The sequence below is a fragment of the Dunckerocampus dactyliophorus genome, chromosome 14 (assembly GCF_027744805.1).
Source record: "Dunckerocampus dactyliophorus isolate RoL2022-P2 chromosome 14, RoL_Ddac_1.1, whole genome shotgun sequence".
Classification (NCBI taxonomy): domain Eukaryota; kingdom Metazoa; phylum Chordata; class Actinopteri; order Syngnathiformes; family Syngnathidae; genus Dunckerocampus; species Dunckerocampus dactyliophorus.
Window position 1 is genome coordinate 8,240,720 of NC_072832.1, and position 244,874 is coordinate 8,485,593.

The 244,874-nt window shown below is 41.3% G+C and overlaps 7 protein-coding genes and 1 non-coding gene across 18 annotated transcripts; 6 read left to right on the forward strand and 2 right to left on the reverse strand.

The window, feature by feature from the left end:
* Positions 1 to 1,276: 1,276 nt before the first annotated feature.
* Positions 1,277 to 104,822, forward strand: zgc:171482 (zinc finger protein). 6 transcript variants are annotated; one of them, XM_054798139.1, is made up of 8 exons: positions 13,931 to 14,449; positions 36,484 to 36,553; positions 46,245 to 46,361; positions 51,297 to 51,389; positions 63,036 to 63,216; positions 74,750 to 75,007; positions 84,508 to 84,604; positions 102,369 to 104,819. In XM_054798139.1, the coding sequence occupies exons 3-8, from the start codon at positions 46,251 to 46,253 to the stop codon at positions 102,388 to 102,390; spliced, it is 762 nt and encodes a 253-aa protein (XP_054654114.1). In that variant the 5' UTR covers positions 13,931 to 14,449; positions 36,484 to 36,553; positions 46,245 to 46,250; the 3' UTR covers positions 102,391 to 104,819. The 6 variants fall into 6 exon arrangements, with proteins under 6 accessions (XP_054654115.1, XP_054654118.1, XP_054654116.1 ...); XM_054798140.1 differs by lacking the exons at positions 13,931 to 14,449; positions 36,484 to 36,553 and adding an exon at positions 1,277 to 1,576; XM_054798143.1 differs by lacking the exon at positions 51,297 to 51,389 and having other exon boundaries at positions 13,920 to 14,449; positions 102,369 to 104,822.
* A 61,289-nt stretch (positions 104,823 to 166,111) lies between these two features.
* On the reverse strand, positions 166,112 to 169,125 carry avpi1 (arginine vasopressin induced 1). The gene is made up of 3 exons (XM_054798779.1): positions 168,946 to 169,125; positions 167,534 to 167,895; positions 166,112 to 166,617 (listed from the first exon to the last, which is right to left on the reverse strand). Exons 2-3 carry the CDS (start codon positions 167,881 to 167,883, stop codon positions 166,365 to 166,367), a joined length of 603 nt encoding a protein of 200 aa, XP_054654754.1. The 5' UTR covers positions 167,884 to 167,895; positions 168,946 to 169,125; the 3' UTR covers positions 166,112 to 166,364.
* A 2,637-nt stretch (positions 169,126 to 171,762) lies between these two features.
* On the forward strand, positions 171,763 to 176,993 carry marveld1 (MARVEL domain containing 1). Its single transcript, XM_054799728.1, has one exon. It carries the CDS (start codon positions 172,233 to 172,235, stop codon positions 172,728 to 172,730), a length of 498 nt encoding a protein of 165 aa, XP_054655703.1. The 5' UTR covers positions 171,763 to 172,232; the 3' UTR covers positions 172,731 to 176,993.
* Positions 176,994 to 181,011: 4,018 nt separating this feature from the next.
* LOC129193860 (phosphoglycerate mutase 1) lies at positions 181,012 to 184,039 on the forward strand. Its single transcript, XM_054798598.1, has 4 exons — positions 181,012 to 181,371; positions 181,756 to 182,030; positions 182,964 to 183,144; positions 183,303 to 184,039. Exons 1-4 carry the CDS (start codon positions 181,233 to 181,235, stop codon positions 183,470 to 183,472), a joined length of 765 nt encoding a protein of 254 aa, XP_054654573.1. The 5' UTR covers positions 181,012 to 181,232; the 3' UTR covers positions 183,473 to 184,039.
* Positions 184,040 to 185,876: 1,837 nt separating this feature from the next.
* On the forward strand, positions 185,877 to 199,979 carry slf2 (SMC5-SMC6 complex localization factor 2). The gene is made up of 20 exons (XM_054799401.1): positions 185,877 to 186,066; positions 186,564 to 186,604; positions 187,273 to 187,676; positions 187,758 to 187,800; positions 190,303 to 192,131; positions 192,212 to 192,285; positions 192,374 to 192,472; positions 192,719 to 192,886; positions 193,201 to 193,306; positions 194,004 to 194,091; positions 194,182 to 194,323; positions 194,396 to 194,483; positions 194,588 to 194,764; positions 195,006 to 195,100; positions 195,165 to 195,255; positions 195,342 to 195,458; positions 195,545 to 195,622; positions 197,042 to 197,128; positions 199,158 to 199,226; positions 199,322 to 199,979. Exons 1-20 carry the CDS (start codon positions 186,032 to 186,034, stop codon positions 199,481 to 199,483), a joined length of 3,993 nt encoding a protein of 1,330 aa, XP_054655376.1. The 5' UTR covers positions 185,877 to 186,031; the 3' UTR covers positions 199,484 to 199,979.
* Positions 199,980 to 200,786: 807 nt separating this feature from the next.
* On the reverse strand, positions 200,787 to 200,858 carry trnaa-ugc (transfer RNA alanine (anticodon UGC)). The gene has a single exon. It is a non-coding gene; the product is annotated as a tRNA-Ala (tRNA).
* Positions 200,859 to 201,183: 325 nt separating this feature from the next.
* Positions 201,184 to 221,901, forward strand: washc2c (WASH complex subunit 2C). 5 transcript variants are annotated; one of them, XM_054799355.1, is made up of 31 exons: positions 201,188 to 201,396; positions 203,125 to 203,268; positions 203,409 to 203,573; positions 203,668 to 203,736; positions 204,781 to 204,951; positions 205,047 to 205,140; positions 205,210 to 205,271; positions 205,353 to 205,409; positions 205,540 to 205,635; positions 207,616 to 207,700; positions 207,846 to 207,905; positions 208,010 to 208,134; positions 208,238 to 208,331; positions 209,368 to 209,421; positions 209,504 to 209,689; positions 209,769 to 209,917; positions 210,793 to 210,906; positions 211,047 to 211,136; positions 211,211 to 211,315; positions 211,401 to 211,502; positions 211,635 to 211,804; positions 214,184 to 214,292; positions 214,375 to 214,749; positions 214,834 to 214,962; positions 216,826 to 216,927; positions 217,054 to 217,134; positions 217,352 to 217,411; positions 217,706 to 217,933; positions 219,316 to 219,945; positions 220,414 to 220,588; positions 221,270 to 221,901. In XM_054799355.1, the coding sequence occupies exons 2-31, from the start codon at positions 203,125 to 203,127 to the stop codon at positions 221,413 to 221,415; spliced, it is 4,227 nt and encodes a 1,408-aa protein (XP_054655330.1). In that variant the 5' UTR covers positions 201,188 to 201,396; the 3' UTR covers positions 221,416 to 221,901. The 5 variants fall into 5 exon arrangements, with proteins under 5 accessions (XP_054655333.1, XP_054655331.1, XP_054655330.1 ...); XM_054799354.1 differs by having other exon boundaries at positions 201,189 to 201,396; positions 208,007 to 208,134; XM_054799356.1 differs by lacking the exon at positions 209,368 to 209,421 and having other exon boundaries at positions 201,187 to 201,396; positions 208,007 to 208,134.
* Positions 221,902 to 223,373: 1,472 nt separating this feature from the next.
* On the forward strand, positions 223,374 to 243,012 carry zfand4 (zinc finger, AN1-type domain 4). 2 transcript variants are annotated; one of them, XM_054799412.1, is made up of 10 exons: positions 223,374 to 223,691; positions 228,427 to 228,758; positions 233,027 to 233,102; positions 233,494 to 233,561; positions 233,677 to 233,863; positions 233,972 to 234,110; positions 237,236 to 238,381; positions 239,036 to 239,090; positions 239,800 to 239,917; positions 242,092 to 243,012. In XM_054799412.1, the coding sequence occupies exons 2-10, from the start codon at positions 228,575 to 228,577 to the stop codon at positions 242,225 to 242,227; spliced, it is 2,109 nt and encodes a 702-aa protein (XP_054655387.1). In that variant the 5' UTR covers positions 223,374 to 223,691; positions 228,427 to 228,574; the 3' UTR covers positions 242,228 to 243,012. The 2 variants fall into 2 exon arrangements, with proteins under 2 accessions (XP_054655387.1, XP_054655386.1); XM_054799411.1 differs by having other exon boundaries at positions 239,800 to 242,243.
* Positions 243,013 to 244,874: the final 1,862 nt, after the last annotated feature.

Genomic DNA, 244,874 nt, shown 5'->3' on the forward strand with positions numbered 1-244,874 from the left:
AAATGGTTGAACAATACTATAATATGGGACCTTTAAATAAAACTTGGTGTGTCTCAAATATTTGCACACAACTGAATGCATGACAAAGCAATATCGTGTGAACAAATAAGAGGTCTATCAGCAATCTGGAACAAATGTGTCCGACCTCGGATTTACTCCAAAAAAAATGTATTCTTCTACAACACATAAGCCTAAGCAGACTCCCAGAACGTCCATGCAAGTATCTCCATTTCAGGGAGACATCTGTAATGAGCACTGAGTCATTTGCAAGTAATGGATGCAATTATGGGCAACCAGGGGGAAAAAAAAGATGGTGTAAATCAACTCCAAGTGATTTCCGAAAGGGAGACTCCAGTCGCCATATCTTTAATTAATGTTGGTTTAAATGGAAGCACTCAACTGACTGTGCATCATCATAAAGAGTTGCTGATGTTTCAAATTCACCCACAGTCTCATTTTTATGAGGCTCCCCCCAGGCAGCCTCTTTATTAGTCTGAATAGTTAAGGAGTGTCTAGTGACATCAAGTGGCTACGAATGTACCCTGCAGCAGAAGAGACTCCCGTTAAAGTGACTTTTCTTTTTCCTCCCAAGGCTCGTAGTCATTTCTTTCATCAATGAAGGATGGATCACTAAAGTATGTTTCTAATTGCAACTGTGGGGTATAGACACACATGTCTCAACATGTCTGTATAGACACACATAGACTCTTATTTAATGTATGAGAATTAGTTGTTTATGAATTTAAGTGCAGAAGAAAATACTGTAGAAGTAAATATTACAAGTAAAATATAACTGAATTAAATTAAATACGAGTAAATAATAAATTTTAATAAAGACAATTATTTAAATAATATGTCCAACATTAAACATTTTTGCTGGATACTGCTCCTGTCAGGCAGAATAAATATTATTAAAATTGACAAAAATAAAAATTGAAGAGAAAATGTTAAAAAATAACACATTATTTAAATAATACATGAATTAAATATTTAGGTAATACAATACATATACTGTGTTTAATAAGGGTGTTCCGATGCCACCGATCAGTATCGGCCGATTTTCTGTGAAAAGCACGTTATCGCCATATGCCGATACTTGCTTTTAATTACCCATCCCCTTCGCCGATCAGCTCCGCCCCCTTTGCTGCAGCCATCCTATAGCGACCATCTCCCGCCCACTTTCCCTTCACACAAACTGAAAACAAGCATTTTTGCCGTGTGGGACTTCCTGTCGTTGTGAGAGTGATTTAAGTTTTGCACCCTGCAAAACACGCCTTAAAAAGTTTTAGTTTGTTGTGGCATTTGGGGGGCGGGCGATTAGCAGGGTGTGGTGAGTTTTCGTGGCTCACAATGTGATCGTCAGTCGGGCGGCGGCTAATTAGCCAAAATTAGCGGGGACACGCGCCCGTGATAGCCCAAACAGTGGTTGGATTTGTCGGACTGGATGGCGGGACGTCGACGGCTGTGGAGGAAATCGGGTTTGCCGACTGCCTGGGGTCTTCCTGGATACGCTTGCATCCAAAGTCTCCTTATAGAAGGCACCTGATGCTGTAAGTTCCACGAGTGATTTTGAAAAGTAAGTCAAATATGTTTTTGTCTAAATGTTATGGTTCCCCTGTCATATCTGTAAGCCTACTTTTCATGCAGGTTTTCAGTTAATAATGAACATTAAGTGAACACTAGAAAGAAATGCATTCTGAAATACTAAATGTGAGTTATGGATACCAGAATTTTGTTAATAGTCGGGTAAAACAAACATATTTGCTTTGTTTGGGTTGAAATGAGCTATGAAAAGAAACGTTTTTTTTAAATGTTTTTTATTTAAAAATGTACACTTGATCTGTGTGATTGTATCGGGTTCGGACGATTTCACTCGTGGATGACCGGTATCGGCAGCATAAGTATCCCTAGTATTTAAATAATGTTTGTTATCCGAGTTGGGTCATGGGGCCAGCAGCCTAAGCAGGGAAGCCAGACTTCCCTCTCCCCAGCTACTTCGTCCAGTTGTTCCCGGTGAATCCCAAGGCATTTCCCAGGCCAGTTGAGAGATATAGTCTCTCCAACGTGTCCTGGGTCTTCCCCGAGGCCTCCTATATCGGTCATACGTGCTCTGAACACCTCCCCAGGAAGGTGTCGGGAAGGCATTCTGACCAGATGCCCAAGCCACCTCATCTGACTCCTCTCAATGCGGAGGAGCAGTGGTTTTACTCCGAGTTTCTCCCGGATGACAGTGCTTGTCACCTAATCTCTAAGGGAGAGCCCAGCCAGCCCATGGAGAAAACGTATTTCGGCCACTTGCTCTAACGATCTTGTCCTTTCGGTCACTACCCAAAGCTCATGACCATAGGTGAGGGTAGGAACGTAGATCGACCGGTAAATTGAGAGCTTTGCCTTTCAGCTCGGCTCCCTCTTCACCACAATGGACCGACGCAGAATTCGCGTCACTGCAGACGCTGCACCAGTCTGCCTGTCGATCTCCTGTTCCATCCTGCCCTCACTCATGAACAAGACCCCGAGGTACTTAAGCTCCTCCACTTGGGGCAAGATCATGATATTGATTAAGAAATATTTAACATTTATTAAGATAAAATAATAATTTTAAAAAATGTTTCAGGCACTTACACATGCTGGCCACAACATTGAGTAGACTTGTACAATCTTGTGAGATGTAAAATAACATCACAAATATAAGTGAAGCAATTTAGCAATATGCTTATAAATTTTGTTTGGAAGTATCTGTATTTAATTACTTTTTAAGTTTTATTCAACTTAATTTGTTTTTAATTACATTTGTTTTTAAGTTAATTTATTAAATTTATTTATTTATTTTATATAAATTTATTTTACTGTATCGCATTAAATGTTCACTGAAAACGAATATTCACTATAATTGTAATATGCTATTTCGACCTCTAGGTGGCAGTAGCTGCTAAATGTATACAGTATGTGTGTTGAATCGAGAACAGCGCATCAGGAAAAATTAAATTACATGGCGAGAAATGAGAACCTCCTAGTTTAAGGGGAAAAAAAATGTCAGAAAGAAACAAAATAAAACTGTGTTTGCTGTGCCGTGCTGCACATTCACTTTATGAATGATCACTTTCATTCCGCTTGGCGTGAAATAAAAAGAGAAGAATTCAATCCAGCACTCTGCCAGCAGACAGCCTGTCATGCATATTCACATTCAGGCAGGTGGTGTTGTCAAAAAAAATGCGGCTTTGCACACATCAGCTGACAGGTATGGTGTTTGGACAGTGTGACTGATTTAAGCATGTCTGCCACATCACCGGGAATCATGTGTACACTGCAGCACTCTTCTGAGGTCAGCAGACGTCAGTTTCACGACACAACCTGACCAATGAAACTGTGAGCATGGTGAAGAAGCCTCGAACTGTTCACTCAAAAAGACACATGACAGACACAGTAAACAACTAACAGGCTGGAGACCATAACTCAAAGAAGATGGCACCCCACCAAGGCAGTCTGAAAAACTCTTTTTTTGGAAAACCAGGCCTTGAAAGAGGAGGGGATGTCTTGTATCCAGGGTCATCTTATATTCAGGTCAATAACTACTGAAAGTTAAGAAGCTTAACATGCTACCAAAATGTGGTAAAGAAAGAGTAATAAATCTATTTACTGTATGTAGATTGGCCTTTCTAATCTTCAACATGTTCTACCACATTTTCTCAAAATCTTGCATTTTTATTTTAGGAAATTTGAGGTGCCATCACAAGTAGCCTTTTCTTTTTCCCACCTCAGGAAAAAAAAAAAAGAAAATGAACAGGTGGTCCCACACGGTGGCTGTAATTACCATTATTATGACAAATAGCACCATGTGTTACAGTAGACATCTTTACCACACACACACACATACACACACACACACACACACACACACACACACACACACACACACACACACACAGTGTCTGCAGAACAGACATGGCATCTGTAAAGCTGAAATTGATGGTGGAGTTTAAAGAGAAAGTGCTGCTGCGGTCTCTTCAGTTGAGGAAATAATATAAACATGGTAATACTTCTACAGCAGTGCCAATAAAAAGTGAGTTTCATTATCTTTGTAAATACAGTTTCTGATACATTGGATTAGATCATGGGTGTCCAAAGTTGTAGCTGTAGCACTTTACCACTAGCACTCTCTTCTGGGTTATTGAGGTGAGAAACACTATTGCATTCCAGAAATAACTAATGGAAAAACAGGAAGATGGTGGTGTTTGGAAAAAATAACAACAACCAACAGCTAAAATGAAGGGGGAAAAATAGCAAAGACCAAAGACAAAAGTTCATGCTGATACGCTTTTATACCTAGAGTATATCACAAAGTTGAGATGCATTTTTTTTCTTCTTCTTCGTAGGCCTGTCACGAATGTCCACGTATGCGTGTGTTCCATCTGCTCGTCTCTCTCTGCCACACTGGCTGGATGACAAGAGGGTTCATTCTGCATCTGTCTGTGCGCATTGTTCTATAGTGGAATGAATGGAGATATTGGGAACTCATCTCATTCAGCCTCTTTGTGAGGCGGTCTACTAGTGATTGGATACAGGCGGTTTGGCAGTTAGCTTCGTGAGGCTGACATGGATGAAGGAGCAGAAGCGATGGTTTCTGAGGCCACCGTGATAGGTGAATTGCCACGTAGGATTCAGTATTAATAAATGGAACATTTTTGTAGTTGGAGCATAGAAAACTTGTTTATGACTTTCAAATGACAGTTTTTGACATTTTTACAGCCCTAAAGACATTAAGTAACACCCCTATAGTGACCTTTACACTCCTATTATTCTTTGTTTACACCACATTGCTCAGGCTACGGGATCACTGCTGGGACATAAGAGATGGCCGCTGCTAGCATAGCAAGCTGCCTCTCCAATTGACTTATTCTAAACTTAAGAAGGTGGGGAAGAAGGCCAAAGTAGGAATCCAAAAACTTACCACTTCCACATGGAATGGGAAGATATTTTTTTTCACTCTTATTATGTCCGTCATGTCGCATGATGCTCAGTGACACAATACTCCATATAACTTCAATATTGTGACTAACAACAGGCCATATACAATCACAAAACAGCGATCATTTATTCATTCCTTTTTGAAAAAACGAGTGTGACGGAGCGATGTTCAAACCACAATGTAGCGAGGGACGACCGTATGTGGCCCTCTGTGGATAACGTTTGGACACCCTGATAAAAATGGTTTTCCTCACGCAGTAAAATAAGAGCAGCATTTTGATGCTTGTTAAGGTGTAGGTAATAAAAAAATCAAAGGTTAATCTGCTCTACAGTTACCTCCTGAAGGAGTCATTTAGCTGGCTTGTCTGGTGTCCAAAGTGGTGACACATTCAAATTAATCTCGATTTATCACTCTGTGTGTGCTCTAAGCTATGTATACACGCTAAATGTAGCAGTGTGGAAGTGATTTAAGCAGTGAGAGTGCCTGATGGCTATGAAATGAAATCTGCATCCCTGGATCACCTGTTCCCCATAAACACTTTATTAAAGAGAGCTTGGGTCTATATTTGTCCAATGATCACCTCGCATGCCAGGAACAATTATTAATTAAGCTTGTTGAATCGTTTTGGCGCCACTATTCCTTGCTTTTTTTAACCACCCTATCACGATATAATGGGCGGCCCATCTCAGTTGGGCTCGCCACCAACAAACTGGCGCTGCCCGCAGAACTTGGATCCTTATCAAGCAGAACGGGCTGGGCCAGTACCCCTGCAGCCGCCAAAGCCCGCCTGATGCACGGCACTGAAGCCGACATCCCAAAATGCAATGTTCCTTCACACATAAAAACGCTCATACTCACATCTAAATATAAACAATCTCTTCACAAGGGATGACGGCGTGCAAAATCTAGACTGTGTTTAATCTCCACTGATTTGCCTTTATCCTTGAAGAGTGCATTTCCGTGCGGATTTACTTTTACGCCCCGTTTCATGTGTAATGGAGCCAAGGTCCCACCGGTGTTGTTTTTTTTTTTGATGGCAATCAGAATAGAAATATTTTTACACAGTATGTGAGCATGTATCATGAGGCTTCATGATGTGTTAATTATTCATTGTATCCTCAAAACACCTTGTCTTCCTACAAGTCTAAAACATTGCCATCATTGCCTCACATTGCAGTTTGTCACAGTGTGGTTTGCAACAATAATTGCTGATCTGGCTTGGGTTATTAAGTTGTGTAGTCAAGATAGTGTGACATTTTTTGTAGCATGACTGATTCATTCAACATAGAAGAAGACATAAGTCAGAAGACATCCTGCTGATTTTGTCCATTTACCTTCTTACAAAGACATGGATGGTGTAGAATTTTTCTGGTAGGTTTATTGCGACAGAGAGGGACAGAAATAGTATCATTAAATAAAGGGAACAAAAGCTATTTGGTCGCCAAGCAAAACATGACTTAGTACTTGTGGAGAACCCTTGTTGGCAAGCACAGAGTTCAGGCATTCCTTGCAGTTGGTCACCATTTTGCTCCACTACTCTTTACAGATACTCAAATCAAATCCTGGAAGTTCTGTGGCTGCTTCTTGGCAATTCAAAGTTTCAACTTCCTCCAAAGAAGGTCCGAAGACTAGTTAACTTCAGGATCTCAATGTGCTTCTGTTTAAGTCACTTCTTTGTCGTCTTGGCTGTATATTTTGGGTCCTGGAAGACACATGCGCAACCCATCCTCAGTGCTCTGGCTGAAGCCAGGAGGTTCTTGTTGAGGATTTCTATGGCGCATGGCCCTGTTCGTCAGCTCCATATTGCAGTGAAGTCTTTCTGTAACAGTAGAGAAACGGTCCCAAAGCAGAATGTTTCCACATGTTTCACAGTTGGTGTTGTTGGGGTCATTTAGCATTTCTTTACCTCCAGGCATGTCGAACCGCGTTGATGACAAAGAGCTCAGTTTTGGTCTCATCTGACTTTCAGGTGGTTATTGACCAACTTCAGACAAGCTTGTACATGTGCCCTTTCCATTACAGCAAACACTAAAGACTGTGGTCCCAACTCCCTTGAGATCATTAACCAGCTCCTCCCTTGTCATGCATAGCACTCCAGAACAAGGGCAATTGACTTGCATTTCTTCCATTTCTGAAATATTGCGCCAATAGTGGTGTCTTTCTCACCAACCTGCTTGTTGAAGATGAAGCAGTGAAGCCAATTCCAGTTTTGTGCAGGTCTGCAAATATGTCCCTGAATTCTTTTGCCAGCTCTTTGGTCTTGCCCATTGTGGTGGGGCATTTAGAATGGAAGTTTTTTTAACAGGTAACTTTTATCAACATAACAAGTTGAACTTAGAGGCACTTTCCTAAATGAACAGGACTAGCTTCTGTGCTTCATCGGTCTGTGGGGGTTCAAAATGTTGGTTGGTCAGTAGGGGATAAAATATTTATTTCCTTAACTCGAGTACAAATTAATTTAGAACCTTTTTAATGTGTTTATTTTTCGGCTACAGTAAACCTGAACAATTCTGGACTGTTCTTTTTACAGTGGCAAACACATAATCAGCAATATTTGCCTGACCCTATGCAGTCACGGCTAAAAACATTGGCATGCCAAAAATGCCATGGCTGTATAAATTAGGCTAATTTGGTTGTATGCCATACAGGGATGGCCAAAAACGTTCGCATCCTTGGGATGCCAGCATTTTTTGGCCATGGCTGTCTGACAGGTTTTCCGAACCTGCCGACTAAAAACCTGACAAGGGACCTGAACTTTAAAGTTGGAGTGCACTCAAAACGTGCTTATTTTTTGCAGTGATTGAACACTGAAAAAAAAAAACGCCCACCCTCGCCACATCATAACAAAACACAAGATAAAAAGATAACCGTACATACAATGTCAAGCTCATGAAAAATAGTGGCAAATAAAACCTTGCATTCACAAAACATCCATCATGATAACAACAATGATGATTGGATGCCACATGATATTTAGATACTGTATCAATACAAAACTAACGTAATGTTTTATTCACGTGGAGTAATTTGGCCCCATAACTTCAGTTTAGCTTCTTGCTGTTGAGCTGGTGTGTGTTCGAAGCAACACAGGCGCTTCCCATGATAATTATGACATGCATGATGGTGGAGGTTATTGGATTGTCCTGTTCTTGGTCAATATTATCTGTGTAGCGGAGATTGTGTGCGTATCAATAATGGCTTCCACTGCAAATCATTTTACAGGATGCAATTACAGTTAATATCAGAGCCACCCAGTTAAACCATCATGTCCTGTTTTGTGTCCTTTTTTCAAGATCCTAGTCATCAATAACAAGAAAGAATCAAGAAAATACCAAAGTTATCCAAGATTTATTTCGTCATCATTATACCTAATATGATATGATATATTATGAATATGGAATTCATGTATCATAAAATTAAACCAAACAATCCGATTTCATTAATGATGAACAGCTCAAATCCAAATTACTTCATCAAAACAAAACTAAACAAAGAGATACCATTTTTTGGCCTGCAGTATGTTGAGGTCTGTATGGCCTATGTTGAGACGTTTTTGTTAAAAAAAACAAATATGAACATGATCTAAATAAAAGTCTGACCAATGTTCTGCTCACAAAAACAATCTCTGCTGCAAGCGGACGTCCGACTATGAATCCAATGTATCCCCTGGTGGGATCCAATGAATATTTCAAGGTTTAATGAGACATCTAAAGTGGTTCGCTGTCATCTGGGAAGTGTTTCCATCCATGTGTTATTCTAACTCTCTAATAGTGGCTACAGCAGCTAAAACAACCAAGCCATCACTATTACAAACATACTAAAACAAACTGGAATCTATCTCCATGTTGTGGTCTTTATCAAATATACATGCCGCGCCGTGTTCACATCCTTGTACAACACTGAGTGGTTTAAACAAACAGTATAGAGACGTATTGCTGCTGCTGGTCGTTTCTCCACTTGAACAAGCTTCCTCCGCTGTGGTTCTCTCATGCATCTCACTAAAAGCAGAGTCGTTAGGGCTTGTAAATGCTGCAAAGCCCCCCAGAATGAACACTAATCTTGCACTTTAATGAGGAATAACACGGGGTGCAGACCATGCTCGTATGCCAATGCACCTGACAATCACACACAAAAAAGACAACAAAACCCTTTGTCACGCATGGAGCCATGTCATCTAAAATTGGCCAAAGGCAACAGTGCATGTTATGTTTGGAGGAATGACTTCACTGTCTCTGCAAGGAGGAAAATTGAAGAACCACGCACACACGCACACATGCATGCACACACACACACACACACACTTACTGCCCTCTTTCTCCAGACCGGCGCTGGCACTATACGTCCTCGGGCATGCCTGAGCTGGTGGTTTGATAAATTGGCCCTTTCATCTCGTCGGTGCGCATCGTGTCAGTGGGTTTTGTGGGTATTGCTTTCCTTGTGAGTTCGTGCTTGTGTGTGTCTGTGCGGTGAAGTGGCACTGCTGTCAAATGTGTGTAATAGGTGCCCATTCTACCACCAATGAACACCTAGCCATAAACTGGGCAAAATTGGGCACTTTCACGTGAACTTGGGGAAATGGAGCAATATATAAATGAAAACGGGGTACATGGCAATGTTACTCTTTTGGCATGCTCTACATGCTATCCATACTGTATGATGGTGTTGGGACTAGTCAGTGGTCCACATAGCAGTGAATATCAGTTTCGATAGATTGGGTATTGTTGGCTGTGTAAAGAGTCTTAGCACAGAGACATTCTGGGACTCTGATGGCTGAGAAATGTTGTCTCAATGTTGGGGTATTCTAATTGATAGGAAATACCGTCCTCAAATGCTGCAGGAGTTTGGATTTGCACAATTGGTCAAATAGAACCACTACCGTGTCAACATAGACATTGATAGACAGATATATAAATGTGAAAGGTTGCCTATTACGCCAAATTGACCTTTTAACAATGTTATAACACTAAAAAGAGCACCTCCCAAGAGCACCAAACGTGAAAAAAAATCGTCACCCCCCTCACAGGGGCACTCAAACTGTCACTTTTGAAGTTCCTTGTTTTCATGACATCATGAAGGAGAAAGCTCTTTCTTCATGAACATGATGGCTTTTATGACCTGTTCCTAACTAGATGAACCCACCCTGTGTATACGCCCAGCACTTCAGGGAGGACAGCTATGTAAAAAAAAAAAAAAAAAAAGCAGGCGTCGCTACACATATTAAAATAAAGCCTGGTTCTCTGCCATCTATCTGTCAACTACAGGACATCATTTTGTTTTTCTCCAGCGAACAGGCTCACCTAGCATGATGTTACTGTTAAAATGGAACTGTAATGTTAACACTGTGGTTCACATAACCCTGCTAGTAATGCTAACATTTGTGTCCTGTCCCACTCCTTAATGTTCCGTTGTTCTTTGTGATATATGGCATCTATCATGTTTGACAAGTGCAGAGTTACAGTGTATCAGTGACATGCGGTCAGAGGAGCCTCACCTGTCGTGATGAGAAAAAAAAAAAAACTAAACCATAATGATAACATATAATACATATTTACACCAATCATTTTTAACAATTGGAACATTTTTAACACAAGTAAAAATTGCTGAATTTGCACATTTCCTGACAGGGGAGACCTGGCCATTGGGAGTACCGGGAGTTTTGCCAGTGACCTGATCAATCATGGACCGATTGACGGCTTGTTTATTTATTTCTTTATTGCTACGCCTTGCCTTGGGAACTAAAATCCAGGGCTGGCCTGGCAACATACCCCTGCAACACAACACAACAGAGTGGCCGAGTTGCCCCTCCTGACATGCGCAGGTGTGCATCGGTGCCGTGTCAAGTCAGTCCAAGCCTCTGTCACCAATTGGAGAGTAAAATCTCAAATGTATCCACTCTGCTGACAGTCTGTGCTGGTATAATGGTACGTGCTGCTCCCTCTCAGGACAGAAGGTTCAGGTTTGCTCCTAACCCTGAACATTTTTTTTTTAATAAACAAGAAGAGGCTCATAGTGAGGGGTGAGGTGCTGTCAGTCTGAACCAAAAAGTCCTGGGCCGAATTTTTGGTCCAGTCCACTTATGTTTCCTGATCAAATACAGAGCAGAAACCTAAGCTGCACTGAGTTAGATCATGGCGCCTGCCAGTTTATGATACATCATGACTTTCTACAGCCTGTGCAATGTCTGTTACGTGAGTGTGATAACAATATTGTTGCTAACTGGGCAATATAATACACAGAAATATCATATTGGAAGTGCTGTCATACCTCCTTCATACGGAAGGGGATGAGGTCGTGCATGAGCATGAGCATGAGGTGCTTGTCACTGCCATCCTTCCATAGAGGAAAGCGTTTCAGAGTTTTTTTTGTTTTGTTTTTTTTTACAGTAACAGCACCAGCTGGAGAGCAGCAAGTCAAATGCATTAAATATAATTTATGCTATTCTAAGTAAACAAATTAATTTGACTTCCAAGGTGGAGGATTATGTATCCAAGCTGGCCAGAAGGTGATCAGACTTCCACAAACTACAACAAAATATCAGAACTTTTCCTGGAGAAGGATAGGGTGCACGTACGTCTTATAAAAACAAAAAGTAAGACCAGAAATATTTTTCAGTCAATAAAAAATAAATACATGGACATTTGAAAACAAAAATTTGAATAAAAGTAAATTATGAACAAAACAAACCCACGAAAAGCAGCAGGCCCAGACAACATCCCAGGCCGTGCACTTCGGGTTTGCTCATCAGAGCTAGCTGATGTGCTTGCTGACATATTTAACCTGTCGCTTGCACAAGCATCTGTACCGACCTGCTTTAAGTCCACCACCATAGTGCCCGTACCCAAGAAGAGCAACGTGACCTGCTTGAATGACTATCGCCCTATAGCACTCACTCCTATTGTAATGAAGTGCTTTGAAAGGATAGTCATGACCCACATCAAAAAGAGCATCCCGGCAACTGTGGACCCCCTACAGTTTGCATATTGCCAGAACCGGTCCACGGATGATGCAGTCAACACTGCCATCCACACAGTCCTTTCTCACCTACAGGGCCAGGACACATATGTCAGAATGCTATTTATAGACTGTAGCTCTGCTTTTAATACAGTCTGCCCCCACAAACTCACAAATAATCTCCTCACACTTGGCCTGTCACCCTCCCTCTGTAACTGGGTGTTTAACTTTCTAACAGGCAGGCCCCAGTCAGTCAGACTCCACAATCGCACATCCAGCTCAAGAATTGTGAGCACTGGGACCCCACAGGGGTGTGTGCTGAGTCCGCTCCTCTACACGCTCTTCACCTACGATTGCGTGGCCTCCCAGAACAACACCAGCATCATTAAATTTGCGGATGACACTACTGTCATCGGACTGATCACTGGTGGTGTTGAAACGTCATACAGAACAGAGGCGGCGTACCTCATAGCTTGGTGTCGTGATAACAATCTCCTTCTCAGTACAGATAAGACTAAAGAGATGATCATCGACCCAAGAACAAGGGAAAAGGAGCCACATAAACCCCTGTTTATTGATGAGACTGAGGTGGAGAGGGTGAAAACCTTCAAGTTCCTTGGCACACACATCAGCGAGGACCTCACCTGGTCTCACAACACCCAACAAATTCTGAAGAAGTCCCAAAGGAGACTGTACTTCCTGAGAAGACTGAGGAAATTTGGCATGTCCACCAAAATCCTGAGTTGCTTCTCCAGATGCACTATCGAAAGTGTCCTTACCGCCTCCATCACTGTTTGGTACGGTAACTGTACAACACGTGATAGGAAGGCACTCCAGCGGGTGATCAAAACCTCACAGAACATTGTTGGGGCAGCCCTCCCCTCACTGCAAGACATTTATAAAACTAGAGTCCTACGCAGAACACACAACCTCATCAAGGACAGCACACATCCACAACACTCATTATTCACACTCCTACCGTCAGGCAGATGCTACAGGAGTTTGAAGTCCAGGACCACACGACTGGCGAACAGCTTTTACCCACAGGCCATCAGGCTTCTCAACGAAGCACTCACACACGCCGCACGCAACACACGCACACACTCATAGCACTTTTATTTATTTACTTATTTATTTATTCATTTATTTGTATTATTTATCTGTATTAATGTCTCTTCTGTTGTTGTTGTTGCTTAATATATTGGTATTTATGTTTCTTATGATGGTATTTGTTTCTTATATTGGTATTTATGTTTCTTATGTTCTTGTTCTTTTTCTTGTGTTTTCTTTCTTTTCTTGGGAGAATGAACAGAATAAGAATTTCATTGCATAGTATAACTGCCTGTTTTACTATGCATATGACAATAAAACTCTTGAATCTTATTTTCTTCCTTTTCTTGTCATGCCCTTAATGAGCAGCCTATATTGATATAGTAAAAAAGGTGCCTGTGCCTCAGAATGCTACCCCATGGTACGTCAGTGCAGTGTATACAGTATGTAAAACATGGATTAAGTGCACAGTAGAGCCTCCTGGAGCCACTCAGCCTGTCAGAAACAGGTGTGGACAAGTACATCTCGTTAACATTAAAGCTACAAACACACCAAACAGTGTGTTCCAAGTAGGGCTTCCTAAAAGCACTTTAAACTGTCGAAATTGCAGCATCAAGGCTGTATTTTGACCAACGCACTTCCAATACATTATTGTGGGACCTCTGAGACCTAAAGTACTAAAGTATATGAGAATAATATGGAATCTATAACTCATACACGTGTAAAAATGACTTTTGACATATTTTCATGATATGGTAGCTCATGATAACTCAAATTGACAGGTGTTCAATAAGGGCATCGAACCTGTGGTCAGTGTGTCAAGTTGACATAGTGAAGCAGTGAGTGCATGTGCAGTGAGGTGTGCACTACTATGAGTCACTATGATCCAAAAGAAAAAAAAAACATCCACGCTGTGTGATCATTTTATATAATCCATCTAATAACAGTGTGGGTGCGCTAACCCACGAACTCGCCCGGTGCTCCCACTCACTGTGCAGCTCCTGCATCCAACGTGCACGCACACGCACACGAGTGGCGAGCTCTCTGTCTTTTCATTCATCCCACTGAAGACTGCGCACAGCATCATCATCATCATCATCATCATCACCATCACCATCATTTGCCTCCTCCTCTTCCTCTTCCCTCTTTAGTGCTGGGATATCTTCCCAGTCCCTTCTCTCCCCCGTCCACGGAGCGTGTCCTAGCAGCGGATTATGTCCACGGTGCTGCGCTTCTTGCCTCCGCGCCACACGGCAGAGAGGAGCCGCTAGAGGACACGCGTCGCTACCGTGCAACAAGAGGCGTGTGTAGTGTGTGTGTAACTGATACCGAGGAGGAGGAGGACTGAGAAGGAACAATAAAAGTATTTTGGAGCGGTTAATCCGGGACAGAGTTGACGGATTGTACGGTGCAGCTGCAAGATTGAAGACATTCGGCTGGCGAATGGTTGTCGGTTTTGAAGAGACGAGTCACCTCTGCAAGGTGAGACATGAACCCGCAACTTATCATCGAGGAATAATTAAGAGTTTGCGTGAGCATTTGCACGAATCACAGATGACTTTTGTGCCTCAAATGGCGCAATGTTTCTATGGAGTTCTTGCATGCTTCTGCAGCATAAAGTAACTTTAAGAGACAAGTATTGATGCGTATTTCTGACACAATTCGCATAAACAGGCATATGAAGACCAGCAGTGAGCTTAAATGTTGACTTTTTGTGCCTTAAATAAGTCAGTCTTTCAATGGAGTTCTGGCATGAGTATTGTTTTTGCATAAATGGCTGAAATGAATAAGTCAGTGTGTCATTCTTCTACAGATGTGCATAAAACAAGTCAGGTCTATGAATTCCTTGCAGTAAAATTGTGTTTCAATGTGTGCAACATAAAGTAATGCTTCCGTTGTGATGCTCATTTCTGAATGTTTGCAAAAATATGAGTCTTTCTGTCATTTTAAACCAACTTTGTGCCTTAAATAAGTCATTTACTATACGTAGCATTGTTGCAGTAGATGAATGAAGGACAGCGTTAAGAGGAAAACCTGGCTTGTTGGGTCTTTCTGTCAGTATAAACCACTGATGAATGTGTCCGTGGCTTAAATAAATCAATATTTCTATGAAGTTCTTGCCGGACCCTATTACATGCATGCCAAGAAGAATGAGTTTAAGTACTGTACGATATGTGAATATGTGGAGCAGGTGAAGTGAGCTGAAATTTAGACTTTCTGGTTTTTATTATTTTAAATCCCAGATGAATAAGAGCCAATCATTCAATGGAGCTCTTGCAAGCATATAGTGTGTGTATGTGTGTGTGTGTGTGTGTGTGTGTGCAACATTAAGTTTAAGGCACAAGGGATTGTGAGTGCGTGCACATTTGTGACTATATTGGCATGGATGCGAGCAATATGACAAAATATTGACTTTTGGGGTCTTTTGGTCATGTTAAACCACAGACGTTTGTACCTAATAAATGTTGATATTTGTCACAATTTGAAGTTAAACTTCATAAAAAATGTTGTGCGGCCCGAATAAAATGATCGGGATTCATGGCTTTCCCTCACAGCTGTCTTGTTGTGACAGATGTACATGTCTGTAGTACGTGCACATACACAAAAGCAGTCTCAGAGAAGCGATCGAATATGGAGTCATTGTGAGCTTTTGAGGCTATTCATTCATTGATAGCTAACGTTAGTAGCTAAACTTTGCCAAACCGCTATTAGTTGACAACAAACGTAAGTGATGCATGTGCGTATTTGTTACATGGGGAGTGGCTTGCAACGTCGGAGCGGAAAGAGGGCGTAATATAAAGTTAGCGCCCCCCATGCAGTACGTAACCAAGGCGGACAGCACCTTTAAGGCACTGTGGAGAATACGTGCGTTAATAAGTTGTTACGACCCAGGGGAACATGGACACAGGAGGCGGGAAAATCAAGTCACCAAAGTCTACTGCTAAATACAGTAAAAAAAAAAAAAAAAAAAAAAGCAAATGAAAGCCCGCTCCCATGCACAAAAACAAGTCCTGATGCCCCGGCCCAAACAAACAAAAGGACGGGGAGGTGAAGAGGCCAACCCTAAACATGGTTGTCATCCTGTCACCTCACCGCTACCCCTAAACAAGAAAAAAAAAGACACAACTAAATACACACTAATTCGTGTACATGTGTTATATGAGGTGTACTTTATGCACTCAAAACAGGAAGAGGGTGGGATATAATGCTTGTAGTACATTTGAAAGTTAGCGCCCTCTAGGCAGCTGCTTATCTGTGACATACAGCAGCTAAGTTAATATTTACATTGGCTGCTCTACAATAAGAAGCACGTTGGAAGAACTGATCTGTCTCACTAAACGGCTTTAATTGCAAGAATGTTTCACTTTGGGAGGAGTGTCCAGTCTGCTCCTCTTTGTGTGTCTGTGAGGGTGTGATACCAGTTTATGGCCTTTTCGCTGCTCTTGTCTGCCGGTCACAAGGGTTGCTATCACACACAAACACGCGCATACACACACAATCTGTAAATATCATTCACTGAGGATCGCTGTAATGAAGCAGCGCAGGGTCAAACAATTCATCTTATTTATATCCTCAGAAGCAGCAATCGCTTCTATTGTCAAAAAAGGACATTTTATTAACCCGCTGTGTTCCCTGAGCTATTTCTGTAGCCTTGAATTGTCTCAGCTGAGCCAAGGACTCACTGTCTGTTTGTAGAAACAGTTATTGATCTCGCACCGCCAGAATCATGGTATTGAGCGATTAAAGCTGAACTGTACTTTAGGTCATGGCATCAATGTTTCTATGAGATAATAAATGTGATTGTCAAGACACACTCACTTTAGCATTCTATCTAACTCACGCTGCTGCTTCGGGACAGGAATTTTACAACAGGACTGACCTCTCATGGTGACATCAGCTGATGTACGCAGGGTTTTCAACAAAACAAACCCACGAAAAGCAGCAGGCCCAGACAACATCCCAGGACGTGCACTTCGGGTTTGCTCATCAGAGCTAGCTGATGTGCTTGCTGACATATTTAACCCGTCGCTTGCACAAGCATCTGTACCGACCTGCTTTGAGTCCACCACCATAGTGCCCGTACCCAAGAAGAGCAACGTGACCTGCTTGAATGACTATCGCCCTATAGCACTCACTCCTATTGGAATGAAGTGCTTTGAAAGGATAGTCATGACCCACATCAAAAATAGCATCCCGGCAACTGTGGACCCCCTACAGTTTGCATACCGCCATAACCGGTCCACTGATGATGCAGTCAACACTGCCATCCACACAGCCCTTTCGCACCTACAGGGCCAGGACACATATGTCAGAATGCTATTTATAGACTATAGCTCTGCATTTAATACAGTCAGCCCCCACAAACTCACAAACAAGCTCCTCACACTTGGCCTGTCACCCCCCCTCTGTAACTGGGTGTTTAACTTTCTAACAGTCAGTCAGACTCCACAATCGCACATCCAGCTCAAGAATTGTGAGCACTGGGACCCCACAGGGGTGTGTGCTGAGTCCGCTCCTCTACACGCTCTTCACCTATGATTGCGTGGCCTCCCAGAACAACACCAGCATCATTAAATTTGCAGATGACACTACAGTCATTGGCCTGATCACTGGTGGTGTTGAAACGTCATACAGAAGAGAGGTGGCAGATATCATAGCTTGGTGTCGTGATAACAATCTCCTTCTCAATACAGATAAGACTAAAGAGATGATCATCGACCCAAGAACAAGGGAAAAGGAGCCACATAAACCCCTGTTTATTGATGAGACTGAGGTGGAGAGGGTGCTGGTTGGAGCCAAGTAGTGCACCCTGTTTTGCTTCAGTTACTTCAAACCATGAACTTTCCCAAAGAAACTCTTAACAATTGATTCATTGATTATTGTGCCCTTCGCTAATACTGCATTGTATCAACTTTATGATTACAAAAACAATATTTAAAGAACAGTATTTCATCAATATTTAAATTGGACTTTTGGACTAATGGTATTTTTTTTTCATTAAAACACATGTAAATGCTGTATTTGGGCATCAAAATAGTAAAATCTGCAAATATTTAATCTTTTTTGCTTTGACATGCATGCATTGTTTTGAGCCTTTAGGGTTCAGACAATGTGTGGTGAGCTGTAGTCAATTAAATTGCACTTTTTATTGTTTTTACCAGGGGTGTCACGAGATCTAACGAGATTAAAACATGACAATATTCGTCACTTACAGAAAAGATATCTCGCAGAAAGAGGGCACCCAGAAGTCTATCAGACTGTGAGCTATGTGCATCGCTACTGTGAATGATAATATGGAAGTGGCAATGCGCCAGGCAAGATTGGAACCACACATTAAAGTGCTTTACGCACAACATTAACCTTGCAATCCAGCCTGGACTCTGTCGTCCCAGTGTCACTCGCTCACAACGTTTGACTGTTTTTTTCCCAGGGGTTTAACAGCTGCGAATGTGTTAAATGTCCAATCATTTTTAGTTTTTGTTTCAATTTTTAGAAAGAAGTTCAACAGTTTAAAGCATCATGCATTCTAAACACTTCTTTTTTGCAGACCAGAGTTAAAACATCAAGCTTAGGTCATGCATGCTAAGTTATAAAACATTTCAAAATGAACCTGTATCATGACATTGCTTTCTTTGAAGAATATTTTTTGGTAAAATCAAGCATAAAAACAGGATATATTTCTAAGCTGCTCAGTAGCGTCTTAAGTCCTCTTTTTTTGTTTTGGCACCACGCTTCTTCAGGTCACTGGTGTGTGTGAGTGACAGGAAGAAAAGTATCTGGGAAACAACTCTAGACAATTAATATAGGACGACCTAACTTTTTTCCAGGGGAAAAAAGTAATTCATTCATTCATTCATTTATTTTCTATGCCGCTTAATCGTCATTAGGGTCGCGGGTGTATGCCTATCCTATCTTGGGCGGGAGGCGTGGTACATACGGGGTACAGGAAAAAATTATTCTGTCTATATATAAAAAATACAGTATTCCTGCGCTACTTTGTGTGTGTTGAAATGTGTGGCTTCACTCTATCACTGCTTTTCAAAAGTATATTAATGAATAAATCAGGCTGTTTCATGGTTGAATACGACCTATTATTAGTAAAAAAAATGTATATGTAAGAAAATTGTATGTATTTTTGCCAAAATTAAGCATTTTCAAGCATAAAAATGGCTAAATGAATTAAAATACAAGTATAAGGCATTCAGCAGACACACTCAAAGACACTGTACGATATGTAGTGTTCTACACTGGTCACTAGATGTCAGTAATGTTTCTGTAATGTTTGGTGAAACACACAAGCACCAGACTTGACTGCTGGAACAACAGGAATTTATTGCAGGTTTGAATTACAGTCGTCCCTTGTTTATCGCTGAAAATAGGTTTCAGGCCCGACCATCATAAGCGAATTTCGGAGAAGAAGGATTCAATATTAAAAAACAGAATATTTTTGTAGTTGGAGCATAAAAAACATTTTATGACTTTGTAAATATGATTTTATACCATTATTAGAGCCCTGTAGACATGAAATAACACCCCTATAGTCACCTTTACAGTCCAATTATTCTTTGTTTACAACACATTGCTCAACTGTAATGCGCAGGCTACGGGATCTCTGCAGGGACACAAGGGACGGCCGCTGCTCTCAACATAGCATGCTAGCTAACTAGTTATCCTCAAATGTATTTATTCTAAACTTAAGAAAGGGCTTCAAACGGAGTGGGGATGAAGGACAAAGTAAGAAGCCAAAAACTAGCCACTTCCACATGGAATAGGAGCAGAACTTTGTTTCACTTTGTCGGACACGCCATGGCTGACTCCATGCAGTGTGACGGTAATGCAATCTAATGTCACGTCTAATCAATGTAACGTTACATAAGATAATGCTATATATAACTTGTCTTTCAATATTTCTGACTAATAATAGTTCATTGTCAGCCACAAAACAGCGGCCATTTATTAAATAATTCATTTTAAAATAACCGCGATACAGCGAGGGAGCAATTTTCTGAACTGCGATGTAGCGAGGGACGACTGTATCTCACAACAGCCACAATAATCCCTGACAGGGTCCACTGATGCGGCTGTAACGCACGCCAAGCTAAAACTCAACTGTGAACCCCCGATGTCACTTAGCTCCACCTTGCCTTGAGCATGAGTCTTATTTATGTCTTAAATGGCTCATTTTCTGTTATTATGTTTACTACTGGGTAATATGAGTGTAAAAGTGACTATAGGGGTGTTATTTCATGTCTGCGGGGCTCTAATAATGTCAAAACTTATATTTAGGAAGTTGTAAACAAGTTTTCCATGCTCTAGCTACAAAAATGTTCTGTAAAACAAGCAATCCTACTTCACAGAAATTCACTTATCACGGTTGGGCCTGGGACCAATTAACGTGATAAACGAGGGATTACTGTACAGGTAAGTATTAGAGTTGGTCATATCTGTATAACTTCAAATGTAATCTTCAGGACTTTATCAGTGACTCTTGGTGGCCGCTATCCAGAGCAAACGCTCTGTGCAAGATGCTGATTGTCACAAAAAGCTGCAGCTTGACAAATATTGTGTGTCAAACCAACCGACTTGTATTCATGCCTTGCACTTTTGCAATGCATGTAAGAGAATGGAACTTGACAAGTCGCACGGGGCAAATTGGAGAAAATAAAAAATAAAAGCCGTTCACTAGTGCGTACGTAATGTAGAAGAGCTGTGAGCCACCTAGAAGTAGTCCATTTTGCTGTGCCGCTGTCTGTCTCTCACGAGGTGGTGAAGTGCAAGTGGGGGAGAATCTGATTAACCAACTGGCATAATTTACCCAGCCCTGAAGGGATTAGCGGGGAAGCCACGCTCTTGAAAAGTGCTGGCTTTCCTTCTGTGCACAGATATGAACCCCTCACACACACAAACATGGACTCGGGGTTTGGGATGGGCATGAGAATCCATTAGTTGATGTAAACTGTGTGGAATTGATTGTTGATTAATCGTGTCTTGAAGTAATTTAAGTAAAATGGAGGCGCTGGTGATTCAGCTCAGATGACGTCAACTCTGGGAAGTTTAGCAGCTACAGTATGACACAACTGCGGATTGCTGAAGTGAAAATTGGACATTGAGTCTTGGTTTCTTCCTGAGAGGAAGATTTTGTGTGCCTTTGTGTGCACAGGGTTCACTTGGTTTTCTTTCTTTGTATGAGCAACGCGACTCCATAGCCGCTCCATATTTAAAGTGCTTTGAGATCAAATCTGTTGTGAATTGATGCTGTAGAAATAAAATTGTGAATTTGACATTTATCTCTGTTTTTCTAACAACTAAAAATGCTGTAATGTGCTTGCCAGGGCAGTAGCTGGCAATGGCACCAATGTACAGTATGTGCAACAACCGCAATTGTGCTCCGCCACTTTCATTAAAAATGACATTAAATAAATAAATAAATACGTAATCACATACTTAAAAATCCCATTAAAGATATTAAAATGTCAATAAAACAATAGCAATAATAATAGGCCATAAAACATAAGAATTGATCATTACATAATAATTAGTAAATCATTTCAGTATACTATTTGTTTGATGTTAAATTATTTAATTAATTATTAAAATAAGTAAGGAGAAGTAATTAAATTGTTCAATATTTTAATCATCAACTCCTTTGGATTTATATTAGTGTAATTTTGGCACATAAAAACAATCAAAATGGACACATTAGCAGCTAAGGAAAAAAGCGCTGTAGTCCGCCATTGTTGTTCAGGTTTAACAATGAACTTGGATTTTCATTAGGGATGTCCGATATTGGTTTTTTTTGCCGATATGCGGATATTATGCAACTCTGGGTTTTCCGATAGCGATATCAGCCGATACCGATGCAGATGTGTAACATCACTTATCTCCTGTCGTGACATTAACATACAGTATATCTGTTGTGAAGCTAATGGATACAGCATAAATTAGCTTCTCAACGTGGCCGTTAACAACACTGACCCAATACTTGCGATTAGGCTGAGGCTGTGACATTTGTTTTAACAGTCAACAGAGTAGCCATTTACAATTGTTTTGATCATCAGAAAGTCCAGGGAAGAAAATCAAGTGTGATAATTTTCATGTAGGCCTAACACTCTTAGTGCAGCAACAGTGGCAAAGCCAGACATTTTTAATTGGGCTGGCCAAGGTGAGACCATTATTCACATAGAGGTGGCTGGAGAGTGACCACCTGGCCACCACGTAGCACCACCACTGTGCAGCGGCACGCTGTATTTGTTTCCACGCCACACTATAAATTGCAGGTACACAGTAATTCCGGGCCAAAATTAACATATTTTGCACCATCAGATTTTAATGACATTTCTTCTGCAGATAGACATTAAAGTGAATTGATATCCTACATAACTTTTATCTTGTCCTGAAGCTCTGAACCATGAGTTTGAAAGGCTTAAAGTTGGACTTTCAAAGCACTGGTATTAGTCGAGGTGGTCCAACTGTATAAATCCGATACAAAATTGAAGAGGAAACGTAATCTACCTAACAAAGATGTATACGAATGAAAATACCCCCGACATCCTATGAAAAAGAAGCATTTTCACGGACGTCCCCACGGTCTCTCCAAATCGAGTGCGCACCCACAGAGTCAGATTGTATCGTCGCTTACCTACGGGAATTGTAACATTAGATGGAAGGCGCGAGCTAGCTTGTTACTTACTAGCCACCCACGTTTGTTTACACGCTCGAGAAGCAGTTTGATGAGGTCATCTTTTACGTGCCGGCAAATACGGGAGCCCACTTGCCTGTATACACATTATGTTTATTATCGGCTTTCATTATAGGGAAAAATCCTGATACCGACATTGACTGATATTACATTTTTATGCCAATATCGGGCCGACATCCCTAGTTTTCATCATTTAAATGAAAATAATAGCTGAAAACTTCCAACTTGAGACCATTTAAAATTTTCTTCCTCTTCACAAGCTGAATAAATCGTTTCTCTTCTATTTGTAAATATCATCTCAAACAACTGAATTATAAATGCCAGAACAGTGGCGGCTGTTTGTATTCTTTTTTTCAAACTAAGGATTCATTGATTGATGTGTGTGTCGCTGTGTGTCTGACTGCTCCATAGCAACAGGCAGCGTATCGTCTTCAAATATCCTTTTTCTCACACATGCACCGTATGGCGTGACCTTTCTGCCGACTGTGTGCGTGCGAGTCTTTGCACGGGTGCATCTGGAGGATGAGCGCTTGTGTGTGCGTGTTAGCATGCGGGCCATTTGACCTTTCTCGGTCTACGTTCATTAATAGCCACATAATAAGCAATATGCAGCCTCCTGCTGTGCTTGTCTACACGATCAAATATTGTATCTGCTGAGAGTGCCAAGTCGATGTAGGTCTCTCTCCCACGAACAAACAAAGCAGATATCATCATCATTGTAATGATTCGTTTACTCAAATGTTAGCGTATCATAATTCATGTACTGTACCTCGCTGCGGGATAAACCTGAAGCATCTTTAAATTATATCTGGACAAGCCTGTCATGTTATGTTAATATCACTGATTGACTAATAACAGGTTGCATATTTCATATCCGGGCAGAGCAGACAGAGCTCTTTAGAAATCAATTTTCTTTTCCTCCATAACTGTGCTCGGAAACTGGCCCGCTGCCAGCTAGGGAGAATGGGACTAGGGGATATTGTGGGTGCATTAGGGAATGAGGCACCAAAACACCCTCATCAGATGTGTATTAAAAGAGTGACATGCTACCTTAAAATGTCAGACAACCCTGACATGCACTCGCCCTGAAGGGGTGACACATTGACATTTTTGTCAGCGCTCACAGCATCAGGGAGCAGGGCCAAGAAGAAGGCGGGAAGTGCTCCAAAATGTACATAAAGTCAACTTCCAAATGGGATTCGTTTCAAATTTAAGTGAGTTGCACAGTGGAGCCACTAAGCCTCTAAGGTTTGTTCCCATTTCAAGACAAATTATCCCATAGGAAATAATATAAGTACCACTTCCAGGGTCAGACTGTCACCATCACAAAACCTTTACCAACTGAACAGACAATTTAAAGGGGCAATTCCTTCTTGGCTCTAAATTACACTTTTTTTTTTACCCCAAAAATATAAAAACACCACCGGCGAGCATATGTTATCAATAGTGGTTTCAGAGAACAGATTGTACCGTAAATGTCTATATCCTCCACAATTACGAGTTCAACCGAATGAGATATGTTGTTCAGCCTGAAAAGTGGGAGTGGCGTTAATGACTGTCACTCACTCGGTACAGTACTGTGCACACACATACACATGCACGCAGTCTCAGAGAAAAAATGACAGTTTATACATTCAATGATAGCTTATGATAGTACCTAAACTTTGTCAAATTACTATCATTACCTGATAGCAAGGATAACTCATTTTATCCTCAGATGCCGTGTTTTACAATGTACCGTAAATTAGAAGCTGCACCCACTAAATTTAGAGGAAAAAAACATATTTGTTCTCATATAAGCCACACCACTACTTGTATATAAGCCGCACGTGGCATATTGTGGTGCGCACGAATCCGTGAGGACCAGTCAGCTCTTTATTTGACAGGAGCCAATCCTGAGCTATGAATAAACTCACAACGAGCTTGTCAACCCATTGGAAATTGCAGGAGGTCATTACTCAATATAACAGTCAATATAACAGTCGCGGTTTCATCTTACAAACAACGTTAAACTCATCACACAGCAACTTAACACCCAGACGTTATACCTCAGAAATATAGAAACATGTATTAATACGAGTTTCATATGAAAATAAACCAACGTTTTAAAGTGTTCTCATAATGCATTTCGGTTGAGAAAACCATTTCATTGGAGGAGAGCGTAGAAAGCATAGAAAATCACCCTGTAATGCTGCTTCTGTCCACCACAGGTAGCCTGAGGGCCCGGAGCCCAAAGCAAAAAGAGGGAAGCTGACGTCATTGCAGCGCCCCAATGAATGCGTTGCTCAGACACAATGCCCTATGGGAAAAATTTAAAATGTTGTTTTTTTATTTTAAATGTTCAAGTCATATTGGGATATGTTTGTATATTTGCATATACACCTTTTGAGTAAGTTTCTGTGTGATGAACTTAGTGTTGTTAGTAAAGTGTTCTGTGAAAGATGACACCATGAGCCAGACTGTTACGTTGTTATACTGGTACATAGTGTGGGAGAAAGTTAGCACAGACACAATGGACCGTCGAACAAAGTGGAACATATACAGCCATAGAAAAAATGATTAGACCACCCTTGTTTCTTCAGTTTATTAATCCATTTTAATGCCTGGTACAACTAAAGGAACATTTGTTTGGACAAATATAATAATGATAACAAATATAACTCATAAGAGTTTAATTGAAGAGCTGATACAGCATATATCAAATGCCATAGTTTTCTTGATGATAGCCAAAATCACTTAAGTTCTTACATGAATAGCTGGAGCAATGTACTGCCAAAAAATGTAACTCTTATGAGCTATTTTTGTTGTCATTGTTGTATTTGTCCAAACAAAGGTAAATTTAGGTGTATCAGGCATCAAAATGAACATGAAACTGAAGAAACAAGGGTGGTCTAATCATTTTTTCCATGATAGTACATGCAAACACTATGGGATTTGTAACTGTATATTATTTTTTAAATTAAAAAAAGGCCCATATTTGCAAAATGTACAGTATCCCAGCTGACTTCGGGCGAGAGGCGGGGTACACCCTGGACTGGTCGCCAGCCAATCGCAGGGCACATATAGACAAACAACCATTCACAATCACATTAATACCTATGGACAATTTAGAGTCACCAATTAACCTCACCTCATGTTTTTGGGAATGTGGGAGGAAGCCGGAGTGCCCGGAGAAAACCCACGCGCACACGGGAAGAACATGCAAACTCCACACAGAAAGGCCCGATCTCCAGGCTGTTCCTGTATTGGCCAACGTGCTAACCACTAGACCACCGTGCGGCCCAAAATGTATATGCATTTACATAAAATTCAATGTAGGTATTTACAAATAAAAAAATAATTTAAAGTGATTTTTCTGCCCTGCCCACGGACCGGTACCATGTACCCCTGGTGGTTGGGGGGTTGGGGACCCCTGCTGTAGAGGACATACTGTATGTACTTAAAGCACACATTTGTGTTACTGTGAAGGCATTTGACTGTAGCAGTCCAAACTTTGGCCACACTTTTCATCTTTTTGAATGAGAATGATAAATTTGTCGAAATGTATTAGGACTTATTTTCACACAAGCATTTAAAAATGTAAGGATCAATGATATAAATAAGTATATCTACAAACGTAAAAACACATAGTAGCAAATAAGAAGAGGTGTGGTTTACTGTTGCAAAATGTAATCTTATAGTAGGTCAAGAACCTAAGCACACTATTTATACATGCATAGGTGCTGCAAGGTCTTGCCCTATTTAATCCACTCCTATGTGAGTGGGATGCTCTGTTCGCAGTATGATGTTAAAACTCATACATATCAATAGTGGATTCCTCTCGCAGGTCAGAATTTGCATCAACATAGCGCACTGATATTTGTGTAACGTGGATGTGTGAAGAATCTGTGATTCAAATGACACAGCGGGCAAGATTTAGGAGCAGCAGTTTCCATCTTGTAGATGTCCAAAAAATGGCTTATGGGATTGTTTTTTCTTGAGCTTCATTGATTTCCTTTAAAGTGTCCTAAATTTCAGCTTTTCAGCTTTCAACAAAGTCTGCTGTTCCTTTTTTGTGAATGCCAAGGGTAGCATTGATTGCATCCGTGTGCTTCAAAAACACACTGGGGGGGGAAAGGATTGGTTTAACTTTAAAAAAACAACTAATTAATTGGAAGCAGGTATATTTTCCGAGTTTTTAACTTTAATCATGTGGAGTACATGAGAAGGTGGAAAGGAAACTGTAGTTCTCTTTGACCACCCGGTCATTTATTAACAAATACACAACACAGCAGCAACAGCACCAGTGTTGTAATAGCAGTAAGGAGCAAACTGTTCAGCTAGTATTAATACCCCTGATGACTTCATTGTAAACAACGGTATGGCAAGTGTAACACGCATGAGTTTCACACCAACAGCTAATTTGTGCAACCAACATTTTAAAGCGCAAGATGAAGCTAGCGCTGGTGCTGACCGCTCATAATACAGTGGAACCTCGGTTAGCGTCATTAATCCATTCCAGAAGGTCAGAGTCAAACCGAAACGTACTATATATATTTTTTCCACAGGAAATGCATGCAGAAAGCAATTAAAAATGCATGTAAATACATACAAATGATGAATGAAAAGGGTAATTGATTGTTGACAAAGACGGGAATGACGAGCAGCGACGGAGGAGAAGAGAGATCCACACAGACATCGTCTTTGTGTTGTGTTATTTCTTGAGTCCAATAGTATTTCTCACCTTCTTCATCAGAATGCTGGCACTTGCAACTTTCTTCCACTCTATTCGGGTTGTTTTGCAGCCATTATCAGAAGAAAAGTGGAGACTTGTGATATACTGTAACTGTGTTAGTAAGCAAAAAACTACAGTCAACCGCCAATGACATCATAGAAGGTCAACACAGGTGACTCCCGGTTTCCATTTTGTCAGCAAGCTAATAGGCTGTTAACAAGGGTGTTTTGTGATTTAAAAAAAACAAACATTACAAACGCAGTTGAACGCTCAGTGTATTAATAACACGACGACATGCGCGACATATTGTATGCTAACTGAAAAATGTACACGAACCGAGACAAAACTTTGGCGAGAACCAGGGCGTATGCTAACGAAGTTTCCACTGTACTTCACATTCCACTTCTGCCATGTTGTTTTAGAGTTAATAAAAATACATCAGGAAGTTACTCACAGCCACAGCTATTAATGTCAATGTTTATTGACTCTGCGTTAATTAGAGTGGTTATTTGCTTTTGTGGACCATGCAACCAATCATGCAACTATAGCAGAGACGACACTTAGATCGACTATGTATGGTAAGTAAAAAAACAATCATCAAAAAAAGTTAATATTGTTGGTCTTTTTAGTTGATTATTTGATTTGTGTATTTTATCAATATGACTGAAAGGTGAGCGTTTACGTGAAGACAATGTTGATCTTAAACGAGAATGTCTCAGGGGGACACTTTTGAGATATTATAATACCCTTATACAGTGCAGTGTTGCCATGTTTATCGCGAGGGATAGGTTCTCAAAATAGCCCACAATAAGTGAAATCCGCGAAGTAGCCAACTATATACAGTATATGTTTTAAGGCTGTAAAAACCCTCACCATACACTTAATACACTTTTGTCAGACAGGCATTAACATTTTATCACATTTCTCTCTTTTTAAACACTCTCAAAGTTAACATTTCAACTTACAAGATTGAACACAAGAAATGAAGTGACTCACGCATCTTTCACTCCTCTGATCGTGGCTTGTCCTGGCGTTGTTAGGCTGTAGCGTTTTTGTATCCTTGATAAAACATATTCCTCCTCTTCGTCCTCCATGAACCGAAGATTCATTTAAAGTATCCCCGGTGCCCTACAACCGGGTAGCTCCTGCCTTCATTCAGCATGTATGATCGCTAGCAGCTAGCGATCATCCAACAGGAAACAGGCAGTTCTGCACGAAGGAGATTGATTGACAGCCAATCAGAAAGCAGAACACAATGGGCAGGTTTTCCCTTAGCCAATCAGGACTGTCGTGGCTCTATATTTACTAAGACCAACTGGACACGTCTGGACACGTCTTGAGTATACACCGCCTTCTACTGGTATCACTAGTGAATACATTAACAGACACATGCAACAGAGCACAGATAGATCACACCACAAGGACGGAGAATACAATGCGTGTTCATACGCTGTTAAAAAAAAAAAGTGCAAAACTGCACTTGAAAAAATCCGCGAAAGAGGGAATCTGCGAAAGGTGAACCGGGATGCAGCGAGGGAACACTGTAGACCTCTATAACTTATATATAAACCGGTAAACGTAAAAATTAGACACTAATAAACACCCATGCATAAAACACATAGTGTAATAAGAAGAAATCTGGTGATTGACAGTTGATCCCACAAGGACGCAAGTAGGCGTGTCTCCTCCGGACCACAATGTTTCATTAGCTGTCAGCCACTTCACATTGATACTATTTATATACGCTTACATAGTGCTGCGTTTTAGTGGAGCACACTTGAAAGAAGTGGGAGGCTGTCAAATAAATTACACAGTACAAAGAGCTTGTTTTTCTCCAAATGAGAATGTAGAGAAATTGTTGTATTGCTTCTCGCTGATGCAATAATTTCCAATTAAAGAACTTAGTTTACTATTTCAATTCATTCTTAACCCAGTGTTTAGCCACCGTGTGCACCTGAAGCCTCACGGGAAAGCTTTTTCAATAACTTTGTAAAGGTTGCTCACAGTGAGTTTTTACTCAGTGTTTAGGGAATTACATGAATGAAACTATTGAATTTAGTTCATCTGCTGCCTATCAAAGTGACTGTATGGTGATATTACACTGAGACTGCTAGCTTGCATTTCTTTTCTATAGATTTTTTTTATTTGGGGGGGGGGCTTTGATTGCTTTTTTTTTTACCCTTGAAGTTTCAATACAGATGTGAAATTGAATGTGGGTGGAAAAAAGTAGTTGATAATTTCCTGCAAAGTTACACTCTCAAGAGAGCAATCATTCGCTAATAGAATATTGAGACCCCAACAGTTTTGTTGCTATCCAGCATTGTCCCCATATGTTACAGCCACATTACAGCCCCACCATTCCAACTTCAAGCTGGATGTTGTCTACCCCCCATTGATCAGTGTGTTACTAAACACACAGGGAGGCAAAGAATGGGCTCGCTTGAACAGGAAAGTCTCAACTTTCTTTCTAAGGATAATAGTCTTCATTCACCCTCTAATGAGTCCATATTGTAGCCCCAAGCAGTCGCTCTGCCGTTCATGCCTTTAACTATTAATGACCTTCGCACCTCCTGAAAAGAGAAGATTGTGAAGTTTCACGTCTAAATGGAGGTGACAAAATGATAGCGCAGCTTGGCTGAGCAAATTCCACAACCTGGGATGCTTTGTTGAACGTCTCACGTTTGGAAAGAGCATGTCTTTGTGACTCCATCAACTCAACTATCAATGTTGATACTAAGCCCAAAAGATGCTCTGGGGAAAATAAATGGAATTTAGTCCATGAACATAAACTAGTAAAGGAACCATATTTGCTGACTTAATGGGTATTCAAAAGGAAAACAAAACAAAAGAAACCGAAACAAAGCCAATTAGGGAAGAAAAACAATAAGAACTATATAATTAATAAAACATAATATACCAACATAATTATTTTTGAAAATGTATTATACAGTAGACGCCCCTACAACGTAAATAATCCGTTCCGAGAACGTTTACGTTATAGGGTTTTTATGTTATACGAAGCGTAAAATACATGTAAATAGCCTAATCCGTTCCAAGATCTTCCCCAACTCACCCCTTTGGCCCTTCAAAATATTCAAAGTCCACCAAATATGGTGGGAAAATATAAGAAAACGTTAGCATAAACATAGTAGAGTAACATTCCAATATAAAATAAGGTAATAAATAAGATTACTGTAAATGAATAAAACTGAAAAACAAAAACAATCAACTAGTTTAACGATGAGGAAGGGAGGTTGAAGGGAGAAGCCTGTCGCTCACACAAACTCACGTACGCGCCGTATAAATCAGCCAATGAGATGAGAGCGTAGGCGGTGCCCCGATAATCAGCCAATGAGATGAGAGCGTGAAGCGTCAGAAGGCGTCACCAAGTGTACTCTGTTAGTCATGGAAAATGTCTCCCTCTCTGTCGTGCGAGCTATTCAAATCGAATTTCTGAACTTGCACTGACTTGACGCTTTACGTTGTATGGACTTTCTTATGTAATACGATGCAAAAACTTTACATAAATTCTTTACGTTCAGTGGAATTTACGTAAAAGGAGGTTTACGTTATGCGAGGTACTACTGTACTTATTTCATATGATGTACAGTGGTGTAAAGAAGTGTTTGCCCCATTCCCAATTTGGTTTTTTTGTCACACTTTAGTCAGCTCATCAATCAAATTTAAATATTAGTCAGTGACAACACAGCTGAACACAGAATGTAGTTTTTAAATTAACCTTATTATTAAGGGAGAAAAACATCCAAACCTACATGGACCTGGAAAAGGTTCGAAAGCCATTTCTCAAGCTTTGGGACTCCAACAAACCACAGTGAGAGCCATTATCCACAACTGGCGAAAACATGGAACAGTGGTGAACTTTCCCAGGAGTGGGCGGCCAACCAAAATTACCCCAAGAGCACAGCAACGACTCACCCAAGAGGTCACAAAAGACCCCACATCAACATCCAAAGAACTGCAGGCCTCACTTGCCTCAGTTAAGGTCAGTGTTCATAAATCCACCATAAGAAAGACACTGGGCAAAAACGGCCTGCATGGCAGAGTTCCAAGATGAAAACCACTGCTGAACAAAAAGAACGTTAAGGCTCATCTCAATTTTGCCAGAAAAAATGTTGATGATCCCCAAGATGTGGTCTGACAACACAAAAGTTTAACGTTTTGGAAGGTGTGTGTCCCATTGCAGTTGTTGCTGCACATGGATTTTTTTCTCCCTTAAATGTTAAAAAGTTGTATTTAAAAACTGCATTTTGTGTTCAGTTGTGTTGTCATTGTTGTCTAATAATTTAAGTTTGTTTGATGATGTGAAACATTTAAGTGTGACAAAAAAGGGGGCAAACACCACTGTACACTGTATATATGATTATTATATACACATGTTATATACAATGTAATATTGAAAAAATATATAGTATATAATATGATGATTTATGAAATATGTCTAACCTTGTAATAAGTCATAATAATCATAATTGATAATACCATAGTTAAAAAATGCTAAGTCAATTCAGAAAGTGTTCAGTACGGTAGTAACAATGTGAAAAAACTACACATAATGATGATATATAATCATTTTAATGTGAATAATATAGATTTTTTTAATGTGTTAAGTCGGTTTTTCTAACAATACAAAGTCAATAAGTGTTATAAAAATACGTAATAAATAGTGGGAAAAAACTGCATAATAATACTCTGTTATGATGTATAAGCAGAATTTTTTTATGCAAATAAAACATTCTAATATGTCTAAAATGTCACACCACATTTTTTTTAGCGACATCTTATTGTAGTTTACGTCATTCAGACATCAAATCATAAAATAACAAGGAACTTGATTTATGTGTAGTAAAAAAAAAAATCAGCAACGTGTTTTATAAGAGCAGTTAAATATGATAAGTCTCCAGAAGCCTTGAAAGTGTTAGATTTTTATAAAATATTGTATTGTTACAGTGCAATATCTCCAGGTTAGGATAAATTCAGCAGTGATTCAATATGGTCGCTGTTTCAATTTAGCTGTACTTTGAATCAGTAGGTCAGAAGTGAATAAATGGAAGAAGCAATCCTGGATCACAGCTGGATTTTTGTGGAGCTACCATTTGTTGCAAGAAAATGATTCCCTGAAATCTTTTGGCCACAGCTCTCCAAGCAAACTCTTTTGTCGCTTAACTGATAAAGAAGATGAACTGACTCTTTAAATGCAAATAAGTACACATACAGTACATCCGTATATCAAATATCATGAATAATTTGAGAGGTAGAATGAAAGAGTGCTTCCTTCAGTTCAAGATGCACTGTAATCCATTGCACTAGTAAGGTGCACGATACACTAGCTTATCAGCTTTTCTTTCTCTAGATACTTTTAAGTCTAGGCGACACCGTCTCTCTCATGAATAATCCCTGCACTTGAGGCCATATTTACAGCACAGGAAGAGGCGAGAAGAGGGAGGAGATATGCAAAGGCAGACAGTTCAGATCGTGATGCCACAATGTGGGACAAAACAAACAATGCAAAGAGCGACAGCAAGAGTTGCCGTGGTCATTAAGAACATTATCTGCAACTTCCCAGGAAGTGTTAATTGGGCTGCCAAATGAACATTATGCTATACAACTGTAACAACAACACACAGTAACACATCCTGCATTCCAGATAATTGCAAGGTAGGAAATTTGTGACATTTGACTGGAATTTGGGGCAAATTAATGTACCACGACTTGAACAAAGCCAGTAATCTGATGTCGCAACAACGGTGCCCACAGAGACGCATGTAAACTATATTGGTTATACCAGATTTCTGCATGGAAACTAATTTGAGCATCTGTATATTGCTATAGCTCTATTATATGATGTACGGGAAAAAGTGTTTTCAAAAAATATCATGGCTGCCAAAAGATATTAGGTTTGGTGTCAGAACTGCTGGTAGTCAAAATAACTATCAACATTGTCGGCCATGTTTTTTTAATCTATGACTGGATCGTCAAACAAGTTTATAATAAGACTAAATTCTGAACTCAGACCTTGTACTGATAGACCACCCAGCGATTGTATGAACAGTGACTGCCAAGCCAGCCAATGACCAATCCCTGCTACTGGTAGACTGCCCATTGACCGCCTGAACAGTGACTGACAAGTCGACCAGTGATGGTACAGACAGAGTGTGCAGCACTGACTGACATCATGCATCATGCATCATGAACAGTCAATTGGTCAACGACCAATCAATGGCATTGGTAGACCACCAAATGACTGCGTCTTGAACAGTGACCAACAAATGGTACAGTGAGGGGACGTGCGCTGGCACTGGTGAGCTACTCAATGATTGCATGAACAGTGTCAGGTAGTCAGTCAGATCACACAGGAAAAGCAAGCTAGATCACTACGCAGGAATACATGTTGACTAAGTTATCAAAATTTAAATCAAACACTTTCTGTAGTCTTGTTGACGTCAACTTGCTAGTTTCAAGTTCATACTCGAGCTCCATTTTTGTCACTCAAATGTTGATTTGGGTTACAATTACTCTCATAATAACATACCAGTGAAGTCCCAAAATACTGCAGTTTTTTTTTATTGAACAAGAGCATGGAATACTGTTTCTGTGCCAGCTACTGTGGTTCCTACATTGTCTTTTTATTGTGCACACATCTGTTTGTACCCTGCTGTATTTGCATTGTGTTTGCAGCCTTCTGTGTTTAGCACAAAGAGAGTTGCCGCAGTGCAAATGCAATGAATTAGCTTTTGGATTCCTTTGAAGACTTTTTTTAGACTCGGCTTAGAAGCTTTGATTGCTTCTGTGCAAAAGGGAGAGGGTGTGTTCATCTCGGTGCACACATTTCGAAGGGTAGCGAGATACTGAGCTACTTGTGATGTCAGCCATCAAAGAGGCACAGTGGAGTGCCTTTGCAATGGATGAGGTTCCATATTATCAAGCTTGCAAGGCTCCCTCTTGTTGGTCCCACGAGTGAGTCATTAAACAGGTCATTGGCTCACAGGCTGGGGTCAATATTTCATTGTCTGGGCGCATAATTTGACAGGTCTATCAAAGCAGCTCTTTAGTACAATCTAAAGAGAAACTACAGTAACTGAAAGAAAGAGACCAGGGTGTTTCAGTCCAGTGCACGGCAATCCTCCTAAAAGTGATTCTTGGCTTGATATCATGAGTAAATGCAGACTCTCCGTTATTGAAGGTAACATCAGTGACTCCTATTGCGTTAAAAATTTAGATTTCTAGTTGTACAAGCGGTGGTCGTTTAGCAGACAGCTATCAAGTACTCGGAATGTTTAAAAATGAAATTAATGTTCCGAGCTCAGGTGGTGGAAAAGTGAGCGGTTATTAGAAAGATGTAAGAAAGATACGAAAGCTGCCTCAAAAAGCAGTGACAGCGTTTTAATGAATAATGGGCCACGGGCTGAGATTTCAGAGTTCATATTCATGTTAAACACTTGATGTGGTCTTAAAAAGAGAATCCGCTTAAGGTTGACTCTGTCTTCAGGCGCCTCCATTTGGCTTCCAATGCCGCCACTAATCCTTATCTAGCTAGTTGGTTTTTTTTCAGTGCTGTGTCTAATTTGAGTTTCGGGCGGCTTTTTAAAAAAAAGTTCATCATGTCCATATCTTGCACAGAGTCCATAACTCTGCATCGTCACCTTCAAATTGGAACAGGCCCAAAAAGTATTGACCGGAATATATGACGACTGTGAATGTAAGATGGCATCTTTTTAATCATTTTTTTTACCAAGACATTGATTTTCCTAAAACCGTCAGTGAAATATAATCAGTAATGTTTATTAGACACTCAACAAAAATATAAAAACGCAAGACTCCCATTTTTCATGAGGTGAATTAAAAGATCTAAATCCATTTCTATGTACACAAAAGACAGATTTTTCTCAAATATTGGTCACAATATTATAAGTATTATAAATATTGGCATATCCTGAGGCTGACAGCGTGATTATTGCACAGGTGTGCCTCAGGTTGGCCACAATAAAAGGCCACTCCAAAATGTGCAGTTTAACTGTATTGAGGAGGGTCTGGGTGATCCAAAAGCCAGTCGGCATCTGGTGTGACCACCATTGTCCTTAAATACCAGAGCATTCCAACCATGCGCAATGTCTAGTGATGCAACAACTTGGATGTTTTCAGCTTCCAGGAATTGCGTATGGTATAGGGATGCACAATATTTGTTTTTTTTCAAGCCCAAACCGATACCTGCTTCCTACCTATGATACCGATAAACTTTTAATATCTATTAATTGTATATTTTAAATGTAACAGTGGTTTGTGCACACCTGGAGGTAAGAACGACACAAACAAAGTTAGATTTGACAAACTGTTCCTGTAGATTTCTCCTTAGCAAAAATATCATGACATCACTTAGCAAAATATTAATATGGAAAAATAGCGGCGGCTCAAAAGTACAAACCGTGGTATCTTCAAGGGCCGGTCGATGTAGCAAAGACATATTGAAAGAGGAGTCACATGTAGTATTCTGGTCACCACCACCATCAGGCATCAGTAATGACACAAAACACTGATGAGACATGACATGACATTACATTACATGAATGGGATAGTTGAGATTTGTTTACATGAAGTTGTATGACATCCCCATCAGCATTGTAGTTCATTAACAGCGACTTACCCCCCCCACTTGGTCTCCTAAGTCCAGTTCTGGCCAGATTTCTGTGATGAAGAACGTAGTTCCGCTTAGTTGCTGGGGACATTTAAGTAAAGAGTTTGGCCTCAAAACAATATGCGTTGAAAAGATGAATACATATGCATCACAAAAATGGCTTTTCAAAAAAATCAAACCTCACCAAACGCTCTGCGTTATATTGGTCTCGCTCCGTATCCCCGCGCACACTGTCGCCTGTGCGTTGATGTGTATGTGACGACGACACTCGCATTCTCTTCTGCTGTGGAACACATACGTAAACAAGATGGCCATGTCTTTGTCACATACATGAGGTCTGATTTTTTTTTTTTTTTTTTTTTTTGAGAAGGCATTTTTGTGATGCAAATGTATTAATCTCTTGGAAGGCGTATTGTTTTGAAAAGCCAAACTTTTTACTTAATTGTCTCCAGCAACGAAGCAGAACTACGTTCTTCATCACAGGAATCTGACCAGAACTGGACTTAGGAGACCAAGTGGGGGGTAAGTCACTGTTATTGGACTACAGTACTGCTGGGGATGTCATACAACTTCATGTCAAAAAATTAGAACTATCCGTTTAACACTGCATGGAGTCAGCCATGGCATGTCTGACATGATAGAGTGAAAAAAAATACTCTCCTCCCATTGCATACGGAAGTGGTACGATTTTGGATTCTTACTTTGTCCTTCTTCCCCACTCCATTCAAAACCAATAAACAAATAAATGTGACAGTACATGATGAAAACCTGATTTGAGTCTTAGCTATTTCCAACAAAACTATGAAATATAATTTTGTGTATCGGAGCCTGACTGAGAAAATGGCTTTGCACTTCCATCATGATAGATTCCACAGTTTGTGCTGACCTCAAGAGTGTGAGTGAGGGGGGGAAAAATGCAAATGACACCATTAGCAGAATGCCTAACTGTGAATAAAGAATCAATGAGATGAGCTGAAGATTTACACTTGGTTTCACCTGACAAAATATAATATGTGCCAATGTTTGGGTTCCTGCTGGTTCCTAAAGTGATGGTAATGTCGAAATAAAATGAGATTCTCCGCGATGTCTTGACGTTGTCTGTTCCGCTGGGAATTAAATCATTTTAAATTATAAATATGTGACATATGACCATCTCATCTTATCATTTTTTCATCTCTCTCCCACTTTCATTAATTCCTCGGCTATCTGTCGCTCCATCGTTCCGCTTTGTTGGTCATGCCTTGCCACAAATCCCACCGACAGATCGACTCCATTAATTAGTCCACTGCTCACATCTCGCTTGTAATGTTCACAAGTAATATAGATATGTGGAAGATAAGACATACTGTATTCCAGCTGTCAGTCTGTCTTTTAATTGGGTTTAAATGGTGTATGCCTGGCGGATCTCAAGGTTGTTTTTTGGTTTTCTTCAGACCACAAATTTTCCTGGTCATGGATGGCAAAATCACACAGATCTAATTTTCCTGTACTGCCCTGGAGAATGGTTCCCTATCTTCTCAAAGGACAATGCTATAGAAATTAAACTTGGAGTGTACAGTGTTTAGAAGTGGGAGTGCAAAAAACAAATACAGGGCCACCATTGGTACCAGCCTGGAGTTTGTTTTGTTAAGCACTGGCCGTCATTTTAGTTGCGTTCTTGTCTCCTCGTCATCCTGAGTAGTAGTCTGTGAAGTTGTTCCAGCATCCCCAGTGATTAACTGAGTTTCAACCGCAGGCGGTGATCGTGAGCGCCCATCTTTGACTCCGATGTAACGTCAGAATGAAATTATTTTTTTATGTATTATTTTTCACACCCTTCTTGATTATGATTGTGTTTGTGAATGTTTTTTGTTTTGTTTTCAGTATATTGCTTCTTACATGCTCGAAATAAAGCAAGCTAAAAAAGTTCAAGTTAAGTTTAAGTAACGACAAGGAACTTTCCCAATGCTAACGGTGAGTTATTATGTTTTATTATTGCTTATCATGTCTACTATATTCGGTAATATATAGGCTTGTGACTATAGGCTTGTTATTTAATGTCTACAGGGCTCTAATAATGTTAAAAAGTATTTTTAGAAAGTCAGTCAGGTTTTTTTTATGCACTATGAAAAAATTCAATTTATTATTATTGAATCCTACTTCGCTGATTCACCTATTGCGGTTCGGACTGGAACTATTTACCGCGATGAATGAGGGATGACTGTATAGGCTACGACAAGCACCGACTGTCTCTCCTTAGAGACTTGCTACATGCTGATAGAATATTTTTTGAAACACTGATTAGATGATTTAATATTATGAGAATAAATGTGGATTTGGTCCGATTGTTTTCTTGTAGTAGTGTATTACTACGTGTATGTAGTCTGTTGTCATTGGTAACTGGTGGGACTAAAGAGATCAGGGAATGCTGTGTCCTCACCTTCACAGAAACCTGGCTGACGGAGGATATACCGGACTCGGCGATCCAGTTGGAATCATTTGCTGCTTTCCGGGGAGATCGGACTTTAGCGTCTGGTAAACACAGAGGTGGCGGCGTCTGTGTTTACGTAAACAAACGGTGGTGCACAGACGTACAGACGATAGAAAAGCACTGCTCGCAGGACATTGAGCTGCTGATGGTGAAATGCAGACCTTTTTATTTACCTCGTGAGTTTAGCGCTGTGTATTTAACTGCTGTTTACATCCCACCACGAGCTAACACTGCTAATGCACTAGGCCTCCTGCATGACATCATCGATAAACACGAGACCAAACACCCAGACGCTGTATTCATTATATCTGGCGATTTCAACCACTGTAACCTCAGGACTGTCCTCCCCAAATATTACCAGTATGTGAGCTTTCCCACAAGGGAAAATAACATCCTGGACCAAGTCTACAGCAACATGAAAGGTGCTTTGAAGGCTGTTCCAAGACCCCACTTTGGAAAGGCTGACCACATCTCTATATTCCTTTATCCAACGTACAGACAACTTCTCAAAAAAGCTCCCCCTGTAAGTACAGCAGTTAAAGTGTGGAATGAAGAAACTGATCAAGTACTTCAGGACTGCTTTGGCTGCACAAACTGGGATTTGTTTAAAACTGCAGCGGGGAGGGAAGATTGTACTGTTGATTTGGACGAATATGCTTCTGCTGTTACTGGCTACATTAGCACATGTATAGAGACTGTTACCACCACCAAGTATTACAGAAAATACCCTAACCAAAAACAGTGGATGAACTGTGATGTAAGGGCTAAGCTACGTGCTCGTTCGACTGCATTTGTCATGGGCACCGCTGATGACTACAAAAAGGCCAGATATGACCTGAGGAGGTCCATACGGGAGGCCAAAAGACAGTACAGACAGAAGCTGGAGGGCTACTATTCCACCTCAGACCCTCGGCGCATGTGGGCGGGGCTCCAGCACATCACAGACTATCGACAGCAGAGTAGCGTAGCCACGTCCAGCCAAACCACACTTCCAGATGAGCTGAACGAGTTCTATGCCCGCTTTGACACCCAAACTTCTGATGAGCAGAGAGGGTGGCTGAACCTGGGGAGCACACAGGACTCACCTCTCATGGTGACATCAGCTGATGTGCGCAGGGTTCTAAACAAAACAAACCCACGAAAAGCAGCAGGCCCAGACAACATCTCAGGACGTGCACTTCGGGTTTGCTCATCAGAGCTAGCTGATGTGCTTGCTGACATATTTAACCTGTCGCTTGCACAAGCATCTGTACCGACCTGCTTTAAGTCCACCACCATAGTGTCCGTACCCAAGAAGAGCAACGTGACCTGCTTGAATGACTATCGCCCTATAGCACTCACTCCTATTGTTATGAAGTGCTTTGAAAGAATAGTCATGACCCACATCAAAAAGAGCATCCCGGCGGCAACTGTGGACCCTCTACAGTTTGCATATCGCCAGAACCGGTCCACGGATGATGCAGTCAACACTGCCATCCACACAGCCCTTTCTCACCTACAGGGCCAGGACACATACGTCAGAATGCTATTTATAGACTATAGCTCTGCTTTTAATACAGTCAGCCCCCACAAACTCACAAATAAGCTCCTCACACTTGGCCTGTCTCCCTCCCTCTGTAACTGGGTGTTTAACTTTCTCACAGGCAGGCCCCAGTCAGTCAGAGTCCACAACCGCACATCCAGCTCAAGAATTGTGAGCACTGGGACCCCACAGGGGTGTGTGCTGAGTCCACTCCTCTACACGCTCTTCACCTACGATTGCGTGGCCTCCCAGAACAACACCAGCATCATTAAATTTGCGGATGACACTACAGTCATCGGACTGATCACTGGTGGTGTTGAAACATCATACAGAAGAGAGGTGGCGGACCTCATAGCTTGGTGTCGTGATAACAATCTCCTTCTCAATACAGATAAGACTAAAGAGATGATCATCGACCCAAGAACAAGGGAAAAGGAGCCACATAAACCCCTGTTTATTGATGAGACTGAGGTGGAGAGGGTGAAAACCTTCAAGTTCCTTGGCACACACATCAGCGAGGACCTCACCTGGTCTCACAACACCCAACAAATTCTGAAGAAGTCCCAAAGGAGACTGTACTTCCTGAGAAGACTGAGGAAATTTGGCATGTCCACCACAATCCTGAGTTGCTTCTACAGATGCACCATCGAAAATGTCCTTACCGCCTCCATCACTGTTTGGTACGGTAACTGTACAACACGTGATAGGAAGGCACTCCAGCGGGTGATCAAGACCTCACAGAACATTGTTGGGGCAGCCCTCCCCTCACTGCAAGACATTTATACATCTAGAGTCCTACGCAGAACACACAACCTCATCAAGGACAGCACACATCCACAACACTCATTATTCACACTCCTACCATCAGGCAGACGCTACAGGAGTTTGAAGTCCAGGACCACAAGGCTGGCAAACAGCTTTTACCCACAGGCCATCAGGCTTCTCAATGAAGCACTCAGACACGCCACACGCAACACACACTCATAGCACTTTATTTATTTATTTATTTATTTGTATTATTTACTTGCATTAATGTCTCTTCTGTTGTTGTTGCTTAATTTCTTGGTATTTATGTATATGTGTTTATGTTTCTTATGTTCTTATTCTTTCTTGTGTTTTTCTTTCTTTTCCTTGGGAGAATGAACAGAATAAGATTTTCATTGCATGGTATAACTGCTGTTTTACCATGCACATGACAATAAAACTCTCTTGAATCTTGAATCTTGAATAAAGATTGCACTGACTTTACGCATGTCTACTTGTAGATTTGCTCGTGCATGAGCAAACAGACCGTGCCCAGGGCTAGTCAAGCAAGCACGGACTTAAGTGTCGGGTGCGCTTGAGGGTGGTACAGATTGCCAACAGTGAGAGTGCCATCAATCAAATGTAGTGCTTAGCTTAGAGTTGGTTTTTTTCAATTGAGTGTTTTTCACAAAAAGGTGATAAAGCCCAGAAGTATCAGCATGTCTATTTAATTTCCGCGTTGAAGGTCTTGTGGGTTGAGCGTGATAATGGAAGAAGTGTCTACACAGCATGTCTGCAGTTAATTGAAAGGTCCAGGGTGCACTCAAGTCACGAGGAAAAGAGGTAATTAAAAGCCTCCACATGCATGTGTTTGTGTGTACACTGAGCTGATGCTGTCGTGCATGGCTGAGAAGTAATTATACAATTGACAAGTGATAAAGACTTCCTCTACCTGTCGCCAGCTAGTCATGTTTGTCGGATACCATCACTAACAGTGATTCTCCAGACCATGTTTGCAGTGCAATGGCCTCCACGGTTAGTGGAGGTGACCCCGAAGCATCCATGTGTGCATCTTGGGTCACGTATCATTTTGCCCCTGCAAACACCTTGGATCTAGATCTTCCTTGGGGCAAAGATCTAATCTACTTTAGCAGTTGCTGTTCCTGGACCATTCCCGAAAGACCCGTTACTCACCCAAACCCTTGTCAGAGTGCAGCACTGCAGGGCACACATAATGAAGAGAGTAGAAAATTGAACACAGGAGCTCAGAGTACATCATTAAACCTTTTTTTTTTTTTTTACCATGCTACTCGCTCTGAAAGCAAAGGAAACCTCTGCTATCAGGTTGTTAGGAATCTACGATGACAGCCCCCACTGGGCTTCTCAGGTCTCTGTGGGTTTGAAGTGCTTGGACAAAACTGACAAGGCTGGTTTCTCAGTGGCAAATCTTGCTTGAGATCTCTTTGGAATATTCGGTACAGTCATTTGTCTAATTTTGTCAATTTAGTAGGATGTACAAAATTTTAATTAGGAGAGGGGTCACAGTTTTTAGTTGATTAAAAGGTATATTCGTTGAATTTTGAAGGAGTTGAAGGGCCGTATCGGAAGGAAAAAAGTCACAAACCGCAGGAAACATTGTAAAAAATGACTTGTTGGGAATTTGGGGAAATTCTGAAGACTTGATTTAGTAAATGTAGTAGGATAATGCACACAAGTAATGTGTGCATTTGAAAAAAGCACTCAAACTTTTTGGTTGAAATGCTTGTTTGAAATGACAAAGGACTCTTTTTTTTTTTTTCTTTTTCCCCCTGTCCTGTCCAGCCTTTAGGCAGATAGAATTGTAGATCTAAATGCCCTCAAGTGCTCAACAGATTTACTCTGCCAGGGAGAAGTGTGATATACAATTCCCCTGTTATACAGAATTTATTTGACTTAGATGCTTGTTATTAAGCAAATTTGGAGCGACCGGACCGGAGCAGGAGGGGACAGAGAAGAAGAAAAAAGAAAACAGGGGGGGTGTGGGGATAAGAAGGGGACAAAAAAAAAAGATCGAGACAAAGGACTCTTAAAGTAAGATTCAAATAGAAAATCTATGATGTCATGAGAAGAAATGTCCCATTTTGAAATTCTTGGTATTTTTTTGTAAATTGCTAGACTTGATCAATTTAGTTTGTATAGGGCCGCACGGTGGCCGAGTGGTTAGCATGTTGGCCACACAGTCGGGTGATCGGGACGAATCTCCGCTTGGTCATCTCTGCGTGGAGTTTGCATGTTCTCCCAGTGCCTGCGTGGGTTTTCTCCGGGTACTCCGGTTTCCGCCCACATTCCACAAACATGCATGTTAGGTGAGCTAGCGCCTCTAGATTGTCCATAGGTATGAATGTGAGTGTGAATGGTTGTTTGTCTATATGTGCCCTGCCATTGGCTGGCGACCAGTCCAGGGTGCACCCCGCCTCTTGCCCGAAGTCAGCTGGGATAGGCTCCAGCATACCCCCGTGTCCCTAATGAGGACAGAAATAGGCATAGAAAATGGATGGATGGATATTGTACAACAGTGATGTGTTGTAAATAGTACAAAAGTCACATGAATACAGAAGAGTATCAGGGGCAAAAAAGTAACATTTTGATAAAATAGTTGTATACCATCAGAAATAAATTGTATTGTTCGTTTAGTAGAATATTGTACATTTTGAAGTCATAAGGTACGCTCACCTGATGCTTTTGTGCAAGTTTAGAGGGGTATTTCTCACAAAGTGCAGTATTTACACAAATATAAGATGACTGGGGTGTCCCGATACAACTTTTTCACTTCCGATCCGAAACCAATATTGTGTTATTGAATATCGGCAGATATCAATATTGATCCGATATCAACATGATTCATACAAACTTTTATTAGTTGTTTTGTAGTGTGGAATAATAGAAAAGCATGAATCATACATACTTTTATGACTTGTTTTGTAGTGTGTAATGCTAGAAAAAGGCATGATCAGGTGATATTACTCAGAGAACAATAGGCAGCGGCAGTCGGTATGAGGAAAAATTCAACCATCTACTTCTTTATGCATGAGGTGTGTAGTTTCATCCACATCGTCGTGACAGCTCGGCATAATATAGTGAGGTTCAATGTGCTCAATGAAACGTTTAAACCCAACATTACTCACCAACGACAGGGATTGCTCTTTTCTGTTAAAGCTAACCACATTTTGCCGTCCCGTGGGAGTTTACCATGTTCACGGTGAGGTTGGTCGTATGAAACCTCCCAGTTCCGTGCTACCATGGGAAACTTGTGCATGACAAGTATTGCACTCAGCTACAACGTCTTTTTACTGCCACGCGGCTGATGTCATTCCTGCTCCTCTCTACTTTGTTAGCACGTTAGCAAATACTGTTGTTGTGATCACACGTGGGCTCTATCGGGTCACTGCCGGACAGATGCAGTGGGGTGGTGTCTGGAATCGACTGCTCATATGGGAGATTTGAGATTCAGGCCAATATAATCCGATGTTTTTGGGGGTTTTTTTGCTGATATCAGCTCGATATCAATATCTGATTGCAACATCACTAAAGATGACCCTGAATGAAAGACGACCTCTGCTTTATTTGAGTGACAGGAAGAAAAGTTGTGACTTGCTTGGTGAGAAGTCATCACATGTTGGTTTGCATGTACAAGTGGCTTACGCTGTTCCGTGTAACAGCCTTTCGTGATTAAGTACGAGGTCCCATAAATAAATTAAAAACATAACTTTGGTCCGCACATGATACTCACTCGAGAACTAGTTGCAGCGGCACAGAACAATACAGTACTGTATGTGGTCATTTTTGGCCACACATGTCTCGATCGCTTGACTGTCGCGACCATCATTAACTCATTCAATACCAAAGACATATTTATACCATTTTATAAACCCGAAAGCCCAATCCCAAAGACGTATTTATACGTCTTTTACTTTTTTATTGAGCGAGAGGCAAAAAGAGGTGATGGCGCAACTGCACACTAATGGATGTCACTTTTAGAGCAGTTTTAAGCCATAAAAACGGCCACAAGGTGGCAGAAGTGCATTTGATAAGTGCTCATCATAGATCATTTGCATGTAAAAAAAAAAAAACTTGTAGGCAAATTTGAATGCATGCACACACACTCGTGCACGCGTGTGCACTCACATGCACACACACAGTTTAGTTCCAAATGTGAAAAGCGTAAATAGTTCATGGTGTTATATTTGTAAATAAATTATGTCGTTGTCAAACAAAGCTTTTTTGTGCTTGAAATGTATCTTTTCACAAAAAGCTGGTTTTCTCCCTGTGCGTGCATGCACACGCGTGCACATTAGTGCACATACACAGTTTATTGACAAATGTGAAAATGGTAAATAGTTCATGGTGTTTGTTTGTGTTCGTGCACACGCGTGCACACTAGTGTACATACACAGTTTATTGACAAATGTGAAAATGGTAAATAGTTCATGGTGTTTGTTTGTGTTCGTGCACACGCGTGCACACTAGTGTACATACACAGTTTATTGACAAATGTGAAAATGGTAAATAGTTCATGGTGTTATTGTGATGTAAAACAACACTATTTTGTGTTGTTTATGTTGTGGTATAGCTGTTTAGTATTTGAGCGGCCACAAAAGCGAAAAAATCGTGTCAAGGTGAAAGTTGTGCTTGAAATGTATCTTTTCACAAAAAGCTGGTTTTCTCCCTGTTTTAGTTGGGAACTGATATTTTCTAGAAACTTACCTATGTTCTACTGCTGATTACTAAAGAACGGAAAAAGGTGGACACAAACTATTTTTTTCTGATGAAAGACAGGAGTCTAATCTTTCTTTTGGTAGGTTCCATGTTTATATAGCCATAGAACATAGTATTCCGTGTGCCTTAAAAAATCAGTCTAAAATGGCCGGTACTGAAGGGGTTGTCTTTTGAAAAATGTCTGGGGTTGATTGAGGTAAAGATAAAGACGATATTGTAACGACTATCCGGATTGTGTAAGGATGATCATGCGCAACAATCTCTTTATTGCAAAAACAAAACAGGCTACTCTCGGCCGAACCACGCCAAAACAATCAGCAAACTCCACTGTCCTTTCTGCACGCAGCCATCCTTGTCCCACACCCACACAGTCAGAAAACACACAACTCTTTAACACTACAGTACACATAACTGCTGATCCTATGAATGTGACAGTAATAACTCATCAGTGCAGTGTCCTTACTGTTGAGATAGAAAAGGAAACAGGAAAACAGTGAAGCTGATTGAAAATATGACATATACATAGATATACATTTGGCCACGTATTGAAAAGAAGCTAAAGTAACTTGCTAAACAGGGTGCACCAACACAGCACAGAGCCTGAGATGATCGTTTCAGCCATAGATGTGTCATTCCGAAATAAAACTATTTCTCGTGCACGTCAAACACACACTGGCATTTTTATTTTTTAATCACTTCTTTCTCTGTGCGTTTGCGTATAGTCTCCAATGAAGATGAAGTCTGCGGGCATCGTGGATGGAGGCTTGTTCACAGAGAGTTATTGCAACATCTGCAATGCCCAGCTCATCTCTGAGTCCCAGCGCACGGCACACTATGAGGTGAGTCTGTTCATTGTTTTTGTCATTGCAGGCTGTGTTTTTATTCTTTTTTTTTTGTGGCACGCCTCATTTGCAAACTGAGCGAACACAAAGGAATGCAGGAACAAAATGAGAAAAAAACATTGCTTTGGCAGGCAAATTCCTGAGCTGTACATTCTGTATTGGGCTTATTTGTCCAGACAAACAGTGCTCATCCATTATCCATAGACGTAATGCAGCATGGTAGTGGTTGGCAATGGCACACAAACAAGCAGAGACACTATTTGTTTTAATGTGCTCTACCTCTCAGCAGACTCCCTAAGAGTAATTTAATGAATGGGCATTAAATAATCAGCCCTCTGCTATATTTAACTAGAATGTAGTGCACATACAGACACACATTCATGCGTTGGGGTCTTTCTTGATTACAAGGCACAATTGGGATTAACAAGGAAACTAATCAGAACAAGCACTTATCTGGAGGGAGCGAGCCACAGTGTGCGTTCACATGCATGAGTGTGTAGAGACTACACTAATTAGATGAGGCAAAACGCACAACCTTGAGATGTGCAGGCAAATTGGCAAACCGATTGCACTCATCTATGTCATCCCAAATGGAAAAGTTGACCACAGAGGTCAAGAGTTTGTGTTGGATTATTGAGGTGATGAGGTCAAAAAGATGCTCAATTGTTGTTTCACGACTTCGAGAAACATCTACTTATGGAGCATTGGGCATTTCTGCAGTCACGGTGGCCGTTGACCTGTGAGTTCTAAAGAGTTCATCCTTGAGTAGGGTCAACACTTGTGCCAGATGTAATGAAATCCCCCTCTAGGGATTGGTGAGTTATTGCGGTCAAACTGGACAGATGTGACCTTCAGCTTTGAACTGCAGAATTAAATACTGTACCTTCGTTTAAAAAAAAGGTGTGTTTGGGCTCGTTATCATGTTGGAAAACTGCCACACGGCCCAGTTTCTCAAGTGCGGGACTCAGCTCTGCTTCACAGTACATGTTGGAATTCATGCTTCCCTCAATGAACCGCATCTCCCCAGTGCTAGCAGCACTCATGCGGCCCCAGATCATGACGCGACCACCGCCATGCTTGACTGTAGGCAAGATGTAGTTGTTTTGCCACTCTCTCGTGTTGCCAGCTAGACAATAATGAAGTCATGTCCAGTGGATCGTAAATCTATACTGCTGTATACTGACTACTCTAAAATATATCCAAGTTTACTTCCTGTAGTGTTGTCCCTAGGTAGGAGACAGTTTTACTTTTTATTCACTTTATAGACTAGGAGCCTATTGCCGTCCCTCAGGGTGCAATCAACACTAATGAACCCCATAAGGCTAATTATGAGCTCTCTCTAAAACCATGTTACCACCATGTTGAACTCACCATAGGATGTTATAGAACAGTCAACCCTGATCTGCCTCGTGTAGTAGGCGGGATGGAGGTAGCTCCATAAATACACAGTAAACGTGCCAATGAATAAGAAGACCTATGGTAAACAAAGACCAACTACAATGGTAGTAGGATGGATGAATCCATAACCATAATGCATTTGTGCATCGTTTTGCATTCAACTTCCCAGTTCCCGGTTGATGACGTAAGATGACGGGGCCATTATTAATTCTGGATTGGGGGTTCCAGTTATTACTGAAATGGCAAAGATCTACATACTACTACACTCGTCCATAGCTACATCGTGGTTCGAGCATGGTGGTTCCTTGATTCTATCGCAGTTTTCCAAACATTAATTCATTAACAAATGATCGCTGTTTCATGGTTGACTACGGGTATTAGTCAGAAAATATGCATATTTAAGCAAATTGTACATATTGTTTGCCCAGATTAAGCCTTTTCAATCATAAAAATGGCTAAATAAACTAAAATACAAATGCATAATAGGCCATTATGACCACCAACTTGTGAATCTAGTATTCTACATTGGTCAACAGGTGTCAGTAATAGTTCGGTGAGACCACCACCGAAGCACCAGACTTGAACAACCGACTTTTAATGCACAAAGGTTCAATAATAATAATAACATAGTAATAATAATAATAATAATAGAAATAATAACATGGGTTACTGTAATGTTGCAGCCATAGCCCACAACCAGCTAAAACTCAACTCTGAACCCACAAAGTCATTTCCTGTCCGCCTACAAGGTAAACTGTCTTAAATGGCGTATTTACTCTGATTATATCTACTATATCGGGTAACATGAATGTAAAGATGACTATATGGGTGTTATTTCATGTCTGGATTGCTCAAATAATGGTTTATTTAGAAGATCATTAAAAGGTTTTCTATGCCATAACTATGAAAATATTCAATTTATAAGGAAGAAATGCTACTTTGCAGAAATTCAATTTTCAGGGCCGGATTTGGGACTCATTACTATGATAAACGAGGGATTACTGTGTACTGTATGTGTTAATCAATTTTTGGAGGTTTGGAGACTACTGTCTACTTCATGGAAAATGATGTATGCATCCCATAATGCAGGGGTGTTCAAACTTTTTCCACTGATGACCACATACAGGAAAAACTGAAGGTTGAAGGTGATGCATTGGGCCAAAGATGCTAAAACTAATCCAATGGTCAAAACAATATAGGTCAAAACATCATAGCTTTTGTAACATAGGCGACAAAGCAAATAATTATTAGTGCAATATCTAACAATATATGTTATTAATATACTATATATATCTTTTTATGGGCCACACTTTGGATGTGTTGTCTTAGTAACTCAAAACAGAGGAAAGAGGAAAAACACCTTTACTCAGATCCTCACTGACATTTGAGGGGGCTTTCCTTGGTGCATATGTTACTCCTCTACAAAGTTTCATAAAAATGGATTGTGTGTTTTTTGAGTAATCCTGCTAACCAACAAATCACCAATCACAAATCAATTATTAACAGCTCATCATCCCATTACCATTCCAACAATGGTAGATCTTTGTCAACCGGTCGATGAACTGTTCCATCCTTTAGGCGCCATACCAGTGTGGCTGTATCCCGATAGAAGTATGCCCAAAATTGGTATACTGCATTAGCATTTTGGTGCCATTAACATTAAACGCAAAAAATTGCACATCCTACCAAAGTGAGCTTCACTGGTTGGTGGAAACGTGGCTCAAGGTAGATGTACCAAAAGATACATGATGTTTTATCGGCTTACAGTGAACCTCAACCATCACAATATCATTGCAATTGCAACAAAAATCTGTCCTTTCCTTCAACTGCAGTCCAGAAGATATTTTTACATACTGTCCTCCCCATCTTGTCTGCCTTGATTTTGACCAACATTGAAAGAAGAGAGACAAGCACAGTCCATTAATGTTGGGCTCTGAGTGCTGAGGGTCAGTGCAGCGTAACCATGGTGACATCAACTACAGGATTGTTTGCACACCTAGTGTACAAACACATGCACAAGTCCTAGCAAAATGCATAAAACTATCACTATCCAGAGGGTGGGTCCAGAGAATCCAATCAATGCAATGGAGCAGCAGGAACAGTGTCTTGTGAAAGTCGGCCATTACCGTATGTTGCTTTATATCGTTCTCTGCCATGTTTTAACACGTATCTAAAACACTAAATCATTGCCTCTATCTTGCTGAAATAGTTTAAATTCAGTCTCTACTTACATGCCAAGACAGGTGCTTTATACATGTTTTATGTGGTGGAGGTCCAGTCAATCCAATATAATGCTGCAGACAGAAGCAACCTTATAGATAAAACACATGCGTCAGTTTATTTTCGCCCGCTTTCCCCCATGATTTTCATTGTCCTGCATTGAAGTGACACTTAGCAGCTTCAAGGACAGCTCGCTGACATTTCCTATCAGCCTCCAGTACGTTTTTGCTTAGAATATTCCAGAATGCAAATGAAAGATGAAGGGGGTAGGACACATTGATGTTTCATACCACATATTCATAGATAGAACATTAAAATATGACTGCCTATTTATTATCAATCACATGGTTGACATGAAACAATTTACATTTCCGGGCAAATTAGAGTCTTCAATTAACCTCACCAGTGTGATTAACCTCTAACATAGTACAAATTTACTCAACACAGAAAAGCCCAACACAGATTTGAACCTTCTTCATGTGAGGCACATTTAAACAAATGTGTTTGATAGTCAAAATATGGTCTAAATTAGTGTAGCGTATTTACCATTACCTATATAATGTCTCATTCCACTCACTTGACAATTAACTACAGTCATGTGACAAAGCCCATGGAGTCCACGGAGTGTACAGTATGTATTTGTTTGTGTAAGCTAACTCTTCTACTCCTGAACAGCTGCACACAAAAGGGTGAAAATGTGTCCAAAAATTGCACCTCTGCTATGTGACCGCTGCTGTTATTTTTCTGACAAATACACCACACGGTGGCACTGTTTACACAACCGCCAATGGTTGACGGCTTAACTCGTGGTTGGCTTGAAATTTCTCACACGGCTCAATGCGCTCCACAAAACGCCTACTGTAACTTAAAACAAGCAAATGCACGTAAAATCTGGTCAAGATTGGTTGAAAAACATGGCTGGCATCATGCACAACTGCTTTCGAGAGGCTCGGCTGGGACTTAGCAATGAGTTGACATTGACCATTTTCCTCATGATTACAAAAAATGTGACGGTATATGTATGACATGCGTGTCTTCCTAAGCATTTTTAACACAACTCATTGGGTGTCCTAATTTCTTCACGTGATTATATGCTAAAAGATCTACACACAAGTATAGATGCTGCAAAAATATCACTTTAGGGTCTGTCTTTTGACGCACAAGAGCTAAATATCGGCAGACAACCACAACAATATGTGCAGACACGCTCACACACTATGTAGGTTTACCAGCAAGCAAAGCCTGGCTTGGGGCAGGTTAGACACAAATGGACTGACATTCACATTCGTTTCTGTCTTTTTTTGTCTCTTCTAGAGTAAGAAACACGCCAACAAGGTGCGTCTGTTTTACATGCTTCACCCGGAAGATGGAGGACCACCTTCAAAAAGACTAAGGCCCGATAACCCGGTATGTTCTATGTGAATTCAATATGGGAATGGCTTAAAATCCATTTTGCGATACATATTCTTGCCTCTTGCGATAACGATATACAGTCGCCCCTCGTTTATCTCGGCGATAAGTGAATTTCCGCAAAGTAGGGCTCGATATTAATAAACAGCATATTTTTGTAGTTACAGCATAGAAAATCTGTTTATGACTTTCTAAATATGGTTTTTACAATTATTAGAGCCCCGGAGACAGGAAATAACCCCTATGGTCACCTTAGCACTCCTATTATTCTTTCTTTACACAACATTGCACAACTCTTATGAGCATGCTACGGGATTTCTGCAAGGACACAACAGACGGCCACCGCTTTACGCATAGCATGCTACTGAGCTGACTAGTTAGCCTCCAATTTATTTATTCCAATCTTAAGAAAGGGTTTCAAACAAAGTAAGAAGCGAAAAACATACCACTTCCACATGGAATGGGAGGACAACTTATTGTCACCATGTCATGCCGAACATGCCATGGCTGACTCCATGCAGTGTTGACGTAATGTAATGTCTCATCAATGGAACATTACTGACGCCTAGTGACCACAATACTACATACTGTATAACTTGTGTTTCTATGTTTTTTGACTAATAATAGGCCATAGTCAACCACGAACAGTGATCATTTATTAATTGATTGAGTGAGAGAGCAATGTTCGAACGTGGCGAGAGATGTATATCACGGTATATTCTTTGGCATTTAAAGTATAATATCATTATTTCAAAACAGGTTCCAGGTTACCAAGACTCATCCTTTGGTTGCTGACGTGTGTGGGAACGTAATACCTCATTTTCGGTTTTCGAATGTATGCATTTGTATTATTGTTGTATTATTCTATCTATAGAACAGGGGTCTAATAATTTTCAGCATAATTATATTATTAATTATTATTCTGCATAATTATTGTCTATAAAATGTGTTTTGTATTAACATTTTTGGGTGGAACGGATTCATTGAATTTACATTATTTTCTATGGGGAAATTTGCTTGGTTAGAGACTGTTTTGGTTTGAGTCGGACCTTCTGGAACCGATTAATGACGTTAACCAAGGCACCACTGTACTTTACTCACGCTAGCTACAGCAGGTTGCTGCATTAGACTTGAGCCTGTTGCAGATCGTTGCTCTTTAATTTTGAGAGATATGGCTAGGTTGTGTCGTGAAAATGCATCGTAGCGATATGGCAATAGAATTAAAATAGCTATCGTAGGCCCCAAATTAGATACTGTCAATACTTCAAAGGAGGCTACGTTTGCTACATGTTGAACTGACGAACTGGTCTATCTACACGGTTTACGTAAAACATGCTACTACTTTTTCAAAACCCACTTTGGAAAAATGAAGACAAATCATATAAAATCATGTTTTGGGTATCAGTGAAAAAACAACTGGTAGATTGCAATAAAACAGGATATCATATTTGTTAGAGTCTCATGAGTTGTTTGATGACTCTGCTTAATTGATCACCATTATCTTAAAATGAGCATCTAAGAAATGCTCTGATTGACTTGGCACCACCTGTTCAATGGCATGTATAACTCTCTAGACCCCAATTATAAGATGACCAGTCTTCTGTTTTTAAAAATACTGGTTTATATGTGGGTCAGTGTGGGATTTTTATGTGTCAGGTTGATATATGCAATTGGAGCAGGTGAAAATGGGTCATCGTGTCCTTGGTAGTGTCCTGCATTCAGGACACAGAGAGCCTGATTCTCTTCCGTCTAACTCACCAAGTACATCCATTCTCAGGCCTGGATGTGGCAACCGCGTGCTCATGGGAATTTATATGTTGTTTAATCAGTTGTGAGCGATTGTGTGGTTTTGCGGGCTGTAACTCTTCCCGGAGGGACAATGCGGTTGCGCTGGTGCTACTGGTGTGTTTTAGAGGCTGCCAAGTAGTCTGTATTGGACGACTGCAAGCGATGGCTGGAGAGAGCGATGCCTTATTAATGTGTGTGTGTGTGTGTGTGTGCGTGTGTGCACTGAAGACTGGTCATTGTGTGGCAGACAAGAGTGTGTTAATGACACAAAACTATACTGTATGCAAGCAGAAAGTCTTTAAATTCCACATGATACACACACACACACACACACACACACACACACAAGTGGACACAGCTCGTGGGAAAGAAATCAAACTGGCCCGTAAAGTCTGGCATCACCACAGAGCGGACCTGGGTGTTAGGCGCCAGTTAGCTCAGTTAGCAAACAAACATGCATTCATGCAGAAGAATAAAGTGGTACCTCAGTTTTCATACGCCACAGTTTTTGTAGGATTTCGACAAAAAACATTGCACGTTGAAATTTCTTTTGACATGTAAAGTACAGTACAAATAAACTATCGTTATTATTGCCATAAATACTGTATGTGTCAGTTTTCATACATTGTCTCAGTTATCGTACAGCCTTTGCTCCTGACAAACTGTTTGCCCACCTATGATTATATAGCCTCCCACGCATTGGTGACGCAGTCTTGTCATGTCAGTAATACACTGCGTGAGTCCAACTCGTTATGTGTCTTTACTACAAAACCTGTCTGTTAGCCTGACAGGTCCACCAGAGCCCCCGGACACTTTTGAAGGCGCGTTCGTACAAACCCTGCTTCGCGTAACGTCTCGCTCACCTTCTAATAGATTTGGCTATCGCGGTACTTTACACCGTCAATACAAGACGTAACGTTCCTGTCTTTCACCACACTAACGAGGTTTGTTTCCTCCTCGCTCTAAAAGTGTGGGGCTTTGCGTGTCGCCATGTTGACAAGTAGTTCCTGCCAAAGACACAATATTCCTTTCGAATAGAACATGCACAGAACACAAATTCCTTTTGATCGGGATATCCCAATAGGCGTTTACATGACCCAATTTTCGGGTTAGAAAAGGAGTAACCCAGGGGTAATCGAGTTTTTCAAAATGGTTATTTGTGTTTACATGGCTGTGCGCAAGCGGGTTATTGCTAGTATTGCGGTTATGATAGGGTTATTTGACTGCATGTAAACTCTCTCATGTACTTTTTAACGGTTACACCACAAGTCTCTTGACCATGCTTTTTTTTTTAAATTTAGTATGGCTGCAAAATCCAAGCCCACCACGGGGCCAAAGAAAGTTACAAGTGCCAGCACTTTGATAGGGAAGGTGAGAAGTACTTACTTGTATTCAAGTTGCAGCAAAACACAAAAGTGGTATCTGTGTGCCTCTTTGGGTGCCTCTGCCTCATTCCCCCTCTTGTTGCCATCTTCAAGAGTCTTTGATAAAGGTAATAGTGATGTTAAATGGTCATTTATCCATTTTATGTATCATTTATATACATTTTGCATTGTTTTCTGCATGTAAAACTAGAATTTGTCTCAATAAAATGTGTTTTGTGGGAAAATTCCTATTGGTTTGGTTATCGACACTTTGGAACGGATGAACAATGAAAACCGAGGTACTACTTTATAGAAATATCCAAATTATGTGATGAATGCAAGTGGTGAGGTTATAGAATAGCCGCCAGTTATAGAGTCCCCTCATCTATCATCTTCAAAGAAATTTGAAGTCAATTAAAACCATTGAGGCAAAGCCGAAGTGTACTTAGAAGCTTGATTTTTCTCTTTCCCAAGAAAAGGAAGCTGTCTAGACATATTTGTACACTAATAAAAAGCACCGATCAATACCCTGCTGTCAATACTGCGGAGTCACTCTCCACCTTCTTGCAAGGACTACAAGAACTTCACATTCTGATTTGATTTTGAAAACAATATATAATGACACTGTTCTATCCAATCGGGTGTAGTTCATACACAAAAAAGGATAAAGTCAGCTCACTTAAAAGGTCCCCTATTCTGTAACATTTACTTTTTAATGACCTTCTCACAGAGACTAGAGCAGGGGTCACCAACGTGGTGCCCGTGGACACCAGGTAGCCCCCCGCAATCACATGAGGTGCCCGCAAGCCTGCTTTTTATTCAGGTTTTCAGTTAATAATGAAAGAACAGTAGAAAGAAATGCATTCTGAAATGCAAAATGTGAGTTGTGGACACCAGCATTTTGTTCATGTTTTGGTAAAACAAGCATATCCGCTTTATTTGGGTTTAAAATAAGCTCTGAAAAGAAATGTTACAAAAATGAGTAGCTCTTGGCCGTTTTCATTTTGTAAAAGTAGCTCTCACAAGGAAAAACGTTGGTGACCCCTGGACTAGAGACTGTTTATGTGAGATAAACACAAACAACACATATCACACATATCATCTTCCACTTTGCGCTCAAAGAGTCCACACTGAAGTTCCAGGTGGTCATACCATCATTCAAGAAAAACATCCTTTCTCTTGGACATACCGCCTCTGACCCACCCCAGCTACACATGTAAAAAAAAACAAAAAAAAAAAAACACTGGAGTTCTGTCTTTTTTTTGGGCCAGCCACAGACATGGGAGCTGTGTGTTTCTTGGTCATTTTGTGAAAACAAAAGGAAAGTGTAGAAAGATATCAAATAGATTTACAAAAAAAAACAGTGTAAATTTAGGTGCTGCAAAATTTAGGTGTGCATTATTTTTTTTGCCATCTGTGAGAAATCTGTACAGTGTGTGGAAAAATGTCATGCATGTGCGCCACACTTCCCACTCTCATGAAATGATCATGTTAAAAACACACTCATACACATACAGTATATTTCACACCTGCGTCCCCATCTGCCTTCCTAAATGAGCAAGACATGACTCAGCCCCTTCTGGCTTTCACCTCATGTGCGCCACTAAATGCACACACAATGTGAGAGCATTCCGGTCAGCACTTTGTTCACAACATTTCCTCAAAGACGCCGCATTTCTTACCACACCATTACAACTGTCGCGTGGCGCGCAAACACTTGTCAAGACGTGATGTTATTTGCATTCACTTTTTTTGCACCTCAGGGGAACGTTTGGCACATCTCTCTGTAGTGTACTTTGTCTGAGGAGTTCCATTGTTAATGCAGACATGTAAGAAAACACAATTAGTCATCCAATCCTGGGCTGCCTTTAAGCCCTGTTCCCCCCTGTCTCTCAAGGTCACTGGTCTGTGTGTGAGTGACAGGAAAAAAAGCTCTGACTCGCATTGAGAGAAGTTGTTTGGCTACCCGTTTTGGTTTGCATGTTTTAAGTCTCGACGTGTCTTCTTCAATTTTTTAAGGTAAAAAAGGGTAAATTTGTTGTTGGAAATATGCTTTAGTTTAGTATAATCCTGCTTTGATTGTGTGTGGATGTAAACACGTATGTTTGAGTACTTTTGTGTGTCATTAAACAAGTTATTTGTTTGCAGCTTTTCAAATAGTGGCCTCTAATCAACACCATTCCGTAATTAATTGCCGGCTGTGTCAGCAAATTGAATAAATAAATGCCTCGCCTCAAATAGATGCCTCCTTTTTCCCCTCGAGAACAAAAATAGCAGGTGGTGCTACTTGGTTATTGGAATTACCAATTAAATGTATTGGTGCACCCCGTTAGTAGATCAGCACTATCAAGTCTGTGTACATGCAAACATTTAGTAGGTCAGGCCCAAAGTGTGACTGTGTGCAATGTGGAGTATACCTGAGCGAAAGGTATTCAACATTTCAACAGTAACTGGGAAATAAGTAGGAATTAGGTCAAAATGCAGAGAATTTTACAAATCTGTGTCATGTGAACAAAGATGCTGAGAAAACCCACTAAATTTGAGTTTTTCCTCCTATCGTTCTTGCCTGGATCGACCTCATGCAGTCTAATAGGAAGAGCACAAATGTATTTGGGCAGAGTGGAGAAAATGCCAATGTTTACTCAGTGTGAAATGCCATGCCTTGAGCTTTTTGTGGCTCTTTGTTTTTGCGAGTGGAGGTAAAGCGTGTTCTCCAAAGCAAAGAAAGTAGGTCGTAAAGGTGCTTGCAGATGAAAGCCAGTTGGGGAGGGGTTTACATATTTCGCTCCGATTTTTCACTCAGATTTCTGTATCTCGTCATTGCATGCGCATATGCAATCTTCCTGTGCAAAAGGTGAAGGAGATAGACAAATGTAATTTATTATTCTGCAGTGCTATATTTGTATCACCCCACATCCCCTGTTTAATTTACACTCTCGCACGCTTCACTCCAAATGAGAGCACCGGCTTCGAGTGTATATTTAGCGGCAATGTCTCCCACGGCGCCTGAACGCATCACAGTGAAAGCAGGAGCACAGAGAAAGCAAAACAGAAGGAGAGAAAGATAAACACGGCTAATTAGGAGTCTGTTGTTAGGAAGAGACAGAATATTCAGAGATGCAGACATCGCTGACAGGCGGGGGGCATACACACAGACGTAGGGGTGGAAAAAAAAAAAAACCCTGGTACAGTATCAATACACCAGCATTAAACATCAATATTGACTATTTAATCTCAGTATTCTCCATGTACTATCAACTTAACGGCCATTAAAAAACATGTTTTATGTTCGAATGCGAGGCGTTACTCGCTGCTGTTGAAGGAAGAGTTAAGCAGGTTGAAATCAACTCTGAATAAAAGGTTGATGACTCTTTGCCGAAAGATGAAGCTTCAAACAGTGAGTCATAGACGTTGTTTATTGTTTAAAGTGTTTGAGTGCAGTGGCCCGCCCACACACACAAACACACACACGGGCACAAGTTGTTTGAAACTTTCCACGCTCTGTCACAAAATCCCTGGCGAGTGGAGGGACGCGCGTCGCCGCCAACCACTTCTTTCAAGTACTCTTTGCCATTTAAGTCACGGTCATCAATGGCTCCTTTTTGTTGTTGTTTGCTTTCTAGTGTTTTGACAGGTACGAAAACATCTCAGCACAGTCGATTTTCCTCGAGACAATTTTGGAAGAACAAGAAGCACGTACCCATGAGAGAGGGGATGAAGTAGGTGAAGTGTGTGGGGGGGGGGGGGGGGGGGGGGACAACAGGGTGATAATAAGTGAGAAGAATGAGCGCAGGAGCAATGGTAGACAGGAATAAAAAGATATGCTAATGAACACACAGGCTGAATGTATATGCAAAATGAAGGGAGGGATGAAAGAAGACGTGAGACTTGTCCTCATGGGCCCTGTGGCTCCAATGACGACATCATGAATAAAGATGTGAATGGCACAAATGTAGACTTCAGATACATTGACACACTTATAACAAGATATATCTCACATGCAAAATCAGTGAGTCGTAGCAGCAGTGCTCCATTTTAATAGTGAGAGTAAAGTCAAAATATCTTTTAGATCCAAGGTCATGAAATTCCACTCCGGCACAAGAAACAACTAGATTTGATGTTTTTGGACTGATGTAAGGAACTGAACATGTTGTAAGGGGAATCTTCCATCCATCCATTTTCTATGCCACTTCTCCTCATTAGGGTTGCGGGGGCATGCTGGAGCCTATCCCAGCTGACTTCGGGCGACAGGCGGGGTACACCCTGGACTGGTCGCCAGCCAACCGCAGGGCACAACAAGACAAAACAAAGTCACCAATTAACCTAACATGCATGTTTTTGGAATGTGGGAGGAAACCGGACTACCCGGAGAAAACCCACGCACGCACGGGGAGAACATGCAAACTCCACACAGAAATCCCCAAGGGAGATTCGAACCCAGATATTCCCGATCTCCAGACTGTTACTGTGGGGCCAACATGCTAACCACTCGGCCACTGTGCGGCTAAGGGGAATCTTCTGCCTCAAATTGTTGAAAAATGTCCTGTCTTGATCAAATCTGGATAGAATTGGGTTTGAGATGGTGGATTATTGACGGAGTCATTCAAAACTCGCAAGTTTTTTACTGAACTGGGACTCGCTGGTATTGGTCTCTGTTAACTCAATGACTTACCCTGCTGCCGCTAGCTAAATTAAAAAGGAAACCAGGTAACATAGCATATTTTGTGCAACTGTTACTCTAACTGTCTTTGTAAAAAGAACCAGATATGTTCCAAGCCTCAAATCAACACTCATTTCCACTTCCTGTTCCTGTCTGAGCTGCTCGCTCACTACCGACAAGCCGAGCACTCAAAGAACCAGGGCACTCGCGAACCTAGGCTCACTTGACTCACTCGCCAACGCCGGCATGAGTGTGCCGACAAGTGAATCGTGAACCTGAGGTAGGCTCACCGGTTCAGTGAGTCGTGCTGGGCTCTTGGATTTAGTGAGTCGGGTAGGTGCGAGTTTCTCAGGTGATGTAGACGCGGCATTGAGCGCTGAATCATGCATCAACATCACTTCCATATTGGATGTGGCAAGATGCCTAATTCATGTTTTGCATGGGATTGTACCAACCGGTTTACAGTCCCAACAAGATCTGACAGGATTAGCTTTCACAGGTAAGGCTGAAAAATACTTTTGATTGTATTTGGCCATTATAACATAATTTTACCAACATAATTTGTTGACTTTGTGGCATAACGTTGTGGCATAGCACTGTGGAGTCCCGCAGTGAAACCAGCCTCCTTTGTGGAAAGGCACTTTATTAAGTTCGCTCTATTTTCTTGCATTCGTGTAAGGGGCAGATCGCTGCAATGGGCTAATCATCTCAATGAAGTGTTTCCTTAGTGTGTAGATACAGTATGTCTATGGGAGTCTCCATGGCTATGTTCACACTGCAGGTGAATTCAAATGTTTTTGCTCATACGTGACCTGTATTCGATTTTTTTTCATGTCATTTTTCATTACGATTTTCCAACCGCAGCATGAACGGTCAGGTGCCATATATCTGACCTGTATGTCATCGAAACGTGTAATGCTGTGCTTACCGAGACTTTGTTAAAGGTACTCACCGATGTAGGCAAAAGCTCTTCTTGCCGTCCGAAAATTCTTTTTAAAAAGTGTCAGTGAAGAGGCTCGCGGTTCCTGCCAAACACACCTCGGAAAAGACGTCACAGCAAACTGCCATAGCCATAATCCTTGCCCTCTCTCTTCTTAATCTGCTGCGCAGGATCATTTGGTTAAGAAAGTATTGACTCCCGTTGCGCAAGATCCTTGAAATTGCCACAAGAGTGCCCACTTTGCCGCAATCTTTACTTCCGTGACCACACGAAAATGCGCGTGGTGTCGTGCTTTTGCGCATGCACGACACTTCCCGGACGCTTTGTGTTCACATTGACAAGTCCCATTTTTTTGGTAATATAAACATTAAAAAATCTGAATTTAGCAATAAATCCAAAAATGCATGTCCTCACAAGCGGTCGCAGATGAACTCATTATATGTAACAACTTAATTTTTTTAACTTTAATAATACTGTACCCAGGAGTGCATTGGAAAGTGGAAATTATTTCCATGATGGTCTTTATCGCTGTTATAGACATTTGCCGATGTAGTCCTGTTCGTTTCTGTTATTATTGACGTCACAATTGTTATTGTTGCTGTTGTTCTTGTCTCTCTCTGTATTGTCCCCCTATTGTCCCCGCACTCCTGCCTCTGTTATCTTTTTTCTTCTTTTCTATCCCCTCCTGCTCCGGTCCGGCCGCTCTAAATGTGCATAGCGATAAACATAAAATAAAGTCACTTAAAATATATATAACAGAGGAAGAGTATCTTACACTTTTCCCTGGCAGAGCAAACCTGTTTAGCATCTAAGGGCATTTAGATCAACAATACTATCTGCACCCCCCAAAAAAAGAGAGAAAGTGGAAAAGAAAACGTAACTCTCCTTGACCACATGGTCATTTATTAACAAGCATACTGTACAACGCAACATCAACAGAACCAGCGTAATAGTGGTAAGGCTCAAACTGCTCAGTCAGCATTTAATAACGCTGATGAGTGTAACGTGAGTTTCACACCAGCGCAACCAGCATCTTAAAGCGCACACAGAGGTAGACAAAGCTGCTCAAAGCTGACCAATCGTGATGCTTCAAATGCACCTACTGCCATCTTGTGGCGTTACTCAAAAAAAAAAATACATCAGGAGGTTGCCTACAGCCACAGCAGTTAACGCCAATGATTAGCCCAGCGTTAATTTAAGACCCCAGCATTTATTTGCTTTTGTAGATGGAATTGTTAGACATTAATTCGGACTTTATAATATAAATAATAATTAACATAAACCTTAGCCAAAAAGAATGTCCTTTTTCCATTTTTTAAAATTTAGTATCTTTTTTAAAATGTCATCAATATGCAGATTGAAGATCGCCTATGTATCAATAAAATTCTTATATATATATATGTGTGTGTAACAACTGCAGACAGGATGCTGCACCATACAAAAAACCTCAGGCAACGACAAAACAATTTCCTTGGCAGAGGTAATTATGCATACACTCTCAGCATATGTATACGGCAACCTTAAACATTGCTCCATTAATCCCATTTAATCCAGCACAATGAAATCAGCGTGTGCCAACATAGAAGGCAACTGCACTCATTGAAATGGGGGAGTGGGATGATGATCACAGCGGCGGAGGCGGTGATGGGAGGGGAGGGAAAGGGGAGGGGGGGCAGTGAAAAGCTGCCAATACAGATAAATATTTCATCCTACAACACACACAGTCACTGAGCCCGGTGGCCACAGGGGGGAGGGGGAAGAGAAGGAGAGGCAAATATAGAAAGGCGAGAGAGTGAATGATGAAAATAAAGAGAATGAAGGGACAGCTGAGACGAAGAAAGGCCTTGAAGGTGAAGGTGCCCTCGACATTTTTATTTATTTATTTATTTATTTATTTATTTATTTTTACAACCACCGCTTGTGATGCTAAGCAGAGCTGACATGGCACGCACATACACACACACACATTAAGGTGTCACAAACTTCTCTCACCACCGAGTGAGGTTTGTCTCCTGTAGCTTGACACCTGGACAAGTAGAAGCGCTGGTGTGAAGAGGAATAAAGGAAAGACGACAGACACAGTGAGCTAGGATGAATAGACTCTTCAAAGGGAGCGAGGGAACAAGACCGGAAAGTTGAACACCGATGGCAGAACTGGCATTGAAAAGAGTGGAATGTAGCTATTTATAGCTCATGTAAAACATTTGATTACAACTGAACAGTCATCATCTTATATGCTCGCTCGGCACACCATCCCTGCATAATGTAATGCCAGTTGATTGACAATTAAGGTCCAGGCTCGGCCTGTAACAGCGTTCATACCACACGTGCAGGTATCAACCACTGCAAAGTATAACCACAATAATATAGTATTGGATCTCATAAGAACGTGCAGGTGTATCTAACTTTGTGATCCAGGGAGTGCAGGTTGTTTTCTGAAAATAAGCAAATTAAAAACTCTTTTTACTTCCAGTCCCTCTACCTAAGATGTGTGTTGTGTATGCCTCTCCGGGTTTATGGAATATTCTTGGATTTTCCTCATCCTGTTCCAGCCTATATGCCAGATGGGAAAGAACAAAGAAAGGGAACAGCTTGAGAGAAATAATGCTTGGCTTCTTTGTGCGCGTGTGTATGCGCATGTGTGAGTGTACTTTTTGTTAGCGAGGCAGTTGGTCTTTTTGTTTGTGTGCCGTCTGTTCTTGTGGGGGAGATATTCCTCATCTTCCTCGTCATCATCATTTGTAATGATCCAGCAATGATAAAAAGGCAAACAGCCACCAAGTCATCCCAGAGACGTATCATCTGTGTGTGTGTGTGTTTGTGTGTGTGTGTGTCATGTCCTGACCTTAAGTGAACTCCTCACCACTATTCCCCTCCCTTGTGTCTTCCAGGACTGTGCAGAGACAGAGGTGGACAAGAACAAGTGCTGTACCTTGTGTAACATGTTCTTCACCTCAGCCATTGTGGCCCAGTCCCACTACCAGGGCAAAACCCATGCCAAGAGAGTCCGCCTGGTGCTGGGCGAGCAACCAAGCATCCCCACAGCCTTGACCATGCAGCCTACAAACGCAGGTATCACACATTTTGCACCCATTTCCACAGAATGATGACACTTTGTGGATTCCTATTTTTAAAAAAAACTCAAGCATCAAGAATTACAGCACAGAAACACTTTCTAAGCAGCCCTGTTCTGAGCAGCCGGTTTTGGGGGAATTTTCGGTCAAATTCTAATGAGCCACTGCTAAAAAGGCAACGTTTCACAGCATACAGAGCTTCCCTGAGCTGCTAATCAAGGGCTGGAACAGGAATGACAGGAATGGCCAACAATCGTAAAAAAAAACAAAAAAACTCCACTTTGCTCTGATGTCCTCTGTGGCTGGATTTGGATGTTATGGTGTGTCACAGTGTGTGCATCCAACAACACTGCAGCTCGGCTTCGGCTGTGGCGTTCGGCTTTGACATGGTGGTGGTGGCGGCCACCTGAGGTTGCTCCCGAGAAAGAGACGGAGCTTCAGTGTCATCTGTGGAGAGACTGTGCGAGGGCGTTTTTATGCAAATTAGCCTGGCTGTTACATCACACACTAAGTTAAAGCACATTTGCAGTCCTCAAAGCGGCCCGACTGAGCCATTGTGCCGTGTTAAAAGGTTTGAATCCACCTGTGTACTACTACTTCAACACTTTTATCCCAAATGAAGGCTTTTACTATCATTTCAACATAAATACATCTCTATGTAAAATTATATTTGATCACTACCTCAAAAATGCCACAAAAAAGAAAAGTCAAATACTCTATTAAAAGTATGCTGTGACTATAAAACAACTACAGTATCCTTGGGTACAATGTCGTGTATTGCAGTATCATTACATAAGATGATCTTATTTTGATTTCAAAAACAGTTTACTCACAAGAAGGGCTGCATAATTCATGAGGATGCATGTATTATATATTATAAGAAATTTACAGGAATAAACTAGAAATTGTCATCAAATTAGTCGTAAATAAGTAGCTTAAAGTGTTAAAAACACAAGCAACGCTGTGAAGCATAATATTAGTAACAGGGTTCTAGATTCTTAAAGTACATCTTAAACGTATATGACGGCTTGCATGTACAGCATGTCTGCTTATGATGAGAAAGTTATGGTTGTATAAGATCATGTTTTTTAAAAGAAAATCCAGCAAATACCCATTAATCATTGTTATGGAAAGTGTCCAATTTGTCCAACAAAATATACATTTTTTTTTAAAATTTCCTCTGCTACTGTACTTCCCATGGGAGGTTTCTGGAATGTTTGCGCCCATTCATGCAACAACACTAACAACGTACTTGCAGTATACAAACTTATTTTTGCAAGGGCATGACTTCTTAGAGTTGTTGTGGCTGCACTTTGGGCTTCTGATGATGTATCTAATATTTAATTGTTCCGACAATGATCCAGTTGCAGCAGATCAATACTCCTATCGGATTCCACTTGCTTCATAGTGCTTGCTCCCCCTAAAGACCACAATGGCAAACCGAGTCATCTACTGAATACGCACATTCATTCATGTTGGCGAATACTGTACAGGAGACCTAAATGGTTACATATACACATACATATACATCTTACAAATACAAATCAGCGCAAGTAATTGAGACACCCATAAAAACGCTAGTTTTTGACACGCTAATCAAGCCTGGGTTATGCTGATGCCTCTAGGCGCCACCATGCACTACACAGGCTCGCTCCCCACTTCTGTCCCCACTCTATTTCCTCCATTGCCTCACATACTTATTAAAGCATTTTAAAATGTAAAAAAAATTACAGTATATAGGTACTCACTACCAATGTGTCATAATGGAAGATGATGATGATGATGAAATTAGTGCAGTATGACAGTGTTGAAGACATGTACGGCACAGCGCAAGGTGACGCTTTAAACTTTAAAAACTTGGTGTTACAGTGTTTCCGATTTCCTTCCTGCATTCATTCCATAATTGCAATGTACAGCAGTAAATGTTTTCCCTCCCTTTAAAGGAAAACTGCATTTTTTTATTTTATTTTGCCCATCATCCACAATCCTTACGTGAAATATGACCACGCATGTCTTTCTCGCTTCTGGGAGTTAACAATGCACATATTGGGACACACCTATTTCAACTATATATATATATTAAAAAAAAGAAACTCCAAAAAAATGCCAACAATGTTCTATTTTTATAACTGACCTGTACATAAATCAACCTTCAGCGACACTGTTATTGTAGCAGCTAACACGAAGAACCTTTTTTCTGTCATCGTGACGCAGCGCCTCGCGCCACTACCGAGAGGTAACGGGCCCACTCCAAAACTATGCAACAGGACACCAGTCTGTACTGACGAGGAAACAAGAACAAACATATGAACAACTACGACAACAGACAAGCAAATTACCTGTAAAGTATTAGCCCACATTACGTGTTTGGTCATACAGGGATGGATGGACTGTGTTGTGATGCCATGTGCTATGTGCTCCACGTGTAAGAATATCATGGTGACTTACTCGGTGGACAGGTGTCCATGGTCCGGCTGTTCTGAGGCGTCTTTTCCAGTTTATTTTGGGTAGTTTCTATCACTGCAGTGTTTGTTAGAGCTAACAATTCTTCGTTTGTTGTGATGCAATCTCTTGGAGCAACGTCCTCCGTGCCATACACACAAAGCCTTTCCATGGATGGCAACACTGTATGCCAGTCAGTGCAGCAGAATCACTCGATTTCTTTCGGCATGGCTAGGGAAGCTCCACATTTAGCCCACATCTGCTACGAAGTTTCACTCTCGCTTCTTGCGGGCTCAGCTTCTAAAACCTGTAGCTCATGCTTCATATATGAGGCTCAAAAGTACACAGAGTCTGCCATGATTAGTAGTTGCAAACAGACACGCACTTTCTATGCCGCTATTATTCACAGCGTTAGTTCCTATCGCCCTCTCCTATGGGCGATGTGAAATCAATGCACCCAGGAAAGAAGTTCCGGTAATGTTTAAAATGATGGAAGTATGTCAAAATACTGTAAGTGTTACATGTTACTGCATGGTCACAGCATGTATATAAAATCCCGTTGTTGGCGTAGTTTTAGAGGGCTTTATAGTTCAAAGAGGTATGGCCCATGACATGTATTGTTAGCTCCTTCATGCTAACTGTTTTTTCTCTGTTTAGAATGCACTGAAAAGGGAAAGACGTGTGCTCACGGTTCACATAAGGATTGTGGATGATCGGCAAAATTCCCCCCAAAAAAGTGCAGTTTTCCTTTAACATACGAAGAAGTTCAACTTTCTCCTGCAGCGTTATTACCTTTTTCTGGCGGCAGAAAGTACAAGGTACAAACCAACATGTACTGGAAGCTGTATTATCATGCGGTTATGTATTGTGCTGACATTATTATCAATTTTTTACTATAAATGATTACCATCTTAGGGTGAATTTGGATTCTCCCCCAAAAAACAGCCAGTTTTTGGAGAGAAAAGCACAAATGGCATTGTTTTCCGTGGAAAGCAAAGTTTGGAAATATTTAGTTAAGCTTCAAGTCAAAATGTATTGCCTGCTTCCGTGGAAAACATAGTGTCTGCAAACATGCCAGAGGCCCAAATGGGGGAACTTGGACGGTGATGTTTAAATGAAGACAAATTAATGTTTGTTTAAACCTGTGCTTTTTTTAATTAGTTTGTCTTTTTTTACCTCACAGTGCCGCTGAGTTGTCCCCAGGGAAGCTTTACATAATGTGACTCTAATTGGACTTATTGTCAGAATTCATACCGCTATGAATTTGCACAATTAAAGGAGCATCAAAACTTTTACTTTTTCTTAACTTTGGCCTACTTTGGAGGTGTATCACTTGTGTGCAGACATCAACTTTCCTCTGATGTAAAAAGCTGTCTGAAGAAAGGACACAAAGTGAGGGAGAAACATGGGGGAGACGAGGAGCACTTTAGCAAGGATTTATATCCAAAGTAGCTTTCATGATCCACCTGAGACGCACAGCCAACCTGACAGGCTAGAGACACACGCTAAGTGTAATGATTCAGTTTAGCTTGTTTGGAACCTTATACCCTGATATTGCTTGTTTTTATGTGATAGGTGCATCATCCACTTGGATAGTGTGACATCATAGCAGCAGTGGATTCAACAAAGAGGTGACTAGGACTAGAGGGCATTAGCTGTAAAGTACAGTATGGTTCGGGGGACATCACATGGTTACATTTGCACATCTGGAAATGGGCAAGTCACTGCGTTCTGTTGGTCGACTATGGGTAAAATAATCCATTAATTGTTAATTTTGGGTATTTTGTATCTTATTTAATGGGATCTGTTTCTGGATGTTCAGAGCTCCAATCCCAATGCTTGTGATGTACAAAGCCTAATTCCAATGAAGTCGGGACGTTGTGTTAAACGTAAATAGGAACAGAATACAACGATTTGTAAATCCTTTTCGACCTGTATTTAATTGAATACACCACAAAGGCAAGGTATTCAATGTTCAAACTGATTTGCAAATAATCATTAACTTTGAATTCAATGGCTGCAACACGTTTGAAAAAAGTTGGGACAGGGGCATGATTACCACTGTGTTATATCACCTTTCCTTTTAACACTCAAACGTTTGGGAACTGAGGACACTAATTGTTGAAGCTTTGTCGGTGGAATTCTGTCCTGTTCTCGCTTGATGTACAGCTTCAGTTGTTCAACAGTCCGGGGTGTCCATTGTCGTATTTTACGCTTCATAATGCGCCACACATTTTCAATGGGAGACAGGTCTGGACTGCAGACATGCCAGTCTTGTACCCGCACTCTTTTCCTACGAAGCCACGCTGTTCTAACACGTGCATATTGTGGTTTGGCATTGTCTTGCTGAAAAAGATGTTGCTTGGATGGCAGCGTGTGTTGCCCCAAGACTGTATGTACCTTTCAGGATTAATGGTGCCCTCACAGATGTGCAAGTTGCCCATGCCATGGGCACTAACAGATCCCCATACCATTACAGATGCTGGCTTTTGAACTTTGCATCTTTTCCTCCTGGGCCGGGAGGACACAACGTTTACAATTTCCAAAAACAATTTGAAATGTGGACTCGTCAGACCGCAGAACACTTTTCCACTTTGCATCAGTGCATCTAAGATGAGTTTGGGCCCAGAGAAGCCGGCGGAGTTTCTGGGTGTTGTTGATAAATGGCTCTCGCTTTGCATAGTAGAGTTTTAACTTGCACTTACATATGTGGCCATGAACTGTGAAGTGATCCTGAGCGTATTGATGTCGGTTTGTAATATTCAGTGTTGGTTTTCGGCCTTGCCGTTTACGTATGGTGATTTCTCCAGATTTGCTCAACCTTTTGATGATATTATGGACCGTAGATGAAATCCCCAAATTCCTTGCAATCGTACGTTGAGAAACATTGTTCTTAAACTGTTCCATTATTCGTTCACACACAGTTATTCGCCCCATTCTTGCCTGTGAATGACTGAGCATTTCAGGGAAGCTCCTTTTATCCCCAATCATGGCGCTCACCTGTTCCCAATTAGCCTGTTCACTCGTGGGACGTTCCAAATAGGTGTTTGATGAGCATTCCTCAACTTTCTCAGTCTCTTTTTTGCCACCTGTCCCAGCTTTTTTGGAACATGTTGCAGGCATCAAGTTCCAAATGACCTAATATTTGCAAAAAATAACAAAGTTGACCAGTTTAAACATTAAATATTGTGTCTTTGTAGTGTATTCAATTGAATATAGGTTGAAAAATAATTAGCAAATCATTGTATTCTGTTTTTATTTACAATTTACACATCGTCCCAACTTAATTGGAATTGGCTTGTATTAAGTTGAATAGAAGGGTATATTAAGTATGCTCTGCTTCTTCCCACTCCTTTTCCGACTCCAATGTAAACTTGTTTAGCATGTTCAAAATAAACTAAACCATTAGCATTACCATTGGGGCTGCTAGGGGTATTGTGTCAATTTTGAGGTCTGCATGGATGTAGCTCAACTTCTTCTAGTTGACGTTATGTCGCCCTTCTTTTAGCCAGCAGAAATCAACTAGAATCAACGGAGCCTCTGTTGGTTGCAGCCAAGTAGAGCAAGGAAGCGATCAATCTACATATTTCCACACAATCAAACATCATTCTTAACATGCAATTGATTTAGTAATCCAGTGCTTTTGGTCAAATGGACCATTGGTGCGACATTCATTCCCACTTATTGTGAAAAAGTTCATTGTCATTGTGATTGATTGGCGACCATTCCAGGATGTAATCCGCCTTTCACCCTAATTCAACTGGGATAGGCTCCAGCTCCTGTTTCCTGACCAGAAGCTGGAATAACAAATATAGTAAACTATACCAAACTGAACCAAAATGTACTTCATGGTGCAGACAGGAAATATTATTAGAAGCGTATAGGGATGTCCAGTAACATTGGCTGACTGATATTGGCATAAAATTAGATATTAGTTCATATCTGTATAGTTTTTTCTGCCAGCTCGCAAGTGATGATGTGCTCCACAGCCACCAGCTTGCTAGCTCGATGCGTTTGCGGCTTGGAATTACAGTATTTCCATGTTACACCTTTTGGATTGTAAATATGCAATTTGCAATGACTGGACCGGTTATGCAAGGGGGAAGTAAGACGTCTCCTTTAATACTTTTTATCGAATATGTTTTGTTCATGGTGCGTTCATGCGTGATGTGCTGAATGAGCCCAGTATTAGTCCAGTGTCATACTTTGCACCTTACTTTTTTCTTGTACAAATGTTTGTGCAACATAGAAATGTGCAGCTTTCCAAATTGTGTCATTGCCAGCATTATTTCTGTAATTTCCGGACTATAGAGCGCACCGGTATATAATCCGCATCCATTAAATTGAATCAAGTGAACCCATCATTCATTCACTCCTCAGTCACACACTGGCAGTGGCAATGTAATAGGTCACTTGAAGGTATGTAAGTAAATAGGCCCATTGCTTCTTCCTACTCCTTTTTGGACGTGTGGAACTGCGAATCATACTGTGTGATGTACTCCATTGTAAATGTATGCATGTTCAAAATGAATTAAACCATAACCATAAATCCAAATTAGGAATTAAGGCCTACAGTGTAAATGGCACCTAAGATTACAGACGAGAGCAGCGTTGGATTTGGACCTGTTTGCCATTTCTTTTCTCCCCCAACCTCCTTCTAGATTCTAGCTCTGATGCTCCCAGTGCCCCACTCCGTGAAAAACACTTACTTCTGCTCCAATGTGCAGAGATCACAGTCACGAGAAAAGACAGGGTGAGAAAACACGAGAAGGCGAAAGGGGGAGGAAAAAAATACACCCAAGAATCTGTACCTTTTGCTACAGAGCACATGCTGTGCCACATATCTATGACACACACACAAACACAAATTTCAGTATCTGGGACCGGAAAATGAAAAAAACAGTAAAAGGGCAGTGGGATTTTGTATTTAATTGAGATTTATAGTACACCAAAGAGAAGTGAAGGGAACATGATTAAGTGTGGCGAGCGGAATGAGCAGCCAAAAATACAATAATGATCAGCTTGCAGTGTTTCTATTAACAAAAATCTAAATAGAAGAAAGTACAAAGGCACTCAGAAGAGCACAGACCTCCATAAGATCCAAAGATTGTGTTTGTAACAGATCTCTTTATCGTCACCAAAATGTGTTAATAATGAATGATGAATTCTTGCTACAACTGGCTTCACAAAGTTACAGTATTTGAGGTTGCATAGGAGAAGGGGGCAGGTTGATGGTTCCATTGAGTAAATGGCAAATTCCTCTGCCCACATTTGCATTCAAATGGGCACCAAAATTGATTGGGTTCATGTTTTTAAAGGGGGAGTTACATCCCGACGTACGTGCTCCTACGTGCTGGTTACGTGCAAAAATGGGAGACAAGCACAAGAGATACGCACACATTTTCAAACCCGCAGTAGGAAGAAAATTGGAATGCAAATTATTTTCCGCGTGTACGCAGGAAAACCTTACACACAGCCAGGTCACAAGGGCAAGGCTCCTCCCGCAGCGGGTGACTCCTCCAACTGGTTCTCCCGACCTCCGTGGACCCACAGCGGCTGCTCATAGCATATCCGACATTAATGCACCTTACCCGGCCACAGCTGGTGGCTCTTCCCGCAGTACACTCTGGTTCTCCCGGTCACGATAGCCGTAGGTGCCATGGGAAGCTTGTACGCCCATCTTGCAATCGAAGTGAGTAGGCTTCACGAGCCTCGTACGATGCCCGCACACGTACAGTACGTCCCCAGTGAGTGAAACGTGCGACAGCCTTACATGAAGCGCAACTAGCTCGCACGAGTCGCACGCCGCACTCACGAGCGAAAAGCTACCAACGGAGGGCGAGCGACAAGCACATGGGTGTCACAAATCACTTTTTAAGTACGACACACTTTCAACCCCTCTGATACCCTACTTCCTCTACATGCTGGCCACGGCCAAAGAATTTCGCAAAAATTGCCCGGTGCATTTGGTAACACGTACGTCGGGTTGTAAGTCCCGCTTAACAAACACACAAAAGAAATGACTGCATAGCGTTTGTATTTTTATAATGCGTGTCACTTGTGAAAGTGCCCTAAACACACAATTTAACCATGAATGCATTCCTACGTAGCAAAAATATATTCAAAATGGAAAAGAAATCATTACATTTCTCATTGATTTAAATGGAGCACTGCCCAAACCTTTGGACGAAGTATTCCGCTCTCTCTTCATCAGTAATGTTACATTGATGAGCGATTACCTTAGATTACATTACCTTCACAGTGCATGGAGTCAGCCTTGGCATCTCTGACACGATGTTCTCCTCCCATTCCATTGGCTTTTTCTTCTGGCTTACTTCCCCACTCCATTTGACACACTTTCGTAAGTTTAGAACAAATAAATTGGAGACTAACTAGTTAGCTTGGTAGTTTGCTGCATGCTATGAGCGGCATCCGTCTCTTATGTCCCTTCAGTGGTCCTGTAGCTTGCGGTGCGCGATGTGGTGTGAACAAAGAGTAATAGGAGTGTGTAGGTGACGGTAGGGGTGTTATTTTATGTCTCTAGGGCTAAGGCTCTCGAGTTGTCATGGTAAAAAACAGTCATAAAGTCATAAATTGGTTTTCTTTGCTCTAACTACGAAAATATTCAGTTTATTAATATTGAATCCTACTTTGCAATTCGAAATTCACTTATCGCGGTCTGGAACCAATGAACGTGATAAACGTGTTTCTTGGAGACGTACACTGTCGGGTCAGGTGTGGACAAACGCAGCTCATTAGCATTAGCAAAGCACGACAAACACACAAAACAGTGACTTCCCAACAGGGCTTACTAAAAGCAATTTTAAACGGTCTGAATTCCAGCATCAAGGCTAGATTTTGGCCAACACACTTCAAATAAACAATTATGGGATTTTTGAAAAATAGTATCATATGGGACCATCAATAGGTGTACCCCAGCATGCATAGTAGTTGCTCAAGCATTTAATACACAGAGCAGTCACAGTTGGTCAACATTAACCACACATTCCTAATTTGTAATCAGTGACTGTGAAAACGTGTTATGACTCATGTGTGCTCTAAAGCATGTGTGACTGTTGTTTTGTTTGTGGTTTCAAATGCGTTATATTGTTGCGGTATATTCATCGGCGGCATAACTCGAGGGATACTGTCACGTTGGGGAAGGCGGATCGGCACATTTGGACACGCCATCTGGCATTATAGGCTTTCATCACACACTTTGGCTGTGGACCTAACACCTCCCCTCTCACTTTCTGTGTCCAAATATACATGTACTGAACCTTACACACTTAGCCAAGACTATTCTGGTTTTCATGGAATCACATGTACACACACAAACGCACACACACACACACACAGCCAAATCCTTGGTATGAGCCACAGTGGATCTGCCATTGCCTGGTGGCTATTAATGGACAATCACCATGGTAACCGGTGTCATGTCATGAGCAGCAGGTCACCTGGGGGTCTAGCTTCATTCCCTCACTGAGGAGAGGGATGAAAGGAGCAAAAGGATACAGGAGAAGAAGGTAAAATATTAAAAGATGAAACAAAAGGGTTCTGAAGTGCAAGTGCAAGAGTGGAAAGGCAGATTCTTGGTGGTTGGTCTCTGGAGGGCCAACAGCCTCCTGCTGACCCTCATCTGTGCTTCATACATGTGATCCACTGCTATCGATTGCTCTCTGCTCTCAGACACAACCCACAGCTTAAAATTAGTCTGTGAGGGTTTTGCAAGTCTAGGGAAGATCAACCGTGTGTGTCTGAATGGATGTATTTCGCCTTTTGTTTTTGTACAGTGGATCCACAGAGTGCAAATGGTTCAGAATTTGACCTTAAATGTCAAGAAAAAGAGAGAAACCCAGACGAGATAAACCATCACATCACCCCTGCCTTCAGGTCTATATCTTCGTAATGTAAACACTTATTATTATGCATGGGTATTAATAAACATAGGAAAAAATAAACTAATACTGATGACAAATACAACTGAAAATAGGAACTTATGACCAAAACCGGTACTTTCAAAGGTGCACTTTATTATTTTTAAATGTTACGATTGCCTAAATTATTGTTGAACATCATTTGGCCCTCACGTGACAATTACCTCAATTAAAGTGTTGCAAGGGATTCTCAAAAGCTCCTTTTCCTGCCTGTAAAATCTTTTTCCTGCCCAACAAGATATGGAGTGACAAAGTCAGCAATTTTCTGGATTCGGCAGCAAAATGATAACCATAACAAAGGCAAGAAAGCGCTTGTGTTAAAGGAAAACGGCGTACGGCGGGGACAGTGTGTGGAATTTAACACTGGACGCTCACTTCTGTGTTGCGTTGAAAGCAATTGCCGCTGTCCGACAAGTATTTTATATGTCACACGAAATTCGTCAAGATTGCGGGATGCTGTGGGGCTGAGTGAACGTGCACACAGCTGAGTTCTGTATAAAAGGAACTGAGGGAATAAATGCCGAATCAAGGGTGTGATACATCAGGTTTCTCTGTGAGGGTCCTCTTTTAAGGTTCTAAAACCACCTCCCAACTCTGAAAAGCCAACTTTGATGGGGCCGTGTGACAGGAGCCGATGACAGCAAAGGTTTGGATTGTAGAACAGATTCATTCGATTTGATTAATTCCTATGATGATTGTGTTTGAATTCTCACGTTCCACTGACTCCAGTTTATCTAATGTATTTAAGTTCAAAGGTTTGTTGCCAACATTCTACCGGGATTGTGTTTCTATATCGTGAAACGTGAAAACCCTTTTGTTATTAATGAGACACCACACAAAATGGGTCAAACGGTAAACTCAGTAGATGTTCCTTTTGGGTCGATACTTTAACTGACCTTTGCTGTGATTGCCAGCAACATTTGTCTTATTGATTTTTAATTATATTTGATACAAGTTCGAGGATTCAGAGGTCACATGGGTACATGTTTTTGACAGGAAACCTTGAGGTTTTCGAAACCTGGAACAGGAAACCTGTTTTGCAGGTTAAACTGTGTAGAGACACAGTAGCTGAACAAACTGTTATAAAACTGAAGGGAGCATAAGGACATGAGAATTCTTGACAACACGATCTTATCATTGCCCATACAGATTCCTCCCCTTCAACCCCACTGCCCACAGACCCAACGGCGTGCCCTCCTCCTCCCTCGGCCCTGCCCTGGCCCGTGGCGGTGGTCAGCGGGAACGGCGGGAGAGAAGCCGGTAAATACTGCTGCCTCTGCGGCGCCTGGTTCAACAACCCGCTGATGGCCCAGCAGCACTACGAGGGCAAGAAGCACCGCAGGAACGCCGCCCGAGCACGGCTGGTGGAGCAGCTTGCGGGAAGCCTGGATGCCACGGAGAGCACAGGTCAGCCCTTGTAATCTCTCACAAGCCTCCACAACATCCCCTCACCGCAAATGACACTCAGCAGGATTGTTACTACTTTTGAAAGGGAAACTCGATAAGGGTGATCGTGTTTAACATGTGTGCTGGGGGACCATCACTCTGATGTACATTTAGTTTTGACAGCCAAGTCACTCCTGTACGTTATAATTAGTGCCAAGAGTGTAACTTTACGATCTGCTGTTACCCTGACATACTACACTCCACTTCCATACTGCAAAAGATAGATGTTTTACTTTACACAATAACATGGGAATGTCAGTGTTGTTTAGAAATGCTCTCTGGAAAAGGGCTGGCCTTATGATAAAGCAGGATTGGCAAACATAGTGGGGAAGGTTTCATATACTGTAGATAATTTGGATTTGCAGTTTAGAAAATGTATTTATAGCAGCTTTGGCCTGACTCAAGGTCAGCAGCTCTCACCATTTCCTGCATCCACGCCAACTAAATATAATTGAGAAGTCACGGATTACTCTTGTAAGGCTGGTCATCCGTCATATGAAGGAAATGTTTGTCTCTCCCTAATTAACTCTTTATCTCAGCCGAGCTGGAATGTAGGCCAGTTTTAGTCACAAATGGCTAACCTTTCCACCTATTCTTGTACACAATTAAGTAAGAAAACCTGAGAATCAGATATAACTGGGCTGTTATCCAGCCAAAAAAAAACAAAATAAATTGTTAATCCTGTCGGATCATACTCAAAACAGATGCATTGCTACATGAAATGCTATATTAGACATAGGTTTGCAAAGGGGCAGAACATTTCCAATAATTTGGGGGCAATGGGAGGTTTTGCTGTGGATTCTTTTACAATATTCAAAGTCTGAACTATGTCATGGACAATTTAAAAGTGACGTTTTTACATGTATTTGTTTATGACTAGTACTAGGACTAATACTATAGGTTCTTTCATTGAAAAACAAAGGGACGTTGAATTGAATACCGTAAATTCCAGACTATAAGCCGCAAACATTTTTCACACGCTTTGAACACTGCACCTTAAACAATGAGTGGCCACTGTATGGCTAAAAGAACTACATTTCCCATGATGTAGTAATAATAATAATAATAATCAGGAAGTCGTGAATTTCTGAAGTGGACGCTAATATCACATTTTGAAGTCTTATGCAGCGATCATGTTTTGATCTGACAAACCTTAAGTAAGTTTGATCAAGTGTAGAATTACTACAGCTTTTCTAGTAGTTTTACTCCAGCTTTTCTACTATCTGACACCAAACCTGAATTCAATTTGATGCCTGTTTTTTGCCTGTTTTTATTACCAGTAATACGAAATACATGGGAAATGAATTGTTCAATAATATATTTTTTGTTGTTGTTGGTGTGGATCCCCCCAAATTAATAACAAGACTACCCACAGACCCATTTTTGCCCAAATAATCCAATACTCTTGTGCTGTATATAGTATTTGGTACAGGAAGAATTTTCTGGTTGCTACAAGTGATCAAATATATGACATCATTCAACAAAAGCAAGCGGCCTAACGTGCATGTGAGCGCCACACGACACCTCTCCCGCACACACTCCAGCCCTCTGTGCGTGGAAGCTGTGGCGCTAGCTGTGTGCTCCAGGTGCCATGACAAAAGCAATCATCTCAAGGAGCCAATCATATTAAAAGCATGAGTCGTGTTGCCGCCTACTCTGGCTCAGAGGCTTTAAGTTGTGTCATGTTGGATATCTTCCTCCATCCACTCACTGTGACCCACATCCCATGACCTCAACTGCCTTTTTAGGGAAAATTGGAGTCCCAATTCACAGCGCAGAGCATGTTTAGAAATTGTCAGCCTAGCCTAAAAACAGGCACAGCTTTTGTGTGATTTACGACAACGTGTATTCATTTACTTAAAGATGCTGCAATATCTATTTGTCGCCTTGCCGCAGGCAGGCCCGTCCAAGAAGTGAGCTCAGTGCTGACGTGATCCATTACACGTGCCATCAATCAAGGCTTTGCTCTCGCGTCTTATCATCACGCCACTATTGTCAGAAGTTGTTTGTTCTCTCGGGAGACTCGTTTCCAGTGGTGCAAGATTCTCACATCTGATTGGCTTCTTCTAGTGCCTCTTCAGGTGCAAAGTGGCAGGTGAGCAAAGTGAAAGATCAGCGGAAGGTTTGAAGAGCGAGGAGAGAGGCTTCTTTTTCACCTGCTCCAAGGAGGTGTAGTTTTTGTTTGGATTTTCGTTTGCGTACAGGGTGACCTTTGACATGCTTGCGTGTGCCGTGATTACATCATACAATGCTATATAATCGCACACTTGTCTTTGTAGTTATTTCTATGATGCAAAGTGGTGATTATCATTAATAACAAGCAAGAGGAGGGATTGTACTGACTGTATGACACTTTTAGGTTGCGTGTGTGCACGTGCTTGTGCTCATGCATGAGCTAGTTTACCTTGGGCTTTGAGTTTGTGGATCATTTTGAGTCTTTCTGGTGGTTCTTATTTTGCACAGTGGTAGTTATCATTAATAAATGGAATGTGGAGTCAAGGTGCATCAATTTTGTGACACGTTTAAGTTGCAGGCATGTATGTGCTCGTGCATGAGCAAGCTTACCTTGAGTCTTGACTTTTACTTGTAGATTATTTTTTATGAGTCTTTCTGGCGAGTGTCTGCATCAGCAATCATTCAAACATGTTGGGGCCGGGGACTAGTACTGAACTTAAGCCCAAACTAACTGGACTTTAGGAGTCAAGCGTGCCCAAACCTGGTAGAACTTGAATGTCAGTTATGAACAGCAATGCTCCCCCTAATTTTTCAAATATACGTGCATACACAAAAACAACCTGAGCATCCCTTGCACCTCTTTTAGCGCCATCAGACCTGCACACTGTAGAATCGCAGCTGCCCAAAACCTGAGAAACCTGAGAACTTCCATTCTGTCATATTTTGCATATGACTTGTAGCTTTCTTTATTCTCAGCCTCAGACAAAACAAGCCATGTTCTCATACAATTAACCATCTGAATCTTGTAGAAAACCCCTAGTTTATCATTTCATTTTCCATTTCTTTAATTTTCTTATTTGACTTTCACTTTCAGTTTTAAAGCATCCTGTCCTGGCACTATTTCATCCTGGAAATTGACTTGAAATCGATGCCATATTTCTGGTGTATGTTTACTTTTGTTTAAATAAAAAAAAAATACAATAAAAATAACTCTCAACCGACCTTCCGGTCCCTTCAGCAACACAAACTCGGTGTAACACCTCCTGTTTCCGGTACGTCCGGCCATCAAGATAAAAGCGCAGCAGTGAAACATGCGCAATTACGCCACACATTCAGTCCACATTTTGCACTCCAAAAACTGGCTTGCTACTTTGGTTTTGCAGCATGTTTTTTTTTTGTTTGTTTTTTTTTTTTTAATAGATGCAAAAAAAAACAGAAATCTCACCCAGTTTCACTTCTTGTTGTTCTGTTCGTACATACTCTGACAGCCAGTCCATCTTAAAAGAACCGCTTACTTTGGCTTGGTGAGCGGATGTTGGCGAACTGCCCGTTTGTTTCGCCATAGCAGCGTTAGCTATACACTAACCCGCAACCTACGTAACGCGCTGTTAATGAATTGATTGGCTGCTTTTCAGTAAATACGTGCCAAGGGGATCTCAGCATTGGCTAGACGGTGTTCGTCATTGTGTTATATGTTGTTGCTCCTTGTTGTCACCTGTCACTCACTGAGTTACATTACAAAATGGTACAGAATAAATTGTTATGGGTTTATTTCATTTAAAGTTCGGGATGGAATGCATTTTGTGCGCGGCATGGATTTGCAGTGCGCTGAGAATGCGAGAGCAGTGCACGATTGCTTAGAAGGAACGTTGATCAACAGTATAAAAAACTACTAAACAAACTTCCATTAAGGTTGTGAAAGATTAGAGCGTTTCGATTTTGAATTCAGATGCTGCTTCAAGAGTTTATCCTTGATTTTCCTACCATTGCGAAATAAATACAGTTGAATAGTTTTTACTACACTACCAGGCTTATGGAATAAATTGAGATATTTGTGGATCTTTCACGAATTCTATTTATGGAAGCGTTTTCTTTTAAAAGTCTTTTATTTCCTGTGTCACGCTGTTTTCTGTTGTTGTGTGAGTGTGTGTGTGTGTGTGTGTGTGTAGACCACAAGGGTCCCCGATCACGTCATGTCTCATCTGTCATCCTCATTAGCTCCCCATGAGGCGCAGGTGACTTATGTACACACCGCTGTTGTTCTATTGATGATGCTGCCCTTTAGTTGTACGTGCATGTTTTCCCTTTCGACCAAAGCCCCATGTCATGCATGCATTTACATAGTTTCTTACATCCTGGATGGTTTTCCTGTTTTTTTATTTATCACAATGACTAGAATGGGGACCAGAACCCTAAGAGATGGATCACAGGGTCTGATGTGGGAATTTCAGTGGGAGGGGGTAGGCTGGTGGCTGGGCAGGAAGCCTGCCCGACTCGGATGTGTCTTTACATAAATCATGACAGGGCTAGAAACCCCCTGAGGACAGAGTTGACCAATGTCTCTTCTCTCCGGAGACTGAGCGGTGAATTAGGAGCAGTGAGATAAGCGTCTCGAGCTGGAGTGCCGGCGTCTGAGCACGGGTGGACTCGAAGAGGGCGAAGTAGCAAAGCAAAGAAAATTTGTGTGTAATTGATGATGGCGTCTGAGTCAGGAGACGCCACTGACCTCTTCTCCCTTGAAAGGATGCTCACGTGACGCCGTGGCACTACTAGCAGGTGTGAACACATGCATAGAAAATACGACCAACGTGAGAAGCATTGGAAAGTGCAGACAAATCAGACAACTCACACACTCTTACTGTATCTTTTAAACGGGTTATTACCGTAACACTTGATTTTTGGGGTTGACTCCATCTCAGTGTCACATTTGTGACATGTAATACAGATATTCTCAAAATGTTATAGTCATTCGACGAATGATCAATGACTCACGGGCAATAAGTTGGTAAGTCCCGCCCCTGCGCCTGCAAAGACGTTTGCTTGATTGCAGCCATGTTTTTTCAACCAATCTGGCACAAATTTAACAGGCATGTGCTTGTCAGTCCCCTAAAGCAGTGGTCCCCAACCTTTTTTGACCCACGGACCGGTTGTGTTCCCACAAATCTCCCGTGGACCGGGGGGGTTTCGTACATTATATCTGTCTAATTTATCCTATTTATTATGTATTGTGTAAAACTAAGACATGAATAACATCAAATTAAAAGCACAAAATGAATGCCGACCCACCATCCACCAGTTCAAGTTCCAGCCAAGTTTTTCCAGAGAGATGATTACATGGCTGTTTGACGTGTGTGGTAAAAGGCAGTGCGCTAGCATGAATTAACTTGAGACAAATGTGCACATTAGCACTCAATAAGCCATCAAAACTTACCTTTATGCATTCCCACATAGTATCAGCATTTGAGACCAAATATGAGGTGAAAGAAAAATGGTAAAAATACAGTAGTAGTCTATCTGTGCAGCATGAGATAAAGTTAGCACACGCACAATGGACATGCGTCAAGTGAGACGGATGTAACTGAGAGAATCCGGCCACTTTTCAAAATAAAACAAAAAATGAAATAATGGAAATTATTTTTTCTTTCTCTGCGGCCCGGTACCAAATGACCCACGGCCCGGTACCGGGGGTTGGGGACCACTGCCCTAAAGGTTTATACCAAATTGCGTGGTGGCTTGTGTAACAGTGGGTGTTTTGTCTAGCACAATGAGCTGCGTGAGAAATTTCAAGTCAATTCCACTTATGGGGTTTAATTAAAGCGCCACCATGTGGTGTATCTGCCAGAAAAACAATAGCACAGGCAACACGATGTGGGGAAAAAAATTCCACCCTTTTGTGTGCATCGGTTCAGGAATAGAGGAGTTAGCTTATGCAAACAAATACATAGCCATGTGAAATAATTAGGACACATCATGTGGTTGTTTAATCATGCAAGGAGCTCTTCAACCTGTTATTCTGCCTCCATGGTGAGTGAAATTAGAAGATGAATCCTTCTCAATGAAATTGTCTACTTAACTATTCCCAAAGGAAGGATAGAAACCTACCTTAAAATGTTCCACACTGATATTCACAGGTTGTGGTTAAACATTGTTCATTTCCTCACTCTGCAGTGCCGTCCGTCCTTCCATTAAACCGAGTATCTTGACACAGCAGTAGATTGCACCATTGTTAGCACTGAGGGCTTCCTAGAAATCATTTATAAAAGAAACAAGCCGCAGTTAGAGCCTACTGACGGAATGGCTTGTGGCCCATTTCTTTAGCCAAGTTGTATCACACACACAAACTGCAACAACGCTTTGCGAAAAGAGCATAATAGGCTCCATCTTCTGTACACTAGCTCATTATGTCTTGTAAAGCGTTTAAGAAGTCTCCATACCAGCGGTGCCAGAAGTGCCAGGAGGCTGTGCATTAGACAACAGCCTTCATTTCACCACCTCTTTTCTGCCACTACCATATTGTCATATGACAAAGTAATTAACAAGGCTTAAAACGCCCTCACAAAATACTGCTCATGCTTGCAATAAAATCTACATTCACCACCCTGGCTCACATGCAGTCACTTTGTTTGCACATAATTAGCATGGATTAGGGTGATCTCACAGACCCAAACTGCTTGACTAACCCAAAGAATGCCACTGTATAGAATGCCATGTATGTAGTATTCATATTGAAGATTAGTGCTTAACTGTCAATCAGAGTAAACGGTTCCTCACAAAAGCATTAAAAAAAATCAGGACAGATGTATAAAAGAGCAGACCTCTTTGTGTAATCCCTCCTGTAATATAGAGTGTAATGTAATAAAAATGAAACAGGCTGGTCCTTCATTGCCTCCAGTTAATAGTCCTTTCTTTAAGAATAATGACATTTTGTCTATGAGAGGATGTTCTATTTTTTTATCTTTTACACGCACTAGGCTTAGATTTTCACTCCTAATCAGTAAGTGTCAACAAAAAATTGTATTATATCTTCTCAAGGGACAACACCATAGAAATGTAACTTGGATATACAGTGGGTACTTTAGAGTATTTAGTGTACAGCTTGTATAGCAGTATAGATTTATTGCCCTTTGAAGTCAGCACATCGCCGCTGTTCTCTAAATAACTGGCAACACAAATGAGAACACTTCGCAGTGAACATGTCCAAATTGTGTCCAGAGTGTCAATTAGGGATGTGAACGATAAACAGATGCGACCGGATATCCGGTTTGAGCAGAGAACAATTTTCTGTATCCCCTGTATCGATAAAAATCAGCTATAAATCTTTAGATTAATCAACTGTGGAGACATGCACCGGGTATCGCGACAGAAGCAATCATAGACCGTGTCTTATAACGCGAGAGGACTGTTGCGCACGCGCCATAATTTGCCATGGCTGAAGACGAGAATGCTAATGCGCCAGCTATCTAGCTAGGACCAGCGCGCCCCGGCTCGCTACTAGCAAGCCGGTCGCGAATGGCAACAACACACCATCTTTAGGATAAAACTAACCTGTCTCACGACAGTCCTGCCGGAATTTGGATCATCTTTGGATTCATTTCAAGAAAGGTGCAAACGGGGACAAACTTCACCAGCCAGATCAATACATGGTAACTTTTATGCTTTCTAACTTGACTACTTTGAAATGTTATGTTGCTCCTGGAGTGTCCGAAATGTTGTACGATTACCTTTGTTTCCACATTTTGAGTATGGAATTGTCTACTTTTCCAAGCCGAAACTGCATTTTCATTGCACTCGTCACAAATACTTCTATTTACTTATCTGTGCTTGGAAGAGATGTGTCATCATTTAAGGTGCTTTGCACTATTTAGTTATTGTGTATTAGTGATTGGACTTCAGGCTAAGATTTGTTTTTTTGTTGTTATGTTTTATATAGATACATAGATTGATGTTTATTTTCATTGCACACAGTACACAGTAAAATATAGAATGTAAAATATTGATCCCATCAAACAAAAAGATGTTCATTCAGCAAATCTTTTTTGGTCTGTATGTAAACAATATATACATTTGACCTGTTGACTTTATTTTAGGCAGTGCCTTACAGCATGCTTGGGGATATGATGTGCCCTTTTAAACATTACAAAATACTGTTAGAATGCCACTTTTATATAATTGGCATCTTTATCTTATAATTTAACATTAATATCAACAACAACAAACATTGACCCAATCGTACCGAATCGTTCTGCTTTTAAAAAATATCGTTTTGGAATGAAACCGTTACCTGTGTATCTAGATTCGAATCGAATATATGACAAAAGAGATTTACATCCCTCGTGTCAATATATGTGAGCACCATTGTTACCAAACACTGCCTTAATCCTCTTGGGCATGTGATTGGGCTGAGCTGCACAGGTTGTTACCTCTTACACTGGTGCGGAGACATGCTCGGAGGTGTATTTGAGGTTGTTACTCTCTTTGAAAATTGTCACAGAACATGTTGGAGTGCATGTTTCAACGAACCACTGCTCCCCAGTGTTGGTAGCACTCGTGTAGCCTCAGACCATGACCCCACCGCCACCACGCTTGACTGTAGGCAAATCGTAATTATCTTGGTGGTCTTTTGAGTTGCCAGCTTTTAAACAATACAGTCATTGCTCTGTGTTGAGTCGTTTTCAGTGAATACAAAATCTATATCGCTATACAAGCTGTACACTGACTAGTCTCAATTAAGTAAGAACATATATTAAAACGGTTGCTAAAATGTGAGCATTTTAATCACTTTTGTGAGATACTGTATTCTAAAAACAGTCACAACAACTAAACCGCACCACCAGCCATCTTAACAACTCACTCTCCTCCCCACAATTCCACATCCTCTCCTTTTTATCTCATTCGCTGCCGGAAATTTGATGCATTCACTCGCTCGGTCTACCTAACCCTCCAATTTCTGCTCTCCGTCAGCATCTTCATCCTCATCTATTTGTCTATTTTTGGTATGCGTTCATCTCAACCACCTGCAAGCCCTCGAACTCACTCACATCTGGGTCTCACTGGAGCCGCACGCCCTCTCGAGCGTGCATTCACTGACACAATACAAATGCACAAACGTCGAGTGATACACAGTCTGACATACACACTGTCCTTTTCGCCACTTACCTTGTTGAAGTTCAGCACATGTACGCACACAGTATACACACACACGAGTGGAATGCAGTCATCTAAAAATATAACTAGCTTTCTGCTAATGATTAGCCAAATCAGATCTCTCTCCAGATGCAATCTAATTAGGAAAATTAGCCTGCACTGCGCAGCGAAAAATAGTTGCGTATTTGGTGTCATTTCTAATTGGTACTGTTGTTCTTGTTGTCCTCGCTTCATCTGCTGCTGCTGTGGATGATGATTATGATGATAAAGATGATGACAGCTTTTTAAGTGTTTTAAACGACCCATGCATCTTTGGAAAGTGTCGTGAAAGTAAGTGCGTCTGTGTGTTTATGTCTCTCCAGGGCTGCGGAGTAGTTATTCCTGCAGCGTCTGCAGCGTGGTCCTCAACTCCATCGAGCAGTACCATGCACACCTCCAGGGCTCTAAACATCAGAACAAGTGAGTGCATCAGCTTACCGTTGCATGTAAGGACAAACCACAAAACAGGAGGTCGAAATGAATAAGAGGAGGGCGTGCGTGTGCTTTTCTGGGGAAGTGAAACAAACTAAGATTAAGATTCCGATTTTTTTACCGATAGAAACTTTGCATAGTTTTACAGCCTGGTGGCAAAACGGTTATGCAACATTAAGCGTGTAAGTAAAATTTAGCAGCACGGTCGTCCCTCGCCACTTTGCTCGATCGCAGTTTTTCAAAATAAATTAATAAATTACCGCTTTTTTGTGGTTGAATGCAGCCTATTGCTTAAATATGAATATTTAAGCACATTTTATGTATTCTTGGCCTAAATTAATCATTTTCAAGCCTAAAAATCCCTAAATGAACAAAAATACAAATATAAGACATTGAGAAGACACATTTAAAGTCAGCTGGGATAGGCTCCAGCATGCCCCCGCAACCCTAATGAGGAGAAGCGGCATAGAAAATGGATGGATGGTATGTAGTATTGTACACTGGTCACTATGTGTTAGTAATGTTACTGTAGCCACGCATGCTTTGTGTACTTCTGAGCTGCTGTTTAGAGTGTGGGCTATAGAAGGCAGTGGCGCTCTGCATGCTGGGTTAGAGCTAGCTTTTAGGAAATAAATCCGTAGGAGAAGAGAACTAGGACGTGTTGAACTGTTCATGCTGTCTTTTGAACATCTGCCTGAAAGACATAGTGCCCTGTGTCTACTTCAAATAAAAAGGCTGACTAATTTACAGCCATCCTAACGTTATGTATAATTCAGTCGCCATTACATTGCTTTGATGAGACAATAGCCACTGCAGGAAGTACGCTGTTCAGAAAAAAAACAACAAGGAACTCTACCAGTGCTAAAGTGTGAGAGTGTTATGTTTTATTTAAGTCTAATATGTCTTATTTTCCATTATGTCCACTATATTGGGTAATACAAGTGTAAAGGTGACTGTAGGGGTGTTATTTCAAGTCTAGAGCTCTCTAATAATGTTAAAACCCACATTTAGAAGCTCGTAAACTGGTTTTCCTTGCTCTAATACGAAAATATTCCATTTATAAATAAGGAATTCTACTTTGTGGAAATTCACTTATCACGGTCGGGTCTGGAACCAATTAACTGTATTTCAGTATGTTGTCAACTTATCTGTCAGACAATGAGGAAATTTAAATATTGTGTAATGTAATTATCTTGAATTATATGTAATTATCTTTATGGCATCTATTTTGATTTCATGTGAAGTAGTCATCATTAGTATTTAGTATAGTATTTTCAAAGTTTACTGTTAGATTTGATATATGTTATGTTTTACAGTAAGAGGTAGTTAATTTTGACTTGTAACTTGCATGCTGAAAAAGTGTGTGCACCCCTGACATACGTTTACAGTGTACATGAATACTCACATTTATAAATGCATAAACTAAATATGTATATTCCCTATGTTTATATGAGAGATGATGTTTGGGATGTAGATGTTTGGGACTGCGCTGAAAAGGTGTGGGTACCCCTGGTCTAGGCTAAGCTGTCAAGATTGAGGGCAGCTTTCTCAAATTCAATTTTTGAGATGTCTGCACAGCAGTTGTAATTTACGGCAATGGCAGAGGCTCATAACTCTCTCATTTTTGTCACTTTTACTGTGTTAAAGCGGAGAAGGATGCTGAGACACTGAAAGAGTTGTTTATGAGCGCCAAAGAGAGCTTAATAAACACAGCAGACAGTTTGCACCATAGACAAAAGTCAGACAGATGGCCAGAGAGATGCAGCACAGCACATAGACGGTGTTGGGAGGCAAAAGAGCAGGAAGTGACAGAAGAACATGGTGATACAGAGTTTTAAAAAGGTACAGAGAGCAAGGAAAGTAATACAAAATTAAAAAAAGGGAAGGATTGTCCCAGTATTGCTGAGAGCTGCAGGGCTTTGTTAACTGAGAGATGGTCAGCAGGGAGATTTACAGGAGTGGTGCTGGTTTAGATGACAAAGTCTCCGGTCTTATTGCAGGGCAGTGGAATCATAAGATTTAACTGGCATTTCATGATGGCACATTTCTCTGAGGTTAAGTAGTTATGTGTGATATACTTTTAAGAAGGATATGACAGCTCTAACTAACACAAAGACCTCATAAGGTTTAGTGTTCATCCATATCGTTGTAAGCTGAAGTCATCACCTGCAGGCTCGGTGATAAAATAAAGGTTCAAAGTCTGGGTGAGCCACTTGGTTTTTATTATATTTTCATCCAAATTTGTGTTGATGTCTGACCTGTACGTTAGTTCTTATGTTGTAACATACTTTGAAGCAGGTAATGTACCAGACATAGTACAGAGCACCGTCCATTATTAAGATGTCAACACAGATACAGTCAGTGAGTCATTTTTGAACAACCATTATCTATTTATTTATATTTATATACAGCTTAGCCCAAAATTTGTCATGGACTATCCAAATTTGATTGATATTAATTTTCATTTGGTGAATGGGCTTGTCCTACTGTATAGTCGCCAGATGCATGTCGAGAAAAGCAAATAACCGCTGAGGTCTCTAATTAACACTGGGTCAATAAAAATTGGCATCAACAGTTGTGGCTGTAGGCAACCTCTGAATGTTGTTTTTATTAACTCCATAAGATGACAGTAGCTGCATTGGAAGTATCATGAATGATCAGCAGCCATCAACTTGATCAACCTCTGCATGCGCTTCAAAATTGTGGTTGTGCTACTCAGCTGTTAGTGTGAATGTGTTACACTTGCCGTAATGTTTAAAATGGACTCAGCAATGGTATTAATGCTGGCTGAGCTGTGTGCACCTTGCTACTATCCCAACATTGGTTCTGTTGTGCATTACACTTGTTAATAAATGATCATGTGGTCAAAAGTAGCTATGTTTTCTGCTCCACTTTCTCACAGTGTTTTCATATTTCTGAAACACCGTCCTTCCGATTATCACCTGCTTCCAATTAATATTTACAGTATTCAATGTTGTAATTCTATAGTTGATTATTCTATAATGTACCTTCAGAATGACATTGTGCCTAAAATACTGGCAATACTTCTTTGAAAATAGATTTTAAAAAAACAATGAAAATACTAGACTAGTAGAAACCCATTCACCAAATAAATACTTTTTTTTTTCAAAATGGCTACATGTGAATAATTATGGTCTCAACTGCGTTTAAAAGCACACAAGTCGTGGTGTCCAATTTTTTTGCACTGTGGAAACGTTGTCAGATCTAATCTGATTAAATTATGTTTGGAAATTGCATGCACCCTTGGTTCACTGCAGTGAATTCTGGGTAAGTCCTTGAAGCATTCACTTCAGGATTGCGGACTTACTGTGTGCATGAAGTGTGAAAAAGTCCACGAGAGAGCCCTGGAAGCACAAGCCATTTTACAGCACAGAGCCCTTGCGGACATATTGCACAGACAGACGTATAAAGCACACTGACTTCACTTGTTCACAAGTATGAACGCTGGTACTGGAAATAGGTCCAATCCAGAATGGATCCTCGGGGGATCAGAACAAGACCCAAAGTTCAACCTCATCAAACTCACTTCCTCTACCCTTTTCCAGTCACTCAGGTGAAACTCAATTTACTGTAGGTGCTGTGTTAGAACCCACTTTAGTGTAAACGGCACCACACTCACCCATTACCAAATAGCACTTTGTCATCTTTGCAGCGAAGTACAATGAGGACATGGTATGATAGCATGTAAAGCCCCTGTCATGCTGTATTGTCCAACACATTTAGCAGTGTCACTTTTCTGCTGACATGGGAATGTACATACACTCATGCACACACTAGACAGGCACTAAGGCACTTGTGAGTTGTGAAATAAGGTGTGACACAAGGGCCCATGGGCAACAGTGTGTGTGTCGCCGATTTTGGGGCCATGTGACATGAATGCCAACATCAAAACAAGTAAATGTCTTTACTTTGGTAAACATGCAGTCTTTTTTGGCCAACACAGATGGATTTTAGGCGATGTTCGCACTTACACCTGACGCGTTGTGAGGTTAACAAAAATCTCTTTACGCACCCTTAGTGTCTAAAAGGAGACATATTACGTAACTTTTTCCTCATATTAAAACAGTTCTGAGGTGTCTTAAGAAAATGTCTGTGACAGGCTACAGTCAAAACACCCCAAGGACCTTGAATTACAGCACACTTAAAATCCTCTCTACACAACCCTGTTCAGAGCAACTGGTTTAGAGGGCTGTCCTGTCTCATGCAAATAAGCCACTGCTCACCCCGCCCCATTCTACTTCGGTCGCAGTCAAATGTGACGTGCAGACCCTTGCAGGAAGTGATTAAGGAGTGACACAGAAAGAAGGGGTGTAGAGTGAAAGCAGCTTGGCGCATAAAATAAAAGTTTCAGCCCATGTCTTTCTTTCTACACAAGAAGGGGATTTACTCTGAAGTCAAGACATAACAGAACAATTGGAACAGCAGCCGTAGTTGCAATTTTGCCGGCCTCCATATATTGCCATGTGCATGCGTGTCTGTTTTCCTCATCTCTCGCCTCCAAACAGGTAGGAAGAGATTTCACTCTATGCATTAGTTCAGCACCTACTTTACATGCTCCATACGACAACAGCGAACAAAGTGAGCCCTCTTGTCAGTCATACAGTCGCTTTGTCTCTGTGGGGGGAGGCGGGGCCGCTAGCATACACACAGCAAAAGAGTGGAGCCTTGTTAGGAGCAAGGTAAACTAATGTAATAGAAATTAGGAGAGAAAAAGATGATTGCAAAGCCAAATGCCACAGCCCCCGTGTGACAATATTAATGAGCAATGAGAGCCCATCAACATGAACCTCTTGAGCCTCTTTCATACATGGATATAAATCCAATATGTATCCGATGCTACTGCAGTCTGAACATTCGGGTCGCGTATATTTGACCAAAAGGCATGTTTTGCCGTGTGAGAGTTGGGGAGAGGTACTCACAAATGTAAGCAAAAGTTCTTCTTCCTCCAAAAATGATTTTAAACATCTGTGTCAGTGAAGCGGCTCACATCAATGTCCAACAGCCCCTGGCTCTGACATCCACCTACATGCTCTTCAGAAGAGACATTGCAGCTTACTCACAAACTGCCAGAGCCAAAATTCTTGCCCTCTTCCTTCTTAATCTCGTACGTGAACTAATTTGGTTCAGAAAATGTTTTCTCCAATTGCACAACATTTTTTAAGTTGACATAAATGTGTCAGCACTAGATGCCATGTTTACCTCCGTAAACACACACATGCGCGTATGACGTTGTCTTTTGTACGCATGTACAGTCAAACCTGTCTTAGCGGCCACCTGTATAGAACGGCCACCTGCCTATAGCGGCCACTGAAAAAATCCTTCGCAGAAAATTTGCGTGTTATAGACCCTGTGTATAGCGGTCACCTGTCTAACGCGGCCAGCGGCCACCCATTTTGTATCCTTGGTCAATATCTGACCGCATATAGCGGCCAAAATGCCGACTCAAGCAGAAGCTTCATGCACGAAAAAGTTTTGTTTTTTAAGCAATGAAGCCGTCGTGTGTAGACTTTAATTACTGAGTCGTAGCTCAGTCACAATCATTCACAAGATCCACACAAGCTGTCAGTTGTTCCACATAAAAAAAAGCCGTCTTCTTTGGAGCTTGTTGCAGACAGTGACACCGTTTATTTCCTGGTGTGAGACCGGTCAATACTGTAATGCACCTTGTTGTGGGGAAGGGAGAGAGACTCATGTCGCACTTTAATCGCTTTATTAACAGCGGTTTATTAACCTAGTAGTTCTTTACAAGTTTTATCCGCAGTCCCACAGTGCCCTCTACTGGTCAACATGTAACAGTATAATTATATGTATCTGCAAACACAACAAGCTTCTAATCACAGACATGTTAATATGTGCGTGCACAAGCTTCTAATCACAGACATGTTAATATGTGCGTGCACAAATTCAAAATGGCCGCCAACCTGTCTATAACGGCCACCTGCCTATCGCGGCCACTTTTGCCGTTTCGCTTTAGTGGCCGCAATAGACAGGTTTGACTGTACGTCACTTCCCAAATGCATTGCTTTTACGTTACAAATTATACAAGTCACATTTTTTTGGTAATGTGAACAGCTACATCAAAATATTGGATTTTAACAAAAAAAAAAAATTGGGCATCGTACTCTGCAGTGTGAACATTATTGATGTCTTAAAGGGATTACTTTCTCTTATGTCTACTATGTTCTGTAACCTGAGTGTTATTTCATGTCTAGAGGGCTCTAATAAGGTAAAAAAAAAAAAAAAAAAAAACATATTTAGAAGGTCGTAAACAGGTTTTATATGCTAGGAATCCTACTTCATTGAAATTCAATTACAGGCGATAAATGAGGGATTACTGTACACTCCATCCACATCATGCAAAATACATTTTCAATCAAAAAGTCTGGGGTTGTTTTGATTTGAGAAAGTTAGTAGTTTTCTAAATATGCTGTTGCCGTTGGTTAACAAATGGTATCGTGTGTTGTGAATAATTTATCTCCTCTAGAAACAAAAAAATGAATACAATTCAATTACCATTTATCAAGACGTAAACAAAGTAAAAAGGACTTTGCATGTGGACAAAAGGTCAGAATGTATAGAAAAAGTTTCTTGTGCATGTTTCATAAGTATGAGCTTGTGCAGGGGAGACAAAAGCACAGCTGACAGTAGCAGCAGATTAGCGCTCACCAAGGAAACAACAGTGAAAAGTGTGTACTTCTACCTCTATTTATAGATCTGTGTGTGTGTTTCTGTGTTGGACAGTTGGGATGTGTCACCGTAAAGCCAAAACAGATTTTGCTTTTTTTCTAAACAGCTGGATGTATTTATTTGCCAGCCTTCCTTATCTGTCCTACGCATCTGTTTAGCTCACCGTCAGCTGCAGGTCATTCTGAAACACCCCATCCTCCCTCCACGCTGTCGCAGCAGACTGCTCACTGTAATTGGACCTGTTTTGGAAGATAACAGGAGAGATATAACTAGATCCGTTTGGCAGGTCATTTTGTCTCCGTGCAGTATGTTGCAATGATGCCAGTGCACTGACTGGCTGTGCTGTAACGACACAGGTGGTTAATTCACCAGAAAACAAAAACTAATAAATCACCAGTGTCCTGCAGTCTTTCCATTTGTTCCTCCTGGAGGCAAATTAATAAGGAGGATAGAGAATATCCACGTTTGCATTCAGTATAGGGAGCATGTACTTTGGGGCGGCATGGCTCAGGTGGTAGAGTCTCACAACCTGAAGGTTGCGGGTTCGATCCTCCGTCCTCCTGTGATCATGTCGAAGTATCCTTGGGCGAGATACTGAACCCCCAGTTGCTCCTAATGCTATGTCATCAGTAGGTAAATGTGCTAACAGTGTCAAAGTGCTCTGAGTGCCTCGGAGTTGGAAAAGCGCTATACAAGCGAAAGACCATTATATTATTGAACAAAAACACCTTTCAGCAACAACTCCAACACATATGCTGCTCTTCAAAAAAAAGTTAGAATCTTAACAAATGTAACTTTTTTTTCTCCAAGTTTCCATAGCAAAAGTGTTACAACGGGAATAATCTCTGCTCCATTGCAAGAGCCTCTGGCATAAACACAGACAAACAGAACCTCGTGCCAATAGTTTGCCTTGTCACCTGAAAGAAACGCTCACTGTTGGCTATCTGAACTCGCAAGTGCAAGAAACAAGTGAAAAGGTACACTGCTGTGGATTTATTAAAATCCCTCCTCCACATACTACGCTAAAAACTAAACTAAAACTAACTAAACTAATAAAAAAGTGAAGCGTTCCACACTGACAATACATAAAAAAGTACATGCCTCACATTTTAGCAACGCTTTCATTATATCTTCTCAGAGGACAATATTAACGAAATTACACTTGGATATACTTTAAAGTAGTCCTTGTACAGCTTGTATACTGTAATAGTATATACTGTATTTATTCTCTACAGTACTGAAATAGACTCAACACACAGTCATTATGGTCTAAATACTGTAGCTGGCAACACAAGTGAGTACGCCTCAGCGTGAACACGTTAACATTGTGTTCATTATTATCTAGGACAGCCTTAATCCTCTTGGGCATGGAATTCACCAGACATGTACAGGTTGTTACTGGAATCCTCTTCCAATACTCCATGATGACATCACTGGTGGATGTCAGACACATCCACCTTCCTTCGGCTGGATGATGCTGTGCAGGTGCTCGATTGGGTCCTGGTGACATATTTGGCCACTTCATCACCTTCATCTTCAGCTTCCTCAGCAAGGGAATTGTCATGTTGGAGGCGTGTTTGGGCTCCTTATCATGTTGGAATGTTTCCCAAGGGGAGGGGATTATGGTCCGTTTTAGAACGTCACCGTACATGTTGGAATGGATGTTTCCCTCAAAGCTCCCCGGGACCGGCAGCACTCATGCAGCCCTAGACGATGATGCTTGACTGTAGGCAAGACCCACTTACTGTATCTTGGTGCTCACTTGTGTTTCCAGCAATGTAAACAAAAATGGCTGTGTGTGAGGTGTTCTGCTGGACACTACTCCGTTTAGTGGGTTTCATTTCTACAGTACTATCCCTTGGGAAAATATACCAGGTTGACTTTGCTCATGATTGAATTTCAAAAAGAATTTGTGCATCGTATAAATAACAACAAAACTGGCCGAACCTGGGGCCAAAACTGTTTAAGTTATGCATAAATGACATCTGTAATGTCACACAAGACCTAAAGCTAGTATTATTTGCAGACGACACAACCGCATTCTGTTCTGAAGATAGCACACAAAGGCTAATAAAAATGCCAGACGAAATGACTATAGTAAAAAGATTACATTATCCCTGAACGTAAGTAAAACTAAAATAATGCTATTTGGTAACAGCAGAAAAGATACTTGTGTGCAAATACAAATAGATGGCGTGGACATTGACAAAGTGAATGAAAATAAGTATAATAGATGACAAAATGAGTTGGAAATCCCACATTAAAAACATTCTGGACCAAAAATCACTCCCTATTCTCTACTGTTCTCTCGTATTACCATATCTAACTTATTGTGCGGAGATATGGAGAAATAACTACAAAAGCAGACTTCACTCACTCACTGTACTACAAAAAAAGATCAATTAGGGTCATCCATAGGGCCGCTTATAGAGAACATACCAACCCCCTATTCCTAAAATCACAACTACTAAAATTTGTCGATCTGGTAAACTTTCAAACAGCTAAAAATTATGCATAAAGCAAAAAATAACATAATACGATTCTTTTCATCAAGAGAGAGGAAATGTGATCTTGGAAAAAAAATGGACTTAAAACACTTACAGTATACGCCCGCATAACGTTAATATACGCCCGCATAATGTTAATATACGCCCGCATAACTGTATGTGGAATCAAAGTATGGAACAGGTTGAGCGAAGAACTCAAACAATGACCCAATTCAAAAGACACTACAAGCAGTTGATGCTTAGAAAATGTAAGGAAGAAGAATCATGAACCACAGAGAGATATTATGCTAACCCATACGACAGCTGCACTTTGTGAGATTTCCAGCCATTTGTCCAGGCAGATCAATCAATCAATCAACACAAAAGGAAAATGGCACAAATGAGTTTCTTACGGTCCAAAAAAAAATACAGAGAAGAGCAGTTACAGTAAGCCAAAATAATATGAATCGATCATCCACATCCCTCATTGAGTGAATGGCCTAAAATCAGTCTGACCTCTTGCCTGACATTATCTGTGTTTATGGGCATTGCCTGTGCGTGTATGCTCGTGCCAATGTCCAGTGTTGATGTTGACGCAGGCCCCAAGGGTAATGTGGGTGAAGTTGAGGACAGACCTTTTAGTCTGCTCACTTTGGTAATTATTCAACACCAGTGTCAAAGGGGGTGCATACACACAAACTTCAAAAGAAGCTCATGTGCATTTAGGTACGGGGACAGTGCAGGGAGGAGGCAGCAGAGAGTGCGGGAGATTACTGTGCTGAGTGTGGAGTCGCTAGCTATTGACCAGCTAATAGGGCAGTGTGGGTGTGCGTGCGTGTATGTGTGTGTGTGTGTGTGTGTGTGTGTCATGGTCTGAGAATGCATAGGCCTACATTTCCCTGCTTAAGGCAAAGTCAAAGTTTAATTCAGGATAGAGATGGGCGATTTGGCGTAAAATCCATATTGCGATATACTGTACATTACAGACTCTTGGGATAACATTACAGTAAATATCACAATATACTCTTTAGCATATTCATATTCATTCTTTTGTTTTGTTATTGTTGTCGCAATTGTTGTTGTTGCTGTTGTCCTTGTCTCTCTCTGTATTGTCCCCCTCCTGTCCCCGCACTCCCCCCTCTGTTTTCGTTTCTCTTCTTCTCTATCCCTCACTGCTCCGGTCCGGCCGATCCAAATTTGCGTAACAACAAAACATCAAAGTCAAATAAATTCTGTAAAGGGGAAGAGTATCTCACACTTTTCCCTGGCAGAGCAAATCTGTTGAGCACGTAAGGGCATTTACATCAAAAATACTATTGTCCCTAATGGGACTACTAAGCACTACTGTTGGTGTGTTAAGGTCAGCATTCAAGTTTAAAAAGAACGTCACTCTGTGTGCTTCTGTCGATCTCGTGTCACACAATTTAAAACGTGACAAGATTTCTCGTTCAGAAAGAAACTGTCTCGTGGGTACTGGGCAAGGGATGACAATAAATAAATTCATCACACAATCAATGAAAATGAACTGGATTTTGCCAGCCTCAATATATTGCCATGTGCATGCGTGTCTGTTTTCCTCATCTCCTGCCTCCAATCAGGCACGAAGTTCTCTCTGTGCATTGGTTTCAGCACCTTGGCGCGTTTGTTCCATACAACAACGGCATAAATGGAGTGAGCTCTTTTGTCAGTCATACATTCTAAAGTTCAAATCTTGTCTCGTTCTTGTAGACCCAATCTCATGTATCATGTCATCTCGTGAACTGAGTGTCTCATGACCTAGTGGGGACGCTACATTACACTGATGATGCGTCGCAGCTTGTTGCTCTGAGTTTTGTGGGACACAGCTGGATTGCATCATCAACATGCATTACGGCGATAGGGCTAAATTTACATAATTTCTCTCTCTTATCGTTTCTATCTCCCATTCGTAATTCAGGTTTGTCGCTGGTTAGCCCACATCTCCTCTGGCAGACTTGAACACACCTTCCCACACACACACACACACACACTCTTGTGTATTAGTTGGGAGCACAGTAAGAACCTGAAAGAACATCAGACCTCCCAAATGGCAAAAACCAGTATTCCCACACACTCTGTGTTCCATCCTGAAGCTCATCTGTCCATGACATTAATGAAAGGAACAAGCGGGAGGCTTGGCATGCCTTAATCATGACTCACAGCTTTTGCGCTGCAATTGATGTCGTTCACCTGGCACACACGAGCAGATCCGCAGGGTGCCAAGGTGACCTTCGCATCCTCACCACCCCTTAGCCACTGAATGTTCTCTTTCTCATTTTCTCATCATCATATATCTCACATCCCACATGCGTGGCTCTGGGACAGATTATTGGATTATAGCCCTCCCTCTCTGCTGGACTCACACAAACCAGGACTTTTTTTTGTATTCTATCACCTTGCTGCCTTGCACTTTACCTCGACTGTCCTGTTTGTCCTGTCCATGCACCTTGGACGTTTTAGCCAAGACTGTACATGTATTTTCAATGCCGCCATTTTATTAGTGTATTTACTACAGCATCACACCAATTGTGCAACTTTACATTCCATCACGTCCAATTACTTTGCAAATTCAAGGTCAAACACAACATTAAGGTATAGTACAAATAGGTGCAAACAGAAATGGTTCTAGCAATGAGGTTCCACGCATGCGTACAAGGGAATATTTGATCATGCTCTGTAGCATCGCAGGGAGAAAACAGAAGAGGTGCAGTTGACTTCAAGTTTGGATCATGACAGGAAGAGGGAGAGATGGAAGAGACTTTGGAATTAGGTTCATTGTCGGGGCACCGATGCTAGCAGCCTCAATCGCACCGATTCAACTGCTCAGTGAGACGAAAACTTAAGTAATATTTAGATTAGATCTATTAGAAAAACACAAGTGAACCGAGTCAAACTTTATGTAAGTGCCTTGAAGCATGGGCTGGATGCAAAAGAATCATCTTCATGTTAAAAATAATGTTAAAAAAAGCACATAACATAGCACAAGAAAATGAGTCTATAGGAAATGAAATCCTGATTTAGCCAGGTTTATCTACATTTCATGTTTGGTTTCTTCTTGAGTTTGTCGTCATGTCTTCAGCGTATTTTGCTGGATGATAATTATCCCACAAATTATTGATGATAAACGACATTATTGTCAACATTACTTTGAGACCATTTTTTCATTCATGTAAGGATAATACAGGGTCAGGCAAAATGATCTGACACATTTGTAGGTTAAATAAAAGGCAAATAGAGTAAAGAAACAAGAAAGTGTTTTTATTTTCGATAAGTACATATAATGCTATTCTGTTTCATTATGTTTTAAAAATTAAATCAGTCAAATGGGATCCATTATTGTCCACACACTCAATGCAGATCCAGTAGCTCTGAAGTTGGTAACCCATAACAAGATGGTGTTTCGAGCTGGTACGGGATCATGTCTACCAAAATTGAAGTGCAAACGGAACGCTCATTGTGTTGCAGTTACACATTTGTTTGTTTTGATAAACGTTTCCACAATGAAAGCGCAATGCTCACCAGTCCAATTCATGGCAGCAACTGAAAAAGAAACGAAAAACAATGTCAGTATAAAGAAACAAAGCAAAATGGCATTACATGAAAAAAATGGCATTATATGTACTTTTCGAAAATAAAAACACTTTTTTGTTTCTTTACTTTATTTGCCTTTTATTTAACCTACAAATGTGTCAGATCATTTTGCCTGACCCTGTATCTGGCATCATAATGTGAGTACACGGTATCACAAGCACCTTTAATTTCTCAAAAGTATTTAACATTGTAATTGGAATGTCAAGCGCTTTTAAATAAAATAAATTAAACACACAAACAACATAATAAATTAAACCAACGAAGACGACAAAAAACTCTCAGCCTCTTTTAGGAAAAATTGCACTTAAATAAGAATTACAACCAATCACCTTATTTCTGATTTTGAATCAGTGTCGCTTTTGTTAGTGTCTAAATATTTGACCAAAAAAACGACAAAATAACCCGGGAATACTCTGATGGGAATACTCTGATGGGAATACTCTGTCAGCTCATTTGCATATGCACGTCCTTGATTCACTTTTATCAACAATGTGTGTGGAAGAGGCTGTTTACATTTAATAAGGTGTAACGTTTTGTCGGAGTTTGGTCAGTACATGTCTTGGATGCAGCAAAATGAGGTGTTACACTTTGGGAATCACGGCAGATGAAACGTAAGTTCCACCGTTTTTGTATTATTTATTATTATCTTTGTCGGAAACTTTTTCGTGTCACAAAATGACGAAGCGCAAATGGGCTGAAATTAACATCAGATCATGTTTTATACACAACAAGCACGAAGAAAGTATTCAATCGTGTAGCACACAACACACACAGTTAGCGAGTAGCAGCCCCGCCTCTCCCCAGTGGGACAAAGAGACTGAATGACTGACACTCAGTCAGGGTTCAGTCACTCCGTTTGTTCCCCTATAGAACCAACATGCTCAGGTGTTGAGACAAACGCAGCCTCTTGTCCTCCAGCCTGTTTGGTAGAGAGAGGAGGAACTCAAACAACGCATGCACATGTCAATATATCGAGGCCGGCAAAATTTTTGAGTTTGGTTTTACTTATCATGCGGTTAAGTGAGTTATTGATTGTTGCGTCAGGCCTACCTGTCCGCTGCTCACAGTTTACCAGAATCTCAACCTCTGCCCTCTGAAAGCCTGAAGCTCTAGATCAGGGGTGTCCAAACCTTTTCCCACTGAGGGCCATATATTGACAAATGAAAGGATGCAAGGGCCACTATGGTGTTTTGTAAAGCAACACATTGTGATAAGAAGTTATATATATTTCGAGAGAAAAAAAACAGCATCTCAGCTTTGTGATGTAAGTGGAAAAAGCATATTATTAGTATGAACTTTGGTCTTTGTTTGTCTTTTCCCCATTTTTGCTGTTATTTTTTTCCAAATATTTCAACTTTCTTCTTAAATAATCTTTGTAAATTTTCTTTGAGTAATATTATTTCTTTATTCCCATAATATTTGGACTTTATTCCCATATTAAAAACTTTTTCCCCAACCAAAGATTCTAAAAATTAAAACTTTATTTTTTGTTTGTTTGTCATAATATTACGTCTTTTAAAAATAACATTTTTTCTTTCATATTTCAACTCTATTCTACTAGAATGGCGTTTGTCCTCATAATATGACGAGTTTATTAAAAAAAAATCTGGACTTTATTCTTGTAAAATTACAGCTGTTTTTTTTTTTCCGCTTCTACTTTTGTTTTTTATTTTCCAACTATTTCCACTTTCTGCTTGTAAATTTTCTTCCTGTAATTGTGACTTTATTCCCGCAATATTTAGACTTTACTTTCTCTTTATTCTTTACTTTTTTCCGCAAGCTAATTTTCCGAAGATTACAATTTTATTCCTAGTTTTGTTTGTTTGTCATAATATTATGATAAATAAATATTATTTCAACTTTATGCTACTAAAAATGACAATATTTCCTCTGATAATATTACCATGTTATTGATGTAAAATTACAACTTTTTTCTCAAAAAATGTTGCCTTAACTTTTGTAGAATTACTGCTGATGCCTCCATTTTTGCTGATGTTGTTCTTTGGTTTTCTTGTCAAATTATACATTTTTAGAATGTGCCACGGGCCACAAATGGCCCCCCGGGCCGCACTTTGGATAGCCCTGCTCTGGGCCATAACCAGAATAGGTGCTGACATGCTGCACAACCCTCCTCCTCTTCCTCTCATCTGTGCACTACAAGTGTGTGTCCAAACACTCCAATTAGGACACGGCGGAGTGGTGGCATTTTCACGAGGCTGCGGGTTGATGGATGGTGGGGACATTTTACTTCATCCGGCGGCAATCACACATCACCTCATGTGTCACTTTGTTTGCCTCAGTTAGCAAAAGGTAAATGCTAACAAAAGAAAGAGAAGCTCATACAGTGGTAGAAACGGGTGAAAACTACCTCACTAAATAACATTGCTGTTGTGACATGCAGGTACAGTAATCCCTCCTTTATCACGGTTTGCTGGTTCCAGACCCGACCGTGATAAGTGAATTTCCAGAAAGTAGGATTCCTTATTAATAATTCAAATATTTTTGTATTTTGAGCATAGAAGATCTGTTTATGACCTTCTAAATATGTTTTTTAGCGTTATTAGAGCCCTTGAGACATGAAGTAACACCCCTATAGTCACCTTTACACTCCATGATCCAATTTGTATGATCCAATGTATGATCCAATTTAGTAGATATAAGAGAAATTAAGACACATAAGACATAATGTAAAGTCACACATGTAAGCAGTGACTTATTATCGTTCTTTTTATACTCAAGTACTGTAGAGCCACTGCAGTGGCTATGGTCTCATCAATGTAACGGTACTGACACCTAGTGACCAGTTTAGAATACCACATATCATCACGTCTGAATGTGTCTTTTAGCTATTTTTATGCTCGCAAATGCTTAATTTAAGCAAAACTATATGTCAAATTTGCTTAAATTTGTATATTTTTTTACTTATAATGGGTCGCTTTGAACCACAAAACAGCAATGATTTATTAATTAATTTATTTTTGAAAAACTGGCAGAGTGAAGCCGTGAAATTCGAAGCGCAAAATGGTGAGGTATTACTGTCATAGAAATTGTGATATAGTTTATATCAGGGGTTCTTCACTCGATCCACATTTTCCCATTGTCATTTAGCGGTTAATCAACAAATATACGTGATTCAAAAATGAAATCTTCATTTATGACATTTTTTAAATCTAAAGAGACATATTTACATCCACCATTTCCATTGAAGGGGGTACAATATTAAGAAACTGCAGAGGAACAATATAAATACATGTGAGCAGGTGTAAACTTTATTCTGAAAAAAAAGCACTGGGTTTTTTCTCCCTTCACAAAAATCCTCATTTTGATCCTATGGTCATTTTAGGACATTTTGGCTGTGTTGAATAAATATACAGTGGAACCTTGGTTAGCATCATTAATTTATTCCAGAAGGTCCGACCCTAACCGAAACGGATGTTAACTAAATCAATTTTTCCCATAAAAAATAATGGAAAAAAACAAAATTTGTGCCACAAGTCGTTTCCTTGAACTAGTCGAGAATGCACCATGAACACACCACAACCTATGCAGAAACAATGCGGGCGGTGCTTTTCAAAGCGTGTCTTATTCACATGAATTGGTTAACTTTTGCACCACGTCTTGGGGCAAGTCGTGGAGGAATTCTCAAGTCATTTCCGTAGTCTCTTGGATCTTCCTTGTGAATTTCTGTTAACAAGTTATCATGACGCCCAAAGCGATGTCTTCGAGTCAGCAGTTCCCTCTCCCACACTGTCTGTGCCTCCCTTTTTCCTAGTGTATGCCTCCTTCCTGCTCTTCCTGCATTTGTGTTCTGCAGCTGCGAGATAGCATAGACTTACCTTTCTTTTCTGCAATGAGAGCTTCTTCTCTGGAGTTCAACACCTTGTAGGTCCCTTGCAAGTAGAGGAATTAATGAAGCTAGGGGGGATGCTATGAATGCTGTTGCGTGGCGTTACACGGGACACGGCGGGACCAAATAATCCCACGACTGGTGGTGACAATGCATACCCATGTGGGAACAATGGGTATGCATTGTGCACTAGATGTGAAGAGCACTTGACAAGGTGTAAATAAGTTGTCCGGGAGCGTGGTCATTTTTGTACCAATGCACACCATTTTCGGTCACGAATTTATGCGTGAACAGTGCAAAAAAGTAGTCTTTACGTTTTTCAGGTGTGCCATATATAAACAAAAGAATGACACGCATTGCAGGACAATGTAGAGGCAAAATGTGTTGCAGTTGTAAACCCCGCTTTAGAGCCAGACAAATTAATGATGCCAAATTTCCACTGTAATTTTTTACAATAAAATTTGTTGTTCAACAAGAAAAGGTCTGTGACCCACTTTTGGGTTGCGACAGCTATGCTAAGTTCAGTTCTCACCCCCAAGATCAGGAATATTCAAAATAATAGGAGCTTTAAATCTCATTGTTCAATGTGATTAAAAATGCTTGATTAAGTGGCTTTTCTACACTGTAATTCATCTCTTTGTTTGAATTAATTGTGCTGCGCTTTGTTTCTTGGCAGTCACAGCAAACAATCAGCAGCTTAAGACAAAGGCCACCTCTCCAGTAATTACAGCACTTTGAATTAAAAATAAACCACACAGATTTGCGTGTTGTGTCTTCCCTCTTTGTGTTAATTGGAAGAACAGTCAGGTGGAATTATGTGAAACAGGATTAAATCATCATTGCAGACGAATAAAAAGACACATTTGTTTCAAGGGCCTTTGTTTGCTCTGCGGTCATGCGCTCAATGAAGGATGTCGAGCGACATGGATTTAAAGGTAAATTAGATGACTGCCTCGGACCCGAGCGTGCTGCAAACAGAATACGTTCTCCCTTGTGGGCTCCATCCATGCTGCCTGTGGCTAAATAGCCATTTCTTGTCAGATCTGCCCGCATCAGCCTCTGAACAAGACTAACAAATTCTTTTCTGTGTTTTTCTTCTCAGCCTGAAGCAACACCAGCAATGAGCCACAAACAGAAAGAGATGGCGTTAGCCAAGACTTCACAAATCCTGCCATATGTCACAAACTGAAGAGTATATACGTGGATGTTTGTCTGTACAGGACACGCACCCGATGTGTGGGTTATTTTAAAGGTAAACATTTATTTCTGTGACCTGAAAAATATATCTCTTGAGATTTATTTAGCACCAAAGTGTTGGACGATGATTTGACGGCCATCAGAGATCAATTTGGTATGGGCTGCCGAAACCCAGACCTGGATTTAAGTGTCGGTGTGATGCCCCAAATGTTTCAGGTTAAGCCCAATCGTATTCATACGCTGGCAAAATTTTAAGTTCAACTGAATTTCTATTTGGTGAATTGGGTGTCTTCTGGAAGACGATGTTATGTTAACACATATTAATAGAGTAATATCCAGTAATCCCTCGCTATATTGTTATTATTATTTCAAATAATAATTAATAAATCACTGTTTCACTGTTTCGTGGTTGACTATGGCCTATTATTGCCAAAAAAATATTGAAAGACAAGTTATATGTAGTTTTGTGGTCACTAATGTCACTGATGTTATGAGACATGACGTTAGATTACATTACCTTTCACACTGCATGGAAACTGGCTGCTGAGCTAGCAGAGCTACCCTGGTTGAGATTGAGTGAAAAAAAGGTTTTCCTCTCATTCTGCCTGCAAGTGGTAAGTTTCTGTCCTCCTTAACCACACTGTTTTGTTTGAAACGCATTCTTCCGTTTAGAAAACGGAACTTGGAGAGGCTAACTAGTTAGCTCGCTAGCCTGCTGTGCTAGCGGCGGCCGTCTGTTATGTCCCTGTAGTGATCCCGTAGCCTGATCAATGTGCTGTAAACAATAATAGGCGTGTAAAAGTGACTATTGGAGTGTCATTTCATGTCGACGGGGTTCTAATGATGTTTCAATCCGTATTTAGAAAGACATTAAGAGGTTTTTGTATGCTCTAACTATGAAACTATTCCATTTATCGACATTGACTCACATATCACAGAAATTCATTTAGTGCTGTCGGGTCTAGAAACAGTTAACTGCGACGAACGGGAGATTGACCAATTTACCCCTCTGAATATAATATAAATTGATATTGATGTCAAATGGCCAGGGTATGAATCCTTTTGGGCTTACCTGTTTGTTACCGTGTTCCTCATTGAACAACGTTACTACTCAAGGACAAGAAAACGCCCTACGACTTCAGATTTGCATGAATTTCTACAACTGGAGATATTTTTTGGCTTGAACGTCTGAATCCCGAGGATGAATGCGACCCCAGTGATTGAAGGGCCGCCAAGGAACCATTTTTTGAGATGATTCTACCCAATCCAATGCTGGTGTGGCATGAATTTGTGACAGCAGACTAAAAGCAGCACAAAGACCTTTAAACTCCCGTTTTGGATGTGTGACGCTTGTTTGTGTTGAAAGTGTTGAAACACATTCCTTACAGAACTGAATAATGATGTCAGAAGCAGACCAGAGGCCCAAAAAAACCCACCCCTGGTCTGTTAAAAGGGCAACGTGTAGATGACTTATTTTTTTTGTTGCTAGAGCCAGAGGAAAAACATCACTTGCAAAAGTATGTAGCAGTCAATGTGCAATGATACTGTAACTAAATGCATGTAAACCGTGGCATTCAATTGCGTTTTTTTTCCTTCTTCTTCTTCTTTTTAATTGATTGCTTGCACATTTTGGCAATAGCGTTGCTCTCTCTTGTTAGCTTTGTAACGCATCAATGCTCACGCCTCAACAACTTTTAGTACACTTCTTTTGATACCCAGTCAACATTGTGTAAGTCCTCTTATCACAGTGTCGGTAAAGTGAAGTTCAACAATGGTCCGTAGCACTTTAACTTGATAAAACACACATTTTACTTGCGCTATTGCCGAGATCTCACCGATTGGCATTTGTCATTATTCTGAGTGAAGGACTGAAAAACAAAGCACTACAATAAGCTATTGTGTTCTTTCTTTTTTTGGATGAGATCTGTTTCAACGCTAATAGTTCAAGCAATGTTTTTTATTTGTGCATCGTGTGAGAGTGGACTTCAAATGACCTACTGTAATTAGAAATAGTTTTTCTCTGTGCGGATGCGTTCCGAGTAACGGCTGTGTTGAAGTGAATTAGTACAAGGAAGCCAAACTTTTTGTTTATGTCAGTAAGCAGTAGCTGCAAGTCGTGTATTGAGGATTACAAGAGTTTTGTATTCATACTGTTTATCTGCACTAAGCCACAGGGTGACGAGGGAAATGTGTTCATATTATTGAGTATTAATAATAAATATACGGACAATGATATGAAAATGGAGTCTTTTCAGTGTGTGATGCCATTCGAAATGAACGCGGATGATCGTCATCATTGATCCGCCTCTGCACTAATGCAAACATAGTGTCAAGTTCTCCGAAAACAACAGCAAGCAGCACTAGTGCTGTGTTGACTTGTTATACTTCCTGTTTGGATTGATATCAAAGTGACTACATGATGTTAAATGTTACAGACACAGCTAGGAATTATACAATGATACATAAGGGTGTGAATGTCAAGCTGTCAGTAATGCCAATTATATCCGAAAACAGACAACTAACTATATATTTTTGATTTGTTTCCCCTTCTTTACCTTTCCCGTTTTCTGTTTGCACCACCATGTAGCTACAGTGCCATCCAGTATTGGAACAGTGAGGTCAATTTCGTTACTTTTGCTATACACTGAAAACATTTGGGTTTGACATCAAAAGATGAATATGAAACCAGAGAGGATAATTTCAGTTTTTATTTCCATGCATTTTTAGCTGCACAGCTTAGAAGATTGCACCTTTTGTTTGAACCCACCCCATTTTTCATGTGAGCAAAAGTATGACAGGTGCGTTTTGTTGCCCAGGTGTGTCCTATTGCATTGCTTATTATAAATAAATAAATAGCACTATTGGTTAAATCGCACTATAAATATAAACAATACTTAGCACTGAATGTCTACGCTCGGTTTCAGATTGAGCAGGATTGGTTTTGCCTGTGTAGACCGCATTTAGAGGTGAAAACGACATCAAAACCTGAGATCTGTCTATTGTGAATCTGAGAGAAGATGGAAAACCAATCAGAACCGTTGCACAAACATTGGTTATAGACACTACAAGCATTTGCAATGTCCTCAAGAAGAAGGAAACCACACAGACATGGAACAGGCAGAGCAAGGAAAACATCAGAAGCTGATGACAGAAACTTTGTGAGAGCTGTAAAGAAAAACCCTAAAACAACTGGTGGTGACATCAGCAACAACCTGCAGAGAGCAGGAGTGAAGGTACCGCTATCTGCTGTTCAGGAAGTATAATCGCTGCGCCAGAAGGCACCAAACCACTCATTTGCAAGCGCAATTGGAAGGCCAGGCTGGAAAGTGCCAAAAAAGTATAAAAAAAATCCAAACCTTTATGGACTGATGAATTTTTGTGGATCGTCTCCGTACTTTTTGACCTCACGGTTTGAGCACTTCTGGAGGGCGCTGTGTGTGAAACTTCACCGGCTGCCATCTTCAGGAAACACACATGCTCACACAACCCCATGTTTTGTTCGGTAAAAATCTGTGGAATATCACACAGAACACATAGTTTCTCGCAACATCAAAATAAAAGCACGGCGGTAAAACACTGGACAGTTACGGCACACGTGACTGCTTTTCTTCGACTTCGACTTGGTGAGTGGATGTTGCACTGCCCGTTCGTTTCGCCATAAAACAGGGTTAGCAAGCAGCATTTAGCTCTTAACTCCTTTGCACCATTAGCTATACGCTAAACTGCAAACTGAGAACACGAGAGCACTCGTGCAGGCTTAGAGGGAACGTTGGCGTTGAGTCATTTTCAGTGGACAGCAAACCAATTAACGGCAAGTTTCATTTTTGTCGCGTTGTCCCCGAAAAATGAGGCTCGTACTCACTTTCGTGAGATACTGGATGCAAACGACAGGATGGAAAGTGAAAGGAGCTCGCTGGCAAAAAGATGGAGTAAGCGTGCAAAAGAGTGGATGTGATCCCATTTGAATAGCGGGGAAAAAAAGGCAGCAAGCATGTTTGAAGGTTAGAAAAAGTATATTCAGTGTTGTTTCCAAATGAGGGAACAGCTTCAAAGGTTGGCGCTCACAGCAAGTTGCCATAGTAACGCTACTGATGCAGTCGACTGTGGAAGACGCACCACGCCTGCTTCCAGTAATTGTTGACTTTAAAACATCAACATAGAGCAGGACTGAGCTGCAGGATATCTACACAATCGAATGACATGTTTACGAATATTATCATTCATTTTGAGTACGGGTGCAAAGAAAGAAGACACCAGGAGGGAGAGGAAGTCAGAACCGGCGAGAGATGTTGCACATTTTTCATGGCCCACTGTAGTAAACAGGTGGTGAAGGGAATGAAACATTAAACTGGTATCATGTCATTTGCACCGTGGCCATCCTACCTGTGTGTGTCTCAAGTGAGGGAGGGTGTGAGAAGACGAGGTCACCGCTGCACTTAGCCCTCGGTGGGGCACGATATCGCAGCTCATTCATATTGATGATCACAGGACTCTGAAGATCATCTTACCACTCTGCGGTTCGAATTTCAAAGCTTTGTCGGTTTTACGAAATAAATTCACGAATACACTCGGATCAAAATTTGGAAAATTTGCACTGTTGGATTTTAAGGAGGTTCAAATTAGAGCTTCAAATTGCAAAAAGAAAGTTTTCTATCAGGTACTCACAATGTCATGATCTCTTGATGGCAAAGGCAAAAAAGCTTTGTCTCTTTTTGTTGAGCTGCAGCGAGCCACTGCTGCTGAGGCTGGACACAGTAAAACAGCCATTTTAAACTTTGTAAAAGATCCTGAGGAGTCCGGAACAAAAAAGTCAAGTGGTAGACCCCAAAAAAATGTCACCAGCCCTGAGGCGAAGGATCCGATTGGCGGCCCCGTCAAGACACGGGATGATCCTCGGCCCGAATGAAGGTTGTTACTGTTGCTGAGTGCAGTCCGATAACCATCCGACGGCATCTGCGCGAGAAGGGTTCTAAGAACAAAAAACGTCTTCGGAGCCTTCGTCTCCTTCAATGCCACAAAACTGGCTGTTTGGAGAGAACACCAAACATGGGACACTGAAAGGTTGAAGAAACGTTTTAAATGTAACCTCGACAATCCCGATGGCTTCCGACATAACTGGCATGACAAGAAGATCCCACCTGAGATGTTTTCCACATGGCACAGTGGGGGGGGGGGGGGGGGGGGGGGGGGACCGTCATGATCTGAGGTGCTTTTTCCTTCAATGGAACAATGGATCTTCAAGTTGTGCAGGGGGATCAAACGGTAGCAAGCTATGTGGAGAAGTTGCAGGGGGCATCCCTCGGGACTGAAGGCCCCCTCGTCTGTGGGGTGATGACTGGGTTTTTCAACAGGACAACGCTGCAGTTCACAATGCCGGTTTGACAAAGAACTTCTTCCAGGGGAATAACCCCCCTCTTTTGGACCGTCCTGCGTGTGACCCTGATCCTAATCCAATTGAGAACATTTGGGGATGGATGGAAAGGGAGGTTTATAAAAATGTTCATCTCCAGATGGTAGATGCCCTCCGTGAAGCCATTTTCACGACCTGGACCTACATTCCCACTCGCCTCCTCGAAGCACTGACATCAAGCATGCCCAAACCCATTTGCATTGATGAGTCCCTTTTTTGAAAATGTTATTTCTATTTTAGGGGGGTTTCAGGGGGTTAGCTATGGTCTTAAACTTTTGATCAGCCTTGTTCAGTTGAATGCTTGTTTGCAATAAATTGTTTACTCCAAAAAAAAATGGTCTCCCTCCCATTTCTTGTTTTTGCATTTTGATGCTCTACTTAGAACCTCCTTAAGCTCCAACAGTCCAAAATGTAATTCTGGTCTTAAAATTTTGATCAGGAGTGTAAATTCTTGCTGTTCTCTGGTTGATTGATTAGTTACAAAATATGCACATTTAAGCTTATGTATTCTTGGCCTGAATTAAGCAATTTCAAGCATAAAAATGGCTAAATGAACAAAAATACAAATATAAGGCATTCAGAAGATGCATTCAAAGACGTAATATGTAGCATTCTAAACTGGTCACTCGGTGTCAGTAATGTTATGAGTTCAAACATCGCTACCTCGCTGGCACGCTGGCCCTAGCTAGCTAGCCAGCGCATTTCGCCGGCAGCCCGGGCTCTCGCGTTGTTTATAAGACACTGTCAACCGATTGCTTCTCTCGCAATACCCGGTGCATGTCTCCACAATCGATTCATCTAAAGAGTGATGGCTGATTATTGGCGATACAGGAGTCTTTTACCCACGCATCGGAATCGTTCACTGGGTGTTGTTTTGTCTAGAAGGCTCTAATAATATTAAAGTCGTATTTAGAAGGGCGTAAACAGGTTTTCTTTGTGTTGTGCTAACTCTGAAAATATACACTTCATAAAAAAGAAATCTTACCTGGCCTGTCACAATATATTTTGCTGGTTGATAATTGTGCTACAAATTATCGGTGATAGTCGATATTATTGCCAACATTTTTTGAGACCATTTTTTCATTATTTTCATTAGAGATGTAATTCACATTTGAACCACTATATGGTACTCAAGTGTAGTGTACGGTGTACCTGTGTGAGACGTTAGCTTGACACAGACGTTGCCTGTATGTATGTTTTTGCAATGCAGCCAGCGACACTGTCTGTGAGTGTGCGCCATTTTGCACTGCTTTGTTCAATTTAAACCAAACGCCTCAGTAAGCGTTGACTCTCGGGACGAAGGCTCGGCTGCCCGAGCACCTCCATTGGTGTTTTTTTTTCCCAGTTGAGAAAACCGTCCGTGTCGGTCGTCAGTGTTCATGCGCTCACCGTGTTCATTCTGTTTAAAAGCGAAATATTCCCCCACTGCGGCTGTGGCAATCGCTTTTGTGCCGTCATTCATGTGTATGCTGGCTCACAAAGCTAACTGCTGCTAGGGTAGTAGGTAGTAGCTCGTAGCCCCGCCTCCACAAAGAGGATGCATAAGATGGGAGACCACTCTCTCCGTTCATTCCACTATAAAACCAATGCACACAGACAGAGGCAGAGTGAACCCTCTCGTCTTTCTCTGTTATGACTTCTTTTATTGTTTTTGTTAGTGTTCTTGTTTAGTTGTATTTCTAAAATGTGTCGAGGGCCGATGAAAACACTGCCACGGGTCGCAAACAGCCCCGGGGCCACACTTTGGACACCCCTGGTCTAATGAGCATAAAAAAAAAGGCGTATATCTGCATCACATGTACGCTTGCATGTTTCCCAAAGCATTCGGAGCACAACCGCCAGGAACCCATCAAATGGGGTGTCCTGATTTTTTGCACGTGTGTAAATTGGTGACCGTGCATTTTCAAGTGTGACCACGTACACCTGCATCATTTGGAAATGTCAGCATACTGTATCTTCCATTGACATTTTCAAGGATCCACCGGACTCGGGGGCGGCACAAAGCAAAGGAGGTGATTTCATTAGTCCGTTATGATCTCTGGAGGATTCTAAAGTGCACGCTGAGTCACCCCTCCTGGCGACTGCTAAATGAACAAACAAGAACCTCGGCAATGACACCCGCTTGAAAAATTTGATTACATTAGCCTCTGCGATGTAGGAAGGGGAAAAAAACAAGGACAATATATTGTTGTTAGCTTCATTTACATTCTAAACACAGCGGCGTCATCTTTTAAGTCAAGACGAATTTCATCTGCGAATGGCTATTGCCGTCAACAGTGGTGATGTGAGCCCAAACAGATTTCCGCATCACTACTCAGCTGTTCATTGTCACTGCCTGTCAGAGCGTCCCTGTCTAAAAACATTGCCCCCGCTCCCTCTCCGCTTCAGCCCCACAAGCCTCGGCTGGCATTTGAGAGATGGAGAATGGAGGTTGGCGGCCTGAAACGACCAACAAAACACCAAACGAGGCCTTGTGCTAATTCTTGCAGACAGAGATAAGATGTCTGATGGCAGCAATCCTGGTGAAGCCCGTGGTGCTGACATGCCGGAGCTGTCCTAGAGGCCTTGGGCCAAACTTTCACCTGGCACAGAGGAGCTGTCATGTTAAGAAGACGAGGACAGCACGCAGGACAGGAACAGGAGGGACATTTACGACATTGCTCATTGTTTCCTGCAAAGTAAATTTTAAAAAAAACAAATCTGAGAGCTAGTGGTGTCGAGATCTCGCGAGATTAAAACGTGACGAGATTTCTCGTTTGGAGAAAAGCTGTCTCGTGAGAACAGGGCAGCCAGAAGTATTGCATTGCTCCTATGAAGGCTAATACACGTAATGTGGAAGTGGCAGTGTTGTTCAAGACTTGTCTGCGCCCTCAGTCACAGAGCGATTCTACTTACGCTCGTTATATTTGGCTCGTTGTAACACGTGGCACACGTAGGAGAGATCCATGTTGGCAATTTAGCGACATGGTCGCTACATTTAGCAAGAAAGGGTGTGCATTGAAAGCGAAAGTCAGGAAGCGTTTCTTGCTTGAAGTATCCGCCGCGCAAAACCTCCGACTGTACTGACAAAATACATGTCACACTAACAATATATAATAATAAATAATATATATCATTATTCTTTTCCATATATTATTATAACAGTGGCTTATTTGGTCTTAAAAATGTGGACAGCAATATCGTTTAGCATCAATTTATGTGACAACAATCATTTCAAAACACACCTGCATTGTTTTGCGAATCAGTTAAAGCAGTGGTCCGCAACCTTTTTGCACCCACGGCCCTGGCTCGTCTTCCCACAAATCTCCACGGACCAGTTCGGCCCCACCCACGGACCGGTACAGGGCCCCGGCCAGGTTGGGGATCCCTAAGTTAAAGGGTTAGTTTGTTAGTTGTATGACATCCCCATCAGTGGTGTAGTGCATCAACAGCGACTTTCCCCCCCACTTTGTCCCCACCAGTCGAGTTCTGGTTGGTTTTCGTTGCGGAGGAAAGCAGTTGCTGGGGTCTCTTCAGCTAAGCTCTCAAAACAAAATGTGTTCAAGCCAGTAATACATTTGCATCGCAAAAAAGTCGTTGCTTTCTCTCCGTTTGTATCGCTGCGCGCCGCCGCTTGTCCGTAGTTGTGGGTGCGATCCAGTGTTTTTACATGTGCAACACGACAGAGTTAGCATCGCAGCGGTCTTCGTACGCGCATGTTCTCGTTCTTGTTTCATCTCAGCCGGGAGCTAAAACTCAACTCTGAACGCCCAGCATGACTTATTCCTGATGTGTCTGTGTGTGTGTACAGTGAGAGCCATCCATCCATCCATCCATCCATTTTCTATACCACTTCTCCTCTTGAGGGTCGCGGGGGCATGCTGGAGCCTATCCCAGCTGACTTCGGGCGACAGGCGGGGTACACCCTGGACTGGTCGCCAGCCAATGGCAGTACAGTGAGAGCCAATTCAACTAAAGTCAAATTCCTTGTTGCGTGTTGTATTTGTCTGCCTTTTTGACCTTTTTGTCATTATGTAGCCACATGATAATTAAATTCTATCATGAACAGATAACTCTGACATGATATCCACCGTTTTAAACCTTCATTTCAAATAGAGCCAACAAGACTGCTTCTGCAGTCACGCAGACTTTGTTTTTCTTTTTTTTTGTTTTGCTTTCTGCAATAATTCAAATGTGTCTCGCTGTATTTCCAAATGGCGACGCTTTGCCAAGTGCCAATGCTTTCTTCCGGTAAAAAGCTTTTTGCTGTTGCTGCTGCTGCACGGCTGGGGGGAGCGATGCTTTAATTAAAACGCTGAACTGACACCTTCGTTGTGGCAGCCAGGAGGCGTCTACGCGTGTGTGTGTGTGTGTGTGTGCGTGCGCATGCGTGTGTGTGTGTGTGTGCGTGTGAAGCACAGGTGGGTTATCTTGCATGTTCCATGTAAATGTCTGTGAGTTTTGGCCGTGTGTGTGCGTGTGTTTGCGCACCCTAAAAAATTCATTATGAAGCGCACGCTTCTTTAAACCCAGTTTCACAATCTGGAGGCTTCCATGACAAATCATTGTTGTTTGTTGCTGATCAAAAGTCATTTTGAATAAAACATGCTCACGTCTGAACTGTACCCTCTCGAATAAACCAACTACTTCTCATGGCGCTGAGACAATGGCACCAAAAGTAAACAAAACATAAAGTGGGTGAGGGAGGCAGCATTTGGCCTAATCCTGTATGTATCTGGGCCTCCACTCAGGAGGGGGACAGCCAGTGTAATAAGTGTGTCTGTCAGTTGACGGCTACATCTGATGCATCCACCCCCCCCCAAGTGACTGCTGTCATCTCAACAACCTCAGCCGGCAAGCTAAAGTATAACGCACACACAGACAGAGTGTCTGCAGCTGAAATTAGTTTGTCACAGCCATCAGGCAGCTAGTCAGGTGCTCCGTCTCCCTTGTCAACACCCTCCATTTTGTTATCTGTGGCGAGGCTACAACCGTCAGTGTCAAATGTTTGTGTAGGGCTTATGCAATCAAGGGAAACGGTTGCATTTTGGTTACACGGTTTTGCTGATTTCCTCAGAATGATCGTACGGTGGAACCTCTGACATTGTACACGTCGGCATTCAGCCGAGGCTTTCTGGAGAAACACACCTGACGTCGCACACAACCTGCAAGACGCATGGGTGAACCTTAGCTGATCTTGCGAGCGCTCAGAAACCCGGGCGAATTTTTAACGCAGCGTGTCTGCAATGCATTATTCCCGTTATTTACTATGGGAAAATGTTACAAAATCTGTTATTTACGGTAGTTTGTAAGGCTCACCCAAAACGCCAAATACAGTATAACGCTTCATGTTTGGAAGGGTTGTCACGTGCGCCAAACAAGAGGATCCAAATAAAGATCCGAATACAACATACCGTGAATGCTCCACTTAAAAGTGAATAACCGCCAAGATCTCAAATTAGTGTTGTGTCCAAAAATGTTGGACTGTAGGCAACATCCTGATGGCGTTTTTAATAACTCCATAAAGTTTGCAGAACAGTCCTCCCTTGCCAATCCACGCTTCAAATTTCACAGCTTCACTTTATTACGTTTTTTCTTCCATCCATCCATCCATCCATCTTCTACCACTTATCCAAGGTTGGCTCACGGGGGGCAGCAGCCTAAGCAGGGAATCCCACACTTCCCTCTCCCCAGCCACTTTCATGTGTAGAGGGCTCTAATGATGTGAAAAATCGTATTTTGGAAAATCGTAAACAGGTCTTCTATGCGCTAACTACAAAAATATTTGATTTATAAACAATCCTCCTTTTCTCCTGCTTACCATTAACACCCCGTCCTCAATTCTCCGGTTATAATTCAAACATTTATAATACATTTTTACTGCAACTTGCATTGGCGCCAATGAATCAAGTCAAACGGACATGTCTAGGATTTTTGGGCCTTGCCCTTTACTAAAATACTAATTTCATAACAACAAAATGCCCAGGAAACATTTTCTATACGGAACAGTATTTAAATGTTGCATTACTGACCACCTTCTATTAAATTGTATACAAAAAAAAATGTTGGATAAAACTGCTTCCCAAAGCACAAATAACAACCAAAAAAAGCCAGAAATTCAATTAAAAGTTTCAGCAAAGCAGAAAATTACCTTTGCACAGGGACATAAAAAGGCAGCAGTTTGTTGTAATGGATCAGCATTGTGTGGGAGCAGGAGAAAACAGGGGGAGGTGGTCAAGCAGAGAAAGATTTGGCCATTCTGGGTTGGAATAATGTGCAGACATTTGATCTAAAGCGTAATCCTCAAAGCTCCTGAGAAGTCAGTCGATAGCGCCGTAAACACCCATTCAGTTGTGGCATTTGCTGGCCTGCAAACTTAAAAAGAATGGATCAAATCCCTGAACGCCTTTATGATAAGATGTGTCTATGGAGCCCGTGGTCTCTGCTTTACGAGCCGCACTGCACCAACGTCTTACTGTGACTGCAACAACAGTGAAACCAGCTCACATATCCAAATCCAGGAGTTAAATCTTTCCAGTGTGAAGCGGTTCACGGTTTTAATGGGAGAAAGGTTGGATGAAATGAATCATTAAAATCTGAAATGAATTAACCATCCTTTCCCCCTAATGATACACACATTCCCTGTTCACTTTAAAGCAGACCACACTGTGAATAAATGTGGTCATTAATGAGGCACTCTTGTATCAGTGGAGCAGATGAGATGGACTACAGTGTGTGTGCAGTACAACACTAAAAAGCACTTAGTCTTCACACTGGAAGTCATGGCACAGCCCCGCAAACAGGTGACCAACGAGAAGCATATGGGCCAGATACAGCCCGCCACATCACTTAATGCGGCTACATCGATTCCTGTAACTAACGCGTAAAATCAGTGCCGTAATTTACTCAGCAAAGCAGTTCTCCGCGCTTTTTGAGAAGACACGCGGAGCAGATCACTCGGCGGTGTGACTTCACAGCTAGGTGGTCATCCCACTCCGACCTCAGGCCACGTCCAAAGGAACAAAGGTTTAAAAACACTCATTTTTATATGCATACACGTGCAAAAGATGTTTTATATTGCTGAAAGGCAGTTGTTAAGCTTTTGGAAAACGTATATCAGCAGTGGTTAACTTATTGAATTATTGAACTAGTATATTATAATAATGTTAAAATACATAACATAACCCTCAAACGGGTTATATGTATTTCCATTATTCTCTACGGGAGGTCACGCAGCATCCCAGCACAGAGTGAGCGTTTCACTGTAAATTATGTTAGGCCACCGAGTCAAATGTCAAATACTGTAGGGAGAAATACACGGTACGGCTCAGGTTGGTACAACCTGTTGGTGTGGGCGGTTTGACGTCGTTGCCGTTGACAGTTTGCTCATGTGTGCCTCTTCTAATGTGTCAACACGGCAAACCAAAGCCAGCAAAATGATAAACAAAACTGCAGGCATGCAATGTATTAGTCACTCTCACACAGGCCCTGACAGGTGGCGTCTTACGTTATCAGCTTGCAAGCGTTGCTGCTACTCAGAAAAGCCCGCTAAGTAACTGAATCTCGTGTGATTTATATATTGAGTGATAGATTTTTTTTTTTGCACCGATTTTAAAAAGTGCTCATCGCCACAGCCGTGTTTATGCGATCCCGTTCCGTTTACGGAACACGAGCAAGTAATTGCCAGCATCTTTTGCCAATCAGGGCCTTTCATTTAATGATAACTGTTTGCCAACAAGCTGTAAACAGATGCATTCATCTGAAACGAAGGGCTCATTACTCCCGAGTGCACACACGCCGCACTGTCTGGCAATCTGCGTTAAACACCTGTCACATGCCGCCTCTAGTCAACCCCTGGGTTGACCCGCTTAAGATTCGCATCATGCAATTGTGCAAAATCGCATCAGGATAGTTTGTGTCGTTTGCAGGATTTCCGAAAGATAGCAGGTGACACATTGACGCAATATCAATGTAGATCCCCTCCATTTGTAGGGGTTATGAGCTGAGACCCCCTGCGGACACAGGGGATACATGCTATCGCAGTTTTTTAAAAAAAATTTAACAAATGTTTTGTGGTTGACTATGGCCTATTATTAGTCAAAAAGTATTGAAAGACAAGTCATGTGTAGTATTCGGGTCACTAGGCGTCAGTACTTTGCATTTATGAGACATTACAGTACTTTAGATACAATAGCGCAAAGAGTCAGCCATGGCATATCTGACATGATAGAGTGAGAAAAAAAAGTCTCCTCCCATTCCGTGTGGAAGTGGTACGTTGTTGGCTTCTTACTTTGTCCTTCTTACCCAATCTGTTTGAAACACAAAAGTATAGAACAACTAAATTGGAGGCTAACTAGTTAGCTCGGTAGTTTGCTGTATGCTATGAGCGGCGGCCGTCTCTTATGTCCCTGCAGTGATCCCGTAGCCTGCGTATCAGTGTTGCGCAATGTGGTGTAAAGAAAGAATAATAGGAGTGTAAAGGTGACTATAGGGGTGTTAATTCATGTCTACAGGGCTCTAATAATGGTTTAAGAAAACATATTAAGAAGTTCAGATTTCTACATGCGGTCACACTTTACAATAAGGTACACAAAAATACAGTAGTTACTGAGGAACTAATGCAGAACTAATGAGGAAATAATGAGGAACTCATGACTAAGGCACATAAATTTAGACTAGTTACTGAGGAACTAATGAAGAACTAAAGAGGAACTAATGGCTAAGGCACATAAATTTAGACTAGTTACTGAGGAACTAGTGAAGAACTAATGAGGAACTAATGCGTACAGTAGTTACTGAGGAACTAATGAAGAACTAATGAGGAACTAATGCGTACAGTAGTTACTGAGGAACTAATGAAGAACTAATGAGGAACTAATGACTAAGGCACATAAATTTAGACTACTTACTGAGGAACTAGTGAAGAACTAATGAGGAACTAATGCGTACAGTAGTTACTGAGGAACTAATGAAAAACAAATGAGTAACTAATGAGTAGTGGTTATGGTTAAGGTTAAGGTTAGGGTTAGGTAGGTTCGTTCCTCATTAACTACTGTAATTTTGTGTACCTTAATGTAAAGTGTTACCGCATGTAGAAATCTCTAGAGACCAAATATAAGACAACGCATCTTTTTCAGGTTTTTGTTTGGGAAAAATACTGTCTGTATTTGAGTCAATAGGGTACTTAATGAATGAACCAATCAACAAGGGTTTTGGCTCAACTCTTGAATTTTAACTACATTTTGGACATTTTGGGAGGCCTTTAGTGTTCCTACTTTGTCTAAGCCAGGTCCACAAAGGCACGCTCGGATCACTTTCATGTGGAAGAACTTGAGAGCAATGATCTGAACTCATTTGGGATGAGTTGGAAGTGTGGCCCAGCATGTCTTTATTGTTGTCACGCTGCACCCCGTGAAAACAGCTGCACAAGACCGGTGACCTCTGACCTGCACAACAATCCCCCCAGGTGCGCGCCAACAGCTTCTAGAAATGTCTCGATACTTTTGTGTGTGCCTCCTTCCTGCAGGTTCTCCTTCCATGAAAATGACAATAATGAAGTCAGCTTTCTGCATGCAGGGAGGCGGCATACTTTTGAAAGTGAATTTGACCTTAACTCAATCAGCTTGTCTGTGAGATGCTCACGTGTGTGTCGGGACACATACAGGCCGTGTCTGTCTGCTAAGCGTTTCCCTCCTGGAGCTGCGTTACCAGCAGTTTGTCAGAAATTAGTCGTAATCATATTAGCCGCTCTCCTCCTTGTCTGCCGCGAGGCATACATGTGCCGCTTATCTCAAGTCGGGAATCGACGCTCCTGTCTGAGGACACTGCGCCTCAAGGTCGTGCGAGCTGCTGACAAAGACGAGTAATGGAGGTCGATGCTGGGATGCGAGTGACTCTCAAGGTATTTGCAAATGTGACGACCTCGCTTCCCGGCCGTGACAGGAAGCAGGTGACGGAGGTTAGCGGCGAGACAGCGGGATTAGCCGCTTCATGCAGCGCTAAAACGCTGAGCGTCATGTGATCAAGAGGAGGGTTTTATATATTTTAGTCACCAACATACCTATAATGCCTTGTGTCATCATTAGCCTTAAGTGGGCTGGTGGTAAGTCCTTCCAAATTCAGCCTCCCCTGACAGGGACCTTGCTGTGTTGTCACCACCTGTCTCCCCACCCCCACCATCTGAATGCCAGAGCTGTCAATCATCTTCCTCCTCTCGTCCCCAGGAGCATTACTTTAGGGACATTATGCACCACAAGGCAGCCGGTGTGATCGATGGAGACCTTGCAGCTGCAGTACTGCTGTTCTTAGACTTATACGTTTATGCTTTGCCACACATACAATGCTATAAAATGTAACACACAGGTTTAAGACCTTTTTGGCCAATCTAAAACAAACAAAAAAATCCATAATTTCCAGGAAGGCAATGAGCAAATTGACCTATAGTGAAATTCAGGTTCATACTTCATACTTTAAAAAAAATCAAACAAAGCAAGATAGGAGCGATAACAAAACTAAAAAAATAGAATAAGAATAAAAAAGAAGTTGAAGAAGATTCAATGCCTCTTTGACTCCTGTCTCGATGCCAACACATCTCCACACCAGAATGAAACTTCCCGTTGATGCGGACTGCGCCATCTCGGTACTTTGCCGTGTGTTCTTTCTTGTTTTCAATCGTGTTTCTCGTGTTCTTTATCAAAGTGCTGGCATTTGTAACTTCCTTTGGCCCCATGGCAGGTTATTTAGCAGTCTACTACACGGACAGTGACACCAACTCATTGAGTGCCTTGTTTTATAGTCTGCAGAATGAAACAATACAAGGCAAACTGACTAGTTTGTTACACACACAATGTTGTACCAAGCACAAAAAACAGGGAAAATTTGGGGCAAATATTTTTGTTAAAAATCAAATCTGGGCAATCTAAAACCAAGGTTCCACTGTAGTTTTTTTGTTGTTGTTGTCCTGGGCACCAATATTCCTAACAAACAAAGGCAATAAAATACTTGGCGGAAGGCAAAAAAATGAAGGAAATGAATACCGATGCACTCTCTGACAAACACGCACCACAAACTGCATCTTGAAGGTGGTCGATCAAACATTTAATTTTGCTCTCATGCTGAAAGCGGTCTCACAACGGTGAGAGAGACAAGCAGCAGTTATCGACTAGCGTCCAGAGTGGCCCAGGAGCTATTATAGCAGCCATGAGTGACTGGCCCAGTCAATAGACTTTCTATTAGCACACTGCTCCCTCAGCCCCATGTCAGCACACACACACACGTACACTTACAGCAAGAGGGGCTTGCAGGCTATAGGAAAGCTGGCAATGGGAGCAGAGAATCCCCTTGAGGAGAGTGTGCCACGTTAGTAAGATAGAGAACCAACATTGGATCAATGAGAGGAATAAATAGCTGGTAAAATCTACTAAATACACAACATCCATATGAATGCGATCGCTCCTCACAGCAGCAACCCACAAGTAAATGGCGACATTTTGCCCAATCCCAATGTGACGTTTATGGCATGCAGCACTTCTCCACTGTGACCTTGCTCTTAACTTTCCCGAGGCAACTTTAGGCCGATCATGATGAGCTGCGCGGTGCTCGCGCTGTTTCCCTCCAACAGAGGGAATAATTGCAGAGGCAAGAAGCCAGTTCATGCCAAAGCCGCTCGCTCACGCACATGCACACACCCTTATAGCCTTTATCATTAACGATGCTACAGTGCTTAAACAGATAAAGATTAATCTGACAGAACTTTTAGATCAATGCAAGCGACAAAAATGGACTGTACGTTTGAATTTGTATGTATGTGTGCCTCGGACTTCCTGGAAAGTCTATTCCAGGGTGCTGGAGAGAAGGACACGACTGTTCGTCGAACCTCAGCTGCAGGAGGTGCAATGTGGTTTTCATCCTGGTCGTGGAACACGGGACTGGAGGGTACATGGAAAAAGCATTCGACCGTGTCCCTTGCGGTGTCCTGTGGGGGATGCTCCGAGAGTACAGGGTTGGTGGTATGCCACTACGTGCCATTTCGTCCTTGTACAAACGAAACAGGAGCCTGGTTCGCATTGCCAGCAGTTAGTCGAGCCTGTTGCCAGTGACAGTGCCTCCACCAAGGCTGCCCTTTGTCACAGATTCCGTTCATCATTTTTATGGACAGACTTTCTAGGTACAACCAAGGAGTTTGGGGGGGTCTTATATCTGCTTTTTGCAGAAGGTGTGGTTCTGATGGACTCATCAGGCTGTAACCTTCAGGGTTTACTGGGGCGGCTTGCAGCGGAGCAACAGTGGCGATGACGAAATCATTTTATGGACAAAACTTTTTTTCCATGATGAAAACGAGACGGTGACGAGCTAAAGTCATGTGTGAGTTTTTGTTGGCGAGACGAGTCTATACAAAAATGTTAGTGGGTGATCTATCAGACGTTTAAAATGTGTAATCTTTCAGTCAACAGCTAAAACGTAGCTCAGCATGCAGCGCACATCCTGTTCACCACGCCGGTGGCTGGTGACGTGGGCTATGGGAGCAATATTGGTGCAGCACACGAGATGTCGTGAGACCAGAACACGACCACAAATGAACCGCATTGCTGCATAAGCCGCAGGGCTCGAAGCGTGAGAAAAAAGTAGCGGCTCATACACAGGAAATTACAGTACTCGTGTAACACAACTCAATGTTCAGCCATTTTCTTAATGTTTGTAATCAATGATTAATCAACCATTCTTCTTCTACTAAATACAGTTTTTCCTCTTTTTACTGGCATGTAGAATAAAGCACAGGATTTTAACTGCACGATACTGCAAGCTATACTGATCATCAGGTAAAACAACCATGATGAATTCAACAAGGCATCATTAGTTTCATGCTGTCGACAGTATGTACAGATACTCTATGTATCTGTTATATTTGTCACGGTTGCGCATGGTTGTGAGCCCAGGATGCAGAGGCAGGGGCACAAATTTGAACACAATCCCAATAAATGCGGTATGTGACTTATCTCCGAGATACAATCATGGGTGATCGTGAACAGAGAGAGCCACTGGGTGTCAGTCCTTTTAGGATTATTGCTGCAGAATGTATTGTGAAAAATGTTTGCTCTATAAAGCCTTGACTCAAAGCAAAAGCGCACAAACACAACAATTCGCCATGAGCGCAGCAGCTGAAAACAAAAACCTTCAAAGGCATAAATAGTGTGAATGGAGAACAAATGAAATCAACAAAACATATTTGCATCTATGTATTAAAAGAGTAGGCAACACAACAGTGTCGCTCGCGTTTCAGTGAATATGCATTTACTTTCAAAGAGGCCTTGCATGTTTCTCGCGCGCATAATCGGATGGGGCAGCTGCGTGGCTGAGCACGAGGACGAAGCAAACTGGAGCAAAATTAGGAAAGACGGAGGAGAAAAACGTTTGCTTTCACAGGGATTCATTGTGACAGTCGCACAAGAGCTGCGCACAGGACTTCTGCTAAGAGACTCACCAAAGTAAAATACCCATTTCTGCTGCTATCCTTAAAGAATGCACTTTTTTTTTCCCCCGAAAAGGTGACGAACAATTTTATTTTGCACGCATCATATTTCGATGCCTTCAACTTCCTGTTGTAAGAGCTTGTTTTTCTTGATACTGTAGGCAACAGATTTGCATTTTGTAAACGTATTGCCATTAATACGCACTGGTGCGTTGAAATATTGTATAAAGGTCAAATTGTCACGACATAAAACTATTGTTAACAAATGACATTTTAACATTCAAGTGTAAAAAGATGTTAACCACTGTCAGTATTGAAATAGTGAAGCACATTTTGGGTTTTCACATATCTTTTGTTTTTTTTACACTGATGACATTTGTTTGTCCTACAATAAAGATTTTAATTCTATTATTAACTATTATCTTCTACTGATGACGCAATATAGCCTCGACTGCAAAACTGAGATCTTTTTCGTAATATTTGACTGGAACCTGAATTTAGTAAGATGCATGTTTTGGAGTAAATACATGTGAAACAAATTAACCAAGTAACAAATTAATAGAATGTTTTGTTTTTTTTTAACTATCCGAGGTTGGGATCGACCCACGCCCTCAGGCAGCAGCTGTACCTTTACACCACCAGAGACTGACGGGTGAATCCTATAATTTTATTCTCCTATTCTACTGTGTGCTGTCAATCATTGTGGCAACGAGCATTGTGTCAGATTACTCGTCTTTTTTCTGCTTCTACTTTGGGCTGACTTGGTGCTCTATGCCTCACAGCAGCGATGTGCATCCGAAGCGAGGCCCCCGCCGGCGTGGAGCCCTATGCAGAGTGCATGTGGGGATGGGGCGGCCCTGTATCCTATCCTATCCTATTTGGACTTGGTTTGGTACAAGCCGTCCGACCATCAGCAGAAAACTATACTCTGCAGAGTGTGTGGAGCAATAATTCCGTCAAAGAGGGAAGACTGTAATGTAATGTAAGAATGTATGGCTGATTGTAATCGATCCTGGAGGCTGCTACCGATGCATGATCTCTAGCTTGTAGGTAGCAGGTATCCGGTCCTCTACCCTAAAGCATATCCCAGTTTCATTACTGTAGTACTGTCTCTTGAGAGGATATGCTGTGTTAAAAAAGTTGCTGAAATGTGAGGGTTGTACTCACTTTTTCTCATCTTTTTTGCCAAGTGCATTTTTCCTCTTAAGGCACAGAAATGGAAATGAGAACATTACCTTAATGTCTTTTTGATGTGAAGTACTACTGATGCAGGAGGAATATGTAGCATTACTACCTCCTTGCACATTAAAGTTTGTTTATGTGCATAGATAATGATCTTTTTCTATTATCTTCTTTTACTTTTTATCCTTTTTTTGCCCAGTCCCTATAGGATGCACATGGGATTACTTGTGGCTGCCGGTAGATTTAATAGCCAAGTAGCTGGAGTTGGAGTGTGTGTGTGTGTGCGTGTGTGTGGTGTGTTTTTCTAATCACTCTAGTGCCAGTGAGGCCAGCAAGCCTCCGAGGGACAAGGCGACATGGGCATTGACACACTGGTGGAAAGGCCAATAAAGACTCAGGCCTGTTAGGAAGACAATGAGTGACAACCGCAACTTTCTCCTCAAGGTTGTGTTCATTCACATCGCATTACTCTGACACAGTCCACTAAACCCGCTGCTGCAAGCACACTGAAGAGCTGATGGCAGGTGAATACAAGTCTGCGAAAGCGTGTATTTATTTTGTATTGCCGCCAAATTTGCGCAAAAAGCAGAGAGTATGTTGTGCTTTGCTAGACACTTGCATCTTTCCCGCTTTGTGTCTGGCAACTCCACAGGGACATCATCTTCCTGTTAGCAACAAACCTTCTGACAGCCTAATCATGCATACACAAATCTGACACATTCAAATCGGAGCTTCATGAGCGACCTCAGCGCACACACTTGCCATCTTTGTGGCAAGGAGGCGTCTTCGTTTCAAGGACGCCATCTTTTCATCAGCTATGCAGCAGGCAGAGAATTGGGATTTAGAGTGAAGATTGCACTGCTTTCCAAACTAAGCTTCAAGCACCATCGCATGCCCTCAAATGCTTTGCAGGTGTTAAAAAAAACAGTAAAAATTTAAAATACATGGAAAAGATGATTCCAGACTTTTACATTTTTTTAGAAGATGTATAAGGAACCGGGTGTTCTCTCTTGCGTATCACTGCACACTCCATCACGTTCTACTTTTAGAAGCAACTCTTTTTTGCAGTTTTTGTAGCGTCATCATTTAAAGTGCAAAGTCAGCTTGTGGAAATAAAGCAGGGTGGGATAGTTAAAGAATTCAATTATATTTGGACCGTACGCTATAAAGATAAAAGTGTTGGGGCACCTGGACATGAAAATCAAAGAAATATAGACACAGTCCCCGGCTAACGGCTTCCACTCCTCTTGGAAGACTCTCTGCAAAATGTTTGGGTGGGTGTGTGTGTGCTGGCGGGGTCTTCTGTTCCGTAAGAATGTGAGGTCAAAGATCACTGATGTCGGACACGATCTGTGACTCAAATTCCTTCACATTCGTCATCTGTCAAAGTTAACACCAAGTACGATTTTCTTTTACTATTATTATTTTATTATTCTTACTAATTCTGTTTTGTCAAATTTATAGAGTTCAAATGTAAAAAAAAATGGCATTAAGAGTTCAAATGTGGAACACTATTTGACCAAGATCCAACGGTCAGATCAGCGTCAAAACCCGACAGTGAATAAACGTCAGCAAATGCACGTCGTGTTTGTCTTGCTCAAATTCTGAACACTGGTTGAGAAGTGACCAAGATCCAAAGGTCAAGTCAACGTCAGAACCCGACAATTAATTAACATCAGCAAATGCATGTTGTTTCAACATTGTGTTTGTTTGCTCAGCGTCGCACCCCCCACGGGACACCGTGAGGGGCACGGTCGAATGCCTTTTCCAAGTCTGCAAAGCACATGTACGTGGACTGGTTGGGCAAACTCCCATGTACCCTCCAGTACCCTTGCAAGGTGTAGCGCTGGTCCAGTGTTCCGCGCCCGGGACAAAAACCACATTGCACCTCCTGTAACCGAGGTTCGACTAAGGGTCGTATGCTTCTTTCCAGCACCCTGGAATAGAATGATCTGATCCCCTATAGTTGGAACACACCCGGTAACCCTTCTTGAAAAGGAGTACCACCACCCTGGTCTGCCAATCCAGGGGTGCTGTTCCTGACTTTCACACAATGTTGAAGAGACGTGTCAGCCAAGGCAGTTTCTCAACACCCAGAGCCTTGAGGAATTGAGGGCGAAACTCGTCCACCCCCGAGCTTTGCCACCGGGGAGCGTTTTGACTTCCCCAGATACCTCAGCCACATTGATGGAACAGTCCGCAGTCGATTCCACAGTCCGCCAAAACAGATCTATCCAGCAGCTACCAGACAGAGCCCACGTGATTACAACAGCGTGTGCTAACGTGTTAAGCATGAAGTAGGAATGATGTCGACCGAAGTCATTGAAGACGTTGCAGCTGAGTGCAACGCTTGTCTGGCACAAGTTTCCCGTGGTGGCATAGAACCGGGGAAGCTGAATACGACCAAGGATTTTCACAACACCACGTGTTCCTGAAACATCCCCCGCTGTTTGAAAGCGATAGAAACTCCCACAGGATGGCAAAAAGTCATTCGCGATACCAGAAAGATGACCTGCCCCTGTCAGACGTGAGTAAAGTCAGGTGTATATGCTTAATTAAGCACCTGGAATGATATTATGCCTAGTCGTCATTACATTGTGGCTAAGACTATATCCCAGGTCCTTAAAGAAGTAAATAGGTCAGTTTTTCTGATACTGTTGCTGATTATTGTTCTGTGTTTAAGTAATATCATTTGATCAAGCCTTTTCTAACATTCCATATCACAAAATAACTCATAAAAGTATGTATGATTCGTGCTAATAGCGGATTGATATCTGTATTGGCCGATGGTTAAGGCTGCAATATTGGTATCGTATCGGAAGTGAAAACGTATTGGGACATCCCTACTAATAATAGTGAATTGGAAGTGTCAAACACTGGAATTTAGACAGTTTAAAAGCACTTTTAGTAAGCTTTTATCCACTTTTTACATATACAATGGAACTTTACACTTCATATGTACTTAAGTGTATACTCTACACGTAATAGATGCCATATATCACATAGAACAACATAACATTAACGAGTGGGACAAGATGGTACAAATGTTGGAATGGCTACGGTGCTAACATTACAGTTACATTTTACTTACATTTCCCACAAACGTATGCAGCAGAGCTCCAGGCTTTATTTTAAGACGTGTAGCAAAGCCTTTTTATTTTTAAAAAAGCTGTCTTCCATGAAGTGGTCGGGGGATACACGGGGCTTGCTCATCTGGCTAGGTGCGGGTCAGAGGCGGTATCATGTCCAAGGTTTTTCCTCCGAGGCGTCCTGGAAACCCGGACACTACAAAAGCGACCGCTTCAGCGCCTCTTCTCTCAAAAGGGGAGCAAGTGAGGGAGATAGCTTTTTCTCACGCTTGGTGCTCATACAACAAGAAGCTCTAGCGACACATGCCTGTATTAAATATTAACATCTCAGTTTTGTGTTGTTATCGTGTGTTCTTATAGGAGTTTGAGCTGTAACGACCAGAAGGAGATCATTTATTTTGTTTTAGCTGTTGGATCTCTATCAGTGTGGAAACAACTGCATGTGGTGACTGCAAAGTCACACAAATGAGCCTAAAATCTGCGCAGGCAACAGCTGAGACTGTGCTGACTCTGAGAGCCAGCGCAGAGTGCAAATCTCACCTCGGCACCTCTTCTTTCATTCTCTCGCGGCTAGCCCAGTAAAGATGAGTGTAATTGTTGTGTGTGCGAGGGTAATCCTTTCGCTTTTGAGCCAACTTCCAAAACCCCGAATTGGCTTGGCAAAAGAAACGGAGCCGCTGTGAGCTGCAGGGATTGTGTGCAAGCCCATGGGAGAGTAGGGAGAGTGGGGGATGGAAGGAGCTGACTTTTGGGGGGGGAGACCGACAGCGAGAGCGGTAGACAATCAGCAGGATGAGGCATGGAGGAGTGAAGAAAAAGAGGAACATGTGCTCCTCGTGCATGTAAAGTGGGCCTGCCTCCTCTGATGTTTATGTGCAGCAGACTGGGTAAGCCTGCCTTTATTTGCAGTACGGATTAAACGGACAGCTCCGACACGTGCACATTCTCGCTCTTAATGCCAGACTCACAACTGGCGGGGATGTGTGACGGGTATAAAAAAAAAAAAAAACCACACACGGCTGCAAAAATTATGAGCACATTCAACGGCTCATTTTTGAAGGCTCCACCACAGGATCAGAAGCGGGTGACAAAGGCAGTTTAATACACAGAGCGTGAAGGCTTTGAAGGCCAACACACGCTGATGACTCTTTAAGAAGCATGTGATTAGTGGCGCACGGACTTCATAGCTTCCATCCTGATTTGTTCCTCTGTTTGTCCGAGGCAGTTCCGTTTGCATATCAAATATTACAACTTGGGTACCAGGAACAAACTGCAGTGTGCGACTAAAGTAAGATTTTAGCTAGCAAGCAATTGCTCATATTCTTTACCTGGCCACTTGTTGCTAGGCAGGATTCATGGAAGATAATGGAGGGCCGCAGCAGTTTTCGATTACAGTGAAACTTCGATTACCGTCGTTAAGTCATTCCAGAACGTCTGACTTGAACCGAAACGGACACTAACCGAATCAAAATGATGTAAATTAAATTAATTTGTTCGAGAAAGCCAAACATTTTAACACAAAACCCGTTTTTATAGTTTTACAATTATAGTTTAAGATGCAGAAAACAATTTAAAATCCATATAATATACATAGAAATGCTGAGTGAACGAGATAAAGGAACATTTAAAGTTACTTTTACCTTCACTGAAGACGTGATTCTGGATGTGCTGTCCCCAAAGGCACAGTGTGCCAGCAAGTTCAACCACCACCACCTTCCTGTTTTGACATGAGTGGTTTCATGAATTCAACAGTGTTTCTCACCTCAATACTGTAACCCAAAATTGAGGCAAAAAAAGTTGAAAACTTTGATAAAGAAGGTGAGTAACACTATTGAGTTCAAGAAATAACTCGTGACTCGGGTGGGGCATCGTTTGAATTTGAGCAATTCCGGTTCCGATTCCTCATTTCGATCCCGGTGCCTAAGGATTCTTGATTCCGAGTCTTTTCAGAGGTAGGGTCATAAAAGTTTGCATGGTTTATTAAATAGAATAGAATAGAATACAATAGCCTTTTATTGTCGATGCACAAGGATACAACGAAATTGACGGGGGGGGTGGGGGGGGGTCACTGTGCACCACATAAATAGTAATAAGTTAAATAACAATAAATAACAGTAGAAGATTTATAAAAAACGACAATTTAAGATACAATCAGAGAAGTTAAAAAACAGTTACAATATACAATAAACAAAACAATATACAGAGGAGTGCAGTGTGCATTCATGTGCGGTTGTGTAAAGTTAGGTGCAAGGATTATGCCCAACTGTATGTGTATCTACGAGTCCGTTTGTGTTGGCAGGACGGATAATCCAAGGAAAGCAGCTGTTTGTCAGCCTGCTGGTGAGGGATTTAATGGAACTGAAGCGTCTCCCGGAGGGCAACAGTTTGAGCAGTGACTGTGCAGGGTGTGAGGGGTCACCAGTGATAGCCTTTCACCTCCTGAAGCAACAGGATGTGGTCAGGTGTTCCAGGGTGGGCAGAGGGCAGCCAATAATCTTCTGGGCAGATTTTAGAACCCTCTGCACCGCATTCTTGCCTTCCGCTATGGAGCCTGCATACCACGCACGCTCAGGCAGTATATTATCACACTCTCTACCGACGATCGGTAGAAGGCCAGCAGCAGCTTCTGGTCCAGGTCGTTCTTCCTGAGAATGCGAACAAATGAGGGCGATAACTGAAGTTCTTGGATGAAATGTCTGAATTTCTCCATGATTTTTTTTATAATTGACTTTAATATGAATTTCTCACAGTGCTATTTTCAACCAGTATGCAAATATCAAACCATTGAACCTGAAAGTAAATGTTTTGGAGTCTCTTCACATCAGAGTACAAATGATTCTTTTTTATAACGTATAATTTGTTTGCTGAAGTCCGGCGTAGCATGCCAAAACCAGGGCACTCTGTAATGCGTACACCGTGAATCCGGAAGTGTTTAATAATGTTTGTGGTGCACCCTCCTTTGCATGATCTGATGGCGTTGCAAATGTTGCACTGCGCTGACCAGAATTTCAGCCAAACTTTCCATAGTTGAAAAAGATTACGTAACACAAACGCTTCCTGACGTTTCTTCTTTGTTGGTGTCTCCTTATGCCGTTTACAGTATGTCTCCTTATGTCTCCTGATGCTGACAAATCAATTCAAGAGACTCCAGTTGTCCTCCATTGTTATTGTAAGCATCTCATTACACTGATGCATTCAATGCAGCATGATTTTCGCAGGTTTCAACCCAAACTGGGACAAGTAGAGGCAGGGGGGCTCCCCTGCCCCTCACAGCGGAGAAATAACAGGGGGAGTTGGAAGGATCACAGACACGCACAAAAGAAATCAGCAAGTAACGTATACATTTACACAACATACTCAACAAGAGGCGACAAACCTTTTCACCCAAGTGGGGTGCTGCCCTGTTAGCCAGGTTTCCTGTGGTCTAGGTAGAGTTACTTTAGGAAAACTAGGTATGTCTGTGCAGGTCAAATGCCATCATAACAACTCCCTGCATCTGAGTAAGACTTAATATGAATACTAGACTTGATTATTTGATTATTTATGATTATATATTATGCATTTTTCTATAACTTCATGCAGCATCATCCTATAGCTTAATCTATCATTAATTATTACACTTTTATAATGATTTGGAGTGCATGAGAAAGTGGGAAGGAAAATATAGTTCTCTTTGGTCACAACCAATGTTGTAATATCGGTAAGCCGCAAACTGCATCGGTGACCCTGGTGGTTATTTGCTTTTGTAGTCCATCAGACGACCATGGGAGCGTAAATTGGAGCGTTTACGGTACACAAACATGGCACGATTGTTTTTCACCTGCCTGTATATTTATCTTTATATTATCAGCTAAACTGAAAAAAAACACAGAGAACCATGAAATGTTGTTTAGCAGTTGCCAACCACCTTGTGATGCACATTTGCACCACCATTATTCATCATTTCTGTCACACTCGCAGCTAGGAGGGCCGAATCAGCATATTACCAACCCTACTGGAAAAATAATAATGTGTTTTTGTTAGTTTCGCTGCAAAGTATTGTCTTTTCAGGGTATATTGCAGGGGGTTGAACGTGAACACATGTTGCAAGAAAGATGTCAAGTTTGAACATTATGTGCTCAACTTCCATGTGATTTGCTATGTTTTTATAAATGTGTTTGAAATAGAGAGTGCAGCCGGAGCCCTTCGAGCCATCATTATTTAAAGTTCGACTTTCAAGGTCACCTCCAAATACGGAGTTAGTAAGCATACAGAAATCAATTAATTTACTTCTTTGCCTGCAGCCTTCAGCCTTTGATCGCTACTAATTTATTGCGTGTTCATAATGCATGGAAGCGTGCATGTTTTTATGCGATTGTCAACAAATCAAGCAAGAACAGAGCACTGGCACCACACTGGTTGGTCTGGTCAGAGGCTTAATGTCAAGTTGTAATTAGCTTCACTTGAAAATCTATGTGTGTATCACAAGTATTATCTCTTCAAAGCAGACAACAAGTGTTCTTGCTTGATTTGACCACGACTTCAGAGATGAAAAAACATTACGGAGGCATCGCATCACATTCTCAGCGGAGGCAGCTGAAGGCCCTTTGTGCTCTGATGTTTGTTTAGTTCCTGGACTTTACACAGCACAGCAGCATCACCCCACGTGAAGCCAGACATACACACACAAACCACACAGACCCACACTTTGCAAACGCACTCATGACCTAGATATCAGTAACACACAGAGAAAGCTGCAAGTCTTTCAATTAAGATTCAAAACAACTTCTGTTCCATCTCTTATTGGTGCTAATCCTCCTCTGATTAGCAGTTTTCTTCCCCCCCCCCCCCCATTCACAAATGCACAGAGGTTGAAGAAAGTCGTGTCCTCTAAAAAGGAAGAGATTACTTGAAAAGAAACAAAGGAAAGATTCTACAGTGGTGATTGCAGTTCAGGAACTTCTACAGTCGAGTGCTTCTAAGGTCATAAAACTAAGAAGTCCACCCGTCTTCAACCGCTTATTCCGAGGTTGGGTCGTGGGGGGCATCAGCCTAAGCAGTGAAGCCCAGACTTTCCTCTCCCTGGCCACTTCGTCCAGCTCCTCCCGGCAGATCCTGAGGCGTTCCCAGGCCAGTTGAGAGACACAGTCTCTCCAAAGTGTCCTGGGTCTTCCCTGAGGCCCCCTACCGGTCAGACGTGCCCTGAACACCTCCCAGGGGAGGCATCCTGACCAGATGCCCAAGCCACCTCATCTGGCTCCTCTCAATTTCCAACCAGCGTCCCGGGACAGATTGCATCAGGATCATGGATCAGGATCAGGATGTGTACTGGATGTAAATTCTCCATGTCAATTTTAGAATGTGTTTATCTCCTCTTGCATGCAATATTAACACCTACACAGGCATGTTGAAATACAAGTTAGGAGGCAGTAGGCAGAGTGGAAACCTCTGCCAGTATTGGCCAGCTCAGAAACCTTTTTAGGCCAAAAAACACACAGCAATCTGAATTCAACTGAGAGGAAGTCTTTGAGGGTGTTACACACACAATGGGAGCAGCCTGGGCTGTAACTGAAGTTGAGTGAAGTTCCCTTTATCTAAACGAATCATACCAGCCTCTCACCCTTCTTCCATCAATCACACACTAGGAAAAGTCACACACACACACACACACACGCACACACACATACATGGATAAGACAGAGAAGTTAGTGGAAAAAAAAATTCCATGAGGGATAGCTTATCCTCCTCCTGTCACATCCGCCAATTGTAAAGTAACATCATCGACGTACATTATGACATTATATTGAAGGTTAGTGTCCGTGCAGCATGATAATACAATGCAAAAATACAGATTTTCCTTCAAGGGCACAAGTGTGACCTTTGAAGGTTTTCATTAGTAACTTATGAACTTCGGCTAAAACCCAGTGCCACCAAACAAAGTGTCTTAATGGTCTTAGGACCATTTATATGAAGAGAACGATCCTTCTGCCTTTTTTATAAGAATAGTACTGCTCAGTTTCGATTGAGAGTTATTAAAGATCCCAATTTTAATGGAGTCAAGAGTTCTCACAATAGTTTATTGGAAGTGTGTGGGCCAAAATCCAGCCCTGATTGGACTGGACCCCCGGATGCGGAGATAGTGTCTTTAATAGTTGGTTCTACTAACAAAAGGTGGTGGTGCGTGGAGAGCAACAGAAAACTGGCACCGCAAGAATAATCCAACACTGTCACTTCCTGTTGTCCGGAAAGGACGCTCACGGAAAGGCTCAGTTTGTTATTACCGCAGTTTTAAACTTTTTGTGACTTTTTGTGGCCACAGCTTGTGATTACAACTCTGTGAGTGAGTGCTGAGATTTCTGCCTTAATTCGGACCAGCGAGTGGACTTAACCCACCAAAACAAACGTTTAGTTGGAGCCAACAGCCGCTATAGGCAAGCTGTCAAGCTAACCGCGGCTTGACCGCTGTTCACAAAGTCGGACCCTTAAAACTTCTTGGAGTCTACTTGAGGAGACATCTCCAGCTAACAAGGACCGGTGAGACACAAACTCGCTGCTACAACGAATATTAAACACCAAAGGCACTGTAAAACAAGCTAACGGCTAATTGACGGTAGTGCTAAGCAACCGCAATAATGCTAAAAAAGATAAAGATTAAAGAGAGAAGAAGCGGATCTAGCGGTCACTCGTGCAGTTCAGGTCGAAGCACTCCGGATTCAGTTATAAGCATGGAAGGTGCCGGTTCAGTGTCCATGCCCCATTCGCCAATATCCGCAGGTGCGAATTGTGTACCCACCCTTCCGTCGAAACCTGACGACGAGAACATGCTCAGTTGGAAAAGTCAACGGAGTAAACATGTGGATGCACAAATGGGGAAAGTCACGAAGAAGTTAAAGGAGATAGAGCAAAAGCAAGACGGCATGGTAGAGAAATGAACATTCAATACACGAGCAACAGCTCTGGTTGACATTCCTGCTGTCAGCATGCCAAATGCACGCTCCCTCAAGTCTTGCGACATCTGTGGCATTGTGCTGTGTGATAAAACTGCACATTTCAAAGTGGCCTTTTATTGTGGGCAGTCTAAGGCACACCTATGCACTAATCATGATGTCTAATCAGCATCTTCATATGGCACACACACACACACACACACACACACATATATACATATATACATATATATAATATATACAAATATAGACATGCACTGACTCCACCTTTGTTCCTCATGTATTTATGCTGCAGTGACAGTTAAAGACTATTTAAGCACCTACCTTTCTCCTCTGCATCCTGGGATCCTAAGTCTAGTGTAGACTTCGTCACAGATAAAGGTGAAGAAGCGTATTATTAGTAGGAACGTCGGTCTTTGCTTTTTTTCCCCCAATTTTGGTGTTTTTTTTATTATTTTCCAAATATTTCAACTTTCTTCTTACATAATCTTCCTAAATTTTCTTTTTGTAATATAATAACTATATTTTCATAACATTATAACTGTTTTCCCAACCTAATTTTCCAAAAATAACATTATTTTGTTTTGTTCATTTCTTACAATATTACGACTTTTAAAATATATCATATTTTTCTTTAATATATCAATTTTATGCTACGAAATTGGCATTATTTTTCCTCATAATATTATGAGTTTATGCTAAAATTGCGACTTTTATTCATGTTAGAATACAACTTATTTCTACTTAATGTTTGGCTTTATCCTCTTAAAATTACAGCTGTTTTTTTCCACGTCTGCTTTTGTTTTTGTTTCTTTTTGTAAATTAATTGTAAAGAGAAAGGCGATGGACCATACGGAGACAAGGGTGCAAGACCTCAAAATTTTACAACTTAAACAGAAGACTTTCGTCATTTCAGGGGTATGTAAATGCAACGCCGACGCTCAGTCATCGGCTGCGTGCACACACACACACACACACACACACACACACACACACATGCATACACAGCGTCCTGCTTAACGGTCTATCAACCCGAAGGCGCATTGAGGGTGACACTAGGTGTTTCTGCCTGTCTCATTTTACATCCGTAACACTCATTTCTGCTTCCAGCAACAAAACAAAAGCATTCCAACACACTGTAGCATGTTAGCGGCATCCACAGTCAAACAGTCAAACATAGCACACGTCACCAGACGTAAGGCATCCTCGACGCCGCATTTCCGCAACGTCACTGCCACCGAAGGTTGCCGCAAGGTACATGTATATTAGTTGTAGAAAGTTGATATTTAGTTTGATATATGTTTTACATTTTTGCAAATTGTGGTTGCAACAGAACAGGGGTGGGGGTTCCAACCAAACTAGGTAAAATGTTCAGTCGTTCATTCATTTGTCATTTGTAATTATTTTGCATAATTTTCTGCATGTAAAACTATAATTATTGTCTATAAAATGTGTTTTGTGATAACATTCTTTGGTGTCCGGAACGAATCAATTGGATTTACATTATTTTCTATGCAATATTTGTTTTGGTTAGAGGCCGTTTTGGTTTGAGTCTGACTTTCTGGAACTAATTAATGACGGTAACCAAGGCGCCACTGTATTGGTCACCTCGTGCGGATACATGTGTGCCATGTGGTCCTCATTAGAAGATGGTGTACCTAGTGTGGTGGCCATAAATAAAACATGCTAAAGAATGCAGAGACACAGGCCGTGTGTTTCCCAGCTATCACAACACATTTACTCGATTCCAGTCTCTCCATCCTTGCCCAGTCTTAGGAGCCTTTGGAGGGCTTGCGGGGGTATTTAGTGAGAGCTGCAGAGGATGAATCCTCTTATTAATGCAACTCTCATTGCTCATCTAATCCATGAGTCAAGCGCTTGTCAAAACAGGAGCTTTTCACATGAACTCGCAAAAAAATCTTTGCTAGAAACACACACACATACTGTAGAAGGCACACAAAGGCCTTGGCATACTTACTGAACCAAGACACGGGCCCTCGATTAAGGGTTTTGTAGTACAGAGAAGGAGATAGCATGGATATCCCAACGGAAGCAACAGTTCATATACACATCCCCAATTCACCCTTTTCTCCATTGACTCTTTCCACCAATAGCATTGACTTGTAATCCCATGTAGCCAGCAAGGCCTTCTCTCTATTGGCACTCTGGATTCCATTGGTTTTTACCCCCAAATAGGAAAGCATACAGTATCTTGTACATGAATCAGTTATTGCAGAACAGAACCAGGCTGAAGTCAATGTATAGAAGTTGTTTTGGTTGTAGCTCACCATGGCCCCCTGATGAACAAGGCTTCAGCTGCAGAGACTCACTTTAATAAATATTAGATTCATTTTAGCAACCATGCAATGAGACAACTCATGTATTATATGTCAAAGCCCTGAAGTGTTATTCATTTTGCATGTTTGGGCTAATAGACCAAAAATGACACCAAAAGCTGAGGTCAGAGTTAGGATGAAACCCTGGTTACCACAACTGCGGACATTTTTTGTCTGCAGATTTAGTTTCCAAAATGAATGCTGTAAAGTGTGAAACGTTTTTTCCGAGTGTGGGGGTTGGTGGTGGAGAAGGAGTTGATTGCTTATCTCAAACAAGCCCCCAGGCTTCTCCAGATGCCTCATCTGAATAAATGAGTCCTTTTTAATCAATAAGTCATCTGCCCTCTGTGAGGAAGCTAGGCGAACAACCGTGATAACAAGTCAAGTCTCGAGCAAAACAGCTACCTGAGAACTGTTGTTAATCATGTTAAAATTGGTGTCTTGGTGTCATGTTATGAAACATACAATGCATATACGGTTCTCACGTTCTCTAGTGTGCCGAAGAGTATCTCACAGCAGCGGCGTCCCCAGGTTTCAAAGTGCCCATGACACCAAAACACATGTTAACCTTGTTATTTTTGCTGTGAAAAATAACATTGAAAGACTGTTAGATGTGTGGTCAAATTTTGAAATACACAAGGTGCCCATGGACTCCATTGCAGTGATTCTCAACTGGTGGGTGCTGGGCATGCCCATATAAGGAAGTCCTGGTTGCACTGACATCAATGAAACTCCGTGTTTAAAAAAAACTCTGTAAAACACAGCCTGCAGAGCCATCCAAAACTGCTTTCGGGTCTCACTTCCAAATGCGCAAACCTCATTATCTGACAGGTTAGCATCGTTTAACACGAGAATACAACATTTTAGCAACATTTACAGGTCAGAAAAGAGGAAAAGCATAACAGTTCCCCTTTAATCATGTTGGTCGTGCACCCTCCTTTGCATGATATCATGCAACGGCTGTTTGTCACATGATATAATATATCAAATGTTGCACCGAGCCGACAACCTTATAAAAAATTTAACAAAAGAGCAAAGTCAGACTTTTTAGCCGCAAAAAAAATTCTACTTAAAAAAATGTAAACAATCCCTGGAGAATCGCAATGTTAGTCCAGACTTCATGCCCAACCCTAACCAGTGGTTACTTAATTAGAGGCTTTAGCTAGCGCATATACGGTATCAACATAACATTTGTAACATAACATAACATAACACAAGTTGTAGTTTTGAGGTAACGAAAAATTCTGTTTATTTTTAATTGATGGCAATGGTGAAGCAGTTGATGCCAAATGGAATGCACTATTTGGCTGCAACCAGCAGAGGCATTGTTGATTCAGTCTCAAGTAACATACAGACCTTTTTTCTCTCAAAAAAAAGTTTGAAAAAGATGGGTCGTTATATTCGAGGTCTTTAGATTTATACTGTACATGCAAACCAACAGGTGTCGCCAAACCACATCTCCCCAAGTCCTTCAGCGCTTTCTTCCTGTCGCTCACACACAACAGTCAGCCGCAACAGAGACACGCTGGAAAAACGTTCCTCCAAGATTGGGCAAGTTCGTTGTGATACTAATTTTAAGATAATAGTGATCAAATGAAGTCATACTGTAGCTATAGGAATATTTTTATTGTATTCTACCAGTTGTTTCACTGATATTGAAAACTCAATTTTAAAATGTTGTCTTTTTTCGTCTGTGATTTTATGTCAAAAAATATATACTTTTAAAAATTCTGTCCATGCTATGGAATCTGTTATGCAGTGTGTACGTCTGGACACAGATACAGAAGCCTGAGGCCGAAAGACAGTGACAGTGGAACCTTGGTTAGGGTCATTAATTCATTCCAGAAGGTTCAACTCAAACTGAAACGGACGCTAACTGAATCAATTTTTAATTCCAACTCACACAGCCTGAGTGGACACACACACACACAAAGCTGCATTAGCATGCTCCGCTAAAGCAAGCTAACCCAGCTAGCTTATACTGGCTTTTGCTGTATAAACAATAGCAATAGCTTACTTACTCGCGGTGGCTGGGAAGAGTCTCAAAGTTTTTTCGCCGACCAATGTTTACGGTTCAGGAGAGGGCCGGTTAGTGTTTGTGAGAACACGCCGCTGTGAATGAGCGGAAATATTTCCACACACTTTTCCCGTGCGAGCTCACCGCACCATGAGACAGCAGTCCGGGCACAGTGAGGGGGAACTAGCGCTGTTGCCAACGTGAAATTAACAGCGATGGAGACAAATATTCAACGTCCAACATGAAAACAAACTTCGCCGATGTGCAGAGACAACCGTCTTGTCATCCAGACTGTGCGGTAAAGAGAGGAGAGAGAGGACAACAAACATGCATGCACATGTCAATTTATCGAGGCCAACAAAATGACCGACAAGTCACATCTTGGTAAAATTATCCATCATTTACGTATATGTAAGTGCATTTTGAATTGTTTTATGCATGTAAAACTATAAAAACTTTAACATTTTTGAGAGTCAACCACTGATGACATCATAGACAGGCGACATAGCTGACTTGTGTTTCCGGCTGCCATTTTGTTAGCAAGCTAAGCAGTTGTCCCACCGCCAGCTGGGCCTGTGAAAATAGAAAAAAAACACAAACACGAGGAGAAGGCAGGGACAGAGAAAGTGCAGAATAGGAGGGGCACTCTGCCACGCAAAATGATTTTGAACACACTGGCATTGAAACAGGAGCACAGAGCATTCAGAGAAAGGTTCTTATTGTCCTCAGACACTTTAGAGAATGTATTAAAATGCCCATCTCTTGTTGCTCTAAAGCCAATGTCTATGTGTACTTCCGCCACCAAGTTGGGCCGGCTCCGTAAGGACAGGCGTGAAATCGATTCAGTCGACAATAACTGAAGGTAAAACTGGAGTTGTCAACCTTGACACTAATACTCCTGTTAAAGCACTTAAAAGTCTTTCATAGTCCACCTTGTAGCTTCAAAGCCCACATGCATTTAATTCACCTTCAGTTTGTCAGCTGCGATGCTTCCAAGTCTTTTTATATTTTATAATGCGTCACCATCAAGAAAGCGCCTGCAGCCTTTTTTTGTGACAGCTGCCACACGAACAGAGACTAGCGTGAGGAAGGGGAGAGAAACGGCCCAAGACAGTTTGAAAGCAGTCCGTCTGTTCTTCAGGTTCAAAGAGCCAACAGGTGCAAGAAGGGGGCGGCGTGGGTGGAGGGGGGGTTGGGTATAAGGCGTGCCGAATCAGGGCTCGGACGGCGGGAAAATGGGGAGACAGCGGCAACAGTTCCCAGCCATCTTCCTCTCTCTCTCTCTCTCTCTCTCTCGTTCACACCCTCCCTGTCAAAACGATTGCTGTCTAAAGTCATGAATATTTCATTCTCATATTTTTGAAGAGCAGTATGCAGTTTGTACTTGCGCTCTTCTGCATACTAACGACCCTCTCTCCTCCTGTTTTGAGGAGCGGGGGGGTCGGGGGAGGGGGGGCGTGGATGTGATGAGGAATGAAGATGTAGGGATGAAGGCTGGGGAGCCTCATCAGCGAAAATCCCATTCTCAGTCAGTACCACACACTGAACAACTTTACAGCTTTATTGGAAGTAAAGGCTCATAAAACCAAAAACACAAACGTCCCCTTAACGTCATAGGCCGCAGGCAGGCCATTCCACCGCACAACAATACCCAGATTGCTATTCACTCATTCTCACCCTCACACTGAGATTTGTCACTTTAAAGAGTGATGAAAATATTGCAAGTTGACCCTTTTCGTTTTTCGCTATGATGTGTGTTATCATTCATTTCTTTCATCACACGAAGTGCGCTGCTACATTGCTGATTTCACCACAACTTCATAGAAGGGTGGCCAAGGAAAACCCCCCACCCCAAAATGCAAATGGCCTTGTATATTTCTCATCTCGGCGTCTTGCATCGTTCTCAAACTCGTGAACCAGGAAAGAACCTGCTAACCAACAACCGGACGGACAAATATTGAAATACTCCAAGATATTTGGACTTGTGTTGGTGGAATTTATTGTAATGTATATGGAACGTGAACGTGACCATTCCCCCAGCCCCACAATTCAAAGTGGTGCATTCTCTTCCTGTATGATCCTCCGTGAGCCAGGAAGTAGCCTGCGAACAAACAGAGACATGTACAGCGCTCTTCCCTTATAATTGTTTTCTCTTTTTCCCTTTAAAGTCCAGATTTAACCGTCCCCCCCCCCCAGCCTGGAATCAAAAATGGTGTATTCCCATCTTCTTACATCACAGCATGTGAGCCAGGAAGTAGCCAGCTAAATAAGAAATGAAGTGTGGCACTATGATATAGACGAATACACGGAAATACTTGACCCCCCCATTTAATTTTGATGTTTAAAGTCACTTTTTAGAAGAGCCACTGTGGATGTCTATTGTGCTGTTACTGTAATATATGTTTCCGCCAGCAGAGGGTGCCACGGGCATCAGTAGCTGACGTCCTGGTGGACGACGAAGAAAAAGTTGCTTGTCAGTACGTGATGAGACGTGTGCAGACACACGTCGAAGGTGCCCAAGAATAACCTATATTTCCTTCTTTTGCAGGTAAGATGACTTGTAAACCATATATAAGTAATAGACAGCAGTTGTAACAGTTAATAAGTGCTTTGGAGTGTAACAGGTGTCGAGCTAAAGAGTGAATATGCACGTTAATGAGCTCGTTAGAGTGACGTTCCTCGTTGTGTACTGAAAATGGCGGACTCGTCGTCCGTGGCCACGTGTGAATGACCAAATTCTATGTGTTTATTGTTAAGGGATGCACATGAGTCAGGTGAATACATGTACAGCCAAAACGTTTGTCAAACAGAGTGAACATGTATTGTCATGTGATGCTTGTGTTCCTGTAAATACTAAGCTAAGTATAAGGCAAAGCTAGGCTAAAGAGCGCATGTGCTGTGCTATTGCTAATTCATTCAGGAATCTGTGATGGAGAAAGGATGTCCCACATTTGAAGTTGGAGTTAAAGCTACACTATGTAATTTCTGTGTGGTCATAGAAAGTGTAAAATACTTGGTGTTTATTTCATTCAAGGTGATTACAACGAGAATACAGTAAAAGGGTATATTGTTGGATATAGGTTTAGTTTAATACGTACAATTCATGAGAGTAAGGAAAAGAGGATTAAACAGTGATTGGAAACAATGGTCAAATACACTGTAACATTGTATTTTGAGTTCATTAAGGTATGTGCTCATACCGTAACGTGTGTATTGTGTTTTGTTTATTGTAATACTGTAAGAAAAAGTTGTTAGTCAGTACGTGATGAGACGTGTGCAGACACACATCGAAGGTGCCCACGAATAACCTATATTTCCTTGTTTTGCAGCCTTTGCAAAAATAAATATGTTGCACGGGAGATGAGTTGGCCCATCATTTTCTGCAGTGTTACAGAAGCAACAAATAAACAATACCAATATTTTGACTTTTCCTCATTTTGCCATGAGATGAAATCATCCCACTCGGCCCAGTACTGAAAATGCTACATTCTCATCATCTTCCACTGTCCTCCGTGAATGACAAACATAAGAACGGCACTTCACAATTCAGCATTTTGTTAACTTTGAAACCTTGGTAAAGCGTCATTGTGGTTGGATATCTCAATAAATGCAGTGGAGGTGTCGATTTAATCTGGCAATAAAATAGAACACGCATGCCTTCTATTATCAAGCCTATGTGCGTGTGTATGTGTGTGTGTGTGTGTGTCCAACAGAGGAACAGTGTGGTGTGCTGCTGAGGCCCAAATCTGTCTCTAACACTTAATTAAACCCTGGGCTCCAGTGGTGCGAACTTATTAAAGACCCACACACAACACATTAAGTAACATCCACACACATGCACACACTTCTTCTAAGCACACATCATCCCACCTTTGAGCTACCAATGATTTAATGCACCGCAATATTTCACCTTGTGCTGCTGCTTAGTGACCTACTTGAGGAGGAGAATTATTTCCGAGCAGCTTTAATACAGTTGCGACTGATTATTGGGGGTTTAAAATAGTCCCAGTGGAATTCATGTACAGTATTTCTAAGGCAAAGGGAGCATGAAACAAAAGTAATATTGAGTGCAGGCCTGTCCAAACCTATTTCAGCGATGGCCACATACTGAAAAATGAAAGGATGCAAGAGCTACGTTGATGTTTTGTAAAGCAACACATGTAGATATGCTAAGAAATCATTTATATTTCATAAAAACACTGCATGAGGTGTGAGTGAAAAGCGTATTATTAGTATGAACTTCGGTCTTTGCTGTTTTCCCCCATTTTTGCTGGTTTTTTTTAATGTTTTAAATATTTATACGCTTTTTTCTTGTAAATTTTCTTCTCTTGATGTTACGACTTTATTCCCATATTATTTTGACTTCGTTATCATAATATTATGAAATAATAATGTAAAAATGAATTTTAGAGTGAATGGTTGCTTGTCTACATGTGCCCTGCGATTGGCTAGCGACCAGTCCAAGGTTTACCCCGCCTCTTGCCCAAAGTCAGCAGGGATAGCCTTCAGCATACGTCAGCAAGGGCAAGCGGCATGGAAAATGAATGAATGAATAATTTTCTCAGGATGGGTATCGTGCACATTTGACCCGATATGGCACATATGCCCGGTACCTGGGAATGCTTGGGGATATGATGTGCTCTTTCACTCGTTTGAAAATACTGCAAGAATGCCACTTTTATAGAATTGGCTTCTTTATTTTGTAGGGCTGTCAAAAATAGCGCATTAACGGCGGTAACTAATATGTATAACTAATATATTTCATTAATTAACGCACAGGCATCATGGCGAGCCACTGCTCTCGATGACGACAGACGGCGGCCCCCCACAGACTCACACAGTGTCTGACACTCTTTTATAACTTTATTCTTATCTGAACACATCAACAGCAGTGCAATTCCAACACCATGTGTGTATCTCCTACTCCAAACACCATTCATTGCAACAACACTTCCTCATTGTCACGAGACAGACCGGGAGATGCGTTCGTGGACACTCCTTCACAACGTCTTTATTATGCGTGTATGGGTATCACTCACCTTGTAACTCTTAATGCGGAAGTAGGGTGATCAATACCTCACAGAACATTGTTGGGGCAGCCCTTCCCTCACTGCAAGACATTTATAAATCTAGAGTCCTGCGCAGAACACACAACCTCATCAAAGACAGCACACATCCACAACACTCATTATTCACACTCCTACCGTCAGGCAGACGCTACAGGAGTTTGAAGTCCAGGGCCACAAGGCTGGCAAACAGCTTTTACCCACAGGCCATCAGGCTTCTCAACGAAGCACTCACACACGCCGCACGCAACACACGCACACACTCATAGCACTTTATTTATTTGTATTATTTATTTGTATTAATGTCTCTTCTGTTTCTGTTGCTTAATTTATTGGTATATATGTTTATGTGTTTGTTTCTTATGTTCTTATTCTTTCTTGTGTTTTCTTTCTTTTCTTGGGAGAATAAACAGAATAAGATTTTCATTGCATGGTATAACTGCTGTTTTACCATGCACATGACAATAAAACTCTCTTGAATCTTGAATCATATTTCAATCCCAGAAAACTCACTCAAAACATGTGAATTTAACTTAAATGACATGGGGTCTTTGAAGGCAACTCCTCATTGCTCATAACACAGTTAAAAGTCTGATTCAAATGTTCTGCTATTAAAGAAACCAGTGTTAGGTAAACAGATTTTCCTACGTATGTCATCTTTTAACTTGATTGAAATTTGAAGTTAATTTGGCGCTGCTAATACATACAAATGTATATATCCCTGCGCTGTCATTTATCTTTCAATAAAATACAGTAAAAATGGGCATATTGCAGACATGGTAATGGTAATTGTTTCATTTATTTTGAACGTGCATACAAATGACATTGGAATACATCACATAGTACAATTCACAGCAAAGCAAAGCTTATTTAATCCTACCCCTCATCCGTTTCACATCAATTGCAATACATTTGTTCACTTCCTGTATTCTAAATGTACTCTTTGCTAGTTTAAAATACATAGGAAAGTGATAAGGTAATATGATAAGGTGATATAAGGTAACATAGTGTAACGTGGTGATTGATCGTGATTAATTTTGAAACCGTGATTAATCTGATTAAAAATTGTAATCATTTGACAGCCCTATTATTTTGTAATGTAAGATTAATGTCTACATCAACAAACTCAACCACCCAATTGATTTGAATCATATCATTTGTACACTGTATCGAATCGTTCTGTTTTTAAAATACATATACTTTTTTTGTTTTTTTTTTTCACAGTAATAGCATCAGGACCTTTCGGTGTATACGCCGCTTACTTTTCATACTTAATGCCTTTTTGAGCCCTTTACTTTTAAGGAAAAGAACATTTGTATTACGTTCTGTGTTGTCGCTCTGCTGCCGCCTGTCTGCCTTATCCCTACAGTACACTGCTGCCCTGCAGAAGACGGAGCTACCTGCACACACCTGCATCCAGTTCTCCTTCTGACCTTCTTAAGCACGGCAGACAGAGAGACTCACTGCCAGGTTGGTTTTTAGCGGCTGCGTTTTTTGTTCCTTGTTCTCGTTGCCGTCATTTCGCCTACTCGTTTTTTAGTAGTGATTTTTTTGCTGTATTTTTGGTAGTGTGCTGATATTTCCTTGGTTGTACTTTTCCTCGTTTGAGGACACTTTTGGTTGTGATAAATGTTTTTGTTCACACCATCTCCCTGCATCTTGGATTCCTGCAGACGGCTCGCGCCATTTCGCGACAATTTCTTCTTTACATGGCATCCAATGTAGGGAATCTAATATCAGTTAGCGGCGTTTTCCAAGTAACCCTGCTTCTTGTCTCTTTGCTGGCATTATTTCATTTAAGTAGGATTAATTTATGCAAATCTTCAAATGGCATTAGTTTATATGGAAATGTAAAACCAAAGGTACTTCAACGGGAAAGTACACGCTGCAGCGTTTAGACGTCTCCTCGTTTTCATAATCCCTGTCTGTGATAACCTCTCTTTATTCCGTAACATCCTTTCTGGAAAAAAATACACAATCAAATTGCACATTTTAATTGACTTCCTCAATTCAAATGAGTAGAAAGCAGAATGCCACGGGTAGGAGGACAGACGAGCATCAGGAAGAAGATGGGAGACGAGATGCACGCAAATACGGAAATTGTGAATGGATTAGCCATTTAGTTCTGTGTAGGGTGATTATAACTCTGTGTGTGTGTGTGTGTGTGTGTGTGTGTGTGTGTGTGTGTGTGTGTGTATGTCAGTGCTGGAGAAGACATTTGCCCCGTGAAGAGGCCGCGCAGATTGGTGTGAAGCGAGAAGCCAGCTCATATCTGCTTAGCATCGCTGTGCATGTCACATTGGATCGTATGGGGCTCGGTTACAAGGAGAAACAACATGGCCGTCACATTTAACAACCAGCCTGTGACAAATTCAGACACCCCCTTCTGTCAGCCACGCCAGAGGTTGGACCTCTGCTGCTGCATTCTGATAGGTACATTACATAAAGGGGGCAATATTATAGTTTTTGCACCAATAGATGGCTAGTTTAAATGTAGTATGCACCAAAAGTAAATAATAATAATTGTATTATTAGTTTTAACTTTCCCCTTATGAGATTATAATCAGTATTAAGTGAAATTTTGTAATAATACTGTATACACGGTACATAATGTGCATTGCCAGTACAGTATGTATTATGCATTAATTAATTGGGTTTCTAATTGAGTGTATGGTGTTGATGACAGTAATTTATTGCTCACTGTGCTAACTGCAATCCATTACATTGTAGTAGAAAACAGTAGAGCTCAACTGACATGGGAAATGTAGGTATTAATTGTTTATTTGTAATAATTTGATGTGATTTAAGTATACTGCTGCGATTGGCTGAAGTCGGAAGTCAGCTGGGGTAGGCTCCAGCTTACCCGTGGCATAGAATATGGATGGATGGATGGTATTTATAGTGATAGAGTCATCATCTTTTTTGTAGTTGTCGAATTTGATGACAAAAGCAAAGCTGTCTTACCCCACCAACATTTCATCCAAAAATAACACAATGTCCCGGTGCTTTATTACCACTTTAAATAATTAATATCTTATTTCTGAGCCTGATTAATTCTGCAGTGAACCGTTATATGCAGCAACACTGCATGACAGATTTATAAAATCGCCTTCAAGGGTTGAGATAAATTTAGAGATGTATACATTTACTCACTGCAGTATAGCAGTTCTAAGGAGAAAATGCAAGACTGGGAAATCATGATGCAATTATGTGAAAATCTCCAGCTGTCGATCACAGCTGCAACATTATAGAAGGGGAGGAGTTTGAGTGAAACGGTGGCGGAAACAAAAAAAAGAAGGATTGGGCAGGTGAACGGTCGCTTCTCCGTTGTTGTGCCGACTATTCAGATATGGACAGTAAAAGTTGTAGAATGTGAGAGTCAGAAATGAGGCGACGGGCTCCTGCTGCAATGCAGAGGAAAGCTATGTAATCAAAATTGTTGGGTCGCAAAAATGGACAAAAGTGACTTATAGGGAGACTTTTTTTTTTTTTTTTTTTTTTTTACTATATTTTATATTATGGCACAATCATGCTTAACAGAAAAAGACCTTAATGACACTATACTATAAACTATACAATTACCATCAAAATGACTTATAATTAAGAGTCATGGGAAGAAACTAAGGCCAAACCCACTGATTGATTAATGAAAGGAACTGTATGCAAAAATTATATATTTTTTCAGCCAAAACATATAAGAACAAGCTGGCATATGTTACCAATAGTGGTTTAAAGGGGAAACAATCACAATTATAAGTGAAACTGCATAGAAATTGTCAAAAATGATCATTCGTCCATAATAAAAAAAGTTGGCGTACATGGCTGTCACTGTCTGGTATTCATGTCCATGTCGTAGCGCGTACACTCACGCAAAATCAGTCTCAGGGAGCCGACCAACAATCTACATTCATGTTTTTGTTACAGCAGGCTGCTCATGCAAACATAGTTACCGTGAGTGGCTAAACCTTTCCAAATCGTTATGATTAGCTGACAAAAAAAACATAACTAATGTTACGTGTGTTACGTACTCGAAGCAGGAAGATGACGGAATATAATGCTTGCAGCACATTGTTACCGTGTTACAGTCCCTTTAAGTGCTTAAGGGACATATTACAAGACTTTTCTCCCCAAGACATATGTGCAAAGTGTCCGTGTAAGGTGAATAATTAAAACTGAGAGGTCCAGCCCAACCCCTAATTGATTAATTAGGTGATTTATCTCAAGTCTTTTCTTCACATGAACCTGTTTTCGGTGCTTAATTGTGTTTTTTACACATGGAAGCCTGTTGTGTTTGCAATATTTGCATATTCCCTCATTGCTTAACTGTTGATTCAGCCATGCTTGTTATGTTTCTGATGCCGTTTGCAATTTAAAGACAGTATGGAACGATCAAGGGATTCTAAAAGGTGAAAGATTCATGTTTGCTTGAAGACCTGTAGTTGGACAACATCAGAGCCCTAGCAGAGCATGTTTTCTCGCTTTGCTCTCCGCTAAACTTCCAAGAAACCCTGGAGATTTAATTAATCTTTTTTCCCCTCCCGCTGGTTTGAGCCAGAGCGCCCCTCCCCACAACCCTGAGCTGCATCACTGAAATGCAACCTTGCACGTTTAAAAAAAAAAAACTGTGTAAGGCGCACGGATGAGCACGCTGGTGGATCCTCATCAGCATCAGCACAAGAGTGTGTGAGTCAGTGGCTGAGAGTGCACCTGAGAAAGTTAAACGGCGCTTGTCTGTGTTAGTCACAACATCACCACGCAGCTCTTGTTTTCCTCCAGGCGCATTAACACCACAAGAGGAGAGACGTCGTATACGAGGGGACATTTGTCATATGAGCACCTAAGAGAGAAACACACGTGGTGTTATTAATCGTAAACCAGGAGGGAGCTTCTTCCTCGGCATCTGTCTCCGCACCCTCTCTTTGGCCTCCTCCAGTGGAGCCAGGCTGAATAATTGAACAGCGAACACAAGATTCATGAAAAGCTCAGCCTGCCAGAACACTCGAGGGGGGATGGAGGGGGCCAAAAATGCTCAACAATATTCTCCACAAGCAATAAACTCCCATTTGCTCCATCGTGGCCGCACGGCAGGGAGGGCGCTACTTAGAAGTGATCAGAATTGATAACTAGTTTGTTGGGATTGTTGTTAGCACATCGTTAGATAGCGTGGGTTAGCAATTGGCGACAAAATCTGTGAGCATTCCCGATGGAAACGCTATCACAGTATCTCAAAAGTGAGTACACCTCACATTTCAGCAAATATTGTACTATATCCTCTCTCGGGACAATACTATAGAAAAGAAAGTAGTCAGTGTACAGCTTTTATAGCAGTGTAGATGTAGTATCCACCGAAAATAAGTAGAGAGCCATTATTGTTTAAATAGCTTGCAATGCGAGTGAGTACACCACACAATAGATTCTTTTAGTGTCATTGTAGATACATACAATGAAACACGCATGTAAAAAGAAATACTACTTAAAATAATGCATAAAATAGTCCCAATTTACTGCGCAAGCTGTATGGGTTTTAGTGCATCGTTACGTTTGGTGATAGCTTCAGGATGTCTGGTGGTGCGTGTCTTTGCTGCCCGCTAGCGTCAAACGGGGTGAGATGTGTCCTTCGGGATAGTGTGTGTTTTTTATAGACAAAATGAATGAAAGGTGAAAATGAATTCAAGGCTAGGTCGGGCTGGTTTGTTACTTTTTTCAGCAGCTTTTATCACCCTTTTCAGCGCCTTTTTGTCTGATGGAGATCTACTGCACTACCAAACCAGGATGCCAAGTGTCAATAATTAGAGTGAGCACCATGTGGTCTATTCATTCATTCATTTTCTATGCCGCTTATCTTTGCTAGGGTCGGGCGTGTACCCTGGGAACCTGTCCCTGCTGAGTGGCTCTTTGTTGTTATCGAGCACTAACTTAATTGTCTTGGCCGTGGAATTTCCCAGAGCTGCACTCCTCCATGAGTACATCACTGGTGGAGCTGGTGGGTGTTAGACACCTTGCACTCCTCCACCTTCCTTCCGCTTGAGGATGATACTCAGGGGTTCAGGTCTAGAGACAACCTTGGCCGCTCCATCTTCACCTTGAGCTTCCTCAGCAAGACACTTGTCATCTTGGAGGTGTGTTTGCTCTCATTATCACATTGGAAAACATGTGGCATGTGGCCCAATTACCCATGGGAGGGGTTTTTCCCACAATGAACCGCAGCTCCCCAGTGCCAGCAACACTCATGCAGCCCCAGACCACCATGCTTGACAGCAGGCACTGCTGCTGTTTTTATCCGGATTATGTATTCTTGTTTCACTTTTGGACTATGTCCTAGAAATTTTAGGTTAAATTCCAACTGCTGAAGTAATCAAGTAGTGGCTATTTTAGTAAGTGTGGATTTGGAAACAAACATAAGAAATGCCATTAGAGGGACCCCCACCACCACTTGAAGAAACTTCATTTATATGCTTTGATACATGCCGGATACGATGTTGACCTTTTCATAATGAAAAAGTCACATCATTCAGATGAGTGGCCAAAAGTCAGCATCACATCGTTTAATACGTAATTTACATGCGAGTTAACAATAGAACAGCCGACAATGAAGTCAGGACATTTTTACACAGATCGGGTCATAGAGAAGATCAAAAATGGCTTTCATGATGTCAAAGCAAACATTGAAAAAATATCACTGAGTGTGTTTTTACTGTGCTATACTGTATCCTATAAGGCTGGATCCCTGTGGAAGGCAAATAACCGCAAGGCACACTATTGTGTTTATCCATTCTGTTTGTTCTGTTTTTCTATGTCAAACCAATCCCCTCCGCACGTCATTTTCGCTCATCCTATTTTGCATTAATATCCACGTCGTGAGCACACTCGCTATTAATTGATCAATGCAGCGTGTCATTTTAGTAATTGTATTGTGTTCATCATTCGCCCTCTTTTTACAGCATGAAAGAGGCCGTCAGTCACAAAACGCAGACAATCACGGCAGGCTCTTTTGTCGCTTCTGACAGACTGAATTCCACTTCTCTTTTCAACCAAGACATGTTCCTGCTGTTTCGATGCAGGGGAGAGTATAAACAGCTATTGATTAAGATGAACTGAACACAATGACGGGCCTTTTTCGACAAAAAAAATGACGCGAGGCCATAGGAGCTGGTGACTCGGGGAGTTTACGTACGCCAAGTTTTTTGGCTTTTTTGTTAGGGGATTTTGTGATGCCTCGATAGGACGCCAGTGATGAGAACCATGGAACCGTAAATGAACCTTATTGCAATGTAGGTCATAGGTCAGGCATCTGGCTGCTCTGTCTGGCTCCTCTGTACAATGTGAGCAATAAAATTAATGAAATATCAATAACATACACAAATTGTCTTGAGCAGAATTACAGTAATCATTCACCATTTTGCGCCTTCACCAATTTTCCAAAAATTTCTTAACCATTTTTGTTCTGTGCTTGAATACGGGCTATTATTAGTAAAAAAAAAAAAAAAAAAAAAAAAAAAAAAAGCACATTTAAGCAAATTGTACGTATTTTTTGCTTAAATCCAGCATTTTCAAGGCCGGCATGGCTCAGGTGGTAAAGTGGTCATCTCCCAAGCTGAAGGTTGCGGTTTCAATCCTGCGTGATCATGTCAAAGAGTCCTTGGGCAAGTTACCGAACCCCCAGTGTCCCCTGATGCTGCGTCATCATCAGGTAAATGTGCTAACAGTCTCAAAGTGCTTTGATTGCTAAATGAACTGAAATACAAATATAAGGCATTCAGCATTCAAAGGTGTTGTGATGATATGTCGTATTCTACCCGTGTCAGTCATGTTCGGTGAGACACACAAGCACCAGACAAGGCAAGGCAAGTTTATTTATGGAGCACAATTCATACACAAGGTAATTCAAATCACTTCATAAAATCATTCCATAAAAACATAGAATCATTCTAAAATCATTCTATAAAGATCCATAAATCATTCCATAACACAAAAAAGAGTACAGATAAAATACTTTCAGTTGTCAGATGCACAGTTGAATAGTTGAGGGTTGTCGCACATCTTCTGGAAGATTGTTCCAGAGTTTGTCAACATAAATTGAAACGATTTGATCACCGGAACAACAGGCTTTTATTGCACTTTCGAATGATCTCACAACAGGCACAGCAATCCCTAACACGGGCTTCTGGTGCGGCCGTGACCTCTACCAAGCTGAAACTCAACTGAACCCCCAACGTCACTTCCTGTCTGCCCCCACTCAGCTTCCCTAGCATCTGACTAATAAATGTCACATACACATTTATAGCACCAAACATGAGCATTGTTATTATGTCTACTATATCGGGTAATATGAGTGTAAAGGTGACTATAGTGGTGTTATTCCATGTCTAGAGGGTATTTAAAAAGGTCGTAAACAGGTTTACTCATGCGTCTCTTTATCCATCCATCCATTCAGCTTCTATGCCGCTTATCCTCATTAGGGTTGTGGGTATGCTGGAGTCTATCCCAGCTGACTTCGGGCGAGAGACGGGGTACACCCTGGACTAGTCGTGAACATGCATGTATTTTTTGGAATGCGGGAGACCATCCGTGATGCCCAAGCGGAGATTCAAACCCAGGTCTTCCCGATCTCCTGCCTGTGTGGCCAACATGCTAACCACTCAGATACTTCTCTTTATACAGTCACAATATTTAACAATGTTCAAATGCTACTTTGAGTATTTCTTGTGCAGATAAAAAAGGTTTCATGACGGTAAGAATTAATTGTCCTCTACGTTATTTCCAATCGGGAAGAATGTTTTGAAGTTGGAACAACCTGAAACTCAACCGTTTATTCCCATATATTCTAATGGAAAAATTCCAGTAATTCTGCAGCCTTTGCGATGATTATTAATAATAAAAGCATACATGACAGCTTCCCCTAAGTCCTCCAGTGCTCACATTTTATACAGTGTGCATGTATGTCTAATGCAGTCATGGTTGAGTCTTAATATTGATGCATCTCGCTAAGAGCTACAGAATGATAAAGTTATAGTCATAATTGATGCACATGCCATTAGGGCCGTCTTTAAATGTCCAAACACATAACCATGGAGACGTGATGTACTCCATCTATCTGGTCCCATCAAAGGTGATGACGCGTCTTTTAGCTTGTCATCTTTTCTTTTTTCTCCTTGTAACTGTTCACTGTAGCGATCATATACAGGTAATGGAATTGATAGTTGTGTCACTTGCAAAATAAATGACATTCCGCCAGCATGGGCCCTTTTTTTTTTTCATAACATCATTTTTTGGCCCATTTGTCCTCCACCGTGCATCTCAAATAAGTTGCTCACTCTTAAAGTGACAATGCCTGCAGGGAAGTGTGTTCAGACACATTTGCATTTGTAGCAGTCGAATTATCCCCTTTGAAGGGAGACTTTTGAGTGCAAAGTGATGAGGAAGGGAGATGTCTGTGGTGAAGGTTCACATTTTTTTTTTGTCCGCCACACACACTCTTTGTGTCCTTGCATCCGATCTGGCGGGAAAAGGGGGAGAATGGGAGGGCGGCGGATAGAGGGCTTCAGGGGGCCTTTTTTCCATTAAGGATCTCATTCGTTTTAGCGCTCTGTCACATCCTCCCTGGAAGTACAGGCTGACTTCAAAGGTGTTAGTGGAAACGCTCTTAACGGGGTTCTATTCTTGGCCTTGCTGCCTTGGCATTTTCATGCAGATGCAGCACACTTGAATGTTTCCTTCTCGTAGATTGTATAAAATTGTGTCTAGTGTGTTTGTATGTGGAAGGGAAACACTACATTTGAAATTCAGAAGTGCTTTTTGTAGGGATGTCAGCTGATATTGGCATAAAAATGAATTGGTTCATATTGGTATCATATTTTTTGACAATAATGATATCAGCGTGCAAGTGATGACTTGCTCTACACGGCAAAAAGCTTTTCCAAATTTTGCCTTTGGATTGTAAATACAGTCATCCCTTGTTTATCATGGTTAACTGAGTCCAGACCGGAAATTTTAATTTCCACTAAGCAGGATTCACTATTAATAAATGGAATAAATCATAGAAAACCCGGTTTATGACCTTCTAAAAACATTTTAACATTAATGGAGCCCTGTTAACATGAAATAACACCCCTAGAGTCACCTTAATACTCGTATTACCTAATATAGTAGACATGATAATCAATAATAAGACATAATAACCCACCATTAGCATTGGGAAAGTTCCTTGTATCTCCAACGTAATGTGGGTTGATCACATGGCAATAAAAAAAAAGATGGCCATCAGCCTATCATCCAGCCTCAGTATGATGTAATATATATACATCAAAGATATATATAGAAATATAGATATATAGAAATAATAATAACCTTAGTGGTTGGCTTTTTTTCAAGTAAAAACAGCACTGATTCTTCAATTTGCCATTCACTCCGTAACTTTTGTTGCCACAAAGTTTTTCCAGGAGGCATCAGCTATTCCCATTCCCTGTCAGGTTTGCCAAGTGAGATGACATTCTCATTAATTGGAGTTGAAGCTGCCTGACATCTCCAAAACTTCCCTCAGCAACAATTCCAGTGCAAAAACTACTATGGTGGTGATTTGTATACAATTCTGAAAAGAGAGCATAGCACAGACTTGATCTCTTTTAGTATACAGCCATTGCGATTCCTTGGTAGCGTCTTACAAATACTGTCATGATGTCATCTGTTCATTGCTATAATCAAGTTTTTAGAAAATGGGGGCACAGCCAATAAAATGTTGCAGCAGCAAAGTTTGAAGTCACAAAAGCAGCCCGCTGAGGAAAAGAGGCTGGCGATAATAAATCCTGCATCAAAGCCTAAAAAGTAGGGCTGTCAAATTGGATGCCTTAATAACGCGTTAATAACGCCAAATTTCCTTTAAGGACACTATTTTTTGGACACGCGATTAACGCACACATATCCTGTTTGACCCTTTGAGGAAACGCAGCCGTGGATGTGGAGCCGCAAGCGGGAATAATGGACAAAGAAAAGGGTATTTTGAATGGTAAGTTTAGCTTCAAAGCCCTGACAGATGGCTCACGCAACAAGACCAAAGTTACTTGTTACGTCGACTGCCAGAGAGAAGTGAGAAGTTACCGGAGCACTGCCGGTATTTTTTAATATTCTTTTATACAGTGGTACTTTGGCATACGAGTGTCCCAGCTATTTTTTTGCTGTGAGCTAAAATTTGGGTTACGAGCTGCCAAATAATCAATGTGACCATGACTGAAGATGAGAATGTATCTAAATACTGTAGCAATAGCAGCTCTAGAATTGGCATGCTAGTTAGTCAGTGGGGAAGATTTTCAACACATCTGAAACACATATGCACATTAAAGCGAGCTAATTCATGTGCAAAACTATGACAGGAACAACATCAAATTAAAAGCACTAAATGAATACAGATCCACCACCACCAGGACAAGCCTGGAGTTTGTTTTTCAAATATGAGGTGAAAGATAAACTTAGCAGTCTAGATAGTAGTGTATCAGTGCAGCGGGACAAAGTTAGATGGAGCGTTCAAGGACCATCAAACAAAGTGGGACAAGTCACCTGTCTCATGTAGACACTGTGGGATTTCTAACTGTATATTATTTTTGAAATAAAATAATTACCCATATTTCCAAATTTGATATCCCTTTTCATAAAATTTGACGTAGCTATTTACAAACTATTTTATTTTTGTTTTTTTACTATTATTTTTGTTATCATTGCGCTTGAACATTTCCCACAGCACAGTGGTTGGGGACCCCTGCCTTACAGCATGCTTGGGGATATGATGTGCTCTTTTACACATTTGAAATACTGTAAGAATGCTACTTTTGTAGAATTGGCTTATTTACTTTATAATATATGATTCATGTACATCAACAAACGTAACCACTGAATCGTATCGAATCGAAATCTGTACACTGTATAGAATCCTATTGAATTGTTCCATTTTATAGTTTTTGAATCGTATCTTAACCCGTGTATCTAGATGTGTATCGAATCGTTTGCCACAAAGATTTACATCCCTACTTGTTAAAGATGAAAAACTACTTTCTATCTGCGGTTCATTGCAATTAACTGCGAGTTAACTATGGACAAATTGCGATTATTCCAGATTAAATATTTTAATCCATATTTTAAAAACCAAACCACTTTTCCCTCTCTATTTTTTATGTTTTTTTACTTTCTCTCATATTTCACCAATTAGAATTTTTTTAAGAAACACATTTCATTCCACCCCTGCAAATATTCCAACATTAGTCTTCTAAGAAAGGTTCCTCCAATTACAAAAACACGTCAGTGGATGACACCATTGTAGCTTCTTCCACTTCTTTCTGTGATCGCACTACGTGCATGCGTGCTAGTAGAATTACCAAGCCTGCATGCACAGATGTGTGCACAATGTGGTCGCGTTTGCATGCAAATTTGCTCATTAGCTCAAGGTTATTCTCTGTATACTGTGTCACTGGCTCAGAGGTCTGTTTTGAACTGAATTATTAAGATGCGCTTTTCCGCTTAGTTCCGACTCAGTGGGAAACACGTTAATGTGAATTTGTCCCACTTTAGCCTGCTGATCTTTATGAGCACATGCTGTTATTGCACGTCACAATAAACCAGCTCTAAATGCAACCAGATCTCTGAATAAATGATGTCAAGTTGTGGGAGTCAGTGGGACTGTAAAGTTTACTCACTGTGAGGTTTTTATTGTGCAGATTGTTTCTGTAGTGCTGCACTTGTGGAGGTTTTCGGTGCCAAAATTAAATAAACATAAAGTCAATTCAATAATTAACGTGTGAATTAAATAATTAAAATGTGGGATTATTTTTTAATTTGGCCATTTATTAATTAAAATGTGCTTTATGATATGAAGTCATAGTAGTAAACCAACTGATAAAGTTAACAACCAATGTAGCTAGTTAGTTGTGTACTTACGTAAACTTATTCATTCCTCATAATTAGTTCAATAGAAAAGTCATGAAATAAATGAATATGTTCAATATAATTATTGTACATTATAATTCACCTCTTAAATTAGGGAATGGACAAATTAATGAATTTAGCATTTTTTAATTTATCCAGGTACATTTAAATAATTGATTTAATTTTGGCAACAGCAAAGAAAAACCTCCATTCCACCCAGCCACTCACAGTGATGTTATTCCCATATTTTCACGGCTGAATTTGCCACAAAACCAGCCCAGATAGTAGTTGCCCTTTAGCTAAAACAATAAACTTCCTGCGCTGCCGTCTGCACTGATATTTTACATTTGACCAATGAATTATTTACAAGGTTTCATAACCACTGAGAGGAGGCAGACTGGATTTTTTTTTTTTGTAAATGTCAGCATATCCTTTACCAGATTGAATTGGACGCATTCCAAATTCTTCTTTTTTCACCTCCATGCTTTTTCTATCTACCAATAATCAAAATATGTTGTAATTATTTAATAAATTACAAGTACAACAAAAATAATCCTCTACACTGTTTCAGACATGCGTAACAAGTGACATCAACAAACGTCACATGGTTAAATTTGCACAAATCAGCACGTTTGACAAGGAGTAGGAAAAAGCAGACCTTATATTTAATCCCACCCCTTCCCAATGACTATTACTGATAATTTATTCACACCTTTTACTTGTTGACCCTTAAAATATTTCACTCTTTACATTTTTTTTCTCAACTCTTGGATGAAGTGGCCGAGTGGTTAGCATGTTGGCTACGCAGTCAGGAGATTGGGAAGACCTGGGTTTGAATCTCTGCTCGTGCATGGGTTTTCACCCACATTCCAAAAACATGCATGTTAGGTTAATTGGCGAATGTGAGCGTGAGTGCTTGTTTGTCTATATGTGCCCTGTGATTGGCTGCCGACCAGTGACCAGTGTACCCCGCCTCTCGCCCTCCAGCATACCCCCGCGACCCTAGTGAGGATAGGCGGCATAGAAAACGGATGGATGTATGGAGTACCACTAGACAGAGCGACGTGTGGCTGTTTTTTCCAGCTGCATTTCTATCAAAACGCGTAGATGTTCGGACTTGTGTGCACCTTTAATCACCATTAACGGTGATTACCATCAATGATGGCAGCACCGGGACTGCCGGGGAGCAGGTGTCCTACTACAGTGCATCATGGCAGCCACAGCAGGTGCCTCCATCCACTTTATACTCTGGTTCTCCTAGCCTTTGGGGCGGTACTGGAGCTCTCCAGAGCGTGTGTCCAACATGAGGGCGTACTGTGGCCACCGTAACTCCGCTTCATAACACACCTTATACAAAGAGGAGATCTGCTTTGACAATTTAGCAGCATGGTCGCTGTATTTAGCAAGTAGGGGTGCACGTCAAAAGTGAAAGACAGGAAGTGTTTCTTGCATCATGCATTTATTTGGTAATTAAATACAAGCGGTCAACAAAGGTGAGGGATCCTCACCTCTGATTGTGCAGCAGCAGTGCAATGCCGGTCCGAAAACTCTAAAACCTCCACAATACAACTCAACAGAGACAGACAGAGCCAAGAAGGCAGAGTTTGGACACACTCTTCCTTGGTCTGGCAGCACCTCGCCTTCCTGGTGAAACATGCATGGGTTTCCAGAAGGTGGCGCATGGGTCATCCATAGATGATAGCGTCATGTAAAAATATCAAACAAAAACCCAGCAAAAGTGGAAAAAGAGAGCAAAACGGCATCATGTAACTGGAAAAAGGTAAAATGTTGACATTAAAAACTAATAAAATCACAAAGATTTGTCTAAGTATATGTTTAATATTGTTTTCTTAGTTATAAATATCAAAGGACAGCTGGACAGCCCTGACGTAAATAGACAAAGACAAGTAGATAAGATAAAAACAGTGCGCTGGCATTGTTCAACTCCAAGCTGGAACTATTAATGCCGACATCCCCATTGAAAAGCCAGAATTTCAGGAAATGCTGCAAATGTTTCACAAACAGTACAAATTGCCTGTGAGAAAGTCACAAATGCCAACTCCATGACTTTAGAATGAAATATAGCATCTTAAAGGAAATATTGCATTATTATGATTCTCATAATCTCAAAAAATGTAGGGTTTAAATGTATTGATTAGGGTCAATTTGTGTGACAATAAACAATAAATTCTCTTCAAATTAATGTTAAAATCTTGTCTCGTCACGTTGTTGTGGACCCAATCTGGCGTATCGTCTCGTCTCGTGAGTTGGGTGTCTCGTGACACCCTTATTAAAACCCGTATTTTCCGAAGTACAAGTCACTCCGGAGGATAAGTCGCATCAGTCAAAAAAATGTGCCATGGAGAAGAAAAAAAAAAAACATATTGAAGTCACACTGGACTATAAGTCACATTTATTTAGAAATGTATTCCACAAAATTCAAGAACCAAGAACATTTAATCTGAAATGGCAATTTATTCTATTGCACAAAACAACAGGCTGAATAGGTGTCCAGTGTCTGAGTGGCGGTTAATGGGCGACTCTAAATTGGTATGAATGTGAGCGTGAATAATTGTTTGTCTATATGTGCCCTGCGATTGGCTGGCGACCAGTCCAGGGTGTACCCCGCCTCTCACCCTAAGTCAGCTAGGATAGGCTCCAGCATACCCCCGCCACCCTAAGGGAGGATAAGCGGCATAGAAAACACATGGATGGATGTCTGAGTGGCAGCATCAGTATAAAGTTGCCACAAGCCTAGAGCGCCCTCTTGTGGCTTTCAACGGTAATGTGACTCATGTCAGTCCGTATGAATTAACATTTAACCACGTTACATTTTATATATGTATGTGTGTGCATGTGTATGTCGCACATTGACTTTGTCGCAGGACAAGCCAAATTATGAAAAAAAAAAGTGTGACATACAGTCCACAAAATACGGTGCATAAATGTAAAACTGTAATTTACCAACCTCACCGCTAGGTAGCGCAATTGTCCTTGAATAGTGTATTCTTCCCTGTTGGAATGCTTGACAAAGACAGACAGACAGACAGATACTTTATTCATCGGCAAGAGAAATTCACATTTCCAGCAGCTCTGCATTCTTATTTACCAACAATAAACATCCCCTCCTCACTTCGCAACTCACCTGAACTCCCCCCACCCCACCCAGCCCATGGACGGTCCAGGCTGCCATTGCAGTGTAACATGATGCGATGTGAGGTTGGCCAAACACGTCTCTTCTCAGCCCAGAACAGGCCTGAAGGCAGCAGAGCATGAAAGCAGACAGAAAAGGTCTCATGTGGAAAGAAAGCAGTATGACCTTATGTGTGAGGACACACGCACCAGTCAGGCAGCTACTTTTTTTATTCATTTCACAGCAACTCTGCATCAGACGAGGCCGGCAGTGCTCTCGGTAGATGCTTTTTACTCCACTGTGTATTTTAAATTTAGAACAGAGCAGTGATTCAATTGAGAAATTGCAGTAGAACCTGTGAAGATGTTGGTGATTCCCAACTTGCTCTAAGCAGGCTCACTTCAGCACTAACTTGGTGGGATAGTTCAGATTTGTTGACATGAAGTTGTATGACATCGCCATCAGCACTGTCGTCCGATAACAGCAACTTACCCCCCGCTTGGTCTCCTAAGTCCATTTCTGATTTCTGTGATGAAGAATCCACTTCCGCTTAGTTGCTGGGGACAATTAAGTACACAATAAAAGGCCACTCCAAAATGTGAAGTTTAACTGTATTGGGGAGTGGTCCGGAGGGGTCTGAAAACCAGTCAGTATCTGGAGTGACCACCGCTTGCCTCAAATACCGTATACACAGATCCACAGCATCCCAAACATGCTCGCTATCTTCAAAATGCCATCAATAGAACACACTTGTGTTTGTTGTCCATAACATACGCGCCTGCCCATGCCACGGGCCACTCCATCCACAATACATTTTACTGTATTGATAGCATTTTGAATGCTCAGAGATACCACAAGCACCACCTCATGTTGCAGCATGATAATGCACGGCCCCATGTTGCAAGGATCTGTACAAAATTCCTGGAAACTGGAAACATCCCATTGCTTGCATGGCCATCATACTCAGCCGACATGTCACCCATTGAGTATGTTTGGGATGCTCTGGGTTGGCGTACACGGGATTAGAGACAAATGGTGGACATAGCGGATACTGACTGGTTTTCAGACCCCTCCGGACCATGCCCAATACAGTTAAACTGCACATTTTGGAGTGGCCTTTTATTGTGGCCAATCGAAGGCAGACTTGTGCAATAATAACGCTGTCTCATCAGCATCTTGATATGCCTCACGTATGACATGGACAGATTATGAAACATGAACGATTAATGCTTACTAACACAGATTTGTGTACAATATTTGTGATAGGCAGGCCTTTTGTGGACATAGCAAAAGTTTTAGTTCTTTGAGTTCAGCTCATGAAAAATGACAGCAAAAACAAAAGCGTTGCGTTTATATTTTTGTTGAGTGTATAACGGCAAGCGTTTTGTGAGGTCTGATTTTTTTGAGAAGGCATTTTCGTGATGCAAATGTATGAATCTTTTCAACACATATTGTTTTGAGAAGCCAAACTCTTGATTTCATTGTCCCCAGGAACTAAGTGGAACTACGTTCTTCATCACGGAAATCTGAGCGGGGGGTACGGCACTGTTATTGGACTACAGTGGTGATGGGGATGTCATACAACTTCATGTCAAAAAATCCGAACTATCCCTGTAAGTAGGCTACATTCAAGAAAATCTACAGGACAGCGCCCCCTGTGGTCATACAATTTTGAATAGGCCTTTACAGTAGCACATTTTCCCAAGCAGATGCGAGTGTAAATTGCACGTAGCATGGAAATGCAGATGGTGTAAACTGCATACGTAGTTCGATTTCATTTTCATTTGCTTGTCGTGCAACTTTAGAGGCGTATTCCAAATTGTATGACCTCAGAGTTTCTTGAACGTAGCCTAAGAAGTTGCGGATTGCCCACATTTCAGTATAAAAACACCACTCCTTTCACTTCTCGCTTGTTGAGCATCAAACGAAGGTGCTAAAATCAGAAGGTGTTTACTGTTACATTCGATATCGACCTAAATGGAGAGCTTGCACAAGTTTTGTTGTTTCGTGTTTTTTTTCCCAGGGCCTCAGAAGCCAGTTAGAGTCTGAGCCGGAAATAAGAACAAATACAATGACACACAAAGCACGGAATAACAATGAGTGCAGTGCTGCACTGTTGTGTGATGAATTCATCTGTGAGTGTGTGTGTGCATGTGTGTAATGCATAGGTCTGGGATTATGATCAGAGCTTGAGTACTGTATATATCATTTCACTAATTACCGCTCTGCGCTCTAATTACGATGCAGCAGGGACACTGGCACTATCTAATCCTTGCTCATGCAGAATTGCTATGCGACTCCCGTTGTCAATCACACTCGTTTGTCACTTCCTCTTCCTTGTCTTGTAGTTAAAAACACAGACCGACACTGTAAAGCAGTGGTCCCCAAGCGGGGGGGGGGGTCGTACAGTATAGCAATGTAATTTATCTTATTTATGATGTATTATGTAAAACTAAGACATAAATAACATCACATTAAAGGCACAAAATGAATGGCGAACCACCATCCACCAGTTCAAGTTCCAGCCAAGTTTTTCCAGAGAGATGATTACATCACTGTTTGACGTGTGTGGTAAAAGGCAGTGCGCTAGCATGAATTAACTTGAGATAAATGTGCACATTAGCACTCAATGTCATTAAAACTTACCTTTATGCATTCCCACATAGTATCAGCATTTGAGACCAAATATGAGGTGAAAGAAAAATGGTAAAAATACAGTAGTAGTCTATCTGTGCAGCATGAGATAAAGTTAGCACACGCACAATGGACATGTGTCAAGTGAGACGGATGTAACAGAGAGAATCCGGACACTTTTCAAAATAAAACAGCAACAACAAAAAAAAAAGAAATAATGGAAATTATTTTTTCTTTCTGTGCGTCCCGGTACCAAATGACGCGCGGCCCGGGGGTTGGGGATCACTGCTGTAAAGTGTTATCATACATTTAGGATAAAGATGTTCTTACCACACCTTTCAGACCCCAAAAATATGCACACAAATGCACCATAGACTTCATAACCTAAGAAAAAACAAAACGCACATCAAAATGAGTCAGTTATGCTGACATCATGTATGGTTTTAACGACCGGGTGTTGTGATTTTAGAGGCATTGTGCTCCAATATAGTTGGACTAATTCTTGAGGATGAGGTCCTGTACTTTTCTTTTTTTTATGTAAAAGCTATTTATTTAATAGCATTATATAGCAGATATGTAACAGCCACTATCTCACTCAAAAATAAAAGGTTCAAAAAGTATATCACTGCAGTATTCTATTATCAGTGAGGTGGTCCCATGATTAGAACTGCAGCACAGCAATTTTACCTCCATGTATTTGATTCGATTACTTTCAGTTTGTGTTGTATTTCAATTACGGAATGCAGAATACACTGTAAATCTTCCAAAGCGTATGAATGGTCCAGTGTCTGCTTGTCTCACCCTTGTCTGAGCACACTTCTGTCCTAACGGTGAAGAATGAGGTATGTCACACACATATTTAGATGAAGCTTCATCACTGCGCCATCATCACTCAAAATGTCAGCTATAATATTTAAAGCATTCAGCCAAGTGAAGAACTTCAAAATGAGGTCTTGCAGTAAGTTGAGAAGGATTACCTCATGCACAGAACCTTCTCTACATTAGCTCAAATAGGTTCATTTTGTATTCCTATTGAATATATGTTTAGTTTTTGATATTCAGGCAAGGTTTTTTTGACATGTTTCTCTTTTCAACCGTCTCCTTATGAGGAAGTCTGAGCATACGCTTCTCTACATTGCTGGAGTATGCTCCTATATCGATGTCAGCATGTCCCAAAAACACCAGCATCCACCGGGAACTGGATAAAACTGATGAGGGAGAGGACATCTGGTGGAGCATCTGAATGATTGAATATTCCCTGTCAGCGTTATTCAACTAGCGGCCCAGGTATGACATCAGACCCACTGTTGCCAACTCCTCAGTAGAAAAAGTAGCCATCGGCTGTCCTAGAGGTCGCTAGATTACATCATTGGCTAATTTGCATATGATGTTGTCAGGGATGCTGTAGGAATAAAGCATAACCTCGTAGGAAAGACAGAAAAAGTGAATAAAAACACCTTAATTATGTTGACAACTGCAAACAAATGTGATTCTTAGTTTGTTATATTAAAATTGGCCATCACTTCATCAAAGTAAAAAATGTAATATTTCATCCTCGGCCAGCGCCTCTCAAAGTCTAGACGGCTTCATAATTACATCCAGACTCGCTTACAGCCTCTACCTTAACTTATCACACATCGTTCTCCCATCACACGTTGTGTCGCAACGACAGGTGAGTAACCAAGTCTGAACGAGGCTTGAGTGTAATGAGTCGTAATTTCATGAACATTAAGAAACATTTATGTTTTAGATCTCGCTCTGTAAAACAGGGCGAGATCCACCCCGGCGGCATCGCGCGAGCGTCATACGTGGATGTGTGGAGCTGGCAGCGCACTGACGGCTTGTGGCTGCTTTGGGGCGGGGCGGACGTCTCAGCAGCACCGCCTGCTGCTCAGTCAGCACAGAAACTGCAGATCAATACGTGCTTTAAGTCCCCAAATACCAGGAAACTCTCCAACTACGCTACAAGAAGTAGCTAGATTTGTTGAGAGTCGCTTTTGAGAAAATATGTCGCCAAGAGGGTTTGGAATGTCGCCAGATTTACCGACAAAGTCGCCAAGAGGACCTTGGACTTTTTTTTTTTTTAGTTTTGTAGGTTAATATTGTTTTATTAACTTGTTAGCTGAGTGAGTAAATATTTATAATAAGTATATTTTAGAATAATTGTTTGCATTGATGTTTATTGATTGAATTATTAACTGAGTGTCTTCATATAAGTACAGCTTAATATAACTGCTTAATCATTAGTTGACTGAGAAATTGCAAGTATTTTGTAGAAATAATGCTTTATTAAATAATTCGCAGAGTAGATGAACAACTGTTTAAGTGTGTCAAAGGTTAAACAGACATAGGGAGTGCTCACACATCGTGAAGGCCAGCCAGGATCAGCAGCCAGATGACGGCACAGACAGAGGCGAACTTGAGCCTTGAGAAAGACTGGGGAAGTATGTGATGTTGTGCAACAAAAGTGTCAACAACTCAGCGACTATCACTTGCTGGCGTCACACAACTTTGTCAAAGAATCTGGGAGAAAGTTGTCTTTGGAGAGACTGGCGCCCATGGTCTGAGGAAACAGTTATAAAAAGGCGCAAGGAGGAAGAGTTCGGGACCCTCTCTTATTCAGCTGGCATGGAGGACCAGGGGACCGGTGGTGAGACGGGGCACTGATCTTCGGAAACTGTTATCCTATTGTGTCTGATTTTTGTTTTTTTAAAACAAGCCTTCAAACATGCGTGTGAACACCTAGATCGTGTTAGGCTAGATTAACATTAGTCGGTTATGCAATTGGAAAATGGCGGGAGAAAACCCGGAATGAATTGTGGCCAAGTGGGTCATGATTGTGTAGAACTTGCTAAATGTTTGCTGTATGCACGTTGCTAGTAGCTGTTGAAGCTAATATATATCAAGTGTTCAGTGGTTGTTGCTTGTAGCTAAGCTAATATGTGTCAGTGGATGTAACTAAGCTACGATCTAAATTGAATGAAAATGAATGTGGCGAAAAGCTGTCTGCCATTAGTGGCTATTATAGACAAAAGTGGCATAAAAAAGTGGCACAGTACATACGAATAGAGGAAGCTGAGCGGTCGTACTACAAATTGCTAGCCACGCTCGTAATAAATTGAATAGACGGCAACACTTGTGTCTGGCAGGTAACTGTTTTGTAGCTCGTAGAATTCCTCCTCATGCACATTTGCAGCGAAGACACGGTCGCCAGGTCTTGCGAGAGAAACAGGCGACAAGCTCGCTGAAAACAAGCCAAAAACAAAAGGGAACTTGGGAATTTGCAAGCAGTGTGACAAAAAAAACATAACAGGAAACTTGGGGAGTTGCAAACATCTTTCCTAAATAAACAAGCCCAAAGTTGTTTGTAATAAACGAATCTGGCAACGTTGGCCCAGGTGCTTTGTTTATATGTGATGTAATAGGTCATCCGGAAAAGCCAAACTTGTACTCGCGCTGAAAGAATATTGAGTGCCATCTAGCGTTTTGGGAGGCACACAGCGTGTGGTCAATAATCGCAGTGCAGATATGAAAAGGGACATCACGCAGGGGTGTGATAAATTGAGAAACCAAATTATTTCAGTAATCTGATTTAGTGCATGGAAATGTACTAGCATTTTTGTAGTAGCGTAGCAGAGGGTTTCCTGTAGAGGATTTTTGACTAGCGTCTTCTTCCTAAAGGTCCTTAAAAATTCCAGAGTGCTCCTCTCATATAGAGGATCTCGGAGTAGCGTTTTTTGCAATAGCTTCTTAAAACAGCAGAGTGTTCCCCATAGAACGTCTTTGACTAGCGCATTTTGCAGTAGGTCCTAAAAAAACTCCAGTGCTCCACTCATATAGAGGATCTTTGACTAGCACTTTTGCAGTACGTTCTTAAAACAGTAGAGCGACCCTGTCATATAGAGGATGTTTGACTGGCCATTTGTGCAGTAAATCCTTAAAAATAGCAACACCTTCATGACATATACAATAACTTTGACTTGTGTTTTTGCCTTTGTTCTTAAGAAAAATAGGGGATCTTTGACTGTTTTTGCAGGGGGTTCTTAAAAAAGGCTATTAAAGGATATTTGACTAATGTTTTTGCAGTAAGTCCTGAAAAACGCCAGACTGCTAACATCATATAGAGGATCTTTGAGTAGCATTTTTGCAGTTGGTTCTTAAAACAGCAGCGCGACCCTGCCATTTACAGGATATTTGACTCACTTTTTTGTAGCAGGGCCTTAAAAACAGCAGAGATCGCAGACTTGCATATTTCGCAGTTGGTGCTTCAGAATTCCAGAAGGCGCCTGTCACATTCAGGATTTTTGACTGGCCGTTTTTGCAGTAGGTTCCTAAAAACGGTCAAAAGCTCCTGACATATAGCGGATCTTTGACATTTTAGCAGTAGATCTTTAAGAAACGCAACGTAGAGGTACTTTGACTGTTTTTGCAGTGGGTTCTCAAAAAAGGATAGCGCTCCGCTGATTTAGAGGACCTTTAACTACCTCGACTACTTGATTTTTGTTTTCTTTAGACTGGATCAAAAGAAGAAGAATCGTTTTCTTCATCTTCACCTTCTCTTGGTTAATCTTAAGGAAAGGTCACTTCTGTGCAGATGGATGAATACATGAACACATCATTTGAATCAATAAGTGTTGACACAACCTGACACTCCTTTGAGGAAAGTGGGCTGAAGGGCAATTTGTGTAGCATCTTGTTCCAAATCCGCCTGCATGCAGAGCTGGCATATCACTGATAATGCCTTTAAGTGGTTATTCATCTTCAGAAATTCAGATGTTTGGTTGGCCAGGCAAAAATAACGTATGCAGGAAACTATGACAATCGCTTTTATGTCCTCTTTTTTCCGCTATGGAACACGCTCAATTTGACTGTATGAGCCCAAGAAGTATGAACTCTATTTGACTCGAGCTGTCTGGTTCGCTCAACATAAAACGCTAGCGCCATCTAGCGAGATTTACAAGCATTGACCACTTGACGGCAGCAGGATAATTAAATGAACACTATGTTTACTATTATCGTAGTTGTATGTGAACTTTGAAAACTCGCCGAAGGCACGTGGCAAAAACGATGAACCAACAATGGAAGAAGCTACCAGCTGAACTAAATAGGAACTCAAATTAGCGGAAAGTGAAGGCAGCCGAAAACTGAGTGGGACAAAACAGGAAGTGGAACAAAATAAAGGAATGAAAACCGGAACTAAAGCAGAAAGTAACAGTCACGTGAATCGTCACAGTAGCGCGTGTAAACAATTAAACAAGGCTATATAAGCACAATAAATGTTGGTGTCTGTTAACACAAAACTAAGTTTTTTATTATTACTGCAGATTACGACTATTTTCCAACCTAAATTCATACAACTGACATTGTTATACCAGAAGGACAACACAATCCAATTGCAATTTGCAGTGTCCAGTTAATTCTTGTAATTATTGTAATCTTCACTGTTAATAATGCCGGGACAATTGGACCTTTGACTGTATAAAAAAATAAAGAGTCCAAGGAGAAAACATGATAAAGACTTTATTACACAAAATTACACATTAAAAAATCCAATTCTCTTATTATTTGATGGAGCTGGTGACAAATATACATTCATTATTTAGCCCATGTTTTGTATTCTGGTGTTGAACCATACAGTGTTGCTATACTGCCAACTAAGCAGTGAACACTTCCTAGAAGTTAATCAAAATTGCTTCTTCTGCATCAGATTACATTATGTCCAGAAGTTCCAGACGTCTCCCTGAGGTTTCCGTCAGTGAAGTATTCTGTGTAGGTATCTCTCTGGGTCGTTCTCTCCTCTCCTCAGGCCCGAACCGGCTCGACCCGGTCTCTCACAAAGACCTCTGAGGCCTTGGCTCTCATTTAGTACCACGGTGGTCCCTGTAGATCTTCCTGTTGTCTCAGTTGTGTGCTGATATGGTTCTTCACTGCTGTGAGAACCTGATTCGGAATCCTTCTCATCGGCAGGGTCCTTCTGTTGGCTACTTTGGAAGCCCTCCCCAATCCTGGAAAAAGACAAGCATATCGCAAATGCTGTAATTATAGTTGGCCGTTTATTTACTGAAACCACAAAGCAGACGGAGCGATAATTGGAGCAAGGCTGTTCGTTATAAAGGGTGTCAAATTATAGCATTAATTGCAATTAATTCATTACGGCATCATCAGTGCTTCATTCATTTATTTATTTTCTGTATGCAAGTTGCCTTTTTCTAAAAGTCAATTTTATGTGTTGGGCTTCTTGTGCTTGAGTTGTTGAGGGGGGAAAACAATGATCAGTCACGTCCTGAAGTGGACATTGATTGACGTTGCAGTTGGGAGGGTAAGGTGAGGACCGGTGAGTAGCGGGAGGGACACGTGAAAATGGAGGAGCATGTGTGAGCTGTCGGTCCAATGAATGGGAAATTTACATTTAAAAAATGCCCAGACGACACCATTGATAACGGTAGAATGACATGCCTTCTTTGTAAGGAGTTTGCTTACCACAGAAACAGCGCAAGTTTAGCCTATGACATCAACACAAAGCATCCAGACACGAGTGCAGCCACAGCTAACGTCAGCAGCGAAGGTATGAGTTAACTCGAGAACATCCCGCGTATGAGCGAGTCTGCGTTTTAAACCGCATGCGGAGGAAGCTAAAGCTGCTGGAGGCTGACCACTGATGACACTTCAAATGTAACTACTGCCATTTTGTGGAGTTCATAAAAACTACTTCGGGAGGTTGCCTACAGCCACAGCTGTAAATGCCAATGTTTTCTGAGCCAGCGTTAGAGACGCTGGCAGTTATTTGCTTTTGTAGACCACACACCCAGCGGTTAACTGAATAGAAGCATTGATGTGAGCACTAACAGTTGTGTTATTGGACTAATACAGTATGACTTATCATTCATCAAATGCACATATGACATATCAGGCTAATTGTACCTGAGATGATTGAAGGCTCGCAGCCAGTGTGCCCCCAGTGTGTCCCTCCCATTCGCCCTCAGCCCTCTGCGGTGACTCCGTGCCCTGAGTCCTATCAAGGCCTGGGCCAGTTCAGCCTCATCCCTGTGGGCCCAAACCAGCTGGGCCCTCTGCTCAGCGTCCTGGTCCCCGGCCGCTCTAAAAAGTCTCTGAAGCTGCCACAGGTTGACGTTGCTGAAAATGTTCCCCGAGCCAGCCTTGCGTGTTCGCCTCTCAGCCAGCCGCCACAAAGATGAGGGGCCAGCTACCACCGAGGAGGGGGGGGAGGCGGGCCCAGGATCCATCCGGGGAATCACAGGCAAAGGTGGCATGCAAGGGCTCGACTGTACGGGAAAGCAAAGGATACTTTAAAATCACGTGTATAGAAATCACTCAGACAGCTTTATAGATATCTCGAAATCATCCCCTAAATTGGACCATACACAAAACAGGGAAAATGTGCTTCAAATATGCCTTTTATGCCACTACCACAGAAGGGCACATTTACAGCGACGTACGGTATAAGTCACCATAGCAACAAAAGTTTGCCCTGACTCCTCAGTGCAATGTGGCTCAGACATGAATACAGTCATCCCTCATTTATCGCGGTTAATTGGTTCCAGAAAGATTAAATATCAATAAATGTCATTTTCATAGTTAGAGAACACAAACTTGTTTATGACTTTCTAAATATGATTTTTCCTATTAGTAGAGCTCTGTAGACATGACGTAGTCACCTTTACACTCCTATTATTCTTTGTTTACGCCGCATTTCCCAACTGTAACGCGCAGGCTATGTGAACACTGCAGGAACACTTCCAGTCAGCTGCTATCATTCTTAAATCCTACTTTAGGAAGTACTGTGAGTCATTTGCTCTACTTTGAAAGCCTGTTACATAGCAGTTAGCAACTGCATCATCGGTTTGCTTTAACTGTAAGTGGGACACTAGCAGATCGCTACTGGACACTAGTCTGCAATATGGGTCAGTTAACAAAAATCACATACAGCCTTTTTACATGATGTGCATTTTATGTCTATCAGTGAAAATCTGACATTCTAATGGACAATGTTAATTTAAGTTACATTGGGGTTTTTTTAGTTGATCAAGTTAACCCACTTTCTATAAGTATAATGACAAATCCTATCGTCTTCTCCCTCATGTTGCCTTGTTTATCTACAGCAACATGGCAAAACAAATAGATGGGGTAAAACCCTGTCACAGCACCTAAACTATGCTCATTTTGGACAATTAGTCCTCCTGTTCAGTGTATACACGAAAAAAATACAATTATTGTTGAATGTATACGCGGGAAAAAAATTCAGTTTGATGTTTAGACACATAAATACTCTGCCAGAACGCATCACGTGATTCTCAAACACCGCACGTACTTACCAAAAAATGGAATACATCCACAAAACGTTACTTTTGTAACATTTCCACCATTGCAGTAGCGTACGATGTTGTTTTCACAAACAGTTTTCACAAACAAAGCAGTACGTGATGTGCCGCAGCTACGTTTGTTTGGTTCTGTGATCCGTTTGTGTGCCCTTGAGCGCGGCTGTTGTGTCTCAAATGACTGCCGCCTAATAACCAATGAGAACAGAACTTCCTTCGTAGTGGGCTGGTAGAGGCGTTCTAGTGTGACCAATCAGAAGGTTAGAAAGGCGGGCCATACAGATGACCTCGTCCCACTGGAGACGTCAGCGAAATCCACTGACGTCAATGGGGCAGAATGGCACGAGAGCGTTCAGTCAAGCAGTGAGCATCCTGCACGTATCCAGTGACGCAGTGGCCTTCAGGGCTTTGTGTACAGACCTTGTATTATTCTTGAAACACACAGCCGTCTTTTTTCACATTTCTAATGGAAGACGAAAAACACCATCAAATGAAATTAGCGCATGTTCACGTCAGAAATTCTAAAAAGAAATGTTGCCTACCGAGAACATGTTAATTGCCTTTTTCAACGTGGACATGACAGATAATGTGAAAAATGATATAAATAAGATGAATACAATAATATAAATATGTAATTATCTCATGTCAGCCGTATGCTGTTCACAGCCACGAGGGGGCGTATTAGCATCATATCTTGGTGCTGCTGTCATGCATTATTTCACAAAAACGACAATACGCTTCACATTTCAGCAACAATTTTTTTCCCAACAAGGGCTACGCGTACCCCTAGTGGCACGCAAGCAAATTCCAATCCCATCCACTTTATTTTTATAGCGCATTTTATAAACACAGTTTCCAAAGAGCTGCACAAACTAGCACAACAATAATTAAAAGTAAAAGTACAAATTAATACAATAAAAGCTTGTAAGTCAAATTTAAAAAAGAACATTTACAACAATTATAAACACAAATAAAATAGATTGGATTAATCACTGGAACAACAGGCTTTTATTGCAGGTTTGAATGATCTCAAAACAGGCAAAATAATAACAATAACATAATAATCGTAATAATAATAGTCAGCAGAATAATAACATGGCTGTTGCAGCCGTAACCCATGCCAAGCGATGGTAATGGTTTCATTTTATTTGAACATGCATACAAGTTACATTGGAATACATCACATAGTTCAAGTCCCAATTCCACATGTCCAAAAGGAGTAGGAAGAAGCAAAACATATTTAATCCTACCCCCCATCCATTCCACATCTACATCACTTGTATTCCATATGTGGTTTTTAAATATATAGGAAAGTGATAAGGTCATAATAATAAGGTAACAATATGGTGATGTAATTATTGAGATTTTTTCATAATAAATAGAAATCATATATAATAATCAGTGTAATAATAATAAATAGAGACAAACATAACAAAACAAGTTCAAGACTCTTCTTTCTTGTATTTTGCAAACATCAACTGCTTGTATTATTTCTTGAATTGGCTCATCTTGGTGCTTTGAGTTCCTTACTCAATCCGTTCCATAATTTGATTCCGCATACTGAAATGTTGTGGGTTGTTAGCGATGTTCTCGCATGTACGTGTTTCAAGTTGAGTTTTCCCCTAAGATCGTATTTCTCCTCTCTTGTAGAAGAAGTATTGTATGGCATTTTTGGGTACTTGGTTATTGTTAGTTCATGCATTGTTTAGCTGTATTTTACCATCTAACAGATATACTACAGGAGTCCATCAAATATTTTAATGAGAGTATAACAGGGATAAAATCCCCTTCCGGGCGGTCTAATTGTAATTTGTTTTAGTTTTTGTTGACATGTTTTGCACTTCTCGGCCACCGTACGTTAAAAAATCCAAACTTGTTAGCGATAACAGGAAGTATATTGACATAACTAAAACTGGCTGTAGTGTTTTACAGTTAATTTGACGTTTAAAAAGCCAAACAGGATGTACATACAGGTGTATTTAAAAGCTAGTTTTATGCCAATTCATGCGATCATTTTTTTTTTTTTTCGTGCATGTAAACGTACTGGTTTTCACATGTTGGAATTCATGTTTTCCTCAACGAACCACATGTCCCCAACGCCAGTACCGATCATGCAGCCCCGGACCAAGACGCTCCTACCACCATGCTTTACAATTCCATTTCTACTCACTTGTGTCGCCAGCTATTTAGAGAATTAGGATTGATTGTGTTGAGTCATTTTCAGTGGATAAACGGTCTTTCACTTGTAGAGTGCTTTTCCACCTCCAAGGCACTCAAAGCGCTTTGACACTGTTAGCATATTTACCGACTGATGACACAGCATCAGGACCAACTGGGGGTTCCGTATCTTTCCCAATTGCATACTTCAACATGATTGCGGGCGCATGGAGGATAGAACCCGCAACCTTCCGGTTGAGAGATGACCACTCCACCACCTCAGCCATGCCGCCCCATAATCTACACCGCTAACCAGCTGTACACTGACTACTCTAAAATATATCCACGTTTCATTTCTACAGTATAGTATTGTCCCTTGAGAAGATGTACCGCAATAAAAATGGTTATTGAAATGTGAGGGGTGTGCTCACCTTTAGTGCCCTTAGTATCGGCTTGGCATGTCACTAGAAAGCCACTGGAAAAGTGTCAAAACAAGTATGAGCAGAATCGAGTGCTTTGCTGTGGAAATTAAACATCCCAAAGTCCCCCCCCGGAAGCATATTTGCTTGGTTCTCTTTTCATTTTCTGGTCATACCTTGTATATTCCTACGTTCATTTCCCTCTTTGCAGTTTGTCCTGCCGCTTGCAACATTCCCTTTGCAATTGCAGAGGAAATTACCATTTCAATGGCATACGGTACTGTGCTGTATTTCCTGTTAAAACTGAGGGGGGTGCAGCCACAGAGGACGGATGCACCCAGCCGTCCAAGAAGGAGGTGGGGCACCCTTTAAATTTGGGGCCGCCCCTCTTCCTCAGCCACCCCCCCAGTACACACACAGACTCTACATTGAGCAGAGGAAACGGAAAAGACGAAACACACAGACTGCTTTTCGTTTCAAAACCCCGGGGCCGTGGAAAAAACACATAGTTCCTTATTTTCTCTCCAACCTGTTCTCTTTTGGCGCATTTGTTGGACCACCACATCCTCCTTTCCCCCATCAAATTTTCACTTGAAAAGTTGCCACCTTTTTGGCCAGCTGTTTGCAGCTGGCAGAAAGCACCCGCCCTGCTCGGGAACAAGGGACCTAAAGTGATCGGTGGAGGAGGAGGAGGGGAGAGACAGAGAGATGCCACCCCAGCCCATACGGTCGGAGCCGAGGGAGAACATCGTCAAGTTCCTCCGGAGCTTCCTGGGAGTCATCCGGATCCTGCAGATCGCATTCGGAGCCGGACTGTGGGTGACGATCGCCGCCAACAAATATGAAGGCTCCATCCACTTCGTCCTCTTCGTGGCGGTGCTCTTCTGGCTACTCACCCTCGCCCTCTTCTTCCTCACCCTGCTGGACAAGCAGGACCTGGTGCCGCTGCTCGGAGGGCCCCACTGGCTGTGCACCAACCTGGCGCACGACGTGGCCGCCGCCGCGCTCTACCTGCCGGCCATCGGCGTCATGATCTATAAGACGGATCGCAACTCTTACTGCAACCTGGAGCAGTACAAGCACTTCTGCCTGTACAAGGTATACCTGACGGCAGCCGTGTTCGCCTGCCTCTGCTGCCTGGCCTTCCTTCTCTCGGTTATTTATGGAGCCTGCAGGAAGAGTCGAGGGGAGCAAACGGTCTTCTAAATAAGGATGTCCGCATTTTTTTCTGCAAGATGAGGAAGAGTTAACTTCACTGTATTTTCCCCCCGAAACGCCACACCAGTCTATTTAAAGGGTGCTTGTGTCCGTGATTCATCATTCATGGGCTGCTTTCATGATTCCACGATGGGGAATTTTAGTGTTACTACTTTTCCCTTATGTCACTGCAGTGGCACAGCTAAGAGTTTCTATCCATTATCTTATTATATTTAGTTTACATGTTATATCACAGCAAAGAACCCATTGTATTCGACTTTTTATCAGTGCCTTCTGTCACAATGCTGTATGCAACATGATGTGATTGCTGCCACAAGTGTTTCTTTTTTTTGTAAAACCAAAGATTAAAAAGTGGAAGAACCAGACCAGGCAGTTTCTTTTTAGGAATTGTTTTCACAAAGCCAAATTTAGAAAGCAAGCCGGGGTACATTTGGTGCCTTTTTCCCCAAATCTAACACAGATTTGGAAAAAGACAAAGGACAGAGGCCCCACCAGGAACTTCCTGTTGGGAGATTAAAGCCTTAGCCAATCAGCAGGGATCTTTTATATGCTCAGACCACATGAAAGAACCTCATAGTGTCTAACTGATAGCAAGTATGTGTGTGCGGGAAGAGGGCCTGTTCATACCGGAACAGCCTGTTGGGGGGTTCTAGAGGTGGGCTGATGTGCGGCCAATCAAAATGGAGGATGATTCAACATCTCAGTCTTTTCCAGTCAGCTGCTGCAGACACAAAAAGTTGTGTGACGGCTACATTTGGGGGCCATTAAGCCGGAGCGATGATCTGCTTTATACCGTTTCAGTGGTTGTGTTGACTTTTAAGTCTGTGTTCATGATTGCAACTGCCATTTTTGATCGAATGGCGTTTCACTATAGTTTTGTATGCAGTTAAAAAAACAGTTGTTTTCAACAAATGTATCAGTTGCATAACACCCTTTCACACAGATATCCTAACAATAGCCACATCTGAACTGAAGCATTTGCAGTATTTCTATGCGCCTTTTATGCAGAACCGCCAGCGAAGCGGTATGTTGACATAATTATGTGTGGTTTCACACAAGGACATGGCATGGGGCAGTTAAAGCAACATTTCACTTCACTGAGTTCTGTATAAAAGGCACAGGGAAATACGTGCCAGATCCGGTTCAGCTATTTTGTGGGTGAAAGATGATCTCTGTGTGAAAGAGGCTTCCTCAAAAGCGGGGAAATTGGGATTCTCGCATTCACGAGTTCATGAGAGGCAAAAACATTTGGGTTATAACGAATATTTCACTTACATAACCCGCTTTCACACAGAGGTCCTGCAAAAATAGCTGCATCAGAACGGTACCAGCAGCATTTATGTCCCTTTCATACAGAACCCATCAAAATGGTATATTGCCACAACTGTGTGCATTTCACACGGGGACATGACATGACTGGCAAGCTAATCTTGCGACTCTAGCCCCTTTCAAACTCCAAATGCATGGACGGCACCAACACAGAAAAAGGGTACAAATTTTCCAGAATTGGCGGCAGAACAGCGATTTGTGTGAAATAAAATCCCGGAATAGGGTTGTGAAGTTAGATACTTCTCCCACTATACTGTATTGTGTTGAAAACTAGTTGCTGTATGACAAGTATTTTACACGTCACACCACAGATGCTGGTTTATACAAGTATTTCAGTTACAAAGTTACAATAACCCCTTTCACACAGCGATCTTGCAAAATAGCTGCATCGAAGCTCTAGCAGGAGTTTGTATACAGTGACACAGAGAGACCAAACAAATGTTCCGACTGTGATATGACATGGCTCACAATCAGGTGATCAGGTTAAACACAAGCAGTTTCCCACCTCTGTTGCACCCTTTTCACACGAAAGTGTGCAAGAGATAGCTTTTTCTCACCTTTTTTCTGTATGAACGGCTCCAACACAGAAAAGTGTGGTCAAAGTCAACCGGGAAATTTTCTGTCTTCATGTTAATTGTCGCCGTCCGACAAATGTTATATATCTTGTACCAAACGCTGTTGCTTTAATCTAATCTATCTAATTGTGGGATACTGTGTTGCTGTGTAAAAGCAGTTACGGCAATATCTCTTTCTGCTATTCTGAATAAAAGGCACGGGCAAATAATGCCTGACCCGATTTTAGACACAGGCTGCAACTTTCCCCTTTCACACAATCTATAAAAGACAGCTTTTTCCCACCTTTTTTTTCTTGTCACCTTTCTGTACGAGTGGCACTGACACAGAACGGCGGGTCAAAGTCAACCTGGCAATTTTCTAGCTTCAGTGCTAGCATGGTGGCCTCTCCTGCCCTGTTATGATGAAAGCAATTGTTGCAGTCCAGCAAGTATTTTATACACACCACACGCTGGTGCTTTATCTAATTGCAGGGTGCTGTGTTGTTGTGGAAATGTTACAGCAATAGCTCTCTTCGCTAGATTCCATATAAAACGCACTAAAGGGAACTAAATGCCGGATCTAAAGTAATGGTAATGGTTTGACTTAACTGAACATTCTTTTCGCTTCAGTATGAATCACATATCACAATTCCAAAAGAAGCAGGAAGAGGCAGAGCTCAGTTGCTAATACATTTCACAATTGCTAATACAGCTCACCTCAATTGTTGATACATTTGGTCATTTCCCATTCAACATGTTCGCTTTGCCAGTTCTGAAGAACACGAGAAGTGATAAAGCAGTAACACAATATTACAATTAAGTCGAGGTTTGCGAATCTGTATGGACAAACTGCTGTAAATTCCATAAAGTGCAGTCGTCATACGGCTTAGCATAGTATTTCTTTGTGGTTAGCATAGTGTTTCTCTGTGGAATCTTCTTCCTTATACTTTGTACACATCAACTGCTTGTACTGTTTCTTGAAATGGCTCGTTTTAGTGCATTGATTGAGTTCTTTACTCAATCCGTTCCATAAATTGATTCCACATACTGGTATGCTAAAGGTCGTGTAGGTGTTTTATTTTATTTTTTTTTCCCCCAAAATGGTATTTCTCCTGTCATGGTGAGAATAATTGGATTATGTTTTTGGGTAGTAGGTTATTATTTGCTTTATGCATAATTGTAGCTGTTTGAAAGTTTACCAGGTCATCAAATTTTAATAATTGTGATTTTAAGAAGAGATGGTTTGTATGTTCTCCATAAGCTTCCTTTCTGCTATTGCCAAATAGCATTGTTTTAGTTTTACTTAGGTTCAGGGATCATCTGTTTTTGTCAAACCATCTTTTTAGTATGCCGTAGTCATTTCACCTGTGATTTTTTTAAAATTAGCTCTTGCATGCTTTCCCCAGAACAGAATGCGGTAGTATCGTCTGCAAATAATACTAGCTTTAGGTTGTTTGTGGCTTTACAGATGTCATTTATGTATAAGTTAAACCGCTTTGGCCCCAGTATTGACCCTTGGGGTATGCCACATGATATGTTTAAAATTACAGATGTATAGTCTCGTAGATTCACATATTGCTTCCCGTTTGCTAAGTAGCTTTTTACCCAGTTTAAGACTAACCCTCTGATTCCATGCATTTCTAATTTGTTAATTAAAATATTGTGATTAATTGTATCAAAAGACTTTGTCAAATCCATTAATACTGCAGCTGCGCACTCTTTGCGGTTTATAGCGTTGGGAGTTCCCTCGATTATTTCAATTAGTGCCATGGAAGTTAAAATGTTAGCTCTGTGTCCGTGTTGGCAGTCCGTAAAGTTCTGACTCTGTTTTGGCTATTTTGTGGGCTCTCTGTGTGAAAGAGCGGTAAAATTGCCGGGTTGATGTTTCATTGTTTTCATTCAACTGCCATACAAAACGACAAGAAGAAGACCAGACATCTGTGTCCAAGACGAGCGGGAGTGCAAAGGGTTAATGTTGACCAGCTGCAAGAGCAGGATGTAAATCTTGCACTTCACAGACGAAAGCAGACCCCCACCCAGCTTTCCCCTTCCGGGACTTTTGCAATGAAGTGTCCACATGTCCACGCCTCGGGGAGCACAGCAAACTGCTGTATATGCAGCCAAATGACTACATTCAGTCTGGTCTGTACAGCAATGGAATCATAGTGGGGCACCTTCACATTATGGATGTCTCACACGTATGATATTGTAATGCTAATAGTATTAATGTAGGATATTATCATTGCATGATATTATGTTTAGTGGTGATAAATAGTCAAATGAAAATATTTTGGCAATAGTTGGCAGCATGTTCATTTGTATTCATATTGGCTTTTTAACCCTTTTTTAGTCAATATACCGCTTATGCTGCTCAGTTTAGGGTAAAAGATGAATACCCTGGAGCAGCCAGTCAATCGCAGGTTCGGCGTCGATCCCAGACTGATTCATAAACTGCGAACTAAAAATATAAAGCAAAAGATTTCTGAAATTTTTTACTTTCACGTGTATTTAATTCTATTTTTGATGAATTAAACTGGGCCGCACGGTGGCCGAGTGGGTAGCATGTTGGCCACACAGTCAGGAGTTCAGGAAGACCTGGTTCGAATCGTCAGGTATTCCGGTTTCCTCCCACATTCCAATTGGTTCATTGGCGACTCTAAATTGTCCATAGGAATGAATGTGAGTGTGAACGATTGATTGTCTATATGTGTCCTGTGATTGGCTGGCGACCAGTCCAGGGTGTACCCCGCCTCTCGCCTCTCAGCCAGGTTAGGCTCCAGCATACCCCCACGACCCTAATGAGGATAAGCGGCATAGAAAATGTTTGGATGGATGTATTATACTGATTATAAATCCTATTTAGACTCTGCTGTGTACAGTACATTATGTTGCACAGCACTCAAAACCAGACCACCACCAACATCAACCCCAAAAAATAAAGTAAATGAAATTAATGATACATAATAACATAAAACAATTATGAACAAAGAAATGTGGCAATATTAAGTCAAGTAAACCAACAAAAGAAATAACATAAAAGGAATTAAACACAATATTAAAACGTATTAAATAAACTGAAATGAAGAATAAAGTAACATCATGTAAAATTAACGTTAAACTAAGAAATTACATAACATTAAATAGAATCACCTGAGTTAAAATTAATGGAATGAAACGTAACTTTAAAAAAAGGTAAATTTACAGTTAATATGAAGTGAGAAATAAATGAAGTACAAGTAAAAAAAAAAAAAAAAGTAAAATAATCCCCCCAAATTAAATAAAAGAAAATCAATAAAGTATATTACAAATTATAAAATGACATTATTAAAACATATTAAAAATATGATTTATGATGTATTTTTTAACTGCGCTACTTATTACTTTGAATGGTAGTTGAGTTAGGAAACTGATGTCAAAATCGGAGTGTTATGTCTAATTTGAGGAATATGCAGCGTAGTCCTCCTAAAATGTAACCAACTTGTAAAATGAATGAGCAGCTGTTGAGGACAGGAAGCACGCTGTCATTCTACGACCCACCCAAACTGAAGGGCAGCACTTTCTCCCCTCCCGAACGTCTCAACTCTTTCCTGCTGACGGACTTCTTTTTTCAAACATGAAAACACAGACTCACACAGAACAGCAGCCCGTTAACCACCCTCATGCTGCAGACTGCAGAGATGCACATTCCACAGCGGAGTTAGAGGAAGGCAGGGAAAACGCACCGAACAAGTGAATGCAGAGGGAGGGGTTCAAGTCGTGAGAAAAATGTCGTGACATGTCGGGATTTTGGGGAATTTCGCTGAATGTGTGGTAGGTTTCCCCCCACAGGGTTCCTCCCAGACCGGAAAGTTGTAGTTTCAGCGACTTGGAAAAAGCACAAATTCAGGACGGCCGCGGACCGGAAAAAAACGGCCAATCGGAAAATTGCAGTTTTTTGCCATCTTTTGATCCTCCCGAGATCCCCGATGAATGTGAAGTGGATTTGGCCCGCCTCCCGGACCAGAGAGGTGTCGTTTCAGCAACGTGAATAAAATACGATTTTGCGACAGCCGCGGACCTGAAAAAACGTCAGAAAATCAACCCGTCCAAAAAGTGGCGTTTTTTTGCCATCTTTGGGTCCTGCCGGGACCCCTGATGAATTTGAAGTGGGTTTGGCCCCCCTCCCAGACCAGAAAAGTGCGGTTTTAGCAACCTGAAAAAAAAAATGCAATTTCGCGACAGTGGAAAAATGGCCGAAAACGGACGTATCCAAAAAGTGGCATGTTTTACCATCTTTGTGTCCTGCCAGGACCCCCGATAAATGTCTGGTGACTTTGGCCCACCTCCCGGACCAGAAAAGTGTCGTTTCAGCAATGACACTTTTGTGATTGTGATTTCACAACAGCCGCTGACCTGAAAAAACGGCCGAAAATCGACCCATTGGAAAAGTGGCGGGGTTTTTTTTGCCATCTTTGGGACGTGCTGGGACCCCAGCTGAATGTGTGGAGGGTTGGGCCCACCTCCCCGACCGGAAAAGTGTTGTTTCAGCAACTTGAAAAAAAGGCATTTTGCGAGAGCCGTGGACCTGAAAAAATGGCCGAAAATTGACCCGTTGGAAAAGTGGCTTTTTTTGCCATCTTTGGGTCCTGCTGCGACCGCCACTGAATGTGTGGTGGGTTCGGCCCCCCTCCCGGACCGGAAAAGTGTCATTTCAGACACTTGAAAAAAATGCCATTGCGCGACAGCCGCGGACCTTAAAAAAAATAACAAAAATAGACCTGTCGGAAAAGTGGCGTTTTTTTGCCATCTTTGGGTCCTGCCGTGACCCCTGATGAATTTTTGGCCCCCCCTCCCGGACCAGAAAAGTGCTGTTTCAACAACTTGAAAAAAATGCAATTTCGCAACAGCCGCGCAGCTGAAAATCCGGCCAAAAATGGACGCATCAGAAAGGTGGCATTTTTTTTATCATCTTTGGGTCCTGCCAGGACCCCCGATAAATGTGTAGTAGCTTTCCGCCGCCTCCCGGACAAGAAATGTGTAGTTTATCCCGAAAATAATGCTTCATAAGAACCAAAGATTGACATTTTTCGATCTGTGTAAGCCTTGAATTTGCACAGTTAGGCTTACAGCCGGCCTTGTGTATTTACCAGCTTATAGTTGCTGAACATGGTGACAGGATGTTTACTTCTGCAGCACAGCAATGCTTCTAAATGTGCACAGAGTCCATGTTTTGTGTGAGGGCACTGTTGGGAAATGACGATCTCGCTATTTAAAACAAAAAATGCCACAACTTCAATGTGTTTACCAAACCTCAACAAGAGTGTTGTTGAGTGCTGCAGCTGACTTACGTTGGCAACACTTCACACGTCTTTTATCACCTGTGAATTTAACGCCATCCATTTTCTATGCCACTTGTCCTCACTCGCCGGGGTTTGCTGGATTCTATCCCAGCCAACCACAAACAACCACTTAGAGTACAATTTAGAGTCCCCAATTAACTAACATGCATGTTTTTGGAATGTGCGAGGAAACCAGAGTACCCGGAGAAAACCCACGCACGGGGAGAAAATGTGAACTCCACACAGAGATGAGAGATTCGAACCCAGATCTTCCCGATCTCCTGACTCTGTGGCCACCATGCTAACCACTAGGCCACCGTGCAGCCAATTTAACACCATAACAGTGAAAATAAACTATGAGAGACAATGATGCATTCAAAAAAACAAGGTGTGGATACTTTATATGCAGCATTGGGGTCAACAAATCCCTTCCATAGCTGCTCTGTGAAACACAACACTACCAAATTAAATCAATGTAAATGAATCCAACCAAAACCAGTTGCTATGTTAACTCTGTAAACTACCACGACTAACCTAATTAAAGTAAATTAAATCAATCCAACACCGGATGCATGAAAATCAATTTAAAATCCATCACACATCAGCTGCTTTGTCGGCTATGTGAACAACTACATTGTCATTAGGCATAAAATTCTATTCAATTCACATTTGACTATGTGAAAGTCAGTGTCAGTGTAGTTGCTCAGCCATACCTCATTTTGCCCACTAGGTGGGGCAGTCTGGTTACGTAACAGGACAGCAGGAAAGAGCTGGAAGCATTGATTTGATGACATCCACTCGTCTAAACAACATTCCCATCGAGATTGATAATTTATCGTTTATTAATATCGCTTTGCACTTAAATTAATGATTTGGCGTGTTTGTCATCGTGACTGTCTGTACAGTCTGCACAGTCACAAGCTTGTGCTTGCTGATTTGTTTTTTATTATTTTCCACAACAGCACAAATTATTATTTTTATGATACTAGTTCCTGTTTTTTTATTTGTATGTATTACGCATGAAGAAATGCAATTTAAAGTAAATATCGTCCAAAGTACAAATGTTACGGTCGAGAAACGCCTACCGCTGCCATTGGTGGAAAAATGGGAAACTATATAATATACTAGTTTCTAATTGGACAACATAACACGGAAGTGAAGAAGTGACCAATCGACTGGATAAAAGCACTCACCGGTTCGAGTGGAGGGGATCGGTTTGCCTGACCTTAACATCCGCTGAGACAGATAAATTTGTTTTATACACCAATTTATTTTAAGTATCATCGACTATGGCTGCGTATAAGCTGGTGCTGATTCGCCACGGAGAGAGCAACTGGAACCAGGAGAATCGATTCTGTGGATGGTTTGATGCTGATTTGAGCGAAACGGGGGAGAAGGAGGCGAGGAGAGGTGGACAGGCCCTGAAAGGTGAGCTAGAATTTATTTTCCTAATAGAATGACATTCTATGCGTAATGACATCTCTCACCCTATGAGCACAGGTGACTGCATTATGTGGCATCCTGCTTTATTATATAACCATCTTGGTATAAGATCCTAAATTAAAACGTGCACTACAGGTATACACTTGTTTTAATGCTCAGTACTTCACTGTGGGAACAATACACCTTAGAAGTCATGGTATCATTCAGAAACATGCTGCACTGCCAACTAGTGGCGTACTTCTGAAGATATCAGATGCTTACAAAGCAGCTTCAGCGTTATAATACAGCCTAAAAAAATTCTACATTGAAGGAGTACACGTCTAAACCCGGTGTTTCATAACGCAAGCCTGTGTGCCCTGTGTCCTGCAGATGCCAACTATGAGTTTGACATATGCTACACCTCGGTGCTGAAGAGAGCCATCAGGACCCTGTGGCTGGTCCTGGATGGCATCGACCAAATGTGGGTGCCCGTGCATCGTACCTGGCGTCTAAACGAGCGCCACTACGGCGGTCTGACAGGCCTCAACAAGGCCGAGACGGCTGCCAAGCACGGGGAGGCTCAGGTGAAAATCTGGAGGCGTTCGTTCGACATCCCTCCTCCGTCTATGGGTCCTGATCACGACTACTACGCAATCATCAGCAAGGTAAAGATAGCATACGCACTCAAACAAGGGGGTTTGTTGGTTTGTGAGGCAAGAGTTCACATTGAGCAACAGACTGCGGGGCTTAACAAAAAAGTGCACACAATTTGAACTTGCTTCCTGCAGTCAGGAAACCAAGCACTGATAAGTGAAATCAGCAGTATAGCAGAACCTCAATGGTATTACCTAAGAGCATGTGTAAGAGGAGTTAATACATGACTGCAAAGCATGGGGTTAAGGTTCAAAGTTAAGTCAAAGAGGCCTCGCAATCCAGAAGCCTCTATACCGGGGTTTTCAAAGTACAGCAGTTTGAGAAGAATAAAGACAAACGCCTTTTTCCAAACCTGCTAAGCTAACTTCAGCTTTGGTCCCTACATTTAGAGAGTAAACAGACTCTCGGGTGAGCAAAAAAGGGCACAAAATATGCGCCAGAACATCTTTTTTTTTCAGGGAGTCGGAGGACCCAACTGTATTCTATTCACTGAGGGGAGGTCTATTATCATTTTCATAGTGTAGTAAGGTAATTGTCATTCAGTTGGATTGTTTCTGGGATGCTGGTCTCCCCCAAATTGTATGTTTTAATAATAAAAAATAGGGGCGTCGGTGTTTTCAGTGTTTTCTACACGTCACCTTCTTAAACTATTATTTCATGATGAAATGGAAAATGTCCATTGCTAAAACCATTGTCTTTTGCATAATCATTTTCAATGCTTGTATATCGATAATGTCTGATAGCTAATGATAACCGGATGTAATACATGAACCGTGCGCCCTAATGAACGTTACGTAGCTATTTTGACTGACATATTACCAGTACTCAGATTATGTACACAACTATTGAAGAATTATGTGTAATCGGTTGGGCTCTACTTTCAATGCTCTTTGGTTTTTGTTCTTTCTGGTTTATTTATATGCGACACGCTGTTCTTGGTGCAGGATCGTCGCTATGCCAGTTTGACTGAGGATCAGCTTCCTTCCTGCGAAAGCCTCAAGGACACAATCGCCCGAGCGCTTCCCTTCTGGAATGAGGAAATCGCTCCTCAGATCAAGCAGGGAAAGAGAGTGCTCATCGCTGCTCATGGAAACAGTCTGAGGGGCATCGTGAAGCACCTGGAGGGTGAGTGCAGTTTTATTAGCAACATTGATAGATGTAATATTATTCTCAGAATTTGCAGTGGACAGTAAATCTGTACTGCTATGCAAGCTGTACACTGTCTACTCTAAAGTATATGCAGGCTTACTTTCTATAGTATTTTTGCTGTGCTTCCCGTATAGGAATGTCAGATGAAGCTATCATGGAGCTCAATCTGCCCACCGGCATTCCCATCCTGTACGAGCTAGACAAGAACCTGAAGCCTGTGAAGCCAATGCAGTTCCTGGGAGACGACGAGACCGTGCGCAAAGCTATGGAGGCCGTGGCCGCTCAGGGCAAGGCTAAGAAGTAAAACATGGTTGTGTTCCTAATAGTGTTTTTGTGTAATTGGAATTCTGGACTTGCACTGTGCTGAGAAAATACAGTTATGTCAATTGTATAGAAGGCTGATAAGTATTACCATCTTAAATGAAGTATTATTGGATTAACTTGCCAGGGACGGTAGTGGCTAATCTTTGCGCTTCTTTATTTAACTTATGATCAATTAAATATACGTTTGCCCCCGATACCTTTGTGTACCTGCATGTCTTTGGCTGATTATCAAATTAATGCAAAAAAACAAAGTCTAAGAGCTGCTGTGGGAATTTCATCTCAAGACAACAAAAAAGTGGTTCTGTTTCACTTATTGAAGCTTCCATTGTTGTCATTCCAATAATAATGCAAATGAGGGAAGAAACTTGGCAGTCCTTTTAGGGCATGATGTCACACCCCAACCGTCTTTTATTGTTATGTCTTGATTGTGTTGCTGTCTGTTGCGTTCTTGGATAACGTGCTTGTCCTTCACTCTATAATTGTTGCATTTGGAGTACAGTTCTCTTCCATAAGTTGCCATGATGTAAAATGAAACCAATGTAATGTATCAACTGCTCCTGTGTCTTTTTTTCATTTTTTAACATTTGGATTTATTTAATTATTATTATTACTTTTAAACTACGTAGCGACACTGTGCCGTTGGGCCTCTTGGGCCACCTTAAATGCGGCAACGGAAAAAAAAGCTAAACAGGCAGAAGAAGACTCAAATACGCAATCCGTACCGGAATCGCGGTTGGTTCTGCACATGTACGAGACCTGCGTCACATTCTCCGCTCGCAATTTTTTTACGACAGCATGTCTGCGACGTCACGTGCTGTGGAAGTTGTTTTTTTTTTTATGTATGAACGTAAATGGTCAATAAACATACTTCATTTATGTAATATATTGGTGAGGTTCGTGACTCTTATCGTAAGACTTTGGTGCATGCGGATGTTTCTGTCGTCTTTATTCACCAAGACTGAGCTACGTAAAGTGCAATGCGCCGCAGACATAAATGTCATATCTGGTTATTTATAATAAACATGAATAAATACAATAAAACACATAACATGCAGTAATATTTGAATGTCAACAACCATAAGCCGAGTGTGGATTAATGGATTAATCTAGAGCAGTGGTTCTCAATTAATTTTGATGTTTTCAGTGTTGAACATGTCAATGAGTAAATATTGTACTCAAACTACTGCTCTTGTGATTTTCATCTCCCATATTAATTGCAAAGACTGAGGAAGAGGGAGGATATTCTGCTTTACAAATGATTTACTGTATTCTACTTCATAGTTAAGAGTACAATCATTTATAACAGGCTTAGCAAATGGCAGCAAGTGCTACATTTTAGACATGAATGAAAATACAATGACTATTATTAAACATGTATTTCAAATATTATCAGAGTATGAGTGCATGCTATCGCTGTATGTGTTCCATCAACAAAGATGTCTTGTGTCTATCAGTGGGACATCATGTGGACTGGTGCATGTCTCCGCTGTCCTCGACATCATCCATCGAGTGAGTGTGCAGGGATGATCTACACAGCCATGTCACTAACCCTTTTTAAAGAAAATACTCTTTCTCAATGATGTAAACACAAAAGATGTCCACCATAAACTTGATAAAGAACACAAATAGAATAGGATAGGTTTAAACGACTAATAATGAACATGATCAGATTAGGAACACAACCATGTTTTACTTCTTAGCTTTGCCCTCCTCCTCCTGCACCTCATGTTATTGCACCTGCCCTCCAGCTTGATGCTGTGCGGAATGCTACATTGTTTTATTATATTAAGTCATATATGTGATCAAATAAATCATATATTAAAATGCACGTTGGTTGAGGTATTCAACTGAGCCTTAAATTCTCACATCTACAGTATATGCAAACACATTTCATAAATAATGTGTTGTTGCTGACCAGAGTGTTGTACAAATGAACCAAAGACTAACAAATAAGCAACTTTTAATAGTACTATTGTTAGGTTTCGCTATGAGCTGGAGATAAATCTGCCGACGGCCAGAACCTCTCTTCTTTCTCCTGTAAAACATACATTTAAAAAACGAATAACTTTATTTCTATAATGTCACATATTGTTTGTTCCCCTTCACTTTTGTTAGGCTTTCGCTCTCCGTTAAGCGACTGAAAAGATATCGTTCTGTCATGGAAGAGCCTCCGAACGTCTGGCATTCGTCGACCTGGTAGGCGACTGGCCTCCTTGTGGGCTGCAGACCCTTAAATTAGACACAGTCTATGAATGACACTGACGTTTACGCTCCGTGACTGCCGTAAAATAGATCGACAGATGGCGTAGATTGCGCATGTCTAACACGTGACTGCCGAAAAATTGGCCGACCGGATGTAGACGCGTTATGCATATGCGTAGAACCGATTGTGTTTCCGGTGTGGATGGCGTAATGACAGCCCACAATGCAATTCAGGCAAACAGTCAGATGGCTTCTTCGGGCGGGCAATACTTGAAGCACCAGATCTCTGTCCGTTGGCACATTTTGGCAATGAAGGTCTATTTTGCTTGATATCAAAATGAAAAATGGAGCTGAAAATCAAGGAGACACTCGGTAAGAAAACCTACGAGTTCTTGTTTTGTAAAATATCATGTTTATGGCGTTTAACGGCTATTGCTAGCTAAACGGTGCACTTCCTGTTGTTTTCAGTCAGTGACGTATTAAATTGCAACACTGTTTAGACCGAATAGCAAATGAGACACTTAAAAACCCAGAACCGCATAGTTATGCAGACAAGTTCACATTACTGTCAGATCCATCTCTAACCCGGACGTTTATTTGCCTAGTTGTGCTTTTATCTTATAACGCAACAACAAAGCATTTTCCTGCTGCATGGTACTTCTTGTACTTGTAGTTGTTGTTGCCGACTGTAAGCGTTAGTGTGAGCAAGTTCACTTCGTTAGCTGTTTGCTGCAAGACTTGCAAAGTTCAGGGTGTGTCAGATATGTGAGACTCACTATTAGTGCTGTGTTTAGCAATATGTGCTGCTGTTTTCCCTCAGTCTTTCTCGGTGGGAATACTGATATTGTTTGAAAAAATGTCTATTGCAGGACACTTAAGAAAACACAATATTATTCCCCGAGGACAAAAGGTAGGTCAAAGTCATTTCTGAATAGCAATATAACACAACATAATATACATGCATACAATACATATATAACATGATATAACAATGTGTTTGCAATAATGTACAGTGAATCCATTACGAGATACAAGGGATATTTTGTCCCAATATTTTTCATTTTCAAGCCCTTTTGGTTGTTAATTGAGAATAAGTCAAATTGTCCAGAGGATATTCATTATTTTAATTAGAATTGGTATATGTGTTCCTTAAATTAACCTAAAATGACAAACCTTCAAAAACACAGACACATTTGTTTGTTTTTATTGGCCTGCGGCACATTGAAGAAGTAATATTATGGTCACCATTTCATTACCACTGGCTGCACAGATGCAAACATCAAATGTTGGCAGCGCTGCATGACAGTCGATATTGTTGGCAATCATTGACCCATCTTGGAGTCTAATAAGAAAATACTCAATCCATATGTATTTTATGGAAAGTATTTTTGTTGTTTTTGACAATAAATCATTGTTGTGTCAGCATACTGGCCTTTTAAAGGGTTACAAAACACAAAATATCATAAGGCTGAATTTAAGTCACATTCTGAGCTTCTACTGTATTTAAAATGTATGTTTTTCTGAATGACCTCACACTTTAACAGCGCTCCCTGTACAATGTGACATCTTTTCTTGCAGAAATGCCAATGAAACCCTCTCAGATCACTAACCGCCTCATAGCCAAGCCCAGGAGAATGTTGCCGCTCGGCAGCCCAGAGTGCCAGCCTTACAGAGCAGGTTCACCGTGCCGGTCTTCGTGTCCTCTTGCAGCACAAATTAATTCATCAAGGTCATGCAGTCAAGGATATTATAATTTGGCCAAGCAGCATACAGGGGACAAACCGGCTACTCTGTACCGCCCTCAACCTAAGGGGTTGATACATGATGGGTCTCATCACTGCCGTCCAAGTGTTTCCCACGCTCATCCACAGAAGGATTCAAGCATACGCTTTCCATCCTCCGACATCAGGAAAGATCATAAGTTGATGGTAGTATCTAATTCAGGAAGAAGTACCACAGAACTCAGACTACAGTCAAACAAGGTAAGGTATTTTTATATAACATATGCAGTGATTATATGGCATCTATTGTTACAAAGAGGCTTCATTTCTTTCCTCTTTTAGGACCAGCGTATGCCAAAGTCTTCAAGCGAAAAATCAATTCCAGGTAATATATTGTACTTCACTACGTAATACTAGGGCTGTCCCAATCCGATCGTCAGGATCGGGATCGGCTCCCGATCCGCTGTATTTTGAAGATCGGATAAAATCGGCTTCCGCCATGAGATCGGGACAATCCCGTTGCCGTATGTTCGTAACTCTGTGCCACACTCCAACACTCCAAGGTGGTGGCAGACCTGTCCGCGGTGTACCGTGGGGAAGATATTTTCACGTTGGATATTCGGCACCGTAGTTGTAGCTACAGCGGTACTTCCCCCTCACTATGCCCGGACTGCTGTGTCATGGTCCGGGGAGTGCCGCTCTCACCGTTGGTTGTTTATACTAAGGACCATAAATAAATTACTATTGCGTTGAAGAGTTTGTTAAAAAATGTTGTACATTGTAAATCCCAGCACAAATTGATCTGTAACCATGTCATGATTAATCCCACCTTAATAGTATTTTGCACGCCCATTTTTTCCAATTTTATGTTTTACTGTATGGACTGATATTGGATCTTTTATTGGATTAGGGACCTGACTCACAGGTTACAAAAGCCAAACAATATTGTTGGGCATGTTGTGTAATAAAAAAGTAAATTTATCAATACTTGGGTTGCATTATTTTTAATGCTTTGAAGAGCTATTTTCATTACCATATGCAGTTCCACAAATTCATGTGTGTAACAAAAGCTTATTATTAAAAAAAAAAAAGATTTGGAAAAAAATCAGATTGGATCTGAAGCCAGAAAAAGTGGATCTGGACATCCCTACCTAATACTAATGTAGGCGTAATACTAATACAAATCTGACAGCTAGTTCATTACACATTGCTTGTCTAAAACATTTGCATCATCTTCATCAGTGTTTCTATATTCCAACACCATACATAAATGTGCTTTATCACAGACCAGCATTTGTAGTGTAAGCAAGTCCACATTGTGTTGCCACATATTTTAAATGATTAATAATGTCCCGTGTAATTATCTCGCAACTATAATATCCATGATGGTACTGAGAGGTAAACTTGTGCTGGCAATCACAGGTAACATCGTGATACAATGATTACATGGTAAGCAATAACTCTATCCACAATACAATATAATACAATATCAATGTAAAGGACGCAGGAAAAAAAATTGAGAAAAAATCTTTCTGCTTATTAAAGGGATAGTTCGGATTTTTTGGCATGAAGTTGTATGACATCCCCATCAGCAGTGTAGCACATCAACCATGACTTACCCCCCACTTGGTCCCGTGAGCCCAGTTCTGGTTGGATTTTGATGATGTGGAATGTAGTTCTCTTCACTTAAGTTAAGTTTGGCTTTGCGAGACGCGAGTTGACGCTCACATCTTCATCCTCTGTGGCTCGCGTCGCAGCCATCTTCATCGCATACACAACAATGGACAGGCGATAGCGCGCATCGATGCGAACAGAGAGAAAGTAACGCTGAGCGATTTGAGGTCTGATTTTTTTTTTTTTTTTTTTCCCAAGGAGGCATTTTTGTGATGCAAATGTATTACTCTTTTGAACGCATATTTTGTTGAGAAGCCAAACTCTTTACTTAAGTGGCCCCAGCAAATAATCGTGACTACGTGCTCATCATAATTGTGACTGCGAAACTCGTTGGACATCGCAAGGCCATCGTTTTCAGCAAGTTTTTAAAGCCGTTTTTTCCACCGGACATGTCTTTGTAATAGCACACCCACTTCACTTTTCCTTTCCTTTCCTTTCCTTTCCTTTCCTGTCTGCCGCAACAGGAGTGCGGCTGACCACGCGTAGGTTCACACATACGTTCCTTGTATTAGAGTTTGTGCCAGGTTTTGAACTGGTGAAAAATATATTGTTTTTAATGCTCTGCATTCGAAGTACCTCCACATTACTGAGCTACCGCTTATTCTTTGCTGACTAATTCTACCACTGCAGACGTTGTCACCTCGACTGGAGCCGCGGGGCTTCTGCTCCACCCCTCCTGCCTCCTCCTGCATGCAGGGATGAGGGAGATACAGTGCAAATCCAGTCTATATTGATATCAACAATATGGTTGGTTTTGATATCGTGCTTAAAGTAAATATTGATATTTTAAAAATATTGATATATCGCTCAGCCCTAGCCTGTACTGTATGCAAACCTTTACCTTTTTTTTGTTGTTGTTGTTTTTTTTTTACGTAGACACAATTTTTTACATAGATTTTCCAACATCAGTAGCCACACACACACTAGCAAGGCAACCTTGCAGAAAACTTTAAAAGGTGTGGAATCTTGCTGCTTTGAATGGGGGAAGAATAGCGCCATCTGAATAAAATGTAAAACCACAATGTAGTAAATTATGTTTTTTATTGGTCGTTTAGTGATGCAGTGTTGACAGAACACTGGAGTAAACACTAAATCAAATCATAAATCGTCATTAAGTGGACAACTGTATATACATGGACAATGACAGTATTAATGTTGGATCACTTCTGTAACAATGCATTCAGTTTTTCTAATGTGTGTTTGTCTTCAACAGTGAGCTCCTCTCAGAAGAGGCACAGGGAGTGTGATGACTATGACGGCAGTGTCAAGAAGCTTTGTCCTTCGCATGCCCAAGCTGTTCATGGAGAACCTCCAACCTCAGTGTTTAGTATACCTCTTAAAACCTCAAAGGCATCACTGCCCTCGTTAAGACATTCCTCAGTGTTGCAACCTAAAATTCCAGATGAACCTACAAGTGGCCAGTCAACATGCTTGGGTTTGTCATCCACGTCTAAGCAGTTGTCCTGCACTTCCCTTTCATCCAAACCTATTGTAACGAGACAGCCGCCATCAGGGGCAAAGCAGCTCCAAATTCATTCCAGTCACAACAACATTGTACAATTAGAATCCCTTTCAAAAAATGAAGAAATTGTGCATAGAAGAGGAAAAGAATATGACAAAAGGCACAGAGCAAGCACTGAAGTTCCCAAAAAGTCCACTACCAACTCACTTCATTGCCACATAGGCAGCCCCTTTTCTCGGCATACACATCGAAATTCCTCACCAGTCAGGACACTCAGCAGATTACAGCAGACAGAAGAGACCAGAAAGCCTCACAGTGTTACTCATAAATCAAAGTTAAACGGGGCGTCTTTGAGCGTTCCGGCAAAAGAACGGGAAAAACCCCACCGCAGAAGAAGAACTATCATGATCCCCGACGATATAAATGACCTGTTCACCCCTGATGTCATTATCAGGCCTGTGCACAAGACGCCCAAGACCAAGACAAATTTTACGTTGCCAACCACAGAGAAAAGACAGAGCTCCAGTGTCCAAAGCTCAGGAAGCGCTTCTGTGAAGGGTGACGACGTAAGACTCACTTGTTCAGCAAAAATCCAAATGTCATCAGCAAACCACCCCCATATGTCCTTGCCATCTGTGTCATTAATTAAGATGGATGTCAAAAATTTGATGTCCATTTGCGTCAAAGACGCTAAATCCAACTGTCCTGTCGCTTCCAATGAAAGCCTTAAATCAGACCAGAAAAACAAATCTGTCCCAAACAGCAAGACCCATCTTGGGAGTTCTAAACAGCCTTCCACATCTGATTGTTCCCAGTCTCCTCCGATCAAAAGGGAACCGATTGGAGGGCACAGACAACAGGATAATAAATCTGTGGACGAGGACCTAGACTTGGACCTGGGAATAACTTTAAATTTGGATTCAAGCCAGACCTCTGAAAGCAGTGAAAGCGATCAACTGATTTCCTTGCACAAGACGCCCAAAACAGATTTTATGTCGCCGACCACAGAGAAAAGGCATAGCTCTATTGTCCAAAGCTCTCAAAGCTGTTCTATTAAGGGTGACCACTTCGGACTCAATTGTTCAGCAAACATCCGTATGCCATCAGCAAACCTCTCCCATATTTCTTTGCCAACTGTGTCATTATTCAGGATGAAAGTAGAAAATGTAGTATCCATTTGCTCCAAAGGTGCTAACTCCAGCTGTCCTGTTGCCTCCAATGAGAGCTTTAAATCAGATGAGGAAAACAAATTTGTCCCAAACAGCAAAACCCATTTTGGTGGTTTCAAGCAACCTTCCACATACGATTGTTCCCGTTCTCCGCCAATCAAGAGGGAGCCAATCGGAGGGCACAGTCAACAGACAGATAGAGCTCTTGATCCTCTGGAGGAGGACATAGACTTTGACCTGGGAATCACTCTCGATTTAGAGTCAAGCCAGACCTCCAATAGCAGTGAGGACGAGCAACTGATCTCGTTGCAGGAGATAATGAATCACAATCCCAAGCTTCCAGATACTCCAGGAAAATCTGCCATTTCAGAGCTGAGCACACCCGGATGTTCCAGCAAACTGTTAAAAGCTGTAAGAACCTTCCCCCCTCCCTCCAACAATGTTGACCCTAACTCCAACCTGCGTATGAACTGTGTGTGTGTTTTCTGCAGCCAATCAGCACAAGAAGAAGCTCCTACATGAACAGCTATGACCAGATGATTGAAGAAATAGACACCTATAACAAGTATGTGATTCTCTAAATGAGGTTTTTACTCCATCATTATACAGTAGAAAAGGGGAGGTAAACATTTTGATATGCTTTGTTTGTACAGGGCAAAAGAGGATGAGGCACATATTCGTACCGAGCTGTTGAGAATAGAGGACTATGAGGATGTGGGGGTCCGTGAAGAGAGCATCTCCAGTGAACAACAGTGAGTCGCTGGGACAACACCTGTGTAGATGACAGTGACCACAATTATCACACCAGATGCTGACTTTGTTACGCATCTAATTGTCTGATTCTGATGCTATGTTACATTAACTCTCTTCATAGAGTTCTGTGTAAAAAGCTAAGGCTTTTTACAGGATCTAGTGTAACAACTCTTATCTGGGATATAGTATGACACATTATATCTTAGTACTGGAAGACAGAACTTTTATTATGTTTCTTTTTTTAGGGAGTTTGTGCAGCGCTACTCGTTGGTCTCCAGTGCAATCAAGGAGGTGCCTCCAGGCGAGGTCGTGTTTGACCTTGAGAAATTTGGGCAGATCTTCACTCAAGATTCTCTGCAGCTCAGAAGATGCATGGTCAAACCGCAAAGTGCCGTACAGAAAACACTCCTTTGGTGAGCCTTCTTTATGTGTGGGGAATATGAATTAGTTTCTACCGCTTTCCTACGTTGCACTAAGTTCACTTACTCTTCGATGGTTATCATCACACTTCATCACCGGTGACCCTTCTGTGGTGGCATCACAACAAAAACAGGAAGAAGCAACACTTACGTAGTTTAAATTCTCACTGAGCTTGAGAGATGCACTTCCCAATTAGCCTCAGCACTGGAATCCCTCATCACTTCCATGTGCCTTTAAATGATTTGTCGTACTAAACAGCTTTCATCACTTCCAAGTGCTCTTAAATTGTTTGTCGTGCTTCTGTCAGGTCCAGCCCAGCTCAGCTGAGACTGCATGTGAATATAGGACTATTCCAGGAAGCTTATGGTTATAACGCACCATGCCCGACTCAAGTGACTGATTTCCTATTCAAGGTAAGCCCCCCCCCCATTCCCTGAGCGTGACTCTAGTACTGGGTTAGGGAACCTATGGCTTGGAAGCCCGCTGTGGCTCTGACATGTCTTCACACTATAAAATGGATTTTAATTTGTATTCACTGACATTTTAAAGTAAAACATTGTAGAAATCACAATATGAAACTTCCTTATACATTGCAATCCATCTATCCATTTTCTACTGCAATGCGGGTGGTCAGAGCCAACGCCAGCTGTCGTTCTAATATTTTGTGGGTCAGACACCAAAACTCGATTATTACTGGATAATGCTGTAGCCTACCCGGGCCACTGAGAGGTCAAGAAGTACACGTCTATCCTCTAATCAAATAGTCAGCTAGCTAATTCTTTTGATGAAGAAGATGGCGAAAAGAAAGAATACCGTGCAAAACCATGCATCACCAGAAGTCGCATTAATGGTAAGATGTATTTTATTTATTGTTGGATAGCTTCAGCATAACCATGTTAATAAAATGAATCAATTCAGAGACTTGCTGTATTCTAAAATTGTTGGTCTTTCTTAAAAATGCACGCATTTAGTTGGATTCAATAATTAAAAAATATTGTACGGTTCTCTCGGAAATACCTTTGAAATATGTGGCTTTCATGGCTCCCTGAGCCAAAAAGGTTCTCGACCCCTGCTCTAGTAGTAGAGAACACTATTTTTTTTTTTTTTAAGATGATGTCAGTGCATTCTGAGAGGATGATATCAGACAAGATGCTGCAGGCCCTCTGTGACATTGCAAGCTCAGCTGCATATAACATAGGTCAGTATCATTATCTTTTTTCCCACCACCACAAGCTGTTTGTCATGTCCCTGCTTCATGTGTGTGTGTTTTTTTTCTGAATTTCTTCAGTGAAAAATGGAAGCCAGCAGTTTAATGTGTGGGTACCTTCTTTGGCTGATGTAACCCTGGTCCTGATAAACATGGGAGTTGCGTTTGTGACATTGTTCCCTTTGGAAAATCTGCAGCCGGCATTTACAGAGGGAGATTTGTTGTAAGTCACTTGTTCTTTTGTAAGACTACTTTGTGTCATTCTTGCTGTTGAATAAATTGTATTTTTTTACAGGAAGGATGTCTGCCTTCAAAGTGACTGTCCCTCCAGCAGTAATGATTGGAACACCTTCCCTGAACACAACTGTAATAACATCTTTAAGGTGATAACAAAAAGCACCATCCACTTAGAGAAAGAAGCTTTAGCAAAAGATATCAGTCTGTTAACCCACTGTGCTTGTTTCCTTCCCTTGTGCTTTGTACACAGTACCTGTCTTACTGCTTGAGCGTGTGTCCTCTGGCCTACAGCGACTATGAGCTGCTCTTGCTGCTGACCATGGTGGCTCGAGTGTGTCTGGACACTCACTTCATCTCCCTGCCCTGTGTGGAAAGTTACACTCTGCTGTATAAAACAGTGAATGTCGTCAGGGACTGGGATGCAATGGTCAGTTGTATGCATAGGCTAACATTGGTATACTATACAGTAAGTAGTAGTTGGTTGTTACATCAAACAGCATAATGCTTGCAGTAAGCCAAACTACAACTACAAAATACAATCGTCAATTTGTGTTAAATATTGGACACATCAAAATAATATCCTAGTGTAACTCGTGGCGAGTTTGGCATGACAGAGCACACGTTACCGTTTGTGAATGCACTTAATCGTTGTGTGAAATGTTGTTCAGCTCCCCAGAATTTGCCAGGCCTTCACTGATCTGACAGATGACCACCACAATATGTGCCTTCTGGTTCAGCTGCTACCTGACAACACTCATGGAAAGTAAGGAAGCGTGTTTGCTTGATTGTGGAATAATACCGGACATTAATAGCATTTTATTTTGCAGATGCCTGCGACAGCATCTTAGTCTCTCAATGATCTCAAAACTCTTAGATGGTACTTGTCAATACAGACCTACAGGAGCAGAAGAAATTCAGGTTCCTATTTTTGTAAATATATTTGACAAGGGATTTTGTGTGGTGCTTCATGTCTATAGTAATATGTAGTACTGTTCTACGTATAGCTCGCTGATCTCAGGCCCTATGTGCGCCGTATGCAACCCTCCTTGCTCCTTCATGGCATGTTGAACACCTCCAGCACAAGTCCAAAAGAGGATGATGTGGCATCTCTCGATCAGCAGGTGAGTGTGCAGTAAGTGGGCGAAGCTTGTAGTTTGCGGTGGGGATGAATGTCAATAGTGTCATTTAAAATGTTTTTGTATTGCAGTCCTACTACCTGTGCTACAGTCTGCTGACTTTGACAAATGAAGTGTCCAATTTTCACATCTTCCCAGCCCATCAGAAGGTATGACAGGTCCTACAGTTGCTCACAAAAATGTGTAAAACTCTCACATTACACTATTTTCTCATGGGACAATACTATAGAAATTAAACTTGAATATGTTTTAGAATAGTCAGTGTGGAGCTTGCAATGCAGTATAGATTTACTATACCACTGAACATATAGCCATTATTGTCTAAATAACTGGCAACACAAGTGAGTTCACTTCACGCTGAACATATCCACCTTGGATCCAAAGTGTCAATATTTAGTGTGAGCACCATTGTTATCTAGCACTGCCTTAATCCTCCTGGGTATGGAATTGACCGGAGCCACACATGTTGGAATCTTCTTCCACTCCTCCCAGATGACATCACTGGTGGATGTTACCTTGTACCTCTTACTGTACGTACACCTTGCCCTCCTCCACCTTCCTTCCACTTGAGGATGCCCCAAAGTGCTCAGTTGGGTTCAGATCTAGAGACATACTTGGCCACTTCATCATCTTCAACTTTAGCTTCCTCAGCAAGCCACTTGTTATCTTGGAGGTGTGTTTGCGCTGTATATCATGTTGGAGAACTGCCATGCGGCCCATGCACAGCACTCATGTAGCCCGAGACCATGACACTACTACCACCTTACTTGACTGTTGCCAGCTTTTTAGACAATAATGGAAGTTCTGAGTCTGTACACTGAAATGCTGAGTGGTGTACAGTCGTACTCATTTATAGCGGTTAATTGGTTCCAGACCTGACCGTGATACGTGAATTTCTGCAATATAGGATTCAATGCTAATAAATGGAATATAGGTATTTTCATAGTTCGAACATAGAAAACCTGTGTGTGACCTTTCTAAATACATTTTTAACATTATTAAAGTCCTGTAGACATGAAATAACACATCTATCATCACCTTTACACTCCTGTTATTCATTGTTTACAACACGTTGCGCGACTCTTATGCTGCAGGGATTTGAGACGCCGGCTAGCTACAAGCTAGCGTGCTAACCAGTTAGCCTCTAATTTCTTTTATAAACTTAAGAAGCCAAAAACTTACCACGTCCACACGGAATGGGAGGAGAACTTTTTTTTCCCCACTCTTATGTCAGACATGCCATGGCTGACTTTTATGCAGTGATGGAGGTAACATTGAGGTAATGCCTCAATGTTTTGTGTCATTACTGCCGCCTAGTGACCAGAATACTACATATCACTTGTATTTCAATATGTTTTGACTAATAATAGACCATATTCTACCACGAAACAGCGTTCATTAATTGATTCATTTTTCTGGGGGGAAAAACACGACGTACCAACGGTGTGATAATCGAACCACTATATTGTGAGGGCCGACTGTACTGACTTTGGTGTGATACCCAACTCACCAAGGATGTGTTTGGTGTTAACTTTCTCATTGATTGCCCCTTTTTTGTCTTTCTTCAGGAGCAGCTGCTGATTCTCTGCTCAGAGCTGGTAAGACACGTCAAGTGCGGAATCAGAGAGAGTACCAAGTGTCTATACAGGTGCAAGGTGAGTGGGCTTTTTTGTGTTTTTTTTTTTTTTTTTTTTGTCGTGACTGCCAATTTAGTTGCTGAGTGTTACAATTGTTTGTTGAGTTCCGACAGGTGCTTGAGATTTTTAAAATGGTGGAATTTTGTCTTGTTTGTCCTTCCTACGGAAAGAGAACAATCTTGATGCGTCATGCATATTGTGCGGTGTCAGAGGTATGGAGATGGCAGATGAGGCCAATCAGTGAGATGAAGATTCTTGGATAGTAGGGGCAAGAGAGTCCAGCAGTAGCTTGTGGTGGAGGTTTGCCAATGACATGAGACTTGTGTCATGTGTGCTTTCACTTGGCCTTTTGTGGTTGCCTCTCGCCATGCTGGACCATCCTGGGCGAGAGTCTCCCAGGAGGTGTGGTCAATGCTGAAGTCTTTCAGAGAGGCTTTCGAGGTGTCCTCCAAACGCTTCTTCTGGCCAGCTATTTGTAGAGGTAGTTTAGATGGAAGCGGCCGAGCGTCTTAGCCTGCCTCCAGGTGTCACATTTTGTGAGGACTAGAGATGCTCTGATCAGGGTTTTATGCTGTTTATTCCGATAGCGATCATCCAGGAGTGAAATCGTCCAATACCCGCTCACATGGATTAATTACACATTTTTCAATTTATTTATGATGAATACTACTGGCCAGGGGTGTGCCATATAAAGGGGAACAGTCAGGACAATTCCAAGGTTCAGTGACTGCCAGGGGGCCCAAAAAATAGGTAATTACAAAAAAAATGACTAATGAATTAATGGGGGCAGGGGCAATGTGTTGTTTTTTTTCATGGGACCCAGAATTCCTGGCTGCACCCCCACTACTGGCTATATGATATGCAGAAGGAACCATAAAGTCACCTTCATTTAGACAAAAACATATTTGACTTATTTTTTCAAGAGAACATATATCACTCGTGAAACTTCGAGGATGAGACGCCTTCTTTAAGGAGACTTGGGATGTGCGAGTACATTGAGTACATGAGACGGCACTCTGCTAACCTGGTGTCTTCCACCGCTGAGAGACGCTGGTGATCTCGTGCGATTAATTCAATTATTTTATTAAGTTATTTGCTTAGCCTCCTGACTGTCACACACATACGGACGAGTGTTGTCCACATGGCTGCCGTTTGACTGACTGATCACACTGTGAGCCTCGAAAACTCACCATTCTCCGTCAAGTGTTTGTTCTTCAAATACAAATGTATTAAATTATAGCTTTTTAACTTGCTACCCCAGCAAGATAGTTCTCGTTGCATATGTTGGCAGTTAAGTTTCACACGAGAGACATGATTGTTGAAAGAAAGTGGGAGACGTTAGTTAAAGCAAGACACGACACTGCGCGCAGGGATTGCTGCGGGCTGCAATAGTACTAGCACTAGCCACAGGTGATTGGCTTTTGTGATCGCCGTTGAAAGGCATTTATCGGCATATGCCAATCACGTGATTTTTCACGGAAACCGAACGATCCTGATCGGTGCCCGATCGATCGGAGCGTCCCTTGTGAGGATGATGGCTCTGTGGACGCTCAACTTTGAGAGGCTGATTCCTTTGTGTTCCCACACTGATTACCTTATGCCAATTTCTGTCCATTGCAGTCTCTGTAGGTCTCTGTCAGAGCTTTTGTAGTGCATGTTGGTACATCACCTCATTCTTCTTGGTATTGATCGTGAGTCCAAAGTTGTTGCAGGCAATGGTAAACAAGTCCATGGATCTCTGCATATCTTCAATGCTGCCAACATTCAGAGCACAGTCATCAATGCGGACCTGTGTCTTTGCCCGTTGACAATACAGATTAAAGATCTTGCCATCTGTTCTGTATCTGATGTTGATGCCTGAGTCTGTGTCCTGGAAGGAAAGTTTTCCTTTTACTTAAAATTCTGAAAATGCTGGAATTTTGCCGTGTAAAGATCTGAAAAGTGCTCAAATGTTTGGATAAAGTGCTTTAATCTGCAGACTTATAAACTCCTAACAAAATGGTGTACTTTTCTTTTACTCCTTCTGCTATTAAAAACATAATTGTAGGTGAAGGACCTGCTCGCTATGCTCTACACCAAGTGGCAGATGCTCCTCCAGCAGTCCAAACCTTTGCATGTACAGTTGTTACACACACATTCTCACAAAATGTACAGAGATCAATATAAAGAAGAGAGCAAGTTGTCAGTGTTGCTGTCTCACCCACCTTGCAGTGTCAGCTTTACGATTATTGGAAGCCCTCACCTGCGAAAACGTTGGCGTGCATCGAGACGGACTGTGATGATAGACAACAGGCTTCGTCGGAGGAAAGTGGGGGTGATAGGAGCGATGACTTTGCCTCAGCTGATGAGGAAGCGGATGATGCAAAACACTAAAACAATCAACGGAGTGATCGTATAGATTAATGCTTGCGTACAAGAGGAGGCTGAGGCAACGCAGCGACTTATCATCACGATCACACGCACGAAGGACTATCAAGAAATGAAAACGCTGTTACCACAACAGGTAGTTTTGTCATTTTAAATTAGGTTAGAGTTCATCAGCAACTCCTGCCTTAATTTCCAGCTCAGTTTGCACTTACCAAAGAGACATTGACCCTCTTTACCTGCAGGTATAAATGTTTTTTCAGTGTTTTGACAATTGTTGTTTTCTACTGTTTGTGTACATTTTGTTAGAATTTGGGGGGAATATATTTGTAATAATGTACATTTTTTTAAAATGTGTGTTTGCATAAAGAGAAAATAAACAATTACTGTATATGTTTCTAAAATGATTCACTGCTAGTTTGATATAGCATGAGTTTTCAAAGTCTGGCACAGTGAGCCACCCCTCAAATAACATAATATTGCTGGGTCTACCACTCCTTCCCGATAAACTGACTTTGTGGAGAATATTTTGTGATGTTTTCTACTCTGTCTCAGACTCTGTTTACGCTCTGTGTATGAGCTAAACATTAATTAATTTTGCCTTGACGATTGATGACGAAGAAGGTGGTCCAACAGTAACAGCCAAGGAAGCAGCATGGAAGAAAAGGAAAAGGAGAAAGACACAAACAGCAACTGATGCAACCACTCAAGAAAGGTCTCAGTTTACACCATACATATTCAAGTAGTTTGTTACTGACAAAATATTACAGCTATTTGCAGCCCAGACAAACCTGATCACTTCTTAAGACTAGGTGAAACGCTCGGAAGACAAAGACATGTCATGGTTCCCTGAGCAGCCATTGTGGAGACCTACCATAGATTCAAGGGTGGGCTTGATTATTTGGATATGCTCTCTGCCCTGCACACAAAACCAGAAGATGTTACTTGTATATGGTGTCACACAGGCCACAATGTCCACCTCTGCCCAAGCAAGTCTCAGAACTGTTTTCTCACATACCACTTGGCAAAGAAAAGATTGCAAATGTGGCATATGCAGATGTTACAGATGGCAAAGAAACAGATTTGTAATTGTTTCTATTTCCTGAAATATGAAAATGTTCTCCATGGTTAACACTTGAAAAGTAACAGAGATTGCAACTGTTCTACTACAAATCAAAACAACCATTTTATACAAATATCGAGTGATTATACAGAATTTCAGTAAATACTGCTTTATTTTTTTCTCACATGCTGTCATATGTACCGATACGATTTCAGAAGCACAGTTTTTGCATGGTCATTTGGTAAAATGTGGAGATGCCGGGGATTGAACCCGGGGCCTCATACATGCAAAGCATGCGCTCTACCACTGAGCTACATCCCCTCCATGTTTCCCGCACGGTCATGCTATAATGATTATTCTATTGTATAGTGCTGCGTATGAGTTGATAATTGTTAAGTCTATAAGAAGTTATTTCTATAAGAACATATTTTAACAGTTCTATTTTGTAAGATCTTTGCCGCTATTTCCGCGCTGTGAAATACTTGCACATGCGCACTGGCGATTGAGCGGCAACAACAGAGCTCTCTTTGATCAGAGAAACACAATGAAAACAAGTCGACTAAATCCTAAACCGTATCTGCGTAATTCCCGTTCAAGACCTCAAGTTGAAAGTCAAGCCAACAACGAACCGAAGCGTAAAAACATTGCGGACGAGATTTGTTCGTTCCACTCCGTCCCACTTACCCGCGGTTGCTAGGCAACCATAGTCAGGTGACTGTCTGCAGACAGAACATGGCTGAGCTGTCAGAAGACCAATGAGGGAAAGACAGTTTTTTTTAGCATAATCGATCATTTGTGTAGCGTCTTTTCTCGGCACATTTGAAAGCTGGTGGACGTTACTTCACAGGACGTCGTCAAGGTAAAAGCGTGTTGAAAGTTGTTCGTGTGTGTATCAGTGTTTGCCAGTAGGCTCTGCTGAGGCTAACGTCTACGTTGGCTAGCTAGCTAGCTGCTAGCCAAACAGCTTCTACTACTCTGGTAGTTAAATAGTTCAACTTTAAAAAGCAATACAATGAATTAACAATTTTTGCAACGTGGTGTCGACGGAACAAGTTGCTCTTGGCAGTCGAACATTTATAAAGGTACGTTGTCCTATCGGAAGTGTAGCAGTCATATTGCTATAAGTTCTAAAAACATTGTGGCTGTCGTTAAAAAGCAATTTAGCTACTCAGGCGAATTTATTTACGTTACTACGAATTGTAACATGCACTACTGGCAAAAAGTTGCTTTATTTTGACATAAGAGTCGTTTAAAACTTTTAACCAGAGGGCAGTAGTTCATCCTGGTTCCACGGTGAATCTGTGCGGTATCAAGGTTGATTGCATTTGATGCTAACTGTAGATTAATGTTTTTTTCCCAGTCAGTGTGTTGTTGGGTTGCTCTCAGTACAGCAGCTTGATGTGTATTTGCTATAATGGTTGCGCAGTAGTAGAAAGCAAGTTATTAACTGTATGAGTTCGTTGGTAAATTGCCACAGAGGAGTTGTGCATGGATGCAATTCAACTTCCCATAGGTGATGTCATGATGACTTTCTGCTACAACACACATAGCAAACTAGTTGGCAAACTTGGCTAGTTGCTGTCAAGTATGCACTCCGCTTTGTCTCAAGATGCAATGTCAAGTTTGACTCGTGCCATAGTATTTGTTTATGCAACCGCAGAAAGTCGTTTTTCTAAAGTTATACCGTAGTTTACACAGGAAAGGAAGTACCATATTGACCCAAATATAAGACAACCCCAATTTTTCAAGACGTGTATTTGGAATAATACCCTTTAGGACAAAATCAAGTGTAGTAAAAGACAAAATTAATGAACCCATCCATCCATTTTCTATGCCGCTTGCCCTCACTAGGGTCGCAGGTATGCTGGAGCTTATCCCAGCTGTTTTTGGACAAGAGATGGGGTACACCCTGGACTGGTCACCAGGACAAAAGTTATCTTTTTTTTTTAATCATGTTTCCAGTATCAGTGAAATGACAACTGGTCAATTAAAACAAGATGTATTTCTTAGCTGCTCAACAATTGTTTGGTGACCCCACTTCACTGATCACCGTAATCTTACGATGCGCATCATCACTCATCACTCCTGTTGTTTGCTTACATGCCCAACATTTGTGACACTTTTTTTCAAGCGGGTGAGTGTGACAAGAAGAAAAGCCCTTGGCTTGAGAGAAGTCATGTGGTGCCACCTGTTGGTTTGGTGTCTATAACTCTCAAACCTCGAATTTAAGAGGACTGGTCTTTTTCACACTTTTTTCTGGGATGAATATGTGTCTTGAATCTGCATGCCTTTTTTTGAAATATAAAAACAATCAAATCAATTAAAGTTATAAATTGACTATTTAAAAATAACAAATATTTTTTTTAAATCATTATTTACATTCTCGCCTATTTTTTTGTAACCTTCTGACAGAAAATAAATAATAAAATCCTGCTGTTAAAACCACAGGCATGGCAATAATACAATCAAACAAACTTGTTTACAAGGGGCACGATGGGGCATCTTTTCAGGTGCCCTATTAGTACTTATGTCTCAAATAACATGTCAAGACTTATTGCTTCCATTAATGACCGTTTTGTTTCTTCAGATGAACGGGATGCCAGATGGGATGGCAAATGGTCCAAATGGGAGTGACCATATTGGGAAAGATGCTCAGGTTTGGGAGAGACCGTGGAGTCTGGAAGAAATGAGGCAGAGCAGCGCCAACTGGTCGTTAGCAGCTGATTCAGGGGTAAGAGAGCAGCGCAAACAGTCACTGTCAATCAGGTTTCCTGGACTAATGAGATAAATACTTAGCCGCTGCATTGCAAGGATCTTGACATTATTCCCGCTTTGGTTCATCAACATACCCGTGTTTGTTCCCCCTGGCAGCTCTTACTGTTCCTTCAAGACTTCTCTCAAAGAATGCTGTCCAAGACACATGAGATAGAAAAACAGCTGGACAGTTTGATCCGAGACACCAAGGCCACAGACAGCAGCTTGCACTCGGTCTTCAATGACTTCCTTATGCTCTCCAATACACAGTTCATAGAAAATGTAACACATCGCTTTGCTATTTGTCAGAGTTACTTTCCTTGTACCTGCGCACGACAGGAACTAAAAGTGCCTCAACTTTTGTTTCCTGTTGCAGAGAGTGTATGATGATGAGGGAGAGGAGCCCATTCCAAAGACTGATGCTGTGGAGAAGCAGCCTGAACAGGTAGACTCAGAGGTGGCATTTACCTTGGTTTGACAAAGACTTGAAATAAAGTGCTTGTAATAGAAAATATAAATTAAACAGGAAAAGTTTATTTAATAATTTAATAATAATATAATTTAATCATATTTAATTATATACATTTTATATATTATGACATAATATTTAATACAATTGAATGCCTTCTCAGACTAATACAATTCTGTATGTACCCATCTAGGGTTTTATATGTAAAATGCAATTTTACAGTATTAGAGATTTGTGTTATTTTCCACAAATAAACACTATTAATACAATTAATTAAATGGCACTCATATACTGTATAGAATATAAAGTCCCATATTTTTTCAGTGACTTGTTCATTTTGGGCCATTGTTGGACTATTAAGCAGCTTTTGTTCTGGAAAGCACCACACTGCAAAATGCATCGAGTTCTCATTAGACTTAACATCAGCTTTACAGATGCCACGTCTGCTGTGAATTGATGTGTGTCGCGGTAAAGATAATTACAGCCCCTTTGTGGTGCCGCCTGTTACTTGTTTTCCCAAGAAGAAAAAAAGGAGACATCGTTTTGAGGTGCGGCATTTATTTACCCAAATGAGTGGCCTATCTGGCAATTAATTGGGGTGCAGCGTCAATTAGAATGGAGGCCATTCTTTGACGAAACAGAAAGTAAAGACATACAATATCTTTGTGTACTGTCACTGTCAAACAAAAAGGATTTATATCCAAATATATATATATATTTTTTTTTTAAACAAAAAAAACATATTTTTTTGAGGTATGTGTTTCTGTTAGTACCAGTCAAAAGTTTGGACACTTTTTAATGACGTTTGAATGAGAAATTGTGCTCAGAGTTTAGAAAGGTATTGTACATATTATTTTCAATTGTACCTGAAAGCGTATGATCCCTGTATATTTATTTTGCATAAAGCACAGCCATAATCAAATGTCACTATGGATGTAGATGGCTTGGCATATATTGTTAATTTTTTGGGATGATTATCCCCGGTCTGTTATTTCCTTGCATTACTGTGTCCTGTTAAAGAAAACTCGAGAGCAGAAGGAAGCCGAGCTGATCCCCAAGATGCAAGAAGCAGTGAATTATGGTTTAAAAGTACTGGAGTCTGCCTTTGAGCACCTGGACATCAAAGCGGGAAACTCTGACTCAGAGGATGAGGATGCTAACGACAGAGGCGGGGCGATACTGGAACCCAAGGTAATGCAGAATCTTTGTTATTGATTGATAAAGCTGTTGCACTTCAATAAACTTCCTAGAATTAACGTGCATTACACGTGTTTGTTGTTTCTCAGGATCTTTACGTGGATAGACCTCTTCCTTTTCTGATTGGCTCCGAGGCTTTCCTGGAACAAGATGACGTTGGCCTTGGTGACCTGTCTAGTGATGGTGATTAACAGTCTGTTAAGACATCAGTATTGATGAGTATGGCGCAGTGTTAATAATTTATTTTCACAGAAATGTCAGTGGACAGCGAGAGAGACAGCGTCATTGCAAGCAATGATGGCAAAGATGCAGATGTGAGGGCTTTTTTTTACATTATTATCAAGGTTTTTGCCGTTTTAACATTACTAAAAATATATAATGTTGCATCTCAAAAGAATTCAGACGATGAGTTTATGCAGGAGATGGATGATGGCGTCCATAGTATCAAGAAGGTAAGCTACCTCCCAGATAAATGTTTTTTTTTTTTAACATTATAGACTCCAACTCTCCGCGACTCTGAACAGGATAAGCAGTAGAAAATGAATGCATTTTAGCATTAAACATTTTGTCTTACACCCACAGAAGTCATCTATGTTGAGTTATGAGGAGGACGAAGACGACGATGAAGATTCTGATATATTTGGCGAGTCGGACAAGGATGATGATGATGATGTAAAGGTACAGCTTTGTGTGTGAAGTGAAGTGCTACAGCATTAGGTACAGCGGCTCCATCTACTCAGGGGTGTCTAAACTTCTTCCACCAAGGGCCGTAACACGCAAAAATTGAAGGATGACGGGGGAACACTTTGATACAAATACAATATATACAATATGCAAACTATCGGAACAAAACACAAAACATCTACATCTTGGCTTTGTTTTACAGGTGACAAAGCAAATTAGTAATTAAATGGCCCCCAGGCTGCACGTTGGACACCCTGATATAATCCAATACAAGAGCTATAGCAAAACTTAGGTCTTAAGAAAGACAATCAGTTTTGATTGACACTGTCAGAGAGGGATTCATGTAAGAATATTAGTATATTATCGTTGTAGTATTGATCGCAAACAACCATTAGAGTAGTAGGCTGTTCATCAGCTGATCGAAAGTTTAAAACTACATTCTTTAAAAGCCAAAATCTTGGCAAAAATGTGGATTCAGTGTCATTTGCTGTCAGGTATTCACACTGTCATGATCTCTTGATGGCAAAAGCAAAAAAGCTTTCCCTCTTTGAATGCAGTCGAATTATTGAGCTGCTAAGCAAGGCCTCTCGAAGCGTGCCATTGCTGCTGAGGTTGGACGAACTTCCTGAAAGATCCTGAGGTTTATGGAACAAAAAAGTCAAGTGGTAGACCCAAAAAAATGTGACCGGCCCTGAGCCATAGGATCCAATTGACTGTCCGTCAAGACACAAGACGATCCTTGGCCCAAATTAAGGTTGTTACTGGTGCCGAGTGCAGCCCAATAACCATCAGAGGGCATCTGCGAGAGAAGGGTACTAAGAATAAAAGGCCTCGTCTCCTTCAATGCCACAAAATTGCCCGTTTGGAATTTGACGGGATCACCAAAAAATGGACATTGAAAGGTGAGGAATGAGGCAATGAGGAATGCACCGATTTTTGCATTGGGGAAACCAAGCAGCCACTGAGCAGACGCATGGCACAACACAGACGGACTAAATCTTCAGGTCAAGACTCCGCGGTCTACCTGCACCTCAAAGAGAAAGAGCACACTTTTCAGGACAAAAATGGACACATTGTGGACAGAGAAGAGAAGGATGTTTTGAAAGAGGCGTGAGGGAAGCCATTTATGTTAACATTGAGAGTCCATCTCTGACCGGAGGTGGGGGTCTACGACCACCTTTCTCCCACATACTGTACAATGCTGTCCTTTCATTCCTTCCTAAAAGACTCGGTCATTTAGCCGCTAACAAATAAACAAGGTACAGCCACCTTGGTTTCAGGTGAGTCCATCACCAACATTATATCTGAATGGGATGGTGGCATAGGTGGTGGAGGCCCCACTCCATTGCATCCTAATGATCGTCATTTCATAACCACTGAAGAGCCAACCATTCATGTCTGGACCTGCCTCCTCCACTAGAGGATAAATAGATTGGATCTTGTGCCAAGCTCTCAGACTAGAGCTGTCCTATCTAGTCTTCAAGTTGTGTGTCCTACCTAGTCTTCGGACATGAACTGATGAAGCCTGCTCGGATGAGAGGCGAAACGTCTTCTAAGACAACCTGAACAGTCCAGCTGCAATCGATTGAATGCCCTGAGAATACAATGATCTGGATGAATGAGAAGATTCACAGGCTCATGACTGATGCCTATTTTAGGGGGCAGGGGTTTGTTTGGTTTTTTTGAGGTATGGTCTTAAACTTTTGATCTGCTCATGAACGGCCCATTTCAGTTTAATGGTTCATTGCAGTAAATTGCTTGGTAAACTTTTAGTTGTCTCCCATTTCTTCCTTTTTGCATTTTGAAGCTGTACTTAGAACCTCCTTAAGATCCAACAGTGCAAAAGTAAATTCTTGCAGTTTTTTAACTGGTCTTAAAATTTTGATCAGGAGTTTATATCCTTCAGTGCTATTACTTGGAAACTGAGTCATGTTGCATGATGTGAGCGGCTTGTTTTTCTCATGCGCCATTCAGAGCACAGGCCCGCCGACCTTTGCTGACGAGCTGGCCGCCAGGATCAAAGGTGAACTGGTTAGCAAACCAACAGGAGATCGAGCCTGTAAGTTGCCACTGTATCGATTTCAATTTGATTTCTCTTTGCATTCACTTATTTTTTTTTTTTACATAAGACCTTTACAATAGTATAACGTCATGTGCCACCAATTCACATGCATAATTTTTTTCCCCTTTTCATCAAACCAAAGCATTATCATCAAAAAAGAAAGGTAAAGGCAGAAAAGACTCAAAGCCTCCAAACTCAGATGGTACGCATGGACTTTTCATTTCCTCATCATCATCATCACCGTTTTGTCATTTTCCTGCAGCATCAAATCCACTCAATTGTCCTCTTTTATGCACATCGCAGCAGCAGCTGAAGACGACAGTGATGACATGTTTAAACCCCCAAAGATGGATGATGACGACTTCTCCCCGTTTGGAGGGAAAAGTGGTCTCTTCAGTGGGGGGAGAGGTCTCTTTGATGATGACGATGAGGTATAACAATTGTTGATTTTTCATTATGCTTAATTGCATGACTCTTGCCATAATTTCACACTTTACTTATTTGGTACTTTATTCTGGATTGATTGCCATGCAGAGTGATTTGTTCTCTGAGGCACCAAAACCCAAACCTGTGTCCAAAGAAGAGAAGTCTGTGAGTGAAAGCATCAGAAGCACCACTCAAGCTGCAGGTACAGTTGTATTATTTATATTTTTATCTTTTTTTTTTCTCTTTTCATTTTGTTTTGTATACGTCATAGTTCACAAGATAATGGCTAGGGGTCTTTATTTATTTACATTCATAACAGGTAATGTAGTAATTATAGTCTTAAATGTACAAGTACAGTTTTACAATAGTACAGTATTAAATAATATTGTATATTATAATTTGAATATAAACAAATACATATGAAATATTTTATATATTGTATACCAGTATTATATTATTACACCAATACATTGTGATAATATATCAACGTCATTAACAAATTGATTGTCTTTGTACCAATGGGTCAAAATGTATTAGTGATCAATATTTAAAACAAAACCATTGTGTTCATTTAGTAATTGGCGGCTAACATGAAGTTCTTCATTGCTATGTGAGAGTTATATGAAAGTAAGCACGTTTGATGATTATGTTGTGCACTAAGGGTATTTGATCTTGAAGATTTCATTTATTTCGGTGTTCCAGTCCCTGCATTGTGAAAACATGTCAATGTACGTACGTGTCAGGTTGAGAGAGTGGGGATTCCCCCGAAAATGAGGCTTTATCACTGGTTGTATGAAGTTTTGTACTTTGGATACTGCTTTATCATATTTGTTAAACTTTCCCTTTCAATTTGGTATCAAATTAATATGCAAACTTAAATCATAGCTATGACAAGTGGACAAAAGTTCATCCCATCAAACGGAAGGATCCTTGGACGAATCAGCGCACGTGTAAAACCTTTATAAAAGTTTGAACCAGAATTACTATAAAATTAATTAACCAAATAATCATGTTCAATATTTCAAGTTAATGAAGATTAAAGAAGGTTTATGTTTTTGAAGTGTGCAAGAGTAGGGGGTACATGTCTTCAAGTCCAATGTCGGAAGGGGCATGCGAAAGTTTGGGAACCACTGCACTGGAATGTATTTCCCCCAAACCCTATGCTATAAGGGTAGCTAGTTAGTCCTTTATTTGATTCTTGTAATAATTTTACCATTTTCTTTCATTATCCGCTAAAGAATCTGGCAAACCCGGCAAGAAAATTCCACCTGGTGCCGTTTCGATATTTCCAGGTAGTTTCATGCTAGCATACAGCATAATGTTTTCATGTGCAATAAGGTGATCAAACAGAAGCAAAATCTTCTCTTAAAACAGAAAACAGCCTTTTTAACACAGTGGATGACTTGATGGAGAACAGTGAACATGAAGCTCCAACACGTAAGACTCATGTCCCCTCCAAGCCGAGCCCAATCGCACCTAGAGGTGTAGGTGGTCTGTTTGATGAAGATGATGACGACGACGATTTCTTTGGTGGGAAAAGCCTAAAAAATTCTTCCACTGGTTAGTGTGGTCACTTTCAATGATTTCTTTCCTCTGGGGAGATCCTCATGTGACAAATGTTCATGTCATCTTTTTACAGCTGCAGAGGAAAAACCCAAACCTCAAAAAGCCCTTGACCTATTTGATGAAGATGAGGAGGATGGTGACATATTTAGTGAAAAGTACAGCGCCTCAACTCCAGCTCAAAGCAAGAAGGTGGAAGAGACGGTCAAGCCACCAGAGAAGAATGTAAAGATCAACATTGAAGTATCACCGTTCACAGCTTTATCGACAGTTCATGGTAGAGGTGTCATGAGACAGTCAGTTCCCGAGACGATACCCGAGATTGGGTCTACAATTTACAATGGAAAAAAATATAATATGACAATATATTGCAATGTACGAATTAAATTTTTACTACGTTACCTTGAATTGCTCCTTACGGGGCTATACTCTTCGGCAATCTGTGTGTATGCTCGTGGCACCGCCTCCACCCACCGAAACAGGGAGGCTGCATGACTGACGAAAGGCCTCACACCATTCATGCCATTGTTCTGTGGAATAAACGCGCCAAGGTGCTGAAACCAATACACAGAGTGAACCCTCTTCCTGCCTGTTTGGAGGCAGGAGATGAGGAAAACAGTCACGCATGCGCATGGCAATATGTTGAGAAAATTATGGAGTTAATTTTCATTTATTGTGGGATTATTTATTTATGATCGTTCCAGGCCTACCGCCCATGAGTTTTGATCTCGCAAGATCTTGTGACACCTCTAGTACACAGGCCAGGCATGTTTGAGTTCACACTGTCTGTAGGAACCTCCTTGGCTATACTCGTTTGGAGTGAGCTGAAAGGACACTCCAGGTTTTATATAGATTTTTACAACAACGTAAATTTAACTTTAATAATAATTTGTAGTGCTTGAGCAAGCGCAAAGGAAAACATAGGTCTCTTTGACCACTTAATCATTTATTGGCAACTATCTTACACAATACAGCAGCAACAGAACCAGCAATGTGTGACACTCACACTAACAGCTAAGTAGGACAACCATATTTTAAAGTGCATGCAGAGCCCATTAATTGGAGCATTTACTGTATTATTAATTAACTATTGTGTTTAGATCCCTGCAGGGGCCATCTCTATGTTTGGTCCTGCGACTAAAAGCTTACTCGGTGAGGGCCTAATGAGACGTCAGCTGTCCACGACCAGTGAGGAGTCTGAAAAATCGGAAAAGGTGTGGATAGGTGTTTGTTTCACAACATTCTTATAATAAGATTATTTTCGCGTGTGACTCATAATCCAAAGTGTTTCTGCCCTACTTAACAACCCCTTGTCTTTGTTGCCTCCTGCACTACATTACCATCTTGTTTCTAGAATGGGCTGGTTCCAGATGTTGTACCGACTGTTAGTCAGACCCCAAAATCCATGGCAAGTAGCCTCTTCTCTGATGATGAAGACACGCAGGTATGTCCCACAACTTTAAATAATACTTATGTACTTGACTGTATTTATTTATTTGATCTGTTTTGCCCATCTAGGTGTTTCCAACTATCCCCAAGAGTCAGTCCAATCCTGACACAACAAGCCAGAGCAAAATCAGCCAGCATCATGTGTCGTTATTTGATGATGATGACGAAGAAGAGGTGACGATAATGGCTTTTTGCATTCATGCCTAAAACTTATTGACTGTTTTCTCTCGTTTCATTTATCGTCTCTATTTTCCTGCAGGATCTATTTGCATCTGCATCGAAATCTAAACCTCATGCAGCTAAAACCTTCACACCACAGCCCAGTAAAGCTATCTCTAGCTCTCTCTTTAGTGATGATGAGGTATGTGAGGAGACACATTCTTAATACAGTACCAGTCAAAATACTGACCGGGTAGTTGTGTCCAAACTTTTGACTGCCACTGTATAATTTCTGTAATGCGATTTTACTTAGTTTATTCATGCGTCATATCAGGACCAATGGATAAGCCCCAAAGTGAGTGTCACCAACCAGGAGAATGAGACGGGAGGAATGAAACCAAGTGCCAGTGCTCCCTCCAGCCTCCTGAGTGTCACGTCATTGCAGAAAAGCAGCCTGTTTGATGAAGATGACGACGACCTGTTTGCTCCAGCAAAAGAATCAAGGTATTTACATCATTACGAAGCCTAAAGAGTCATATGTAGGAAGGAGTGTCAGGGTGCAGCACTGAAAAGAAAAAAAGTAATGTTACTATGATAATGAAGTAATTATGCATTTTTATAAGAATAGATTTATAATAGTACAAAAAAGTAGTAGTTTTAGGAGAATAAAGTCGTAATATTGCAAGTGTAAAACCTGTGTTAAGATGTTTTCAAGATCATCAAACCATATATTACACTAAACTAGTGTCTTTAATAATTACCATACCACGACCAGAGTGTACCCCGCATCTCACCCGAAGCCAGCTGGGATAGGCTCTAACATGACCTCGCGACCGTAGTGAGCATAAGCGGCATAGAAAATTGATGGATGGATATTACCATACCAACTGTGTTTATAAAGCCCTTTAAAGAGCACCGATTATGCTTTTCTGACATATAAATGTTGTTACAATGTTGTATTCTCGTGTTAAACAATGCCAACGCGTCAGATAATGAGGTGTGTGCGCATTTGGAAGTGAGCCCTGAAAGCAGTTTTGGACGGCTCTGCATGCTGTGTTTTCCAGAGTTTTTTTTAACACCGAGTCCATTGACGTCAATGCAACCCAGACTTTATTGGCATGCCCAGCACCCCTGCTCTGCGTCGCTCTGTTCACGGTGTTAGCACGTCAAGCAATGGCTCACAGGAAATGTTTGTTCGTGTGTGCCTCAAGAGGCAAGCATCAGACAGAAGATTGACTCCACATTTTACCGACTATTTTTCATTCGCACAATAAAAAGGACCAAACTGAACATCAACACAAGACGCGTCGAGTACTTTTACCTGGTCAGACATGCGCAAGTGCCAACAGGGCAGACAGGCGATTCTGGTGCATGTTTTATCAAAATACAGTGTAGTGAAACATCCATCCATTTTCTATACCGCTTCTTCCTCATTAGGGTCGCGGGGGCATGCTGGAGCCTATCCCAGCTGACTTCGGGCGACAGGCGGGGTACACCCTGGACTGGTCGCCAGCCAATCGCAGGGCGCATATAGACAAACAACCATTCACACTCACATTCATACCTATGGGCAATTTAGAGTCGCCAATTAACCTCACCTGCATGTTTTTGGGAATGTGGGAGGAAGCCGGAGTACCCGGAGAAAACCCACGCGCACACGGGGAGAACATGCAAACTCCACACAGAAATGCCAAGGGGAAAATCGAACCCAGGTCTTCCCGATCTCCAAGCTGTCCCTGTGTTGGCCAACATGCTTGTGAAACATTTATATAATATTTTAAATTGTTTTCAAACTAATTGTGCTCAATATGTGCGTAGAAAGCTGTATATATAGCTACATAGCATATATATCCATCCATACAATAAATTGCTTAACATTGTTTTCAAAATTGTTTAAAAAAATAATAATAATAATTAAGGTGTGGCACCTTTTATTTTGTCATGGCGGTACGCCACGATCAATTACATGTAGCGGAAAACCCTGTGTCATGTCATTAATACACTGCATGAGTCCATCTGTATTCTTAATATACTGTTTTTTTGTTGTTGTTGTTTTTTTTTTTTTTTATCAGAAAACGTCTTTCCATGTTAGCATCCCATTATACCGAACAAAATGCAACCAGAACTGGCAGTTACGTCGCCTGTCTGTGATGTCATCAGCAGTTACCATTTTATAGTTGTATAATTATAGTTTTACGTGCATAAAACAATTCTAAATGCGTAAAATGACGAATGAAAGGGATAAATGTACATTTAAGGTTACTTTTACTCTAATTGAAGACTACTATTCCCAAAGATACGTTGTGGCAGCGAGACACCCCACGAACACCATCTTTCTGTTTCTGTCATGAGTTATTGCTTGGATTCAATAGTGTTTCTCACCGTCTTTGTCGAAATGCGGGCACTTGCAACTTTCTATGGCTCCATTTTGGGTCACAGTATTGAGGTGAGAAACACCATTGAATTCAATAAAAAATGTATCTCAAAGCAGGAAGGTGGTGGTGGTTGATCTCGCTGCCACATCGTGTCTTTGGGGACAGACCATCAACAATCATGTTTTCAATGAAGGTGAAAGTAACCTTAAATGTTCATGTATTCCTTTTATTCATCATTTATATGTATTTATATGCATTTTGCATTGTTTTTCTGCATGCCAAACTAATTGTAAAACTATAAAAATTTTAACATTTTTGGCTTTCTGGAGTGAATTTATTGGATTTACATTATTTCTTATGAGAAAGACTGATGCGGTTAGCGTCTGTTTCGGTTAGAGTCAGATCTTTTAGAACAAATTAATGACGCCAACCACTGTACTCAGTAAAGAATGGGTTGTCTTGCCGAGGACTGTTCTCTAATCTTGCATTTCTTTTACTCTTCACACAGTCAGAAGAAACCACAGAGGGTTTCTCTTTTGTTTGAGGATGAGGATGATGCAGATGATAGTGGGTCCCTGTTTGGCATTAAACCAAACAACACAAACACAGCAGCTAAAGTGAGTGTGACTTTGCTATGTAGTTGCTCATAGGTTGTGTAATCTATTACACTTATCTTTTTTTCAACCTGTGGATCCTTAGCCCAAATCACAAGAGGCATCGGATGCTAAGAAGAAAGTGCCGGAGAAACCATCAGTGCCGGAGAAAACACCAGTAAAGCCCCCTGGGACGTCGTCGTCACTTGAGAGCAGTGAAAGTAAAAAGAAGCCTGTTGGAGCCGTCAGCCTGTTTGGGGGCATTGACGTTCTTGCCAACAAGCAGACAAAGAGCATGTTGGATGAAGATGACGACGACCCGCCACCAAACATTAAGACGCAGGAGAAAGTCAAAACAAATACTCTCAGTCTGTTTGATGATGATGATGATGATGATGATGATGATGATGATGATGAAGAGGAGGACAAGCCTGCTCCAATTGTCATCCCCAGTAAAGGTACAGCCAGAGATGCTCCAAAGGTGTGTATATCCTTTAGTTGTAGCTGCACTTTTCATCCTGTTGTCAGCATATTTACATACTATACGTGTGTTTACGGTTTACAGCCTGTTGAGGAGCAACCGCAGGCAAAAAGCACCGGTGTGTTCCTTGATGAGGAGTTGTTGTTTAGTTCCACCCAGCAGAAGGACAATGACCCAGATGTTGACCTATTTGCCACCTCGAACAAAACCACAGTTAGTAATTTCATGGTTTATACACGCACTGGCCACTACTCGTGTTAGGTATACCTGCACTGAGAGCTCAAGTATCAAAAATACAAATGAGGAGGCTCATTTTTTTTCTATTACTGTAGAACTGGGGTATTTCTAATACTGTGAACCTTTCATCTAGTGCAAACAACAATACTGTAGTAAACAGTATGCGGCGCCCTTTTACTTTTTTGCTGCTGAGAGGGTGGGAATGGGTCCACTGTCTCGATGACACGATTTTACAGAGATAGACAGTGTAAGGAAACGTGACAATGTGAATGAAAAAGCGGGCAACAAAAATGACTGCTTCCCAGCCTTTCCTCTCTCTCATCCTCCTTCCAGGATCATGCAAGTGCGCACCATTTATAGCTTTTGTGTACGTACGTGAGCGCACACACCCACGTGTGCCTGCGTGACCACGCATCTCTACAGACTAGTAGACACAGTGCTCCTCTCCAAACTTATAACTAGGGATGCTCCGATCAGGGTTTTATGGTGCCGATCATCCATGAGTGAAATCGACCGATACCGACCACATGGATCAATTATACATTTTTACATTTATATATGAGTGCTATTGGCCAGGGGTGCCGTATAAGGGGAAAGGTCAGGACAATTCCATGGTCCTCTGACTGCCAGGGGGCCCAAAAAATAGGTTATGACTAATAAAATTAATAAATAATTAATACAAATTGGGGGGGGAGCAATGTAAATTAATTCGATGTCATGGGGCCCAGAATTCCTGGCTGCACTCCTGCTATTGGCTACATGATATGAAGAAAGGAACCATAAAATACTTTTTCAAGAGAAGATATATCACTCGTGAAACAGAGTATGAGACGACTTCTGTAAGGAGACGTTGGATGTGAGAGTACATTTATAGAGCCCCATCCGGACTTCCAGGTAGCACATAGGTGGGCTCCAAGCAAGAGAACAGTCTGCGAACCAAGTGTCTTCCACTGCTGACAAAGGCTGGTCATCTCGCTCGATGAATTCAATTATTTTTCGGGTTATTGGCTTAGCCTTCTGCCCAGCGTTTTGACTGCGTAAGTTGCTGTTTGACTGATCACAGAGCCTCAAAAATTCACCATACTCCATCAAGCGTTTGTTCTCCAAATGCTGTGTTAAAGCTTTTTAACGTGCTACCCCCGCAAGATATTTTTCATGGCATGCGTTGGCAGGTAAGTTCCACACCTATCACCTGCTGTGACTAGATGCAAAAGAACTTATTCTTTCGTGTGTGTTCTTCCGTAGGATTTTGCATCTAGTCACAGCAGGTAGATTGAGCTAGCATTACCTTCATACATCTACATATACAACATGCATTCAACAGGGATCACTGCATCCTGCAATAGTAGGAGCCACAGGTGATCAGCTTTTGTGATCAACATTGAAAGGCATTATGCCGATTATGTTTTTCACGGAAATACAGCTCTACCAATGTCAAACAAACCTCATCTGGATCAGCACAAAAATGTACTGTACACCTTCATGGGTGACCACAGCTTACATATTGTATTATGTACTGAGAAATTAAATGAAAGAAATCATTTCTTGCCATAAAACGAAAGAAAACACTACATTCTGCGCCTCTTATTTATCCATATTCGAGCTAAAATATGTGGGTTCTTCCTCGTCGCATCCCTCACTCCTCTACCAAGTATCAGACACAAGTGTCAATCAAAGCTGAGCATTTTCATCTTTGATCATTTCTTTATTGGTCCGACTTAGACTGTGCCGGTGTACCTAATGGAGTGTCCACGGAGTATTAACATATTCTGTTTCTGTGTCTGCATGTGGATATATTCCATTGCATGGTAAGATTACGCAACTGTGTTTATTTTACAGAGCACAAAGCTCAGCTCAGTGAAGCCGGCGACACCAAGTCTATTCTCAGAGGATGAGGAGGATGACCTCTTCAGCTCTAACAAGGCCAGAAGTCCTCCCCCGGTACTAATTGAGTTATTATGCAAGTTTATCTCATTTAAAGATGGCTGGACTTCTTCTAATACTTTATCATTGAAATCAGCCTCACATTTGTTGTTTTTTGTGGGGGGGTTGTGGAATCTTCCTCAGAAACTAGCAGAGAAACCCAGTATGTCTCATGACAGAGCACCGCTACTCAATCCAGATTCTGAATCAGTTTCAGATATGCAGGTAAGTAGAGGATAAACGCTTGCTGTTGTCCCAGTAGACAACTGAACTGATTTCTTAAAGCCACCAGCATATGTACCACTGTGGCTTATCTTTTATAGCATTTCCTGTTGTTTTGACAATTGCAGTGCAGAAATTATACCACTGTCTGTTAGTGAAGTGTGGAAAAATATGATTTCTTTGGTTAAATTGTGCATTTGCTGTAATCTCAACTACACAGAAACCTGCACCAAGTCCTGTAAAACCTAAAGAGCCGTCATCAAGGATTGGCAAACTTCAAGTAATTTATTTCATTCACTCAAAAGTCATCATTTGTGGCTTTTTATTCTTTTTTCTGCTACTTTTTTCCTCTCCATTGTAAAATTTATTTTGTCTTGTTTCCGCATTCTAACTTTACAGCTTGTGACTCTTCCTGTCACGTTAACAAGATGATTCTTATGCATCATTGGGTCGTTTCTGTTTCTGCCTCCATTCACAGTTGTCACTCCTATTGGTTTCAGTATTCTAATTTACAAATATATTCTGTGCATTTATAGGTTTTTCCACCTTTTGATGTGATTGTTGTACTTTGTAGGCAAGTCTGAAGATCAACCCCACTGTGTTGCTCCCTGGTTCAGTCCCCATTATGCCTGGGGCTGTGAGTGTGCTCCCTGGTCTGGATCCCAGTTCGTCTTCTGGGGTATCCAGCTCTAGTCTGAGCCCCAGCCCTGCTACAACTCCTATTGGAGCCCAGACCAACATTGAGGGGGCAGTGAGCTTCGACACGCCACTCCAGGCTTCCACTTTGCAGAGTGCACACAAGGTAGGTTGTGTACTGTTGATTGACTTTGCCAGAGAGGTATCACAATTACAGTGGTGTGGAAAAAGTGTTTGCCCCCTTCCTGATTTCTTATTTTTTTGCATCACACATCACACATTTGCATCAAATGTTTTAGATCATCAAACAAATTGAAATATTAGTCAATGACAACACAACTGAACACAAAATGCAGTTTTTAAATGAACATTTTTATTATTTGGGAAGAAAAAAAATCCAAACCTACATGGCCCTGTGTGAAAAACTGATGTAACTGTGGTTTATCACACCTGAGTTAAATTTCTCTTGCCACACCCAGGCCTGATTACTGCCACACCTGTTCCCAATCAAGAAATCACTTAAATAGGACCTGCCTGACAAAGTGAAGTAGACCAAAAGATCCTCAAAAGCTTGACATCATGCTGAGATCAAAAGAAATTCGTGAACAAATGAGAAAGAATGTAATTGAGATCTCTCAGTCTGGAAAAGGTTATAAAGCCATTTCTAAAGCCTTGGGACTCCACGAACCACAGTGAGAGCCATTATCCACAAATGAAGACAACATGAAACAGTGGTGAACCTTCCCGGGAGTGGCTGGCCAACCAAAATTACTCGCAGAGTGGAGCAACGACTCATCCAAGAGGTCACAAAACACAACATCCAAAGAACTGCAGGCCTCACTTGCCTCCGTTAAGGTCAGTGTTCATGACTCCACCATAAGAAAGACACTGGGCAATGGCAGAGTTCCAAGATGAAACCCACTGCTGACCAAAAAGAACATTAAGGCTTGTCTCAATTTTGCCAGAAAACATCTTGATGATCCAAGACCTTTGGGGAAATACTCTGCGGTCTGACGGGACAAAATTTTTACTTTTTGGAAGGTGTCTGTCCCATTACATCTGGCGTAAAAGTAACGCCGCATTTCAGAAAAAGAACATCATACCAACAGTAAAATATGGTGGTGGTAGTGTGATGGTCTGGGGCTGTTTTGCTGCTTTAGGACCTGGAAGACTTGCTGTGATAAATGGAACCATGAAATCTGCTGTCTACCAAAAAGTCCTGAATGTCCGGCCATCTGTTGGTGACCTCAAGCTGAAACCATCTTGGGTTCTGCAGCAGGACAATGATCTAAACACACAAGCCAGTCCACCTGGGAAAGGCTGAAAAAACTGCATTTTCTGTTCAGTTGTGTTGTCATTAACTAATATTTAAAATTGTTTGATGATCTGAAACATTTAAGTGTGACAAACATGCAAAAAATAAGAAATCAGGAAGGGGGCAAACACTTCACTGAGTATATTTTCCCTAGTAAAAAAAAAAAAAAAGTGAATCTTCTAATTTACAATCTACTAACTTACTAACTACTAACTTAACATCTTTTTATGCAGAGTCGCATCAAAGGGTCTGTACGTCGAAGACCTCAGTCCAGAGTAGCAAGACAGCAAGCAGTTCAAAGATCCGAAGAGGAGCAAGAAGAGGTCCCTGGTGGACACCTCTCTGAGTCTAACCCCACTTTGTCATCTCCAGATGACTCAAGCCAGGCTCCCGCTCTTCAGATTGCAGCATCAACCACATCCTTGCCTGACAGTCTACCTTCTCAACCTCAACCAACTCAAATCTCCACCAAGCCCTCTCTACCAACATCGCCTCTATCCACAAATGCAAAAAAGCAAGACTCTAGCAGCCACAACCAAGGCAAGGTACTTCCTCCCTTTGAGGAGGGCGACCTTTTTGGTTCCAACAGCCTTTTTGGATCCATCTCTGTCACCACCAACGTTCAACATCAGGCAGACACCGGAGCAGCAGTGAAGAAAGATAAAAGCAATCTCCCATCTATTTTCGATGACAATGGTGATGACCTCTTCCAAAAGGTGACATCAACTTCAAAGACTGCCAAGGTTTCATCCTTTTTAGAAGAAGACGATGAGGACATATTTGGAGTAAACTCAATGTCCACGTCCTCCGGTAGTAGCGCCATCAAGAGTAGCAAAAGCTTTTCAAAGCAGGACATTTTCGAGGTAACTGTTTTTTTTTTCTTTTACTGATTTCTCATAAAAATACAGTGGATCCTCCAAAGTTGACCACAATCCATTTTGTGACCCCTCAAAGTTGTACAGTTATTAGACAAATGACTTAAAAGTCCCAGCAGTGCCCATGCAAAGACGTTTTGCCATGTTTTTTAACCAATCTTGCTCAAATTTGACATACATATGCTTGTCATTCCCTAAACGTGTGTACCATATTATACCATAACGTTATAGTGTGTGTTTAGCATTGACCTGTGTGAGAAATTTCAAGCAAATCCAACCCATGGGGTCAAGAACAGCGCCACCATTTGGTGTATTTGTCTGAAAAATCTTAGCACATGCAACACAGTAGGGGTGCATGTTTTGACATTTTGCACCCTTTTGTGTGCAACAGTTTAGAGTAGAAAAGTTAGCTTACACATTTTCCCAGCCTCATTAACTCATTTTCTGTCTTGGCAGGATGACGTAGTAACAACTTTGCCAAAAGTCCAAAAGAAGGACAAAGACAAGCGCATTGATTTCAGCCTGTTTGATGACAACATAGACATATTTGCTGACCTGACAGACTCTCTTACACCAAAGCATAAGACGAAGACAAAGGGAGCGACCACGTCCATATTTGATGACGACATGGGTAAGCAAAGATAAGTCATACATAGCAAAAGTGGTCTAAAGGGATAGTTCATATTTTTGACCTGAAGTTGTATGACATCCCCATCAGCAGTGTAGTACAGCAACAGTGACTTACCCCTGCAATTGGTCCCATGAGCCCCGTTCTGGTCGGAGATCCGCATAGTTGCTGGGCCCATAAAAGAGTTTGGCTTCTCAAAACAATATGAGTTAAAAAGCATGTGCATTCTTGTGTATATGATAAAGACGCTTGCATTTTCTTCCGCGACGGACGTCCGTGACCGTCTTGTTTACATGTATGTACCGCAGTGGAAGAAGATGCGAGCGTCTTCATCACATACACAAGAATGCACAGGCGACAGTGCGCAGGGATACGGCGGGAGACAAATATAACGCCTAGGGATTTGTGAGGTTCAAATTTTTCGAGGAGGCATTTTAGTGATGCAAATGTATTACACTTTTGAGCGCATATTTGTTTTGAGACGCCAAACTCTTTCCTTAAATGGCCCCAGCAACTAATGCAGGCTACATTCCTCGTCAAGGATCTCCCACCAGAACTGGACTCACTGTTGATGCACGACACTGCTGATGGGGATGTCATACAAGTTAATGTCAAAAAATCCGAACTATCCCTTTAAATGTTCATTTAGAACCTGATATTCTATCTATTCTGTTATTGTTAAAGATGACATCTTCACACCAAGCGTAGTCAAAACCACCACAAAGGCGCCTCCGAAATCAAAGATTTCGCCCCCCTCCCAGGAGAGCAGCACAGCATCAGACTCAAGCAACATATTTGATGATCCACTTAATGCTCTCGGTGGGAACTGAAATATTTTGACTAGATTTGTATCATTGTGAATCAGCTCTTTGTAACATGTAGAGATCGGACACACTGTTAATGCAGATATTTATTCATATGCATATCAATACGGCCATTTTGTGTACCGCAAATAAATAATGTCATTACATCAAATCCTATAATGTAACGTTTAATTCAGTACTGTTGATGGTTATTGTACATGATAGCACTTTATAAGCATAACTGTGTGCTTAGCCTCAAAGCCTGGAGAAATTAACATTAAATTGTTTTGAATGATGTTCATTTGGCTTTGCCATGTTGAGATTGTATAGGTTTGTGCCAAGTCATGTTTATGTCAAATCAATGTGCTCTTTTTTTCCACTGTCTTAAGTTTTTGACCATTGAACATTTTTATCAACAAGAGGCCCATGCATTTCTTAACTTTTGCTGTGATAATAAGAAATGTAATTTTTATTAATAACTAAAAAGAAACGTATTTTATACTATCTGGAATATCTGTGTGATTATTTGAAACTTCCTTTTAATGTGTTGTGTGTGTCTTAATTGAAGTTTCTTACTTACTCTTATTTGGATGGATCACTAGTTTATTATTATATCATTGTCTTTTTCAGTTTTACCAAGCACCAAAATGTGATTAACCCTTAGGAGGTCCTTAAAATTAAGTGATTTTTAAAAAGACAGCTTCCCTAAAACTGCAGTAAAAATACCAAAGATTCATATTTTGGTACACTTTAAAGGAGTCACTCTTAAAACTCCTTTGGCCTGAAATATTAATCATATTGTTCATATATTTAAACTTCAGTATGTCACTACTGTCTTTTTAAAGTAATTTTGCCTATTTTTTAAGGAGTATTTGGCATTTGCTTATTATTAGGCTTAGACGTTGAATGTTAATGCTTTATGTTTTTCTATGTTGTCAGATTATAACAGAAAAAAATTCATACTCAAGTTCTTCAAGACGGCTGCACGGTGGCCGAGTGGTTAGCATGTTGGCCACACAGGAGATTGTGAAGACCTGGGTGCGAATCTCTGCTTGGCCATCTCTGTGTGGAGTTTGCATGTTCTTCCCGTGTGTTTGTGGGTTTTCTTTGGGTACTCCGGTTTCCTCTCACATTCCAAAAACATGCATGTTAGGTTCAGTGGCGACTCTATATTGTCCATGGGTATGAATGTGAGTGTGAATGGTTGTTTGACTATATGTGCCCTGCGACTGTACCCGGCCTCTCGCCCGAAGTCAGCTGGGATAGGCTCCAGAATACCCCCGCGAGCCTGATGAAAATAAGCAGCATAGAAAATGGATGCAAGATATTCAAGACAAAAAATCTCTGTAAATGTCTACTGTAAAAATATAGTGTACATGATTTTTTTTTCTTTTTAAACTAATGAATATTTTAAAACCATCACTGAAATATATCAAATATTATGTTTGGGAGACTATTATTCATGTAAAGGTTAAAGTAAAAACATACAGGTTTGGTTTGGTATACAGTACTCCAAATAACATTTGAAAAATATGACATTTTGCTGCATGCTTTGAATGGGGAAAAATTGAGGGAAAAAAGGACAGCAATCCTACGGACAAATTGAAGGTCAAAAGCCCAAATAAAAATTGTAGCATAAATTTGATTAGTTTAAGATAAATTGCAATTGCAATGGTTTTCAGTGAGACGTTTTTGACCATGAGGAAGAAATGTGCCATTTTTTTTTTGTTTTGCCATTTTATGCAAATTTTATTAAAATATATGACAGTAGTAAAATGTTTAGAAAATGAATACCTTTCTTCATTCAACACAACCAAAATTACTTGAAATTTTAAAAAAGCAAACGGTACAAAAATGTACATTGCAATTTATGTCCTTAAGGGTTAAAATGTTTAGAAGCTGTCGTTGAATTAGCTCCGTCCATTTCCCCACCCCCTCCTCGGTATTGTAGACGGCAATTGGTTACTTTGTCTGTCAATCATCCTCGGATCCGGCGTTGACAGGTACGATGGTGTGGCGAACAAGAGGACCATGGCGACCTACCGCAGACGTGACGCCCGTTCGTGCCGTTTGTGGCGTTTAACATGATGCAGTGCTATGTTTTTGTGAACGTAACGTCGCCCACGACAGCTACAAACACCACCACACGGAACGAGGCCGCAGAGAGAGCCCACGGGTGTAGCCTAGCTTAAAACTTAGCTAGCCGTGAGCGCTCGCCATTGTTTGAGTTGGCTAACATGGCAACCCCGGCTAAAGGATAGCAGCGTCGGTTAAAGACGGTGATCCTCACCTTGGTATTAACGGTAAGCAGCTTTGAACAACACTTTAAACTAGCTTAGCGGTGCCCCTTTTTAAACGTGAGCGTTTAATTACGCCGTGTGTGTGATGCTTTCCATCTTTACTGACCCCGCTGGAAGGCTATACAGGTTACTGTTGTTTTGACTTTTTACTGTCAGGTTTCTAAGGGTAGCCGGTTAGCACTTACAGAGGAGAATGGCCTTCGACAACATTCACGGGCCTCATGTACGAACATCTAAGTGCCAAAAAAGCAAGATAATTCCTCATTAGTGTTCTGCACGGATTGTAATAGCCTAGTTTGTTACTTGATCTTCATTCATTGTGCTTTGAATGTCTTCTTGGTGCCTTTCACTCAAGGATGATGATGACACAAAGGTAATGCATCTTGTGTACATGTAAATACATGGGGTTAGTCTGCATTAACAATGTAAGGTATCAGTTTTAAAGAGATCCAGTAAATAAATCTGTCGGTACAATAACTACAATACTCATGTAATTTAACATTATCTACCGTGACGCATTTTCTATTCATTTTCTCCCGATCAGAAAATGCTTACAGATAGAACATGTAAACACAGGAAGTGAACATACTACAGTTATGTCAAAATAAAATGTTTGTGAGCGAATAAACAGTCTGGGGTGAGCAGAAAACTACGTTTTCGAGGAGTAGGGTACGCCCCAGCTGTATTAAGTTCTCTGGGGGGAGGCTCACTGTTACATTGAAAACGCCAGGCTCAGGATGGAGAACACTTGAAATGTTTGAAGTCTGACTGCATGAACTTTCCACTGACATTGTATAGCAGAGTCTCGATTCAGTCCGTCCCGATAAGAATGCCTCCTGCAACACACCTGATCTTTGAGTTTTGACCAAGGCCTTCAATGGGTTTCTAAATGTTTTATGAGGCGATTGTACTCTTGGACTGACACTGAGATCCCTTTTGTTAAAAGTTCCAGAGCACTTCTTTCTCTTCCTTGTCTTAAATGTTATCAATAATATCTCAACGTACTTCAGAGATGAAAGTAGAATTGATCTCCCATGCAACAGTTTTTCACAATGTTGATGTCTCCTCCTCAAACATCTGCCCTACAATGAAAACACAACCATTTTGATATTCCAGTCATGTCTAATTAGAATGTGCCGTCTGGAACAAGCTAGATTTTTTTAATGTCAGGTTTTTTTCCTCAATACAATAGATGCCATGTTTCAGTTAATCATCGGGTGCGCCATTCACTTGAACTACAATGGGTAATATCTACAAATATTTGTTGATCAATTGTTAATATTCACAATCATCTGCAAAATTAGTTGAAAAAATATACAAAATAAAATTATATACTGTAAATAGAGCTATATAGAGTGGATCCCCGCATATTCACGATTCAGCATTCACGACCCTGCCAATTCGCCCAGAGTGCTTCTGCAGTAAACGTTCTCAAAATCCGGCCCCACAACTTGTAGCAGGGTGAACACAACTTAATATGTGATCATAAGTCCTTGGAATTACAACAGGAGAGCGGTGTGGATTATGTAGATGCGACTTAAAGAGTATCCTCAGACAGCTGGCTGAGGCGGCCCAGCAGCCTGTGCAGCCGTGTCGTTGTGCAGTGACGTACCACTGCTTGCCACTTTAGAGGGAGATGGAGGCAGCCTTCAACCAACTAAGTGCAGTTGTAGCGCTAGCCTGAAGACCAAGCTAAGCAAGAGGATCCAATTTGCTGTGGCCGTGGGCCCAAATTAAGGTAGTTACTGGTGCCCAGTGCAGTCCAATAACCATCAGACGGCATCTGCGAGAGAAGGGTTTGAAGAACACAAATCTTTAAAGGCCTCGTCTCCTTCAATGCCACAAAATTGCCTATTTGGATGGGAGCACCAAACATGGGACACTGAAAGGTGCAAGAAAGTCTCATTCTCTGTTGAGAAACAATGGAACCTTACGGTCCTGATGGCTTCCGACGTCACTGGCATGACAAGGAGATCCCACTTAGGATGTTTTCCACACGGCACAGTGGGGGGGGGGGGGGGGGGGGGGGGGGGGGGGCATCATGGTCTGGCCTTCAATGGAGCTTCAGGTTGTACAGGGGCGTCAAACAGCGCAGCTGGCTATGTGAAGTTGCAAGGGGTATCCCTCATGACTGAAGGCCCTCGTCTGTGTTGTGATGACTGGGTTTTTCAACAGGACAACTCTGCAGTTCACAATGCCTGACAAAGGAGAGGAGGAGGAGGAAGAATAATGTCACTCTTTTTGGACCATCCTGTGTGTTCCTCTGATCTAAATCCATTTCGGGATAGATGGCAACGGAAGTTTACAAAAACGGACATTAGTTCCAGACAGTGAAGGCCCTCTGTGAAGCCATCTAGTTTAAGGGGGTTTGGGTTGTTTTTTTTTTTAGCTATGATCTTAAACCTTTGATCAGCTGATGAACGGCCTATTTTGGTGGAAAAGGTAAATTCTTGCAATTTTTCAACTGGTCTTAAAATTTTGATCAGAAGTGTGTGTGTGTGTCATTTTTAGCTTAAACTGGATGCATTTAACTTGTTAGAGGGTTCTGTAGCTGAATCTAATCAAATAATTACAACTGTCACATTTATTGCAAATGTTGATCTGAAATTGGAGAAGAACGTCAACGTCAAACTAGCACAGTGCTTCTCAAATAGTGGGGTGGGTCCCCCTGGGGGTGTGTGTTGAACTGTCGCGGGGAGCGTGAGAGGCCGGGAGTACTTTCAGTGTTGCTGCAGACCTGCAAACATGTACAAATTTATCGTGCTCAACATGCAATTTGACTTTTGAATACGCTTGTATGCTTTACAGCTCTCCATTTTGTTGCATTTTCCTGGTTTCATTTTAAAGTTCTGTCTCTACAGTACAGATAAATAAATAACAGTTCATAGTAATGTAGTACTATAGTAATATAGGGGGGGGGCATGACCGAAAATAACTGAACCACTGCACTAGCAGGAAGGTTTGGAGGGGGAGCAGTTTGTCAAAAATAGGCATTTCTCTGAATTGTGGTTTTTCATCATTCGCAGATGGTCTCGGAATATAAGCCCTGCGAAGCGGGAATCTGCTACGTATATATACTGTAGATGTTATCAATGTTTTTATCACACCAGAATGGGATTAAGACGTTACAAAATGGTATGGTGTAGCACTCAAAACGTTCCCCTGGCAACTTGTGCTAACTCAAAACATATACGTTACAATCATATGTAAGTGCAGTGGAAAAACAAAGCTACTAAGAGCAAAATTGTGGAGTTCTTGACATTGGACGACCAGGCATTAGTGTGTCCTGTAGATTATTTCATGAACCACCTCAAACCTTGTGATTTTCTTTATTTGTAAGAGCAAACTCTGCACTTTTATTTTTGATAAGGGGCTCCAATCAGGTGTGCAGTGTAACCTGTTGTGCAAGTTTTGTTTGTTTTTAGTTTTGTTTGTTTTTAAAATGTGAAAAATAAAAGACTAAAAGAAATGATATAATCAAGTAGTTTGGACAGCAATTTTATAAACTTCTCATTTCTATTTGAGAGACCAACCTCATGTGCAGTTAAAACAAGTTTGTATTGTTTCATGGATATTGGTCAGTGTTTTTCAACAAAATAAGAATGAAACGTTGAAGTAGGGCTGTAACTAACGATTATTTTAATAATCGATTCATCGGTCGATTATTATTCGATTAATTGATGAATCCGATTGGGGGGGGAGGGAAAACACATTTTAAATTTCTGCCACTTAGCAGCTTCCCCTTTTAAGAATACATGAATGGACTTTTGTCCATACCCAAAATCATAGCAAGGACGACGAGGAAGAGGAATTTCTCCAACACTGAAATTGAAGTAGATAAGTATAAAAAATCAACTGACACACATCACAAAAACACTCTACTGCAAATCCACAAGTCACTGTCACAGACTGCTGCATGTGCCTCACCAGTAAATAAGAACAAATATAAACGTTCGGGGCAGACTTTGTGTTTGGCATCGGCTCGTCTGCTCTGGGGGCAGGGGCGGTGCCTTGTTTGATGGTCAAGTTGTGAAGCAGATAGCAAGTTGATGTGGCCTGCGCTGGACAGGCACAGACGTAGGTATTTGTAGTTTCACTGTTCTACCACTAGGTTTTGTGTGTATGCATGGTACGAGTTGTGCATAAATGTATGCATTTTCTTACGCACAAGTACAAGTGGATAAATCCCATACTTTGCGTGGGAATGTTCTTACGCATGCTCTACATCCACATCTCTGCAGGGGTTTGCTTCGCATGGTATCAGTAAGAAGCAAAAATGTTGATTGCTCTTTTCCAAAGTCAAAGCTGATGATCTTGTTTTGCCTGAACACAAATATAATAGGTCTGCTTTCATGGATGACTGTGGAAATTTAAAAAAATAGTCACATTTGAGAGGCTGAAATCAGGGTATTTACAGTACATTTTTAAATGAAACGATTAATAGATTACCAAAAGAGTTGTCGATTAATTGGATAATCAATGAATAATGATTTATTGATTAATCGTTGCAGCTCTACGTTGAAGGTGTTGTCAGTTGTCAGGTATCGACAGTTCAGACTTTTTTAAAGATGATGATCGGCCATAAAATTGTTGTTTGTGCACCCATATACAATATACATTTTAAGTACTTATGTCTTTGGCCACTATGAGAAAATATAAGACTTGTAAGGGAGTATTTAAACTGCCCAAGACCTGAATGCAACATTATACTGACTGTTATTTGTGTTTGTGTTCACAGTTGCCATCATCTCACCACATGATGTGTGACTGTTCCAAAGTCAGGAAGCAGATCCTGTCCCTCTCTCCCTCAGCTTGGGTGACACCCCCACTTTGGCTGTTTTCCTAAAGTCGTCGTCCCCCCCCTCCCAAAAAAAAAACCTATTGAGATGACTGACAGAAAGGAGCCGCCATTCTTCAATAACGACAGAGTGGGTGCTTTTCACTACAAGCTTCCACTCTATGACGCAATGGAGCTTTTTATTGAGACCCTGACTGGGACGTGTTTCGAGCTGCGAGTGTTGCCCTTTGAGGCCATAATTTCAGTCAAGGCCAAGATCCAAAGGCTTGAAGGTAAAACAATCAAGTTCACCCAGTGTATTTACTGTCCATGCAAAGCTTTGTTGGTTCGTTTCTACAGCATATTGCACATTGTTCTCATAGCACATGGGTTTAATAAGGCCGTATTGAGTAGATTCCACAGTATGAATGCAATACAAATACACTCTCTTCTGCAACATTGAGCAATGCAGTGGGTGTGTCATCACTAGAATGCAAATCTTTGTTAAGGTTTTATTGCGAAGCGGCATGTCAGTCAACCCAGTGTTTTTGTGATGAAGCACCCCACTCCTACTCACAAACGGTGGCCTGACTCCACTGAATACATCACTGGAAGCGTTCTTATAATGAAGCCATTATCCCTCCACGAGAGTCTCATTAGTTTATCATTTCTGCCATGCAACCAGACTTGTATACAGTGTTCCCTCGCCACATCGCGGTTCATCTTTTGCAGATTCACTGTTTTTTTAAGAGCAATTTTGCATATTTTTTTCTTCATCCTAGCAGTGTATTAGAGCGATCTATTGGTGCTCTGATGTGTCTGTCTGTTATTGTATTTACTACTGCTACCAGTAGAGGGTGTTGAAACTTGTGAGAGTTGAAGACGTGTGCTGCTGGAGTAAAAATGTCGTCCCTCCACCTCGTCAGCTGGCTAAATATAGAGCAACAACAGTCCTGATTGGCTAAGGGAGAACCCGCCCATTGTGTTCTGCGTTCTGATTGGCTGTAGACCATTGTCAAGCCAAGTCCTTCACGCACCACTGCCGTAGTTCCTGTTTGCTAGCACGCCATTATGGAATACTCTAAATGAATCTTGGAGGACTACCAGGAGGAGTAAAATACTACAACAGGAGCAACATGTTATAACAAGGATACAAAAACGCTACAGCCGAACGCCTCCAGGACGAGGGACGTCTGAGGAGTAAATGCTGTGAGTCACTTAACAATTTCTTGTGTCCAAGAGATTAATCATTAAAATTCAAAGAGAAAATGTAACAAAATACCTGTATGTGCCTGTCTGAGAAAAGTGTATTAAGTATATTGTGAGGGGTTTTACAGCCTTTAAAACATATATAATCATTGTATATATATAAAAAAAATATATATATCGCAATTACTTTGTGGATTTCAATTATTGCGGGCTATTTTGGGAACCTATCCCCCGTGATAAAGGAGGGAACACTGTACCTTGTTTCCTCATGTGTTGTGACGTTCATATACTCAACTACAGTGAGTACTTTGCATTTATTTAAACGGATTGGATAAAATATTTTTTTAAACATATAATTTGTAATAATTTTCATAAAGGTAAGTACATAAGCATATGTAATTAAAACAATATACACTGCTCAAAAAAAAGTGGGGGGGGACACTCAATTCACACTCAGTCAAAAGTGCTGCGCCATTATTTAAACTGTCTGAAGCAACACAGATTGACAATCATTTTCACAATCTGTTGAGCAAATGGAGTAGACAACAGGTGGTGTTTTTCCACTTCAACTTTGAGCGTGACTCCAAATCCAGACCTCCGTGGGTTAATAAATTTGATTTCCCTTGATAATTTTTGTGTGATTTTGTTGCCAGCACGTTCAACTATGGAAAGACAAAAGTATTTAATAAGAATATTTCATTAATTCAGATCTAGCATGTGTTATTTTAGTGTTCCCTTTATTTTTTTGAGCAGTGTATATTCCAATATAATCACTGAAGGGTAGCTCTCTGCTGCTTTTTCCCCTATAATTAATCTGGACACTACTCGGTTGTGTTTCTCCCACATGGAATAAAACCACTCAACAGAAATGAGTGCAGTGAACAAATAAAACATCAAAAGTGCAGAACGTAATTCAACGAAAAATCAACCTGAATAAATCGAGTGGTAGTTCCATACAGCAATCCCTCATTTATTGAGGTTAATTGGTTCCTGACCCGACGGCGAAAAGTCATTTTACCACAAAGTAGGATTCCTTCTTTATAATTGGAATAATTTCGTAGTTATGGCATAGAAAACCTGTTTACAATCTTGTCAATGTTTTTTTTTTTTTTTAACATTATTAGAGCCATCTAGACTTGAAATAGCACCCATATAGTAGGGCTGGGAAATACACCCCTGCTCAAAATTTTAAGATTTAGATATTTAGATCTTAAGACCCGTTGAAAAATTGCTAAATTTGCGTTTTGCACATTTGGATCTTAGTGAGGTTTTAAGTCAAGCTACAATATGCAAAAGAAAGAAGGGGGAGTGAGACAAAAAGCACTTTGAAAAAGTTCCCCTGATTTAAATCCCATAGAGAATCCCATTTAGGTGTGGATTGGAAGGGAAGTTTATAAAAATGGCCATCAGTTCATGCCCTTCGTGGCATGCACTTGAAGTGATTAACAAGAACGGTGGAGCTACAAGAACGGTGGAGTCCATTACTCAGTCCATCCATCCATTTTCTATACCGCTTCTCCGGAGGAAACCGGAGTATCCGGAGAACATGCAAACTCCACACAGAAATGCCCAACGGAGATTCAAACCCAGGTCTTCCCAATCTCCTGACTGTGAGGCCAACATGCTAACCACTAGACCACCGTGCGGCCCATTACTGTGTCCTACTGAGAAAATTTTTTGTTCTGGTTTGGAGAGTTTTTTGTTATTTTTTGAGCGATGATGGGGTGATTAACAATTAATTTCATTATTTTATTTTTTTTTTTTAATTAGAAGTTCCAAATATTATGTTGTCTCACTCGCGCTTCTTGCTTTTGCATATTGTAGCTCTACTTAAAACCTCATTAAGATCCAAATGTGCAAAATGCAAATTCTAGTATTTTTTTCAGCTGGTCTTAAGATATTGATCAGGTCTGTATATCAATATTAATATATCAATGTTTATTTTAAGCACAATATCAAAAATATATTGTTCATATTGACATATACTGGATTTGCACTGTAATTCTTAGTATGTTCACGCGGAGGTCTCACTCATCACTCTGCACTGTGTGAGCTCCTGCCCCCCGCCCCCGTGCATGAAGGAGGGGGGGCAGAGCAGAAGCTGAGCTCAGTCTTCAACAAACATGGAGGAAGCGACAACATCTGCTGTGGAAGAACTGGTCAGAAAGGAAAAAGCAGTGGCTCAGTAATTTTGAGGTACTTGGGATTTAGAGCATCTGATGAGCAATAAAAAAAAAAAAGTGACTGTCAAGTGCAGAAGCACTACAAATGTTTTTCACCACCTTAAAACTCCAATACGAGGAATGTGTGAAGTGGCGCGTTGAAACAGCCCAGGCTGCACAACTTCACAAAACTCCTGCCACAACACAAAGCTCAGTGCTTGCTTCTTTTTCCTGTTGCCTTCCTCATGAAAGGGAAAGTGCAAAGTGGTGTGCTATCACATTGTCAAAGATATGGTCTCCGTTGCAACAGTGGGGAAAAATTCTGCTTTAAAAACCTGCTGAAAACAATGGACTCGGGATGTACAGTGAGTTTCCCAATTGCAATTATTTTGTACGAGAAGTTCTACCACAAACCACAAGAAGAGAGTTGGTGTTCCTGACACAAAATAAAGACATGCTTGAGTCTTTTAAAAATGTTTACCTAAAAATGCTGCTGTTAAATTTGAACTATTTTTGATTTGCTGCTTACATTTAAATATTATCTCTTAAACCGGCCACTCCTTCATATTTTGTTATTTTGTTCTTAGCTGAGGATTTCAGCATAGCTAAAGGTTTGTTATAGAAGAAGATTGAAGAATAATATATTTTACTTTTTCTGTATTTATTTCAAAAAGAGAATGGCATACTTTATTTTAGCGGCTATTTTTAGATATGATTTTTTTTTATGTGCATCTTGCACAAGAAGCTTTGAAAACAAAACTTACTCATGTTAAGTATTTGTTATACAAGAACTTGACACGCATATTTGGCTTTGACTTTGTCTTGACACACTTTGCGGAAAAAATATATGGATATATATTGTATATCGATATTAAACCTAAATATATCGGGATATGAGTTTTGGTCCATGTCGCCCAGCCCCACCACATAGTCAGTCACCTTTACATTTGTATTACCCAATATAGTAGATAGAGCACGGGTCAATTTGTGCTGTCTATTTGCAGTATCACTAGTCTGTCTGCAGAGGGCAGTCATGAATCACCTTCAAGGTGGTGAGCTTTTTTAAACCTAATATAAACTGTATTGATTTCTCTCCTACCTCTGTGTCTGTCTTGTGTGTGTGTGTGTGTGTGTGTGTGTGTGTGTGTGTGTGTGTGTGTGTGTGTGTGTGTGTGTGTGTGTGTGTGAAGGCATTCCAGTTACCCAGCAACACCTCATCTGGAACAACCTGGAGCTGGATGATGAACATTGTCTACATGATTATGGGTAAATTAAATGTTCTCCTCACTGCCCCTTCTTCACGACACTGATACTTAATCCACCGGGTTTGTTTAAGTGATTGAAAGCAATGTGTTACGTATGTTTAAATAACTTCAGTCTCCCTGCAGTGATAATGACTTGTTGACTTGTTGCGTATGCCTCTTCATTTTCCACACGATCGGCATGTGGTTAGATTTTGGTTTGTGCTTAGCTTTTAGAAGCAGAGGATGGTATGGTTAGTTACAAATGAAATGTCCCAGTGGATTTCTCAGTCAAACATCTGACTTTTAACCAAAATGTGTTCTTATGTCCCCTGTCTCCTCTGAGAATTTGTTAAAAACAGGGAATAGCTTGCACATATTCTGCTGCATTCATCGTCAGCATATGTTTTTTGCAGCATTGCAGAGGGCTGTACTTTGAAGCTAGTCTTAGCTATGAGGGGAGGTCCAATCAACACCAGGAGGGGTAAGAAAAAGACAAACACTCGATATATTCACATGACAGCTGGACATCAGTGGTTTTATGTAATGAGGGAACCAAATTATGCAGGCTTTCATTTGAAAAACTCTTCTTTCACTAGTAACCATGGAAGACCCTGTCAAAGAGGTGGTTGAGCCGATGGAGAGCACAAAGGAGGAGGGTTGGGAGAAAAGCTTGGCCAACAAACAGGTCACGTTTGTAGTCTACCGTGAAGGCGATCAGCTCAACTTCTTCCGAGTGGTTGACAGGGGAGATGGTTCCCTGACTCCTCTGTCTGAATCTCTCAGGTCTGAAAATGATTGTTGGTGCTTTGATAAACGCACATACATATTGAAATACACACACATGCACTTTTGAGTCTAAGTTAATGTGAGATATTCATGCTCATTTTTCAGTGGCAGCTCAGTGTACAACATGTGCGCTGAGAATGGTGAGCGTTGTGCAGCTGCAAAGCAGAGTCTTGAAAATTCAATCACCATGAACAAAATGAAGCTGCTTAAAGCGAAGATGGAAGACATGAACCTCAACAAGAAGGTAGGGAGCTTGTAGCCTTGCAAAATGGTTTTATTAGAATCTCAGCCTCACCCCATTTTGGAATTGCTCAGCGAAAATGTAATGTGACTGTGTGCTCTATTACAGAGTGTGCTGTACAGCGCATTTAATAATAGATGCCCTGCCCCAAATAATCGCAGGGTGTGGCATCCACTTAAACATCTTTCCCCCAGGAAGAAAATGGCTGTTATTGTTTACCGTTCCAGAGCAAAAGCTTCTAACATTGAACGTGCATGTGCATTTGTAGATGCCTATAGAGTAATTCCTTGTTTATTGACGGGTCATGCTGTGCAGACAATAGCTGCCGGGATAAAACTGTGTGTATATCTCTTAAATTAACCAATTATGTTCAGTATTTGAAATTAATTAATATAAAAACAAGTTTTCTGTTAAGTGTGTAGGAATAGGGGATACATGTCTTCAGATCAAATGTCTGAAAGACTAAGTTTGGGAACCACTGGTGTACAGTGACTCCAGGTTCACCTGCGACCGTCCAATCCGCTTTCCAGACCATGACAATCTGGGCCCGGTAACCACTGCTTAACCACTAACCACCGGTTAAATTCTTAACCCGCCGTTAGCTAACCGACCGTTAAATATGCGTTGTTGTCATGGTCAGTCACGTCGTTAGTTAAAGGCACCGTCAAAGTTAACCGTGTGGTTGACGTCACTCGTCAGCGCCAATATATCCCACAATTCTTCATTTTGTTGGCTTGCAGTTTAGCAAAGAAATTAATAGTGAAACGATTTAACAAATTAAAGAAATTAAACACAAATATATTTAAATATATTTAACATGGATTACAGCTTTACAACAAAAAGAAACCGCGGGCCCAATGCCGGATACCGGAACTACTTAACCAGCCAAGAATGAGCCCATACGCACTTAAATAACATTGTTCCAATTGTATTCTGCAACAAATGAAGCTAAATGTTTTACGAATTAAAACAAGCGAGCAATTTATGAACGACACAATTAAATAAAAATGTTTTTGGTTAAAAATATTTTTCTCAGCACAAGCTGTTTTGGAAAAATACTGAAAGTCTGCTCGCCTTTAAAGTAAGAGTCTTAGGGTTCAAACTAATATTGGTGCCAAGATGATAAGATGTATAATAGCTATTAATGTATAAACGACACATGGGCAATATTTATAAAATGTATGTTTTATTTGTTATTGAGGGAAAGGCTTCTTGAGACGTCATCTGTACTTCTGTGAAGAAGGTGTCGGACGTTCGTCCGAAGAGCTTCGTCAGCGAACTAATAAGTGCTGGTAGCCTAGGCCTTAAATACAGTAAGAGTGGGCGGAATGGGTGTGCCAACACCCTCTTCCTATTGGTTCCTTACACTAAGCCAGGGCGGAGTAGTGGTCTAATCCTCTCCTGCCATTAGCACCTCCGATAAAAGGGAAGTGTCGCTCCCTGAGTTGGGTATGAACGACTCTGATACTGGCTCGTTAGCATCTATTGTTCTGGCTCGGCCCTGGCTCCACCTCATTTGCAAGACTAAGAGCTGTGGGTTTTGGTCTCAGTAACCTGCTGAACGCAGGGTCCAAATTAAACCTCAAACCACCATTGTTTGACAAAAATAGCTTCCTTTACTCCTCTTTCAAACCATCTGTTTTCTTTGGCCAAAATCTTTACATCGCTGTCCTGAAAAGAGTGATTGGTTGCTTTAAGGTGTAGATGTACTGCTGATTGAGGCCCACTAGAATTGTCCCTGCGATGTTGATAAAGCCTTTTTTAGAGCATTTGCTTAGTTTCCCCAATGTAGTGCTCTTTGCATTCCTCATCTTTACAGTGGATGGAATAGACCACATTGCTCTGTTTTTGGTTTGGAGCCTTGTCTTTATTTGTTATTGTTACACAAGTGTATAGAACACAGCTTTCAATACATTGCAAAGGGAAGACTATGTACACCAGACATGCTATACTTACAGTTCTTCTGGAAAGGTTTAAAAATAATGTAACTATCGCCTCAAATTGCAAGTTCATAAAAATAGAATCTTGTGACGCCGATAAAGCCTCAAATAGCTCGATGTACAATTATTCCTTCAAAATAGTTGTTCTTAAACATGACTAAGGTAGAATTTGCAAGCTTAACACAGCTTAATAAAATAGTTTCCTTTAAAATCTAGGCAGTTAAAAGCATGTTTTTCTGTCTTGCAAATATAAATAATTTGTCATATGCTGAAAAGCTGCAATGTACAGTAAAGTGTGAAGTAATGCATAACCCAGACATCAGCAATGCACGTAAGGAGACATGACAATATGGCATCATGAAGGCAGCGTTAGCCGTGAACTCCATCTTGAGAGTTAACCACCTGTGAAAAGCGGTGGTCCTTAGGTGTGTTAACTTTAACGTCAAGTTAACAGCCAGTTAAAGTTAACCGGATTTTGGACAACAAGATAACGGTGCAGTTAATGTTAACGGTTGGTTAAGTCTACTTAACCAGTGGTTATTTGAATAACCAAGTTTTGAACAACCTGGCCCTGATTGAGGGTGGTCATTACAATAAAAGCCTGTTGTTCCGGCATTCATGCTTGCTACTGACATCTAGTGACCAGTGTAGAATACTACATAGTGTCATGTTTTTGAAAGCATCTTCTGAATGGCATATATTCAAATTTTAGTTAATTTAGTAATTTGTATACTTGAAAATGCTTAATTTAGGCAAAACTATGTGGAATTTTCTTAAATGTGCAATTTTTTTTTGTAGTAATAAGCCGTATTCAACCATGAAACAGCATCCATCCATCCGTTTTCTTTGCCGCTTATCCTCATTAGGCTCGCGGGGGTATCCATAAAACAGCATGATTTATTAATATATTTGAACAGCCGTGATAGAGTGAAGCGGCAAAATTCAAACCACGATGTGGCGAGGGACAACTGTACATCAAAAAATAGATGACTGGCACTCTCTGCAGTTGAGCACATAAACACACCCAGCCTCTATATAAGAAGATACGATATTGGAAAAAATAGAATCAATGCCAAGATCCTTTTGTGTAATCTCCAAAAAAGCTTCTTTTTTCACCATGTAATGTAATTGTCGTAAAAACTAAGGATTTTTTGGTTTGACCGTCTTGTGTGGGTCTCCATTCTACAGCCGAAGAAGTCTGCTAAGGCAAAGCCACGGCCACCCGTCAATCTCCATCCCTGTGGCGGCCCCTCGGCACCTTCCAGCACACGTCACCATCAACGCCTCTTACGCTCGCTCCCTCAGTTGAACCAGCCTCGCCAGTCCAATGGCCAGCTACCTCCAATAACGGACCAAGAGGTGCTAGAGCCCTTTCCGCCCCCCGCTGCTGTAGCTTCTTCCTACTTCTCTGTCCCTAGACGACCGCCTCCCTCTATCCCCTCGCCTTCTTGCTTTATGCTACAGGAGGAGGAGTCCTGGGAGACGTGCCCGCCGTTTGCAAAAATTCGCCCCCCTCCTAAAGTATCCCGTTTGGACATTGGCGGCACAAGGTTGATGAGGGATTGCGTGTACCCTCAGCTCCCCCCGCTGTGCACCAGAAGTTCACCCGAAGCCACCTTTGACCCGGTGAAGCCGGTCGGAGAGGCACTTGGGATGAGTTTATTGGAAGAAGGGCTGGTGGCGCCATCACCAAATACTTTATTTGGGGACCCTCTGAGTTTGGAGTTGTCTTCTCAGCCTGAGGAGGGTTGTCAAGCCTTTGAGGTTGGGGCTCCACACCAGCTGTCCCCTTCCCCACTTAGTACTTGGACACTCGGGAGCCGTGGTGACACTCTGACCAGCAGAGCAGATATAACGCAGCTCAGCACTTCCTTCCATTTAACCCCCCCATCATCATCACCTCCCTCCAGCTCCCCAAAACCCCGGTTTCAACCTTTTGACTCCATGGTCCCCTGCTTGCAGCCCAGCCTTCAAGCACAAGTAAAGCCAGGCAGCTCATCCCCTCACCACTCCATGATGGCGTCAAGTCATGCAGCACGCTTTCATGGCGTTAAAGTGGAGTCACCTGGCAAGAGGCCAGAGCTTTTATCCAAGAGGGAAGCAAGATGCATCACTAAGATGGCAAATCAAGCTTGTCGAGACCAACTAGGGGACTCTGAGCTCCTCTCTGCAAGGCCTGTAGATAGCAGCAGTGGAAGGAGAGGAATGGGACTGCCACTGCCCCCTGCTACTCCCATAGGACACGGAATACTCGGCTCCAGGCTGCCAGGCCCCCCTCAGGATGATGCCGCACGACAAATGTCATCTTTGCACCGAGCAGCAGCCTCACACATGGTGAGAACGGCCATCATTTGCCTCTCCATTTAGGAATTACAGTAACTTACACAGTTGCATCTACAGTTATTCAACCCATTTATTTTTAAACTGTACTAACTTTCAATAGTAATAGTAATACTTGTTGAGCTATTTGAGCTGTTTTTGTTTTGTTGGGTTACTCCAATTTTATAAATGTTGCAAATATAATTTCCGACAAGGGTTGAGTGATACTGAGGGCAGCTGTAGCATTAAAAGGAAAGGAGCGGCTCAATACCACATCATGCAACAAACATGGAAGAGGCAGTGAATTTATGCTGTGTTTGATTAATTGGGAGGTGTATGGTGATATACACTCTAAATTACATTAAACCAAGTGCTGTGAACCAGGATGTTGCTAAGCATACTGTAAATGTTTCTTTTTGAAGTGGGGGAAAAATGTAATTTTTTTTAATGGCTGCTTTCAACCTAGAAGAGCATGTTTTTCACTTACTGAAGGAGCAGCAAAAAGGCAAAATGAGAAACCTAACTGTATTTTCACACTGCCTTGAATTAAAACAAGTCAACCCAGATTTAAAAGTCAAAGCCAGCACTGCCGTCATGATTTTTATGACATTTCTCATGTCTACCATTGTTTATTGATTCCCTCCAAAATATTTCGCATTCTCTTTTTAGACCAACAAATGTCTGGCACCAGGTGGGGGAGTCCTGCCTCCATTCGGGAGAATAGGTAAGGCAGGGACCCAAACTGCACACATTCACTTGTTGCCTTTAGAAACAGCTGATAAAAACACTGTAGATGAGATGAGCTGTTGTGCAAAGGCCTGCCGTTCCTCAATAAGTGTGAAGTATTCATTGCTGCTGATGAAAGCACGCACTCTGTTGTTTATTTGATCAGTGGAATTGTGTGAAGGCTGAAAGATGATCGGGAGCCAAAAAATGTTACTTACTAAGCATCCAATTGGTTGCTCTCATGTCAGGCCCTTTAGATTCCCTTTAGACAGATGTGTTGATTGTTGTTACCTCCTTTTGTTCCCTATGAAAACTGAGGCCTGTATAACTGTTGAGCACCACAGACAACTGTCAGCACTTTCATTGAAGATGTCCTTGCTGACTGCAGGTCAAACAAGTACAGTCTGTCTCTGTGCACCGTGTCATACATTGCTACTGAGCGCTCTGCATCAATAAATCCAATAAATGTCTTTTTTGATGCAGATCAACGTGCAGACTTTCAGTACACATGCCTCATAGCTGTGCTCCTCTTTGCCACACACCATACACGTTGCTATAAATTATCCTCAATTCCTTCCGTCATGCTTGTCCTTTACTTCCTCTTAGTGTTTTACATCGATGTGTAATCTCATCTTGACTAAATTACAATTAACATGCATGTAGACAGCTGGAATGTGTCCTATAAAGTGAATTTCCTCTTCTTTAAGGAACTCCGACATACCACCTACCTCCAGTCAAGGCCCCCACGGGCACCAAGAAAAAGACTTCCAAGCACTGCTTCCATTGTGGCAAGAAGACTGGCCTGGCCACCAGCTATGAGTGCAGGTATGACTCTTCAAATCAAATTCATGGCCTGCGTTGCCCTCAAAGTACCCTTTTAGTGCCAGTTGTCTTTTTCCTCGTTCATCACTTTGCCCTTCAGTTGTCTCATCTCTCCCGTGAAAACACAAGCGTGTTACACCGCTTGTTCAGCCATAAGCTACGAGCCAGGGTTCTCAGCACAACATTATCGTGCATCATTTCCGTCTCCCCGGCCGAGCTGGAGCGTACATATTCAATCTGATGCAACCAAGTGCAACTGTTAAGCTCTAACATGGACTACTAAATAGGGTGAAGCTTCCCTCTAACTGTTTTAGTCAGATGGCTTTGATGAAGTTAAGTCATGCAGTTTGCTCGTGCAAGTTTTTAGAATAGAAAGATGAAGAGAGCTTTGAAAGCATAGAACACTAAGCCTCAGTCAGCTACAGTTTGTACCAACACATATTTCTCATGAAGAATTACCCTACTGACCCGAATATAGGGGTGTTTTCTCCTTAGAAAACAGTCTGAATAGGACAAGTTATTTTATGATTCATACATGCAAACCAATAGGTCTTCTCCCCAACATCAAACATCAAATTTTATGTGAATAGATAACGATTTTGGAAATATGGGACATTATTTTATCCGAAAAAATGAAATAGTTAGTTTTTGCATGTTTGTTTGTTGCGAGGCGCGACCGGTCTCACTTCGTTCGACGGCCCTTGAACGCACCATCTAATTTTCTCCCACACTCCCCATTTTTCTTTCATCTCAAATTTGGCCCACATGCTGACACTTTGTGGGACTGCATAAAGGTAAGATTTGATGTTATTAATTGCTGATGTGCATATTTGTGATGCACAACCTCTGAAAAACAAACTCCAGGCTCGTACTGGTGGATGGTGGGTCTGTATTTATTTACTGCTTTTAATTTGACGTTGTTCCGGTCATAGTTTTACACAATACATAATGAATAAGAAAAATTGCTATAATGTACGTATGTTTTGCTGAAGTGTTGAAAATCTTTCTCGGTGACTCGCTAGCGCTGCTACTATTACCATCCGTTCTTGTCTTAAGCTACGGAGCATGTGTGACAAAGGCTGTCGGCAAGTTAGCAAACACAAGAGGAGGAGTTCTGATGCTAATTTGAAGATAATGGTGATCAATGAAGCAAAGTCATCAAACAACTTGAATTGATAAAGTGGGGAAAACACAAAATGTTCCAGGGTGCTTGACAGCCTCCAATTTGTTAAGAATTGTTCCCATATTAATTAGAGCCTACTCCCTCTCGGCCATTTGTACCATGCTGGACTTGGGTGCGATTCCTTCTCCAGGCCCCTGCTGGACAGCACTCACACTGTGCATTCAAGCCACATGCTGTTTAGTGCAATTTCTCTGTCTTGGTGGACTATTTCCAGTCTTATTTATCTTTATTAGAATTTTCATTCTATTGTGAACTGTCTGTTACCATTATTAACATGCCTGGAGTGGTCGCATTCTTGTCATTCTGTGTGTGTGTGTGTGTGTGTGTGTGTGTGTGTGTGTGTGTGTGTGTGTGTGTGTGTGTGTGCGCGTATTAAGTCAGAGACTACCGCATGCCGTGCCTGGGCAGGATTCAGTGCACTTGGACTAGCCAAACATACCACGCCTTAGGTGTTAAGTGGGGCCAAGCACGGTTAGATTGGCTGTCACCAAACTGTCACCATCTTAAGACCTATAGGCCAGAGGTTCGCAACCTTTAGCATCAGTAGTTGATCAGCATCATGGTCTCTCACCAAGTTAAATCACCAGAAAACACTACCCCTAGCACTTCGGCAGACAATTACACAGTACACGCTCAACTCCAACTCAGAACTTTTAAAGGCCCACGACGGCATCAGAAGAGATGGCATAGTGATTACACAGAAGGATAAAAGAGCCGTGGGTTGCAGACCTCTGCTGTAGGCAATGTTTAAGTAACATTTTAACAGTCCTGTCATAAAGGGATAAAAATAACCTTTGTTGCTGCTCTGAAACCTAGTATGAGACGGGCTTAATTTCAATACACAACTGTAAAAAGAAGTAAACCACTGTCCTACCAGAAGAAGCTACTGCCTCTTACCAAGATATATTGTAGTAGCTACAAATAAAGGAATGCTATTTATAGTTTTTTTTTTCTTTAGCAGAGAGACCAAAATTATCTCATTGGAATCTTTCAGGTGTGGTAGCAACTTCTGTGCCACTCACCGCTATGCAGAGACGCACGACTGCTCGTATGACTACAAGGGTGCGGGGAGACGATTCCTGCAAGACACCAACCCTCTCATCAGCGCTCCCAAGCTGCCTAAGATCTAGAAACTTCCAGGGTCTCCTGTTAAACGCCGCATGTTATGAAGCCTTCGCAGGCTTTGACGGACTGAATGGAAGGGTCTTATTCACCAACGTGTGCTTTGTTTTCCACCCTCAGCCAAGTTGACTTCAGACTGAAGTGTCCTGTTAAAATAAAACACATGAGTGGATAAAGTGGAACTTTTTATTAATGACATAAATCCATAAAGCTCATGCATGTATGTAGGTTTTTGTCAAATGTCGCCGCATGTTCTGACTTTTTAAGTTTTGGCAGCCTCGAAGAAAATGAATAGAACCGCTGATTTTGGACATGTTTGAACCAGTTGCACTTTAGAACTTCCTTATGATGTGCAGAAGGATCTTTTTATTGACATTTCTGTGTTTTGTCTTTGGAAGTGTTTGAAGATCTTTTTTGTCTTGTCTCATGTGCACATAGTTTTCCTTAAGAGAAACAACTTATTTAAATTCAAGTTTGAATTGCAAATATTTGTGCTGGTGTGAATGTAATTGTGTATTGTATTGGGGATGGGGTGGGGGCGGGACTTATTTAAATGTCTGTTTAGTAAGTAAGGTGGTTGCCATAAGGATCTTTTGTACGTACGTATGTCTTTTTTATGCTCAGCTGTTGCAAAAATGCTGTCCTCATTTCTGCAGGGGTTTGATCTAATAAAAGTTCTTTTGCATACTTAAGCATTTTGTCAACGTGTTATCTTGTCTGCTATACTGCAATTTTTAATATATATAAATATATATATATATTACATCATCGTGGCAGGTCTGATTAATAAAGTATTTAATGAACAAAATATAAACTCACACATTGCAACAAATTACAAAGTCTTTGCCATAAAGTGGAAGTGTACAAAAACGAGCACAGAAGTCGCAAGAAATAGCAACGGCAAGCACAAAAATCCTCAACACAATTTAAGTCCCAGGTACGAACACGAGCACCCATGGACGAACGAGCCAGCAACTAGCCATCGCCCCAGCTTTGATAAATAGCACGATAATTACAGATAACCACCAGGTGCGCCCTGCAGCGCCCTCCAACAGGAGTCAAGGGTTGGAAATAAACACAAAAGCAGATCCGGGGGTAACAAAATAAAAGCACAAAACAAGTAATACTGGAAAAAAAAAAATGAAATAAAATGTACAGTATCAGGCAGAAAATGACAAACTTTGATATTTTTATGTGTTTAATTTTGTAAAAAGGCTAAAAATTTATTTAAAGACAAAGCTTTATTTTATTAGTTATTGGTATCAACAGTTCCGCTTGTTCTTATATTTTGCTTTTTTTGGTCTTATTTTTTCCACTTTCCAGTGGGTGTTTTGGTTTAATTTGTACAATGTGCCGTGGGCCAACCAAAAACAAGCTGCGTGCCTCAATTGGCTCCTGGGCTGCCCACTGTACATCCCTGCTCTAAGTTGAACAAAGGTGTGAACGGTTGTTTGTGCCATGTGATTGGCTGACGACCAGTCCAGGTTGTACCCAGCTGTGATAGGCTCCAGCTCACACAACACAAAACAATTTGACATTCACTATGTTATTTTTTTGGGAGCAAAACTTAAATTCCTCTGTTTTGTATTACTGACTCATTCATGTCCCATCGACTCTGACGTGCTAGTTAGCAACAAGCTGACACTTTCCTTGGAGTCAAAATGAAGTTGATTGAAATGTTTTGCTTTGGGTTTATCACCAAGATATGTCACATTTGTACATCCTACAGGAATGCAGTTGTTTGCTTAAAGGTTTTAAAACTATACACCGCCTTACAACATACCAAATGTTTTCCTTTACAGGTGAGCAGTGTTATGGGTAATGCTGTTAAAAATAACTGTTAATAACTGATATTGTAAAAATAATAGAGTTGTAGACTACAAATTGTACCGTCCCGACACTGACGCTCTTTCTTAAACTTTATTCTGACCTCAAAACGTCAACAGCAGGGCTCAGTTCCAACACTGTATACTTCTACAGTAAAATAGAAATAATTTTTTTTTTTTTTTTTTGAAGGAGTCAGTAATGACTAGCCGTGCCATTCTTGTTAATCACCTCAAAAATTGGTTTGGGCATGCTTGATGCCAGTGTTTCCAGGAAGCTAGTGGGAATGTTGCTCCAGATGGTGAAGATGGCTTCACAGAGGGCATCCACTGTCTGGAACCGATGCCCATTTTTGTAAACTTCTCTTGCCATCCATCCCCAAATGTTCTCAATTGAATTTAGATCAGGGGAACACGCAGGATGGTCCAAATGAGTGACTTTATTCCTCCGAAGTCTTCTATCATGCGGGCATTGTGAACTGCAGCGTTGTCCTGTTGAAAAACCCAGTCATTACCACACAGACGAGGGCCTTCGGTCATGAGGGATGCACCCTGCAACATCTCCACAAAGCCAGGTGCCGTTTGACGCCCCCGCACAACCTGAAGCGCCATTGTTCCATTGAAGGAAAAAGCATCCCAGATCATGATGGTATTCCCTTCACTGTGCCGTGCGGTAAACATCTCAGGTTGTCATGCCAGTATCGTTGGAAGCCAAGGTTATTTTTTCTCAACAGAATAAAACTTTCTTCCACCTTTCAACGTCCCATGTTTGGTGCTGTCGTGCAAATTCCAAGTGGGCAATTTTGTGGCATTGACGGTGACGAGTCCTTTG

Bases quoted from the DNA above. Each gene is read 5' to 3' on its own strand.
- zfand4 (XM_054799411.1), top strand. From the start codon at position 228,575: ATGACTGACAGAAAGGAGCCGCCATTCTTCAATAACGACAGAGTGGGT. The intron at 233,562-233,676 runs GTAAGAAAAAGA...TTCTTTCACTAG, and splicing joins TCCAATCAACACCAGGAGGG to TAACCATGGAAGACCCTGTC. The intron at 234,111-237,235 runs GTAGGGAGCTTG...TCCATTCTACAG, and splicing joins ACATGAACCTCAACAAGAAG to CCGAAGAAGTCTGCTAAGGC.
- washc2c (XM_054799354.1), top strand. From the start codon at position 203,125: ATGAACGGGATGCCAGATGGGATGGCAAATGGTCCAAATGGGAGTGAC. The intron at 204,952-205,046 runs GTAATGCAGAAT...GTTGTTTCTCAG, and splicing joins GGGCGATACTGGAACCCAAG to GATCTTTACGTGGATAGACC. The intron at 211,137-211,210 runs GTATGTCCCACA...TTGCCCATCTAG, and splicing joins CTGATGATGAAGACACGCAG to GTGTTTCCAACTATCCCCAA.
- avpi1 (XM_054798779.1), bottom strand. From the start codon at position 167,883: ATGCCACCTTTGCCTGTGATTCCCCGGATGGATCCTGGGCCCGCCTCC. The intron at 166,618-167,533 runs GTACAATTAGCC...GTCTTTTTCCAG, and splicing joins CGAGCCTTCAATCATCTCAG to GATTGGGGAGGGCTTCCAAA.
- marveld1 (XM_054799728.1), top strand. From the start codon at position 172,233: ATGCCACCCCAGCCCATACGGTCGGAGCCGAGGGAGAACATCGTCAAG.
- slf2 (XM_054799401.1), top strand. From the start codon at position 186,032: ATGAAAAATGGAGCTGAAAATCAAGGAGACACTCG. The intron at 187,677-187,757 runs GTAAGGTATTTT...TTCCTCTTTTAG, and splicing joins TCAGACTACAGTCAAACAAG to GACCAGCGTATGCCAAAGTC. The intron at 199,227-199,321 runs GTACAGTTGTTA...CCCACCTTGCAG, and splicing joins AGCAGTCCAAACCTTTGCAT to TGTCAGCTTTACGATTATTG.
- zgc:171482 (XM_054798138.1), top strand. From the start codon at position 14,411: ATGGTTGTCGGTTTTGAAGAGACGAGTCACCTCTGCAAG. The intron at 63,217-74,749 runs GTATCACACATT...TTGCCCATACAG, and splicing joins CATGCAGCCTACAAACGCAG to ATTCCTCCCCTTCAACCCCA. The intron at 75,008-84,507 runs GTCAGCCCTTGT...ATGTCTCTCCAG, and splicing joins GGATGCCACGGAGAGCACAG to GGCTGCGGAGTAGTTATTCC.
- LOC129193860 (XM_054798598.1), top strand. From the start codon at position 181,233: ATGGCTGCGTATAAGCTGGTGCTGATTCGCCACGGAGAGAGCAACTGG. The intron at 181,372-181,755 runs GTGAGCTAGAAT...TGTGTCCTGCAG, and splicing joins AGGTGGACAGGCCCTGAAAG to ATGCCAACTATGAGTTTGAC. The intron at 182,031-182,963 runs GTAAAGATAGCA...TTCTTGGTGCAG, and splicing joins ACTACGCAATCATCAGCAAG to GATCGTCGCTATGCCAGTTT.